Below are 222,903 nucleotides of genomic sequence, written 5' to 3'. Positions count from 1 at the left end.
CTCTCTCTCTCTCTCTCTCTCTCTCTCTCTCTCTCTCTCTCTCTTTTTCACGAGCAAGCATGTGCACAAAATCTCGACATTTTTTCAATTAATCCTTTTTCAGGAGCTCACCGCTAACAAGATTCATTGTTTTCTCTACGTGCTGTCTAACCATGAATCCACCATGACATACGTTCACGTTGTCTATCCAATTAGCAGTCGCAAGCATCCTTTAATCGAGAAACGAAATTCTAGTTAAAAAAGGAAAAGGCAGCAAAGTCGTTGAATTATCGTTTTTTCAAGAGACTATTATAAGAGTTTAACATTCACTTTAAAATTAATACAGTTTATTTCTTTTAATTTCATATTTTTAATCGTTGGATACAGCAGTGATTTTTATATAAGTGCATATCATGATTTATTTCGGATTAAGAAGGAAAGTTATTTTATTCATAAATTTACTTTGCTATTCTTACGTCTATCATCGCAAAGTATATCGATATATCCTGTGAGTAAAATATTCAACCTATCCGCAGCCCCAGGTACATGGACGTTCGATCAAATCTATCTCACGGCTCGTTTTCGATATTCTCTTCTTTCATCAAAATAGAATTTTCGAACTGTAACTATTATACAAGTAACGTTCAAGTTGTACACGTATAAACAGAATAGAAAGCACCTATATTCTGACAATAAATCGTTATAACAATTAAGAGATCCTATTTCTAAATACACAATAATAATTAATAAGATAACAATGCAAGATATTTTCCATAGAATAGCATCGATTTGTGTTTCAGCTTGTTATTTTATCGCAATGAAATTATTTTTGTCTAAACTGAACTTGTCAAAAGTTTCGTCATTTCAAACCTCCTCAATGACACTGCGTTTTAATAAGACTAGGACATCAATGAATTTTCCCACAAATCTTTTGGTATCTTCTATACAAAGCGACTAGAGAATTTCGCTAGAGAATACGAACGAAAGACGAGGAAACTCTAGTACAGAAGATTGGATTCTGTAAGAGTTCTCCGTATCAGTATGTTTCTCAAAGTGGATATATATATATATATATATATATATATATATATATATCGAGAGAGAGAGAGAGAGAGAGAGAGAGAGAGAGAGAGAGAAATCAGCGTTGCAATGATGTCGCCTAAGCTACTTCCTTCTTTTTCCCTTCTTCACCTCTCTCTTCCTCTCTTCCTTTTCATAATCGCGAAAATAATAATAATTTTCTTCTCTTGGACTTCGCAGCAGGATTTTATACTTCCATTTATGGAAGAACGCTAATTTAAGTCTTTCAAAAGAATTTATTCGTTCTCTTCAAGACTTACATTGCTTTTGTTTCCCTATTTAAAACTTCCGGTTATTAACTTCAGTTTATCTTGTTTGATTAGCAACATATTTTATTTATTATATTTCATTTTTATTACGTACACCTATGGCTATTAATTCCTCGTAATGGAGAAATTGTGATTGTATTATATTTTACAGCAAAATGTCATTATGTAATATTAATGTTTGAAAATGGGAGCACATCTAACAATAGCAAGTGAGTGATAACATGTGACCGATAGAAAGGAAAACTCGGCCGTATGAAGAGAAAACCTTCACTATTTGCTATAGTCGCAGGTTTATCTATCATGTATAAAAATTTTAATAAGAAAGGTATCTAAGTTATATCAAATGTGAAAGCGACTTGTAACTCACGAGATAATGTAAGCAAATTATTTTCACTCTCATTGATTTGTAATCGTTTTAAAATTATTCTCAACAGTAGCATTAGTTAATCTAGCAGTAGCTTCAATTTTTTGTTTCTTCTAGAGAGAGATAGAAAATCGAAATCATTTGGTGGAAGAATAGCAGTTTCTTCCAAACACCCCAGATTCGCATATTGTTCTTCATATAAGACAACATAATATCTTACACAGACTTTGTAATATTTTAAAATGAATTATATATAATATTAGAAGACATACATTACATATAGTAATAGAATGTATTTAGACCTGTTCGGAAAAAATTAAAAAATACGATTAATATATTCAAGATTCAATGTCAAAAGTCATTATTATATTTAACCATTAAATCATTTGACCCGAATATCAAGTGAAGAGTGAGGGAAGAGAACGAGGTAATCTTTAATTCAAGAAATCAGAACAATCGAATTACCAAATATGATCATATGAATTCTCGACGATTATTCAGACTAGTCATATTTGCTTACTAATCTGAAACTATTATCGTAATTTGCCAGAGAATATTATGTGATATAGGTAGAACAATTTGAAAAATCTTTTTTTTGTTAAAAATTTTCCTACAAATATTTTGAACGTGGAAAGTTTCTGGCGATATTAAGGCCGACAGGTTAATAGCTCTCAACGAAGAATGACTCTCATATGAATAAGAACTGCATGGTATCGTTGAACAAAGTTCCTAGTTTATTTCCAACAGAAAGTGTCGGCGAAGAAACAACTCGAGATGTAACAGAGAAGGAGAGAGAGATTGTATTATAGTGCCATGACACAATCCGTTATATGGGTTTACACTTTCACGCGCCATAAACAGAACTCACGATTTGTTTTGAACCACTTGGATTCTCAAGACACGTTTAAACTGCTCGTGCGAGAAAACCTTTTCCGTGACAAACCTATTACTATTATATTTATTGTTTCATTCATCTAATTCGTCTATACTATTTTTTCATATTTTGTAATGTCCATCGAGCCACTTTCATCATTCTTTTTGTTTTTAAAAATAAAATTTCTGTTCATTCGTATAGTATACGTGTTCCTTAAATTTTTCCAAAGTAATCTCTATGAGCTTAAGCGCATCAAGTCGTCAAACTTATTATGCTGCATTATAAATACTAAGAAAATAAAATTGTAAGGAACATTTTAATCACCTGTAGTATAATACATAAAGAAATAATATTTATGCACCTATGCATGATTTTTATAAACATAAAAAAATAAACATTCTGTTTTATTATTTATAATATTAATTCATAATATTATATAAATAATTCTGAATTATAAGCAATAAGAAAATTAATAGAATATTTATTCTTATCTTTCTGATGAATTATTCAAAGGAGTAATATTTTGTTTTCTCTAAAAATAAGCATTTTATTTTTTATTATATAAATACCTTAAGTGAAAGGTGTAAATGTACTTAGAATTATTCTAAGAGACTTATTCTAAGAGTATAGAAATAGAATTCAGGAGAAAACTTTGATAATCAAAAAATCCACTAATGGTGTTTTCTAATAGTAAAATTTTAACACCACTCGACCTACTCACTAAACTTTTAATTTTTCATATGCCCGCTCCTTTCCCTATTGAGTTTCATAATAAAAGTAATAATATATTGTATAGCATTAAGAAAAGTACGGGTATTAAATGAAAATTTATTTCGATACTTTTATTCTTTTTTCGTTTTTGTATCGTAAATTTATTAAATTTATTCTTCCTTTCCTTTACGAAATAATCTGTTCTTATTTTATTTAATTTCTTTTCTGTCTACATAATTCTTGGTGAGACTTTCTCTCAAAGCGTTACAAATTACGAGCTTCGCGTACGTAATGTTATAAAAAATAGGTTTAAAGATATGTTTTTAAATATTTAACTAATCAAATATGTACGATAAGGGAAAGAGAAAAGAATTTTGCAATACATTCATACAGTTCTTTACAAACACTTCTCATATATATACTGACAAAACTGGAAATGAGCTTTGCAAAACTGTTATTGAATTATCTGACATTAAATTATTTCACATTAAATCAATTATGCCAACAAAATCCTTTTCGTACTATAAAATAATTTGAAAGTGTATAAAACCAACGAAACACTGAAAAATCTTCAATAACGATATAAATGAACTCGAGGAATATTGTATTACTTTTGCCGAACACTCCGTATAATAAAAAGAAATAAAACTCTACTGTTCTTCTCAAATATTTTTCTTAGCCTTGTCCACACTAAAGCAACAACTGAGAATTTTTTATTCTTATCACATATATGTTGAAAAAGTCGCCGCTTGTTATTCAATATTTTTCAAGGTTTCTGTTACCAATAACAAATGTCACTGCTTATTGAAATTCGTAGCAGTAAGGATCAAAGAAAAATATAGAACACATGACCAGAAACAAATGTTCCTTCAGCGGATACTCAAGTATAGTTTTATAACTGAAATAAAAAACAAATGTTTCTCAGATTATGTTACTTCAGTGTGAACAAAACCTTTCTATAAATTGCTGTTTGAATAATAAATTGAGATAAATTCCTGTCGAAAATATTTTGGAACATGCAGCAACAAGAAACAATAGAAAATTCTTCGTAATTACTTCAGTAGGTAAAAAGCTTTAAAATGGAACCAAATACACTTATTGAATTTAAAAAGATTGAATCGAATATGATGTCACAGTAGAAAGCATTGTAAGACATCCTTTATCCTTTTTTAAGTAGTATATTCGTAACTATTTTTTTGAAAGATAAACCTTTGAATAATCGAGACATCCTCGGTTTTATAGCACATAGGAATTCTAACAAAGTAAGAATTAATCGTGTACAACAGAATTAAACGAATCTTTGCGTTTTGAACTTTATGTATCGTGCAATGAAGCAAAGAAATAAACGAGAGAGAAAAAGAGAAGAAAGTAGTCGCGTGCGAGACTATCGACGTGTACTGTTTTCCGCGAGCACACGCAGTGGATATTACGTACAATAAGTTATCCTCTTACTCGCCTATCGAACGTTCATACAATACGTTATATTTTCCTTCTCCCCTTCTGTGCACACGCTCGAGCGATTTTCATGTCCAGGAAAATCGCTATCTCGCTATTTCTCTCTCCCTCTCTCTCTTTCTTTTTCTCTTCAATTCTAACCACAAGTTCTACCAACATTCCCACAATGTTAGTCCTAACAAAGTTATATTAACCACAATGATGCCCAGAGAAGCTTATCTTTTTATGTAAATCATGTTCAATACTCGATAACAAATTGTCTCAAAGTGGACGATACGTTTGTTTCTGTCATGAAACATACGATGCACAGAAAGTCTCTTAGGTTTTCTGATAAAAATCTAAAAGACGTTATCATGATAGAAGATTTTAACGAACCTCTTGAGTTTCCTAGCGAATGAGATGTCAAGTTAAACGAGTAAACCTCAGCGAAGGATGATGCATAAAAGAAAATTAATTTGCTCTTTGACGTGAATGTACATAGAGTAATGAGAACAAAAAATGGATCGAACCCATGAGAATAAATGGAATGTACGAGTTCACAGGTTCATTTTGTTCATCAACGTAATTATTATACTGATCTAAACGAATCATGACACTGTTTTCCTGGAATTAATGGATTAAACATTGAGAAGAAAAGAAATATGTATTATTTATATTGTTTATTTAGTCATTATAAAGTCATTTTCGTGATTATTTGTAGACAATATGAATGTAGACAAAGATTAACAAATTCTAAAAACATCCTATTCTTGTATCATGGCTTTCATTCTTTTTTCTGATTTGTATAGATGTATATGTATACATATATGTAGGATATATATCACATAAATATTTTACCGTGTATTATTAGCATGGCATTAGACTTGCTAAAAACTCACGTTGGAAAGCAGTGGAACGATTTTAGTTCTGATGACAAGAAGCTTTGTTGTCTCTTCTTATGCATAAATGTTAACTTCTGGCGATTTCTCACAATTTCGTGGCATGTTACAAAAATATGAGTCTATATGTAGTTACAGATTTGTTAATAAGATTATCAAAAAATACATAACGTAAATAAATATTCTCATAAATCGTTTCAATGTAAAAAAACAGAAACGTTAACATAAATGAATTTAAATCAAAGATAGACTTTAATTTTATTCCAAGAGTAAATACAACAGATTAAGACATTTATTTGAGTTTCCACGAATCTCGAAAGTTTGTTGTATTCCGTTTCTTACTCAAACGACGAAAAAGATCTTTTAAGACAAGAATTCTCGCGTAAAAACTAATAAGATAAACAGAAACGAAGTGAAATAGAACACATTATGAAACATCCTATTTACACGTAACTATTGCGCATATAAATTTCAGATTAAAATTTTTGTAGATCCTATAGTGGTTTCGAAGTGTCGACCTTAATTTTTAAGAAACGATATAACAGTTGATGGTACTATATCGATATGGCCTCACAAAACAATAATAAACGAAATATCGTCGTAAAAATATTATCGCTTCCTAATTGAGAAAAAATATTGTTAAGACTATGAAAATGAAATGGAACCTACCCTTGATATAGTTATATTTCACATTGTCAGTTTATATAAGAGAGATTATTATAAATTTATGTATATTAATACATCTTAGATGAACATGTATTATCTTTATTTTAGAAATTATTAATATGATTTACTTTTATTAGATTCTAGATAAAGAATGATGCAAAATAATTTTTACTCGTTTTTCATTTATTATAATAGTTCGATCGCTTTTTTATCTGACACTTAGAGATACTTTTTATAAATATAATTCGAGAAACGTTAACACGATGGTGAATATTCCGAAACTTCGCCGCTGTATGAGAAAATGTTTGTAATGAAGTAATGAACTGATCTTTGCTTCTCGTAAAGCGTGCGACTTGAGCTTAAGTAATGAGATCGAGTTACCCGAATCTCTTCGATTCAAGTATGCGTTAAGAGGGAGAGTAGTGAAAATCAGATATATAGATATATTTGTGTGTGATCAGAAATAGAGAAATAGAAAGAGAGAGAAAGAGAAATAACTTCCATTCCGACACTTCGGCAGTCAGCGAAATATGGAATGAGAAGTTCGCCAAAAGCTTTCACCATCTCCTTTCAATCTTCGGTTTCTCTTGCTATATTCTTCATTTTCTCTTACTGCCTCACTCTCTCGGCAAGTGTTCCAGTTAGGCACAGCAACTTCTCTTAATTGCATGTGATAATTATTGCTTACACAGCAAATACATAATTGAATACAACTGACTATCAAATTTTCGTCTTTGCCGAGTAAAACTTTGTTACGAAAAAGGTATATATAGAAACGATGAAAAGAAAATAAAAAGTAAACGGAAATTAAATAGGACGGACTATTATGATTTGTAAATAAATGTAAAAAGAGAAGATAATTAATTAATTGCCAATGATTTAGATATTACTCAGTATATATACTTATATATGTATGCTTCGATAAATCTAGGAAAATAAGAAAGAATTAATTGAGAATTATGTACTTATTATATATAGTCTACAAAATGTATGCAACTACTTTCGTATGTCTTTCGATTAATACGTAGTACGTATGTGGATATTACAAAATACGTAAGTTTTAGCATATCTATAGTTCAAGGTATGTTAAGTATAGACAAGTAAGTAGATGTTTGTAGAGATGATGGGTAGATCGATGAACAAGAGAAAAAGAGATAAATGTAAAAGTTGGGAAGAGAAAGAAAGAGGGACGAAGAGAGAAAAGGGGAAGAAGGCTAGTGGTAACATCGTTGATAGTGTCGATGAAAGAGGTTATTACATGGTTATACGACACTTTTATCCTTTGCTATTCCGACACTATTCAGTATTAGATAGAGGCAACCATGACGCGGAGAATAGGAAGAAACTGTTTTCTAAGTTTATCGCTTTCAGAATCCATATCCATAAAACCGTAAGAATGAAGTTCTTATAAACAATTGTTTCTTGCCCAATGAAAAGAGAAACATGAATATCATAAATTCATTAGCTTATTTCTATCTGCATCGTTTTACGAAACTATTATGAAATACGTAAATAGAAAATCGTTTCATGGTAGAAAATGCTCTCCTTATAATCACATCCTTCCAGCGATTATATTTCAAATCTATTGATCGTTGGGTAAAACCAGTTTGTGTTTGAAAACGTCTCATATTCGAAGGTGACAGCATTTTAAGACAATAAAAAAAGGGGTTAATACTTAAAATCATTAGATCATTTGTCTGACAACATACAAATTTATATACTATGATTTATATACAATTATTGCAATTTATATATAATGGATTGCAAAATATAAAAAAAACAATATTTAATTCTATTTCGTCTTATTCTAATAATTAAGGTAGAAAGATAAAATCTCAGATATCGAAAAAACTAATAAATTTTTTATTATGAAAATTATTCGAATTCTTCACTTTTCTGTGATTACCGAGGTTCATATCTCAGTCAATGTGCGGTTTAGCCACAATGTATGAATTATTTAAAGAATAAGCCTTTTCTTATTGTTGTGTTGGAATACAATTTAATTATAAAAAATGCAATATGAATAACTTACAGTCATACAATCTACACAACAAAACAACTAAATTTTCTAGTGTTAAGAAATTTCAACAGTTTAAAAAGTTTACAATTATAAAATCAAATGAGTCGCAAAAAAATATTATTTATATCAACAAAGAATAATTATATTATATCATATTATAATTAATAAATAATTACTGATTCTTAGTACATTCAGATGTGAATAATATTCGAGTTAAAAGGAAAGAGACAGATTATGAATTACTATCAAATAGCTGTAAAGTTACTCTGTGAACACCTGCCATATCGAACAGAATATTCCATGCCTTCTCTTCATTCTTTTGACAGGTTATTATATTCTCTATATAAAATATTATCTACCATTAGTTTTTACTTGTAAGATAAGATTTCCCGTTGTATTAAATATTTTTTTGAAATTATCTATAAATATATTTTATTACAAAAATTTGTTGAAGAGAAAACGAATAGAAAAAGGAAGAAAAAGAAAGAATTAATAAAACAATAAAAATCAAACAAGTTTAATAATTTCATATCAAGCTAAAAACATTAACATATGATTGTATAATGTATTTTTTATATTGTAAAAGAGAGAAAAAGAGAAAGAGAGAGAGAGAGAGACATTGTTTATGTTTACCTCGACTTTAATCACGGAAATAATCTAAAAAGACTGTCTTTGCGTTCACTGTATTTCATCTTCGTAATTTTTAACTCTCAAATTTAAATTCTGTTGATCACTTCTCATCAAAGTAGTGAAAACTTGTTTTAATTTCGTTCAACATATCATGTTATTATGTTAATTATACATTGAAATTAGAATACAATTTCAAAGCATGGATTTGTTTTTCAAAGTTTCAAACAAGTTTCGGAACAAGTATCGATTAGTATAGGTACTTATATGTACGATAATGTATATGGAGTTAATTAATTATATAAACGGAGAACCAAAATTAATTGTGGAATATAAAATTAATTATTATCGTATGTTGTATTTGAATATAAAATATATTCTTTCAATGATATAGAAAATACTTTCAATTTAATCATGAATATGCATTAAATATTTAAAAATAAATTTTCTGAATAAAATCGCTGATTGCAGATTAATTCAGATGGTCACATAAAATAATATGAAAGATTTATTACCATGATTAAAAAAAATCTATCGAATTGAAAGTGATAAGAAAGATAAAGTAAAGGTATCTGAATTACACACATACGTCTACTTCCTATACTTGCATTAATATGTGTATTAGTGTCACTATATGATGCATTTCTTCTGAGAGATACTCAAGAGTGCTCTTAAAAAGTACACTCTAACGAGTGTCAAAACAGCATAAAACACGCGTTTTCTCAACACGAAATATCAAATGAAAATCATTTCTAACATTCAACACATTTTCGAAATTATAGGGACGCATAAGGGTGACTCAAACAATTTGTTGGATATAGAATTTCCTGTGTAGAGTAGTCCGCCCATTTGAAAAAGGAAATAAGCTCTCGAATCATGCAATATTGTTCTAGCCCTATCGTATTACCTATTGGCTTTCGATTATGTCCAAGATAGCTATAGAATAAAAATTCCACGGCCTCTCCCCTTTATAATATGACCATGACCGTGCATCGATTGTATAATACATATCTAGGAAGCAAATGCTTTTGAAGGATGCTTTATTTCTCTTTCACTTTTGATTCATCTTTCCATTGAAATACCTTCAAGATCCTTCAAATAATGTGCTCTGTGACTCGTTACGATAGTTAGAGGGCAATATGTTCGCATTTTACAATCGAATGCGCATACGTAATGCACAGAATTTTCCATTTATCTCGAACGAATGATAATACAAAATGCACTTATATTGATTGCGAATAATTACATACCGCATGGAGTATGAATGTCTGCTTTGCGTAGTTACTAACACGCTGTAATTATACCAACGATCTGCATTGAAATGATAAGCAATAATTTTTTTTCTAGAATGGTGAGGAAATAAAACGGTATCAAAAACTCGTTTCAATCGATATTGAAATAAAAATAAAAGTAAAACAACTATCACAATCATTACAACGTATCTTTCAAGATCTAGCTTTTCGTTGTTTTATCAATTTTCAATCTAATCGAGCATCAATTTCAGTGAATTATGTATCTTCTCGGTCACGTATTTTCATATCTTGCTATGTTTGATAATCTAGCAGGATGAATCCTACTTCCGTTAGTCGTAGGAATGTCATTGAAGTGCTATAATCAAAACAACCGTAAACGTATAATGGACGTGCCCTGGGCGATGGTGATGATGGTGGCAAGTTGGTTTACGAGCTAAAGAGATGTAAACGCACAAGTCATATACTGGATTTAATGCGAACCATCTTCAAATGCATAGTTATGCTTTACTGGATCATATACGTTCGCATTTATGTTTTTTATTCTTCAAAAAAGGACCGAGAGTAAAAGAATAATAACATTGTACTTCTTATTTCTTTACTATTCTTACTTATTTATTATTTTTATTAAATAAAGGGAAGTTAAATGAGAAAATAAATTTGTATTTCGTCGTAAAAATTACACGGTAGATTTAAAATCAATGTCCGATAAATAATCAAAACAGTCTAATATCACTTCGATTTCTTTTCTTGGCCCATTCTCGAAAGTCTTCTTCAGATTTTGATTGACGTTCTTGCTATACTACCAATGTAATATCATATATCCTAATGTACGTTCCATGTCATCCCTATCTTCCTTTAAAATCGAAACCGTTCCTCCGTTATCGATCGCTTTCTCCTAACCTTTGCCTTTTGTTAATATCAAGGCTAGGTTGCAAGACGATATATATATATATATATATATATATATATATACATATATGTACATTCTCCTTCTCCGTTATTCGACGTATTCATTAACATATTTTCTGCATAGTTTTTCATATATCATTTTTCTGTTGATACAATATCCATGTTGAAATTGTAACTGTTTCTCTATAGTAAATTACAATTCGTTTTTGTTATTATTATTATTATATTTTGAAATTATATTAGATATAATTATTATACATTTTGAAAGTAATCGATACTATATCCTACCAACCGATTATCTGGCAATGGATTGGAGTTTCTTCGAGGGAACATGATTCGCGAGGTCGAACTAGAGGTAGAGAACCGAAAGGTAAGAAACGAAGAAGATTATCTTGCGGTTGCGATTACTTTGGCTTCCTTCCGACGTATCGTGTTCTACGTATCACGAAGAAAACACGAATGTATGTTCTTACATATATCGACCAGCAAGGTAAAACGTGTTCCACTTTTCCGAATAGTAGTTATACAATTTCATTTTCTGAAACTATTGTATTATATATTTGACCTTGGCAAAATTTATTTTTTGTTTTCACCTTTTCTTAAAATCCATTTATATTTTTTTATTATATACTAGAAAATATTTTCTTTTTTCTGTTTTCTTCCTCTCTCTTTTTACTCTCCTTTTTATAAAAAAATTTAATAGAAAGACAATAATGATTTTATTTTGATAACAATGGACAATGTGAATGTAATATTCAATCATTCAGGAAATCTCGTTTATTAAAATCCAGTTGAAATCACTGAGCCATATTTTTCTCCCTCCTAATATTGTTTTTAATTCTTTCACGATGTATGAATAGAATTATTCATATTTATTAATGGTATTTTTAAATCTTGGCTCTATTGTCTTAAAGATATCATCGAATTGCATTGAGTAGATATGGCTCACTGCAAGGAATAATTTCTAATTCAATTTAAACAAAATGATATTTGCTAAATACCTATATACATATTTTCCTTTAATATATTAACGCACATTTTCATATTACATCTATATGTATATGCAAGTATATATTTAAACGGATATACATATATTCACGGATATACCAAAAAGTCAAATAGCAATAGAGCTAGAGGTTTCAAAGTTAAGGAAGTGCCTTTTGCGACGTAAGTACTTACACAACTTTTTGTCGGTATTAAAAGTTACTACTAGTTATATTCATAAAGAAAGCTCTTTATGACGAGGATGTAAATTTGAAACACTCGGATTTCAGAAAAAGCATTCAAAATGAAACAAGAAGCAAAGAAGAGAAAAGCTGAACAAATAAATAAGACAGTCAAATAACAATGACGTATATTTTCCTTAAATAAATATAATCTTAGTAAAAAAATAAGAATTTTTTAAGTAAAAGATGTTTCAATTAAAACAATGTTCTTACCAAAACGGAATTGTGCGTTATAAATCTTTAAATATTTATATCGACATTTCTCTCAGACGTGTAGCTTTCTCGCATAAATTCATAAATTATGAACCTGCAAAGTGACTCATAACAGTATAGTTTTTAATAAACTCTATAGATAGATTCATGATCAAGATAACCTTATTCTTACTTTTATTACTACTTCAAAAGACAAACTTGATAATAAACTTATTGTAAACGTGTGATATATGTTATACGTGTAATCTAACTCTTACACGCATCTCCTTATTTTATACTATACCTATCGACATAGCGCATACATGCGTAGAACATACATGTCTACCTATAAAACTTGTTGCTCCCACAGTACACACTACCGTATCCCGAAAATTAATGGGACACCTGTTCTCAATTGCATTACCTCTTTCACAATTGTTCCAATTGGTTGAGATGAACCTCAGCTTTGAAAGCAACAAGATATCTAATCGAAATACGAGAAACCACATTCTGTTTTATAAACTATGAACTATCGGACGAAGACTATGCAAAAGCAGGTACACTACTCGCAAGTAAATCGGTTGGAGCTTCTATGAAGACTATAATTTTCTATAGAACTATTGAATGACAATAGACTGAATTGAGAAAAAAAATTGTGAAACGTTTTCTTCGTATTACAAAAATGTATCATAAACTTCGTCTAATACCGACTGAATTATGACACTGTGTACATGCATATAGAAACGAACAATCTCAACACACCTCCAACTAATAAGAAATGATATCTTCCCTTTTCTTGCCCTTTTCCAAATCAATCCGACCGTCTTCCCAAATAATTCATTGAGAGTCTAAAAGAAGAATAAATCTTAAATTAATCGTCAGAACATTCGAATCTAAACATATCACGAAAATACGATACTGGTCAACCCTCAATCGTTGAAGTAGTTAGCACGAATATAACATTAAACAAATATGCTATATATACAAAACTTGTCTATAACAAGAACTCAAATTACACAATTGTAATATATCTATCGATAACTAAATATATTGTTACACGGAACACATCATATCACCCATCTGAGCTCTTCAGTATCGAATGTAAATAAATTTCGTTTCCCATTAATTATCAGGAATGAGATAGGTATCAGACTATAGCAAGAAACGCAAATTCTCTAAGTTAATGATACCATTTAATTACCGTGACCGCATGTTGACGATAAAAATAAAATTTTTTCATTTCATTTCGAGTTTTGCAGGAATTATGATATTTTTCAAATAAATATGTGTGTGTATGTTTTTCAAATAAGTAGGTATGTGCACGCATATTTGTATCAATAAAAATCATCACAATAATATAACTATATAAGGGGAGAGGTCTCCCAGGACAGTTCAAATTGAACAAGGAATTACGAACATAGCGAACCGATCATAAAGTTTCGATGTTTCACCATAGGTCTAGGAAGAAAAACTTCCTTGCCAAATCGAGAAGTTAGTTTCATTATTGAACATACTTAAAAATATAGATAATAGCTATCAATAATTTATAAATTTACATATATTTAATAAAAAACTAACAACCATATTCGAAAAGATGCTTAGAATATAGATCGATCTTAAATTTTTATTCTATTCTTGTGGTACAAGCTGAATGCATATCACGGATAATACGAAAGTACTTTTAGTGATATTCTCCTTCTCTTCTTCCATTCGAGAGAAGTGCTCACGTTCACGTCTTTATGTTTCCCCTTTTCATAAAATATGCATCTACAACGTGCCCGCCAAAGGAGCATTATCTTCATCGAGCCTTTTCTACGAATCGGACGTTCGTAACGTATTACACAGTACTGTTAAAGAGAAGAAGAAGGAAACAAAGGAAGAATATAAGTTAAGAGATGTAAATTCTAGAGAATCACACTCGGAATACTCGTTACTGTTTTATGTAAAACGTAAGACGATATCAAAAAGGAAAATGGCAAAAGAGAACAAGTGAAATCGACTAAGAAACGACAGGGATAACGTAGACGTGACACAAGAATATACATATAAACGACGAGCCAACTGAAAACGAGAAAGAGAAAAAGAAAGACAAGAAAAATGAAAAATGAATGTGTAAACATGTATATATAAGAATAAATAGACTAATAAAATCAAATACGAAGTTGAAATAAAATTAGGAGACCGAAAATGAGATAAGAAAAAGAACGTTAAGAAACGGAGGTATAGAAAACAGATAAATGAATAGACATCGCCATTGATCGAAATAAAAAAAAAAAATAAAAAAAGGAAGGTGAACAAATATAGAAACAGAAGCAAAAGAAGGAAAAATATGCGAGGATAAACATAAACGTTAAAAAAAAAGAAGAGTAAAGGATAAGAACGAGGAATATGGAGGAAAGTGCGAAAAAGAGAAAAGACATATCAAGCAAGATGAAAATGAAAAGAAAGAGAGTAGAAAAGAGAGGGGTGAAGAGGAGGAATTTGAGGAGGAAAAGGAGGGTAGGTATGTAGGTAGTTGTTATCACGGTTCCGCGGTAAGTGAGAACCCTCAGACTGCACCGTGCTCAAACCGAAGTGCCCTGGTGCAGCCGTAATGATCAGGCCACTCCTCTCTTCTCCTCGCCGTAACTGCGAAAGCTCACCCTCTTTCTCTCTTTTCCTTCCTCTCTCTTTCTACCTGTCGCCGATACGAGGCATTTTTGTCACCCTCCCCTTCTCGAGTACAGCCACCGAGCAGCCTGCGAATTGTCGACTTACGTTCCACATTAAAATATGCTGCTTTCTGCTTCTCTGGCTCTTCTCTCTCTCTCTCTCTCTCTCTCTCTCTCTCTCTCTCTCTCTCTCTCTCTCTCTCTCTCTCTCTCTCTCTTTCTTTCCTTCTTCTAGTGGATTTTTGTCCTCGAAACGTTAGGCAAAAAAAGCATGAATGTTATTGCACGCGCAACTTCTACGTAGATTCATATTAGGTACCGAAGGTTTTAAACATAATTACTCATAATTTGTTTTTGATTTACTATTTGTATTTCTTTCTTTATTTTCTATTTTTGTCGTTTTAAAAATTTTTCTGAACTCCTTTTAGCAAGATCGCTAACAAAGATACAAAAAATATCAACTGTAATGATTTTTAACAAAATTAACAGAAGTTTCAGTTTAATAAAGTAATTTGCACATCGAGTGTTCAAGTTGAGTGTTAAAGTCGAATATTGCTTTAGGTTTCCCGCTTTTGACGCGAAACGTTTACAACATAGTCGGGTTAATGCTAGCTTGTTTTAGAAGTAGATATTTTTATTCATCATTTATAACACTTTTATGATTTTTATATATTCAGATATTTAAATTAATTTAGTATTCGTAACATGCTATAACGAAGAGCAATTGCTATTTGTTCTTTCAGTTTCTGATAAGATAGATTCGACGATGTTACAAGACGTATCTTATAGTCTACAATATTCTATATTGAATTCGTATTGTTTAACTTTACTACCTCGACGCTAGTTCCGTGAAAAACAATAGCTTTACTCCGACCGATTCCGATATTAATTGCCTCGACGAAGATACGTGTACATTCAAGATTGAAACATAACTTTCTGACAAGAGAAGGAAACTTTCTCTTGTATGACTAGTGTAAAGTACTGTTTCATGTACTTTTATAGAAAATTAAAATATCTTGATTATGAAATATACTAATCATTTTATTTACTGTAAATAATATAATTACATAGATATTTTATTTAAATAACAACTACTGCAATAATTTACGCTACGACAAACAAACAAATCTTATATTTTAGTATAGACGTTTATTCATTATCTTGATCCAAACTATCGATATTTCCTATTCTAAAAGCTCAGAAATATTTTCTGATTGTTCAAATATTGTTAGTGAAAGTGCAATATCCTAGAGGAGATATATCTTTCCACGAATGGAACATTACATTTATATGTGAAGATATATGTGGAGATATAGGATCTATTTAGATTGTCAGCATCGATTGATCATACGAATATTTGACGGACTTCAATCGGAATTCGTTCAATAAACAGATTGCTGTATAGTTGAACATCGTTCTAATTTTCAGGATTTGTATCCACACGACAGGTGATACAGATATATATGTGTATGTATGTATATATATATATATATATGTGTGTGTGTGTGTGTGTATGTATGTATGTATGTATGTATGTATGTATGTATGTATGTATTCCAGGGAAACTTCGGATTCCACTTTAATGTTTTAGCTTTCAGTTCTGACGCTATATCACATTTCCGCTATTTACATAGCAAACAAGACTTATGTAATTAATCTGACACTTTCGTAATACGACATCTCGTTTTGATAATTTCTATTTCTCTTTCTAGTGTGCTTTTCTATCATTCTGTCTTTCTTGCTTTGAGTCTTCAACCCCTATTTTTCTACCTTCATGTCGTTCTTTTTCTCCTAGAGTTCCCAAGAAAACCATTCTTTACTTTTCATACTTATTCATTACGATCGCTTCTCTAAATGAAATTCTATCGTTCTGTATCCTTAAAAACTCCTCTTATTCTTCTTAACTCATTTTTCTCAACAACGAACTCTTCTCAATTTTTAATAATCATAACATTGCAAGCAAAATGTTTCCACAACGTCAAGAGATTAATCAATTGTATATATTTGTATCACACCCACCCGATTATTTATCACCCAGTTCGCGTTCGTTCAACATTCACGATAAATATTAAAACGAATATTGCGTAGTTGGATAAAATTAACTCCTACAAATATCGTTCTGGAGATTTTCAAGTATCGTGGAGCTGACGTATATGCTTGTACACTAACAATAGTATTTATTTTCACGAATGGACTCACCTGTCTTTCGAGATTCGTTCTGACAAATTGTAGCTTTTATAAATTTTTTCATTGATTTAATCACGCTAGATTTCACGATACTTCACGCAAAATAATAAAATTTATGTACAAAATCTATGTATTCATGTTCAAAATCTTGTATAAAAAAAGGAAAATATTTTTAATTTCTATAATACGAAATTACATACGTCGTTAATAATTAAATTCGCTATAGAAAGCTCATTTTAGGAAATAATACTGACTGTATGACTTAAGTCTTGTGTCGGAATCAAAGGAGAACAGACAGTAAGAGAGAAATAGACAGAGGTATTATTAAAACTTAATCGAAATCAACTTCTCAATTGTCGTTCAAAGTTTCGCGATCTAACATCAATTTCGTTGTCTTGGATTTGCTCTTCTAGGTAAATTTTTCGATCATTTGATAACGGCTAAACGGACCAATGGAAAGGCAGAAAGCTTCAAGTACGCGGATCGAGTAACTTTCGATCGAGGAGCTAATTAGCAGTTTGATACCGTGAACTGATCGAGAAATGTATATAGATAGACGTACTTCCTCTTATAACTATATTTATATATATATATATATATATATATATATATATATATATATACACGTTGTCTAGAGAGATTCTCCCTTTTTGTCGTCTGCTTCTTTCTATAGTAAAATTCGCTTGACTTCTTCCTTGCAGAGACGAAAGTGCACTTTTCTTGCCTTTCTAATTTCACGAAATTAACAAGCGGTATCGACCAGTAGTCGTACGACTCGAGGTCTCACTCGATCAACTAACTTCTTCCTTCATAAAAGACAAGGTGGATGAATTCAACGATAAAGAGCGCAAGAGAGTGAAACAAAAAAAAACTGAAATTGAACTCAAGTTATAGAGATGATATTAAACGAGAGAAAAAACGCAGACTTTCATGTTTATCTCATGTTCAAAAAGTTTAACTATAAATTTCGCGTCTTTATGTAAAATTGCCATCAAGTCGAACCAACGATCTCATTGAACTTAATTCTTGCGAACATCTAATCTGACGGCACTTTCGGTTTTCGAAAGTTTATTTTACGAACATTAAATTTTAAAGAACCGAAGGAATTATCGGAAATCGAAACGGGACTCGTTGAAATAATCAGAGTTTCCCGCAGCGAACGTGAATCTTTTCGATTTGTCTACGAACAAAAATACTGTTAGTTATTACTGAATAATCCACAGAATTTATTATCACCGAATCGATTAATCCACTAGATAACAAAAATTTTTTTTCATCGAATTGCAATACCAGAATCGATATTGCGTTCTTCCGTACCTTCCAACTTTGATTTTCTATTATTTTTCCATGAAAACCCATCTCCACTCAATAGCTTTACACTAGGTTTTAGAGGAAAAATTTACCTGTAATATCGTTCAGTAAATAACTAAAAGCTTCTTGAAACTATGAAAATATAATTATCAAAAATATCCATATATAGTATACTATTTTTCTTATTTCTATTGCTATTTATTTTTATTCGTTATTATCACTATAGCAACAAGAATAACATATGCAGTAGAGGTTAAATGGGAACTCTTAAGTATTTTATACTTTTTAGAAATAAATTACTTTTCCAACGTACCAATATATTAAAAAATAATAAATTTCTCTTGGCAAGTACTATAGTACACCTGTAAGTAAAGAGACATTCAGATATTCCTATGTAAAAGTTCCAGTCACTATGAGAAGTAGAATAGGTAGAAAATCTCGATTCTTTTCCCTTAAAATCACACTCGTCCGTCATCGAATGTCGAACAATAAACTCCTCGTGACAATTGCAAATTGTCAGTTGGGTTGCTGTCCAATCAAACGGCGACAGTCGTATGCATGCTCTCCCGCGCGTTTTGCACGCGTTCGAACGCGTGCACGAACCGTTGTTAACTGTTTACAATCAGGTAAAAACGTATGCGCGTAATCCAGATTTGATTCAATGTAGTCCGACTGGTCGACCGGCGTTCGACTGGACCGACCGACCGATCGACCGTTTTCCACCCCTTTCCTCTTCCCTCTCACCCTTTTCATTCTTCTCCGTTACCCCTCCTAAAACAGCCCACGGATTGCTGGAAAAAGGAGATAAACGAATTACCCCGTTCGCCAAATAAAAGCACCATTATTTGTGTCGCCGTGACTGAGTTCGTTACGAAAGACTGTTTATCCATCTGATTTTAATCGTGTGAGAAGTTCGATGGGTTCCCTTCGAAGCCGAACAGGCAAGTAAGAACCGATAAAGATAGAGATTACTGTAATAACGGTAAGACGTGAAAGATTTCTGATATCGCGTCAATGAATCATATAGCATTTCGAATCTCGTGGAACGTTATTTAAAATGGTAGGAATGTAGAATAGAAACGATGACTGGAAAAATATGAAAAGGATAAGAGATAGTAGAATGGGTTAAAAAAAGAGTAATTCAAAAAAGAAGCGAAGCGAAGCGAAATGACAGGTACGTGCACGCGAATCGATACGCCGAGAAGCTTTCATAGAGAATGAAGCACTTGAAAGTCGCATCTAATGAAATAATTAGTAATCTTCCACTTTTTAACGTGATTCTCGATAGCAAATGCTCAACTATCTACCGCATTGGTTTTTCTATATCATTTGTTTTGCCCACTTCTTGTTCAAGCCTCAAAATTCCCCCTATTTCCATCCCCCATTCAATTTGTTCGACCTATCCGAGAACGTAATATCGCACGCGAATTTTCTATATGTCCAATGTACACGATCGCGTTTCACCGATCGATCTTTGTTATTCAATATTGTAGAGTCTATAAAATATTACGAAGAGTACGCATTTGATCGAGATAAGAGTAAAAATGAATTGAACGCTACTCGAGTCTCGTAAAATTGGTTTACGGTTTACAGATTACACGAATTTCAACTGGATTTAAAAAAACGATCCCACGGTATTGATTAGATTCAGGATACTCTTCACGTATCAATAACTTCTTTTAGAACCTTCTTTATTTTTTAAACGATATGTGTATACAAAACACCTCTTTTCTTTTTTCTTTCGTCGAATAACCATTTATTTTATTACTCGTTTCCGATTGAATTGGAGAAGGATAGTGTATCAATGATAGAAGACAATGTTTAATACCAGTGTGAATATTGTGAAATTTAGGAGAGATAGTTAAAGCGTGTGTCAAAATTCTATGACTCCTGCTTGGTAATTGCGCCAGGGTATCATACTAAATGCAAACGCATTCGACGAAGGAACTTTAAAGTCACAGAATTATTACAGCTGTTATAAGTAGAAATAGTGGTAATTAGGAAGAGGGAGTAGCTCGCTGATAATACCGTGTGTATGTACGATAATATCCGGTACGGAGGTTACATTGAATCGGGCCAAGTGGAATTTACGAACAGTGGACGGAAACGAACACAGAAATTAGCGTTATAAGTGGACGGACGTAGCTATCTTGAATCGCTTTGGTATACTAGAGAAGGAAGTCGGGCGAAATCGAGAAGACGAGGAGCGTGTGTTTCAACAAAATGTACGCATCGAGTATTTTGAGAGGATCGTCTGCTACTAACTATTCGATTTTTTCTTTCCTTTTTTTTCTTTTCTCTCTCCCACTCTTCTCTCTCTCTCTCTCTCTCTCTCTCTCTCTCTCTCTCTCTCTCTCTCTCTCTCTCTCTCTCTCTCTCTCTCTCTCTCTCTCTCTCTCTTTCAATCTCTATTTGGTACGCGCAACTAGCAAGCAGCAAAGAACACTTTGCTTATTAGCGCGTTAGAAGATTCCTCTGTAATTGCATGTTCCGAGTATACGGTGCTTGCTTTAGATGGTACTCGACGAAACAAAGAGCAAAGTGCAGATTAAGTGAATATGAATAATTCATATTTTCTATTCACAGGCATTTCATAATACCGAGATTGCAATGATTTCTTTTAGTTAATTAAACATAAAATACGAAGTCAAAAGTTTAAATAAAATCATTTTGTTAAAAAGAAGATGGTTAATGAGGATGGAATAACGCAAGTATTATAATGATTAGTAGTTTTGGTTGAAATTTCGATCAGTTACTTTACAAGGGTATCTAAATCGTTGGACCAACCTTCTATAATGTATGTATATAGATAGAAACGGACGTCATAAATAATTTTACAATGTATTTTTATAAAGATTCGATTTTAAAGTATTTTTTAAACCTTTTAATTTATTTGAAATATTATATATGAAAAATTTATCAGATTGCTCCTATTTTACAATATACATAATAATAAGCTATTGAAAAAGAAAGAGGAAGGGCGAGAGGACAGTGGATGAAAGAGAGAGAGAGAAGAAAAATAGAGAACTGGATAGAGAACGAAAATGCATTGCAAAAGAGGAGAATAAAGTGCTGCTGAAAGGTAAAAGGAGTGAGTGGATATAGAATAGCTAGCACTCATTTGCCCGCTATTGTTCGGTTATTGCTGAATCCTGGCAGTAACTACAACCTTCATAGATCGATTGTAATGCGAAAATGATATTTTTTCATTAGCGATATTGCCACTACCCATGGTCACCACTATCAGCAGGTAAATACAATACATACATACTCATTGTAGGCATGTATACCACATTCTTACTATTTTTAATATTACAAGAGATTTCAACAAAAATATTATGAGATAAAATTTCAAAGATCAACATCAGCAAATGTTAAAAGAAAAAATTTTTCTTTAACATTTTGTATTTTCCGTCATTGAATAATGAATTCCAATTAGAATAATTCTTATCATCATGAATAATGTTATAACGTACACTTAAATGAATTTCTATACAGCTTCCTCGAAAATGCTCCTTCTTGCATAACATCAAAATAATTAACAATCTTACAGAAAATGTTTAATAAGAGAAAAATTGTAAATTACTTCTCATTGATCAATTACTCCTAGAGACTACAATAAAGTAAGAAGCATAAATTCCTTTTTTCCTTCTTATAAGATTTAACATAATCCTATATAAATAAAAAAAGAATGAAATTATTCATGGATTGGTTCGTTAACCAATTGCGTGTGGCTCGAGGTCGAACGCTCTTTTTCCGTAGTTAAATTCCTTTGTAGGATTTACGATTGCCGTCACTCGTCCCGGCATTATCTATACGACTGGTGAGAGCTAGTCAGGCACATTGATTTAAATCTCTCCATTCAAACGTCGACCATACTTCATCCGCGTTAAACGCGCGCTTATGCGACGTGCGCTCGCGTGCATTCGTGCACGCAAGTACTTCTACTTTGCGGATGCGCCCTCAAGCGTACAAACATACACAAATAGAAGAAACAGGGTTGTAGAAAGAGAGAGAGGGATAGAAATCTACAGATCGTTTGCCGCCTACTTAGCGGTAAAAGATAAAGCTTGGAATGTTGGAACCGTTGCAAATTGTACTTCGCGAAAGGAATTTATCAGTGACGCGAAATACTTATTACGATGTAGTTCATCGAAAATTTCCTCTTTTACGAAAGTTTACAATCCTCTTCAGTTTGATATTTCTTATCGATAGTATCTATACCATTGTCATGTTATTCATATCATTCACTTCCATAAAAATTTCTTACTCTCTTTCTCTTTCTTTCTCTTTCTTTTTTTCATACGTATATTATACGTTCGAGCGATTTTGAATAAAAGTTGTATAATAGAAATGTATGAATGACGAAGATCAATTCATCTCTAATTTTCCATTCAATACTGCTTTGGCTTTGACTCATCAATCAGATACATCTACAATACATACGTAATTAACGTCATTTCAGCATAACAATACACGTATCAAAGTGATCTATCTTAGAAGCGTTCTCGATAGCTTGATCGTAAATTATAATTTACCAGTATTAAATTTCACTAATTAATTTGATTAGACGCCCATAAGGACGATTATCGAAAGGTAATGATAGATTTTACGAAAGGTCGAGGCTCGTAGCGTTGAGTTATGCATCGTATTCGTTGACCTAAGGCTCTTCCTTCGTTCCATCACTTATGGCTATTCTCTCCATGGAATTTCATCCGTTCCCAAAATCCCCTTTGTACTCTGATAGAAACGATTTCGACAACGTTCAATATAAATCCCTCTGTTCTTCAAATCTTCCATGTAAATACATAGATATATAAGACTCCTCCAAATGATCGAAGACGATAATTTTCGTTCTCGGAATATATTCAATTTCGAATTTCACGATAATAATATATGAAAAGGAAAGAAGAAATTTCCTTCGAGATTTTTCAAGTACGTGTTTATACTTTATAAAAAATATTAATAAATTGAAAAAAAAAATCGATTGTGAAAAAATATCTATCTTAAAATGATAAAATAATTATAATGACAAGGAATTATTTCTCATTAAATATTATATATGAAAATATCTTCTATCAGTTGTAATTTATTTTCAGTAACTTTAGTAACGTTATGACCTTCTCAGTTTCCCAATTAAAATCCTTACATAACTTAGTACAACTTTTTTATTAATGATGTGTAGGAGATTTACACCATTAAATACTTGTTAAACGACATGAACAAGATCAATGTTCGAAATTGTATGCTTTTCTATGATACGGATTGTTACGGTTTTATTTTATCCTAGTCAAGCGACTATCGATGTGTAAGATGCGGATTCGATACATGATAATGAGCAGTTAGTGATAGAAAATAAAAGATTAAGTATCAAAAAGTAAAAGAGAATGAAGTCAAACAATAGAAAATAGGAATTTAATAAAAACTCTATGAATAGATATACTGAATACTTGGAAATTATTATAAGTGCTTACGTATATCCTAAAAGTCTGAAATTGGAAGCTGTCTTCACGAACTTTGCGTCTATGTATACTTGATGCTCGCTAACGAAACTTCGAAACAGTAATTGTGAATCAATCCAAACATGTTTGGCAATCATTAACCAGCATCGTTTTATGTTCATATCTCTTCTTCGTATCTCTACCGGTGAGGAATAGTCTGCTTTTATTACTCTCCCCATCGTTATGATATTCCTTATCAATTCTGCAATATTAATAACGAAAAATAAAAAAAAAGTCAACGGATTTCAATTTCATAAAAAATTGTCAATATTTCAAATGCTTTTATGTTTTACTTTTAAGCAATGTTCAATGTGTCCAAGAAATTTGAAAGAGTTATTACCTTGCTATTTTGTTAATGAAGATAAAAAATACAATAATCGAATAATGACTAATATTTGTATTCAATTGTTTGTGCTTAGAAATGCATGTTAGGGCATCATTGGCGAACGGACTTCGATCGTAAATAGAAATCTAAGTCGTTATTCATTTTTAATGGCAGTTATCCTAACTCTAAAAATAAATTTCAAGTTAGATCACTGTAGCAACTGCAGCAAAACTTCTTATCCGGCGTGTAACCAAGAGACAACCACTCTTCTTCCTTTAAATATTTCATACAAACTATCTCTAAGTTACGCTTTACGATAGAGAGTATCATGTAGCCAATTATGGCAGGTTTTCTCAATTAAGAAACACCATACTATGTTCTTCAATGTATACCGAAATAATAAAGCAAGCAGGCACAAGCTCGCTATATAACACATTCTTTTTAATTAAACCTAACTACTATCAATAACGACTACTGGTAAAAAAAAATTCATCGAAATTAGAGTGCCTCTGATAATGATTAAAATCGATAATGTAAATATCAAAAGGCAATATTTAATTGCTTTAAATAATGTCGTTATCGAGACATTTAAATCGCATGTATCGCGCATGCGTTAACCAGATGATCAGCGAGCTCATTAAAGAGATTAAAAAATAGTCACACTTGGATCATACGAAAGCATTTTCCCACGCTGGTCTGTGCTTTAAGTACCTATCATTTCCGTTAATTGAATGAATATTCTACATCATTGCAAGCACACATTTTGCATTTACTCTTAATTACTTTCATTTGAATATCAAAAAACTCTATCGAGCGATTTTAAAATGCATGTATATTTTATAAAGACCATAAATATATGATAATAATAAAAATTATTGAAAAAATTGTTTAAATATTACATTGAAGTAGTTACTGTAAAAATGTAAATAAAGCGATCGAATCGAGCAATATTTTAATAACTGTAAAACGCATATATTTGCTTACCTTAAACCGCTTCATCCGGTAAAATAATCGATAGTACTTGAAGAAAATTTATTCATTAAACTTTTTCCGATATTGCTCTTGTCGTTTCTCGATTATCGCGTCGAGATAAATTACGTTCATCAAATGAACCAATCGAATGCCTATTACGTGTTAAAGTGTCGGTTAGTGCCATAATAGTCTTGCAATACACATCTTTATGCAACTTGATGACTATAAAGTGCAGTAGAAGATTAACGACGCGGTGTCAGAAGGATTCGATAAATCATCCAGTGACCCTGTCGCTATAACTGATCGCTAGAGGTTTAACTTTATTGTGAACCCGTAAACTTATAGCCTTAGTCGAGGTGCAAACCGTTACCGATAGAGGATAAAATCATCAAAAAAGGATTATTTCTTTTCAACGAGTTTCCTTTTTCTAAAGTGCCGAGTATACTTCGTGGAACTATATAAGTAGTTGTGATTTCCATTTAAAAGGAAACGACATAGCTTTAATCGTTCTGGTATACAATAGTTAAAGTTAAAAAGCTAATTGGAACGTTGTTTAAACTCAATCTATGATACAATGAATTGACATTTCATGGGGTTTTCTTGTCTTTATCTTTATATTCTTTGAAATATCGCAAATGTTTTATAAATTAAATTTGTAAACACAATCTCATTCTAAATAACTTGTGTTTATTTCTTATATATTTTACTGGCCGAGTTTAATACATTTCAACAAAATTTCGAAGTACTATTAACCATGTCGAAAAAAGATAGTATAAAAGACGAACGAAGAAATTCGTAATTCACGTTGAATTCCTCGTGTTAGATGGCATCGGGTTCCGGGCGCTCCCACCTATCATTCTAGGGCAGCTTTCTACATGGGGGTGCGGACATCCGTTTCAAAGGTAGCTATACTTCCGAGGTTTGATATTTGACTGCAGAAATGGGCTTACAACTCATACTTTCATACCAACGAAAGATACGAAAGTAATATTTTTCTAGTGCCTTCAAGTTTCTCGATCTTAGAATAGGACAAAGCGAGCAAGAGAGAAAGAGAGAAAAAGAAAAAAAAAGAGAAAAAAAGACAGAGAGGAAAAAGAGATAGCTGTTGATTTCAAAAGAACTTACAATAATATAATTATGTTCGGCTAGAGAAGTGCATTTTTTAAACGATATAACATATCACTACGTTCTCCCTACAGTTTAAACTTTTAGTTTTCCAATAACTTCAAAACTACAAACGTTTTTTTTTTCTCAAAATACTACTTTTTGTTGTCTTAGTATCAAGTAAATTTAATTTTATCGCTGTTCTTACAACCATCGTCACCACTGCGCCAACATTTTTATTCTGTTTTTTCTTCATTTACATCATCAAATTAATGCGGTTCTATCGATTATAGATTTTTCCGATGGACCCGTTAAGACGAAGTGAGTTCCAATAAGTCGCTTACCATGGAAGACTTTTTTCATTTCAACATTGTCGATTTTTCTATTCTTCGAACTTTATGACGGGATCCAACGAAATTGGATGCCATCACAAATTTGTTAAATATTAAAGCGTGAAGTAACGCTGAAGGAAAAATATTAATCTGACCGAAATTCTTACGAAAATCTACGATGTTAATTTTGCCAAGTGTACTTAAACATTGGCTCATCCTTGTATTCGTTGGTGACTTAACTTGACCAAAAATTACATATTATTCTCGAGATACCGCCTCGATACATATAAATTAAATTAATTTAATAAAATAGAAATTGATAGCACAAAGCCAAATTAGAACAGAGACAATTCAGATTGAATATCGTTATTATATAATGATTTAGTTAAACATTTCTACGAAAAATTCTCAGTAACAACTAGTTAAATATGTTTTACGTTAGATATTTCGACAGCAACATTGCCAACCAAGCTTAAAATTAAGATTTTTGTGGCGATTTCTGCGACTAAATATCTTGTTATAGTTCTCGAGAGCAATATGGTAAAATAGGAAAATGAATGAAAATAAAAAGATTGGTAAAAGCTATCCATAATTTAATTATTTAAGCATTACATAGCTCGTAATACTCATGAAAAATAAAATAATTTTAATTTAATAGTTTAATACATTTATATTTTGTACTCGGAGTCCTTGGTTATATGTAATATCAACAAAAACAAACGCTAAAGTGACTTTGTCCATTATCGATCCAGTCTTCTTTCGTACTCCGGCGAGTAAGCATCGAAGCTCTTTCTTTCCAACCAGCCGAGATCAGAAAATTAATACTTTGGAAATTCTATAATTATTTAAACAATATATTATATACGTAGAGTATAAGAAACTAATATTTAAGCAATAATCTAAATATTTAAGCATTACATAGCCTATAATATTCATAAAAAATAAAATAATTTCAATTTAATATTTCAGTATAGTTATATTTTGAAGTCGAAGTCCTTGGCTGTATGTATTGTCAACAAAAACAAACGCTAAAGTGACTTTGTCCATTATCGATCCAGTCTTCTTTCGTACTCCGGCGAGTAAGCATCGAAGCTCTCTTTTCAACCAGCCGAGATCAGAAAATTAATACTTTGGTGATTTTATAATTATTTAAACAATATATTATTTACGCAGATTAAAAGGAACTAATATTTAAGCAATAATTTAAATATTTAAGCATTACGTAGTTAGTAATACTCATGAAAAATAAAATAATTTCATTTTGATATTTCAATACAATTATATTTTGAATTCGAAATCCTTGGCTGTAAGTAATGTTAACACAAACAAGGTGACTTTGACCATTATCGATCCAATTTTCTTTTACATTCCGATAAGTAAGCATCGAAATTCTGTCTTTCTGAGATTAGAAAATTAATATTTTCGATGATTTTATAATTATTTAAACAGTATATCATATATATGGAGCATAAGGAATTAATATTTAAATAACAATTTATTTATTTAAACATTATATAGCTTGTAACACATGTTAAATAGAGAATAATTTCAATGTAGTATTTCAATATAGTTATACTTGGAACTCGAAGTCCTTGGCTATATGTAATATCAACAAAAACAAACGCTAAAGTGACTTTGACCATTATCGATCCAGTTTTCTTTTACATTCCGATGAGTAAGCATCGAAGCTCTCTCTTTCCAAGATTACAAAATTAATATTTTTGATCATTTTATAATTATTTTAACAATATATAATGTACGCAATAAACTAATATTTTAATAATAATATATAAAATAGCGAAATATCGTCAATGTTGGTCATGGTAAAAAACTCTTTTATAGTTTCTTATCTTCGTTAACATTCTTGATTATTGTGGAGCAGGATGCTCGTTAGTTAGTAAATATTATCAGTTTCAAACTTTCAATTATTTCTCATTATATCAATGATACTAATAATTTTGATTGTATTTTTATGTTTCAGAATATTATTGCAATCTCTCGCAAACTTTTGTATCGCTAAATAAAAACCAAGTAAAAGCGATGTGTGTTCATTCGCGTTTCGTGATTTAAATAATAAGTATACTTGCATCGACTGCGTGCAATGCAGTCGTTAGAGTCAGTGTTTGTTCGCAAAATTTTGTTCTTTGTTAACAGTCGCACAGATTGTATTTATAAAAAAGAGTAGATTTTCACGAAGTAAATTCAGTGATCGTCCGTTAATAAATAACTACAGCATATTAGGATCGATGTATAATAGAAGAGAATCTCAACGAACTTCGACCTATGTACCTCATTTTCGAGCAACTAGGAATCAACCTCCCTCAATTTCGACCTAAATCGCAAACGTGTGTTTTGGAGCCACCGCAGAACTTCTTAAGTAGTAAGTGAATTCTTAAGTTTCTCCAATCACTCAATCATGTCGAGGACGAAAGGTACGGATGATTATAATTAATTAATGGAAAAATACTGAATAATTCCTTCGGAGATTTACTCGTAAATGATTCTTTATTTTCTGATTTATTAGATCAGGATCGAGTCTTCTTGTTCCACGTTTATAATTGTTTATACTTTGAACAATATTTACGATTTCTAATAAAGAATAAGCAAGAAGACATTCGCGATGGATAATTCTTCGATTACAAACGAAACTATGCATAATTTCCTTATAATAATCAGAATATTCGTTTGTAAGAAGGAACAACCAAGAATTTTTTATTATAATTTTTCAGGTTCATACTAACCTAAAATAAATAAAAATTGGCCGTGAATTCTTAAGGTAGATGTCCATTTATCGACAACGGATACCTCGCGCGGATCGTATTTAGCGTACTGTAGCCATTGTATTCGAATTATTCATATTTCCATTGACGCCATCAACATACATAGTTTCGAGGGAAAGTTCTCTCAATAACAAACAAAACAACATGTTATTTGTGAAAATCCGATTGTGAATGCAGTGAACAATGTACGTTGACTACGCGGAATTCTGAGTGACGTAATCAGTACGCGTTAGATGGATCGCAATTTTTGCTTCTCGCTGAATCCTTATTGACATTGCCGATGTCCGGACGCATTTGGGCTCATAAGTTACGCATAGGTGAAAACAGTCTTATGGAAAACAATGAAAAGAATACTATAATATGATTCCTTTAAATATTACTTTACATAAATATAGAAGCTCAACGTTTTATATATTTCTTTCAATGCGAAACATATTGATTAGAAACATTTTTAATTGTGTTATTAGTTGTGTATTATTAGCTAGATTTAAAGATTATTAATGTGAAATTTATTACATGATGGTGGTTTTATTTTAAGGTTTATTTTGTAAGTTATTATTTTTATTTTAGTTAAAGTTAAAGTTTACGGTTTACCTTACTGTTATATTAATTTTTAACTTATAAAATATAGCAAAACAAATCTTACGAAATGTTATTTTTTATTTTAGTTTAATTGATAAATTTTTTAAAATCAAAAGCTTCAATTTATCAATCATGTATCAAATAAAAGCGATCCATTTACCGGCATCTAAAGTAAAACGAAATTGTGCTAAAAGTAACGCCAGTTCCTATCGCAAACTTTTCCTTTCACGTTTTCAGCTCGTTGAAACATCGAGAAAGATATAAGATACGTGATGAGATTCGACATGGGGCAAGGATAAAATTTTCGCCGACGTATCTGCCGTTCAAAATGATCTCGCGAAAGTTTGATGAGTTTGATGTCTATACGTATGCATAGCTGCACCCGGATTACTATCGAAAATGTGTATGTGAGACTGTAGGCGTGTTAGGTTTGAAGTAAACTGAATTTTCAAGGGAGGAAACCACCTGTTAAAACTCATTAACGCGTACGAGGCTAAATGATAAGAGGTCTTTCTTGTTTGAAGCGGGTTAAAGCGTCCTAAAATTAACGTACATTCGCATTACATTTCTAGATCTTTTTTCGTTCATTTACAATGCTTACATTTAACGTAGTATTGAATAAATTGTATTTCTTGATTTCTCTTATTCGATCTTACCCTTTCCTGATTGACGTTACTTACTACTACTTCGTGATTTCCATTGTGTGATGAGAATTACAAAGTAATATATATAAATATAATAAAATAAGCAATATACATTGTACAAATTCTAATTGTTATTGACCAGGAGTGAGCAAAATAACATTTATAAATACTCCTAATCAATTAAATCGAAAGCTGTTGATACAATTCGCAAATTTATAGGAAAATATTATATACATATGACAAGCAGTGAGCGTGCAGATATTCATTCTATCGTTTATCATATTTTTTTTTTATGAAATATTTACACATAAAATGTGTGCTGAAAGAAAAAAGTTCAAAGAATATATATTGTAATTTTTTTCAAAGTTTTCTGTGATACAATTGTTTACATATAAAATATTAAAAGATAATACTAAATAATTTAGTTTTTGTCATTGTTATATTTTTTATCAGAAAGCTTTATCTCTTCCGATAGAATTAAAAGAAAAAAGATCATTTCGATTTCGAATCTGCCACTTTAAAAATATATAGTATTTTAGGAAAGAATTGTATTATATTGCATAATAGTATTATATTGCATAATAATATTATACGTTTTTTCGCATATTCAAACAATTGTAATTTCAATAATTTTCAATATTTTTAAAAATCCCTTTACGCACGAGATCTACTTGGGAATATAAACTGTAATATAATTGATTTTACACAAAAGTAAAGATTTTATTCCAGAATATAATAAATTTTCTATAGAATGACTTTTAGTAACTTCCTTATATTAACAAAAGTTCGTATGTTCATTCGTGAATGAAGAATACGTTTAAGTTCGTTGATACGATGGATTACATAGGAGCAGATTGATGGCCGTCGTCAATGTATGCCCGGATTAAGACGGAAGGGAGGAAAGGAAATATCGGACACACGGAAGAAGATTCTTTTGGAAATATATCAGAAAATGGATACAATTCTTTGCGACAGACCCAAAGGACGGTTCGATCAAGTGATTCAGAGTTGATGATACTTCATGAATCTACTTTTACATACAAATGCTTCATTCTTATATACAGGGTTATAATACTGTCAAGGAAACCTAGAATAACGAGATGATTTTAAATCACACATATTTAGGAAGACAATACGTGAATCGAATTATGATCTTTCAATGCAATTTAAAACAGACTCTAAATTTATTCGACATAATGTGACGTATATATGTCGAAGAAATTTATACGCAACAATTCGCTTTAGCGATGCATAAAAATTTAATGTTACGGCTACAAGAAAAAGATGGATAGAAAAATGAAAACTGGTTACGAATGGCTGACTGCGTATGTACTTTTCTAAAATGCAAGTTTTTTCTGATTTTAGTTCATCGAATAAAATTTTCACGCCTATTTAACTTTGATTTCGTTGGTAATATCGTTTTGTAAAAAAGTTTTAGCCAATTATTTTAGATCAAATATTATCTTTTCCGTACTTCTTTCTACAGCGGAGCGTTTTCTTTCTTCTCAAACTTGCTTGATCGCATTCGAAGGCGAGAAAGTTGTATTGGTCGTCGGAGTGGCACCTACCATCACAATATATTGCGATATGATATTATGCAGCACTCGTTCTATGACAGGGTATTATCCTCACGCAGCACCGCAAGATTTCCATATTGCGGGTAACGTGGTATTAAGCGAAATCGGTCGCATAATTACATGTTTGATATTAAACATCGCGGTTACTATGTTGTGAATCTACATTTATGCTGTATCTCAATCTCAGTCTTCCTTTTTTTCTCTCTCTGACAAAAATCGATGCTATGCTTTTGAACATCGATCGACGGAACTCAAGAACATTTTGCGTTTCAAACAAGTTCATTAATAGATTTAACTTCCGTGATAACATGTAATGTATATAAATTCTATAGCATTTGTATAATCAACTGGTTAATTCAAGCTTCATAAATAAATTTAAATAAACAAACGAAGAAATTCTTAAATCTAGAGAAACTGAATAAATTCGAAACACATATATTACAAAATTATTTCCGGATGCATAGAATTACATTGAGGCAAACAAAAATAAAACGATTTTAAGTACGTATCGAAGAAGTGAAAATTCATTCGACCTCTGATCTAATTTATCCATTAGAATGCAACAATAAAATTTTCACTAACAAAATCGAATAGTATTAATCAAGTCATCTGAGACATTCGTTCTATTTTATGAAACTGATCGACAATAAAGAAAAATCAGTGTCTCGTTAAATTTTTCAGATATATGAATAAATAAAATCATAGAACTTTTACCAAGAATAGATCATTTATTGTTATTATTCAATAGAAATATGAGAATTTAATTTTAAAGTGATGATTGTTCGATATAAATATAAAAATTTAATTGTTTTTGACAAATATATGTAAAAATAAGGAATAGGCTTTAAATATATTTCTTGAAATATATTCTTAAAATATTTTTAGAATATCCATCAGAAGACTCTTTTCACTTTCGCTTTTTGACTTTTTATACTCTTCGATTTTCTTTAATTCCGATTAACATATTTTTACCACATATTCATCATTATTCTAATATTCATTCTTAGAAGTTATCGTCCATTGTTTATAATATTTTTCTTTCGCTCCGAGCATGTTTTCCTTTTCCTAAACGCTCTTTATTTGCACAACACCCTATAGCTTTTGTTCATATTCATTCTTTCATATACTCTACAGTATTGTTATGATTAGTATTATTATGAATTTTACAATCTATAATCATAATAAAAAAATTAAAGGGGATAATGAATATTACGAAATTATTCTTCGGTTAAACTGAATTTTATCAATAAATTAAAATAATTCCAAGACTTTTATCTTCATAAATAATTATATTAATAAAATAAAAAATCACGCTCAGAAAAATTTCCACTTCGAAGGAAGAGGACCTTCGTAACTTCGTACTAATATATGATAAATACATGCCTTTACACAGATTGTAGTTCGATCGGAGACCAATTTCAACGAAACAACCTAAGTTGCATTTTTCTTCTCTTTTCTTTTTTCTTTTTTGCTCCTTTCTTTTTTTTCTTTCGAAGAAAAAATCGATCGATTGACCGTGAGTTTCGTTAGTGGCGTTTCGCCACGGAAGAAAGTCGAAAATTCGTAACTTCGAAACGGACGTTAATTAGCGAAAGTCGAGTCGTTTCTTAGGCAGAAATTGCCGTTCCGTGCGCAACGAACAAGCGCAACCAACGAACAGAAGGAGAAAAGATGAAAGGCGTACCACGGAACTAAGTATTTCTTCGAAATAGCGACGGCGCTTTATGAGACTTAATATCGGTGTTTTCCCGAGGGTAATTCGCCAGACTGTCGGATATCTCGAAAGCCAAAGATATAGAAAAAGAAAGGGAGAGAAAGGAAGAGAAAGGAAAAGAGAAAGAGAGAAAGAGTCGATAAGGCCAATTTCGCTAGAGGGAGGCCACCACTCGGTAACGCGTTGTGTCGTGACTTACTGCGATCTGCGCGTAACGTGCGCGAAATCTCGAATATCGTGATACGTTCGAAAATAAATGAAGTGTTAATCTTCCGTTCGTTGAAGGATCAGAGACAAGAAGAACCTAGTCTAAATTTATTACGAACGTTTTATCGATCATTGATAAGTAGCCATTTTGAAGGTAGACAATTGTAGACTTTGTTCTTTTTTATGATCAGAATAATTCGTACACGAACACCTTTTGTCGAAGAATCTGAGGAAATCGTTTATTGACCAAGGATATTATTCATGACCTAACAAATAATTGTAAAAATAAAATGTTCTTTTTCATCTAATCGATTTAAGTACGATGACTTTAGTACCTGTCTAAATAAACATTCGTTACAGCTTCCCCATGATTCTATTGTATTAACCATCTATGTGCTTTTATCGAGAAAATTAATGAGCGAAAAATGAATCTTTTCCGAAAATGCATGAACTCACAAAAGATAGTCCAGAAATAAATTCAGAAATACTTTGACATAGGCCAATACGATAAAGTAGCATTAAGAATTAGCGTGACTATCGTCCAGGTATCTAGCCACGCAAGAATCGTATATATTTACGTATACATTTACATGTTAAACTACTAGCAGACGTGACATCGATACGAAATCGAGACGATTCACTGTGCAGCGCGCGAGAAGTCGCACGTTCTCTGGTTCTGTGACGACTAAAGACCTACCTGACATGGTAAAATCCTGCGAAGAGGAAACGTCATGATACAACATTCACAAATTCACCGTACGACTTGGTTTCTGCATATAATTAATCTATTATTTTATTACTTCCAAGCTTTGTAAGCGCTAGGAAACGAACAAACTAAAATCAAAATCTATGGAAAAATTTATATTATTTATTGGTACTAACAAACGTTTTTAATGACAATTAAACGTTTAATTCATATTTAAATATCAGTAAAAAGTATTTCAACAGTTCACAAAAAATTATTTCCAGTTACAGTATACCATATTCAAATTAAGCCCACACATTTCATGTGCATGTTTTTTTATTGAAAAATCATGTTTATTTATTAAAATAGATCACAATATTTACAAAACCTAGAATGTACATATTACACATTATAGGTTTTCCTTTTAATGTTTCTCGTTATAAGTTTTTCTATTTCATTTTTAATGATTTTGTTCGAAGTGTCTTTTGCAATAGTGTGGTTTTGGTCTAAAATTTTATGAAATATTGCACCTAGTATATTTAATTAATCTGCTGAGTTTATTATTACTAACTATTCGTTATTTTTCATTATATTTCACGTTTTTAATTATTAAATATAATCTCTTTCTTTTAATGAATACGTGTGTTAATTCATTTTTGTATTTCATATAATATGATTAATAATATTTATTAAAAGCACGTTACTATTTACCAATATTATGACTACATCGTTTCAAAGATACTTCGATCGATATAGCCTACCGACATTAAAAATTAGCGTGACTATCGTTAAGATATCGGACACGCGTGTACGTTAGCATGCAAAATTCTAGCAGGGAAAGTAACATCGATAGGATATCGAGACAATTTAATGTACTGCCAAACGGCGAACCGTCTTTTGCGATTGCGAGAATCTGAAGACACGCGCGTTAATCACCGGGCATAACGGCACGAAAGGAAAACATATAACCGATCACTTACGTTCGGACATTTTCCCCTTTCTCCTCGCATTAGAACCGTAATTGTTGCAAGTTGAATTAAATGCACTAATTGTGTTACAATATTTATCAGGGTTTAAAATTAAACGTTTTTATTTATTTATCTTTGTTTGATAAAAAGTTATGTTTGTTTTCGTAAATTTATTTTACGATATATCTGATTACAATCCATACGATTATTCATTATGTAATTTAATAGATGATAAAATTAAATATCATTACGCAGCGCATACGATTTTTTAAACAAACAATTTAATCAGTGTTGTGTATATTAATGTATTAAGGTGAATGTTATTTGTCTATTTGTCCGACTTTTTCTCTTTCGCTCTCCATCTCTTTTTCTTTCTCTCTTTTCCCAAGGGTGTGATATTCATACGAACGACTAGCCAGTCAAAGTGATAAGATATAAGTTGGCAGCCACTAGCCATCCACGACTATTTGCATAATATAGGTTCTCGTTATATACGCCCATTAAGCACCGAGCTTCCCTCTTAGAATTCTCTCTTTCTTCGTTCTCGTATCTCTTTCGTTTTCACGAGCATTCTTCTTCCAATTCAAGCTGATGCTTTCAAGCATGGCCCGAACGAAGAAACGAGGAGTTTACACCTTTTTCGCAACCCTAATACAATAGTTTTATTGTCCGTCGGAAAGCAGAAACTCGCCATCACGTAGGTACCATTTTTATGTGCGCTCGTTTCAACCCAGATAGACCCAACCAGATCAGGTAATGATACGTGCGTAAGTACGCATGGCTACCATGACCGAGAGATAAATTCGAAGATTCTAAGAGAACATATGAAGAAGGCGAAGAAAGAAAGATCTAAGGTGAACTTGCCTTCGATAAAGTTTCATATGAGAAAAAATAATAAATTACGAAGAAACTATTTTTTCGAGATTATTCGAATGTAAGATTTTGCGACATCGAAGAGGGTGGAAGAAAAAGCGAAAGAATTTTTTATTTTTTTACTTTTAAAAATAATGATATCCAGAAAATAATACACGAGCAGCAACCTTCGTGAAAATGATAATTTGAATTTTCAGAAAGTACAAGAGAAAAGATACAAGGAAGCATGCGATAATGTAGAATCCTATTTGCGTTTAGCGTATTTAATCTCTTTTACGTGCAGTCGACTATAAATGCACAAAAAGAAATCACCCTCGTTATACTCGTTACACAGTATACGTAGGTATATTACTCGCTATTTGACGTATTCATTATCCAGTTGTGCTTTTCCTTTACGTAAAATGGCACGAAGAGCTCTATAACGACTCTCTTTTGAAGCTAATCATCTTTTCTCGTTAAATTTCATTCTATGGAAGAAGCGTTATTGGCGAACGATCGAAATAATCAAACGTTCGTTGCAATTCATATTACATACGATTAATATCAACGGAGATAATTAATCAAAAACATCAAAAATATTATTAGCATACGCGTAAAAATATGATTTTAAGGTTTATAATTAGATTAATATAGAAAGTATAGAAAGAAAGAATAGTTGAATTAATCGTAATTTCAACTTAATTATAAGAACATGAATAAGTGCATCTCAAGCGCTAAGCAAAATTTTAATAACAACATAGATACTAATTGCGAAAGAAAATATTCTCACGATATTTTCATGATATTAATGTACCATTAATTTATGAAATGTTTATTACGGTAAACAGAAAATATTCTTGTTTCTGTTAACGAAAAATAAATGTTCAAAAGTCATTTTAACGCTGTAAATTTATCTGCATCTCCATTAATCTTACCAAAGTATTTCATCTAAGCATATTATATAATATCCTGTTTATCATATTCCATAAAATTCAATTCATATAACGGAACGAATAGAACATCTCTATCGAGATTTACAACTATGAAACATCACTGCCAAATGTTATTACGTTCTCCGCATTATATTCCGCACCCTTTTCCAAAGTGTGTCAATCAAAGCGCAAAGATTCGGCATTGTACTTATATCCCCATTTCTAAGTCGTATATCTATTCACCCTTCGTTGTATTCATCGAGCACGAATAATTTAGGATAAATCGCGGTAACATGGCTGACAACTATGTACATACACGAACAAATACATATACACATAACCGACGAAACTGGCAAGGACTAGTAAGACGAACGATAACAGGGGCGAATTGAAGAAGAAAGTAGAGAGGGAGAAAGAGAGAGAGAGAGAGAGAGAGAGAGAAAACAAGTAAAAGGGATGAAGTCAAGGAGCGAAAATCGGACGAACACAACAATGTACGTACGTGCTTTCTGTTATAAGCACAATGAGTCCATAAAGGTCTCGTTCTGCGTGCAATCCTCCCATTTGAGGTACGCTCGTTCGATGTTGTTACAAAGCTTGCGTTTTGTAAGAATAAAATAGCACGGTTGAATTATCCTCTTTGACGGCGTAAGTCCTCCGGGCACAATTAATCGGACATGCTTGTCTCGGCGCTTACCACCAACGACCCACCCATCGGGCGAGCAACCCTCTCCAATCCAGTCCGACCCTCTTCCAACGTTACCCTTCGACCCTACGGGCTAGAAGAGGACTCTTACACCATCGTTCGCGGTTTGTCTCTGACCTTCTTTTGCTTCTACATTCAAACATAACGGATGCTACGACGAGAAAAAGTATAAAAGAGAAAAATAGAGAAAGAAAAAAAAAGAGAAAGAGAAAGAAAAGCGAACTCAGAGTCAACGAAGTTTATTATTTATTTACTTTCCAAATCCTCTTTTTATTTTGTCCTTCGTCGTTTCTACCATTCTTATATCCCTTCTCTATATTCTTTTTTCTCTCTTTCTTTCTTTTTGTTTTCTTTTACTTAAAATCTTTGTTTCTTTCAGTAAAATTAGTTAACGAAACAATACTCAGTCGGCAGAAGCAATGCACTAATTAGAAAGAATAGTGATGATTTACAAGCCGACTAACTACGTCACCATCATCGTAACTCATCAATTATTCTTGTTAGCATGTCCTCTTCGTATATTCTTCCATCGACCCTTTCCAAATGATATCTTTCTCATTTTCCTTTGTATCGAATGAAAACCGTATTTCATTATTACACACAATAACTTAGTCCTTTAAATCTACCAACAGGCTAACATCGCAAATATTATTTTTGAAGATATTTTAATTATTAATATGATTTTAGAAAGTCATTGTGTGTCGATAAAATTTTCCGAGTAATAAATCTTCGTTCTTTAAGCTTCATTAAGAACTAAACCAGGAAGAATGTTTAATGAACGAAAAAGATACTGTAAACTTAATTTACAAATACAGTTTTTCTTCTACGTTCTATTCTTTCTTCTCTCTCTCTCTCTCTCTCTCTCTCTCTCTCTCTCTCTCTCTCTCTCTCTCTCTTTGCCTTAAGGTTTTTTGTTTTAATTTCTTTACTTATTATTTATATCACTTTCGTATTTAGTTTCATTAAATTTAATAACCATTTAAAATAAAAATCCAAATCTTATCGAATAAATATTATATCTTTTGTCACTTATAGAATATTATTTGACACTTGTAGGATAAGTGTCTACAAAATAATAAATAATGTAGAGAGATTCTACGAGAGATCGAATCTCGTTCAAATTTACAAGATTAAAATAAAGTACCATAAGTTAGGCCACCATTAAATGATATGCGGTTTGTACTGATGCGGTAAACACGAGTTTATTCAAGAGAAGTACACTAAAGTCGCTTCCGATTAAAAGCCGCAATCGATTGGGAACGAACAGTCGATATTCTGACGCCTATAAACTACGATGGTTAAACAGGTAAGAAAAAAAGAAAAAGAAACGAAAAGAAAAAGAGGAACGATTTGACAGGTTCTGACAAGACAATATATCGTGATGGAATCGGATGAATTTTAAATGAGTCCTACATAAAATAACAAACTGAAAGGATCGATGAGAAAGAAGTGTAAGAAGGAAGACTGACGAAGCATATATGAACAATCGGAAAGTCGAACGTGTACTCAATCCAAAATGTTATCGATAAGAAGTCAAACCTAACACTCGATAACGATGCCCATGAGAATAAGTCAACTGGTAAGAAAGACTGATGGAAGTCGCCTACAAACGATTAAAGCAGAAGCTATGATCGTAACTATCTTGAACATTACATGAATACGTTTGAAACTTCACAACAAAATAATAACTTCGGCAATAACAAAATGTTTCCGAATGATCAAACTAATGTTTGAAGAAATTCATCTTCCAACAAAAACGATTTGACTTAAAAGATAACGATAAGTAATGGAAATTTCCCAGAAATATTAATTGTTGATAACATAGACGAACGTTAATTGACACTTTGGTACAATATCCTGAACGTGTTAAACATATTGATTTGCATTACATAAATGCGTATACAAACGTGCGCGCACGTGTGTGTGTGTGTGTGTGTGTGTGTGTAAATATACAGACTGAGGCACCTAATTGATACACTTTGAATAATTTCTATCTATTATGTATCGTATTAAAAATAATTGTATATGAAAATTGCATAATTTCGAGAAATTTATTTATAATAAAATAATATCGAGCTTCAACAATGAATAAGAATATAATAACCTTTAATGTTACTAAACATAAAGATGTTCCGCTTTCCATACAATGGATCATTGAATTTGTTATCAAAATTTTATTAGGATATCAATAATTTTCCATTCAAAAAAATACTGTTAAAACTTCGATATAAAATGACTGCATACAACACATAATTTACTAGTTATTCAAAGTTTTCATATTATGTCCCTCACAATATATGTATATGTACAAACAGACATACATATATACTAAACGAGAAAACGATTGTAATTGACTCACGTACGGTTGGTATCGTGGATTTACAGACAGGGCGGCAGCCAGCCGGGCGGCCGTAGATGCTAAATTATTTACCCTCCTGTCTATCCATACGTTAGATGCCGGCCGACACGTGTTGCATGCTCGTAGTTGTTTGTCTTCACGAGTCACCCCGTACCGCAAATTCCAAGAGAATTCTAGGATTTCTCGATGCCGGTCTGACATTTCGCAAACTCCTTCGAACGATCTTCAATTCGATTGTTTTGAGAAGCCGTACAGTTTCTAAATAAAATCGATTCTTAATCTCTCTCTCTCTCTCTCTCTCTCTCTCTCTCTCTCTCTCTCTCTCTCTCTGCCCCTTTCTCTTTTCCGTAGGAATATGATCAACGTAGGTACTTTCGATTTGCAAGACTCTCAGAAAACTAACTACTAGCCAGCAAACGAATTAGTACAAAAAAAAAATGAAAAAAGTTGGTCTCTTGGTATCGAAAAGTTCTAAACATTTGTATAGGGACTTTCCAGGAGCCAGAAAGTTCTAGTCATCGTGCTTGACAGAGAGAGGAGTTTCAGGAAGAAGAAGCTGAAACTTAATCTATTCATCCTAAACGAAAATGTTGAACTAAACGTTTTGAATTTACATGTAGTCCACAAACCTCGTTTTCTCTTTCCTGGAGTTCTTCGAGATTCCTCGAATAAGTTCTTCGAGTGAACCTTAGGTGAATCTCGGCCATACTATTAACTATATAGCGTAGAGTCTATAGTCATTTTTCTAAGAATTTCAGCACATAGGTAAGCAAGTTACTAGCAGACACTGACGCGACATGTAACCCATTGCGAACAATGAAGGTACGCTTTGCTATAAAAATCCTGAAAATACTTCAGTTTCGTAGAAATAATCATCAAACGATCACGAAAAATACAGGGAGGATCTTGAAAGTAGGTTATACGAGTTTTAATACCTGGTTTACTCTTTCGATCAGACTCCTTGGAAGCTTGACTCTTCTCTTTCAACGGGTTTCATGCTCGTGTGCGTTGTGCATTGTGCGATTTGTCGTGCGAGACCGAAAGAAATGAACTAACTTTAAATTACATCTAGCAAATAAGTATAGTAAAACTACTCGACAATCATCTTCCTTTAAAATCATCGAAACTTACTTCGATACTTTTCCCACATGGCTTTTATCGTTCTTTTACAAATAAGAACAACTAACGAAGCGAGCTGGAAATGGATAGAAAAAAAAACGCTTTACTCAAGAGTGTTCTCATATAATGAAAATCCTTATATTCGATTACTTCGTTTTAGACATTTAGAATGCTAGCCATAAAGGTATATACCGGGTGTACCGAACGGTCGGTGGGCCGATTTATGAAACGTATGGTGGCAATAAATTTTTATTTTATTTCAGGTAAAGCTCTTGAGTACGGCGATCGAAGAAAACCAAAAGGCGGCAATGCATGAAGGTTTGCAATAAGATAACCATTCGCACATACACGAACTAGCCATAGCTGTAGCTGAATTACGAGGCATTTGGTAATGTACGTAGGGAATAGAACACGTTTGCTTTCAGTTACTAACAGATTCGCCGGTATTGGTAGGATAGATGTAGGAGCAATGTGTAGACACCTCCATTGACCAAAAAGAGAGAGAAAGAGAAAGAGGGCCAGTCTAGCAGCTGGTGCCAGTTTCATGTTAAGTATCGTCTTTGTAGTTCTACCAAATACGTATATTTGCCGTCTGGGCTGCTTGGCACGCCATGCGTTATGTTAAGAAGTGCAGTTAATTACGGAGATAATTTCGCGTCGTATGTTGGCGTGTTGCACATAACGAGCTTCCAACTATGAGAGTTTCTCTACCACGTAAACCATACCGTGCTTTAAACTCTATACTTCGACTTTTATTCCACTATCAAACCTCTCACGTCCAATTCTGATCGACAGCATAAATTAAAAGTAAATTATACTACAGCTCTTTTTCTTATTATTATTCTTATTTCTCAGAGAATTTGTCATTTTTTCTCTTGTCTATACTAATTTATTAGACGTTTGAATTGGAGTATTCAAGCTATATATATGACGATTAGTAGAGAGAACAGTTTCAAGATCGAGATATAAATCGTTCAAACGAAACAAGTTTGGAATTTAAAATGTCAGTTAAAAATAAGCAAAGAGATAAAATATACCGAGAAAAGGTTCGAGCATTCTTCTCTCCATTCGAGAACATAAATTCGCGAAAACAATCGACGTAGAAATAACTATATAAAATTTACTTTTTCCAAGGAATATCGTCTTTTATTTGCTTTTTTCTAATTCTCTCTCTCTCTCTTTTTCTCTCTCCCTCTCTCTCTCTTTTTCTCTCTCTCCCTCTCTCTCTCTCTCTCTCTCTCTTTTTCTCTCTCCCTCTCTCTCTCTTTTTCTCTCTCTCCCTCTCTCTCTCTCTCTCTCTCTCTCTCTTCTTTTTATCTTTCTTTTAGCATGGAGACGACACTCCTTGGTCGTCATCGTAGATCTGATTCTCTCTCTCTCTCTCTCTCTCTCTCTCTGTCTCTCTCTCTCTCTCTCTCTCTCTCTTTCTCTCTTACGAATAACCCCTACACACAATCCCTTCTAAAAAAGACGACCTGGGTCGTACGAATACATTTTTCAAGCTGTCTAATTATCCCGCTCTTGAAAAGGCCGACGCTATTCAATTTCACTGAAATTTATTCGTGAGATCGTGCGCGCTCCAGTAATTTTTAATAATACCGGTGGCATTTTATCAACACCTACGTGTGTGAATATAACGGCGTCAGCGATGTTACACGAGTACGCCAAATTTTTTCGCGAGCCGAACGCTACAAAATGTCGTCTTTCTCAATTGATTTTCGACAAGATTGCATGAAAATTAATAAAAAATGAAACAAAAGAAAAGTAAACTGGTTAATTAAGGTAACCATCTATTATCGCTTTTACGAAGTCGATTCGGTCTTGATTTTCGTAGAGTACAACTTCTGTAAATCACACTTTCTTACTCACACTCTCTTATATCCAAAGTAAGAGAAAATTCTGATTTAATTCATCAAAGATACCGACAGAAAATATATGTATGCACAAAGACGGTCACGCGATGAAACGAAACCTGATGTACAACGATAACACTTTTGTTAACAGTTGAAAACATCAAATATTGATGATTATAGTTGACAAACTTTGAGTATGATATTACTCTTTACTACATAATTTTATTAACATGTTGACTGTCACTTGTGACCAGAGACTATTTCCTCGATGAAGTTATAGTGACCATCAATGATCGGAGCGCTTCGAATATTTCGAATAATGAAAATTCTCTTGTGGCTCTCTGAGAACATCATGTAAATCTGGCGTTGCAGTCAATACATTAACCATTGACTTTTTATTGGAAAAAACTTCAATAGTCCTAAAATTTATTAAAAATGAATGAATTTAATGTTTGAAAGATCATGCAATATTTCGCGTATAAACTTTTTCGTTCTGAATAATAATACAAATATTTAAACATATAATCTTGAATTTACATGTCTAAATGAATAAATTACCGGATAATTTTTATCTTTTTTACAAATCTACGATATATCAAGTGGATTTTTCGAGAATACAGATCAATCAGAATTATCAGAATTATTATGTTGTAAGAAGGTAATCGTGTAAAGAAAAACAAATTATTTGTCTAATTTCTAACTGTAGCAATATATGTCATGGCAATTGCTTATGTCGCAAAGGAGGAACCTCTTCGTCTCCGACAGATGCGAGAAATTTCCAACAGTATTGATTACAAATTCAGATAACATAACAGGCTAACGAGCAATAATTATCGCGCTCTTCCGTTCAAATCTAGGCAAGTGATTTAATCAATCGTATAGCTTATGTACATACAGGCAAATATGTGTACTTGTACACACACACACACACTTTATATATATATAGTATATGTATACATATAATTCGTACGCGTTTCAGTCTAAGTCTCACATATATATGTGTAAATCACACATGTACATATACGTACGAATACAAGTGTGTACACACTTAACCTCACGTTAGAGAAGCTTGATTAAGAAACTCGACGATCCATCATCTACTAATTGCGCTACAGCCGATGAATGAATCCAAAACTCCGCGTTTCGAAGCATACGAACAATAAGTTCGTTCCGATATACTGTTCACAATAAAATCCTTTTAATTGCTAGCAACCTGCATATTTTCTCTTTAGTCTTGGCTACGCCTCTAACTTGTCGATGTAGGTACACTCAACGTAATGTATATAATAGCGAATTATTATCGTTTGACAGAAAATCTATATTCCCCAGCACTGCCGATATTAACAAATTTCCTACACAATTGTTATTTTTATTATTTTCTCATTGAAAATGATGAATCGTTATACTTATACGAATCATAGATTCTGTAATTAAACAATCTGTCAATTAGCCAATCAATCAAACGCATACAAAAGAGACTCAATTCGAAATAATATTGGTGCTCTTTCTATTTTTACATATATATGAATAGCAATATTAATGGGTCAGAGGCTTTTAATTCGTTTTAATTTAAAAGGATCCAACGGAATATTGTCAATGATTTGTATCTCTTGACAATTACTTGTAAAATTATTAATTTTGTAAACGATTAATTTTTAAAATTTTCATATGGATATCCGCTATGAATATTAAATCCGAATAAACAAACGGTAATGTCATATCATATTTTAAATGATTTAGTAAATTGAGATCGATCAAACATTTTTTAAAAGATTGTAGCAACTCATATACCTTCACCAAAGTGCCGATCAATGTTTGATATTGATGGTTCGTCAGAAAATCGTTCAAAGAAATTAAACAAAAAGAAAGAGAAAACGAGTAGCGTTAAAAGTAATCGATTCTCTTTGTGATCGAACAGACGAATACGAAATTAAAAATTGAATGCCTGAGGGGAGTTATAAACCTTTCTGACGTTCGATACCAGCTTCATGCCGTCTCGATAAAGATAACTATACTCTTTATGTTGGTTAAATCGTTACATAATTTATATATGCAAGCATCATTGCTTTCCATTTTGATTCCATTTAATATTGTTTCTTCTTTCTAAATCGTCACTGATATTGTAAAATAAGTAAATATGACTTTATACAATAAAATGGAGGAATTTATCATGAATAATGATCTTGTAAAAATAAAAATTCTCTGCGTGTTTCATTATCGATTAATAAATCATGTACATATACGATACCGAATATATAAATCATATGTTCAATATACGATATGATTTTACTCACAATTAGCGTTTATTCACATTAAGCGTAATTTGGAGGTAAGATTAATACACATTACAGATTGCTTTACATATACATTTTATTAATTAGCAAATTCATTAAACGTTATCGTTATACTTTTTAGGCAAAATGTATGCTACGCCAAAAAGACTTTTCCCTAAATCATTAAAATCACAAAGTCAAAAACATTCAGGTCCGAGGCATTAATAAAACCCTCCATATCTATTCCAACGTGAGCTCTACATTTCCATCGTGATCCCTTAGGAACATAGAATTTAATGCGAAAAGCAAAACGACAGCAGTGGATTATGACCCTGTGTAAACTCACCCTGCTATAGACTTCTAGTCGATGTTTTTTAACGAACTCTAATGTCAGCCATTCGTGAAAGTAAATGCAAAATAAAAATTCTATCGCATCGAAGACGACATCATTGTTGTCATTTCGTTTTCAAACGTATAAGCATCTGTGTCATAATACCATCTCCAAAAGGAAAGATAACAATTTTTAAAAATTATTATATTCCTACATAACTCGCGTATTACTGAAATATAAAATATTACAAATATATTATAACAGAATAATTATATACATACTTAAGCAAAATAATTATTATATTAATAACAACAATAACAACAATAATAAGATCAACAACGATAACAATAACAATAACAATAATAATTAATACAAATGAAGATTTTAATCGAAACCTTAAATAAAACTAAATTTGACAAAATATCTATCTGAATTACCGATCTAAAAATAAACAAATTTCTTGATTTCTGGAGACATACATATTGTCTTCATGATTCCTATACATATATTATTATATACGAAAATTTAGAAAATACATGCTACAGATTTTGGACTAAATGAATGATTTGATAAATTCAAAACATCGGTACATACGTTTGAACCACGAAATTAGCCTTGTTATGGGAATATAGTAGGATTACCACGTTGTTGTATTAATTTACCAAGAAAAAGTACAGAAGGAGAAAAGGGATCGAAACTCGAAAATTGTAAGAGCATGGAGCATTCTAAAAATAAAACGTAACGCTGTGTACTCTTGGTCCGAGGCATAACGGACGCATAATGAGCCTTCGTGGCGACGACGGTGGTTTACAAAGAAATCGTTGGCCAGATCATGGCGTACGGTCGTCGCGACACCTATGATTTGCGACGAAACGACCTTTCTCGGGCTTCACGCTAAGGGTGCAATAGGGAAAGAAAGAGAAGGTTCGCGTGAACGCAAGCGGCACGGCTATGATGGGAGGACCACTCCTCTTTCTCTTCTCTTAGCAAACTGCAATTCACAGCCATGTACGTTCCTCATACACCCGCACAGATACACGCAAAAAGCTTAGTACATGCGTATACACGTGAAGAAAGAGAAAGAGAAGGAGAATGGACTCGCACGAGATTTTTGTGGTCGCGTGTGGCATCGCATGACGCTTGTATTACCCACGGCATGCCACCGTCTTTTCTACCCTGCCAAACACACTAATGCTTCTGCCGATATTACTCGACGATTTCTGACTGCTTCTCGGAACGACGCCATTTCAGGGTGCAAGCCACGCTGCTAGCCGCCACCACTATCGTCGTCGTCGCCGCGACCGATGTCGCGAACGATATGTTTAATGGTGCACGCAGTCGAGACTTTTCTCGTCAACACCGATTTCGATTGCTCGCTGTTACATGTATATGTTTATACGTATACAGTATATCTATTGGTTCTATCACGATCCATATGTCAATTATCAATCTGGATGATAGATCCGTAGAAGTAAGATTGAATTTTCATCAATCCTACTCTTTTATCAAATTTTCTTATTCCTTATCACTTTATATTAATTGCAAACAATTATTGAAACGATAAATTTATATCGAGAGAATGTGCAAAGAACAACATTATAAATATTAAGAACTGTAAAACAAAGTAGTTCACAAATTATTGTGCCATAATCTCCTGTCGGATTTAACATTTTTCGGATTTAATGTCCTTCCAAGGAAAGGACTCGGAATAAAAAAAGAAAAGAAAAAAAAAGACAAGAAAACGCTTGTCTGGGATTTTCTGCGAAACGTCAACTGCAATATCATCGGCGATATCTCATAAGAGGACAGAGATAATTTCACGACAGGTAAGCCATGGAAGAGGAGCCGAGAAACGTTAAAATAAGTTGTTTCAGCAGCTCGGTAAGAGGCTTAGAGATTTAGCGATTCTCGTGGATGGCAGTTTTACCTCGTTTTTCGTGCTGTAAATAAGGACCATGGTCGCAGTAAATCGCATTTAATTTTCGGCGGAAGCTTTTCACTTAATAATAGAATTCAGGAAATGATTTTCATTATTCTCTCCTTTCTCTCCTTTTCCAATGACATATAATTTAATTCTACGAACAGCTTTCCCATTCCGATTGGAATCGTTAATAACGTGCTGGTTTACATTCAGATCATTTGTTTCGAATCATAGGTCAAAGATCCTGATTACAACAAGAAATATATAACTAGAAGACCGGATAGATTTTAATGGTTGTCCAAAAATAAACTTTTGATAGTATAATTAATAAAACAATGAAATTTCACGTATATCCACTAAAATGTATAACATATTTGCATTTGAAGATAACGTTAGGGTGTAAAGTTGGCTCGTTGTGACAGATTTCGCACATAATCTAGCACGCATGTTACCATTGTAACGAGTCACATAACTAATGCAGCCATGTGATTAAAACTTTCCCCGTAATTTCTGGCACATAAAAGTTCACGCGAAGAGGGAGGGAATCAGAGAGAAAAAGAGAAAGAGTACGAGATAAAAAGAGAAAGAAAGAAGAACAAACCTAATAAAAGTGAGACAGTGAGAAAGAGAGAGAGAGAGAGAGAGAGAGAGAGAGAGAGAGAGAGAGAGAGAGAGAGAGAGGACGAATAGAAATAAATACGTAAAAGTTGTACCGTGAGAAGATCGTGGGTGGTTGGGTGGTCGAGCTCAGGGGACAAGTCCGTTCTACGTCCACGGAGTTTCAATCTGTTTCACCCTGTCCGTTCTGATTCCCGAAAGGCTTAACCCAGACACGTCGAAGTAGAGAATAACGAGCTTCCTAGTCGTTTCTCTTACTCGTCTTTCCTTCAACGGTTAATTCATCCGGAAATAACTGTCGAGCCGCAATCGACAAAGTCAAGCCCAGTTCTAATCAATATTGAATTGTCTTTATGACGCGACTCATTCTTGTAAATGAAGGCTTACACGAACGCCACAATTTCGTTCTTAAGAATCATATCAATCTCCTGATTTGTTACTTTTAACGCTTCGTGACGTTCTTCTTTTCATATTCTTTTTAATTTTCTGTTGAGTCACAAACGTAAATTCATCGTTAGTATACGATAATTAATTAAAACTGATTTGATGATACGTGTTCCGATCAAAAATATTTTTCTCGTTAATATCACATATATCGTAGTTTTGAATTTTGGGTTATCGCTACGCGGAATCGTGATTGAACTTTAGGAAAAGCCGTAGATATTCCTCGACGTTTCGTATTTCATTGTTAATCCCCTGCGTACATTATTCCCTACGGCGATGTTCCGTTCACCACCGGAATTCATATTATACTTTTATGAAATAATGAAAATATAATTATAAAAAAAAATTATAATGAAAATTACAATGAAGAAAAAAGGATTAGGGAAGAGGAAGGGTGACACGAGTAAAGTAGAATGAGTAATTAAAATTCTACGTAAAATTCATGTGCTCTGATTGTTAATTATATCGGACTTTTGAGTTACTCTAATAATCGATAATAAACGGCGAATGGCGGAAAGTGACTGGACGGCTGCCTTTGTGTTTTGGGACCTGTCAAATGGTTCTAGTTAGTGACTCAAAGCAGACATCGAAATCCAGAACATTCGACGCGAGCTGCACGAGGAGAGTCGCTTCGTTAGGTACTTTCCGCTTCGAATGAAAATAATTACCTTTCTGCCGAACCAAATAGAACGTAAGCGAATTAACGGCGCTTATACAGAGAACCATTTACATTGATGCATGTGCATGGAAAAACGATGAATCGACGATAACAAACTTTTTCTACCTTCCCATAGATGGGACGATGCTTCGGTACTTTATAGGCGAAGTTAGGTTTGCCGTGGAAGAAACAAGATGACGAATAAATTGCTTCTGATTTGATCGAAAGATCTTTCCAAGAATACGACATACGAAGCAAATCGATGTTCGAATGAATCTTACCGACAAAGTATAATTTCATTACAGAGATAAATAAATGCAACATAGAAACATATTTTTAATTTCATTTTTGAACAATAAACTCGATAAAAGTTTAAAATTAAATGGAAATACGCTGAGAAAAGTGAATTATAGATATAGAAATAATTAATAAATTCGTATTACTTGCTGTTTGCAATTTTTATGTTCATTTTCATGTAATTATAATGTATCAAACTTTAATCATCATTAATAACATCGATAATGAAACAGATATTAAAAAAAAAGGCGAGTAGCAATTCTATCTAAAATATAAACGAATCAATTCAATATATTTAAAGATTTCGATTGTTGATTGGACAGAAATAAATTATTATCAGGTACATAAGACGAACATCGATTGTCGATGTCAGAAAGACCAAAATATTCACGTCAACGTGTCTTACTTGTCGAAGAGAGTTTGTCGGGATCAATTCGTAGGATTAATGGGCGGCGGCGGTCGTAAATTAAGTATATTTCTCGTCTAACGACCTTCAGCTAATTGAGTCAGTGTAGAAATCTTGTAGCAAATGTGATTACAATTAGTAAAAACTTGATTAGGCGAAATGGTACGTCGATGTCAAGACAGGTAATAACAATCCAAGTAGTATATTATAACTCGAAAATTACTGTAATGAAGATTGTAATTATATCAATTGTTCTACTCTCGATTATCAAATTTATTATATTAATAATTATTACATTTAGTTGTGATACCTAACGATTCTTAAATATTATATGGCAATATATAAAAACTAAGTGATTTATTATTTTGAACAAAATCTTCTTTAATAGACTTGATGACTAGATGTAAACGATTTTGATATTAGAAATGTCAGCGGTAGAGTTCGGAATACTACGAATAATCGTTTCGTGATTTGCCTAGAAAGCTATAACTGTAGTCAACCTAAACCATTAGTTGGGACATAACCTAATGCATCTGTCCCTAATGCTTTCCAACATTGCTTATACATAGAACAAAGTTTATGAAGTTTACAACGTTCGACTATAAAATCGCTATATCTCATGTTATCGGACATGTTTACGAAATGTCTCAAAGAGTACTAGATTTTTATTTCTACATACTTAATTTACAAAAGGTTATTTTTGAAGTTTATTTAATTACTTTGGTAATATTGCATAAACTAACTTCTTTATGATCTCATGACCTTTAAATATAAATATAATTAACTAGAAAAATTCTTAAAATAAACGTACGCTGATGTAACATAAGAATAGAATAGTAGCTCATCTTTAAAAGGTTCAATTCCCAAAAAGCTGCGACGTTTGACCTAAGAAAAATTTAAAGAAAGGTTTTTATATCGGTACAAAGTCGAGGAGTTTGTAATGCCGAGATTATGTCGGTTAATCAACGTAAAAATAACGGAGGAATGAAGAACAAAAAAGCAATAATGGAATGGATTAAGAAGTTAAAAAAGAAAAAACCAATTGGAATGAGAGGAAGAGAGGAAGAGAGGAAGAGAGAGAGAGAGAGAGAGGGAGGGAGAGAGAGAGGGAGGGAGAAAAGAGAGACAGAAGGAAAAAGAGAGAAAGAGAACGAGAGGAAAAAGAAAGTTGTACTTGCTGTTGTTGGAGGGTGAAAACCAAAAGGCGTGCACCGGCAATCGGGTCATAGAATACGCCATTGAGATTTGTGACGCCTGACGGAACAGCCAGACACGTCGAGAGTGCACTGTCGCCTTTTTTCCCTTCGTCCTAACCACCCACAATCCTTCCTCTCACACACATATATATACACTCTTCTCCTCCTGTTGGCGAATCCAACACGTATATGTGCGTTGTGTCTCCATAAATATGCATTCCGTTTAATGAGACGCCTGCGGCGCGTAGTAGATCGCGTTTTGTAGGCGGATTCAGCCATACTGTGCCGCCTGAGGTCTACGTGTGTGATCTGTGCATGTTTAGGTGTGTATGTAGATCTGTGTGAGAGTACACGACAAGCGTTGCCATAATGGCATTGAATTTGCCCATCGTCCCGTGCACGCGTCATCGCTCCATCTCGACAGAACATTCCGAGAGTATCTCAAGCGTCATCATCAAGGATGCTCTTTTTCTTTTCATCTACTCTTCCCATATTACTTTAATTTTTTTATCTTTTTTCGAACATAACTACTCCGATTTTACGATTGTCACCAATCTATCGATCCTCATTAAACAGTTCTTGAAGATTTTTAATTCATTAAAAAGTATTGTTTATCGATCGAATATTTTCAAATATTCTTCAAGTATAAAAATTTCGCTATTGTATCCAAATTGCAATCCTTAAAATCCTTAAAATATTACTACGTAAAGGAATAAAATATTCAAAACGTTGGTGCTAATTTCCATCGTTCGCTTGGTCCTCAAAGACAGAGACAAAGAAACGAGACATCTCGCTTTACTAAATTGCCCGAAGGAACGAGAACCCACCATCTAAACCGCGACTCGTGGCTGTCTAGCTTGCAAGATCCATAACGTTTGGGAACTCGAAGGAGCCACTCAACACGGACGAGTATAAAATATCAAGGTTAATATCGTATTATGCAAAACCGCTTTCGGATGAACTGCAGTTATATACGATCTAACGAAAGTTGGACGCGCTGATAGACGTTGAAATGAAGTTCCATACTTACACCTTGAAAACTGATAAGACGAGTAATCAATTTTCTTATAGAATGCAAAACGAGCCAGAGGAAGAGGAGTGGAGGGATTGGGTGAGGAAGCAACGGGGTTTGATAATGTTGATATAGCGCGTCGAAAGTTTCTGTCATTTCTGTCGCTTCCTCTTTATTTTCCTTTTTTCTCTTCTTCCTTCTTTCTCTTCTTTTCCCTTTTCTCCTCGTCTTTCTTCTTTATCTTCCTACACACCGTATCTTCCTTTTCTTCCTCTTATCTTTTCTTCGTCAATTTATACCTTGATATCATCGACATTGCAGGCCGATAATTATAGGATGAGTTGCGATCTTAGTTTCTCGGTGACGTGATCGATCGCTCGTCGCTTAAACTTACCTCGAACTCAGCGTATCGGATAGGAGAAGAAAATAGAGAAAAAAAAATAGAACAAATTGATTGAAAAAGATATTTATAAATTTGAAGTTTCATGAACTATATTTCTATGCAGAGAACTCTAAATGGAATATTTACGTTTTTGCAATAGGAAAAACAAATAAAAATGAAACATCGTGATTAATGGAAAACGAAAAAAATGTAAGATTATACTTCACTTTCGAATCAATTTATAAATGAGATAATTGACATTAATAATGCTAGTAACTTTCTATCATGCTACTAATAGTAACAAATCTCTTTTTTACCCCACTTATTTCTACTCTTCTCCTCACTTTCTATTTCGCCTGTGTATTCTCTTCAACGAATTCAACAAATTAAAAAATAAGGCTATACAAAAAAATTCAACATTCAAAAGTTTCTAATTGATATGTCGGTTATTTATATCATAATTAATGCATCGTATATTATTTCGTGCTAAGAAAACAGGATGTTCGGATAATATGGAACTATTATGAACTAAGCAATGACGATGGTTTGAGCATATTTTCGATCAACTATCATGTTGAAATCCATAATAAAATCTTTTACGATATACCCTATATACCTCTATATATGTATTCATTTATGCATGCATTCACACATGCATATACACTATACTCGATGTAACGATCGTTCACTTTTAATTACAGCCAACGTGTCGTACACGTTCGAGAAAAAGTCGACATTTTTGATCGACAGCTAAATAAAGAACCATTTTAATAGAACCGCTTCCACCAGTTGCATTAAAGCTTGCAAGCATTTATACAGATTAGCCTTCTTACGAATTTTTCGCCTGAGATGAGATTCTAAATAAATACCATAATCAAGATAAATATACGCATTTTGCATATCAAAATATTTATAGCTAATATTTTATAAGATTGACCAAGAAAAGTTGAAAATCTATAAAATTGAATCCTAAAATTTTATTTAGAATTATAATAAAAATAAGAATTAAGAAGAATCAATTTCCGAATTCTGTTTAAGTTTATAAACCGTGAATGATAAAAACAGAAAAGAAGAAATAAAATAGAGTTCAGCATACTCAAAGAGATGTATAATACATATCACTCACAATCAGTGCATTTAAGGGAAGAGAATCGATATGATCGCCATATGCGCGAGTTTTACTTCATCCTTTTTGTCAATTTGTACGAAACTCTTCGTACGAAACTAGCGAACGTAACAAAAGGGGATGACAAAGAAAGAGATGGATTAAGAAGCTAAAAGAAGAAGAAGATTTAGAAAAAAAGAAAATGAAAGATGGATATAGAGAATGAAAGACAGACAGACAGAGAAAGAGAGAGAGAGAGAGAGAGAGAGAGAGAGAGAGAGAGAGAGAGAGAGAGAGAGATTAGAAAAGAAAAAGAAAGAAAAAACAAAGAGAAAAAAGTCAGGTCAATCAAAGAGACGAACAACAAAGTTTTTCAAAAGCGATCTATCCAACGAGAATTTGGACGTTATTTGAGAGCGATATCGACGCGCAGGAAAACTCACGTATAGAAGGGGATAGAGTGAAAGAGAGAGTGAAAATGTATGAGAGAGAGAGAGGGAGAGAGAGAGAGAGAGAGAGAGAGAGAGACCATCGTAGCGACTCTCCAAACGTTTCACGGCTCCATAAATTTCAATGCATTATCGATCGAATTCAGCCATGTACAGAACGCGTTTCTTTACGCGTTCGTATCCCTTTACTCCTTTGCACACTAGTGTGGCGATCACATATATTCGCGTATATTTGTGACGTGCCGTTGTTTCAGTCCGATGATGGTTACCAAAAAAAAAAGACAAGTAGATGGAGGAAACAAAAATGTATATGTGTGTGTGTGTGTACAAATTGAGTCAATAATTGTCATTATTATCACCTGAAATTTTAAATCATTTTTTCTCGACAGACAACGTAGTAGATCTTTTATTATCAAACACTAAAAAATTTGATAATTTTAACATACTTTTTCAGTCAACATACAAACTAAACAATTTTTTCAAAAATCAACAGACAGTTACTTGAAATTAAAATATTAATAGATTCAGTCAATCTATATATGAATATATGTACATATATATGAAGTAGCCAGCATTGATTTACCTCGGATAATATCAAATTACGATCGTAGGAGATTGTCGACGTGAGATCGTGCCTGAGAGATTAGAGGAGTCGAAGGGAGTCGCTGTTGGGAAGAGTGAAAGAGGAGAAGGGTTGAAACGAGGCTTTACGACGAACAACCCTCTCCCGCTTTCTCTCTCTCTCTCTCTCTCTCTCTCTCTCTCTCTCTCTCTCTCTCTCTCTCTCTCTCTCTCTCTCTCTCTCTCTCTCTCTCTCTCTCTCTCTCTCTCTCTCTCTCTCTCTATCTCTGTAGAATACTCTGACCGTATACGCGAGAGACGAGAAGAAGGGAGAGAAGGAGTCATTTGTACCACGAAGCGCGAGCTCCTCCCGTTCCTTTGCTGCTTGCGTGACCCCGTTGTCGTTCACACGCTCGCCAAACCCTTTTCAACTTCCTACTCGCGCATAGATAACTTTTATTTCCTTTCCCACCCACACCGGTTAGTGATCCTTGATTGAATCCTGGTTGTCCCGGACGACGAATCGTTTCAATCCTTACGATCGATTTAACTTTCTGCGTTTGACTTTTTTTCTTATTTCATGTCCTTTTCTTTACTCTGCTTCGTTGCTCTACTTTTTCCCTTAAATGACTTTAATGAGTTCATTAATAGTAGCAGTTTCTACAAGTATAACGTTCTTCTTGCCACATATGTTACTATAAATCGAAGACAAATTGACTTACATCTCTACTGCAATTAACTACTCTATTACCTATAAAGATTATCAGCTTTATTCAAGAATTCATTGTGAAATTGAATATGTAAGCTCTAATAAGTTCTAATAGTGACTTTACTCGCATGATCGACCGATTTTAACCTGTTCGAACATTTTTAGGCAATTAATTTCAATTAACATCTAAAGTAGATTCATTCATTCTCTCTCTCTCTCTCTCTCTCTCTCTCTCTCTCTCTCTCTCTCTCTCTGTTCCACTCCCTAAGTGATCTTCTAAATTTCATTATTTAAAATTGTCGTTTTAAAAACTATCGAAAATATCAATTTTAAGGGTACTTTCAATAAGAATATGAAAACATATCGATAAATTTACTTATATAATTCCTTGGAACCTTATTTATAATCCCTTATTATATAATTCAGTAGTAATAAAATTTAATTCATTTTTAAAATATAATTCATAAAGTAACCTTGGCAAAAAATTAATTTCCTCTTCTATTTCATTAACTTCCTATATTTGGCATGTCTTACTTGTATATTTGCATTGCTAACCTACATAAATTCTTGGAATCGCTGACTTAGTCGAGACAGTTGTAAAAAAACTGTTTTGCTTAGTACTGACGTACTCGGCATCAAGCCACATGTATCTATAGTCACTGTTGACCTATAATAATTCTCAGAATCGTCGTGACTTCAGATTGGTCAGCATTGTACATAATAAATAGGATCGATTCAGTGATCTATAAATGCGAATGTCTCACCAACGAAAAGTCACACAGATTTTAAATAAAGATCATTGGAAAGAATAATCTTATCCATAGCAAATACAAATAAACAAAATATAAGTGATAAATTAATAATCATATACCTATTGAAATCTTTTTCGTATATAATGATCAGTTTATACGACGTTTCATCATATCATCTTGCATTATTGTAATAAATTATAATGTAAATCTTAAAAAAGAATCTAAAATATATAGTTTCAAAATAAAATTTGATCACTTCAAAAAAATTCATTTTCAACTTTGCAGGAAATTATTTTCATTATTATTAATCATATTCAAACATGGAAATGGAATCGAAACAAATTCGAAAGACCCTAAAGTTAGATGACACATAATTAAAATTATATAATTATTTAAGCTAGATTTATTGCTGCAAAGACAAGTAGAAGGATAATATAGAAGATCACGCATCTATGATAAGATTTAATTTTATGGGATAACGACTGCGCGATAAAAACGGACCTAGCTAAAAATGTTTTAATGTGCATGTCAAGGTAAATATTGCAGAAAATATAGTGGGATATCGCTAAAATGTGTAGGTAGCTAAGGTAACTGAAATTTTTGCTATATTCAACGGGCGTTGCATTGGCATTCAAGGTAGTACACGGGTTTGCTCATTTGCCGACATTCTGTGATTCAACGAAGCTCGAGCTAACATGATTTAACGATCCAGCAACATATATTTTTCTTTTACATACATCTTGCCTTGTTATGTATTAAATATTATAAAGAGAGAAAAAGTGAGAAAGAGAGAAAGAGAGATACGTGTGAAAAATACGTAAAAAAATATAATAAAGGCGTATGACGTTTTAACATTGCCGATAAAAATGAATTATCGAACATTGTCGTTATTTGAACTGAAAAAAGTATATAGATAATATGTAACAAATTAGTAAACAAAATGTTTCTTACTTGTTACGCGTTGAGAATACCTAAGTTAATAAAATTCTGCACTTTCAGCCAGTTTTGAGACACAAATCGGAAACAAGTTAGCATTCAAGTACCTCTTTATTTCCCACTCGACGTCAAGCTCAGCGTCTCGTTGGGTCCTTTACACGCTCTCAAGAAGTTCTCTTTTACCAGATCTCTTTGATAACCTATGTAGCAAACAGACTGTTGGATCTGTGAAAAGAGATCGGAGCCAATCCACGGTAAACTCGAAGGTAGCTTTCGCGAGCACCTCGTTACGATAGACACGCGATTCACTCTTCTTGGAGCTTTGACCGAAGAAGAAACTTCTTCGGCGACTTAACAAACGTGACCGCTGAATGCTGAAGAACTTTAAGACGAATATGACGGCGGAGTTTACACGGGAGAGAAATCTTGTCGCGAAATTTCACGTTCACCGAGTTACATAAAACGTTTAAAGGAACGAATAACAAAGTTTCTCAAGACTTGGAAGGCAATCCTACGAATTGTTCGTTACAACGATGGAAAAGAAATTTCATAGTTATTAGAAAATAAAATAAAAAGAAACAAGAAAGAATGAAAGAAAGAAAGCAACTTGCAGAGTCGTTCGAGTAACATATGACTAGCGCATCTTTTATGTAAGATTATATTTGTATATAAGAGACGTGCGATTCGACGAATTGCAGAGAAGTAGAGAGTAAGCAATGAATTTCTCCCTTGTTGCTCTCTCGTGTGTCACGTGCAAGCTTCGAGAAATGAAGTAGTACAAATCCGTATTGAGTCAAGCCAAGAGACTGAGCGAGAACGAGAGAGGAAGACAATGAAAGAGAGTAAAAAATGATGAACTTGAGTATGCAAGAAATATACGGGCGTATTACTCAATGTTAAACAAAGCAACGATGCACTTTCTAAGCTAAAACTTGATATTATGTAGGATTCGGAGTTCCGATTGTTTGTTTACGTTAAATTTTCGATTTTTTATAATTTCGATCGTATCGTAAATATAATGAAATATGAAATTTTTGTAGTATTCGTTTAAAGTAACTAGAAATATTTCTTAATCGTATTTCGTATTATTTTAAATCTCTCAGACAAGATTGAGAAAGATTATATGCCATTTTAACGGAAATACGAAAACTACATATTCGTGCATATTTGTATCCTGCATACCTGTATATCTGTATTCATATTCCAATAATTTCTAAAGTTATTATTAATGTAATTATAATTATATATATATATAATATATATAACTATAATAACATTTGATATTAGATAAAAATGTTATAAAATAAAAGACATTTAAATTTATACGAATGGGTTATTTACACATGAAACTATAATCTTGATAATCTAACAGTACATAAATTCCTTTGTTATGTTGTACTTCCTGACAGAATAATTCTTATTCGCTTCTTCCCTTTTGTCTCTTTAAATGAAAGTCCAAGATTTATCAATCCATGTCGGACATTAATCTGATACGTGAAATCGACGGATGCAACGATAAACATAAAACAGGCACAAAGATATTATTATCGATTCGACCCGAAAAGAAATTTTAATAGAAGATATCTATTCCATGTTAATAATATCTACCAAAAATAAAAAAAAATACGAATAAAAAATGAGATATTTAAAATGTGAAGATAAATTAATATACTAACTGAAAAATAACTCCTTAGTATTTTTAGAAATCATTTGCAACCAATTTACAATCGATCCACCCATCAACATTATATAATCATAATCAACTTTTAAAATGTTCTTACCATAAAATACTCTGATAAAAATAATTTCTGAAGTGTTATTCAATTTTCTAATAAAAAAGAAAGAATTCTCAAATCATGCCAGAAAGCCAAGACTTAAGGATAGTCCGATTTATATAAATCTATCGATTTATATAAAGGTCACTCGGAGATTCCATTTTTTATAGATTCCTGAAAGGGTAAACCACAGAATGATTGAAAACGATTTGGAGACAGGATACTATCATCGAACACGAAATCGAAGACGAATCCCGACGGACATGACCGCAACGTAACGACGTTGGTTTTAACTGCTGCTACTATATGGAAAACTATTAATAAAATACTCGATGCAGAGTTAAATCTTTAGATTTCCCGGTTCGGTATTCATAAATGTTTTCTCAGAATTTTTCGATGTACTATTCCGGCATACAGTAAAACGCAAGGAAAACTCAAAATTCGGTAAAATAGTATTATTACGTATTTCGCATTTTGTAATTAATACTCTGCTACTATCATCGTTTCAAAAAGCGACATAATTTTACTTTTGAAAAATAATGCCTCTTCGATAATACAACGATATTTCGTTCGAACCAAATTTTATGAGAAATTATAATGAGATACCGTATTTCTGTTTCCCTTTGCTATTTAGTAGTTCTCTTTGAATACCTTTTTTCTATTTTTCTTTTTATCTATATTAATTAAGCATATAATGATAAATAATTTACATATAACTTACTGGAATGGAACGAATAAAGTTAATGAGAATAATTATCAAATGGAAAAAGAGAAAAAAAGAAATTTTTATTATTCGTTATCGCACAAAGTCGTGATACATAGATCGTAAATGCACTTGCTTTGCTAGGTAGGTAACATCTATAGGCAGCATCATATATAGTGCACACGTATTATATATATGTATGTATGTTATGTACGTACATGTACGAACTTATGTAAGGCTCGCACAGGTCGCGACTGTAAATCAATCTTGCGGCAATAGACGTTTGCCCGCGGCAGTCGTCAGCGTATGAAAATTAAAACGATATATCACGCGAAATCTGCTTAGGTGTGACGCCGCTTTAAAAGAGCATTACGCATCTCTTCTTCTTCGACGTTTTGCATTTTATAGATACGGAGAACAACGAAAAATACCAGAGTTTCTTTTCTCACGAATTTCGATATTTACGAATCTTATTGTTATCACTACTATCTTTATTAAAAGATATTCTGAAAAAACTCGATCTATTATATCATACGTAGTATTATATTGAAAATTAAAAAATGTTTAGTAAATAATTAATAATTTTTTTAATAATTTAAACTATTACACATGTCTCCTTTTGAAAAAACTTTTTTATATTCTGCATATTTGTAAGCTTCTTATTTACTTTTCATATCATTTCAAAAAAATCATTTCTTTGTAAGGATTGACAATAAACTGTCAAGTCTTTTCTAAATTTTAATATTTCCTCAAATATAATCATTCAAATGTTAGTTCAAATTTATTTTCCTATTTCTTCTATATAAAGTTATCACGAAAATTGAAAAATTCTAATACGAATGTTTAAAAAGGTTCAACGATTTGCATAAAAAATACTTATCAAGAGAAACGCATTCCAGACGAAACTTTGCTTACACGAAGAGGAGGAATATTTTTCGTTGCATTATAGTCCACAAGAAAGCTTTTTACGACATCTTACGAGTTTTCAGACCGTATCCTTTGTTATTCACGCATCATTGTTATCGAATTTGTCGAACACCGTAAACAGCCTAAAACTTCTTTAGAAAACCGATTTCTAACCGCAGGCATTTTCTTATTGACGAAAATCTTATGAAAAATTGTTGTACTCTCCATCGAACATACTAGAACTTATCGTACCATACATTTTATATTATTATTATTAGTTTTATTATTGTCTATTATTATCGCTATCATGATTACAATTACAACAGAACAAGAAAGAATACAGATCGAACGGACTTTTTCCATTTGTAATAAATAATTGTACTTTTATAAATATACGAGACATATACACAATGTTATAATAAAAAATACGAGTATATTTATTACAGAAGAATGTAATTAAAAACTGAAGATACTTTCAGTATTTTTTTTCTTCTTTGATCATTTCAACACATTCATTTTCCTATCACATCGTTTTCTGTGAGGCAAATTAAAAAACACGCAGTTCTTTTGCATTATTACAGTGAAATACGTAAATATGAGAACTTTGTTATCAACTAAAACGTGCCTCGGTAAGTGAACGGTAGGAACGAGGTCACAGATATCAAAGTGACAGCCGGTGAAATGCTCCGTTTTGTAGAAACCGTATAAGGCTCGAAAATAGTCAGCGATGTCACAAAGTGCCACCAAGGGGGGGCCACGACTGCGTGAATTTATGTAAATGATATTCCATTGTATTCTCATTATTTCGTAAAAACGCAAGTCTCGCAAGGATTAATATATACTCAAATATAAAAGAATAAATATTATATTTTTTTCTTTCCTCGATATTATATAATTACCTATTGTGTGCAAAAGCTCTCTCCATTAGACCTCATCTCGTTTCATATAATATTATCGGAACTTTCTTATGTCGTCGTTAAACGTTGAAATAATTTGCATATAACCGCAAGTAACGGCAGTTACGAGCGGTAAACCGCAAAAAGGGTAACGCGTGTTTACCGAGATCACATAGGTACGTATATGTCCTATGTGTATAGAATATTATCTGGAATATGCGAATTGTTTCTCGGTATACGTGTATTTACGGAAGTACCTATCTACATTAAACGCACATACAAAAGTACTGTTAGCGATTTTAGTCGTGGAAAACACTACTAAAATTACGAATCATGACTTCTTCATAATAAAATTGATACTCGAAATAATTTCAAGCACTTCTTATTTTTTTCACCCGCTTCTTATTCTCTTTTCGATAAAACAAAACGTTTTACTTGTTTTCATCTGAACAATCGTTTAAAACTAAATGAACACCTTGAACATATCAATAACTTCATTAAAAAAAAGGGGATTAAAGTAGAATCAAATTAAGTTTTTTCTTATTATGTGTTATAAAGTTAGAAGGCAAAAATATAAATATAATAACGCGAAAAACTCATAAGTAGCTACTCTATAAACTTTATGCACATGTTTTTATAATTTTCTACAATTTCTCATATTCTCATTCGGTATCATATAATAAGCAACACTAGTGAAAGAAAAAAAGATATAAAAATACATACAAATAAAACAAATATAACATTAATGATACGTACTTGGATTCTTTCTTTTTCGTTATCATCACAAAATGATTTTATCCTTGAAGCATCTCATCCGTATTTCATTTTCGTTTAACATCCCTTCGCATTGAACTCGCGAGTAATCATTTTCAATGACGATAGAACGCAATTATAAAGGAGTGCTTAATTAAAGCCTCGAGGCTTTTCGTTTGCTACGAAAATCGTAATATACGCAAAGCTTAGAAAAAGATTATGATATTTCTCTGCAAAATATATGTGTCCGTATGTGTGCGTGTATTTGTTTCCAAGTAAGTTTTGGAAAATTATTTCTACAAGAAGATAATTATCGTTCCTTGCTATGACTTCAATTATCGAGGATATATCCTTTCACAGAAGAAAATTTTCAAAGGAGAATCCTTTCCAAGGAGAGGATAAACTATCGAAAATGTCAACTTGTTTTATCTCTCATAACTTTTCTAAAACGCGAAATATGTACGTCAATAAACGAGCCTTTCATTTAGAAACAATTTAATCGCCGCTCCAATTACTGCTTTCACGGACTCAAAAGAATAGACTTTGCAAATCTATTAGATCTATCGATCGGTGCTCCTTTAATTTTAACGAGTTATTTCCAGGAGTTACCAAAGGAATCATCTAAATACTGCTCTTGCCACTTGCATAAGAAAACCATGTTAGAATTTTTATCGTCCTGTCGTGTATCGTTGTGTCACGGAGAAAATTGTCTGAAAGAAAGAAAAAACGGAAAAAGAGAAAAAGAAAAGGAAGAGAAAAAGTAATGTAGAGAAATGAATAATACGTGCCTCATTTTTATACAGAATACAAAAAATGGTTATATTTTTGCAAAATACGAATTTCCAACATGTCCTGATGACAAATTTTTCAAATTGTGCCTAAATATTGTTACGAGCAACAAGACACACCTTATCCATAAAAAAGATGCTGAAAAAAAACATTTAAACTGATCTATCTAATGATAATTAATGGAACATTAATCTCATCTTCTAATCAACCGCAAAATGATAACTTTTAAAATAATTAAAAATCCTATACTCATCGATTTTAGTCGATGAGTATATTGTTGATGGAAAATGTTGATGGAGAAGTGTCGAAAATAAAAGATTTTTGATGCTTCGTATCCAAATCCTGTTTCGCTTGGCGGAAAAAATTAAAAACCGTATCGTCGCATCGACATTTTTCAAACATGTCTGCCGCATTTCAAATAATTCACGGTGCATCTGCCGATCTGCACAAATCCTATAAAAAAAATATAATTGAATTGGTGAAATGCAAATTATTGTCAATTATACTTATAATATTTGAAAGAAGATGAAACTAAATAATCAAGAGAATTTTACTTTTCTTTCTACTAGCTTTCTCTATATTCATTGAAGTCGATCAAAGTCTATTGGAAGAATATATAGGAAGGTGCATGCCAGCCAATCGGTCTCATTGCTTTGTTACATCATTAATTCACTGGATAAACACCCTAGTCTTTGATGCTTGTTATCGTACTCGTAAGAGTCATGCCAGTGAGGGCTTCGAAATAGCATGGACTGTCGTTGCAGAAGCCTCTAAATGGCTTGCAAACGGTATAGTTCAAAGTAACGATAGAAACTAGGTATAAAGTATATATACGTATGTATACCTATACGTATTTACGGGTGTATACTTGTGTATGAGAGAAAAATAGAAGATGGAGATACAAAGAGAAGGGTAAACGCATGGGTAGCTTCGGGGCAACGCGGTACATTATAATACAAGGAAACAGCTTTGCGGAAATCATGGGGAACGCCGTAATTACGATGAATTTGGCCAGCGAACACGACTGGGCTAAGCCTCGTATTCATCCAACACCTTTGCTCTTTCAGCATCGACCATCCTGCAATTGTTATTCCCTCATTTACAAAGCCCGAAGCAGTGGACGTTAGTCGACGCTAGCCAGTCGCTGCCTCCTATACTTTTACCCCTACAGTACAGTTCTTGTACCTGCATCCTCCTATCCCCACCCCTTCTTCACCTGCAAGAATACGCCGTCGTCAGTGGCACGTGATTTATTCGCGCCCTGTACTGTGACAATGAGATGTTATCTGTAACGGCTTGTGGCACACTTCCACCCTTAAGTCCCAACCTCCACTGACCGACGAAAGGCACCCTAACCACCAGCCACCACCTACTCTTCCTTCCTCTTCTCTTTCCACCCACAATACAGCCCATAATATATTATAACACGGACTCGCTCCCTTCGTGGTACCTATCCGACGACCAAAGGCCTACTCCGGCTTGTTTATAGGTACCACCTTACGCTCACGCCATTCGAGATTGCGGAAGCGGAATGCATTACGGACAAAATACACTCACCCTCTCTCTGTCTCTTTCTCTCTCGCGCGCGCGCGCTCGCTCTCCCCGACTGCAGTTCCTCTTTCGGAAGTTCCACGGCTCTAGTTTATATTTGGGATGTACTTTCCAAGTTCCTTTTTTATTGGAAAAATGATACGAAAGGGATACAGAGAGTCAGAGGTAACTGGTAAAGTTAGTAAATTCAAGCTATTTTTTCAGAGGATTTCACTTTAAACTCCGTCAAAAAGCATCTAGAAAGCGGTGCAATGAAGAAAAGTAAATTAGTTCACGAACATGCCTCTCCACTGCGTTCATCTGCCACAAACAAGTTTGTATCGACCTGTAGATAGGAAGGTAGGCGACGTTATAGTCTCACTGTCTGCGTGGGTCTGTTAGTCCGGTTTGTAGGTAGGCGCCAGCGTACCACCTTTTCAGCACGCGATTCATCTAGCCAAGATTGCGGAAGTAGAATGCATTACAGCGGAATAACTCCTCCTCATGCCAGTGCCGTTTTCTTACCATCTACTTCCTACGAATCATCGATAAGGAAGAGACGATCGGTCGACAAACCATCACGTTCGAACTCTCCTATCTTTATAGAATATAAACAATTACGGAATAACTCGAGTCATAATTTATATAAAATTTTAGACAATACCGAGACTTTTCCGATATTCCTTGCTCCTTCGACTTATCTTTCAATAAAATTAAGAAATCAATAAAAGTATATATATAGAACGATTAAAATTTACATCAGGTTTCTCGATCTGTGTCGTTAAAATAGCCGATCCAATGAAGAAATGGCAAATTTTACGGTAACGGCGGCGTCCACGAGGTGCCTCTTGGTCTTCGCCATCTGCCTACCGGCGAGAAGCCATTGCCAGATGCAATAAAGTTGCCTTATCTCGTCCAGCTGTAGTCCAAATGGTGGTCGAGATTTTAAATTCCGACATACGCAAGAGAGCAAGCGGACCAGGGAAAGAGAAAAAGAGAAAGAGAGAGAGAAAGAAAGAAGACACAAAAGATACGAAGAAAGAGGTAAAAGAGAAACTCAACTCGGCAGTGGTCCAGCCGGACAGTCCTGATTCAGACAACCTTCGTGAGCGCCTCCAGCAGTCACGTTAAAACGAAACGCGACGTTTCGCTCGGCCGAGATCTCATACTGCACTCACAAGCTCTTTAATGACCTCACGAGTACGTGCACGATCGTTATTTTTACGAGACCACGTTAAACAAACGATCGGCCAGCTGGAGCCTTATGTATCGTAGCTTGGGCGAAGACCTATTACAGTTTAGTCCGATATATTCTTCGTGTTTGGTTAAATGGAAAAAAATAATAGCTCATTGTAGCTATTATATGCTTCAATATGCCTATAATCAGCATAATTTCTTTTCTTTAGAATCTTCTGTCTTTTGACAAATTTCATAACTTTGAAGGACAATATTTATTCGTTAACTGTATTCGTTTACTCTTTACACTATAATTATTTTTGCAATTTGTTCTCAGTTAACTCTAATTTAATTTGTTTGTGATTTGATTTTTATGATACAAATGCAGTTATTCTAAATACAAGTTTTTATTAATAGCGACTGTGTTATAAGATACACTTAACGAAAATATGCTGAATAAACTCAGGAATAATAAAAGTTAAACTGTGCACAGAATAAACATGTCATTTGAAAAAAATTTCAAAGTTCGTAATTGAGTTTGGACGTATTTGATATGGAACATTTCAGTTGTTTCTATACTAAGAACGTAAATTTATAAAGCTAACATATGTATGTTATTCTTGTCTTGTGTATTGTCTCTTATATAACTTGATGTTTTCTACTTGCTCACAATGTTTTATTAAAATCAAAATTTCCAAGTTTAGAACCTTCTCTTGTAAATATAGTATTACGCTAGTTACTTCAAGTTCAAAGTATTAAAATAATTTTGTTTTTAGTTTTTGTACAACACTATTTCAAGTTATTGGAAATGATTTCATACCAATTTATTTCAAATAATTGACAGTTCTATTTTATCAAACTTTAGATATGATTCTTTTAAATCCAAAACAATGAATAATTCATTTGTTGTTTCCTCATTTGTTGTTTCCTCATTTGTCTTTATGAATTCTGGCTCATTCAAATCGATAAATATTCCGTGAATAGGATGGAATCTTATCTATTACTCTCGTATGAAAGTCATAGAAAGGAAAAAAGGATAGTAGAGAAAAGGAGGGTAACACCACAGAGTATTTCGTGATATCGATCCGGAATCACGGGGGTCGCGGCACACTTGAGATTTACGACGCGGCGTTTCTCGCATGACAACAAAACGCGAGAACGGATGCATCATAGGATCTGCAATGTGTAGCCCGCAATGCGACTCCCAATGAAAAGGATATACTTCGTAGAAGGTCCGTCTACAGAGGAAGCTAGGGCAGGTAATTCAAGAGCGGGAGAGAAGCAAGCGAGAGAGAAATAAAAGAGGAGGCAGCAAGCAGGTGCGTCAAGTGCAATGTCAATAGTGTATCGATGTTACGACAGGACTATATGATTCAAAGTAACACTTACAGCCACAGAGATACTTGTTAATGTGTTTTTAAATTTATGCGTAAATAATTTGTATCCAATTTGTAGTTTTGATAGTTTTGTAGTGGAACGAATCGATTCAAGAATTTGACATTCTAAGTAATAGATTTCTAAACATTAATAAGTTCCTGTTGAAATTCTTTTATCTTTTTAATTTTGTTTATTTTTTTTTTTTTTTTTAAAGAAAAAGTTACGGCAAAGAACATGGACCGAAGTTAAATCGAACGTGAAATAAAGAAAATCGCTCTGGAATCTAGGAAGAGACGAAGAATAGACGAGTCGTCGATGAAGACAAGGGCCGAAGATTACATAACTCTCTTATTCGCAAACGTTAGACCTTTCCATCGTGCAAAGACCTTTCATTCCTGCGGAGAAACGAATAAAGCGAGAATTTTTTGATAAACTCTATACATCGCGTTACGTGAAAACTTATATTCGAATACTTTCTTTCTTCGAGAAAATATAGCAGCCATGATAACACGGATAGTTCAATGTCTTTTTTTTTTAAATGAGCAACGTTTTATCAGAACCATAAAAGGAAAAAAAGAAAAAAGAAGACTTGGTCTTTTCTCTTCTCATTTTCTTTTCTCGAAATTTGTTCCACGAAACTTTGACGAATTTAAATTATCTTCGTAAAAGGAAAATCTTTTCCTCTATAGCTTCTTCGCTCAGTACGAACACTCGTATCGGACTCGTACCTTTTTCCTTTCGAGTTGGAATTTCCTTAAAAATCGATATCCGGCTGTAGGAAGAGGTTAAACTTGTAATACGCGAAAATACCAATGGGATTCGATTACCGTGAAAATCTCAATCGGCGGTTTGGGAATGGAAACATCGTGCGGCTAAGTTTTGGCCACAACTTTAAATGAAAAGGAAAGAGAAAGAAAGAGAGAAAGAAAGGAAGAGAGGAAGGAAGAAAAATGAAGAAAGAAAAAAGTACGAAAGACGGTAAAAAGTCAAAAGGTAAAAGTCCGACGAATGGCACGCGTATAAGATGAGCAATTAACCCAAAAATAATTCTTTGCTCGTCATGCTGGCGAGTGCCAGTGAGTGCCTGGTGAGTGTCGGCAATAGTACGAACGTACGACTGACCCGCTGGCGTCCAGCGTTTAATTAACTTCAAGAAACATCTTTTAATTATAAAACTATTTCAGACACGTGCAAACGTAGAAACACATTCCGACGTTATAATTGTCTGCAAAAATTTACCTCCCCTTCCGCTCTCTCCTTACTTTTCCTCCCGTTTGCTTCTTACCCTTTTTCTTCTTCATATATTATCCACACACCTATAGGAGATATAACAAGGTGGAACTTTTTCTACGTAGACTAACGAGCTATCATTTAAAGAATATTCAAGAATAAAAGAGGAAAAGAGAGAAAGTAAAAATTTGTGAACTTGCTGTCTAACGGTAGGACCTTCTCAAATATTTTTCTACTAACTCGGATGAATTTTTAAAAACCATTTTCGATTTTCTTTTATACAAGTGGTTCTTCGCGTTAAATTAATTAATTAATTTTCATTCGTTTGTATTATTAGGTACTTTATACCTATCTGACTTTTTAATCCTTTTATACAATGTTCTATAAAAGCGAGCTCCGAGCGATCGAATATGTGCAACTGGTACTTCTAAAGTGCATGTAGAACCTATTAAATTAAAAGATTCATACGAATAAAGTATGATTGAGATAAAAAAAGAAAAATAAGTAAGAATACTAGAGGTTGATAGACGTTTATAATACTCATAAGAAGGATAAAAAGATACAGAGGGAAGGAGAGAGAGAGAGAGAGAGAGAGAGACACATCTCTATCGATAAAACGCCTCGTGCGTGCATACGATATAACAAAGGTAGTGATAACTATCGCCAAAGTTTCAAACGACAGATCGCATGGTCCGATGACCGGCGGACTTTAACGAATTTAACGCATCGTTTAATTCAACCACACGCGTTCGCCCATGTGCGTGCGCATATCCGCGTTCCTCTCGCTCGAAGAATCGTATTACGCTCGGTCTTCTCTAAGCTCGAATGTTCATTCGCCAATATTCATGAACGAACCCTCACGAGTAACTTGAGAGTGTGCGTATGACGGCATCACGCAGTCCCACGTGGACTGCTACGCTAGATTTTACGCTAATTGCTACACGCACGTGTGTACTTTAAAGGGGTACGACGACGTGGACAGTCGATTTGTAACGGGGAGAAAACCTTTACCGTCGTTAATATAACGACCGTGTGACATAATCTGTTTTTTCTTTTTTCTGTTCTTCCCTCTCTCTCTCTCTCTCTCTCTCTCTCTCTCTCTCTCTCTCTCTCTCTCTCTCTCTCTCTCTCTCTCTCTCTCTCTCTCTCTCTCTCTCTCTCTCTTTTGATCGCGATCGTGACAGGCGCAGAGAATGAGTTTAGGGTGAAGGCGATAAAAAAAATGTCTCCTTTTTCTTTTTGTCTTTCCTCCCTCTTATCGCGTTGTATTACTTTCTGAAAAGCGAAACAAAGCGAAAATCCATCTTTTCCTTTCTTCCATCCTTTCTTTCTCGTGGTTTTATTCTCGTTCGCGACACGGACGAAAGAGAGACATAATGGCGAAGAATGAAGGATTATTGAAAATCGTATTGTTAGCGGTGTTCCTTTCCAACTTTTTTCCCCTTCTTATCTCCTTACATTATTTTCTCAAAAATGGAAACAGAGAGAGAAACGCCCGGGGGATTTCCTTCGTGGGAGTAAGCGTGGATTATCTGAGATAATTGGGAAAAGAAGAATCTCCTCCGATAATTGATTTTTCGCTCGATCGAGAAAATAAAGCTTGGTTAGGCATAATGAACACGTGACCAGAATCTCGACTATGTTTTTCTTTTGAAAACTATAAAAATAGAAAAACAATTTTAAATGATCTGTGTCATGAATTTTGAGTATAACATTCTTTACAAAAATACAACGTTTTATACGAAGATGTCGATAGACAACTGATGTTTTCGATCTCTACGACTGACAAAGAAAAAACTTTATAAAAGACGAAAGAATCCTAAAAAAGGAAAGAGAAGGATTCGAGAGGACAAATAGCCAGCATGTACCGGGCGGATACTAGCTGTCGGATCAGTCGCGCATTAATTCTCAGTGTAAATGTGTGCAGTGAACTCGGAATACGCCCAATTTCCAAGTTACGCCTTCAATTTTCTCATGTTACCGTGCTAGTTCCCTCCAGACCAACGTTATTTGGACTACTATATGGACTATTAAAGTGATACTGAGAAAGAGAGAGAGAGAGAAGGTGAGAGAATGAGGGGGGTAGAAGAAGGGAGGTGTATTTCACGTTTGCTTCTGAAACGAAGGTCGAAGGTACTGGCTGAGGAATGCGAAGATGGGACAAGAAGTGAAACGAGAATTGCCTCTATGCGTGTGTCGTGTACCTTTGTATGCATAGCAACGCGCTGTGTTGCCTTCCCGAAGTCGACATTACTGCTTTATACCACGCGAGAATTCGGGAATGTAGACACATGCCGGAGTTGCGGGTGTTGAATCGCCTGCTAAATCGAGCTGGGGCAATCTCCTGAAAATTAGTGGCCGCTTTCGGATTACATTTTCCCTTGATTCGCGATCGTCCTCCTAGCTAGTCGTTATTCTCATTTGTAACTTATTATGTTTCTTCGATAGATGTATATGTACACGTATAGATTTATTTTCCTACAACTTCAAATTCTAGTCTTATTCGTATCTTCATTCAAAATGTTTGATTTTGAAATTTCTCTTTTATACTATAGAAAATTCATATCACATCGAGCAATGAAATATCGATTTCTAGAACAAAACTATATAGATTGAGATAGGGATAATTTGATACATTAAAATTCTATGTTAATAGTCGAAGGGTGTTAATAAAGAGGAAAGTTGGGAAATGTAATTCAGAAAATAAGTTCGAGCTGCATAAGAGCGTATAAATGAAGTAATCGATGCGGTTACGGTGCTACGTAACCGCAACGATACGCTGAATAATTCATCGAGCGCTGCTAAGTCCGCGGGGTGTGAAACAAAAATTAAATTATGCAGGTCAGTGTGCACCGGTAAAGGTACCTATGCGCGTAAGCAACTTAAAGATTAAATACAAAGTCGCGTTTCGTAGAACGTCCCGTCGTTACTTTTGGTTTTTTAATCTTTCATCTATGTTGTTTTCTTCCCGCTGTCAAAGTATAAAAATATAATTCTATGTAGAAGGAACAAACAGACAAGACTGTTCATATATACGTATCTATAAATGTATCTATTAAAAATCGTCAAACAAATATTAATTATTTAGATCGTGTTGATCCTGCCGAGTTCCGAATATCCTGGATGTAAATAATCTCTGACATATATGCAGATATGGATATGGATTCCGTATACAAATATATTCATTCAATTACATCAGGAATAGCTATTTTCATTGGTTTCATGTCTTTAAACATGTTCAACAAGAAAATAAATTTAAGACAAATGACAAGAATAAGAATATCTTCGTAGCAGTGAATCGATTTCTCGTATCTATCATTTAACGAATTATAAACTTCCTATTTTCTGATTACGCGCGTAAGATTTTATTAGAAAGTTATAAATATAAAAATGATCAATAATTATATGAAGTCTTCCTTCAGTTTTACAAACTGAAATTAGTGAATGAGTATTCGATGTTCCTATATTATACGTCATATATTTGTAAGTATAATAGTAAACTCCTAGATAACACTTTGTTTTTTCTTTTATTTTAGCAACCTAAATGCATTTATTTTCCTGTCATTCATAGCAGCTTCAAGCTTCTCACGACTATCTTTACCAAGCGTCCAATTACAAAGAACGAAAATCCGCTGCGATCTCCTTCATTAATATTAACACCACAGATTAAAATCGGATTTAGGGCTTAACAAGTTTATCAATTTTATGCATTAATATACTAATTGAATCTTGGAGACGAAACTTTAAAATGCATCAGCTTTAAAAAAAATTTCGTACTTTCGGTACGATTAATTCATGCGATAAATACGCATGTCATCTTGTTTACTATAATCAAATGTAGATTCCGCATTTTTACGCTATACCTAACTATATATTCTTTCATTAACTACTTTCGCTAACTAGGAGAATGTGAGAAACAAAAATATTTCACGAAATCCAGGGATCATTGTACTTACGTGAATAAAAAAAATATTTTTGAATATATCAAAATACTCCTGTTAAAAACAAAATTTTGCTTCAAAATGTAGATCATTACAGAATTTTGAATTAATGCTTATTTCGATGATGCATGTAAAATGTATATTCCGAAATCACATTAATCCTTAAACTTTTTTGCGTTCTTCTTTCTTAGATTCTAAAAAGCAAAATCAATCGATTAATTTAGATATTTAGAAGATTAATGTTACAATATGTAAATAAATATAAGAAACTCTTAAACACAGTAGATATGATTAGAAAATAGAAAATACAATACAACCAATTATACGATTTCTTACTTTCTTTGTACGTAGTTATAACTTCGTGAATCTATGAGAAGGAAAAAGCATCGTTGCGGTATCTCAATCACTGTTCATATTAAAATCGTGTGACACGCTTCATCTAACGACGACAATTCTTAATGAGTTCGTTAGTTGCGTGCAACGTACCATTCTTATTGCAAAAACAACTTCGTACTTTATGTAAGAATAAGTGTTAACAATAAGTATTCCTCTGCACGATCAAAATATAACTATCAAATATATCTATATTAATTTGTATTAATTGATGACTTTGTATGATATACTACATGGTAGAATATAAAACGGTCGTTCGAAGGTACGAGTTTCGAACATATTTTGTATTGCAATAAATAAAAACAACGATGTAAAAACATCACGCGAATCGAACTCGTTCGAATATCGAATTCCAAGATATAGTTACCATCTCTATTTTCTACAGCTATAGGAAAAATATACTTTTTTGTTTTACTTCGAATATAACAGTATACACCTACCATATGAGAATTAAAAAAATATATATCTAATATAAAGAAACTATTAATCAAGAAAACAATTTTAATTAAAGATAATTTGGGAAATATTTGATCCGATGTTAAATCAAATTTGTAAAGGAAAAAATTTTAATGTAGTCGTGCATTAACTTAAATCATCATGGTCAATGAACATTATCGAGTGTACTACATTTTATAACGTATATATATCCGCTTCGGTTTCCGCATCAAACATATTTTGGACAATATCGTATTTGCAATGAATCGCTGATAGTTCAAAGAGTGCTCTTATGATTAGCAATCGGATTATATGGGCAGCCATTTAGATAAATCTTTCGAAACGATCGTAGGATGAAAACGCGTTCAAATTGAAAACGTTTTTTCCGACTATTTTTAGTTTTCAATGGCAACGATCGCGAGATAGCGTAAAATCTAGTTATATTGACGTTAACAAGAAATGGAATTCCAGAGTAAAAAAAAAAGAGAGAAAGCGAGAAAGAGAGAAGCATTAATATTCACTCGCATCGCCTGTCGATATAGCATCGAGCGCGATTTCGTTCGTTAAATTGGTCCTAGCAATCATTCGGAAAAAAAGATCGAGTCGTTTTAAGGTAAATCAATTTAAGTCAAACAAAAATCTCAGCTTAACGACTCGAACACTTATGCAAATTTTACGATTCTCGCCTCCTAGTTACACAGTTTTAAATGTCTATTTGATACATAGTCAATCTTTTAAACATATACTCTAATGACTCCTACTGCTTGGTTATCCGTAAAACAGCAGTAAAACCAAGTCGAATAAATTTATGATAAAGTTTAAACGAAGTTTGTTACACTTAAAGTTCTAATTGAACGAACACAATTTAATAGTTTCAAAGTGGAAGTTTGAACCAAAGAACCGAACTATGATATTTTAACAGATCACTATATAATACTTAATAATGAAGGAAATAAAAAATGAAAGATAAGAGAGAAGGTTAAATTCGTATAGAGAAAAAGCATTGAATCCACTGGTCAATGACTCCTCGAGATAATTTAAATAAATATAGACGGAATGACTGAAGAAAATTGGAAATTCTCGTATACATATATATATATATATATATATATATATATATATATATATATATATATATATATACATATACATATATAAATAACGTGTTATTCGAGACTGAGCGAAAAGAACATTGAGAAGGGTTCGCACTCAGAAGTATGCATGTCTAGATATATGCAGGGTTAGAAGGATTCTCTATTGGCCTGGTGCTTCGAAATCAACGGTTTGTTTATCCCACGAGGGTTCGTAAAACTGATCCAATCATCGAACTCGCGCCGCTAGGATAAGAAGAACCAAGGATGAAGTGCCTGCAAATGGCTACCCAGTGAATCCTTCGCACCTAAGGGTAGAGAAACGATGTATACGTGGTCGGCAAATCGGTCAGTCGAAAGCCATAAGTCGGGCAACCCAATTTTACGAAAGGAACAGAAAAAAAAACTTCTGTAAAGCCGATCTAAAGCGGACCATCCTAACAAGCCCTTTCGGGAACCATACACAAAGAATTTTTTAGCAAAGTAATATGTCATTTCTTACGAGCGAAGTCTTTTAAAATAATCTTACAACGAACGCCTCGATTTACCGTAGAAGGAAAAAAGTTAAAGATTTCGTTTACTACACACATACACACACATGACAACATCAACTCGTTTTCATTAAAGTCGATTGAATTAATGTCAAAAACAGATATTAATTCTGATATTTTCAAACTTCTTATAGGTATGTTTAATTAGATAAATAAATAGATTTCTGACATATTCATAAGAGAGGATTCATGAAATCAAAGTCTTATTCAATCTTTTCGAGAGATTTAATCTCAATTTTGCATTCCTTTTCTTTGACATATTCAGCTGAAAATAAAGAAACGATAAAATCAATTAAACTGTTGTGCAATAAAAAAAAAAGATAATTTAAATTTTGTAATTATGCGATAAAAACTCGAATTTCTGGAAAAATGTAATAATATTTCAATATATGATTTATATAGGTACATACTTAATAAACTGATAGAACGATCAAAGGAATATATGAACGAAAAAGTAAAGCAATTAAGACGATTTGTAAAATGAAATAACAGAATATGAAAGAAAAAATTAAAAAAAATTAAATTGATTTTTCAAAGAATTGGAATATTTTTTCAATGATATTCGAGATTTAAAAGAACAACTTTGAATATGACATTCTCATCAAATTCCCATTAACAGTACGTAAATTTTCATTAATTTCATTCGTTGACTCGAAATACGACGAATCTAGGTCGAAGGCAAGAAGCAATACAGTACTGAAAAATCAGAGAAATAATTTCTAAACTTTGCTTCTATTCGTTTACGAGTACGAAGTAACTCAAGTAAACTCTGCTTCATTTTGGCAGTAAAGCAAACGTAATCACGCTTCTGCCAGTGGTTCCACCTTTGCCAACGACAATAAATGATACAAAGTCTTATTTACCAGAAGATATGAAGGATTTACAAGAAGAGATCCTTCTGCTTCTCAAACCTTCGTATTACCTAAGAAACCTCCGTTTCTAGCAGTACCCGCTTAAATATTTATGCTTCCGCGTAGTCGCGCTCACGACGGCGAGTCGAGTTCCCTCTCGATAAATGAGTTTTTTCATTAACCATATTGCCCCTTCTCTCTCGTTCTTTCGACTATACAACGATATTGTATTTTTGGCCCTACAATATCGTGCTACTTTATCGAACAAAAATGTTCTCCATTGTAACAAATTTCCATCGAGTTATTAACAATTTCCATTCGTATTTAAAGAAAGGAGTTTCAATGGCCTCTATGAATGTATAACAAAGCATTCCCTTAAAACATAACCAAAGAAATATTCTTTGCAAACTTTGATATCAATTTAAAAAATTCATCTGATCATCGATATTTACGTTTACCTCGACCGTGTTTAAAATAAAAGCGTCAAGTAAGAAACATTAACTATGATAACATTTTTTGTAATGACTGAAAACTCAAATTCAATTAGATCCAACTTTTATAAAAACCTCAAAAATACTTGACGTCAGTAAGTCAAGTATGTCATCTTAATTAATGGTCAATATCTACAAAAAAAGCTTTCGTGCAGAAATACTTACTTTCCAATTCTATCGATAATTAGCCCTGTTTATTTAGTGTAAAAGTTCGTCACGTATAATTAATCGATACCTATTCGGTCAGCAAAATTTTTGGAATCTACAGTATCCAATTTGGATCCTGTGAGGAGTGAATGAAAACGTTGGCTATGTGATCATCTTGCCCTTCGCGCGTTATCAGCGCAGACAATGTAGATTAGCGGAATTGCTTTGCCTTAATGCACCTAGACTGTATTAGCAGATGCGGTTTGGCACGTTTACTACCCTTCTCTTGCCATCCACCCCTTCCTCTTTCATCCCTCGCCTACTCTATTTCTACCCACTTTTCTTTGCCATTTTGCATTCGTTCCTTATCAGAAAAGGTTTGAAAACGGGACGTACAAAAGTTTGGTTAATGAAAGATAGGAGAGAAAGAGAAAACCAACCGGAGAACTTCCAAGTCGCACTTTACTCGAATCGACCTGCTAGATCGTCGATTTACTTTATTACATGGAAAGTAAAATAGAACGTTACGAAGAATGAGATAGATTGTTTTCGATGGTTTAACAATCGTTAAATCATTTGTCGAGGTAAAATCGTATTTGTTTTATAATTAAAGAATATGTTTTTTAATAAATTCAACATATTGAAAAATCGGCAATATCGACAATCATTGATTAAAAATAACTTTATGATCCAAACGTTCTAAATTAACTTCTAATGACACAAAGATACATAGTATATGTGATATAATGTAACGAATCGTATTTGTATATAAAAAATGTAGTGTTGTTGATGGAATTGTTAAACGGAGGAATATATTTTCTTCGATCTACCAAAAATATTCTAGTAGCATTACTTGCGCAAGAACGAATCATGTTGCTTCTCGTCTCACTCTGCAGTGGTGTAAAATTTTTATATTGCTCTTTCGCTTTATACAACGTCCCCTTGATCAGGCATCCTGACGTTATGCTCGTACTCGGTAGGATGCATAAAACCACACGATGTCGAAGCATCAATATCAAGACCATACATTTTACTTTCACTCTCTCTCTCTCTCTCTCTCTCCCTCTCTCTCTCTCTCTCTCTCTCTCTTATTCTCTTTTGTCTTACGTTAACATGACTCGTTTCTCTATTCTTATTTGCTTTTCTAGCTAAAATACAAATTGTCTTGTCATCATCTATGTATATCCAATATCTATGCATATACCTACATGAATATCATTTCTACATTTTGCGTATCTACGCCAAAACGAAAAATACTAATCATGACTTTAAAATTACCACTACACATTGAAAAGTGTTATATGCTCGCTGTACGTACCATAGTTCTTAATTAAGACAATTTCTCTTTCTATGAATGATGCCTCAATTATTAAATGATACATCAATCCGGTCGTTGTGACGATGTAATCGGAAACGATATTGCTGATTCCATTATCGATATAATACGTATCAATTATGGTTATCTAGGTACTAATTTTGCAATTAACGCGAGATTAGGTTGTAGAAGAGCAGTAGTTCATCGATTGACGGCAATATGTGTAAAGCGCAAGCGCATATAATTCAAAGAATGAAATGAAAATACAACTCGTTGGGAAATCTTAATAAATACCGAGAGATATAGGTACCTAAGTTGAAAAACGGAGAAGAGAATCAAACATTTTTGTAGATTCGACGCGCTCCAATAAATCTCTTCGTCGAGCATTCGCTATCGAATTATTCGAGAGATGATCGCGCGAGCAGAAAATTGCAGTTACAAAATCGACCTTTTTAACGAGCATTAAAGCGAAATAAAGTTAGTATTTCACCCTCTTTTCGATTTGCTTCTTCTTTCTTTACTTTTTCAATGGTAGAACGTTCAAACGTTTGCGGGAATTAGTAGTGAGAAATACGAAAACGAATGATTTCATTGGCGATAATCCCAAAAGAAGGACTCGAAGTTTCGTTATGACGTTCTCTCTCCTTTTGACGCTTTTAATATTATTTCGGATAATTTTTTTTCCAAATCTATCCGCAAATGGAAAGTTTATAAATACCGTTAAAGCAAAGAAAAAAGTTCAGAAACGATTTTAAAAGCCAATGATTCCAGCCAGTTACGAACTTGTTTTAGTTTCGTGTATTGGAAAAGTCACTTGACTCTGACGACGAAAATCGGTTGTGGGTCAGACACGACAAATATGGGAATTGGCATAAACGAGGTACCATGCAAATATATTATCGCCAATTATTGCTCACTCCCAAATTTTGCTATTTTCACGGATATAAAATGCACACGTACTAAGCTTTTTAGATTGATACTGAACATAAAATACCTCTCGAGACCATTTGATATCTCAAAAGTGGTATATACTTCGATATCTTTGATTGTTTTCGAGATATTACCTTGTAAGAATTTAAATGCTTCATCCTCTGTTCCTTATTTACGATATGTATACGAATATATGCAGGATGAACAACGTCGTTACATATTAAATCGATCTCTTTTACAAAAGCATTATTGCAATTATGAAACTGTCACATCTGTAACGTAAGGCAGAATTTTTTTTATGCATGATTATTTCTTTTTATTATACCTATTCGTGCACGGCAGAATATAGATCAACGTGTCTTATTTAAAAATTATTCGTAATTATGGTAGTTGAACTATTGAACAAAGAGAAAAGTGTATTTAGTACGGAGCCGTATTACAAGTCTTACGTTGAAAAATTTATTACATGTACTTCAAATGAAAGTACATGCCGTCAAAGAAGGACGAATATTATTAAAAATTCCATAGCAAAAAGATTGAAAATATCTTCTTCTTTTTTCCATTACTACAAAAAAAAAATAAGAAAAAAAGAAAGACACAAATTTAGTATCTTGACGTAAATAGACAAGTGGTACGTAAATATATTATTTACGTAACGTCGCGTGCAATACTTGACACATAAAATGAACGCCTCGGAAGAGTAGAGATATTGTAGGAGATATAGTCTCTACGCCGATAATAACTTTTCTTTCGTCCATTAACATAATTCAGTAGAGTCTCGCATCAGTGTTGAACGAGCGATCACTATATGTAAAAACTAACGCGCGCGCGCCTGTTGTGTGTACGAGGCAAGCGGATGTTCTTTTTTGCACGAATGAAATTTCACCTTCGTTAGAAGCCGGCACTTCGCGAAATTCTGCCGTCTTACACCGGAATACCATGCACGATAACGTGAGTCTTCCTACTTACGAAGGAGAAAATTATGCTCGCTGTACGTGAAACAATACAAACAGCTGCTGGTTACTAGCATTGAGAATCATTTGCTAAACGCAATGCGCGCGATCGAGGGAACATTTGCATATGGCATTCGAACGATTAAAACTCTCTCACCGCTGTTAACGAACGATCCCAGTAATATTTTGTGGAAAATAAATAGAAAACCCCTGCGGAAGGTTCGATTCAACCTTTCGATAAAAAATTTTCCGTAGTGGTGAGCCTCGTAAATCTCGTCGAAATATAGAGAAAAGCGTATCGATATTTACGTAAAAAAAAAAAGAGAGAGAGAAAAAAAGAAAAACAAAAAAGACAGAGAAAAATAAACTTTTATCCTATCTCAAATTCCGATAAAATTGCCAGCATAGTTGCAACTAATTTCTTTGCCAAAATTATTTTGAACAATCTCGTCTCGTAAAAACCGATAGAATTTTTGTTTATTGCTTATTTAAAAATTTGACACTATTTTTCTTTTTTCTTTTTTCTTTTTTTTTTTTAGAAGATGAAAAGTTTTGCTTTTTACTTCGCGAAGCGTCAGTTCCTTAAATTAAATAGAAACGTATAACAATGTACACGCTTCTGACTCGATTATGATTTCGTGAATATGGCTCGAAAGAAGAGAGGTGGAGAAATAGGAATAGAAAATGGGGTGGTAGGTTTATGCCACCGCAAGATTTGAATATCCGTAAGTTCGCGGTAAGCTAGCGGCAGTGATATCGATCGTAGAAAAGCCGAAGGGACGAACGAACGGGCGATGCACGCGATCGAAATGCTTGTAACGCGGTTCCCTTGTTAAAAGAAGTCATTCTTTAAGTGAATTTTCTACCAAACCGATCATTCTTCTCAACTTTTCTTTCATAAACGCGGTGATAGCAGTGAATCTTATTACAGTGACGTAGTAACAACAGCAGAAGCTGGAATATGAAAATCTATTCGACGCGGAAAATGAAACGTTACCGACTCCAAACTAAAAGCTGGAGATTAACGAGATACAAAAAGAAAAGAATCTCGAACGTGGCTTGGATAAGCTTGCACTGAGAAAGCACATTAACGAAAAAAATGAGAGGCAGAGGGAGATATAGAGAGTTAGAGAGACAGAGAGAGAGAGAGAGAGAGAGAGAGAGAGAGAGAGAATGAGAGGGATGCTTCAAGGTGATGTACCGCAAGATCCAAGGGAATTCGTTCGGAAGACTAGCTTTAATCCACGTTCACATTGAACCTCAGATTCAAGATCCTTTTTACTCCTTCTCTCTCGTTTTCTCTCTTATTGTCAATCTTGATATTATCTCTAAAGATAAAACCGTTCCATTCACTATGTCCAAATGTCATGCATACAATGCAATTCGTCGCAATTATAGTACAAAGGATACGATATATGGCAAACAGTTCCAATGTCGGATAACTAGTGTGTACGTGGCATTATCCATTTGTTCCTATACGTCGCGAATTCATTAAACTTGTATCATCGGCGTAAATTACCACCATCCTCGACGTTACAGAGATTGTTTCACTAATCCGCCACATTACACGTCGTTTTTCATTGACATCTCTTAGAATCTTTTATGTGATTGCAGTTATTAAAGCATCATATTTAAGCTAATAGGTTACTGTGAAAATGTATGCATGTAGGCTTTTAATCGAACGTACACTACAATACAACGACGAACATTCGCTCGTGTCGAGTATGTACGGAAACCTCTTCGGATAGGTTAATCAAGCCGAATAGCTCTTCATGTCCGCGAAAATGCGCAGTTAATTGAATCGTTGTTCGAATCGTATATAGATAACTTCGAGTCGGCTGATTAGAACGTTCTCTCTTAACTCGGGCAACTTTGTTCCATCTAAACTAACGTTGAATTAACGAAGAACTCATTAATCACGAAGGAATTTAAAAGTGTAACGCATTCAACCTAGAAGCATTTTAGTTTGGATACCGTCCAGTGTTTATTCTCTCTTTTAGCTGTATTACGATGAACAATCGTTGTTACTGAATCGAACCTCCTTACAAATAATAAAAAACATCGATGCTAAATAAATAAAACGGATAAATAAATAAATTGAATTAAATGCTAAATAAGTAAAATAGATTTGGTATTTGTACGTACATAATATATGTTAGAAAAAGAGAAAAAGAAAGAAAAAGAGAAATAGACAGACAACTCATGAATCAATTTGTAACACGATTGCGTCAATAGAATTGGACTTTTTCAATGCAACTTGAGTAAATGAAATGTCAGCAACAGCTGAGAGTAACTGCACCAATAAGAACTCTTTCTTCGTAACTTTGTAACTAACGAAATTCTAGTAATAACTTTTGATAGAGAAAAAAGTACTTACTAGACCATTCCAATTATTACATTTGAACAATTTTTACCAAAATATAATTAAAACGTGAGAATCTCTACAAATGAGAAAATGCATTCTTCTGTATGTATAAAATGAAGGTAATAATACTCTTGCACATCTCGTGGCATCACGTTTTGTGAATTCAGATCTATTACAGTTTTCGGACAACATACTTTTAGATAAAATAAGATATAAAAAGAATATTTTTTCAAATACAACATATTAATGCTCTTAGTGACTCATATAATTCATAATATTATACTTCTGTAAGATCGAAGAAAGTGGAATAAAAATTTTTATTAATGATGACTTGACGTTATCGCTGATATTATTAGTAAAACATCGAGATGGTAACATGCATGGCAATATGTTTATGAGACAATAACGATGAAATATGTTCTATGCGAAATATTCAAATGACATTTCAGTAGTGTCGCTTTCCGTTTTTCAACCATTCGTTCATTTCTATCTCGTATTCCCAGATATCGTGCGTAATACTTAGTTGAAAGTAAATTATCGATAAAAGCCGCAACGTTACAAAATATTTAAAACTACGCATACACAATTTATTTATTTAAAACTACGCATATACAATTCACATTTATCGTTTTGTAATACCGTTTCGAGCGTTACTCACTCGGAAAATTTAACAAATTTTGCAAATTAACAAATTCGCAAAGCATTTTGCCACTAATCTTTTCAATTCAAATCAAAACAAGAAGATGGTATAATCGCGATTTACGCGAATTCTTACATAATGTTTATTTCTTACTAAAAAAAAAAGAGAAAAGATTAAAAAATTTCATGCAATATAATTGATCCATTAAAGAATTGTACTAGTCCATTATAGATAAAAGAGTAAGAAGTTCCAGAGAAGTTGGTTTAAAATTTCTGCGCGAAAAAGAAGTCTGCGATTCGAGTCTTCCTCTTAGAGGATATCCAATTTAGGAGAAGACAAACGTCGCGACACTTTCAACGGTAATGAAAGTGGAAGAAGTCTCGGCGCGCCCTTTTGTTTTCTTGCGTTCTCATACAAGGATATACACATAGCAAGTACTCCCTCGGTCGTCCTAGAATTCAATCAAACCGTGTTTACAGCTCAGTACACTTAATCCTCTTTATTGGATTCAAAGCATTTGCCGGTTCCGTATCTCAGAATTTGATCAATTTTATGGCCGAAGGATTTGAACGATACTCGTGAAAGCCATCTGTCTACTTCCACTCCCAAACGAAATTATATCGTTGCCCGTACCCGGATTATTTTCATCTTACATTCACCCTTTCCTTTTCAATCCCCACATTTTTTGTTTTTCGTTAACTCATCAACTTCTACTTCGTCTATTCGTAAAACCATCATTACGAAAGCGAATAAACAAGGCTTAGATACAAACGAAACTCTCAAAGCGGTTCTTCGTTTCCTTATATCGATTAATAATGTTGAAATGAATATATCTCAAGTACTGGCCGAGCACCTACGAAAATATACATTTTATTCCAATGATATCATGATTTAATAATTGCATAAAATTAAATATCTGACTAATGCATTTTTCTTATACGTTATGAATTATAAAAAAATTATTATTGATTATTGTAGCTTTTGCATAGAAGAGTAGTCTATTTGTGTTTTGAACGAATATCGATGACGAAGGAAAAATCACCCTTCTTCTTTCCTTTTCTCTCTTTTTCTCTGTCTACTCCTCTTTTAACAGTTCTCCTCGTCAAGATTTGGTCGTTACGATTATTTTAATAGCTCACGACACGCTATATGATTTATGGTATTACCAACAATATTACCACCATATCACCTCACTAGTATTACGCTCTATTAGACGAACGCGCGAAAGTGCGAACTACATCTGACGGAGCTAATGAACTTTATTCTAACGAAGGTAATCGTACGCTTAACTTAAACTTTATCAAATGACTTTATTACAATCGAAAAAAATACAAACAAGACGTTAACAATTAAATAATAAAATAAAGTTCATTTTTAAACGAACTAGGATCATGGATGTACGTCTCCGTCGCGTGGATTCTACAAGAATCAAGAAGATAAAGTATCGAAATTGCCTACGAAACTTTCTACTGGATCATCGATCGACGTCGAAATGTAAAAAAGAAGATTCACGTATGGGAAATTGGATTTCTTCGACGGCTATCCAACTTCACTCACCAAACTTCACGGACCACTTGCCATGTTTCAGAAAGGACAGCTTTATCAAGATACGATCGCTATCATCAAAAGAGAAGCTGAAACAAGCACTGCGGTATATTTTTTAAGAAATAACGAAATTACAAGTGCAAACGAGTACTATCGAAGAGATTTCGAAATTCGTGCGAAAGACGGTACATGAGGAAAACGAAAATTTTTGAAGATGGTCAAAGGATTAAGAATGTTTTATCTTAAAAGCTAAATAAAGTTTCGATAATTGCTAAGAAGATTATGTTTATGCAATAAAGAAAACAAAAGCTAATTACATGTTGGAGGAACTCGACCACTTTGTTCTGAAATGACCATAGTGACCGACCAAGAGAGAATGGTAATCATGCGTTTTAAACCATCCTGTTAATGCTACTTTCCTCTATTCTCTCCAAGTTTCCTCTCAAGTTTTTAACGACGTCGAGTTTCTTAATACTTTGCATCGTACTTTCGCCTTACTCGTGTTTAAGCAAATGTTTCCTCATAAATTCAACATGCTTTGATTCTTTCAAATTTGCAATTAACGTGTACGAACACGCGAGCGATTAGAAGGTATCTTCTCGCAAAATCAAATCGGTCTAACGCGGTGAAACTATCAATATCATTGAAAGGATGGAGGTTCTAGATGTACACATGAAAAACTAAAGAAAAGATTTTATGAAACGAAGTCACGTGTTAAGATAACAAGGATTTTCCGAAAATAACAAGCGCAAAGCCCAGCTTCGACAAAACTCAGTCACGTAAAAAAGGAAATAAAAATAACAAATCTCCTGGGACAGGCGGACGATCCGATTACCAATGACCTTATCACAGCTCCTTTATCATGATAATCATCCAATTAAAAATCATCTAAAGTACGAATCTCACGATGGCGTGAAAAAACGGTTCATTTATAAATACGGACGCTAGAAGACGGATCACATTAATCAAAGAGATCAACGTTCGAATTGCTTCCGAAGATAATTAAAAGAGGAAAAGAAGAATCGAACGTGTGCATCGAATATTAGAAGTCGAGTATTCGCTCAATAGGAAAAATCGATTCAATCGCGAAATATCCTAGATATACATATGTACGTACGTACCTATACAATATAAAGCGAGTAGCCTTGCATTATCTTTCGCATATATCAACGACCGAAATACCTCGATACTTCGATCCTCATTCCTATCACGACGTACTAGTAACTAAAGGGGAACGTCGAACGTCGAAGGCGTCACTTCTCGCAGGATAACACACGATAATCCCTCTTGCACGGGCTTTCGATCCTAACTTACGCTTCGCGTCAATCACACGTGACACTTCACCGTAGTAGGATGTGACCTATCGCGTCACGAAAATAAAGATGAGTCGATCGTTCTTTTGTCTTTAGTTTTTTGCTAGTTTTTTTTTTTTTTTTCTATAATAAAGAGCGAGAGAAGAAATAAAAAGGGTATAAAAAAGAGGATGGATGAGATGAAAAGAAAGGACCGAGTAAGACAGAAGGAGAGTTACGCGTCACAGGTGACACCGAACTCACCGACAATCTCCGTTCGGACGCCAACGAGAAAAGCAGCGAGCATCAGAAGGGGTTGCACCTGTCGTCTGTACGAACACATAGCACGTTTCTCAAGCATGATAATCGCGCGTGAGCGACACCGCGTATCCCAACGAGGGTAGCGCACGTCGCTTCGAGACTGAAGTTCCGAGCTCGTGCGTCGCTCAGTATATCCTCGAGGCCAACACACGAGGAAACACCCTCCTCCTATCGTTCCACACGCCCCACTCCGCGCGCGCCAACTCCGAGGGGTTGCTCGAACGTGCCACTACTCCCACCACTCAGCCACTCGGCGCGAGCGCGAAGCCACTGGCGCGGAGCTTCAAGAAGATCTTCTCTTTCCCTTTCTTTCTCTATCTCTATTTCTGCCTTTCTCCTTTTTTGCACGAAGTTATCGCTAAGTCTTTTCGACCTCACTTTTGAAGACAATTATAACGTTTCATCGATAATGCCAGATTTATATGTTCTGCGATACTCATCCTCTGTCGATTTTATTTAACTACCATGCTGTGAATTTCTAAGATTGTTCTAAATAAAAGATGTGAGGTGAGTAAAAGGATACGCGTGTAGGTATCCATATATCTACGTGTACGCAACTAAAAGGATTAAATGTCACACATAATTCAAAATGGATAGGAAAAATTCGAAATTCTAATCGTACCTTTGGAAGCGTTATTTATGAAAAAATGAAAAGTCGATCGAATTGGTTGGTTGATTGGTTGGTTGGTTGATCGGAGTTGAACACTAGCTAAAGCTCTTTCGTTGAAAGATCCGAAGGTTGTTAGCAAACAAAAAGGACTTTGTATACCTTTCGAATCACTTACGTTCGAGCGAGCTTATCGAGCGTACATACACACGTTTGTATATATTTGTTAGCAACGTTAACGTTCCATTGTCCGACAGACAACGAAAATGTCTATGGGTGTCGAGTGTATCGAGCAGAATTTGTTGACGATTACTGGTTTAAATATGAGTAATTGCGAGTAATTGAGAAGTAATGGAATTACAGTTTTCCCTGGGTATAGCTCGCCATCCGAAAATTCTCCAATTTTACGTCACGCGGTCTCGCAGATTTGTAGAAAGAGAGATAGACAGAGAGATAGATAGATAGATAGACAGAGAAAAAGGGAGAGGGAGAGAGAGCAAAAGAGGAATGGGAGAGAAGTATATATTTAGTCCCCTTTTGTTTCGATCTAAATACGATTTAATGGTCAAACGATACGTTCAGAACAATCCGACCTCATATTCTTACCCTCGTAAATCATGCCATGACACAGGAAAAATGTATAAAGAAATAAAAAGTCTCAGAAAAGTCGTGATATTACACTAAAGGAAAACGCTAAACGTGTAGAAACCGCTTTTGTTGCGAAAAAATACTTTGTTCCTTATGAAACATACGTTATACAGTACTATGTCATATTTCGATTTCGAGATATACGTGCGCAAATACGTGATTTAAAAAAATACGTGAGGATAGAATATCGCGTGTGAACGATCACTTTGTAAAGTAAAATTTTTTAATTTTATTCGAAATCAAATTTATTGATATTCGTCAATCGCTCTCAGGTACATCATGCAAACCAAGCCGATTTATATTCATCTGTGAGAAGACTAAAAGGAATATTTTGAGTATACTAAAAGTAAAATCGCCGAAACCGAGAGCCAATTCATTTAAATACCGCAATAAACGAACATACAGAACACGTTCGACGTCGCGAAATAGACAATATCGTCACGATAAATTTATCGAATGTGACCGGCGCTCAATATTCTCGCGCATACATAGCGCTACGAAATACGATCGATATATTCCAAAAATTAATTTTCGTGGCACGTGATTAAAGCCGTATATGTGTACATATTTACCACTTAATAATATCGAATTTCCGCCGCGAAACGAGTGAACGAAACGGAACGAATCAACGTGAGAAGGGATTCGCGAATTTAACGGTAGACTCGCTCGATGATTTCACAATTACCGATCGCGATAAAAATAAATAAAGGAAAACACGTACGAGACGAAAGATGATACAAAAATAAAAATGAAAAATAATGTAATAACGAGAATAAAAGAGACATCGAATGGCGTAGCCCTAACGAAAGGAGAGACTATTCGATATTTGACGGTGCCAGGTGTCGTTCCTGGTACCATAATGCTGGTGGGCAGCTTGCTAACGACAGGAATTCTTATAAGGCGTGCTTGCTCGTTCGTTCACTCGTCTACATGCGGACTAAAGCTTCTAGCCGAGGGCGCACGCAATAATAGAGAAAAAGAAGCAGAAAGAGAAAGCGACATCGTTATACCTTTGTACCTTGTATAAATCTCTTCATAGGGTACTCCTCATCGAAACGAGTAATTCGCCCAATGGTACGAGCAACCGAGCTTTTATGAGTCTTCGTTCATGAAAAAGGAACATTAACGTTACGTTCACGGCCGCGTTATATGTGCCGGAATGGCCGATCAGCGATTTGCGATCTACAATTCGCTCATTATACAAGCGCCTTTCTACGACTCCCGTCTTTATTATTAGCCACGATATATCGCGCCACGACGACAACGATGACGACAAGCAACACAAGCAGAGAATGAGCGTGTTGAAAAGCATCTGAGAAGATAAAGAATCGGATAGGGAGGTGAGTCCATTTACACGCTCGATCAAATTTTCTTTTCGTGTTTCTATTTCTGTTAAACTCATCTAACTATCTCATCGTTTAATCGCTAAAATCGATAGATCTTGTTCAACCGAATCCGAAGAAATGAAAGACACATGCCATTTGGCACGTTTGAATGAATCATTACTATATATTAAAAATAAATTTTTCGGCGAACGTAAATTCTTCTCTTTCGCTACTTAAAATTTTCAGTAAACTATATAGTACATATATTTAATGTCGAATCCGAATACATTAGGCTCGAATAATCTTTAAAAACGTACGAATTTGGTAGTAAAAGTAGTGCTGAAGAGAGACGTAAAAATCGAAAAAATACAAAGCCGAAAAATAAGGAGCGATCGATTGGAGCGACTCTCGAAAAGCGTGTCTTTTGTCATCGCTTAAAAACGATCTTCGCGGAACGAAAGAGGATAGCAGCACGGAGTAGGTTCCTAGTTAGTCCACGGCAAGCCAGACAAATGGTTCTTCTCTCTTCAAGAGGGCGGGAGAATGCGACATATGTGTCGTGTAAGTAAGAATAAGTGAAGCCAGCCAAGTTGAGTACTGGCCGCATTCGCTTAAATCCTTCCAAACAATACGACTGAAAGACGTCGTCTTTACGTAAGTAGGATTCAACTAGGTCGCATTCGGCGTTTCACGGACAACACATAAGAGTTACCCTTCCCCGGCTCTCTTTCTATATTCCTATCCCTATCTTGAACGAAGAGACATCTTCGAAATCTCGAAGAGATGCACGATTGTATCAAGACTGGGCCATCTCAGGACCCCCTTTACAACTCGGATATCCCGGCCATTTCTACCTTCATTCTTCAAAGGCACCGATCGTCCTATGGAAATTTCTAACTGCTATTTCGATGTCAGCTAGAGCGAGCATCCGTGTGATTCGGAAAAAGCGATCTTATTGAATTCCTTTTACCCTTCCATCTCTCTTTCTCTTTCTCTTTCTAACATCTTGTAGCACTCTTTCCCTCTTGCCTTATTGGCTCTCCATGAAACGACTGTATCGTTCCTTTGACAAAGAATCACCGCGCCAGGCAAGAACATACCTAGGAATTCTTTCTCGATTGCACGTCATACTCGATTCATACTACGATCCGACTACTACTATATCCTCTCTCAACGTTACTGTCTTTCTTAATTTGTCCAAGAAAACGTTTATTCGGACGTGCGAATTCGAACACATTCGAGAGGTCGAGGCACGCGATCTTTTTTCAACTTTTCAACGATGTAACGCGATCATAAATTGCTCTGATTTTCAGCATTACGGAAAGTGAACTTTCGTGGAGAATATTTTATACCTGCTAATAAGGTCTCGTCTCCGGCCGCAAACAAGCTCACTTCGTTCCTCAACTTGTTCTTCTTTCGTGTTCTTCGGACAATCGGTTCGAGTGAGTCCTAGAAATTCCAACAAAGTTTAATAGCCTTGCATTTCGCCACCGTGTTATCGAAGCAGCCGCTGAACTCACTTCAACTTAGCCCCTCCAATGCAGCCCCTTCTACGCTGCCGACTCGCTCGATTCGCAATTTCATCGACGGCTATTTTCAAGACCGATTATACGTAAATTCTCTTCTTTTTTCCTTTATTTCCTTTCCTTTTCATTCTCAAATACTATCTTAACGCTATTGTCCGCAAGTTGGCTACGATTCGAAGTAGGGAGAATGAATGTTCTCATATATATTCCTGTGTATACATAGTGCGTTTATATCCTCGAAATGTTATTCCAAAATTCCCTAGCTTGGCCAAGTAACTTCAGACGAAAACTGGAGAGATGCATGAGACGACTCATTTAGTTAACGAAAAAGTACCGCTTTCTGTCGGCCAGTTCTGTCGACGAAACCCCGTATAACAGTAGAAAAAGGAAATTTATGTAGTTACGGTAGACTTTCAAATGAAAAGGATAAAAATCTAATTGTTAGGAATTATTCTTTTTAGACAAAATATAAATATGTATATATATATATATATATATATATATATATATATATATATATATAAAACATGTATCGAAAATAAAACGTGCACACTCAGGGAATTCTTGTTCAAGTCTAAGAAGCTAATTTGTTAACTTTAAACCTTACGGGGGATTAAATAAAAAGTATATTAACTATTTATTTTATAATAAATTAAACATGATTTAAAGAAATATAACAATACATAATATTGATAGAAATGTTTCAGATTGTAGGGAGAGTCGTGGGCATGCATTAATCTCTTTGACTTGCTAAACGGGTTAATTTAAATGTTTAAATTCTAGATCTGATGCAACTCAATTTGCGGGCGAGCACGGTCTCCGGTTAATTCCTTTCCTTCGTCGAGCATTCCACTGGCTCACGTTAGTGCCGCTTTTCATCAACAAATTTCGCAATAGCTTTTCCGCTACCATCATTGTTACTTCTAAAGCAATCCGAATGACCGATTCACAAAATATAATCATACGTAGTCATCAAGATATAATCATGCATACCATTTCGTTACATTTGTAAAAATAATTGGCGTTACGAGATTATTTTATCTTGAAACATAAAATCTTTTCACTCTTAACTAAGACTTCAGATCATTCCTTATATTTCCAAAATAGAGAAAAATATAACAAACTGTTAACTCAACAATTATTAAAAATATCATAAAACCCTTTGACATCTATATATTTTATATCACAATTTAAATGTTTTTCGATATACATATGTGTACCCTCTAGCATTTAAACGACTGAATAGACTGGAAATTTTTATCAAAAATCAGGTTACACGCAACGAAAGTTCACAAATAATACCATTTCGATTGCGGTTTAAAAATAGCAAATATTTCATAAATAAAAAGATTTATAAAAAATCGAACAAGCCACAGAAACAATTCAAACTGCGTAGAAACATTTAAAATAGTTCTAGCAATTAACGTGAATTCTTTAAAAATTTTTTATGGAAACAATAAAAAATGGTAAACAGAAAGAATGTTATAAACCTTTCAATATATCTCTATCTATATATAAAGTTCTATTAAAATTTACATATAACGGCATTTAATTACATGAAGATACAAATATCTTTGTACTCACACTATATTAATTGACATTAATTGATCTACATGGTTAAACATTTCTTGAAATTTTTAACGAAAATCTATTTTCACTTTGTGAATAAATGCAAGAATTTTAAAAATTATATTTGATATTTTTTACAAAAAATAGGTAACGAATATAGAAAGTCAAATACATCCAGTTATACTACTTATTACAAAGAAATAACTTTTCTTTCTAATTGCGGCTCAGAGGATAGAATCCGCTGATCGTATCAGCGGTTCGTTTTTCTTTATTTTTTATATCTTTATAAACTGTGGATTATCTGAGTGCAGAAGATTACTTTTATTTGCAAAGCCGAATTAATTATACAAAATGAATGCATTTTTCTAACATACAAAGTTACTTTGCAGTCAATAACGAAAACTATTAACACATCAAAAATCTTTGTTATTTATATGTTACTATTTAAAGTTATATAATAGGGTAGTTGATAAAGTGAAAAAAGTGTTTTCCCTCTCTGTAATATTTCCGACTTTCTATAAATGCAACACATTTAAACGACTAAATAATGTATTTTTCCGGTTAATATTTCTTTTGTAAAATAAAAAAAAAGTAGAAAGACATTTTTATTTAACGATAGTTTAGAGGTATTATACGAGAAAATTAATTAAGATGAAAAATCCTCAACATTTCCATGATTAAAAACAAAACTTTGCTTTTTTGTACTTCCAATTCATGGTTGTGAAATTACGACGAGCGACTTTATACTTCAAAAACTTTTCGCCCGAAATATAGATTGATATCTGTTTCTTCTCTTCAGAAATTTTCTCAATTTATTTTTAGAATTATCTTATCCGGGATAGCGCGAACGCAGTCCCAATTACCAAAAATTATACGCCCGAGATATCCACATTAGGGATATTCGCAAGGGTCAGCTCAACCGTAGTGCAATGGAAGAGCCTCGCCCTGGAGGAACCGCCTTCTTGATCACGGTATCCCCTGCGCCAGGTAAGTATGCTTCTCCTTGGTCCTCCAGGATAGTTGAACACGGAAATTATTCTTTTACCTTCGAGAAAGGATTCTTATGCTGCGCACCATAGCGACTAATTCCCTTACTAACTCGGGCAAGAGTTCGATCCAGCTACAGTATTAAATTTTGGCTCTGTTCCAACTAGCTCAATGAACTATAGAAGACTAATTAAAGTATTCTTCAATAAATCACAATATTGACGCTTATAATTATTTCAAGTATTTAAAAGTTCTCAGTTCTTCATATTCTATTTTTTCTAATAACACATCCATTATTAGCACCTTCAATACCGTAAAACTCATCGATTACTAGCATTCATTTTTGTTGCTAGTAATATTTATTTAAAATATTTTTAAAATTTCTTTTGTGGTATTTTGTGACAAGACAAAAAATATACTTTCTAATAATAAAATCTAACGTAAAACGTATGACAATAAATTCTTCAATATCTTTTATCTAAAAAAAGTTTTGAAAGTTATTAAATGAATTCAGCTAATTGTATAAAATCGATTCGACGTTTAATATTAACTCTTTTCTGTGGTACGGTTATCCCGCTTGTCAAAATTATTTTCGTTCGCACAACCGGTAATATATGTTTAATCAATTATAGCCTAGAAACCCTAATCCTAAGGATTTAGGATCTGAGGTTCACCTTTTGTTTAGATTTCATATACACAATATATAAGAATATATGTAAATGACATACAATAAGATAAGCTGCTTACACAACAGTAAACGATAAAAGTACCTTGCCGGAAATATTGCAGATTTTAATGAGAAAGAATTAATACAGTTAGCTCGAACAAACGGATTATTTTTTATATTACATTTATGTTAAACATATTTGAACTGAAACTTCTGTAACGAGGGTGAGATGTCGATGAAATAAAACGGAGCAAAGTGAAACGAAAGAAAGTATAATGGAAACAAAACGAAAAAGAAAATCGTATGAAAGAGAGAGGCATACAGAAATAGAATGATAGAGAATGGGATAAAGTATAAGCTGTGCGTTATTGTTTTTTGTGAACGTAAGAGAAAGATAGGAAAAGAGAAAGAGAAAGAACACAATATGACGACAAGCCGTGCACATATACTGGTACGTTGTGTTCTCACTTTCTGGTTCATCCCTCTTTCTCGTTTCTTTATTCTTTTCACTTTCCCCTTCACCCTTCTCCCTCTTTCCAATATCCCACCATAATTTTTCTCTGATTCCATCTTTGTCTTTCAACTTCTCGTCTTTTATCCAATCCCGGTGGCGGTCCCGTCAATCACATCATGTAAAAATAGAATAAAACAATATTTTTATATAAATATGTTATTTTCAATATTTTTAATATAACCTATACTGTTTAAAATCTATCCCACTCTCTCTTTCTTCTTCTCTTTCTCCCTTTCTATTCTATCTTTAAAATTCACTTATAAACAGCTGAATATAGTAGTAACACTAGGAACTAAAATTGAAAAACTATATTATACTAAACTAGAATACCTAATTATAGAAATTTTCGTCATTCTTTTATGTGATGATAAATATCATGTAATACTACATAACCAATTTTTTTCTGACTCTAATTTCCAGGCATTAAAATTCTACTATTGTAAATATTACTTACTAATATTAAACACATCCCACACTGTCACCACACCAAATTAATGTTTTTGAGGACCACAAAATTTTTATCATTTTTAACATATAATGACAATTTAACAACATAAGTACATATATAATGACATTTAACGTATAATAACATATAATGACAAATTAGAAACATTTGAAGGTCTGCTCTGCATTAATGGTGAGTCACTAAACTCTACCAAGCACCGTCGAAGAAACAATCTCCGGTTCAGTTGATCACCAGACACAGTTGATATGTATTGAGATTAAAAAGTAAGTTATAGATATACTTTATTATTATCGAGAAAAGCAAAAATAGCCTCTATTTACTAAAAAATACAAACTCAAAATTCAAAACCTTTATAAAAAACAAAAAGAAAAGTCTATATAGAAAAACATGCCATTATATATAAAATTCTAAAAGATCAATTCGAATGATCATACCAAATATATCTTAACAATTTCATCTATCCTTGAATTATTTATAACCTAATTTATATAACTATACTTTAAAAAACGAAGTTATTATTTCTTTGGCTAACCCCGCGCCTAACAGTATATACATTCTAAATAAAATCATACATTACACAATTTTTTTAATCAATTGAGATCTTATGAACAAGTTACAGTTACAAAAATTAAAAGAAAGAAATGTATGAAACACATGCAGATATCACTACCCAACACCCAGATTCTAGTACAAAACAAAATAAGAGATTTTTAAGTGAGTAAAAAATAAGTTCAAGTCACTTCAAAATCCAAAAAGTAAGAAAACCTTTATAGAAACCTAAAATGGAAATTTAGCTTGAAATAAAATTAACCGGGATAGCGCGAACGCAGTCCCGACTACCAAAAATTATACGCCCGAGATATCCACATTAGGGATATTCGCAAGGGTCAGCTCAACCGTAGTGCAATGGAAGAGCCTCGCCCTGGAGGAACCGCCTTCTTGATCACGGTAACCTCTGCGCCAGGTAAGTATGCTTTCTCACCGTTGAACACGATATTTGAATACGACTATGTTACATTTTGCTGTGGCAATATATTCGACTATGCGCAACATAGCGGCTGAAGAGAGAACTAGGTTCTTGAACAAGTGAGGTGACGCAGCTAGAGTAGGGATATGCGGGAACCGTCACGAGATGATTAGACGGTTTCAAAGGGATAGGAATTAATTAGAAATAATGCATAATACAAAGAAAAAAGACCATATAAATAGGAGCGAAATTATGTGTTCGCAAGAAAATAGAAATCACGCATGATCAAATTCTATACATTACTTTAAAAAATGTTAACAATTATCATTTTGTTTTAATGTAATAACATAGAGTTCATTACATCTTTTGCCTCTTTATAAGATATATCTATTAGATAAATGTTTGATATTTTCCTTTATCCACGTCAAGTATGTTTTTCCTTAACAAGGACCATTCCACAATTTGTAATAATCTACAAAGAAAATAAGTAGCTAATTATTAAACACAACACTATATCGATTCTAGTATCTGTTAAATATCAAAAGTCAATATTAATAAAAGAAAGATATTAACTGTAAATTCTCCCTCTTATTTCTAAAACTCAATCTTTTAGATATCTTGGTTATCCCAAAAAACAAAAGCTGTTGATAATGACGTTGACATATTTTTAACCTATTAATTCGTATGTTTTCGCTTGTGACATATGTAATATAATTATTTACATCGATCATTAAACTACGCAAGTAGTACTTATAATTACTTACTTGTTCTATAAATAACAGTAATGTATCTTGTCGTATTCTTCTGCAGAGCTATACGAAAATGAGTACATTTATTGTAACAAAGCATATGACACACGCTCGAAAAGGTTTTGTCTTCGAAGTCGCGATCACGAGCGCAGATTGTTTCATCACCATTGCTACTGTTGCTTTTTTTTTCACTCGTTTTTTCATCCGGAACGATCGTAGTCATTTCCTTTTCTCCAGGATCGATCGTACTCTTCACATTGCAATGATTGCAGTCGCACGTAAAAATATTTTCCTGTACCGGCAAAGACGCGCATAGCATCACAAATACGAACGCTATTTTTAAAAGAAACTATCATTTTAACACTGTTTCAGACATCTTATTTAAAGAGAAAACAAAAAAAAAATACTTTTCTCGAGTAGCTTTACGTTACTCATTTCTTTTTACAGATATAGTAATAAATATTTTTTGTAAGTGCTTACAAAATACAATAGCTGTCACGTGATTTAATCCCATGTTTCAAGATTTAAAAAGTAATATCGAAGATGCAGCAAGACGATAGGACCACTCTCAAAGACTTTCCGTTCGAATAAGTCGGTACGTGACTGTTTCGATATCAGAAACATTAACTCATTGACCTCCGATCTTAACGGAGAAAAAAATTATTATGCGTGCGCATCTATGATAAGTCAAATATACAAGTGATGGAATTGAATATTCTCTGAAGTAAAGCAAGGTATTAAGGTTGACAATCTAACAAAATTTTAATTAAAATCGAAGATATTTCGATTTATCAAATAAAATCTGTTATGCTGTGAATTTTTTATTCTGATAAATACTTGTTTATTATATATCCATCATAAAAAAAATCTACAAAAAATATACATAATATACTATGGAATATTGTAAAACAAATTCCATCTTGAGATTGAGCTATGCAATTTTCATTTAGAATTTGAATTATAGTCGAAATATAGAATTTGTTCGACTCTCCATTTTGTAATTAGCTAATATAATTAGTTTAAGGACGAGTCATTTTCAAGGAAACAGGTACGTTTGAGCTCCCGATTTAGTTGATTTTCTTACCGCTTTAGAGCGCTATATTCGAATATATTTCTCATCAGAAATTCAGAACAGGACACTGTTGAAACTAGTTGGACAAGAGGGGAAAAGCATACTTACCTGGCGCAGAGGTTACCGTGATCAAAAAGGCGGTTCCTCCAGGGCGAGGCTTTTCCATTGCACTACGGTTGAGCTGACCCTTGCGAATATCCCTAATGTGGATATCTCGGGCGTATTATTTTTGGTAGTCGGGACTGCGTTCGCGCTCTCCCGGATAAAATATATGTAAAACAAAATATTTATTTCTCTCTTTCTCTAATATTTTTACAATTTCTCTCCTTAACTATAAAAGATTCATATAATAAACTAGGTTGTTTGCATAATAAGATAGATACTCTTTGGGTACTGAATACGAGGTAAATATTTGAAATATTCTCTGAAGTCGGTTACTACTACTACGACTGTGGTTGGAAGCTTTTCTACATCTTTCGATATAAAGTGAGAGGAATGGGGGGGGGGGTGAGGTCATGGTCTGTAAAGAAAAAGGAATTAAGCAGATGTAGGAGCTCTCGATTCTCACCTGTCGACCGATTCAGAATATAAACTTTCAAATTAACCTATTCAAGAAGGCAAAGAGAATAACGCACGCATTTGCATATTTTTTAAATAAAGAAAAATCCGATTGGATTTGTTACACTATACATGTTAGACTGTGTGAAAGTCGTACAATATTTTTACGTAAGAATTACAAAGAATTTCTATTCTAAAACTATTTAGAGAGAGAATGTTGTGTTAAATGTATAACAATCTGCTTTATAATTGAAACATTTTCTTTTAAAATTCACAAGATTTATTAGATACATAACGTCGTTACTGTTCTTATAAAATACGTACGATACGTTAATAGACAAAGAAAGTAAGAGGGGTGAATACGTTTATGATTTTGAAATCAATGCGCTTTACATAACCTTAAGTAAACAATTTTCTTGCAAGGCGTCCTTTCCTTTCACACCAGTACATCTTTGAGATATATTGCATGACAATAGGCGTCTTCTAACAGCTGACAATCATTTAATGTTGCGACTTATGAACTAATTTGCATTTTATCCCGAGCATCCATTGTTCGAGGTTATTGTTGATGAGAGGGCTTACGGTATCCGTTCGAAGTTGCAAACTGGCACAAGAGAGAAGGAAAAGCCCTCGTCGATTTCTAAAGCACTAGTATTCTCAAAAGCTTCGTTGAAAGATGAGAAAAAAAGCTATTTCTTTGATTGCGCTTGAATCAAAGAACATGAATCCTTTTAGGATCTAAAAGACCAAAGGATTTTATATTGTCATGGATTTACAAAGTAACAGAAAATTAGAGAAGTTATTGATTATTAAGTGATCAATAACTTTCGATAGACAATATCTTTATACTATTTTTTATAAAAGAATATTTTTTATAAAAATATCTCTTTTTATAAATCATCTGACGAATAGCAGAGATCAACACCGAATCACGTGGAATAGAGTACCATATTCCAATTTTTCGATGACATACTTCCCCTTCTGCTATCTTTCCACTCTCTATCTCTCGACCTCACTTATATTCTCTTTCTCTCTCTCTCTCTCTCTCTCTCTCTCTTTCTCTCTCTCTCTCTCTCTCTCTCCCTCTTCTCTCTCTTTCTCTCTCTCTCTCTCACTCTCTCTCTCTCCCTCTTCTCTTTCTCTCTCTCTCTCTCTCTCTCTCTCTCTCTCTCTCTCTCCCTCTTCTCTCTCTTTCTCTCTTCTTCACGACACTTGCTTCTATTATGCGCAATAGAAACGAAACGAAACGTGAATTCGATGGAGTTCCAGAAGCTGAGGGATGGGAAAAGAGGTTGCAAGAGGTCACAGAAAATTGTCAATCAATGCGACCCATCTAGGCTTGATTACAACTTCACCATCGTGTTCCTAGTTTGTTTGAGCTCCCAGATCGGTTGACCGAATTTTTATACCGGACTCGTGAAATTCGGTTATCTTCGTATCCGAATATAAATATTCGCGGTTTAGCTTTCTGCCGGTGCCAAGAAATTTTTCCGTCGTTTTGCGATTCCACGTTATATAAAATATTTCTACTCTTCGTATTCGGATGAATCTCTTTATAAAATATACTGAAACATCTACATTTGTTCGTAAAATATTAAATTTTATCGATCTACGTCCGTCTGAACTTTTGACTTTCCTTCTTCTTCTCGTTTTCTTTTTCAGATATCATTTTCAATATACATACATCCTACAGTAGTGCACGTTTATACATATGTAAGTATAAAGTGAATCAAAGGACTTTCAACCTGATAAATTTAACCTCCATCGAGAATATAAAAAAGCATTTAATTTTAAAAGGATGCATTTAATTTATGTTGCCTCTCACAAAGAACACCTACGTTGTACATGCATTTATAGGAAGAAACTTTCAATCACGATCATTTTAAGTATGCTACATTGATCCCTTTGTAATAACGATTGAAAAAAAGAAAGCGAGAGAGGGAGAAGAGAAAGGGAGGAAAAGGTATTATTAACATCGCTAGAAAGACGTCATTAATGATGAAATACAATTCTTTCATTAAATCAATAATCTGTACATGTACTATGAGTCTCCATACATGACGACCTACGTTCATCTCTATTCAGAGAACATTCACTTACGAGTTATTTTTCTCGATAATAATAGCGGATATCCCCTTTACGTTGGATGATGGTCCATCTCGTTTCTTCCTTCGCGTATCTGTGCGTGCACACTACACACGTGCTGCTTATTCAGATGCGTTTATTTGATTATCATCGAACGAATTCATCGACGAATCTTTGATACAAAGACGTACATACAATAAATTATACGATGTAGAAAAGTTCGCCAAATTCAAAATGATGTTTAAATTAATCTTACTAATATTATAATAACTTACCAGTTTTTTTATAGGATACAATTTTGATCAAATAACTTATCAAAGAGTTAAAAATGTTTATGCCCGTCTAAACGAATTCTCAAATTTTCTTTATTCTCATTTCTCTGATGAGTAATTTTATTATCGTCGCAAATAGTAACCGCCTAGGCAAACAATGTTTCGTAATTACGCGTTCTTTGTGAAAAGAAGCAAGGTCGATATACGCGTTTGCGATTATGTGTGTCACAAGAAAGTACTCGATTGTGGGATATGAGAATGAACGAGTCACGTGCATGCATCGAGTGTGACACCCCTCTTTTCATTCATCGTCCTGGCTTTGAGCACGACTTCATTACCTTCCAGAGATATTTTTACGACGAACACGCTTATACGATCGTTACCTCGAGTTTATTTTACATACTTCTATAATTAGAAGACAAGAAAAACGGAACGATTACGTTATCAGTGGTAATTCGAACGATTTATTTTACAAAACAACTTTAATATAAATGTTTTAATGTTTCATTTGCCTACAGTTGTCCTTATAATTACTTCTCAGGTAAAAGTTATAGTCTTTGAAACGATAAGTACAGTGATAAAAAAGAAATTTTCTTGAAGGTTACTTTTCCCTAAAGATTAATCTCATTCACTTATAGAAAACGTAGACGTTCCATTTACATATCTCATCTTATAGATGTATATTATATTAACAAAAAAAAGTTTATCGAAGCAATAGCATATTTATAATTACGTTGAACAGTTTACACATCGAAACAATGATAACCAACAAGGAAAGAAAAAAAGATACAATAGCAGACGTAAAAGAAAATACTATACGTGACGTGCTCATAAAACGAAGAGGGAAAGAACAAGAAGGAAATTTAATCGGTCTCTGCGATAATGGGTGCGATGCTGAAGAAGAAAGAAGAGACGGAGAAATTTAATTAACCGACCACTTAAAGGAAAAAGGAAATTTTATCGCGTTTCCAAAGAATCATGAACGAACGACTGCCGCTACTGCTGCTGTCGCTGTTACAGAGAACATTTGAGGACAACGTTTCTACTTTCTTCGAGAAGAGAAAAAGAAAAAATAGAGAGAAGAAAAAGAAAAAAATAAAGGAGACACGGGATGTAAAAGATGACACCCCTGGTTCTACCTTCCGTTGAAAATCTACATTTAAGAGGGAACCCTAGCTAACGTTCGATCGTAACCGTACCAACTTGCGAGTAATTCTGCTGAGTATTTTCCTTCAGTATCGTCATTCGTGTCGCGACAACGCGAGTGTCTACGTATATGGACCTATGCTATATATACCTAACATATATGTATCTACGTAGTACGTACCATTATGAAACTCTATGTATAGCGTAATCATTGTAACAGCTAAAGTTAAGAAATTGAATCAATTGTGAATTTATTCGATGAGCCTTCGATCCTATTATCGGATAACCTTTTTTCAAAGACGATTTCACTTAAGTCAGGATCACTTTTTTAAGCTAGATATGCAACTTCTCGAGAAATATCGATAAATACTTGAAAAGAAGAAATGTAATATTAATATAGCGATGCATATATAATATTTTAAAAGGAATCAATGAATTTATGAAAAAATGAATGATGACGAGAAAAGGACATATCGATATAAAAAAACGATGTTTTACATTCGTTTAACTATATCTACTCATTTCTAATAACGTTTACTCATCCAATCATTTTTTTTTCCTTTTTATGACACATTTTCCGTGACGCATATCACCTATCCATTATGCAAATTCGTTTTAATAGTTAACTCATATAATCCACGTATCGGGAAGCAGATATTAATGGGCCACGATATTCGTACCAGGATAATGCCGTTGCATGCTGATGAGTAACGTTCATTACGGGAGCATTAGCTGGGATAACGTGTGTGCAAGGATGCGTACTAATCCTGGATTGATAAGTAGAATTCTCTACGTGCTTACAAACATCCATAACGATTCGGAATCTTGCCGAATTGGCAACACTTCATGTTCGGAAAGATACTTTCGTTTAAATGTAAGGAACTGCGATATCCTTTTGGAGCCATTTGCAGTTTGCATCTCGAAATTATATTCATGAGAAAAAAAAATGAGAGGGAGAGAGAGAGAGAGAGAGAGAGAGAGAGAGAGAGAGAGAGAGAGAGAAAGGAATGATCGATTCATAGCCAATTATTTGAACGAATCAAATGCGATTCTCCGAACATTCGAACTTCCAGAGTACTCAAATATAGAATATACATAATGGGAATCACGTCGAGTATCCAAAACATAGTTCCCCTTTAATAGTATTATCTGATATGGAGAAATAAACTAAAAGTGAACGATACGATACTATCAAGCACTGACAAACTTCAAAGCCATATAATGCCAACTTTACGAGTATCCTTCGCGTCATCGTCAGAGAGAAATTCGTAGTGGTATTGATTTTACAGAATCGCGAGACAAACAATGCCAAGTATACGGATCTTTTACGAATTAGCACGGGCGAATTTATTTGAGAATATTCGGACAAAATCGACGACATGTGCGATAACCTTTCAAGACATGTATTTTTCGTGTTTCTTCTTGAAAAGTAATAATAATAAGATGGAAAATTATTTTTTTCTTTTTTTTCTCTCGTGGTAGATGATGGTACGATAAAAAGAGGAATAAATAGTACGAAGGTTTAAAACATATATGGCGAGAAAGCGAGGGATGTATTGCAAGAACTTTGCTTTCTGGTTCTCAGTTCCTGCACGGATGCACCTGCTGGTTCATCAGCCAGTCGAGTCTGCGGTGAATGCGAGGTCACTTTCATCCCTCCCAGTCTAGCCGCTCAACGTTCATCCGTACTTTATCCTAAAGCAGTAACCCGCCTACTCTTCCGCGAGTCGAAAACCCCGTTGACAAGGCTGCCCTTTTACTCGTTTGACCAGAGAAGAGAGACAGAGACAGAGAGAGGACCCCCAGATCCGATTACGCGGATACGAATTTGAGATTCTGTAAATCTACCAAAACTTTAACCTACGTCGCAAAACTTTCTCAGTTACATATATAGCAAACAAGATTCACGGAAGATAGATTATATGGATATACCCAACGTGGGTGAGTAGAAATTTCAGTGCGATATGGAAGGAAGGGGGAAACCCTAAATCTAACTTGCCACGTTGCGAATAACGTCGACTGAATACCGCGGCAACGTATTTCTGTGAAACATTTCGTAAGCAGAGAGCGCCTAATGGATACGAAGTTTATGTCTCTCGTGCGACATTTTCATCGAAGGGGCGGCGAGGTGGCGTTGGACTGGAAGAAACATATAAATGCAACGACCCACGAATGCTCTTTGGCCAAACTGAAACACTGATCTCTGTCGTTTCAATTATGTCGAACGATATTACCCCAAGCTTTGGAGAAACTTATTATTATTCGAACAGAGTACTATTGCAGCTATTACAAAGGTTTCTACTACAATATTTATAATGTATCTTTCCTTTCAAAAAAAAAAGATCATTAAAAAGAGTAATATAGAAATATTAGGAAGTAACCTGGCTAATATTCATCTAACATCAGTAATCATACGAACGAGTACGATTTTCTCCTTACTACCATGTCACTTGGAAACTCTCTGTCTCTCTGTCTCTCTCTCTCTCTCTCTCTCTCTCTCTTTCTCTCTCTGTCTCTCTCTTTCTCTTTCTTTCACGAATTGATCTCATTTCCAAGATTCGAATCTTCCATTACCGTGTACCGTTTTGCGTTTTCCATTAGCCTTTTGCATCTCGATCTGAACAACTATTTTACTCCGAGGAGCTTCACGCGAGGATCGATGACAAACAAAAAAGTTGCTATTCACCATTTTGCGAATCATTTTCGTTCTTTCTTTCTTTTTATTCTCTACTACTACTTCTAATCGAGAATAAAAGATTACGGAATTTACGAAAAATTTCTGGTAAAATCATAAAGTTCTTCAAAATGAAAGATTGACAGTCGAATATTCTTTCGACAATTTTTAATCGTCAATTGAGTAAGCGATGAAAATAAGAGGTTCAATAAAGCGAGTGATTTTATACTTTATACATAAGAAAATAATAAATTCACCGTCCTAATCATTTTCATACATATGTATTTTACATAAATACATATATATGTAGGTATATTCTATACCACCAAGTAAAACGGACTTCGACACGCAAAGCCAGTATGAAGTATCACGCGAGCTTAGTCTTCAAAGATCAAATTCTTCATTACCTTCTTTTAGTTCTACCCACATATTGTCGTAACATTAATATCAAGATATTTTCTGAATTTACTACCATACTAATATCCACATTGATTTATTTGATTTTATGATCTCTGATTATAAATTGAGTATATATCGAATTAATAAATATATTTCGTTTTTTTATTTTATTCTTATTTCAAGAAAATGTTAGTACTCAACATCTTTAAAATGTTCTACTCGAAGGATTTTCAAAAGGTCAGCACGATAGAGGAAAAACGAATATACCGCCTCCTTACGATTGGCGCCAAAGATAAAAATCAAAGTGCAACGTCGTCGGTATCAGAAAGTCGTTCAATTTGTGATACAAGTAACGAGAACTTCGCATAGTACCAGTATGCAATATACATATATGTACATAAGTACTGATGTGTATATTTATATATACATATAATGAAACTACATTTTCCTCTACTTCTACTTTCACGTTATAGACATATTTTCTTTAAAGATATACATAGTAAAATATCTATGTAGTACATAAAAACACACACACACACACATATATATGTATACATTACAAAACAAATCAAAGTAAGGAGAATATAATGAATTCCAATGAAAGTCGTTATGTCAAATTAAAAGAAATAAATGTTCAAAAAAATAAGATAACTTACTTAAAATTCTTGAATAAATCTTTGCTGTGTGATTGATGAAACTTATATGATGTGAATACTGCATCTAGACTCTTGAATTTCCTCACTAGAACTTCATCAATACACTACACACACTGTTTCACACAATTCTTTATAAATTACAAAAACGGATCACGTCCATTTCTATATTTCCGTTATCATGATTGACTTTGAAAACCGTTTAAAATTGAACTTGTGAAAAACTATTTTCGCGGGTTTAATTATAACGAAGAGATATGTACTGTACTTTTTAACGCGCGAACTTTGAAACTTGAGGTTAGAGGAAAAATAATGATTTCGTTGAGTTAACTACGCACACATAATCACAATGATACAACACAAACCGTAAGAAAAAACTATTAATAATATAAGATAATTATGAACTTTCTATTCTATCATTCTGCAGTCTTTATAAGATCTTTTCTTTTCATACGAATTCTTATCTTTAACGTAACTTGAATATGTCAGTTCCTGATTATACTCTAATGAGATAATTTATGTGAAGTATAAAGTGTTTGTCATTTATAACACGATACTAACCGAAAAACTTAAGTGTCGTATTAAATTTCTTTAGAAAATGAACAATAAAACAAATAAAAATTAACGATTAATTATTACAACGATTCGTTTACAAAACGAATGCAGCGCCACTATGACCATGTGATAATACTGTCTTCCGTTTTATGACGATAGAGGCGCTGATTGTCGACTTACAAACGAGAAGGAAGAATTCAGTCGCGGTGTCCAAAATTTATATGGCGGGTGTGTCGTTTGGAGGATGTAGTATATTTTAATCATTATTACTTCATTTTTCTTGGTTTCGTATCATATTCCGTGACAAAGGTGATAATAATATATCTCTTATTTTTATATTTAGGATGCAGAATATATTCGCTTCGTTAATTACATTAATAAATGCAACCTTCGAATATGGTCATCGTTCGATACTCTATCTCGTTTGAATACTAATTAATCTATCCCATTTAAGGATATATACATATATTTCTATTAATGAATAAAGTCTTTAGTTCGTAACTACATGAAATTATCTTGCCCTCGAAACTCATTTAACATTATTTCAAAGCCTTGGCAGAAAATGACGTCATCCAAAGATAAATCAATAACGCGTGTACTACTATTTTGAAAAGGAAATCGATATTTCGTTACTTCAATTGAAAGTTTTAAATGTTAACTGTATAACATATGTTTTAATATTTTTTATATTTTTTATTTACTCAAATTATTACATACCAGTCTTTATTTTTTACAATAGTCAGCAATCAAGATGATGTCCGATAGAAAAGCTGAACTGGAAAGGAAAAAGGCAAAGCTTCAAGCTATTAGAGAGGAAAAAGAAAGGCGAAGAAGAGAAAAAGAGCAAAAAGATGTAAGGTTATATATGATAGTGATAATAGCGTTATATATATTTATCTCAAAGTGCTTTAAATTTAAAAATATTTATATCATTCTTCCATGAATTTTGTATAATAGGTTGAAGAAGCTACGGTACGTGCAGCAGGTGCTGACAAAGATCATCGTAAAGAAATTGATGCTATGCTTTCTTCTTTGGGAATGGCACCAGTATCAGGTACATAGAATGATTTAGAAATTAAGTATTAGAATGATTTTCAGAAATTGAGTATTTAAATATCTAAGTATAGAACTAAAAATTATAGTAATATATATTAGTCAATTAAGTTGAATTCTAAAGGTATCCATTATTTGTAGATGTATTGTCCAGTTTATCTAGCATGAATTCTTTGACACCAGAGCAAAGTGCTAATGCTACACCAGATGCAAGTTTGCAACCATCTAGCATCAATTCAACACAGAGGTATTTATATTAATATGTATATAAGTTTATAATAGATATTATAAACGAAATTTTATATTGATTTTTTTTGCTATATATAGTACTGGGCGAAGGAAACCAAGAGAACTGACTATTGTTTCTGTTGCTAATACCAATATTCCACCAAAGGAGCCTGTTGTCTATAGTAAACAAACTCAAACAGTTCAAACAACACATACATCTCATGACGGTGAGTCCAGGTTTCTTAATCTATTTATTTTATGCACTATGTTTTATGTTTCACTCATACTTTATGAAAGATATTAGTTCATAGACAACACAAAACATTTTCTAAGAACGATAATATTATCATATGGTAAGACTGAAATACATCATTATTTTGTTAGGGTGCTAAAGAAAAACTAAATTGAAAATTAATTTTTTTAAATTAATTTTTTAACTTATTTAAGAATAAAATGATCAAAAAGTTACTATTTATTAAATACGTATATAGTATTCGCGATAACTTAGTGCAATATATGTTTTTAGTATTTGATACATTACAAATATTCATATATAAATTTATGTAGTATGGTAAAGTGGGTGGTGTATGAAGATATGTTATATCCAAAATAACTACCTTTGGTATAATATGTCCTAACAAATTCAACCATATAAGCATTAACGGATTTTCAATAGTTAATGGAATATATAATGTGATTAATCGTGTTGATACAATTTGTCTTTTTATTTTCTTTTTATTGTGGTAATATTAAGATTTAGTTTACTTATTTTATATTATGTTTACTTAATTATCTTTAACTTGCGAGGAAACTTACATATTCATTAAATGTGTTTTTATGTATAACATAAAACTAATCTATTAAAAAAAATATAATATGATACATTTTTATCTTATTATATTCTTAACAAATTTTTTCTTACTTTACATCTTACTTTAACAAATTTTTATGCACTCTTTTTAATAGTTTTTAACAGAGATAAAAAATCTTGCAGCAGTTTCTGAAATAATATCAATGAAAACAAATGTTATATATAAATAACATTAAACTCCGTAATTGAAATATTGAATAATAAATACAAATTGAGAGATTTCTTTGCATTTAAGCCTATTACAATAATATAGGATCTTAATAATTTGTACAGAACATTAGGTTATATGTGTAACAAATAATTGGTGAACATAATGGGTATAATAGTTCAGCTAACAATAGACCAAGGTATGACTGAAATGGTTCTTTTGGTGGTGGAGGTCCTCTTTCCTAATTTTGTTTGTTTGTTATACCGCAAATTCAGTTAGCCCGCACATTTGTGTTATATGTTTAATTATTATTAATTTATTACATTGCGAAAAAAAATTATTTTAATATAAATAATCTAAATACTTGACACGTTTTTATACCACCTACTTTACTGTGATGGTACAAGTTACATCTACAAAATTTTGGGAAATGTACAAATTTCTATAGATATAAAGAATAACTTTTAATTTTGGCAGCTTTTTCGAAAAACGTATTTAAAATTCCACATCGCTCATGTGCGTTATTTAATCTAACTGATCTTGCGGCATTATTAAACGCGCATTCCCTTGTCTTTGCGACACAATTGGTCAAATCAACCCATATTGGACACAAGGACTGTCCAAATCTTCTTCCGAATACACCATCTACTCCTCCTGTTCAACAACAACACCAACTCACTCTTGCTCCGCAGGCTACTTTGAGACTGACTGGTGGCGTCCCAGGAAAGGTGGGTCTGCACCAAACTACCTATGTATGTTCTGTCTACTTTTTTAATACCCTTCCATAATTGTTGTACAACGATATATTATAGAGGTAGATATGTCGCTGTCCGCGTTATAAGAGAAGGGATGTAGAGTCAAGTCTATGTGTGCTTTGTGCTTTGAACACTGCTCTGCCGATTATCACGATTACATATCATTGTTTTATTTATATATTCCAACGTACTTCAAATCTCTCTTTATAGATATCACAAAGAACATATACATTACTTTTAAATCCTATCGATTCTACAACCCTAGATATATTGCCAAAACTGTACATGGGAATTCGAGACAAGATGGTTACTTTTTTTTTTACCCAATTTATTTTGATACATAACTTTATGAGACATAATTTAAATAAAAAAAATAATGTGCATTACAGATAATATTTCCACGTACAGATCATGAGTCGCTTGCATACAAAATAGCTTCTATCACATGCTTGAAATAGTTTAGTTTAATAATATACTAACAAATATTATAGTTTTACGTAATACATTAACTTTAAAGGACTTGTTTATTATGAAAACATACGTCGCGATAAAATCATTATCTCGATACGAGCGTATCGATTTAACCAGCTCGGAGATAATTATAAATTTATTTATCAACATGGAAAACTTTAAATGACTTTCAAAGCACGAAACATTAGCGATGCATATTTTGACGTTTACAAAATCTCTTTTATCCAGATTATAATTAATAGTGGCTATTTACATTGCCGTGTTATAATGTTCACCATATATCCCGCTTACTTAATTCGTAACTAAAATTGCAACAAATACTTAAAAATATTCATAAATATATGTTTAATAAATTTATCGGAGAAACTTGGGGGGATGAGCGCAAGTGTGACAAGGGATGTAAATGAGATATTGAAAAGGCCAATTCATATTTGTAAAAGCGGCGGAAAGTTCCATAAAAAAACTGTTTTCGTGTTTGTTCTTTTTTTTCTCTTCATGTTTTAATTACGACATTACGCATGACGACGTAAAACTTGTGTATCTTATTCTATGCGGTATTTATTCGGAGATGGTCACTTATGCTTGCGCTGCACGCAAGTATGAATCTGGCTTAAGATGCTTATTAATATTACGATTAATAAACGATTATTGAGTCGTGCTTAAACGCGAAATTTTTTATTCATAAAATAGAATTCAGAAATTCGTGAGAAGTTTTGTTAATTTTTAAAAAATTGTAGCGGATCTAAAAGGAACGCTTCGAATACGATGAAAGAGCAAATCGTTAACAAGAAGTAGTTATGCATTCGGATATATTGAATATGTACGTTTCCTCTTATTCGTAGGAATCAAACATAGCACAGTAAAAAAGTTTACGAATTACAACTACCTAACTACATTCAGCGTTATTTAGGATGTCCTTTTGACCGTTTCATTATTACTTTTTCTTTTTAGACTTTCCACTTGATAGTAGCTGTAACGGTAATTGTTGTCTGTAATAAAAAAATTATATGTTCTGATATAACAATTCATATTTTACGATTCTAAGAGAAAATGCGATTATACGCTTTTAACAAGTATAATTTCGTTACTTCGACACAATAGCGTTACAGCATGAAAAAACACATTTCAAGCAATATTTATAGCTTGAGAGTGTCCTATTCCAAATTTAGGAATTTGCATAGTATATTCCAATCCCTTTGGTTTCACAAGATATAATTTGTGAATTGTTTGATTTTGAAACGCTAATTGGTCTGAGTGTAGAGAGGTATTTAATTAGCATAGTGCATTCTTAAAAAATCGTAACTAAGTACTATTTTTTACCTTCCCTTCTCAGCTCATGCATTCGACTATTACGGTAAGTTATGATTTCTCTTGGTTTTCAGTGAGCTTAGGTTCAGATTTAGGTTTAGCTTCACTCAGTTCATTATTTACAATGATAAATTATATGCGTAAAACGATTGGTGTAAGTGAATCGAATATTTTCAGTTTTAGACGATAGTTATAAATAGTACGGTTTTTCGTTTAATATTTAATGAATTAGCAGCAAATTAGTCTTGTTAAAGATATGTCTTTTTTAAGGTAAGATCTTTCGACAAAAGTTCATACATTTAATATTCTTATAGAAACGCAGAAATATATAATAGTAATGTAAGATAAAAAATATTATGGAGAATACGCTCTCTTTCCCGTTTCTCTCTTATCTCGTCTCTTTCTCTATCTCTCTTTCTCTTTTTCTATCATATTTCCTTTCTTATTTCATTTTTTAATCACAAGCTAAATATCTTGAACGTGATGCGATACATCATGTCTTGAAAAAAATGAAAATTGAGGTAGACTAGCAAGGCAACTCTCCACCCAGACCCTCAAAGATTTCCGCTCTCTTATGGAACGCTTTTGTATACTGTTAGTTTTTTTCTGTCTATTTTTTTTAAATTTATTTATTTTTTTTTCTTTTTTTTATTTAATTGGATGCGTATATATTTTTGTTGGATATATTTCTAGGTATTACTTTTCGAATAATTATCTGACATCCCGACTCTCGAGCAATATAATATTTATTGTGATTAGATGCATCTATAAACATTTATTTAAATTGTTAAAATATTATTCCTCTTAGACCAATATTTGAATCGAGTTGAATCAAGATGTTACATTATATCTTCAGGTATACCGAGATAAAAAAAATTCTAATACCTAATGTGAATAGAATAATATTTTTTAATCTAAATGAAATATTACGTAAAAATTATGTTTTATGTACGTACGATGGATCATTAATTCTGATTTTACTATTTAAGAGTCACGCGTTCGATAAGTGCAAAGATTCTATAGAGTTTTGTACAAAGCGAATATCCATTGGCAAATCTTGTCACAACTTAACGCACCTTCCAGAGTTCTCGGCGCGCTATTATTTATCTCGGTCGGTTTTTCTTGGCTTTGGACTAAACTAACTAACACGGGAATGGATCTAGTATGGTTGAGGTTTCGTTAGACTTTACGATTAACTTTCACTTTTCACCTCCCATATATACAAACCCATTTTAACGAAACGATTAACACAATACACTGGACATTTATATCCACTCGATACAATTCTGTGGCTTAAGCTTTTTAGCGATGCAGCAGTCTAATTAATGTTGCTTAAAGAAATAGATTAAGAAATCCATTATTAATGTCGTAAAATATCGCTTTTTCTTTAACATTTACGGTCTTGCGAAGACGACGTAGCAACAAAATTAATAAGTGAATTTTCGCATTAAGGAACTACGGATGATTAGAATCGAGCTTTTTTTTCAACTCATTCTTTTGGACATATTTATAAAAATGGGAACGTTATTCGGAATATATTCTTCAATATCGATACTCGAGCGATTACTCAACATTATCATGATTTCAATCAGTAGTCGGAGATGTCAGTATTTTACATTAAAATGTTGTTTAACATTTATGAATCCTCGCTTGCTTTAATTTTTGTTGCTATGAAAGCTTCTTGCAGTCCTTTCCAGAATTCGCAGATACTGAGTTTATACGATATTAATTTATTTAACAGTATCCCATTTCCTCGTATTCGAGAAAAATAAACGTGTTCAGCGGATTCTCTGCATAATACAAAAGCATTACAAACATTTTTGGGTTATATATATATATTTGGGTTATATATACACACACACACACACGCACACACACATATATATATAACAAAAGCGGTGTAAGGGTATCAATTATCAAAATTTTATAGCAACTTTAATAACTTTTCGTTCCAATTTCATATCTAAAGATTCGAATGTTATTTTACCTGGAGTGATATAACTATTGAGTTGTATTCAAATCATGCTTATTGATATTTTTAACATTTTGTAATAGAAATTATGCAGAAGAAACAATAGTTTCGATAACGGAGCAGTATGTGCATGTGATAGATATGTTAATGCTGACTCATCAAATTCGATCGTTTCATCTTTTTAGATAAATCATTGATGCGTTTTTAAATATTATAAATCATGAGCTTTTCTGTAACGGCAGTATAGAAAGTTATTTTTCTAACACACATCAATGATTTTCTATCAAAGACATGAAATTATAAAAATACATATCTACAAACAATATTCAAAATAAGATACGAAATTGATTGACGTTTTCTTTTCCCTCCTTCAAGACGAGTACAATCTAAATCCAGGTTTAGAATGGGAGGACGAATTTACAGGTAGGTAATCCTCTCTAAAGATGATTAACAGTATCTAATTTAATCACCAATAAATGTCGACTACTTTTATTTATTTACATTCATGAAATTACATAGAAAAATAATTTTTCACGCAATCTTTTTCTTATTTTGACTAAAAGATTTATCATCTTTGCCTCATGTGCACCAAAACAAAAATAAAGGAGGGAATCGCTGCTAGTACTACTCAAAATTGCTTGATGAGTTGTATTATTAAATAACTGTCGTTGACTTCTATGATTAAACGCAGCCAAATTCGCTTTTTATGTATCACGCATGCACATATATATAAATAGTGACTATATCATTTTAGTTTTGATTTTAATTGGATTGAAATTTTATTTCGTTCGATTGATTTTTCTCATTTTCAGTGCATTTAGAGAATTGGTCCGTTTAAAACAGTGGTTTTCTTTCGTTATAACAATGCATACGTTATCATTATTTTCATTACTATTAATTTCTTAGAATTTTTAACTAATTAGAATATATTTCATAATTCATTAATTAGAATCATAGAACCACCGTTTCAAATAGAATATTTCAATTAGTATTAATCGCATCAACTAATTTATATTTTACTATCATCGAAAATTAAAATGTTTTTTAATGTAGAAAGTATATATTTCATTGATGCTGCATGAGGCTTAGGAAGCTGCGTTAATAAATACATTCGACTCTCACGTTTGTATCTTACGATATGTTCGAAACTTATTCGGTATTCAACATGATCTTCTTCGAAATATTTCGAAAATAAACTACGTATTCTGCATCCTTTTCTCCTTCTTTTCAAATATTTTTTTCAGACAAAAGAACAGCATTGTTTATTGCCTATAAGACATATATAAGAGCGACATAATTATTAATCAACATATCATTTAACGTTACATGCAGTCTAACATTTTCGCCTCGTAACTTCACTTTGATGACGTTGCATGTTGACGAAGGGTGGAGAGACATTGTAATAAGAAAGTTACAAAAGATAAAAGGAGAATATTTGTGTTTTGATTTCGTAAATCGTGATGAACTGACGTTCACTCGATGATGTTCTCCGATAAAGTTTTTTCTCTCTTTCTTTCAAACATACTTGATTTCTCTGCATGCCATTTGAATTTTACTTTCATGCTCTTTCCTTTCATTTAATTTCGTGCAGCATAGCAAATTTTGTCAGTCCAGCATTCACTGAACGCTTTGGTATTTCTTTTTAAGATGTTGTACAAAAGAGAAGCGATCCTTCCGACGATTTGCAAATATCGAGTAGCCTTTTAACGATATCCTATTTGTTATGAATAAATAAATCCTTGCATGGTGTATTCGACAAGCATACGTGACAAATTTGTAAATATAAAATAGTTGCGTGAAACGTATTATTCGATCCTTTCGATCTTTCCTTAGTTACGTTTTCGCGCATGTAAGTTGTTACCGTAGAATGATCGTACTGTAGACATGATAAATTTGCATAGAAAGTCCAAGTATATTTCGTTTCATCCCTAAAAAATCCGTTGTCAATTTGTTGTCAAGTAATAACACATTATAAACGATAGACTTGTGTTTTAAAAAGTATATCAAGCCGTTACGTTAGTGGTAGCTAGATAGAAACCATCGAAGTTAGGATATACGTGGCGGAATCAGCTTATTCACCACAGTTTTGACATTTGATGATTCCCAAGCCGAAGATGAAGAGAACAGCTTGCCACACTTGGACAGCTTCCAAAGCAAGCTTCCACCTGGAATTCTTCCACATGGTTTGCCGCAGGTTAAAGAGGTTCAGCCTGCTGTTACACAGGTAGAACAAGAAAAGGAGAAAGAAAAACCTAAGAAAGAAGGTACGTTCACATCGTACTTTTTAAATTTATTTTGTCGAAATATGAACGAATGATACTCATCCTATATCTTCTCTACGTGATGAACACAAATTTTAAAACAGTTCGCGAGTTCAGCGAGGAAGAAAAACAGATGATCATACTCTCGGAAGACTTTCAACGATTCCTCGATCGTACTAGTAGGATTGTGGAAAGAGCATTGGGCGAATCGATTGACATTTATACCGATTATACCGGTACAATGGATGGCGAGGATGGATTGTAAGGAAATAGATGATAATTTTCTTAGTTTATTCAAACTCTTTCCCTCTCTCTTTCTCTCTTTCTTTGTATGTACGTATATCAATCGAAAATTTTCACAGGGACGAAAAAAGCCATCAACAATTATGGTTAAATCGTTCCTTCTTCTGTGAACGATGGTCGCGTAATCGTTGCGTCACTTCGATGGATTGGTCCCCGCAGTTTCCAGAACTTCTTGCGGCCTCATACAACAACAATGACGATACCCCAAATGATCCCGATGGTGTATGTTTGGTTTGGAACACGAAATTTAAGAAAGCCACTCCAGAATTCATCTTCCATTGTCAATCACCGGTGATGTCGACCACTTTTGCGAAATTCCATCCAAATTTGATTTTGGGTGGTACTTATTCTGGTCAAATAGTACTCTGGGATAATCGCGTACAAAAGAGAACGCCAGTACAAAGAACACCATTGTCAGCTAGCGCTCATACCGTAAGTTTCTCTACCTTTTATTGTTTAATTGAATTTAAGATATGTAAGAACGATCAAGATAATTATGAAGTGGTTATCTATCGAAAACGATACGTTTGTTCTTGATTAGATTCTGTTACAGATAATATAGAATCCCGTTACACGTTCCCATCTTGAACAGATATTGCGGTTGCTCATCTTATGATTTTGTACTATTATAATTCTTTCTTTTATACTTTTCGATTACAAGAACAATCATTGATTTTTTTCAGCATCCGGTATATTGCCTAACTGTTGTTGGAACGCAAAACGCACATAATTTGATCAGCATTTCGACGGATGGTAAATTATGCTCTTGGAGTTTAGATATGTTGTCTCAACCACAGGAAACGTTGATTCTATACTTGAAACAGTCTAAAACAATAGCGGCTACTTGCTTAGCTTTTCCTCATGGCGATGTGAATAATTTTGTTGTTGGTAGTGAGGATGGAACCGTATACGGCGGTAAATATTTATATCTTTCAATAGATTTTGTATCGAACAATGAATTCTTTTCAATAAAGTTAAAGTTGTTTTTGTTTCTCTTTTTTTTCTTTTATGCTTATAGACTGCCGACATGGTACAAAAGCTGGTGTAGTTGAAATGTTTGAAGGTCATCAAGGACCGGTGACTGGTATTAGTACACATGCCGTTCAAGGTGGAATTGACTTCTCTCATTTATTCTTAACCTCCTCTATCGATTGGACCATCAAATTATGGAGTCTTAAAGAAATGAAACCCCTTTATTCTTTCGAACATAATGGAGATTACGTGTACGATGTTGCATGGTCACCAACTCATCCAGCATTGTTTGCAGCTGTTGACGATTCAGGTAGATTAGATCTCTGGAATTTAAATCAGGACACTGAAGTACCCGCTGCTAGTGTTATCGTCGATGGAAATCCCGCGTTAAATAGAGTCTCTTGGACACCGAGCGGTTTACACGTTACGGTCGGAGATGACACTGGTAAAATTTGGGTTTACGATGTCGCAGAGGTAAGAGTCAGATTTTATATATAATTTTTGATAAAATCAGTACGTTCATAATTAATTACTATTACTATTCTATATTTACTGTAATACTACTTACTATATTTAATCACAGCATTTGGCATATCCGAGAAGCGATGAATGGAATAAATTCTTGTATACACAACAAGATTTAAAGAATAACAAAGCGGACGAGGAATTAGACAGGCTCAATCTTAGTTCCGGACCGTCTTCGTTAACATCTTTAACCTCTATTTCATCGTGTCCGCTTAGATAAAGATATTATGCTACTTAGAGAATCAGGATTATAAGATGTGGGTTTAGCTTACCTTAAAGCCAAAATAATATAGGATACTTATTAAAACGCAGGTATAAAATTTTATCAAGGATATACATATTGTTAAAAAAACAAATGATACTCATTACGCTATTCTTAATTAAAACAAAAATTTCTTTTACAAAAATCGTTCTGCACGATGATGCAATCTTGTACACTATAACATAATTTTCACGAATATATCTTCATTTATTTAACTAAATTGAATTAATTCAATTATAACTAAAGATAAATGATTTCGTTTTAATGATAATAAGTGGTCATATCATTAATATAGCTTTAAGATTGGTTCTTGTCCGCAGAAATAGTGCAGGAAAATGCAGTTTTAACGTTTGTTTCTAAATTTTTGTTCATTTGTGTTATTTGTTTTCCGATATTATATTAGATTATAACAGGATAATTTTCCAAGGATACCTCGATTATTTAGTTAAATCTAATTCCTTTTTCTAAGGCAAATGTAATTTATCCTTATAGTATGTAACCTTATTTATATCATTTCTTTTTGCATAGATTTTTCATACTTTTATCTGCTTTACCATGCCCATGTTACATGTTATATCTTCTCTTATATAATATTAATTTATATGTATAAATTTTGTACATTGCTCGAAGATGCAAAATACAAGGTTAAGACGTTAGCCACATAAATGCTCCACACGAAATTAGATTTATGTTTATTTTTTCAAATGGACTCTGTACTTATACTCAATAACTTATAATCAATATTTTTTCAGGATAATGGACTATATGCTATCGCATCATTTTGTATTTATTTCTTTATATTCAAATTAAAATAGCATTAATAGATGTTAATCAGCAATAGTGACCTTATGCAGTGAATTAATCAAATTTACTTGTAAATAAGACAAGGTGTATGATTGATCATATTTTAAATAAGCGTTCAGTATTAAGGACGTCATATGAATTCTATTATATTGTATAATTGTAAAATAATGTGTTTCATTGGTGGTTGTCAATATTTTTGGATTTGCATATAATTTTGGAATTTTTTAACTCATGGTTTAGAGCAACTAATAAATCTATGTGGTAATACATATAGCACAATAAATAATTAAGAATATTTTCATTTTCTAATATACTGATTCATTTTTATATCATGTTCATTGATTGCTTCATTTTACTGATAATCAAATGTATCTATCTTATTCGCATAGTAATTCTTAGACAGTATCACATGTATGAAATATAATAACTGTAATAACTTTTGCGAATGTTTATATGATCAATTTATATTTGCAATCCTTTAAAACGCCTTTATTTTCAGTAGCAGATTAGCTGTTGTCAATTATTTGATAATACTTATCAGTGAAATAAAAATATTTATGACAAGCGTATATTATTCTATGAAATAATCTCATGTATCACATGTTCGTATATATCGATGACGTCACAACGATTCATCATTGTGGTGCACTAAGAAATGACGTAAGTGAAGCACCATGAGCGAATATCAGATTTAAATAAAAATATGGCGTTGGGCGGTGACATGTGTCGTTATATGGATCAGTAGTTCTTTAACTGTACGATACAAACAATGTTCCAATTATTGAAATATTATTATAAGAAAATTTTATCATATCAAATTCTCAAAAAACATAACCTAAAGTGTATACGTAAGTCTATATAAATTATAGAAATCGATAATGTCAATACCATCTTAAATTTTAAACCGTAACACAATAATATAAGAATAATATACTTTCATATTAATAATATCTAAAAAAATTTGTGCGGTTACAGCGAATTATTAGAAAAGATAGAGAAAGAGAGAGGTTATGTCGACATTTCATCTTGACAGGCGCAACTGCTCAGCTGCGTTAGGAAGTAGAATATAAAAAAGTCGCAAAAAGGTTGTGAGTAGTCAGTGAACATTCGGCTCTCGACTGAGCAGGTAGTACGTAAGAGGTTCTTATCAAGTTTTCCGAAGTGAACAAATTTCAATTTTACTATTTTTCTGATCTGTGCAGAAAATTATTTTACAATTTCGAAAATAAAAATATACAAGAAGAGCAAATATGGACGATAAAAGAATCGGTGAGTATGATGAAAAAAGGTGGATGCACTTTTCGATTTTTAAAGTGCACAGATTGCACACTAAGTAGAAGCTGAATGAAAGCAGGGCAACATGCTCCATTTTTTATCAGGAACGAAGTAAAAAATCGATGATACACATTTTGAAAAAATAGACGACAGCGATTATTTTTTCTTTATCTTTTTTATCAGTTTTTTATCTTCGTAAATAAATATAAAAATAATTCTTTCTAAATATTATTTCTAAATAAAAAATAAATGTTATAAATATAAAATATATATTATAATAAAAAATAGTTATTATTTCTAAATAAAAAATAAAATAAATTTGAATTTTTCTTTATTTTGTTTAAACAGAACATATTGTAATGACACCAAAATGCAAAACTGGGAATTCAACAACTTTAATTATAGAAAGGCAGGCTTTAGAACCTCCTACAGAAAATGGAAATGATAATGTACATGTTGCTGGTGGAGATCACAAAGGAATAGTTATCAATAAACAAGCTATTAATGGTAGTTACATGATTTTAGAATAGATTTAGAATAGATTATTTGATTATCAAATAGATCTTATATTAGTGTTGTTTATTTAAATTTCAGTGACAAATGGTGAAATATCATCACCCCATCTGTGTCTTCAATTTAGAGTATTTTTAGTAAGTACACAAACTGGGAAACATACACAAGAGTCTAGGACACTTGAATTTTGGTTTTGCGACACTTGTTCAGAAACTGAACAGCCTACTGTTGCACAAGAATTTTTCAGAGAACTGGTTGCACCACAAGAATTTCCAAGAGGTAAAAAATATAGAGAATAACATGATTTATTTATTTTTACATATTAATTGTATTAATATAGAATCTTCCTTTACAAACTTAATAGATTATGTGGGATTTATAAAGAAAATAATAAAGCTAATGCAGCACAAGTACTCCAGTATTAAAAAATTAGAGGTAGAACTAAAACAGCTTGAAGAACCAATTTCACTTCCAACTAGACCATGTAAGTAAAACTTTAAAAAGCATAATTACTTGTATATACAAGTAAAACAAATGTACAACTATCATTGTTGATTCCTCTTAGTCTAACTAACATTTTGAAACCACTTATTTTATTTAAAAACAAAATCATAAAACAATCAACAGTTATACATGGGTAAAGGTTTATCTCTCATTTGATTAATCTCATTGAACTTGATAGTTCCTTATTGAACGATATTGGAGCAGCTGTCTCAAGTGCACATTAAAGCAGAAACCAGAGGAAATGCATACTTGACTTGAAGCTTCCTATGTTTTGTATCATTCATATGATTTAAGGGAGACTTTATTTACGTTTATCGTATGTGTATATATATTGTAAAGTATTATTATTACATTTTATACTTCATCTCTTATTATTCACAGCTCGTACCGGTTACTTACTCATCACACTTCCTTCATCTAAGAAAATTATTTGGAGAACAGGTTCGAGAAGAAGACAAAAGTTTTTGCATTTTTGTCATGTTTTGTTGTTGTGTTTTATTTTTTATCCACAGGCCTCTAGTTACAACACAAATTAATACACATAATGTAGATGAAAATAATGATTAAATATCTTCTGGTCAATACTGTTTACAGAATCTATTCTTTATAGGTATTAATAAAACTAAGGCCAAATTTTGTATTCAATAAATTAGTTTTCTTATATAGAATTGACCAGTAGATACATATTTCTCTGCTCAGCACAACAGACTGGTAACCATAACAATATTGGCTTAACACTTATTGCTCTCTATAATTTGCATTATACTCTTTTCTAGGTTAAATACATATTACTAAAAAGGAAACAACATTCACTTTTTACTACTTTATGTAACAATTAATAATTTAGATCATGATAAAAAATTTTCTAGTGTTTATATTTTAAAATACCAGTACATATTTTTAGATGCATTTCGTTTACTTTCTGTAGATTGTGTATCAATTCAAATATAGTAAGTGCTGGTTTATAATTAGTCTACTTGACCTAGATGTTTTATTCTATATATGGGGAACAATATATACACAAAGAGTATTCACAACATTAAAGCATGACTCTCAGTATATACACAAACAGTATTTCATTATTCTGCAAGAACTGTGTGTATCTAACAATTGTTATAAATAACTATAAAAGAAGCAATTTATGCAAACTAATTTTTCATTTCAGAGTCATTTTGTTTTTGTGCAATACTTTTTATATGCAGATGCACAGCTTCAATATTTTATAAGTTTTATACTATGTATTATATTATATGATTACTTCTTTATTACTTTTGTTAATAGTATCTACAGATGAAGCTGTTATGGATCAAGTAGTAGAGCTCACTATTGAAAAGGTGTTGGAACTTATTGAATCTGCTTATCCAAATCCAGTTACTGTAATTGACATAGCAAAGTAAGATGCAACAAATTTTATATTAATCGATAATAAATATTTAATTTTCAGTCTTATAAAATATTTTATATTATAGAGAACATGGTTGGGAAGTATCTGCAGTGGAAGCAAAAATGAAGGAACTACAAGAAAAGGGTGTTGTAAAAGCAATGGAGCATGGAGCTTTCACTAGAGTAGTACATCAAGATACTCAAGTGCAGGTAAAGTATATCAAATTTATGTACGTTTATTCAAAATATTTATAAATATCATATAAACATGTTTCATAAAGGTTGTCAAACAAATGCCTACAATGGCCAGTTCTAAGCAGCCAACAATAGCAATTATCACTGCACAATATTGTGAAAAGCTTGCAGTAGATTCTATGATCGAAAATAAAGAAACGTTTGTTCGATATACGACTGTAGGTAAGCCCCTCTATTTTCAATATTTCATAATTATTTATTTTCAAAAGTACTGTATAACGTGTATTCGAAATTGTAATTTTATGATTTTTCCAAACCATCATCTGACATATGTAATACTTATTATTTTATTTTATGAATTACATTTATGATACTAATAATGGAATAATGCTTCATTTTAGTATTAATAGAATATAACGAAAATCAATAGTTTTTCATTATGTGGTTTACAATTAGAGTACAACAAATAATATATCAGTGGTAACTTTATTCTAATTTATTTCTTATACATACATGTATGTTACTTAAACAATTAGCAATACTTGGGCAAAGTTCGCTGATCAGTAATATATGTATAAAGAGAATTTATTGAATATAAGACCTCAAAATATGTCATGTATATATATTTCACCGTGCATGAAACTTTAGGTACACCAACATCGCCAGATATGACAGACGGAGTTCCGCGCGTGATTTGCCGTTTTGGTAAAGTAGTCTGTAACATAGCTAGTTTTTCGTTGTCAACGTTACTTGTAATGTCACTTCATAGCTTGCCATCTGCTTGTATCCAAGGAACGCTGCAGGGTCACGGTGCTACGATCGTACATAAGACACTACCATTAATTATCTTCATCCGATACAAAAATTTTTGTGCCACGTTAACAAGACTTTAATCTCATTTACTACTCACCTTTTATGTTTATTCAATTATATTAATTAAATATTTAGAAGGTCGTTACACGAGAATCGTTCGTTTATTTTTATATACACAACTCATATTAGCATGGCACATGTCATATCATTTTGTGAAATGTTCTCTCCATGGAATTCTTTTATGTTGTATGCGTTTATTAGTATATAGTTCGAATTTTATCTTGTGTGCATTACTCAGTAATAGAGGAATGCAATTTTATTGTCTAATTGCGTACGCAATTAGGAGAATTATATTTATAAAATTTAGATTTACCTATTTTACAATTATTAAGTATAATGTATTACGATGAAATTTATAAAAATCATTAAACTTGACCTTTATATTGAGATAGAAAATATCGATTGTTGTAATCGATACAATTTTTTAAAATATATCTTTACGGTTACGGTTGGATTACAGATATGGTTACAGTCGAATAACCGGTTATTAGTTTTCTCTACCAGAAGTGATATTACTTCGTCTTATATGTAAGAATATTCTTGTTTGACGTACAACTGCAATAGAGATTTACGAACAGACCGAATTTAAGAATTTAATTTTTATTCATAATATTTTAACTAAGTTTGATTTATACGTAATAGAAAATATTTTATATTTTTTTCATTTTTAATATTTATTAGAGTCCGTTTTATTTTAGTGTTCATTATTGAAACTTACATGACTTACATGACTCACATGAAATCTTTTATTTATTTTTGAAAAAATTTATTTTTGTTTAATAGTAAATCTACGGATCACTAATCAAGAAATGTTACATAAATTATAACGACATCGAATATGATGAATGCATAATTTTGGAATGAATAACTTTTCGATTAATTTGATTTCTACACTATACACAGGTCCAATATCAATTTTTTGATAGCGGCACGATGCACCTGTATAATACACAAGTTGAAAATCGAACATATTGAATTTACGTGATCTAAAACGTAAATGTTATTTGTTGTAGGAGAATCAAACGTATATACATTGGGTAATATCGGTGCTCATAGAATCGTTTGCACAAAACTACCAACCGTGGGTCATACTCGAGAAGCTATGACCGCTGCAGGAAATACTACAACCAGACTATTAGGTAAGAATAATTATTAGTTAATAATCGAATTTTGAGAACATAAAATCTACGGATATTCGATGGTTCTATTAATATATTAGTTATAAGCGAATAGTAAATAAAGTTCTCGTTGCATATGCATTGATTCTTCCTATAAATCTACTCTTAATTTAATATACACAATTTAATATACGGAGAATGAAAATTTTCAACGTAATAGTAAAATTATTGAATATACAATATCGTAAAAATAGTATATGTGAACATGGTATAAAAAAATATTTTTTTTTTCACGCAGGTACTTTCCAAAAGGTCGATTTCGTATTCCTGGTGGGTGTTGGCGGAGGTGTACCGCATTATACGGATTATAACAAGCACGTGAGGCTCGGCGATGTGGTTGTTTCACATCCAACTCTGATTAATAAAAAATATGTATACGTATACTGCGAGAGTGCGAAGACGAACGAAAATGGTAACTATCATTTCGAGACCAAAGAATATTGTCCACCTAATCTAGGTCTTCAGGAGATAGCCGTTAATCTCAAACAACAGGTGAGTCATTTAATGTGTACTTTTCATATTATAACAAAGTGTTATATGCTATTATTTACTTCAAGTCGGAAAACGAAATAAGTCCTCCTTGGCAAGAATATCTGAAAGAAGGTATAGAAAGTTTAGGTAATCAAGCGGAGCACGACTTCAAAGCACCACCCCCTGAATCCGATAAATTGTACATGGCTATTGGAGACAGAGACGTAATTGAAGTTGCTCATCCTATTGCTCCTCAGGATGCGACGAACAAGAGGTACATTTATAAAATTGATTCTTGTCTTTTTTACTGATTCTCTTATCGTTCAATTACGATCGTCCCGGTATGTTCATTAGAATGGACGGTTGTCCTCGAATCCACTTGGCACCAATCGCTTCGGGTCGACAAATTGCACGAGATGATCAACTCAGGCAAAAATTTGCCACTCGATTTGGTGCTCTTGCTTTCGATGCTGAAATGGACGCCGTCGTTGAAAGTATCCTTGGAAATTGTAGAGAGAGTTTCGCAGTGATACGAGGTATCTCCGATTACAAGGACGGTTCTCGTATCAAGGAGTGGCAACCTTATGCATCCTTGGCAGCTGCGAGCGTTATGAAAGCTGTTATTTGCGCTATGGATCCACCAACCAACGTTTAATCTTCATTGTTTTCCTATTTCTTGAGTGGATCGTTACCCGATTTACTTGATACGGCATGTATCGCATTAAAATGCGATATGGACCAAATCTTTTGATGATCGAACATCAGATAACTTCGTTGACAAAACTGATCGGCACAAAGTGCATAAATAATAATCGGCGAATATTTTTGTTCGTCATTTTTCACTGATATAGAAATCGTACTATATATGTAGAAATCGTTATAAACGGGCCACCGGCAATTTCATTTTCTACTTTTACTTTCGTTTCTATTCGTCGAATTTTTATGATGTAGTAGGTTTACACGAGGTGATTTCTGATATAAAAGAATATTTGAACAGATAGGGATGTTCGATAGGTACAATGAGATCATAAACCATCTTTGGTTGCTGGTCAACCGTGCAATAAAACGATCGAAAGATACGCGTAATTATCGCCTTCCAAAATGATTTTTTTTATGTATTTTACAAGAAGCTAATGTTTCTACTGAAGAGTGCCATTTTTCAGACATCATTTTTTTAACAGGAAATCAAGTTCCATTCCGATTTTATATCGCAACTTTTTCTGCACAGATATCGTTCGCAATATCGTTCGAGATATTCGAACGTAGCAATTATACTGACAATAACGGTTGATTTTATATAAGCAGAATCTTAGTAGTTTTCCAATTAATTTTCTTTACTTAGCTTCGCTCTTCGTTATTATCTATGCGCGAATGCCCATGCTAATAGATCGAAACGTATCGTTCATGTCAGTCGAAAAGTTTATATCAATGTGAACGCCGAACAAAGTTATACCGACATTGATTTTAATTATTTTATAGAAATAGTGCCATTGCTACTGTCCGACATTATTGAATGCTTCTTATTTAAAGAGATTATTTAAGTTAGATTTGCATTTAGAAATCGTTCCTTGGGTATCTTTTCAAGATAAAATTTTTAATAGATCGATTTCACGATTTATGAATAGAACGTAGAGGAAGAAAGTATTAAATGTTAGGACCGAAGGAAAACGAGAATAACACTCGACGTTTTCACGGAGTATTTCCACTGTCGTACTTTCCATCGTAATATAGGTATAGATTAACAAATCAATCTCAATTCGAATTTACTCGATGAACGTAGCTAGATTTAGATGTGATAGTTGTCGCTACAAAGTAAAAGTGCGTTGCCATCATTTGGCAATATTTCTCAAAATCCAATCAAATTAATCGTTACAATATTAGGTACATCTATGGTCATTACATATTTACCAGAGTATATCGATGTTTTAAAAAGATCACATTTTATTCAGGAAGCTGCAAGAGTGTTAAAGATTATCTAACGTATATGGATACTTTTATATTAATTTACTGTTGTCGAAAAAAGAATCGATCGGGGATAAAATCGATGTCTTCACAGATGAATGTTCTTAAGAACTACGAGAATATTGATAAGCGTGCCAATGTGTTCATACGTACGAAGTAAAAATTACTGTTCTTGAACAAATTATAAAATTCGAACTACACGAACATATCGTTTCTTCCAAGAGCGTATACGTTTCATCCAACGTTTAGTAACAATTCCGATCAAACTTTATCGAATCCTTCCATTACAACACTTCCTAGCATTACTAATGCTTTATATTCTAAAGCACAGGGTAGTAAGTAAGAACTAAATTATATTGTATATCTATACAAAGATTACACTCAAATATAAATCGGAATAAAACGTAGGAAAGTACTATATATATATATATATATATATATATATATATATATATATATATGTATGTATATGTATATGTATATGTATGTATGTATCTAACGTCTATCGTGTTAATAGTGCAAGTCAAAAATTTTAATAGACAGATACACGTGATTTATTACCGAGAGTAAAAGTATTTATCATTTATGAAGTCTTCTAACTTATAGCTGATAATCATATTTATTTATTTATTTATTAACATGACGTGATGTTATTGATTATTACAAATTATTTTCTTTCTCTTTAAATTGTATCCAATAAACAAAGCGTGGTCTATTATATCTGTCGCTGGCACAATATCAAAATGATAGAAACAATGTTTCTAAGTGTAGGAAAAGTGGACCGAAAAGACGATGAAAAGTCACTTGTTGTGTAGGAGCACAATATTCAAATTCTATAAGCTACAGAGAGAAAGAGAGAGAGAGAGAGAGAGAGAGAGAGAGAAAGAGAGAATCAACTTACGCATTATAATGATATAAAATTTAATATATATATATATATATATATATCGACGAGTTATATATTATAGAATAATGAATTCGATTTACCTGATGAAAGATTCCTATGTATGGCCTAACTTTAATTTTATGATTAAAATATTTCTTTTTCTTACGTTATTGCGTTAACAGGAAGTCTGACATGTATATTTATTCATATAAGAATCCATTACGGCGGTACACAGTGGTATATTATAAAATATGAGAAGGTTCTCGTTAACATTTGCGTTTCTCATTGCTTTGGTAGAAGTTACTTTCATGCATTTAAACCGCGTAGATTTTACAGCAAAGAATAATATAAAAAGCTTTGCATTCCCGACTGCGCAGTGTATTTGCATTTTTTCTTATAACGCGCTTTCAACGCTAGTCGCACTATTGTGTTTCTTTATTCGTTCACACATATAAGTTAATATTTTAATATTACAGAGTAATAAGAAACTTCTGGGCGAGGTTTAGTAATAAGATTTTAATCATATACATGATTTCTTTTGATTATTTATTGAGTATCTAATAACATCTTACTATTTTTTCTATTTTACAATTTTTTCTTTCAATGGCATTTGTATTATATGAAAAAAATTTTTAATTCAAATCAAGGGAATTTTAACCTTTGCATTTGTGGTAAAGAGGTTTTATTACAGAAGTTTAAAAATTATACGAATTTTTCAGTAACGCGTTCTTATATTATTAAAACAAGAAGTCGACGTTAATACTTTTGTAAAATTCGTATACATTCGAAACGATAGACTTTTATACGTATTAAAACGTACAAAGATATCGTTATCAAGTATAATTATATTATACAGTATTCTAAGTATCGATGCTCCTTCGATAATCATATGTATCGCCTTTTTGATAAGAATTATCACAGATCGATAATTATCAATTATCCCATAAATTTTGGTCACAGTGCATTTGCGTATTTTCATTACGCATACAAATGTACGAATTTTGATTAATATTACACATTCTCCTCGATGTACAACAACATTCGTATCATTAACCATTCCTGTTTTGTGAAATAAACTGTTTTACGAGTCAAAATTAAGACGTGACACTTTTTTTCTTGTTCAATGATTAGCTAAGTGACTCCAGATCTCGATCTTATTTTTCATCCACTTCGATATCGTAGAAGTATGTATACTGTATTATTTTCACGCAATATGTAATATTTGCAGAACTTACAAATTTTATATAAAAAATGATAAGGGGACGGTAGTATCTTTTGAAGGAGATACAGATGGAAATTAATATTTTACCTGGACCGTCACTTATCAACACATAATTTTTCTTCTTCCGGTTTACTTATCCTTTCCGCTCCTTCTTCACATTTAATTATCTCTTTCTTCTTTGTTTGTAAATCCTGCATTTCATTTTCATTCTGCTCCAGTGGCTTCTTATATTGGTTCCAAGGTTGTTCCTTGGATGTTCCACCAAACATGTAAATCAGACAGCCAGCTATCGCGTTGGCACCAGCAATAAGGAATACGATACGCCATTGACCAACACTTTGCTAAAAAGATAATATTATTTATTTGAATTGATTATTGATTCGAGATACACGTCCAAAATAAAATCGATCTGATATTGTTTGATATTTTTAGCAAGTAAAATAAAAATAATTATAAGTTTAACGACCCTCTTTAAGAGAGGATGATAAATAGCGTATGAAAGAATTTATCGAGGTATATATATATAAATATTTACTCACGTTATTGTTCGTAAGTATACCAACGATGACGGGTGAAATAAATCCTGCGCAAATCACAACCATTCCGCAAAATCCAAGCAGAATACTCGCGTAATTCGGGCTTAAATCAACGAAACTCGCTAAAGTGGAAGCTGAAACTGCTCCATTCACTGCTGTACCAGCCATCATAAAAATCACAGCGAAATAAGGATGACAACCGCTATAGCCTAATGCGATTATGAATATACCTTGTAAACCATTGCACACAAAGGTCGCTAATTTTCTTACGTTCGTTAGACTCATTCTTTCAGTTCGTAGAAGCCAATCGCTCATAATGGAGTAGAAATAGGAAAATATCATTCTCAGAATGTGAGGTGAACCAGATAAAATACCTGTCTGAAAATTATACATATAATGTATATAGATTGTAACGATTGTCTTTTTGATATAATATATAAAATATAAAATCGAAGAGATAATCATTAAAATTTATCAAAACGTTAATGCCCAGGAAATGCATTTGATCACATTAATTCCCCCGACAAATATGTACATACATACTGCATAAGGTCGTCATATTTCAACTGTGAATGTTATATTACAGATAACGATCTACAATGATAGTTACGTTTTTATGTTCGAGTTAGATACTTAATGATAAATCTAATACGTCATTTGTTTAATAAGATTAACATTCTAAAACGGAAATTCTAATTTTAATGAAACTTTGTGAGAATGTAAACTGATCAGTGAAATTTTTATAACATGTTTCGTACCTATATCATATTTATATCTATATATGACATATATGTCATAGTTGCAAATGTGTTTAATTATTTGAAGAAATAACTTTATTCCCGTAATATATTATATTAATGTCATAATTAAAAACCTTTCTTTATGATAAGTTCAGATATGAAAAGCAATAAAACGTTGTAATATTGCAGAAAAATGTTTGATATTAATGAAAATTTTTTATAAAAGAATATGCATAAATCGTTAGATTCATTTTAATGAGTTTTCTTACTGCGTGAATATTCCATCCATGAATGAAATTAAAGTACGTAGGAGCTTGTGTCATTAAGGTGAGGAAACCCCAAGCTCCACCCCATTGAGCCAAAACGGTAATCCATACCGGTCCTGACGTAAATATTGACTTCCAAGGTACTTCCGTTTCTTCGTCGTCGACGGATCCCGAAATATTGTCGAGTATGTAATTTTTTTCTTCCTCGGAGATACGTGGATGTATTTGCGGTGAATCATACACGAAAAAGAACCAGAAGCAGTACCTTCATTAAAAAAGAAATTTATCAATGTATATAAAATTTTTCTCACTCTTATTAGATTTTCTTCATAAAATATCTACGACCTTTTGTTGCAAAATATTTGTAGATCTATTAAAATGCTTATGTATACATATAATGTTTAGCATATATATTACGGCAATTTATTATGAATGTTTTAGTCCAATCTGTTTTCATGTAAAGACTGTTTAAAAGTTAAGCAAAAGAACTCAAATCAGTCTTGTTACGTGACCTACTTTATTCTTCTTTTATATTTTTTTATTCTGCTAGAGAGATTATGATTAGATCTACGGGTTATTTGCCGTTGATACACAAAGCATTCCATAATTAATATACAAAGTATATCACTTATACAATTACTTTATATTTGTATATACTTACCAAATTACTCCGAGAACAGACGTGACATAAAAGGCAGCTTCCCATCCAAAGGCATTGCTAACGGTTGCGCAAAGTGGATAAGTGATAGCAGCTCCCACAGAACTGCCTGTAGGAAAGAAATGTAAATAATTTTTAAATAATCTGAGTTAATATATTACAAAAACAAATAATCAATCTAATTTTATATCCAGCTTTACCTAAATAGGCACTGACGAATCTACTTCTTTCAGTTGGCGGTATCCATTTTGCTGTCATATCGTGCATGCTAGGCCAAACGACACCCTAAATAAATTTTATTTCCAATTAATTTTTCTTGTAGATATATTCTTGTATATAGATTTTCTTCTCAGAATTCAACCTACCGCAACAAGGCCCTGAAAAACTCGGAGAAACACGAGAGCGTTCAGATGATATTGAGTCGCAATAGGTATAAGAAAGCCTAAAAGGGCTGTTAATAAATTGGCACAGCCAAACACGAATTTTGTACCGTAACGTCTTGCCAAAATACCACCAGGAAGCTGAGAGAGCCAGTGAAGCCAATAATAAGCTCCTAATGCAAGTCCTTGATCGTACTCGCTCCAAGCAAATAAATCTTTGTACTAGTGAATATAAGAAGATAAAAAGATATGAATGATAAAAGATACAAAAAAACATTCTATTTTGAAACGAAAACTTAAATTCAATTGAGATCACTATGAAATTTTTTATCAATAATCTTCATTAATGTAAATAATTAATTACTGTTGTATTTTCGAAAACCAGTCTTTGTTCATCGACCTCGATGGAAGTATCAATACTTTCATTAAATGTTATATTTTTCCACAAATTGACAACATTTTCCTCCTCGCATTGAATAGACGAGGCTACTTTCGGACGTGGGACTACCATAGTTACTATAGTGAGATTCAGATTGATCCTTAGCATATAATTAATAGCAAATCCACAAAAAACGAAGTACCATAGTACATCTCGGCATGTAATGAATTCTTTTTCTTAAACAAAGAAAGAGGAAAAGTCATTTTATTTTTTTACATTGTGATATAATATGGGACAAATATTGTGTTATTAATTAAACAAAAATAATTACTGCGTTTTCTTTTTTTTTTATATTTCCTTCTGTGTTAATTGGTAGTTCACTTTAATACCTAATAGCATTATGAAGATTTATTATATAGATAACTTTTTTCTATTACATAGATAAATCCTCTTTTATTTGATAATTTATTTTTCTATCAATTTATTTAGATCAATCTATCGCATGAAAGAAAAATTGTCAGTCTTTTAAACAAGAATGAAAATTCCCTTCTATCTTAAAAAGTAAAATCATTTTATAGAGAATCAAATCGATATTTACGGCACATAAAAATAATTCAAATCGATGCATGTTTATCTCGATGCAACCATTCATAAATAATGTCTTTATAATAATTCTGATTTTATATTTGCTCGGCGTTATTAATTGTTTGTTAATAATAATATGATTAAAAATTAATTTTTTATTACGAAATGTGTAGACGTTCATGTTATTATAAATACGTTTCATTGCTTTTATTTTTTAAACAAAACGAATAATATAATAATCAGTACGATATTATTATGTAATATTATTATCTTTCCAAAATGATTTTACCAATAGAAGAATAAAAAATTGTCGTAGGTCATTCTCCCCGCACCATGACAATGGAATTTTACAATTTTGATATAGAGGGACTCGCCCCCAAGGTAGCGGATAATGTGTATAATCAAGGATGAATGTCAATGATTCCATTGACGGAATTAAACTGAAAGACGCTGACGCGATATCAAGCAAGTACCCTAGACTACAGTACATAAATCGGATGAGTCTAACGTTTCTCATAATGCTTTGTGAAATTTATTGTTGTGTTTGAGAAGTGTAATAGCTACTTAACTCGTTTTTTTTTCTTAGAAAATCGATCTATTCTTTTTTAGTAACCATACTTTTATTCATTGAAAGAGAAAAACAATTTTGTGGACATTTATTTCAAAATTGATTTATAAATAATGAATTTAATCATCTCGAGGAAGTGATTAGAATTTGCATTATCTCATAATGAGCTGGGTTGTATCGATTATGATGATAAGATTTTTTATATTTCTTAAACATCAAAACAGTATATAACTTTTATCGTTAGTTCAGTTAATTATGCTTAAGTCTGGATCTGTCAGAAAATTAAGTTCTCCAATTTTTTGATTCATCATTCGTCTTTATACATGATTCGTCATTGTATAAAGTATGTAAAGTATTTTGATCATTTTTAAAGTATTTCGATCATTTTGTTTTAATGTATTTTTGATCATTTTATAAAGTATTTTAATCATTTTTCACGAAGATAAAGATACAAATGCTCATTTTTACTTACTGCCACTCATTTTTATATCAGGTACTGATTAAATATTCAGAAGGATTGCTTTCTTGATGTATTTCACTTTATATAGAAATTAAATTAAACGCTGAAGAAGATGCTTTCTTTAATTCACTATTTCGTTATGAACAAATCCATTTGTTTGTTTCGTAAAACCAAAAGACATAATGCATTCACATCGTTAATTTTTTAAAATAAGATCGTAATCGGTAAGCTGCTGATAAGATTGTATTTAATCCTATAATCCTCTCGACCGTAAATTGGGAACTCCTTTTGTTTCCTTGTCTTCTTATCCGTGAATGAACGTTAATCAGCCAGTGTCACGACGAACACTGCCCGACTGTTCTTCTCAAATACGAGCACGAGCAGACCCTAGGAATCCTTCGTGCGATTCTCCTGCCACCAAGAAATCACGAGTGATAAGGCTAATTAAGTACTAACGCGGATATTTCTACCACTACGGAATAAATTTCTCTTGTCTCGATAATAATTTTCATCTAAGACAATGCATCTCTGCATTATCATTTTTTAAAAAATTCTGTTCTCTAGAAGATGGAAGTAGTTAATGAAAACATTAAAGATAGTTAGTATCGTTACTGTTTTGGAAAATCTGTAAATTTTTATGATAAGTGCTGATAATTGTAAAATAGATAATAAATACTTAATTTAATTTAATAAGTCGTTATGCAAATATATCATAATTAAAATGTCAGATATGATGTTAGTGCGTTCATAGTTAATTTTTAAAAGATTTAAAATAGACATGACTTCTATTTCTAATATTCTGACAAGAAAATTGGAAAGTATTATGATGTAAATGAAAATTTATAGTATATTTGATTTATATTTATTTTATATTATTTATATTAATATTTGACATTTAGTTTTATTTGCACATATATTTGTTGTTATTAATTGTTTTTTTATCGTTATTGATTGAAATATTAATTTATTTCAATATTTATTAGTAATTAATATATAGTGACTAATCGAAAAACAATTATATTTGTAACTTATTTAATTTCTTAGAGTATGTCCCCACTTTGAATCTTATTGGAAGTATTGTATATAGATATATTTGAAGTCACGTGATTAGTAAATATCCAATCAAATGTAGCCCGCCATTTTATTTTCTTCTGCGTAGCACCAGTAGAATTATCGCATATAAGCATACAAAGCTCGTCATATCGTTTTTGTGTATTGTAGCATTAAAACTTCATACGTAACTCGAACTCGAATTCTGTATTTTTAGATTTATTACAGTTTATTAAATAAATATGTTAGCCAAAAGAGCAAACGAACAAAATCACTAACAATCATGGATATAAATAAAATAAACAAAGTAAATACTCATACATGTGATCGACCACTAATGGATAATGTATCATTAAACTCATATAAGTTTACTATATATTATTTAAACATGGATCTCTGTATAGCAACTTCCAAAATAAAGTGAAAGCCGGATCGTCAATATCATTTCCAATATAAAGTTTATTATATAGTAGTAATACAATGCAAGTTGATAAGTTGTCGATAATATAGCACGCGATATGAAAATAATAGACGGGACTTCTTCCACAGTTAAATATTAAATATAATTAAATTCCATATACAAGATTAGCACGTTTCGTACAAACATATCCTTATTATAATAATATAATATATAAATAATATGAAAAAAGAAAAATCAATTATTATACATAATAATGAATGATTATACATAATAATTCACTTTTTATACATAGCCATATTATGATATATTATTATGATATATTTATATCATATTACGATATATTATAATTATACATAATCATAAGCATCATTTACCCGTCTACATCAGAGTAAAATAATTTTTATTAACACGAAGACTGACACAATGCTAAGGATTGGTCTTCTACATATCAATCAATATCGCTTGGTATTGGCTGAAGCTCGAAAAGATAAGTCTTTAATATTCGAATTAAATTTTTTTATCTTACTATTATATATCAAGTTCATACTGGAAAAAGCGATAAATCTGTCATACTTTAGTCTAGTCTGCGCGTTGTTTATTTTCGTACGGAAAGCTAGCAGTTTTCATGTCAATCTTTTATAAACTATAATTCATGAAGTAACAAATAACGAAATGTGATTAGAGAAAATCTTTTCGGATTTGTGGACATTTTAATATATTTTCGATTATTTCAACAGGACCATTGAAAGAACAGATCAAATATTATTATTATTATTTTATTAGCATTTCAAAGAATAGAAAACGAAAGAAGTTATTATATCGATGCACTAGGGTTAATAAACAATACTATGCTCTTAATCGGTAAAAATTATGGACAAAAATTATAATAATGGTACTTTCGAGTATCATCTTTCTAAGTTAATATGTACATTTTGATAAAGACATATTTAAATGGAAGAGACAAGCTAGAAAAGTATTATATGTCAAAGACATACTTATCATTTGCACTGATAAAAATTCTTATGTACTCGTAGATTTTATAGAATATTTAGTAGCTGTACATCATCACATTATCAATTCTCAAATTTTATTCTATACGTAAGATTCTTTAAAACGGTGGAAATAAATTTTTATTACGTTTCTACGCTAATTCTTATTACTGGTTTGTATTTAAATTTTCCATGCAAGTGCTATTAGTACTCTTTAATCATATTGTGTAATAGCAGATAAGCATGTAGAGACTGTCACAATAATTTAATATTCTAACGTTTTTAAAGCAATTTTTTTTAACAAAATAAGTTCAATATCAAAGATTTGTTTTGGTTACTACTACAAATGTTCTGAGATATAACAATCACTTATGTTATTTAATTAATAGAAGATATTCCGTTCATTTCGTTCGTGCTCGTTACTTAGTTATAAATATCATATTTAAAGTGATAAACGTGAGACTTGTTTGTTTTCTTTGCAAAACGTTTAAACGTATATCTTAATTTGTATACTGACAAATCTTAAACGAAATAATTTATAAAGTTTAAAAGAAGAAATAAACAGAAAACAATGATTCTTATACAATTTTGCGTCATCCGAGAATTCACCTCAATTAGAGGCAACATAAAGTCGAATGAAAATGACGGAAAAACAATGAGAAGAAAATAAGAATTAAGAAGTACATGATGTACGGCAGTTCGGTCATATGTTTGCAGAATAGAAGACGTTGATAGCATTTTGTCGTTCGTGAGATAATTCCTGTCTGAAATGTACTATCTATAGTTTCATTTCCTATATCTCAACGCTTATTGAGTAACGAGAAAAGTTAACGTTGATGTCTTTCTTTCTTGAACAATAACCCTATTTTATATGTGTGTGTGTGTGTGTGGTGTGTGTATTTCCATATCGCTTCTTTGACGATTTATTGTATTATCGCCTTGCGCGTGATTAATACGGAACTCATGTAGCATATAACAACATATGATAATGAAGAGGAGAAACGTAGATATGTCCTCGAGTTTACGAAGGATACTCCTAAAATCAGTAAAAGAAAATGAAATAAAAGAAAAAGAGAGACAAAAAGACAGAGATTAACCTCGCAATGGACTTTTCCGTTTCGTTGCCTTGAATATAAATTTCACGATAGTTGTGAACTTAAAAAAAAATAGTTTTGAGCAATTTTCAGATACAATTAGAGACGTAAAGAAAAACATTAGGAGAAATAAAGAAATACTAAAGAAAAAATACACGTATGTTTATAACTCATAACTGGAATTACGCATATATATCAACATGAATATAAATCACGCGTATAACGGATTTCCATGATGCAATCATGCGTACGACAAATACTGTAATTGCGAACTAAGTTTAAATAAATCGAGCTGGTTTACCCACGCAAAATAAAAGAGACTTGATCGCGAGACTCTTTAAGTCGACATAGTTTCACGGCTCATGTTGCTGTTAACCAGGAAGTAATTATTATAATCAAAGTCTCGATTGAAAAGAAAAATGTTACTTCGAAGCAATTTTCTTTCCTCTGTCGTAACCTGTCGAAAGGAAAAGGTGCCAGTTTCCTCTCACCGCATTAGAAAATGCTAGCCAGCACATTACTACCTTCTTTAGAATTTAAGAGAATGTTCGGCTTGCAAGCGCAAGTACCATTGCTATCACAATATTTTTTACTTTTATTTAGAAATTTGTCATATAAATGCACATTTTCGGATAAAATAACGAATCTCTTTGTAAAAATTAATGTATATTATTTTTCTAATTAAAAAAGAAAATAATAAATTAAATTCATGATTAATGAAGTTAAAGTAATTTAACTTTACGATATACATGCGAAAGAAATTTAAAATAATCGGTTTTATTAAAAATTACATTATCAACAGAAAAATACTTAAATTTATTGATCCAATGAAAAAATTTATTTCATTCATAAGTATCGTACTTCCCTAAGCGAGTCGTTTATTTGTGTAATACCTCTAACGTTATGCTTCATTAATGATCTTATGCATTTAAATATTTCGTCAGAATAAGCTACTCAACGATGATTATGAACGCGTCTTTCTAGAAAGAAATATTTTCCACATTTACATAAGCCTTTGATCGGAGGGGCAAGTAGAGAGGCCAGCGAGACATTATTGTAATACGCGTTTGACTTTCGTATGGACAGTCTTAATGCAGCCTTTGCTAGAAACAGTTCGGAGCTAAATAGCCTCTGTGTTGTACAGTTTAACACGATATATCATTGATAGATTCCTTCGGAGATCTTCGTGGCTTTATTTTTGAACTTTCCTGTAACACTAGTTACATTTTCCTGTTACACGGAAATATTATAAAATAATATTGAAAACATTGATATCTTAGATTTATTTAGCCGATTATTTACCTATTACCTAATTGTGATTTTCGAAGAAATACCACGTATAAAGAAATTTTTATTGTAGAAGATATACAAGGATATAACGAGGAATTTAGTCAAAGTGTATGTGAGATTATACAACCTTTCGTTTGTTTTAATTTTATCATGATACTATATCATTCGAATATTTTTTGAATAATTGGTAATGAAATACACAGTAGGAGAAAATATGCCAAGTAGTAAAACAAGAGTCGCAATTATTGGTGGTGGTGTTGCCGGTTTGATCGTGGCTCGTCACATAGCATCTAATCCCGACACCTATAGTCTTACTCTTTTCGAGCAAACCGATCAAGTGGGAGGAACCTGGGTTTATACAGACGAAACCGATATTGATAAGCATGGATTACCGGTGCACAGTAGCATGTACAAGAATCTCAGGTTTGCCTTGAACAATATTTTATCAGTTATTGTATTGTTTAAAGATTGTTTTTCTAGCTAACATATACAATATATATATATATATATATATATATATATATATATATTTGTATGTATGTATATCTGTATATATTTCTATTTCCTTGGATTTATATTTTGTACTTTGTACAAAAATATCCATTTTCTATCGAGTTACGTAGAAATGAACATTTACAAATATTTAGTATATAAAAATATTATTGTCTCATAAGATTTTCTTGTTTATTCAATTTATGAATATCTTTTTGGTATATTTTTTTATAAAATTTTTTCTTGTAAAGTTTAAACAATATCTATTTCACTATCATAATTTTTTTTTTTTTAATGCAATCATTTGAAAAAATTCCCGCGTTCTTAAATGTACAACTTGGTGACGGTTCTTCGAAGATTATAAAGAAAGTGTGATAAACTTCATTGACATATGATACACTTTTCGACTTATTAACGAGATCATTATAGCGAGTTATTCCGGAAAATAAGAGATACATGACCGAACGATAAGGTTTACTGCTTCTGTCGATTTAATCACGAGGGCATGCGTTTCTTTCAGAAGATAGACTTAAAGTTATAATGATAAAGATATAGCTTATACGATAAAAAACAAATACGTAAATAAGGAAATAAAGAAAAGGGATCGGTAAAAGAAATTTGAAAATTCTGATGTAGGACGAATCTTCCTAAGGAAATTATGCAGATACCAGATTTTCCAATGAAAGATCCGAGTGGTCCATCCTTTGTTCACCATACAGTAATACGTCAATATTTGTGGGATTATACGGAGTATTTTAATCTTTATTCCCACATAAAGGTATTTGTAAAAATACGAATACTAAAAAAATAACAATAATTTATGTTATTAAATAATTCAAAAGATTCAAAAAGCAGCAACTCAATTTTAATTTTTATAATTATTTTTTAAAGTTCAGTAATTGATTTTTAATTTTAGTTAAATACCGTGGTTAAACACGTAGAACCAGAAACATTAAGGAACGGTCAAACGATCTGGATTATCAAGTATGAAGATTTGGAAAACAAATTGGAAGGGACTAAGACTTTCGATGTTGTAATTTTATGCAATGGTCATTATACGGTTGGTCACGTTCCGCATATTTCAGGAATCGAAAGTTTTTACGGTATGTGTATACACAGTCATCAATATCGAATCCCTGAAACCTACGCCGGAAAAAAGGTATGCATCTTAGGTGCATCTTGGTCCGGGATCGATATTGCACTTGAAGTATCACAATACGCTGGACAGGTACAATAACTTTTTTCATTTTCGATAAAAGTAATTTTCTTATAAGGCGTTCTTATCTTTTATTTTGTTAGGTTTACTTAAGTCATAACTTGCCAAATCCGTTAGACTCGAAATTAGCGAAGAATATCAATCAAAAGCCAGGAATTGAATCTATTCAAGGAAATATTTTCACTTTCCTTGATGGAACTACTGCCGAAATAGATAACTTCATATATTGTACTGGTAATGCAATTCGAAATATTTCGATTATAACATACATTTTTTATCATATCAAATTTTTTTGTTCACATCAATTTTATTGCTTCAGGTTATAAGTTCACGTATCCCTTTATGTCATCTAAAGTTGAGATACGTACGGACGATAATCACGTTGAACCTATTTATAAACATTTGGTGCACATTACCATGCCTAATTTATTTTTCATGGGAATACCCGGACTCGTTATTCCTTTTCCAATGTTCCATATTCAAGCGCAATATATTGTAGAAATTTTGGAGGGTCGCATCAAGTTGCCTTCTCCTGAAGAGATGTTAGAAAATTTCGATAGAGAAAAGAATGCTTTATTGCAACAAGGGGTTCCTGTAAGATTGTATTTTATTAGTTCTTAATCGAGGATTTTCTCTAGATTTGTATAAAATAAATTTTGCAACTGTTTTATAAGTATTATATTTATATGTATTTAATAGTTAAGATATTTTTTCTCAAGTCGAATATTTCTTTTAACAGTTAAGGCATATCGTAAAGCTCAAGGAAAGACAATGGGCGTACTATGATGAAATCGCAGCAGCTGCAAACATACCGAGCTTTCCTCCTGTTATAAAGAAGATTTTCGACCACGTGTCCGAGATGCGCGATATCGATTTTACCAGTTACAAAAATCATCAATATCGTATAATTGACGATGAAAATTTTACTGTTTCTTGTTGCAAGCCTTGTTAGGGTTTACGCGAAAAGATAGAAGATGCATGAGATTTTATTTCAATAGAGAAAACGGACCACATAGTTTGGTACTCGTTAATCGCGCGTTTGTCGTTCAATGGTCGGAATGTATTTCTTTTTATTTCTTAGACCTTGACGACTTATGTTTCATTACCATCGATCATGCTCCGTCGTTAAACTATGGAGAAATGGATTAAGAAATATTACGATGGCATTTATCAGCTTGCTCTATTGTTTAGTTTGTAAGGGTTCAATGCATTGACGTAATATGATCCACGATAAATGAAAAGAAGATAGTTCTCTGGTGTAAAAAGAGAAACAAAATGTTATTGTAATTATGTATTTTTGCTGATAGATAATATGTTAATATAATTAATGACGAGAGAGAGATATACTCGGAATAAAGAATTATTATCATGGCATACTAAATTAAATTATTGACACTCCAATGTGCATTATCAAAAAATCATGCACTTCCGTAATTTATTTTAGTTTTTCATCCATATTTAAATTGAAATCTACATTTGAATAGTGCGCGTAGAGATAGTAGCGCCACCGCTTGTCGTCATAACAACATATTATCGGTATAAACAAGCCTCAGTATTATAATCTCGTGCTACGGAAGAGGAGTTTTTGTACTTTCCTTGATATTAATCAATTATCATCTGCAAATGGAAGACGCTGAAATTATTGATACTTTGGATCATCCGAATAATAGCAAGACAGAAAGATCAAATGATATTCCAGAAAACCTGAAGAATCTGGATGTGGAAATATTAGGTGAAGAAAGCAGTGAAGTGTCTGAACCTGTATATCGAATTCGGCCGCATCTTTATGATAAGTAATATATTTATTGTTTATATTTTTATTAGTAAAATTCTTCTTAATAATATTTTTATTACTAAAACTTTTTAATGTATGTGAATGTTACTTTTCGAAATTTGGTTATGTTATCGGAAATACATATTTGATATGTTCTATGCAAATATAGAAAGTTGCGTTCTCAGATGATATATTTATTATATCTTGTTCTTTTTTATCAAGGTTTAAGCCTTTAAGTGCAAAAGAAGTGATACACAATGTATTGTTTGATCAGCTCTCTACAAAAACGTATAATGCTCAGGATGCTGTCCAATGGACCAAAGATATAGCAGATACGATTAAAGAAAAAATTAAAGGTGATAGGAACTCTTCGAATTTTATTAATAGGCATAAAAGAAAATTAGATATCTGTTTCCTTTTTTTTTATAGAATTAAAATTTAAGCGTTATAAATATATCATAAATGTGGTCTTGGGGGAACAACATGGCGCTGGTATAAAAATGGGAACGAGATGTATCTGGGATGCAGAGGCAGATGCATATGCTTTCGACAGTTTTATAAATGTGAGAATAGCAAAATTTTATTAGTTATTTATAAAGTGTTCAAAATCTATATGACATTTTTGCAGGATACGATATTTTGTGTAGCTACTGTATATGCTATATATTTTTACTAAAATGAGTATAAGACATTACAAGGTGGATATATTGATTATATTGGTTATATATTGATTATAAGAATTCAATATATTGAATTATAAGTTTAAAAGTTTAGATGATCATAATATAAGAAAAGAAATAGTCATACTGTATTTTAGAAACAGCATGTAATTTATTAAAATGCAACTTATTATTACTATACATAGGATGCATGCAAAACATGGCACAGTTTTTATATACAATAATGAGTAGTAATTATCTTTATTATTTTGCAATGCTTATCAATATACTTATGTATGTAATATAGTTGTAATATAGCATTACATCTATATACAATTCTTATTAAATTTATATATGACATCAATATACTAAAATCATTATAGCACCATAATTCACGGCATTGCACTATGGTTAAAAAGTTTCTTACATACTAATTGTTAGAAATATTTAATGAGATTTTATAAATCTAAAATACATAAATTGTAAAAATTAGTTAAGCACACAGAGATTATTTTATGATATGATCTTCTTACTTATACGTCAACCCATATATTTATTTGTCCTTTATGATTGCTTTACAGTAGTACAAATCATATGTGCATGCTTTTAAGTAGCACATAATCGTAGATTAACTTTCTGTATAATAATTTCTAATTTCTTTATATATAGATAGTATTATATATTATTTCTACCAAAGAGAGCATAGATAAACTTGTTATAAGTAAGCAATTTATACAAAGATTAAAGTCAATGAATCTATGACAATATCTTCTCATATATAGCATGATGCTAATTGGTCAATTATACACTAAAATAAATTCTTTCTATATTATATATTATTATATCAAATATGATATTGTAAGAAAATATAAGAAACTTATAATTATTAATGAAAGTATCTATATAATGGAAATAGAAATAAATAGTTTATGATTATCTAATGACACATGAAAATACACTTGTATATTAAGAGAATTAAATTTGATTTCTCAATATACATAATCATGTAATCTATCCATTAACTATTTATTAAACAGAATAGCAAGTGTATTTTATTTATATTAAGATTATTAGATATTCAAAATATTGGCAAGAAGAAAAAAACATAATCTACTTAATTATGTACCAAAAAGCCTTCAGTTGATATTTGGACATACAGTGGAAGACGCGAATAACAATATTATCTTTCTTTTTTTGTTAGCATACCCTACCAGTATAGTTACTTTGCAATTAAATTACATAATCACACATGGTAAGGCACAACAGAGTGGTAGGCAAACAGGTACAACTGCTGCCCCACTAGAGGATTTACTTTTACTCTTGCTAGATGCCTCATATTCGTATTTTGCACTTCCTTTTTGCCATCCTCCCTAAGAAATTAAAACCAGATACTTAGAATAGTTGGAAAAATTAAGAATCGAAAGTATTGTGGAATGATACTTACACTAGATTGTGACATAGCTGCACCAAATTCTTCTTTCTTAGTAAACTCAGCTGAACCAGGAGGATAATATACTGGAGGTCCAGCAACGTTCTTGCTTTTCACCTTAGGCGGAGTGTGAGGCAGAAAATCAACTTCCTTTTTTACAGCTGGTGAGTCTTTCTTTTGTTGTTCTTTCTCTTTCTTCTCAATATCTTCCAGTACCTCACGCTTAAGTGTACACGATTAATATTAATCATAATATTAAGGGATAAGTACCCATCAATCAGTATTATATATTTTGGTTATACGTTACCTCGGAATCGGAGAACGAAGCCATAAGATCTTCGAGTCTTGCTGGTGGCCCCTGCTGATCGGTACTAGGTCCTGAAGGTTTCGCATTAACAGGATAAACTTGTACACCTCCTGTTGGGAAAGGCTTAGGTAGAAGTACCTCGTGATCTTCGGCGTTTTTACTTGGAGGTACTGTCGTTGTAGTGTTAGAAAATTTATAAACGGTAGTGGTACCAGGTGGAGTTCCTTGAGAAGGTACTGGATAGTAGTTCGTTTTTGTAGGTGTTCCTGGTTTATCTGGCGTCGGATGTCTTCCAGCAGAAGGTGGTCTGCTCGGATAATGCTCCTCGATTCGATTTATCGTCGTCATGTGAGTTTCATTTATTATAGGCGGTTGATTTTGATAAACGATAGTGGTAGTGTTACCAGGATAATCTGGTCCATCAGACGGTGCTTGTCCATTCGGAAAATTGCCATCTACGTGATAATACTTCTCATTTCTATTGATTGTTGTTCTGGAATCGATATTCGTCTGAGGTGGCGGGCTTGGATGATAATTCTGTGGAAGTGTTCCACTTGACGAAGGTGGCAAACCATGATGGTCCTCGCGATAGAACTTAGTCTCTTTGTGAAGTGCCGTTGATTTTTTCGTCATTTCTATAGGTGGTGGACTACTATATTTGATTGGTCCACCCGGTCCACCTGGTATATTCTCGGTTATAGTTTGATAGGTGATCGTTTTATCTGTAGTAGAGGTACCAGTTCTGGGCAGAGTATAGGTAATAGTCTGATCGCCGGGAAGTACGGCGCCTCCTGGCAATGTGCCTCCCGGTAGATATGTCTCTGGTGCTCCTGGTAACTCGTAGGTGTATGTTTTTATGGTTGTCGTTACTTTCGTGTTGGGACCGGGTGCCAAATTGATCGGTATCGCTGGTGTTGGCGATGGTACTGGGACGTATTCCACGTTTCCGTATTCCTGGCCGTTGTTCGTATGCACAGTAGTCACTGTATTTTGAATGGGACGTGACTCGGCCTGATAACCTGAGATATTAAACGATTATTGTCTTAAATTCACGCCAAAATTATTAAAAGGCACTGAAGAATAAACACGATCGTACTTAAATTATTCTATTTAATTTTTGTAATTATATGATGCAATTGTCAATTGAATTCTTCATCTCTTAAATCGTTATCTTGTATCGGTTTTTTTTTTTTGTAATTTAATAATGAAGAAAGATCTTAGATGTTAACTAGCACTTTTCTTGATTATTGAATTGTTCTTAATTCAGTATTTTTTTATTATGAAAAATAATTGTGTTACTGTCGTTTTAAATAGAAGGATAATGATACTTAAAGATTTACGTACTAGATGAATCGTGTATATATTTTACATCTCGATATTGAGTTCCAGGAGGAGGTGAAGTTTGAATGGAGTGAGGTGTCGGACTATCAGAAAATACCTAAAATATCAGAAATGTTTAACGATAAATATTATGAATAAATTGACTATTGAATAGATTATTTGTTTTATTGCGATACTCACTAGCTCTCTGTTAACCGTAGACTTTTTAGCGGTAGGTTCAGGACTACGGCGTCCTGTTTGCGTTTTGTTCTCTTCGTAGGTAATCTCATGGATATTATCACTGCAAATATTTTCATGTAATATTTTTTCTTTATTTCTATTAAACGTTATTCTGAATGATATAGTGAGTAAACTTACAGCATCGGTGTAGCAGTATTCATCATCGCGTTATCTGCCATTGCCCATGAGTCTGCAAATTTAAAATACATTAACGTCTTTGAAATCGAAACATCAAGATTTATAAAATTCTTATTTGGTAAGCGTAACCTTCCATAACTCAACAGGCCACTTCTCTCTCACGGTCATCTTTCTCTCCTTCTTTCTTTTAAACGAAGAGTAGGAGGAGAAGGAGCCACGCAAAAATTGGGTCAGCGTTCAGCTATACGCGATCCTAATATGGATAGGCTCGAGTATCGTATACATGTACGACGTTATTGCAAGGGAAACGCCAGCAATCTCCAGTTATCTCGATTCAACTGAATATCATGAAAAGTGTCGCTACTTAACGGCACGTTTTGTTTTGTTACCATCTTCAGTCTGCGTTTCACATAAAAACTAAACAACTAATTGAGACATTAGATATCGCACGTATTTTGTGATATTTGTGATTTCCATTTATGTAAATTGTAAGATTCTTTATAATGATTTCTTCATAGTACATTTTTAAATAATTTCGTAGAAATTTCTAAATAAAAATATCGTCATAGCGTTTGCATATAATTCATACGTTCGCATCATTAGTTTCATTATTTTTCTTTGTTTTTTAAGGAGACGATTAAAGAGATAAAATATTTACGAAGAGATCGAAGAAAATTTTTCGGAAGATTTACATTATCAAGATTTACCTGTCTATATTGTATTAAATCGTCGAATCTTTTTCATTTTATCGTATTCATTGTCAATTAACCGTATACCTGCAAGGCCGTTGCACGCCTTAAAAGGAGCGACACGAGAGACCGGCCGCCCCTTCCTTCTACGATCGCTTAAAACGCGCTCGCACGCAACACGATTCGTCGCGGACACATACGGCCAGTTTATACCAAGAATTAAAGCCTTACCGAACTCTAAAGTTCACTTGTAAAGCTCAAGTCGAATCAAGTTGGTTTGTGTATTTTCTTTTTAAATTATTTTGTACGAACATTTATCACGAATGACGATCCATCATTAAGTATAGACAAATCGTTGATGCTAAAAATAATTATGATCTAATGCTATATTTGACAAATCAGAATGAGTATTGCTTACCGACTGGTTTTCCATCGATGCTCTTGTTATACTGATAGGAAACCTGTTTATAAGCAACGGTTTTGCTTTGCCCCGGTTGAACCTACACAGGGAATAGAAATTATATTTTGATTGACTCTTAAATCCGGCAGTCGATCGAATTTAAATTAATAAAACTCTTCAATTCGAAGAATGATGAACATTTTAATCTTCGATCATCAATCGAGCAATAGTTTAAAAATGTAAACTATTTATTTGTTCTCATTGCATTCTTTGAAAAAACAATTAGGTTGAATTAATGTGGATACGTGGGTCGTATTTTGAATACATCGATTTTCCTTATATGATCCTGATTAAAAGTATCTATCTTAATTGACGTTGGCGTATTGATATCATATTTTAAAGTATCATGGAATTTTAATAACGAATCAATGAGATATAGCGTTTACAGAAATTTTTGAGATATCATTTATCATAATTCGTTCTTCGTATCGTGCTATAAAATATTATATCGAGAGTTGTTTGTGAAAGATATTTGCGATGCATTCCGATTAGTCAATCAATAGTTCTGTTCAAGATTAAGGTATAATTAGAATAAAACTTTATGTAAATCAAATAATCTCTATCAATAAAAGTTGAATTATTCGTATTTACGTTGAAGTCAAGGATATATATTTACATTGAACTATGAACTTACGATTGTTAGATTAAAATAAAAAATTTCAAATATGTTTTAGCATGAAAAAAGATTCCCGAGTTTCTCGTAGATGCCTTAAGGAGATGTTTTAAAGGAAGAAATCGTGTCCCGTTTGCGGTGTGAGAACGGACGAGCAAATTACACGTACGGTCGATTTATTTTCGTTGAACGTTAGATCGGAGGCCGCAGGAGCTGCGATTATCTCTTAGTCTCAAGTATAGGCGTGATATCACTCTCTAACGTTTCTAACCAAGGGATCGCATTAAGCGCATGTCGATGTACATATGTACACACCTATATATATGCGTATATATGCATGAGTATACGTAAGTACACTTGCGTAGAGATTTTGTCGACACGCAGCTCGAGGGCAAACGCACCGTGCAACGTAATCTTCCGTGTCTATTATCCAGGACGTAAAATCGTAAAGTGACGCGTTTCGAACTGGTAATCGTTGATTAAAAGGTTTGAAAGAGCAGTCACGCGAAGAAATGACGAACGATTCTCACATTAGGTGTTGGAAGCGAAGCGAAGAGAAACGATCACTCGCGACCAAACTTAACTCTTCATAATAGCATATCTCAACTTATGAGCCGCTTTAAATTTTTAATCGGGTGTAAAATAATAATTGCTATCTTACACCAAAGTGAGAAAGGTGATTCATTTCTAATAGATTCCCAGAAAATTTTCGTAAAATGTTCTTTCGAGTTCACGAGAATACTAAAAGTGTAATATAAAAGTAATATTTGTAAAAAAAAAGTGTGATATTTGTGAAAAAGATAATATTTGTATTGTTTAAGTCTTATTTTTTTCCGACACAAAATTGAATATTTCTTAATATTCGAAGGTTAATATTTGTTAAATGTAAGTTATACTTTTACTTATTTACATTAGTATAAGTTATATTATTAATTTTACATTATATAATATAATTTTTTAGATGCAAAGCTTTATGAATATTGGATTATAAAGTATTAATGCACACTTAAGAGCATCGAAGAGAATAGTCAGCCTATCGATTTATTACGAATTTAAGTTCAAAGTTCTGTTTTTATTGCAATAGAACAATTCATTTTTGAAACGAACATTTCTGAAATGAATGAAAATTTGCTGATGATCATTTCTTTAATTTTTGCTTAAGTACGCGTTGCTTCTTAACAAGCGATAACATTTTAAATATGTAAATTTAATATTTGATACTCTTTACGTTTCTTTTTTCTCTTTAATTTACATTAATACGTGTAGAGTTTTATGGAGACGAGGAAATACTAGATACTCGTATGCTAATTTGTAATTATCATACATGATTCTTGCTGTTCTTTTTTTTTTTGGTTTTTTTGTCATTAGATAATAGCTTTGATTTTATTCTAACGAGACGTTGTTTTAGAATGAATGATTATTGTGCAAGTTTTCAAAAGAAGCTCAAGGATTTTTTTTTTAATGTTGCATAATCGATGTTACTGATATAATTAAGATCGTTATCGATCATAAAATATTAATTCTTACATTTTGGAGTTCTGCATCGAGAAGTTCTAAACCTGGTATACCACTGGGTGCTCCACTGGGAACTGTACTCACAAACTTTTCAGTGGTTGTTTTAGTAGTGCGTGTTGGTGATATAGTCCTGAAAGTTTATTTTTTATAATTATTTTTTGTTAAGATACCTACAGAATTATTATGTTTCGTTTTATAATTTCTTTTTACTACTTTAATTTTTGTATCGTTTAAACGCGAAATCACAGAATTGATGATAAATGCGTTTAGAATTTATACATTATTTATTATTAAATATAATAACTGAATAAAAGTTATTTCTCTTTCAAAGTTTCTTAAGATTTTTAAGTGAATTTTTTTTTTGTTGATATCACATACCATGCGTTGCATTGGGAAAGAAATGTAATATTTTACGAGAAGACTCTCACCTGCCTTCGGTGACCACTCTAGTTGGATTCGCAGCCACACGGTATTCGACTTGAGGCGAGAGAGCTCTTCCACTTCGACTTGGAGTGGCACTTCTCGAGACGCTAGTCTGAAGATCCTCGAGAAGTGCATCTGAAATTGTTCGAAAAGTGTCGTGTTAATATGACACGAGAGAGAAATTTCATTACTTCTCTAGAAAGAGACATTCTGGACGTGACTAACTTCATTAAGAGATGTTATTTTATTCAAAGTGAGATTATTTTCGTTAATTCATCTATTTAAAAAATATCACTATCGTATTTCGATTTTGATGGTATCATCGAAAGAATGATCTATGCTACTACTTTCAAATAATTAATAAGTATGATTATTAGCATTAATGTACAGTAGTATACAAAGTGCATTAGCAAAGTGATTGATTTACATTAGTTCTTATACTTATTTCACAAAGAAGGAAAAGTGAGTGGGATGACAAAAGTAAACGACGGGAATAAAATGTCGAGCGTTGCTATTATTGGTGCATGCACGACGCTACGAGATTAGAAAGGCGGACGACGACGATGACGACTACGGTTGGTAATGCATAAGAACAAGACATCTCTTCGACGGTAGAGATTTTAATGCAATTTCGAAAATGGCCGAACGAATTCGTCGCATGGATGGTGACTTTTGAGAAACGTCAGTCACTCGATTAAAAATCGAACAGATAGAATTACGTTGTCTGGTGTCACGTTTAAAGGTTTACCTAAATTGTTTTCGAGACTGCCGGCCGTGACTGCGCCGTGGCTTTGGCCAGATATAGGACCGCCATGACTCACGATCTTTCTGCTGGTGTGCGTACTCGTCCTCTCCCTTACAGCCGTTGACATCGCGTTCCTTGTAGCCCTACCTCACGATACCTAAATCAATATTGATAAATTTATTTAATTCAATCAATATTAAATATACAATTCAATTTATTAAAGCAATCATTGTTATATATAATATTCAAGAATAAATTAGATTAGCATATTCAGAAGCATTTGAGTTTAATAAATTTTATCAAGCCTCGTATTTTTAATTTATCAGTAATTTAGATTATCGTGGATAATCTCTCTTTGATATTTTATAGATATAAGCGCTCGATAGAAGGCTTTATCTATTTATAGAAGCTTGCATATATTCAAAACACGATAAATGCATAGGAATTGGATCTACGGGTGTGGTGCAGGAACTTTAGTTCGGAGCCGGTTTACCGATAGCACGTCGTGCTCGTAACGCAGGACATCGACATTCGTGTGGGTCGTGATAACATTTTTCCAGCTCCAACAAAATTTGCAAGTATTCGCATAATTATTTACAATTTATTTCAGCTAGTCGAATCTATTCGTAGCTTGTCTTCTATTTAATGTAATATCATTCTCGTTTAACAAATATCTGTATTTCTATAAAGTATAAAAATATCATTCCTAGAATTTAAGTTACATTTTGAAAAGTAGTCCTCGTATTATTTCGAATTGCTTGCCAAGTTTTAATAAAATTTTGATATTAACCAAGATTAAATTTCAAAATTTATTTTAAATTATTGTTCTGCTACTTTAATTTAATTAATACTTCCATTTTACATGACAATTCGTGATTTTATAGCTATATTAAAATACTTTTTTCTATCTATTATATACCTCTATTCTTTGTACATAAATTCATTAGTAGAAATAACAAATTATTAGTTCCTAAGTAAAAGAATATGCATCGTATTACATAGAGTATACATGGTATATTTTTAGAAAGTTCAAAAGAATCTGTTATGATTTTCCGCGTAAGTTTAAATGGCGATCGATTTTCTCCACGAAAATAAAGCATCCGGTGGTATATTGGGCGGCGATGTGGGAGAATTTAGCTGACTGGATGCTATTTCCTCGAGAAACGCCAAACGTCTTGTTTATTCCGGCTGAGGCACCGATACGAATGGGGCCAAGGGGCCAAGGAGCCTTTCCGAGAATCGACCACTAAGAATCGTTCGCTTGAACGAGCTCCTACGATCTCCACTGAAACGACTTCTTGCTATGAATCGGCTTAAAAGCCGGACGGAACTCGTAATAATCATCGAGCTCGTTACCGACGTGAACAAACGACGAAATTTCCTCACGAAATCCGTGATTTTTTGAATCGCCTTTTCTACTTTTTCTTCCTTTTCAATTTCGTTGTCGCCATAAAAATGCGAAAAATCATTGTGCTTTCTTGATCTTTCTCTCCCACAATACTTCCTTTCTACTAATTAAGAATTATAGTCTTGAATAAAATCTCGTTGTAATTTTTCTCATCTATACTTGGAACATCGAAAGAAGTTTGCTCAAAGAGTTACATAATATTTTATTTTTCGTAACCATCCAACCAATCTACTAATCTTTTGAATCTAATCAGATAACAGAATAGATCTAATTTGTAGGAGATGGTGAACGAACAAAAAAATTAGAATAAGTCATGTTATCTATGTTGATCCGAGGTCGTCGGGAGATCAAGATATTCTTTCGTGGTATTGAGAGGAGGTCCTTCTCAGTCTGTCTTCTCTTTTGACGAAGATTTACGAGTAGTTAACGAGTAGTTAACAAGAGTATGTTTGAGTACGTACACGCGTTCATGGTAGATCGTTAAAAACACTTTAATCGTCCTATACGCCACTGTTAGGAGAACGAAAAAGATAGACGCACGTCCTCGTGACCACTTAAAGGCCTTATGTTGCAAAGGTTATCTCCGAAAATTTTTTTGTAGATCATCTCGAGATCTCAAACTCTAATTCAAAGTCGACCGACGATGTTTTGTACACACGTTACATATGTATATGAATATATACATACGTATGTACAAATATAGAGTATACGTAATTATTCGATCACTCTCCCTCACTCTCTAGAACGATATTTGCAATACAGTGGCGTAATCACTATGAAGAAAAGATTAAATTTTCATAAGTAAAGCTTTTCATGTTATTTTATTTAAAAATATCATTCTTATGCAATTTGTCTTTTTTTATTTAAAATTCCGAACGCGAGAAAAAATTATTTAACATTTCAACATCGAATTCGTTATCAATTTAATGAACATTTTTTGTTTCAGGGAAATATTTAAGCATCGTTTGTTAACATTTCCATTGGAATATTACTTACGATTATTCTATAGAAACAAATCATTCAGTATAGATTTAGATAGAATCGATAGATCAGTTACTACACATTAACAAATATGGTAAACTGAAGAGTTTTTGTGATTACGCCACTGTCAACTACGATGTAACCGCCTTTAAGTACATCGTTAACAACGAGTTACAGTGTTGGTGACATTGTGCACCGTGACTCAAGGACCACGCGTTAATCAAAATGACGATGACTGTGATTGCGTTTGTTTCGAGGACGTATTTGTCATTATAAGTTTTGGCGAAAAGCGTTTAATAGTTACATTCTTTTTTTAGTTCATTTATATTCTTTGTTCTTCGAGGAATCATCCAATAATTCAAATGATTTACAATTTGTTTTCGCTCAAAAGAGAATGCCAAATTGCATCTCTCTGTTTTCTTTCGCTTTTGAATTTCGAATCTCAATGGTATACAAGAAAGATAAAAGTGTAGGTATCTTATTTAGGATCGCGATACTAAAAACACAATATACATTTAAAATCATTATTCTACGCCATTTATAATATCGACATGCGTTTGCAATTTATATTTGCAAATGTAACCAAGGTTCTACTCGTCACGCATTTCATAAAAATGAACCTTCGCTCTTTTGCAATCATTAGTATGTACATAGTATATACAACCTTCTCGATAGATACATTGGCAAGATTGTTATTGCCAATGAAAAATGGAAACGTACAACAAAATTAATAGTGTTCACTTATTGTATTATTTTCATTTCGTTTTCTTTAGTTCTATCGTTAATTTTTTAGGATATCAAAGTTTGTTAATCTTATATAATATAAAAGAGTCGGTATGACTCATCTATATATATATATATCATGGCTTTTTCGAGAATTCAGAAGTTTAAATATACCTTGAAAATTTGAAAATAATGGAAGTATAAAACAGTATTGGTTTGTGATATTGGTTTGTGATATTGATAATTTATGCACAGATAAAATGTTTTACGATATCGATCGTGCAATAGATTATATGTATTTTAAAATAATTTAATGAAAAAATTCGATGAATCATAGATAATAAAATCTTGCTATTGCAATTTCCAAAAGCTAATGAATAGACAAATATTCGTTACGAGTATTTCTTTTGATCAAAAAAAATTTACGTTCGTACAAAGGAAGTGATTATCCAATATGGAAGTGTAAACAGTGACACAAGTAAGAGAATTACATGGAATACGAACGATAACACAGCCGTTCGATCGGGCTTATTAAATTTCAGTTTACGTTCGAAAGAACATATGTCCAATCATGTAGGATTTCCTAATAGAAAGTCTTTATTGATAATTAACATCGTTTCATTTATTTAATCCAATTTAATCTTTGTATATTTGACATAGATCGTCTATTAGTAATAAGTTTTTGATATAATAAATTATAGCATAAATAATTAAAGTTATAGAATACGTTTTAATTGAAAATAGTATAGAATGACTACAACTAATTAAATTCATTAAAAATCGTTACAAAATCTTTTTATGTTCGTTTAACAAATTCGTTAGATAGTTTGTCAGGCAATTTATTAAATTCCGGTTAGTCCTTTGATGAACTTTAATCCTCAACTTTTATATTCCTTAATAAATATAATTATGATACGTCCCATTCAAGTTACTTCACAAGCGTAATTTTCGAAAGACGACCTTGTGTTCGGTTACTAATAGATCGAGCATGTATAACCTTAGCTTTCACTCTGTTAACAAGGCATTCTCCTATATCGAATTTCCTCGATGCCGAAGGGAAGAGAACCTAAGAGATTCCAAGGTTAGTATGGCAACCTCTGTCAAAACGCGACTACGTTCCCCTCTTGAACCCATAGTAACTCAGATGGAAAGAAATCCTTAATATTTTTCCAAGTGAATAAATACTCCATTACGTGAAAAGAGGACAGTATGATTTTTTTCTTTCAGTTCCTTCTTATTTATTCGATAGGATAACAATAGTTGGCATCTTTTATCAGATGAAAATGGAGATTAGTATTATTGTTTGCTTAAATGTAATTAGCAAAAGAACTATTATAAAATAGTCTTCAATTCTACTATGTAAAATCAAAAATATTACCCTACTTCAATAGGGAGAAAAATAATATTTTACGAATGTACTATAGAATATAGGCAGTTCACGATTTTATGAATTAATTTTTTACGATCTTTTTTCCGTAAAGTAAACATATATGAAATGAAAATTCACATTTCCTACGAACCCAATGTAGTAAATATGTCTTTTGTTTCTGATAATATATTTTTCCCATTAAAAAATTTAATCGTGTTAAATAAAAGATAAATATTTTTGATATATCATATAAAAAAAATTTTAAAGCCGATAATTTGTAAACCGAGAACTAACTATATAGGTATATATATATATATATATATATATATATATATATATATATATATATGTATGCGCGCGCGTGCGTGTGTATATGTATACATATATATATAACGTATGACATTACGTGGGTGACGAGCTGCCTGACCAACCGGCGGCGCCCGGAATCTCGTCTCATCTCCTTTTTATCTCTTTCTTCTCTCGCGCCGCCATCTTACCCTCCTCCAACCGTTGGCCACCGATCTTCGTTCTTTGTTTGATCCGCATAAATATAACACTCTCACCTTTTTCTATATTTTGCGTAGTTATTCGTCGGATTATCGAATGAGTAGTCACAAAATTCATAAAATCTTAAGAGAGCTATTTGTCATACTTTTTCTATTATTTCTCATATTTATAATCTTATGTACTTTTATCAATTGATTAATTATTTATTTACTGATATATCCTCAATCATTTAATTATTTTGCAAGATATTTTCTTATTTTATAATCGAATTCCCTGTATATAATACATATTTATATTCGTATATGTAAATGTAAATATTTTTCGATTTATAATTTCTCTTAAAAAAAATTCTATGCATATCTATAAATAATATTTTATTATCATTCGCTCATATTTCACGTAAAAAGGACGTCGTGGAGTCGTATAAAATCACGAAACTACATCGGCGAACCTGAATCTATTCTTGGCTTGCTACCTAGTGGTAGTAGTCGCACAAAGTTTCGTACCAACGGCTTTTTGGCGTTATGCCTATTTTTGCTCTTGCTTTCGTCCTTCAACGTCCCATTTACCCCGCTACACAAAAGTTCACATTTAATATATTGGAACCAAAGAAACTTTTCTTTTATATCGAGTATCGATATGTGTTTATGGTGATTCGGTGATTTATTGTGTAATGTACGAATTTTGTTATATTTAATATTTCTATAAAACAAAAAGAATTCAAAGACGATAAAGAGAAACATGAATAATTCGCCGTTTCGATGGGCACGTATTCATGATTGCGAAAACCTATGGAACGAGTTATACATTGGTAAAATCTCTATAAAAACGTGAAGAGAGATTTGACCTTCCACCTATCCAAGGAAAAGAATCGTTTGGATCGTTTGGTTATCGGATTACGTATGCCAACAAGAATGTTTGATACTTATCGTCGTGAAGCTACCATACGTGTGATGTATCATTTTCTATACTTTTATGTCTGTTAATGAATTATTTTTATATTGTATGAAATGACGAAGCTGCAGAAATCAGCTATAGATACCGGTTATATACTTAGTTGAATTTAAATATAAAAAGAAAGATCACAACGCGTTAAATAATGACACATGTAGTATAATGCCATCCACTGTTTATGAGTACTCGAACCTGTTAAGATGCTTTTTTCTGGACGTAAAGAGACTAATCACTGTACAGTGTGCATTGACAGACCACGTCAATATATGCTGAATTGATCTTTAAATACTTCATCTCAAATTGAAAACACTGAAGATTTTTCTAAAGATATAATTAATTTCTAAAATATTAATTAATAATTGTGGTAATAATTATAATACAAATTAGTTGATAAATCATGACATACGGAAAAATTGGTCGATCTTCGAATTATATGAATTTCTTCTTTAATTTGACGAAGATCATAAAATCGATTGGAGATTCATTAAATGACATAATTGATCTCAGTTTTGCATATTGCTTCGTACTAGGTAAAAATCAGCCAAATTTAGGAAACAATGAAAAATAATGAGTTCCTTGTGGCGGAGGAATGTAATTAGCGATATAAATGATAAATCATAAGTGCTATAACAGTGAATTCAATTTTGCAGATGATTACTTATAGATCTGTGAATCTAAGATCATTTCTCACCTCGCGAGAAAGGAACTAATCCCAATTTGATTTTGTTGAAACGACACACCGACGATTCAATTAATTTTTTCGTTTCGTTTTTTTTTCGTTTTTCCTCTTGATCGCGTGTCACGAGATAGATTAAGTAAGATCGGATCGACGGATCAATGGATCGCGATCAAGAAGACGTTTCACCGAGAGACACCGCAGTGGCCGTCAGTCTAGAACTGGTTGTATCCACTTGAGCCTACGTTCGCGGGAGTTCGCCGATACACGCCACGAATCGTACGCACGCACGCATGCGCGAACGCGAATGAAACGTAAGCGCCCGTCAGGTGTTCGCCCATTGCTTCTTTTTTGATTTTATCCTCTTCTTCCATTCTCAAAATTTGAGCAAATCTTGCTTCATCTTTTTCTGCTTTTTTATTATCAACATCTTTAACTCGTGACATTTACATCTGGTGTAGTCTTAAGATATACAGATATATTATTCATTTTATGAGAAATTTTTTATTATGGTAGTTGTAATTTGAAGAAATGTAATTAAACCAATGATAATAATGATATTCTTTAATTATCAGTGAATCTTTAATAATCTTTAGATCGTAATGTCAGTAACGATACCATATTAATTAATAACTATAATTTTTGTTATATCGATAAATTAAGTATCATATGTATATACATAGGTAAATACAGAGATATACACGTACAACTTTAAGTATCTGTTTAAATCTAATATTTATTAACTTTACAATATATTTTTGCACGTTTAAGAATTTATACACAGATTTGATGAGTCTACTTACATCTGTTCGAACTCTGTTATCTCTGTTTGAAGAACCCAAACTCTCTGCAAGTAAGATAATTAGCCATTGAATGTAAAATTTAACACTCTTCACTTGCAAATTTAACTTTCAGTTTACTTTGACGTGGTACAAAGATGTAACAGTCACGTAGATAGATTTGGTTTTTCCTTTCTATTTTTTTTTCTTTTCGTGAAGATATTTTGTCGCGTAAACGCAGGTGCGCTTAAGGAACCCGTCGGAAAAGCGCGGGCACAGCCTGCTTGGTCAGTGCATTCGCGGAAGTCGTACTTCTATCTGCAGGGACGCATCCGTTCACATCTTGCACACGATTAAGGCATGATCTTTGTAACGCTTACGATTCCAATCAAGGACGTTTAATCGTACGTGCTTAAAATGAATTTTTGTATTATTTCGAAGTGATTAAAAATTATATCGAAATACTTTTTTCTTTTATTATCACGGAGTGAAATGGGATAAGGCATTTTGTTTTTGATTTATTATTCGTTATCTTTTTCTTATCATATTATTTATAAAAACTAATGTAACATCGCTAAACGTATTTTAGTTGTAAATCACGATTTCGTGGAATTGTAATCGATGACATCTCGTCAATCCATACCTTTTATTTCTTTCCTATCGCCCACGTTACCATAGTGACTGCCTACAGCTCCACCGCAAGAATCGTTGTTTATGGTAATATCTTAGTATGGCGGATACATCGATGACGACGTTCTATGTTACTTATGTATAGAAATAGTTTAATCTTGACCATTTCCGCTCGATTGATTTTACTTCGAAGATTTTCCCCGTTTAATGTTCGATTAACCTACATGTTGAGAAAGAATAAGCATACGATAAAAAGATCATTCGATAGATCGAAAACAGAAGACTATTCGTGTACAAATTCTGATGTCGTTGAAACTTGATTTTGCTTGGCACGAGAGACCACGATTACTCCGACACACGCTGCATACAAATAATCGACCGTTTCGACGGTGACGTCATCGTAAATAAAACGAGAGAAAAAGAAACAGCAACCTGACTTATCGCTGACATCATTTTTCTGATCGTTCGAGGCGACGACAGCCTCCACGTTTTCTTATTTTTAATGAACAACTATCTTCAATGTCTCGTGATTGGAGCTAAAATAAAATGCTTCGTGGTAATTGTTTGATTACTTTTCTCGTACAAGAAAAGACATTAGAATTGAAGTGTAATGTGAATATTCTCTATTTTTATATTTTCTTTAAGATAAATGCTTTTTTACGAGTTATTTTTAGTAGTTCGATAAAATTATTTATATATAAAAAAATTCTACGGTTTTTTTATTTCTTAATCAAGTATTTTAAAAGAAGAGGGCGCCAAAAGTTCACATTTGAATCTTAAAATAAACGGCGCGTATACGTTTAAAAATATCGCGCAAGAGGTCGTTGTTGGACATTGAAAATGGCTTTCTCTTTGCTCTCGAAGCGGGTGTACCAGCCATCGTCGCGACAGAAAATTCTATTATCGACATTGATATCTTCAGAAAAAGAAGAATAAGCAAAACATTTAAGAATAAAAAGGTATTATTTTCTTATTGAACAATATTCAATATAAAATGACTTTATATCAGCTTATAATTTTATAAGTTCATTGACACTATCTCTTTCGATGAAGGAATTTTTCGATATCGCGAGTAGAATATTTATTTACACAAATGTTTGATTTAAAAACCGATTATCAATTCCTCCTTCTCTTTTTCAATTTTATTATGAATTCAAATAATAAACAGAAAAATTATACACGTTCTGGTAAAGGTATGACAAGCTATAACAAGCTTAACCACCATATGTGATAGATTTTATCGTCTCGTAGAATATAGCTCGTAATTAGAATATTTCACTCATGTTTCTTCTTTCTCTATCGAATTCGATAATAAGTTAAATATATTTTTTGATTTTCTAAATGATAACTTTCGAAGTTGAACTCTTTTTATGCTCGCAGGTTAACCGAGGTAAATTTTTTTTCACAACGTCGGGAAACTCGACGCAAAGAGAAAAAGCGAATTATCATAAACATGTGACGTAATCTCATTTATATTTCACGTCGGCAACTTTCAAAGCTATCCCGAGCAAACCTATCCATTGTCTAATATCTCGGACTTTCTTCGCACCGTTATTCGAACGAGCATGCGCAAGACGCTTCAACAGTAACGTGTCATTTGAATCGAATACCCCGTATAAAAAGGATCGTTATTTCTTTTCCATCGTATTAGGGGTGTGATCCATAAGCGATTGAAATCATATTTTATCGTGAATATAATAATATAAACTAAGAATAGTATAAACTAAATAATATTAGCAAATAAAACTTTGTTTCTGAAATTAACATTAGACATTTGTAAGACTATGAAAAATCAGAATTATAGCGAGAGATTTTAACAGTTTAAATAATCGATAGAAAATATTCTTTCCAGTATTTTTCTCTTCAAGTTAATATATAGAATACTTTTCAATGAAAGTATATAATCGGTTTTGAACAGCATGTAAATAACATTATGATATGACATAGAGATAATTTAGAGGTATACGTCATGAGGCTATTCAATTTGGGATTATGTGGTTGGTAATTATCGCCACAGGCGTCAAGTTTATACATGAGATTCACACCGATGGAGTTACGAAAGGGTGATCGCACGGTGCGGATAATTTGAGTAACGAAGGAGGGTGACAGAACGACAGATGAATAGCTTGTAAAGCTCGAGATACACCTGTATGGTGTCTGTGTTTCTATAGTTATCAATTTTATCTTTAAAATATCAAACATTAAAAACGAATTATTGTTGAAAATATGGTTAATCTGTTCTTAGAAATGAGGTTCGATGAAACGATCAGCAGAGAAAGTGAGATCTTGTTTTGAGAGCGTCGAAAGTATCTCTCCTCCTGTGCGACAACAATTATTTTTGATCGCTCGAGTGTCGTCCAGGCACATATACGCTACTGGTAGAAGCGCGCGTGCGTCGTGGACCGCGCGTGTGTGTACGCGTTAAGAATACTCTCGCTTACTAGTCGACAGTGGGCGGGTAGAGAAATAGTGGGGAGAAGAACGTGCGTCGGTGAAGGCAGACAAATAGGAGCGAACATTGGCGTAACTCAAACATTCTATTTTACCAATTTTATCGTACAAATATGTCGATAACGATCTTAAATTAAATTAGATTGAGAAAATTATTATAATTTTCTAATGAATCTCGAATGCATCAAATAACGGATTAGAAAGTTGAAAAATGAAATAAATTTTTTCTTTCAACAAGTTTTGAATATTGATATCATACAAAAATTTAGATTTGTGTACGTTATTCAAATATCAAAAAGATCATTTAAAACATTAATTTTTCACCATTAATTTTTTTAATGTATAAGAAAAGAGAAAATGATCGTTTTCATAATTCCTTTAAGGCATTGCCAAGTTTATTTCGGAGTAGATGGCGTCGTGTCGATGCGAAATCTACGCCTATGAGGCGCCGAGAGTGATAGTGGGGAGAAGTTTAGAGAGAAAAGAGGGGACAGTAATGGCGAGGATCGGTCATGGTGGGGAGTCAGAGTGGTATCCGGCTGGGGCTAGCCCCAGGTCTCTTGGTGGAGGATGAGGAGAGATGGGGAGACGGTGAAACGAGTGGAATGGAAAGGCAGTCAGCGGGGTCGCCGAGTCGAAGAGACGAGTGAGCAGACGAGGGAGCGAACATCGCGGCAAAGCCAAGAGCGCTGTTTGCCCGGCGCTTTCCTCGATCGAGCCACGGCACGCTCGTCTTCGTCGTCATCGTCATCGTTGTTATCGTCACGTGTCATTAAAAAAGTGTCGTTTTTCGTTTCTTTCATAACAGAAAAGAAAGTTTGCGAATTCAAAAGTGTCCTTTCTCAAGTATATAGGAATCCCATTAAAAGATGAAAGGATAGGAGATATTCCTGTGTCTTTTTTCTCTTTCGAAATTTAATTTTTTTTTTTTTTCAATCACCATTCCACTATTTTCCAAGTTTTCTCTTCTATTCTCATTCCAATTCCTTTCGCGTCCTTGTTCAATTCAAGTAGTCTGATAAATCGTCTTCTTCCTGATCACCTGCTCATCCAAATTTTCTACCACCAGCACCACCTACGCGAGCCGTGCCCTCTTTAATCGTGACAGTTCGAGCGAGGAACGGATTAAGTCATGTTTCTCGAAAGTTTTCATTGATGCTGAAGTGATCTAGCAAGAAATCATCATTAAATCGTCAAGAGAAAAAAAGTATTATATTTTGAGCACAAGATGACAGTACTTTGTGTCAAGAAGAACAAAGCCCGTTATCAGAGAGTGTCGAAGGCAAGTAGGAGCGGAGATTTAAAGTGAAAGTCCGTGAATTTATAAGGTATACTTGGACACTGGATAACGGTAGAAGGATGATGGAGTTCGAGGTGTCGTGAGAAGAAAGACCGACTGGGGTCTTCTTCGAAAGAATCTTTTGAAAGAAAGAATCTTTCGGAAAAGCAAAAAAGAAGGAACGGGAAGACGAAAGAAAAGTATTTGTCGTCTATTCGGTCGATAAAGCTCGTCGAGCCGGTCGGAGTCTAGACGGATATGGCTACTGTTGTTCCTTCCACCGGTGCTGTTGCTGCTGGTGCTGTTCCTCGGCTTTTCCATCACCATCGTCATCGCAGCACACGTCGCCACCACTACCAGGTACTACGTCGTCAGCCGTGTAGTAGCAAGTCAGGCGAACAGGTGCTGCTACTGCTGCTGCTGCTGCTGCTCCTACCCTCCTCCTCCTCCTCCTCCTTCTCCTCTATCTCCTCCACCTCCTCCCCTACCTTATACGTCGTCGTTCAGGATAGGATTCGGCGAGACCTCTCGTGATAGCGGACACACGAGTCTCGAGCTACGGAACGACTTCTCCGTTGCTTGTTCTTCTCTTCGTCAAACGTAGTTGTCGATCGATTTGTCAGGCCACGCACATTCCGCGCGCATTCCCGCTATTCTTAGTGGTGTAGGTGTTCGTTTCTCTTTCTCTTTCTTTTTCTTTCCCTTTCCCTTTTTTTTACTCTCTTATCCTCTTTGTCATTTTCCTTGTCTTCGTCTTCTTGGTGTATTTATGATATAGTGTAGTGCGTGTGCAAGTGGGCTACGAGAAAGAGATTGGAAAGGGTGAAGAAGTCGAAGAAGAAGTAGAAAGGAATTAAAAGGGAGAAAAAAGAAGAAAAAAAAGATAACATCACAGGAGAAGGACCGTCGACGTCATTGCGCGCGTCTGGCCTTCTCGCCGGAGGATGACGAGCATGCGAAGGGTCGACTATCCGCGACCGATTTCACGGATCTGTGGGACTCTTCTTTTGTTACTGATATTACTGACTGAGGTATGTTTCTACTCGACGATTCTCGATGACAATCCGATATTTTCAAATGGATGATTAGATTGCGAATTATAAAATGTATATTGTATAAAAATTTTTACTTTTATTCTTATTATTTCCCATAATTTAAAGTACAAATCGCCTATCGTGACGATAAGAAGTTCCATGGTTTCTATTTAACGCGTTACATCATTAATTCGATTCGCGATAATAACGTGACGCGTTCAGCTTGTTTTTTTTTTTTTTTTTTTCTTGAAAATCTTACCATTTTTTTCTTCGTAGTGTCACGTTCAAGGAGACGGACGTACTTCCTTCTTGATTATTCCCTCCTGATCTCGCATAAAAGTTCAATTTACTTTATAAGTCACGCTTTAAGGTCGATATCGAAAGCACTTAAATTTTATTTGAAGATTAAGCTCTTGAGTTCCAAGTATGATTGACAATATTTTTTTAAGCGTAGCGTCCTCGAATGGATGGATATCTATAATACATTTATGATAATTTTTGATATGATAGAATATTTGAATGATAACGAATAGAATGGCTCGACAATGTCGGCTATCTGGGACATTTCGTAGTAACGTGTCCTTCTGTGACACGGTGTATGGGAATACGTAAGTGTACTAGAATAAAACGTCGTACGTTCACTCGCTTTCGATTATCCCCGATTACGGTTTTCCACTTTGTCGACATCCTTTTGTTGTCAATGCAAAACAGCATTAGAGACAGAAACATTGACACTCGAACGAGAAAATCTTTAATGAAAGTTCGAGGATGATCAACGCGGAAGTATAGGTGACAAATGAACTGAATTGAATCATCGAACGAGAAGTAGAACGAGCCTCTTGAAAATTTTTACGATAGACAGTAGTGGATAGTCGATGGCACGATTCGTGGTCAGCGATCGGTGAAGGGGAACACGACCGACATCCAGTCTTCTTTGCTCGGCCGATTCGTGTCTCCAGGTTGCGAAACCTCCTTGACTTTCTCAACGTTCGAGTGCAAATACGATGTTTTGAATACCGACGTCGCGACTGACCCCGAATCGGATCGAAAATGGTGTACTCGTTTGTTTGTTTCGTTGTACACAAGTTGTTAAAAAAAGATTCCGATGAATCGACCTTATTTGATTTTTTTTCTTTTTTTTTTTTCTCATCATGATTTCTTAGGGGGTTTGTCTTGTGGCCTATAAGAGTAAATGATATTCGTGATGTACAACGAAAGATAGACGATGTATTTGTAATAAGTGTTTATTATTTTGCAACGAGTGCAAAAGTTAAAGCACGTAGTAAAGCGTACTTGTTGACACGAATGTGTACTTGGAATATCTTTTTCAATATGTTATCAACGAAATTTTAGACAACTAATAATACATCTTTCCTATTTCATTTCATTTTAAATTCATTTGATTGATTACGAAAACAAAAAATCGCATAGTAAATTGAGCAAGTATTGCATTAACGTCACTGTGCGAAGTCGCGGCTCAATTATACTTCACTTATTAATTATTCTTCGAGTCCAAATAAAAACCTTCTAATGCGATATTCTGGGAAAACTATTATTTTATAAATGTATGTACGTGTTAGGTGTCTTGTACTAATGTATTTCGAAACATATCGGCCAAAGTACGATGCATGGATGTTCTTAAAAGGATATAGGTGTGCCACCAGTCTAGAAAAAATTTGAGGCCATAATAGTTCACTCGGACTATCGGAATTATTTGTAGTTTATCCGTTTAATTACGGAAAATTGTAAATATCGAACGACGGAGAATGATTTAGCAAACGATCGTAATTTTTGACTTTCCTGTTCGAGACTAAAACTACGAATAGAAATGTGTTATCGTACATATATCTTACTAGCGATTAATATTGGTAATGAGAGAGAAACATTAGGAACGATCGAAATACGAGCAGATTGCAATGAACGTAATCTTTGGAATTAATCAGCGAGCGATCTCTCTTGACTATCGAAGAAGATTAACCAAATAATCTTGCGTTTTGTTTCGTTTCGATCCGAGATTTTGAGTTGCAACATTTCTTCGTCTTGCCCTTCGGGTAATTTGAATATTTAAGCCACCGCAGACGACGGGAATTATATACATGATGTTATGTAATTTAGTTTTTCTTTCTTTTTTCCTACATCTCTTTTCTCCTTCTCTATCTTTTTTTCTCTGTTTGTCTTATGTTACAACTCTTGCTCTTTCGAAAGGAAGATCTTTAGTTTTCTTTGAACAATGTATGTGCAAATTACATACTTGGCATAAAGCGATTATCTACGTGAAGAATAGATTATGATTTTGAACGTTCCATATAAACGATAATCTCGTATTTCAACTGTTTTCTTTCAAAATCGAATAGAATGTCTATTTTAAATTTCAGATAAAATATAAAAAATCTCTAGAATCCAAGCCAAAAAAAGTTTTAAATTAAAATGAAGGTATGTTTGTAAATAATTATTAAAAATAATAATATAAATGTACCTTTCGTTAATCTATGTTTTATTTAATTTATTTCAAAAAGAACGATTCTAAGTTAAAAAGCATTTAACGTAGAATCACTAAAAGTTTTTTGGTAGTTCTCCAAGAAATTTTTAATATCGTTAATCGTTTAGATAGTTGAAACAATGATTGAAACGAATCTTGACAGATTTTAATCATTGCTTGTTGTAATTTCAATGCGATAAGAACTTTGCAAATTAAATATGAAGGGATCTTCAATGTGGTAGTAGCAATTGGTAGATAGAATTGCTGTTTATCGATTAAAGGAAAGTTCGGCGAAAGTACGTTGCTTTGTATCTGCGTTAGAGATAGTTTCCATCGATAACATAAGAAGTTCCCATTTACGATTTACTCCATTTAACCAACGCCCGTTTAAATGATTTTGATGTATCATTGAGTATACAGTCGCTAGCACTGTTATGGTTATTGCTATTTCAATATTTATTCCATGCGTTTTAATTATATCTTTTTATCAGAATATCTTATTACAATTTCTGAAGTCAATGTTCACTAAGAGTAATAATAAATTAACATAGTTTATCTATTATAAATTATATGAACTTGTATTAGACATGAAAAATTAGTGGTATTCGAACAAAAATCTTTCTGACAGGTATTCTCATCAATACGATTAGTAGTTTCTTCGTTTCATAATCTTCCTAACTGCCTGATACATATGGTATATCATCGTTTATACATAATTTATGATTTATTATAGCGCATATATATATATATATATATATATATATATATATATAATCTTCAGTATACACATACGTTCGTAGGAATAATAATAAATCAACTTCTCATTCGGAAACACCAGCTCGATTAGGATAGGACGGAGATCAATGATCTACGAGCACGAAATCATTGATCTGTCACGTGCGAATCATCCCGAAGATTATTAGTTGACCTTTGTAAATAATCGTGTTTTGCTATAAATAATGTTCGTATGCCCGGTTTTGTCGATTTCGCTCACGAGACTTCATCTCTTAAATTTTTTGAGTTAATCAGATTGTTAAATTTTTTATACACTACGAATACACGTGAAGTATTGCTAATCGATCGTTTTATATTATTTCTTACGCGTTTCAATACGATACTTTTACATAAAAGACGTAGACATGAATACGTGCGTATATTAAAAGTATTTTGTATAGTGGAATTGTAATAAAGTATAATTTCTGAATTAGAAACGCATATTTAACGACGTTGTTTACAGGCATCGTCCTTCGATTACTTCTTCAAAGTTTAATCGGCGATTAAACGATGATAAATCGTTTTTTCTTCTTTTTCTTTTATCATATATTCGATTAATTTTCGAGTTTGCGGTAGGATCTGCTCGACGATGTCGAGGATTTCACGCGAAGCGAAAATCAATTTGCGGTGAACTTCAAATCATTAGAGATTTTTGAACAATAATAGGTACGTGCGAAAGAGAGAAAGAGAAAGAGAGAGAGAGAGAGAAGTTTTGCTCGCAGTTGGAAAAAACGTCGCAACTTTTGTTCCGCTTTTTTTTTTCGTTTTTCTCATAAGAGTAAAATCTCGTACCCTCGCGAGACTTCCTGATATTTTGTACGAAGATAGGGTATGAAAGTGAGTCGCCCATTTGTTTCGATTCGTCACGTCATGTCCCGAACGTATGGCAAACAATGAAAATGGTTTTTAGTCGGTCCGGAACGCCTTTATTGCGGGTATACCTCCTTTCTCTCCTCTGGTTTGCCTAGCTATGGAACGTAATCGACTATAATGATTTCTTATACATGTATATATATATGTGTCTATGTATACATATATAAATGATATATACAAGCCGTAAGATAGCCATGCCGTAAATGCGAGATTTAAAATCTCGAGACTTTTATTTTTTGAAGATTTTCAAAATAAAAAATATTATCATATTTTTATTAAAAAGACGAACAAATAGATATTATCGATGACTTTTGAAATGATTAGTTCGTTTCTATATTTTATCCTTATTTCCTTTTGCATGCCAATTATTGCATATTATTATTGCATTTTTCTTTCTCATACGCAATAATAATGCATGATTTTTTTCAATAAAACTTCTTTCTATATTCCTGTAATTATTATTCAAACTTTTTTATTTGATAGATAAAGATGATACCTCGATAGAAAGCGTTACGAGGCAGAGAATTAGTTATGTACTTCGATAAGGAAAAATGTATATTTCTTCGCTCAACGACCGAACCATCATGACGAAGCATCCGATGCTTTTGTCTTTCGGGATTCTAACGAACGTTCGTTTCTTCTTACGTAAGATTAACATTATGTAAGGTCGCCGCAAGGCGAGACTTGCACAATATCTACTACTTCCTTTACCTTTTCTCTCTCTCTCTCTCTCTCTCTCTCTCTCTCTCTCTTTCGTTCTATTCCTCCTCTGTTCGTTCCCCTAATCGACTTGAAAAATCTCTTACACCACTTCTTATCGATGGCGAAAGCGGATTCGCAAATTCGTAGGTCCGTCAGCATTCAAGGGATATGCTCGGAGTTTTTGCAACATTAGTAACGTGTCCGTATGGCAAACGGAAATACTTGTATCCGCGTTACTTTTCATCAATTGTATTACGCGTTGGCTTGTCAATTGATGATAAAAAAAATACGTATCCATTATGTATGTATATACTACATGTATTTTGTAGTTGCATCACGAAACACCATTTCCGGATGATGGACACAATGGACGGTGTAACTTTAATATTGCGGACTGTCTGCAATGCTCCTTTCGCTTACGCATTGTAAGTTATAAAATCATTTATATGCGGAACGTTACGATAAAAAATGAAAAAGAACAAATGAGACGAATCTGTATAGTATTCTTTCGTATGATTCCAAATTTTAATTAAACAAAGGTTGACGAGAATTTCGAATGAAATTGAAAATTCAATTATGTATTAATCGTAGATTTTGTTAATATCATTTTTATTCTTATATTAATTACAAATTCTTTAAATATTTCTTTACTTTTGTAATAATAGAAATGTGTCTGCATTCGGCGCGTTTTTATCGTTCATATAAAAAGAAAAAGATACTAAATTAATAAAAGCAACGACGAAAGAGAAGAACCGTGACATTATTGGCCCAGAATTCGGAATTCATGACCGCGAACTAGATTAAGCTCTTACTGATTGTGAGACTACTTTATAGAATATTATCGAGACTAAATTTCTAGACTTTATATATTTCATAGGTAGTTACACTTTTAAAGAAAATATTTTCAATATCAGAAATAGTATATTTTGATATAAAGCGTTGTATGTATAATGTGAGAAAAGATTGCTCTCGTTCTTTCTCCAAGAGAGCACATTAATTTCGTTAGTTCTGACAATGAACACGTTAACTTGGACGCGTAGGCGTTTCATTGGTCAACGTAACGCAAAATTATTCGATCTTATTCGACTTTATTACATTATCTTGCGATTTATATTCTTCAGATTTCTATCGTGTGTAGATACATTAATTAATGTTCGTGCGTAAGAAATTGATTTAAGTAATCTTAATGTGTGACAGTTAGAATTTTATTAAAATAGTAAACAATTTTAGTTTAATATCTATCAATTTTTTTTAATATCTATCGAAAGAAAAATTCGTTTTGCAAGAAAATATAATAAAAAATAAAAATAAAAGCAAACAATTTCATTTTAATATTATTTATTAAAATTATTTAAATATTATTTATCATAAAAGTATAATATGTATAGATTGGTTCATATCTAACATAGTATGCATTTTTGAAATTATATTTAATCACAAAAGAACGTTGACGTAGTTTCGATTCATTCGACCGCAGACAGTTCTCCTCGAATATTTTTGTAGCAAGTAGCGTAGACTAAATGGAGCCAAGCGTACTCGTCTGCGGAGGATCACTCGGCCCCGGTGGGTCTACATTCGGATGGTGTATCCTGGTCTAGCCAAAGGGAGGAGGATGCGTCTGCATCTCGACAAAAATAGAGTAGACAGGAGATATAAATCATTGAGAATTCGGTGCCACCCTTTGTTCACGTGTTTCTTCTACTGAAAAGATAAAATCGTGTCTTTCGTTTTTCACTTGAATCACAAAAAACATCGGGACAACTTGTGAAGCAAAGAAGAGATGTTTTGTGGATTCGATTGCGATAAATTTTTTTGTGAAGTTGTTTAGTATATAAGAATGGGTGGGGATGACACAGCATAAAAAGTATGAAATATGAGAACGTATATTTTATGCATGATGAAGATATAAATGTATATGTTATGAGCAATTGGAAAAGCATGAATATTTAAATAATGGTAAATTCATTTCATTTCACATTGACAAAAAGATATTTCATTAGTATATATAATATACATGAAAACTTGCGTGTGATTGATTAAAAATATTTTTTATATTAATTTATTTTCTTATATAAAATCTTACATCTCTATAGACGATTTGATAGAACGCAGAAAGAAATCTTAAGGAACGTTCCTACCATTTAAATTAATAACTTTCTCTTTGTCCGGAACCCTTGCGGAAACAATTTCTTTTTCTTCTACCATTCTCTTTTTAAATGTTGACATTTACAAAAGTGGATTGAAAAACAAATTTATTGTTTTATCCTTCGTCCGATTATTTCTGTCATTACAAATAAAAATATAATGAAAAGATTACGATTCTGGTAAATGCGAAAAATAGGGAAAATTCTGTATATACATGAATGTACTAGATATACGAAAAATATTGACATTTTGAATATAGAAACTCTTGTTCGAACACAAAAGGTGACATTTCAATATCAACGGTGAAAGAAAAAAATTGTCTATCGTAAATCGATAGGGAAAAAAAAAGGATTGAAAAATGGAATAGCCAAAAGTGAAGGATAAATATAAGCGTGCTAGAAATGGAGTGAACCACGTGTAGGACACAAAGACAGTCCTGATGTCATGTGTGCGAACGAAGAAGCAAAGAGGCGAAGCAGCTTGCTTAGTTTTTTTTTTTCATTTCCTTCTCTCTCTCTCTCTCTCCCCATCTTTTTCACTGTATACAACAGCATATCCGTTTTCACACATTTGCTGTTTTATTCTCGCTTCTTCCTTAGTTCTTCTTTCTTTATCTCTTCTCTGTCGGACGTCTTAAATAATGACGCTTACATTAATGTACTCAGTAAGAATGTAGAATTCAACTTGAGCTTTATAATCATTATTTCTTGACACATTTGATCCTCATAAATAATTTTAGTTATACGGAATGTTGAAATTTGTTATTTGATCATCATAAATAATCATCATAATATGTTTCAGCGATATTGAGTAGTCTTATTAGTATCTAAATAGGTATGTTTTAGATTGATTTTATCAGATAAGTAATTTAACATCTTTTTGTCTCTACTGTCTCTTTTCTGTGCGGCTATACAGTGCAATCATAAGGGTAACGATTAATGAAAGAGAAGCCGACATTCTTCCCTCATTGAGTTAATACAAAAACACTGATAACATCACATTAGTTCTGTTAGTTGCTCGGAAGGAAGTCTTTAAAGAAAGTAAGTCATCCAAATTACTCTTCATTAATTATCACTTTCTCTGAAAATATCGACCTAAAATTCTGCATAATGTATTTAAAAATTCATTACGGTGCATAAAATTGAGTTGCAACATAATGATTTGACGTTACTAGAAGTGTGAGAACGTTCCGTTGGTGAGAACGCGATTCGTTTGTCTATTTACTCGTTTCGACTCTTTTTTGTCATTCACAAGCAAAACAAGGCAATATCCTTCTTCTTTCTTTTTTTTGTCGTTAAATTAATGGCCACATGCACGCATGTACAATCATGAAACACAATTTCTCCGAATTAACGAGATCCTAATTGAACTTGCGTATTTATATGCGTACGAGGAGTAAAACTAACTGAACGCACGTATTATTCCATGAATCACGGAAAAACTTTCGGTTATATAGTATTTCGAGAACATGATATTCACAGTGGTATACTTTGCGTTCACGCTTTTTGGTCCTGAAAATGGGTCATCGTCAAGAAGCGAATATGATATACGTATTTCATGTTTTTAATGGAATACGTGAATAACGCGTGAAGAGAAATTACTTTACATTGTAATTATATTTGTTTATCTTGATCATCAGGTATAGATTAGTTCACAAATCAATAATTATAGTATCACAATTTATATAATTTTTTAATATCAATAAACGATATACGATAACAATCTTTTTAACATTTTAATGTTAACTCAATTAAAATACATTTGAAATTTACTTCTTATTAGATATTTATATTATGTTACTTATGTATTAATGCACATAGAAGAATATAAAAATCGAATAAATCCAAGAGGTGATATATGAAGAATAATCGATCATATCTTTATAATAACGAGCACATTTCGCTTAGGACGCAAAACCGTTGCCGCAACCTCCGTAATTCGTTGCGGTTAAAGTCAAGTATAGGAAGTTCCGTTATGCATGCATACTTACGTTTTAGAAGTATGCGTGGGTTCATGCTTATATTGTTGTGCGATAGTTGATACGTGTTATTCATAACAAATAATTCCTGATGTTAAAACGATACTAGGAATGATATCGATGACCGTTTAAGCTCGATTCTGCCTAAATATTTTTCTCTTTTAGAAATTTTTGTTAATTGTAACGTTTTACGTAAAAAAAAAGAAACGGAAAAACAAGTTCGAAAAGGAATAATCGTACTCCTTTTTAAAGTAAAGAGGTAACGTTATCTTATCGAAGAAAAAATTAAAAGAACGGTGAACAGCCATATGTCTTGTCATTGATGTAAATTTTACGAGCAATTCTGACATGATTTATTGCCACCAAGTATTGGTAGATATTCATTTTTCGTTGGATGAGTTGGATCGATCGATAAAATCATAAAAAAGTGCTGAGGATGGATGATCAAAGAAGCTTGGTCCACCTTGAATACGAAACGAACAGGTTTAACGTGTATCGGATCTTTATCTTTCTGGAATAAACGAAGATCGTCATTGAGACGGATCACTTGGTTACTTTTTTGAATACAGTATTATTGATCTCTGTTCTCCAAATATAATATAAATTCGATTTCTTCGGTAGACTTATGGATATCTATAATACGTATTTATATACATGCAACATATGTACAGACAGGTTCGTATAGTAATCATTCCTAGCCGGTTGGTTACATGATACTTGTTGCGTTCCAGTGAAGCTATGTAAGCCGACGCTGAAAGCGTCGAACGAATCGCTGTAAAGAATCGTTAGTTGCATACGGATATATCTAACAAGTTAGGGAGCAGTCCTCGGTAATGTTGTTATTAATCGAGGTACACCGAGGTCACTCAAGTAATACGAGCGTCGAGACGCTCGTGCATCCATCTCCGGTTTGTCGGAGCGTGCCTTGTGGTTTACCATTTCAAGATGAGTCACGTTAATCCTTTTCTCTCTATTTATGTGTTTATTCATGTTTCTATTGTTTTTCCTTTTTTGTTTTTAGAAGAACTTAGATGTACAGTGGATTACAAAAATTTTTTGACACATTTTGAAACCCAATAATTTTTTCTGGATTAGTTAAAAAGAATGTTCTGAATTCTTGCACAGATATACAGAAGTTAATGGTTTATTCGTATATGAAGTACATAAAGAATTAAAGAACCTAAAACAATGGTTTTTGTTTAAAGTAATAAAAAATACGAATCCTTTGTATTTTTTAAAAATGGACTTAAAGTCTTTATTATAACATATAGTATGATCAACTACCATTACACATGAAATACAATATCGGCCAAATGACCATCATGCGATTTGTCGTTGCTAGATGGGTTATATCAAAGGTTAAGTTTACGCTAACAATCCGCAAAATTATTGAACACTTTCAAAATGAAATTCGATCAGATATTGGCGAAATTGAACCGCTATTATGTGTAATGAGACCTATGGTTACCTTTTAGCCGATATTATGTTTTCTATATATCGATTTATAATTGATCACACTATATGTTACAATAAGAATAGAAAAAAAATGTTTTAATTTAAATGTTTTATTTGAAAAAAAAATTCAATAATTCTTATTGAATAATTCCATATTACCATTAAATTATAAAATTCGACGTTTCACCATGGTTTCAAAGATGATATTTAGCACAATTAAATAAGGTGCATGTATATCAATTATATCAGCAAACTATTTATATTTGAATTTGAAAAAGCTTCTTTTATTTATGTATTTTCCATCGTTACTACAACTAAAACCAATTTTATCTAAACTATTCATATATGTTTCATATAGCACACTAATTTCTCTATATTTAACCGACAATTCAGAATACTTTGTTTAATTTGGAAAGTAATTCAGTTTCCAAAGGCATGTGAACATTATTGTAAATTTACTGTAAGTACAATTAACACTTAGTTCGAAGTATTAAAACTTTAGTGTACTACATACTAAAATTTATTATAAAATTAAAATTTAGTACTTGACTCATATATAGCAATTAGAGTTTAATTATTAAAGTTTATCTTTAGTATAATATTAATTTGGAGTAATATTAACTGCAAAAAGAAAAATGCATAGATTTTTTAATTTGTCTTTTTTTAATTATCCTTTATAAATATTCTCATATTCTGCTATTTACAAAATTAAACAGCACGTGTAATGTCTTGGATATTTTCGTCATTGTTTATAATTTTTACGTTTGACATTTTTAATTTCAAGAAAAATACTTGAACAAAAGATAAAAAATTTACAATATTTTCGTTTACGTTTCTGATAAGACTGACATATCAGTTGTTTTGGAATCGCAAATACCATCTTATCACATGAAAAAAATGAAGAAAATTGTAATGTTAGGAAGAAGTCGATTCGATGTATTACAATTGACAAAATAACGTGAATTATATGTAAGAGACATACAAGTGAATTTTATTTAACGAGATGCAAGCTGAGTGATATGAAAAATAAAGCCGGTAACAATAGAATGTAAACCATGTTATCTCGAGGTAGTTCGTTATGGGTTGAATCGTTTGCGGATAATTGATGCGTAACATTCCATACCATTGTATTTTTACGATTGTTTCAGGTGTCTAATGATGTTAACGAAAATTTTTTCGTCATATTTTTTAGCTTTTGCTCATGTATTTTTATTATAGAATGTGAATCAGATATATATTACAGTTACATATACGATTATGTACTTTCGGTTTGTTGTCAAGTATTTAATGACAGTTTCAGATTAAATCAAATAAAGATTTTGATGAAGTTGGTTAACGTAGAACAATATCGTAAGAAAATTAATTTGCTTTCAAGTACGAATAGATGTTTCTAATTCATTCATACTTTTATTTGATATGGAACAATCAAAAATCTATATAACTTTTCCTTATCTATCTTAATCTATAAATATCGTTAAACCAAACTAACATACGATAGTCCACTTACAATTAGCCTTTTGAAGCATAGAATATACAATTACATGGGTGATTTTAACGCTGCCAGCGCATATCGATCGGTTAACACGCGGCTCCATTTTACTACCTATTGAATCACTCGATTATAGGAACATATTTTGTATCGATGCATTATCTTTCTGAAAGCAATTCGAGGTATGTACATGGAAAGGAGTGAAGAAGAACAAAGGTAGAATCATACAAAATGCAATTAAAGATAAGAATCATTTAACGTAAAATGATGGTAATTTGAATACGTAACGTTTAGATGTACACATATATCTATGCGTGTGTTTGTTAGAGGTATATAGGATCAAAGCCGGACGAATATCCGGTTTCGTCGCGAATTGAACACGTCCGGTATGAACAATTACGAATACTATCGTACGTACGTATGTATCTACAATATACAGTCTCGATGGTGCAGTCTTTCTCTCTTCGAAAGAGAAATATGTAAATAGGCTTTTCTGACGCGCTCCTAATGCAAAATGCGACTCGGCGATTTCTGAAGCAAATTCTTACGAATCTAGAACGAGCGAATAATGTATTCGGAAAGAAGCGTGAGGAAAGGAGGAAACGAATTTCGTGTCATGAAATTTTCACTTGGAATAATGGGACGTTTGTATCGCGTTGCTCGAGTGAAATCTGTTTGATCGTCGATCGGCGATTAGTCTTAAGTAAGTAAATAGCATTGCGTAATTAAATAACATTCGTATCTGTTGCAACTTACTTCGAGTAAAAGTGTTAATATGTAAGTGGCGTGGAATGTAAAACCAGCTTGTTTTCGAGTAAAAGTTGTTTTACACGAGGAACAGCATTAAAATCGGCTCGGGCCGAGAAATTTCATGTTTGGAAAATAGTTGTTTCGAACCGTTGAAACGTTGAAAATATTAAGTCATGCGACATTATTCGACATTAAAACCTAAAAATCCAACGTTAAAATTTATGCTATTACGCTTTCACGCTATTAGGAGTATCGTTGAGTATCTTTTTACACATCGTAGTTTACTTTTTATCGTATCGTACAGTTCAAACTTTCTCTACTTAAATCGAAAGGCATTGTTTCGAGATGTGTCATCGTACGTTCCAATATTTTATGGTAGAATGGTTAAGAAAATAATTACATTTATGATGACGAAACGATAATTCACGGAAAAGCGTGAATTGAATTTCACCCTTTTCAAGGATTGAAGGGTCGAAATCTTGTCGAAGAAGCGTCAACCTTGTCTATATACTTACTATCTACGTGATCGTATTACAAATAAGGTCGATGGTCGTTGAAAAACACAAGGAAGGAGCTCGTTCGAGAAGAGGGAGGGTGGAGGTAAATAAGGTAAAAGAGTAATTGATTTCTTGAGTGCAAGATGTGCTCGCATGCACGCCGTTGGCGGCGGATGACGTGGTGAACAGCTTGGCACGAGTTTTAGTAAGCCAAGCAACAGGTTTTGCTGATGTAAAGAAAATAAAGCACGCGAGTTACTAACTTAGAATCGCGCGAGTAGCCCGTTCGAAAGAAACCTAGCGCAGGTGGTAACCGAGCGTGATTTGAATTTCTCAGAATTTCCGCGTACGATATTCATTGCTAGGTTGTCCAGTTTATCTAGCGAAATTTTAATCACATTCGAATCTTTAATCGAATTTTGTTCGTCATGATCGATTATAATGCGGAAATATAACTGATTTATTTGTTCTTTCTATTACTTCTTTCTATTATCGTAAAACGTTGTGAAAGTTCTGATCTCGTTTACATTTGTTCAATACTCGATTATTTATTTGAATTTTTGATCAAGTTATCAAGCAATTATTCATTTTTAACTAATAAATTATATTTTGATCATTTTTTTCCTTTCTTTTTTCTTTTATAATCAGAGTCAATTATTTATAGGAAGATATTGTATATATTCTGTAAATTTTTTTTCATACAAGCGAAAGACGAAAGACTGCTGAAATTCTTAGCATCAAGAAACAGTAGAAAGTATGTTTTTACTACTTTGAAGTTCGTTGCTTCGTCGATAGCTATCCTTTGCTTTCCTTTTTCAAAGCACTTTTTTCTTCTTACTCTTGTTCTCCCTTGACGTCGTCCCTTTACATTCTGTTTGTCTTTGACAAGTTCGGAATCCCTTCGTTGGATTATTTGTGCCGTATTTTACGAAAGTTCCAGTATGCCCGACACGAAGATTCTCTTCTCTTATTTAGAGATTCGGAACTCGTCCGTAAACCAGACCGCGACAAGTTCGTGTTTGTACCTTCGTTTCTTTCCTTCTCAGTACATCAAGAAACAAAGGAAATTTCTGATTCCCTTCGAGTGTTCGTTGCGTATTCATTTATGCAAAATTTATGGAGAGTTTATTATCATTCCCTATCGATTTATTTTCCCACATTTAGTAAATCCATTACGATCTGTGTAACTTTATATAAAAATTATAGTATTATAAAAAAATGAATTGCTGGTTTGACTTTATATAATCTAATTAGATGAATTTAATTTCTAAGAAAATTTATACATGTTCATATAGGACATGTGAATTATATAGAAAATGTATATAGAGGACACGTGAATACAGGCAAGTGAATTTCTGTTCTAAACAAGTTTATACACACACACACACACACATAGTAATATTATCGATAAGTTAGCGTCATATTGTTTTAAGAGAGTGTCACGCATAAGGGTCGACGCAATTGTCGCTTTAGAACCCATCAAAGGGTATGCTGTAGCTGGCGACTTATTTCTGTTGCCGTATACTAGGTCCGACGCCAATTTGAGTTAATATTGAACGATTCCTTAAGTATATTGGTACTTAAGCACTTCTTAAGTACCAAGGATGTTATGATTTTGAGGTGACGACAAGGAGCCCGATGCTTTGTTGTCGCTCGCCTAGAGATGCATGCACGAGAGCAATAACCAGATATCATCGATGCTTCGTGAAAAGCTAACGAAAGAGATCTAGTTGTGGAATGGGAAAATCCTTAGACTCTGTGGAGAGAGGCACATATTGCAGAACTCGATATGTGATAAAACGTATCATTTTTTGAGAAATATATAGAAATTAAAATCCATATCGCGAAATAAAAAACTATCGATAGAAGTCGACTAGAAGATCTTTCTATAAAATAGAATTCAGATTAAATTAGAATTATTATAAAATAGAAATTAACTTTCTAATTAAAAAAAAACTTATTAAACTCTCTAATTTTTCTATTAAGAGAATCTTGATATTTCAATGGTAATTCTTATTAAGAAGTCATATCAGAAAATCCATTTATAGTACATGCCAATTAACTTGCCAAGAAGCACGCGAGTGAGCGTGTTGTCCACGACATTTTTCCACTTTCGTCATGCCATACATTTTTTCGAATCGATCTCATGACGAGTATATTCACCACTTTTTATACAGTTAAACGTCATATTTTTTTCTCTTTCTGGATTTCTGGAAAACTGCCAGATTCTGATATTAAACGTTGCAACGATAAGTGTCAGCGACACGCACCCGAACTGAGACAGCCTATGACGCAAGTTCGAAGCCCGCAAGCATCTTCCAACATCGAATTTTTCGTCTCGTGCCAAATTTTCTTTAATCTCGTGCTGATGCTTCCAAAGAATCTCGATAGAATTCCTTGATATTCATCGCATCAAACATTATGAGAAATTTTTTTTCGTTCAGTGATGAAAAAAATATGATATCATCAAAATTTAATTTTTTATTATTTGTATTATTAGAGGAATCTTCATAGAATTATAAGAATGAATATTTGTGTTGAAAAATGTTATCATTATTATTAATAGAATGGTCATTTCTATATTTATGATCAAACGAGACTTCTTTATTTTCTTTGGAATTCATGAAATGTTTTTCTATAGGATTATATTACTCGTAATATTCATTGTTATGATCATTCTTGCTTGTTTTCTTCACATTCTATGCGATTTTTGAATTTATTTTCTCGCTTTCGTTCGAATCATATGTCATTCGATGGATGTATACGTTTATTGAAAAGATAAAAAGGATGCTCGGAGCAATGCTCTGTGATTTATGAAGTCGTCATCGATCGAAAAGAGAAAAACAAACGGTGACAAGAAGATTGAAGAAGAGACGTATGCATTCGGAAAGATTAACGTACTTCATACATACACCTTTGTGCGTGAGATGATTTTTATTCGCGTCACGAGAGTTACAAAGTCGACGGTGCATTTTTGATATAACAAGCAACATCGAGGAACTACGAATTGAAAAGCGACAAACTAAAAAAAACGAAGAATGGAACAGAGAGAATCGAGACTATGTAAGACTTAAAAGTAAATTAAAAATAATATTACAAGTTTAAGAATGAATTGTCTTTACGATCATGAATTATAACTTGATTGCGTTTCGGCATAGTTTTTAACACGTTAGGTGTTTAACCGGTTTTGTATAAATTAATATAATCGTTCCATAAATTTTTATAGATTAAAGAACTCATTATTATGTTTTTTATATTAGAGAGACTATTTTTATTAAAAAACATACTTTTAATTTTTTAAAGATCACAAAAGAAATTTTAAGAACATTTTAAATGAGGTATGCAAAATTGAATTTCGTTTACCAGTAACCCTCTTTGTGTTAATTGAAAGTCGTATTGAATGATCTATAATGAGAATACATTACCACGATCGTTTCGAAACTAGATCATGCTTATAGATCGTTACAATAATGGAGCAAATATTTTACCAAATTATCAATCAAGAAAATTGTGACCGTAATTGACAATGTTAGTGATTTGTCTAATGTGATATTAAAATAAATGTTTAATATCATACATCCTTGTAAATCTTATGTAGGACTTTTTAAACATGACCAAGTTTTATCAACATACCTAGCGACACTTTCCACATGTTGAACGTGAACGCGCTTGTGTGCATACTTCAAGAAGAACTGGCTTTGCGAGTTTTGAAGAGCTAAAGAGAAGAGAGTTGTTCGTACAATATATCGAGGAGAAAGAGGGAGAGAGAAAAAGAAGGAGAGAGAGGGAGAAAGACAGAGTAGGAAAGAGAGAGGGAGCTTGGGATAAAAGGAAACGCTCGCGGAGTGCGTGACGGGGGTCAACAGGAAGTAGCATCATCGTCCTCGTCGACGGCTGTGCGATCGAACGACGCGTGCAAAGCAAGGGGAACGTCCCTTCGCTCGTTCAATAAGAAGAGAGAAAAAGAGAGGAGATACGCGTCGAGGCATTCCCGCATTCCAACATACCGCGAGTGCAACTCGATGTAATGACAGTCGTACGAAGAAGAGCCTGCCGGCCAGTCAATGGCAACGAGGTGTAACTCATAATATTTTTAGTACGTATCGACGTGAGCCTTGCAATTCCTTTTGCCCACCAGCGAAAGTTCTTCTTTCATTGTGTGTTAAATGATTCGCATATATCGTTTTCTTGCGATTTCATCTTTTACTAGTTGATGGAATTAGGAAAGATTTATTAATAATCTTAATTAAAATGCAAGTTCATTGGTTAATTTATTTATTTAACAATACGTTCTTCTCTCATCAAAATTTGTAGAAACTCTATAGATTTTAGACAAATTTTAGTATAGTGGTTTTATTATAAATATTACCACGAAATAAAATTAGTGAATCGTTTACTTTCTTTTCTTGTAATGAAATTTAGAGAAGATTAAAATAATGATATGACCATATTAATAAATATTATAAATTTTTAATGTTTCATATTTCTATAAGGGATTGTAGATTTATATTCAAAAAATGTGATAAGATTAAAATATAGCAAGTGTATAAGCGTATAAGTGTATAAGAAACTATTATTGGAATATATTTATCTTCAATTTGTAAGTAGCGAATCTCTTCTTATCATAAAAATGTTCGTAATGTTTCGTTTTTAACAAATATTTCAAAATATTTCATTTAATTATATTTTCAAATATTACCAGCGAAATAATTGTAACCAAAGTCGCGTTATTTTTTTATCCAAGAATGAAAATTTGTTAAAGGAATGTTGAGAATTTTCATTCGTCATGCATTCTAATTACATGTCGTTAACGAAGCTGTACGTTGCTAATGTGCTTTTTAAAATTCGCCCTTTCTGAAAATGTTCATCATATTTCTTTTTTTGTGTAATCGCAGACGCCTTGACCGCGTCTTTTTTTGACTTTGACGTTAGCCATGTTTTAATCATCATTGACGCAAGCAGAAAAAATTTTCTACCACGAATTGAATTTACCAGAGCAAATGGGATTTTTGTATGATTCTCACACATGTACATTTATGTATATACATATATGTACGTATACAGGATGATTCAAAATAATTATTATCATTTTAATTATTAAATATCTTCGAAATAATGGAAATTAAAGAAAACTTGATAATAATGTAATAAAGATATTTTTGTATAGGCTTAAGTATCATTTAAAAATATTTTCCCTTCTCGTAGTTTCGAAAATATCCAAGTTGTAGTAGTTATTATAACATCCTGTATTTATTATATATACAAAGGCATCATATACATGTATATACATATACATAAATTTTTACCCTGCCGTTTTCTATCTTCTCTTTTCTTTTACTTTTCTTTTCCGCTTTTAGTTCACCATCTTCTTCCTCATACCGTCTCTATTCGACCATTCAAACCTTCTTTGTACAATTAGAAGTCCCAGTCGTCGCAAACGACAAAAAGGGTTGTCGGGCAAGGGAGAGGTTAGAACGAAAGAAATTGAGGGAGTGAGAGAGCAAGAGGGAAGAGAGATCAATATGCATTTCTCTCACCAACACGACCGGATGTCGTCGGGAAGGAACATCTGAAAGAGTGGAAAATTCTCTTCTCCTATGTGTCAAAGTATTATTTGAAATTATTCGTCCGTATGAGAAAGGAACAAAAAAGTAGATTTTTCAAAAGAGCAGCCGTTTTCGAAAAAACGTTTTGCTTCCCAGTCAGTATGTTGTCCTCGTCGCGCTTCAATAACGACGTTCATAGAATCAGGGTGGGCCTCGTTTTATGCCTGCTTTGCTACTTCCGGTACGTCGTGTAGCCAGATGTTTAGAATGACTGTGGTTCGTCGGAATACGTATGCATTTTGTATTTCTCGTTTTCCTTCCTGTTCAGTCTGCCAATTGCGCTTGTAAAGTACGATCACTCTCCTCAACTTTCTTTGTATTCATTAACGACGTAGCTTGCCTCAGAAATCATATGTTATCTTCGAGATACGCGCATTGAACTCTGATATCAAAATTAATCGCACGATGCCGAACTGGAATTAGGACTGTTCTTAAACGAATAGAGTCGAGTTATAACAAATGAATATATTTTAGAAATACATTGCTAAATATACAATTACTACTACAGTTTATTTTACAAACGACTTTTAATGTTTTATATAGATTTTTACATATTGAATTGGGAATACTGAATGACGTCGATTAATTATCCGGAAAAACACTCAGAGAAAATTAAAAAAATAGAAAAAGAGAAATACGAGAAGTTTAAGTATAAAAAGGATGAGAAAGAGAATGAGTAATTCTTGATTAATTAGAGTTTTGTCCGGATTGTTAATTTTGAGGTTGTTCAAACAATCTTATGTGCGCTCATTGATACCAAGTGGTCATACTGCAGTAATTAAAAAATAAATATTTCAAGGGTAAGTTTATAAGAAGCACTATAAATTATTTGGTTCAGAAGGCTATCGAAGATATTCCGAAAAATTAAGCATTCAGGGATATATCTAAATATAAATAAGCATTAGCCATGGTCTCTTAGTCGCGTTTGTCTATGGGATCTATGTAGCGAATGTCTAAAGAAATTTCAAGGACAAGCATCTGGTGTTATAGCAAAAAAACCTTTAGTTCAACATTGGATCTATAAGGATGTGCCACATGCGCCCCAACACTTCCCTTTGCGATTGAATTAGGAAAACATTGATAAAAAATAATACAGGATTTGTAGGAGTTTTTGGACTTCATTTATTTTTTATCAATTTTATATACTTCTTGCAACTATTTAAAGAACCATTACTTATACAATATACAATTTATGTAATAAAATGTATCGCTTGGAATATCAGAACTTTAATTAAACGAATATAGCAATGCAAATTTAATTACATTCATATTTTTATACTTTCATAAAAGAATAAAAAATTCTCTCTGATTATTTGACTTATATATAATTCTTGTTACTTGCGGTTTTGTCATAGTATATTTATACGTTTTCGCGATATCTATCGCTACTAATTACATTATTATATCTGTTAGAATAATTTGCTGTTAAAGTGAACTACGATATCTATAAATCTTTTCGTGATTTACGATGAACCATGACGTTAGCAATAAAATTCGAGGAAAAAAAATGTAATTACGTTTGAATTCAATGTTAGATTTGTTAGAATTAAGGAAACTACGAAGAGTATAGTACGATAAATGGACGTACATGCGGAAGAGAGCTCACTATCGACCGACTCGCCATTTGTTACGAGTTTTCGTGGGGGAGAAAGCGAGTCTTCTCAAAGCGCGCCGGGAGGTCACGCCTCTCTCGTTAAAACAAGCAAACGCACGATCTTAGTATAAACGCGTACACAATATTGAGTAAACATTTTTCCGCGAAAAAATGTACTCGAGGGAGATCAATTTTAGAAAAGCAACACTGAAATTGGATTATGATATGTATGATAAGAGAAAAATACTTTCCAAGTGAGATAAGACTTACTCGATCCGTCTTCTCCGCGTGTGATTACATGAAGTTGAACGTTGGTTAGCGAGGTACGTGTTCTTGATGATTTCTAACGGACTTGATGTATATACATTGACTCGTTTCACAAGTCAGGGTTACAATAGCGCTACGATAAAGTCGTGAGAATTGTAGAGCGCGAACGATGATCTTGAAAGACATAAAGCAAATCTTTCTCTTTCTTTCTTTCTTTCTTTTTGTTTCTCGCAAAGACAAGGACTGTAATCCTATGATAATATGTTACAAAATTCTATTGTGTTGCAATGAAATTTTTATTTATCAGGATTTCATTGAAATATTCTATTTGCTTTGTGCATAAGATTTAAAAAATAATTTATTAAAGAATAAGCAATCGATCATCCGTGCTTTTGATTTACTTTATCTACTAGAAATCTAATTAACTGTTTAAATTTTTCACTCCAAAAATAGATACGAAAGACTCATCACATTGACCTTGTGTTCTTTTTTTCCCTTAGGTCTCGTATTCGGCTGATCTAGCGATCGAGATTCCAGGTAATTTGAGTCAAGGCGGTTCTTGGTACCGACTGGATTACAGTCCCGCTGTTGGTTATCCACCGCCAAACACTACTATAGCCGCAACAGACATCGGTGATGTTATCAAATTCAGAGATGGTCTTCCGGGTACAAAATATGAGTTTTGGCTATACTACAGTAACGGCACTCTTCACGATTGGCTCACGTGGGCTGCCTCGATCACGACAGGTATAAAGCGTAAATAACGTTAGTACCTTTCTAAAATTCTTAGAACATAAAGGTATACATATACGAAGTACGAAGACATATTCCTGATATTCAGGCCGTATATATTTCAAACACGATCTGACATGCATTTTAATGAAAACAAGCCGAGCCACGTTCCGTAGAAGTTTTTTCCAAACGTGCATGTTCAATCACGAATATTTTCAACGATTCGAATAAACGTTCGTTAAGCATGATAAATAAAACGTGTTATATTGGAAGGAATACGCATTGATGGATGGGACAGACACGTCATATAATTCATGATAATTGTTCGCGCTTCAGCACCGGATCCACCCTCCAATTTGACCGTATCGGTTCGCAATGGGAAAACCGCGATCGTATATTGGTCACCGCCAGCCCAGGGCAATTATTCTGGTTTCCGCCTGAGGGTACAAAGCTTTAGCGACACCGGAAATCCAAGGACGAGTGTGATACCCGCCGATGCTGTACCCTATACACTTCGTGATCTCACGCCCGGGGCGACATACTCCCTTCAACTCTTCACGGTGCTGGACACCAAAGAGAGCGTGGCCTATACAAGCAGGAACTTTACAACCAGTAACGTTTCACTTTTGTTACTCATCGATTAACGTAGACATTTTAGTGGAGTGTTCGTGATGATTCATTTGATTTGCTTTTTTTCGTTAGAACCAAATACGCCAGGGAAGTTCATTGTATGGTTTAGAAATGAAACTACATTGCTGGTACTCTGGCAGCCACCTTATCCTGCTGGTATTTATACCCACTACAAAGTCAGCATTGATCCCAAGGATGCGATCGAATCGGTCCTTTATGTGGAGAAAGAAGGTGAACCACCTGGACCAGCTCAGGCTGCGTTCAAAGGACTTGTCCCTGGTATGTGTTTATAATTTAAATAAGATTGTGAATTAACTATTCTTATCCTAAAAGCGGGATTATTTTCGTAAAAAGTGAAAGAAACAGCGAACGTATAATTTTTCTGGTTGAAATTGTAAAAGAGTATGAATAATTCATATCGACTGATGCAATCTCTTTTTCTTATTATTCACACAGGTCGAGCTTACAACATTTCGGTGCAAACGGTTTCTGAAGATGAGACATCGACTCCAACAACTGCTCAATATCGCACTGTACCGTTGCGACCTTTGAACGTGACTTTTGACAAGTCTTCAATAACATCTACTTCATTTAGAGTATTCTGGAAACCACCGAATGGAACATCCGAGTTCGACAAGTATCAGATATCTCTTGGCGGTAATCGTAGACTCGCACCTGTTACTAAAAACCGGGATGATGAGAGTAGATTGGAATTTAAGGACTTGGAACCTGGAAAAACATATCAGGTCGTTGTGAAAACGGTCTCTGGTAAGGTCACCAGCTGGCCAGCTAGTGGTGACGTTACTCTCAGTAAGTTTTTTTTTCTTTTCCAATAGATATAACGTATTGTTATTTTATACATTTGTGTTGTAAAAATATTCATATCACCATTTTCTATTCAGAACCATTACCGGTGCGAGATCTTCGAGCAGACGTCGATGAGAGAACAGGTATGGTTGAAGTATCGTGGAATCCAGAAAATAGTAGTACGCAAGATAGTTATAAACTTCAGTATCACGAGGTGGAAACGACTATCGGTGGTGATAGCAACACTTTAACAACTGATAAAACCAGAGTAAGACATTTTTTCTAAAAAAAAGAAAAAAAATGAAAGAGATGATAATTAGAAGAGTCATTTTTTTATATTATCTTTACTTATTTTTATTACAGGTCACGTTGGAAGCTCTGCTGCCAGGTCGAAATTATTCCATAATCATTCAAGCGATTAGTAGTAAAGTTGAATCGAATGAAACAGTACTTTACCAAGTAACACGTCCATCTAGTCCGATAATCGAAGATTTGAAATCGATTGAAAAAGGTTTGAATATATCCTGGAAGAGTGATGTAAACTCCAGGCAAGAAAAGTTCGAGGTGACGCACAACAGAAACGATACCGGCGAAAGTGCGACCACCTTGACCACAGAGTCGCACATTGTTTTAGAAGATCTTTATCCTGGTGCGGGATACGAGGTCAAGGTTTTCGCTATTAGTCATGGCCTCAGGAGCGAGCCGCATGCACACTTTCAAGCAGTCCGTGAGTGAAACTTTGAATATGCAGTATTTATACATGTCCATGAGAAATGAAAACGACGATGTTTAAACTTTTTATTTTTCTAGTGCCTCATCCACCAAAGAATTTGAGCATTGAAAAAGTTACCAGTAACACCGTACTCGTCCATTGGGAGGCACCAACGGATTCAATATTTTCTGAATATTCTATTAGGTATCGTACGGAAGACGAACCAAGATGGGTGAAACTTCCAAGTGTTCGAGAAATTGGCGAAGCGGAAGTCGCCGATATGACACCAGGAGAGAGGTACACGATACAAGTGAATACTGTAAGCTATGGAGTAGAGAGTTTACATCCCTTACAAGTAAATCACACGATCCGTAAGTACATTTACTTGGAATTGACGTACTTTATAACAATCTTCTTATATGTAACGATTATTTCTTAGGACCAAACCCAGTATTGAACATCCATCCGATCGTGGACTCAACGAACGTAACGTTAGAGTGGCCAAGACCCGAAGGTAGAATCGAAACCTATGTGATAAGGTGGTGGCCTGTCGAAAATCCGCAAGATATAAGAGCAAAAAATTTCACGGAAAGTCCCGAAGTTTCTGCTCTTCTCTTCGACGAGAGTATCGTTCATACGGAAAGAGTACTCGTTGGCGATCTGATGCCAGGGATGCAGTATTCCTTCATCGTCTATACCATATCTTATGATCTAGTCAGTGAAATCACCAATTTAACAACGAGAACAAGTGAGTAGTCTCCCAAGGTCAAACGAATGAAATTTGATTTTTGTGTTTTCATTTTGAGTGAGTAAACTATCTTTATTTGACGCAATGCTTAACGAATTCTGTACGTGCATATGTGCTAATAGAATATTATGTGACTCAATTCATTGTTTATTCTTATCTCTTTTTGTCTCTCACGACTAATCTGTAAACAGACGAACCTTATGTTTTTCTTTCACATTTCCTCGCTTACTACGTCGCTTTTGAGATAAAAGAGACAGGACAGTACAGGATGTACGTGCCGATGTTTACTCATAAATAGGCGAATTAAAATTAATCCGGATAAAAGAAAACGACTCTGTCGAATCCAGTGCCGCTGATCCAGTCCGAAGTCGTGGTGGTGGTAGATCGCGATCAACCGGGCTCCTTAACGCTAAGGTACACCCCAACGCCGATTCAATCATCGAAATTCGATCTTTATCGCTTTCGGATCAACGACGAGAACAATACGACTAAGGAGCGTCGTGTAGATGATACTGATACGAAGGTCACCTTTACTGGTCTTACACCCGGTAGGCTTTATCAAGTGACCGTGTGGACTGTCAGTGACAACGTGGAAAGTCGACCGTTGATTAGACAGGATAGACTCTGTAAGTATTTTATAGACATGAAATGGGATCGAAAAAGACGAGTCTTACTTTTCTCGATCAGCGTGTACGTACGATTATATATTTGATTTGTGTTCCTCATTTTTCTTTTAACGTACCGTGAGACAGTACGCTTATAATGCCACATCGGAACGTGGTACCTTCATTTTATCGCGTGTTTACATTCTTGCTTGATAAGCTTAATTTCATTGTTAGCAATGAAGGATAATTGCAAATTCGGTGAACGGTTCGGATCCAAACGACATATCGCATTACGGTATACCTTCGGAATAAATTCGAGAAAACTCAAAAGCGAGGATCTCGTTTTCAGATCCTGAACCGATCACTACGATAAATGCGACCGACGTTAACGATACCAGGATTACGTTGACTTGGGACGTGCCACGAGGGGAATATGACACTTTCGAAGTGCAGTATATAAACACCGAAGACAACTACATCCAAAATTTAACATCTGTTAACACGATAACCATATCCGACTTGAAGCCATATAAAAATTACACGTTCACGTTGGTCGTTCGCTCAGGAACTGAATCATCCTATTTGAGGGTGTCGAATCCGCTTAGTGCCAGTTTCACTACGAGCGAATCTTATCCTGGTAGAGTGGACAAATTCCATCCAACGGATATACAACCTAGTGAGATCAGCTTCGAATGGTACTTGCCAAATGAAGAGCATAATGGTATCATCAGAAAATACAGCATCACTTATGGCTTGGAGGTTAGTCTTTTGAAATAAAATTTTATTTATGATTATTAAATATTCAATGAACATAGACTCTAAAATTGATAGCCATCAATGACTAAATAACAAGACAAACAACATAAAGGAGAAGCACGTGACACCATCTTAGGAATCTCAATGCGTGATCGTTAATCGATCATTACGTTAATTGTTTCTTTGCACTCCCTCAGGGCTCAACGCACACGCAGATGCAAGACTTCAAGCCGATCGAATTCCGTGGTGTCATAAAATCACTCATACCTGGCAAGACGTATCTCTTTCGCATTCAAGCCGAGACTAAGGTCGGTTACGGGCCTGAAGTCGTTTGGAAGCAAAAGATGCCAATAAGGGCACCACCAAAACCGCCTACTCAAGTTGTACCAACCGAAGTCTGTAGAAGCAGTACTACCATACAAATAAGGTTTAGAAAGAATTACTTCAGCGAACAAAATGGTGCTGTAATTTCGTATACTATCATCGTTGCTGAAGATGACAGCAAGAATGCATCTGGTCTTGAAATGCCTAGCTGGAGAGACGTTCAGGCTTATAGCATTTGGCCTCCTTATCAGGTAAATATCACTTTCGATTACATTCTTTTTTTATTGAAAAAAAGAAAAAAAACAGAAAAAGAAAAGAAATGAAGGAGAAAACGAAAATATTCCTTAATTGTTTTTACGGATCGATTACCGAATTGCAATTTTTATTGAAAGCAAAATCGTGCCACTATCACGAGGATAATTTTCCACTGTAACATCTTGGCACGTCGTGATTACGTAAAACAATGCGTTCGACATGATTGGATGACGGTGCGTAATCCTTTTTTGTATATATCTCGATGTAGGAGTTAATAGTCCGTAAAAATTGCTATATCCGGTTCATCATGAGTTTTTTAACGATAGATCATGTAAAGGAATAACGAATTCTTCTTTGATATAAAGTATCACTTTACCAAGTAAACTAATGTCAAACGTATTGACGTTGTTATATTGCGAGATAGCAGATGTGAATAATCAATTCAACGAATTATTCCAAACGGCTCATTAACTTGTAAGATCACGGACGCATCGCATAAACGACTCACTATTACACTTGCATCACGGACAACCATGTAACTTTGAATCTCCTTCGTCTCTAACGCGATATGTGCAATGCTATGCGAAACGATAGAAGTATTCGACAATACGTGACACCGTAGTAGCTATCGGAGCTTCTAATCGAGAACACGCATGAAAGAGATCCTAGGATGGACACTTTGAAGAATCTTATCGTAAATACTAGTAGATTAATCGTTCAGGTGAAGTTTTTTTTGGATAAAATCTCGTTATCCTTCCGTTAAAGACTTTGAACTTTCGAGAGTCCAATAGTCTATCAGTCTGAAGTGATTACGTGACTTGTTCATTCTCAATCTGACGAACGAGGAGATTGAAGTAGCATTTTTTTAACCTGACTATGTATAATTATGAGTAGAAAATTAATATCACGATGTTTATTTACGGATTGAAAAATGAACGAGACAGAACTTTTTATTTTTAATTCAACAAATGATTTTTTGAAATTTTCGTGTTATCCGAAAATAGAGATGGATGGTAATATTTTTATACAATATAATATGAATTAAAAATTATGAATTAATTCATGTAATAAAAATTCCAAGGAAATTATATTTCATATATACGTGAAATCACTTTGAAATTGAAAATAGACTTGACTCGTTTTAATCGTCACATATGCACAAGATGACTCATACACTTGGTGACAATTTAACTTAAATCTTCGTACCTCTAGCAGCTTATTGCCTAATGTCTACATTGTTATGATTTAATTGTTAATGAGATTTGATTAATAGTATAATCATAAATGAATGATATTTGACTTATATCAGTTTGCATATAGGTTATTTAATGATGTAATGATAGTGGATATATCTTTCTTATATATAACGATTCATTTTCATTTTTCTAGGTCATGGAACCTTATTATCCTTTTAAAAATGGATCAGTAGAGGACTTTACGATCGGGTCAGAAAATTGTGACAATAAAATTGGTTATTGCAACGGACCGCTAAAATCTGGTTCAACCTACAGAGTGAAAGTACGAGCTTTTACAGCTCCTGACATGTTTACGGATACCAGCTATAGTTTTCCAATTCAAACAGGTGAGAGCGATCGAGCAAAGAAATATCAAATTATAGCGTTTGTCTATGATAAATACGATATTAAAAATAACTTGAAACCATTGAATTGATGAAAATAAGATTCACATTGATTGCTCTTCATTTATTTATTGTCAATAATCTCGATATTTTCTCTAAATTTGTTATAATAGAGATATTACATATTGAAATAAAGAGAAATTGTACGATCTAATTTATTTCATTAATTTAATAATCGCATTCAAAATATTTATCTTTTATTTTCATCAAATTCGATATTAATGTTGCTCACATCATCGCGTATTTCATTTGTTCATTATTAATATGTGTTACAAAAATGAGCATATTAGTAAAAACATCACTAAATTCATGCCTCGTTATTTCGTGTACATGTCTGTCCAAGGATTGCTGCTGGCAGGTAATTATAGTTGTGTAACTTATGCAAGTCGTTTTCCATGATACGCTTTATACAAGGTAAATTATATTCGGTATTCGCCGTGTTTGTCGAACAGATAAGGATAACACAGCTATCATAGTTGGAGTGACTGTCCCGATTGTTCTTCTACTGTCTTTATTGGGTATCGGCTTGCTCGTGAGGAGAAGACGAAGCCAAGGAAGAAAGACTACCGAGACTAGAGCCACAGATAATCTATCTTTACCAGATAGTGTTATTGAAACGAGGTAAAGTGTTCAGTGCATATCTAAAGATATCTAGAAAGTAAATATTTTCATTTTTATTATGACATAAATGATGAATAGTAATATCGTACATAATTTCTCACTGTCCGATATCAACTGTCATTACTCGTTTTTTCCTCGTTATAGAGAGTTTTTTGTTTATTCATTTTTTTCAATCTTCAATCTTCTTTTTTTTCAAATTTCCAAGTAGACTTTTAATCGTTAATCATTCAAATCAATATAAAAAAAGTATACAAAACAGTTGATGTAGGTTATGTCGATAGAAATGCTTTTTAAACGGTAAAATGTGTATATCATTACATTTATGTAAGCCGACGCAATGATGTGCGATTTTTCTTTTAATTTGGATTATTTCTTTCCAGTCGTCCCATTAAAGTAGAAGATTTTTCCGAACACTATAGAAATATGTCGGCGGATTCAGATTTTCGCTTTTCGGAAGAATTCGAAGAGCTCAAGCACGTTGGAAGGGATCAACCTTGTACCGCTGCTGATTTACCATGCAACAGACCAAAAAATCGTTTTACGAATATATTACCTTACGATCACAGCAGATTCAAATTACAACCGGTAGACGATGAAGAGGGCTCGGATTATATAAATGCTAATTATGTCCCTGTAAGTAAAACAAAAAAATAGAATATTTTTAATTTAATTAGAGATAATAATAGTAATCTTCGATAATAATCAAAGAAATTGTTAATTTTAACACTAAAGCATATTCATATATATGTGATTATTCTGATGAATAACTTAATCATCGTATCGACTTAATACGATTCATTTTACATTGCATCAGGGTCATAACTCACCAAGAGAGTTTATCGTGACGCAAGGTCCTTTACATTCGACGCGCGATGATTTCTGGAGAATGGTGTGGGAGAGTAATAGCAGAGCTATCGTGATGCTCACGCGATGTATCGAGAAGGGTAGAGAGAAGTGCGATCATTATTGGCCCATGGATACCTTGCCGGTTTATTATGGTGATATTTGCGTAACAATATTAAACGAGACGCATTATCCGGACTGGAGTATAACGGAGTTTATGCTATGCAGGGTATTTCGATATTTTTATTTTCTTTTGTATCACGTCAATCATAAAAATCAATCTATCATCTTTATCAGGGGGACGTGAAAAGGATAATTCAACATTTCCATTTCACAACATGGCCAGATTTTGGTGTCCCAAGTCCACCTCAAACCTTAGCAAGATTTGTTCGAGCCTTTCGAGAACGAGTAAGACCAGATCAACGACCAATAGTAGTTCATTGTAGCGCTGGTGTAGGACGTAGTGGTACATTTATCACGTTAGATAGGATACTTCAACAGATCTTGGTATCGAAATACGTTGATATTTTCGGAATCGTTTGGGCTATGAGAAAAGAGAGAGTTTGGATGGTGCAGACTGAGCAACAATACATCTGTATACACCAGTGTCTTCTTGCTGTCTTAGAAGGACAAGACACTACGGGACCACCTCGTGAGATTCATGACAATCAAGGATTCGAAGGTGAGTTTACATCTTCGCTTTGCCTCAGTACTTACAAGTATTATTTCGATTTCTATGTCAGACGTACATCGAGTCGTGTAATTTACGGTGCATGGAAACAGGAGAAGCGATAGAATCTCGACAATGTTTGGGAAACTATCTCAAATTTGTGTTTGTGTTTTACATTTGAAATTCATGATTAATCTTTCGATGATACGATTTTTTTTTTTTTCGTATAATTTGAAAAGGCTTGTAAGGTGTTAGATACAAGGCACGAACACGAATTTTTTTCTTGTCGCCTGATACGAAAATTTGATATAAAAGTTCGTTTAAGCATTTGTCTAATATCGATGAAGTTATAAGATCTTTTTTATAATGGTGGCGGTAAATAAAATAGTGGGTAGTGTGGTAACGGAGATCGGTTTCGAGAGTAGAAGAAAAAAAGGAAAAGAAAGTAGGTGTTTCGCTTTTTGGTAATCAAAATCGTATCGCCTCGTTGTATAGTAACTGACCACACCTTTTGCTACCTTTTATAACATTTGAATCCAGGAAAGAATCGAAGCTCGGTCGAAAACGCTAAGAGTCCTGCCGAGGATGAAAAGGAGAGGTGACCTTCAAACTCCGAATCCTGCGTCGATGGTAATTTCGACCGTCGCTTTTTCTCTCCGTGCACGAACTTGAATGTGTTGCATCTGTTAACGTGATATCATACACATAAATCAACGTATATACAATATATGTGTATATATGGATGTGTATACACCTATATGACGCGCATAGTGATGCATGCAAGATGATCATGACGATAAAACACGACAGAAGGCGGAAGAACTTGGCCGTGGCAAAAGTCCGCTGATCGTTAGAATTTTGCGTAATAGAAAATTCATTGTTTTTATTAATAGGCAAAGAAATGAAAAGTAAAAAAAAAGTAGAAAGAAAAAACTTTTCAACAACGTTGCTGCCGCCTCTGCATTGGTGCGCTGTTCGCCAAAAGATTTGCCTGCCTACGTATTAACAGCTTTAGTGCAAATATCTCTTTATTCTATGCAAACTAAAACTCTCATTTTCAAATAACTATTATGGTTAAGTGTTATGAAAACAAAACAAAAAATGAAGAAATTATGAATAATCTTATTAACTGTGAAACACTCTACCAACACGAGTTGTATATTCGTGTAGAAATAGTAAAAGCATTGTTTTCTTACTCGATTAATGCTGTAGTGATATTCGCTTTTCATCGATGCGCGTTTCATGGAACGCATAATTTCTAATCGAAGCATGATCTCGATACGATGAATTTACAAAAATTTTTGGTAACGATATAATCATTTCTTTCTTTGTATATCTTTGCAGATGACGAAGGAATAGCCGAGTCGGGAATGTGATGATCCGATTATTGGTTATTAAGGATATCGACTTGCGAGCATGGACGTCCTGTTTCTAAAATGTTTTAGTATCTGGCGTACATCTGATTCTTCAGAGTTTTTTGAATCTCGCCGAAGGAAAGATCAGAGAAAAGTCAGAGAAATTTAGGGAAGACGTTTAGGAAAGATAAAAGCAGATAGCAAGTGGAACAGTTTATGAGAGTTTGAAATGAGGAGAAAGAAAGATAGAACAATCAATTTTATAGTTGTATTTGAATCTTTTCACGTTGTCGAATGTTCAGTTACTCATCGACGATAAGTCTATTCTGTCATTCGACTCAATGACTATACTCAATTTCATCCAACCGAAAACTTCCAGTTTAAAGGGAGTTTGATCTCATCGATTTACTCTTATTCCAAAATTTTCGCTCTAATGCTATTATTAAGACAGCCTTGTCGATTTTGAAGACAAGAGGAAAGAATCGAATTTGAAGCTGTCAAATGCATTCATCGAATGACAAAGGAATACAACGCTGTATGATCGTTGTTAAAAAGGAGAATAAGAGAAAGAAGAAATCATAATATATCGTCTACGCGTAGCTGCCATTTTTTGTGCATAGTAATTACCGTACGTGCTCGCGTTGATCCCTTAGATAGATACAGATTTGCATATCATAACAAATTACCAAGTGAACAAATTCAATTGGGTTGTCACGATCGATTCGCTTTCGTTTTAAATGCACGTATGAATATTCAGAAATTTCAAATTATTAACAAAACATTTTGTCCAATTATTTAAAAATTAAATAAGAATTTTTATAATTCAAACATTCTTTTCTAAGATTTCAGATCTACAATGAATTTAATAACGAAACGTTCGAACGTGGATTTGTGACGAGTGCGACGACTCGGAATTAGCTACTTCATCTAGCTGTTATCAAAAATGACAACCATCCGTCCAAGAGCCGTTCTAGACGTGCCAATTAAATGTTAAAAAATTAATTAAATGAAAAAAGAAGTAAAAGATGTGGACGAAGCGGGAAAAAATGTGAAGATACCGTTTTTTGAATCATTACTCTCAAGTTAGGCCAAACAAGTTAGTGGGAACAAGAAACTCGCATCTTCGTAGAAGCCATATCACTTTTTCATGGATAAATCACTAACCGATAACGTGTCTTTCTGATTATCAAACTATTTCAGACGAATATCTTGTGAAACGTTTAATATATTGCTTTCAGTATTTAAGTTCGGTTCTTTATTGCGATTAAAGAAGGTACGAGAGAGTACTTAACTTTTCGTAAAACGATGAAAGCGAGAGAGGGGGAGAGAGAGAGAGAAAGAAAGAATGAAAGTGAGAAAGCAACATTCGAAACGATAAACAACGAGGTCCAATCGAAACATTTTTTTGTGGTATTTTTCCGATTAGATAGAAAAAATGGAGTTTTCAAAAGCGAGAAAATTTTGGAGTAGAAGGGACATCGCGTATTTTTGGAAAACTTTTATTACGTAATAGCAAATTGCATGAAAAATTTTTTTACGTTCAATACGAATCAAGAATGTTCAAAAGCCGGAAAAATCAACGAATCACCGTAAGAACGAAATCATTTAGACTTGGCAGATACATTTTGCACAAGTCTATCAAAAAAAGAAAAACAAAAGAAAAATAAAACGAAAAATGAAATGAGACAAAAAAACTAAAAAGGAAAAGGGAGAAAATATGTGGAGTGATACTGTTTTCTGTAATAAAAGCGCTAACTTTTATGTACGCGTATGTATATGTATATGCAATCAATAATCGTACTTGTTGATATTTTTTAAAGGTAAAAATGAAAAGAAAAGGAGGAAACGAATCTCGCTAATTCGTAGTTTCTACCGCAGTGTTCTTAGGTGCAAATAATCTAATCTAAGATGCCCTTCCCTCTTTACAGTATCCTTCCTTATGTTTAATTTTTCTATCTTCGGGTAATCGGGCCATTGTAAATAATTATAAATATATGAATGTATATGTATACAAATGTTTCCTCGGATGGATGCAAGGATAATGCCTTTTTTTTTACTTTTCTAATATCACAAAATATAGTCTTCATTTGTAATTTATTACTTTACGATTTATAAAAAACATCACACCTATCGTCAATTAACCTTCTAAGATTTCTAATTCTTTTATTAAAAGAAACGAAATAATCGATATTCTTGGAAAATTATTTTCAGTAAAAACACTCTCCCCAAGGGGAAATACTTGCGTTCATTCGCGTGAAACTCATTCGTAGATACAGGTACATGTTCATTAGCCTAATCTCAAGTAATGAAGTCGTGAGCATGTAAGATACAGAGAATTCGTAAATGCTTTCACACACTTCTCATAACACGATAATCGAGTATTTTCCAATTGCTTCTAACTTTATTTTTTATCTGCCAATGCTCGTATCATCGTCGAAATATATTCTTAGAGGTATCTTCGTACGTAATTAATGTATTCGAGGAATATTTATGGAATGCGATGTTTAAAATTTTACAGATTTTGGTGACCATATCAAAGTGTGAACGAGAAAGGAAAATGTATTATATATATATACATACATACATACATATATATATATATATATATATATATATATATATATATAAGGAAGAAAGAAACATTTTTCTTTAGAAGTCAGTAACATTCATACCCGCGACTTTAGTCGCGAGCATTACCATTAATAATTTTATGTTATTCTGTGATAAATCACGATTTGTGGTTCCCGGAGAAAGAACTATACACACACACACACACACACACACACATATATATATAGGTAGAAATAGAGAAAGAGAGAGAAAGAAAGAAAGAGAAAGGACAGTGAATACAATAATTTTTTCATTTATTTTCCATGCAAGTAGAAAATAGTCAAAAAGAAGAGGAAGAATCAAATATGAAGCTTTCATCAATAATGGAAAGATGAAATTTACATAGGCGAAAGACAACAAGGTGATAGATAATAATAATGATGATGATGATAATAATAATAATAATAATTATAATTATTATAATATATAATATAATAATTTAATATAATATTATAATTATTATTATAATAATAATATAATAATTATAATAATAATTATTATTATTATAGTGATGATAATGATATTAATATTGATGATTCGTGGTATGTTTTGAATTTATCATAACGTTGTAAATATTAATGATAATGGCTTGATATTTAGGATCCATACTTATACATACATATATATATATTTTTTTTTAAACACAAGGTATCCGTATAAAAATGAAATAAAAGTAAATATGGATGCCAAACCTTTTTGTATATAGACATTTTTTTACCGAGATTATTGCGAGAACATCACGATGCAATTTAAAACGGAAAATAGGTCTGCGATTAAAACGGAGAATAAAAGAAAAAGAAGAAAATCTCTCATATTATCGATTTTTTTGTCCATATTCTTGTTTTTTTTAATCTTTTTTTCTCATCGATTTTTTTTCGCAGTCACTTCTCTGTACCAGCGTAATTACAAAATGTTCGTAGATTTATTATTATGAATGAAATATACATACGTATGTTGTGGATATGTATGGAAAAATTAAATGGAAAAAATTTTCGTAGTGTGTGTGTGTGTGTGTGTATGAAAGAGAGATAGAGACGAATTGTTCCACGTGTATTTTGCATAGTCAATACGACTACGCAAAGAAGAGATAAAAAAATGTGGTATGGTAAAATGCACGTTCATCAAATAAATGATGCTGATTCTGATAAGCGATACGTATTTTTTATCTTTGGATATCTGTTTTTGCACAACCGTATTTTGAACTTACAAATAAATTTATTACTCTATTTAATATTTTTTCAACAAAATATCGTCCAACGATTTTCTTTTGGCCGGTTCTTGTATAAAAAACAAAAAAAGAAGAAAGATATTGCACTTAAAGTTGACATTCTGTGCACTGTATAATGTTGTCTTTTTTTGTTATTGCTTTTTTTCTGTTCTTTTGTTCGTTTCTACGATTATAGGCTATAAATTTGTATCGATCGATCAAGGAGAAATTTAAGGTTTGTATGCTAGATTAGAAGTTCTTTGGGATGATCTCGTTGGTTGTTGCTTTTCAGTCGCTGACGACGACGAGGATACCGATGACAACGGTGGTTTCGAAGACTTTTGGGATAATATTTTCGAACTCGTTGGTAGTTTTGGAGGTAATGAGGATTTCTCTTTTTCCATTGTTTCACGTAAATTGTTTGAATTGCTCCTATTTCTGCTATTTGCCGAACGACCTAAAAGAAATAAAAAATGATATCGTTTTTATTGTTTTCGTCGTAGTTTTTACCAAATATATTTTGTACGATGAATTAGTTTAAAAACGATGAAAAAAAGAAACCTTTTCAAATTTTCCTGTCAGATAAATTAATCTTGTTCTTTTTTTTCTTTTTATGAATTAATTATGTATATTAATTTTAAATCAATTTCATATTGATTTAAACAATAAATGTAAATTATACTAAAGTTATGTCATGAAGAAAATCATATATAAAAATACGTGTTCTTTATGAAAACATTTGTTAAAGATAGATAAGATTTAGAAAGAGTATAGGTTTTTTTTTTATTTTTGTCTCATTTCTTTTGTTTATTTTCTGAGATTTATTAAACATTATTACTTAGTACCTCTTAGATGATTAAACATTCTTGAAAAAATTCCGGGAGATTCTTCTTCTGTCTTATCAATGTTTTCGATGTTCACATTAGTCGAATGCTTACGAAAGATCCTACTCAAGGATCCAGCACGTGGATGAGAGAAAAGCTTCTTCGGTGCACCGTCTTTATCCACCAACTTCAACATTCTTCCCAAAGAATTGGTTTTGTCCTTTCTCGAAGGTTGTTCATCATATTTTTCCTCGGATTCTGTTATACTCTATCCATAGAAATGTAATAATTAACGTTCTTCTAGGAAAATTAAAATATTCGAAAATATAAAATGTGGTATATCATAATGAATAATAGTGTCTTAAATCAAACAATAATCAAATTAAATCAAGTAAGTTAATAATTGAAAAATAGAATCATATATTATGAAATTGCTAACCACTGCATTGTCCAAGTTCACTTCGGCTTTATCCATTTCACATGTTTGCCCTCGAGATTTAAACATCCTGCCGACTCTATCGAGTGTCACGGTTTTAAGCTTCCTTGTATCTGATTTTATCGTATCATTTTTCGATGGTTTCCTAATAACTTCATCACCATTCACGTTTGCTGCGATTACGTATGAGGTCATCGTCAATTGTTCAGAAAGTATAAACTTAGAGGAACATCTGATATTTTAAATGACTTAAATTTATTGACTCACTGGAAAGTTTACGTGTTGTTATTGGCACGGCTTCCTTAATTACTTCCTTCGTTCGAGTTGTACCGTCATCTTTACTATAATTAATTTCACCGACTGCAATCTAAAAAGAATATTTTCTTTTTACTTTTAATTTACATCCTTTATTTTGTTGCCCATATTTTTTTCCTTTTTAGGGAAAACCAAAATAAAATAATCAATCGTATCCGTATAAAGATTAGCATAAATCGTAAATTTATAAAAAAAAGAATGCCCTACTAAAAAAAATATATGAGTATGATAGACTTATTTAAAACGAGAGTAAATATAATAAAAGTATATTCATATACCTCTTCGATTTGCGTTGCTTGCATGTTTCTTTCTTCTGTAAATTTATTCTGCGAGCTGTTAATGATGAAATTATTGGAGTTCTTCTCAAACTTGCAAAACAATCTATCGTCTTTATCTTTTTGAGATATTTCGCCTTGCGTGATGATCGATGATAGTTTTGAGATATTTTCTAGAAATATTGTTCTTTCTTAAATAAACATGTGGATATACTGAACGGTATTGCTGAATTTATACGGACATTCAACAAATTTTTTACTAAATTATTTAAATATTAAAGTGTTTATTTAAAACCTTTTATCGTCCTATAAATGTTTCTCATTAAAAAAAAAAGAAAACAGAAAACAAAAAGTGAGAATCAAATATTTCTTGTTCCTAAATTAATTAAAGTTTATTGATCGAACGACGTGAAAAAATCAGATGGATTAAAAGAACGATCAGGAAGTTGATAACCACTGAGGATTAATATTAAGCAAAAGTAATGTGAAATGTAAGAATATAATTTAATCAAAGAAAAAAGAAATGAAAATACATTTATTTAAGGTACCTTACTCGAGATGGATCAACAAAAGAAGAAAGAGTATACACATATCCTTTTTTTCTCTATCCTACTTACAATTAGCAATTACCTTGATCAAACGGATTGCAGTTCACTCTTTCAGTCCTCTCCTCTTCTGTTCTGTCCTCTTCGTTTAAATCTTCACCGAGATACTCGGATTTATTTAGATTTTCTTGATTCCTATCATCGATCGATGAGACATTCTCACGTTGATTTGTCTTTTTGATATGATTGTCAAGACGTCGGTGAATATCGCTCATTCCTATTAAAGGAAAATTGATGGAGAAGGACACGGGAAGAGGAAGGATGTCCTTCCTTTCTTCCTTGTTTCTCTCCTTTTTTATTTCTTCTATTTTCCTTCCTTTTTTAGTTGCCCCTGCTTTCACTCCCGCAACTTATTCCCCGCGTCTAGTTCTTATTTTGTTGCATAAAATCTAGCAATACGCTTAGTCACGCAAGGCCGAACCTTCATCTAATTTACCGTGGCTGGACTCTCGAGAGAATAGTCGAGCATCGCCTTCTCGACTTCTACTGTTTTTTCACTTCTTCTTTTCTCATTCGCAGCTCGTTTCACGATATCACGCGAGGATTCTTCGAAAGTAAAATTTGAATTAGTATTAAAATTCGACGATTTTACCTGTTGAATCTTAGAATTCAGATTTCGTACAGTTATATATGTATGCATGTGGAATTACATTTTTCGAAATAGGTTTTGTACGGTACTTTTTTATATAATTTTCGCTTCATTTTTGCAAAAAGTTTTAATTATAGGAATAATTACAGTTTGAGCGATGGCTGACTATTATGGATGTTCGTTAGTCAGATTAAACAACGTATTACTTTCATGTACGCATAATTAATGTCTTGCTCGTTTATGTCTTTAAATTTACATTTTCAATTAGTGTCTTTCAATTAATGATATTGAGCATTTTAATAATTATATTTCATTTCTTTTTATAAATTTAATTTACACATATTTTTGTTAAGAGAAAGAGATATTTAACAATTTTCACCATTTCTCATTCTTTTTCTCTCCCTCTCATATTAAGGCTCTATGACTATGAAAGCAGAATTACATTATAACACAAAATAATTTAACTGTCTAACCAACATCTGTCGTGAGTAAATGACAATTCTGTTCTAAATGAGGCCAAGTATAGTAGGAGCATAATAAACAGTGTAAATAAGAATACAGAGTGGATATACCGCATTAAAATTAACATTCATAGAATGTTTGACGAATGTGAAAATTAACGCTTAATTTAACCTTTTACTCATATATCGTTTAGTTTGTAGAATATCAAAGAATCATAATATCATCACAAATATCATCCAATATATCACAATAAGCCAAAATTTTCGATTAGTTTATGTCACTCTAGGAATACTGGGAGCATTGATTTTAAAGTAAAGTCACCGTTAGCTCCTGAGTCTCCAGATGCAGCAACCTCCACGTGGTGAGACCTGGGTCGATAGTACTTGCGATTTATCAAAATCTAAATCTAGATTTTATAAAGTAAGTACTACCGGGCGAATGGCTGCTTATTTTGGTGCATTTCAAAATTATTTTCTTTCTATTTCTAACTAAACGTTAAAGTACTCCCATTTTATATCGCTAATAATACTTCGATAGATACATAGAATTCTAAAATAATGTCTTAGAGAAACGTACTGAAAAATTCTAATGTCTAATTTAGATAGATACAAGGTTTTAATAAAAAAAGACAAATTTCTGGGAATGATATTAAAAAAACAAATAGTGGGGATAATATTTCTATATTGCATTATAGTTCATATTTTGTCCATAGCTATCGCCGAAAACGTGCATATATTATGCACGAAAGGTATATAACTTCCGTGAATATCATGTTTCCGAAAATGTTGTTGATAAAACAGAGGTAGATAAAATAGAAATCTACTAATTTTGATTAAGGAAAAGGAAAACCTGAATATATGCATAAGTTGCTATTATTTAATAATTAAACAATTAATTTTATATTACATTACTTAGATCGATATCTTGATAAATGCAAATATTATATTATTATTTCAATGTTATATATTATTCAACTAAATTTTTATTCTTAAATCTTCAACACCTGAACCTTCGCAACCTTATTTACATGGTCGCAAAATGATAGTATACCAATGCATAAGAAAACATTATGTCGATTGTAAAAAAATTAACATACAATTTAATATAATGGATTTTAATAAAAGTAATTTGCAAACAAATAATATATGTCGTTTACTAATAAAAATGCAAAGCATAGAAATTAAAAATCATCGAATCTATTTTAATAATCACCGAAAAAGACGTAGGTTTAATCAACTGACTATTCGCTCTGAGCAACAGCACCTATAATTAGTACTTTTGAATAAGATCTGATCGCCTCAAATCGGACAGCTCAGTTTCCATGAAAATGAAAGACAACGGTTAATAAAGGCAAGATGTGTTGTTCGTTATTACTTCGTGGGAAAGGAAGGATTGGAATGGAAAATAAGGCAAAAGATTGATAATGAAGAAGAAAGAGAAACAAGGAGCAAAAGAGTCGGAGATAGAGAGAAAAAGAAAAAGAAAAAAAGAGACGAACAAGATGACGAAAAGAACGACGAGAAAGCGCTTCGATGCGAAAGTTGCCGTGCGAATAACTCGTTACCAGAAATATATCGTCGTCTTTAAGGGGAGCGCGAGTTGGCTCGAGCCAACCAACCCATAATTACCGGCGCCGATGGTAAAAAAAAGCCGAGGGTCGGCCTGGAGCAGGCACCTTTTAAAAAGGTGTTAAAGCGTGCCGCGGGCGTGGGTAGGTGTTAATTTAAAACAAACCTAAGGATAGTAAGCTGATACGAAATCCAAAAGACCAAGCAGCGAGTACGCACGTTGCCTCCTGAGATAAAATTTGATCGAGAAACGTTCGTTCTTTCTTCTTTCTTGATTCCTTGTAAATTGGAATCGGTCTCAAGTAAAAAGAGAATAGAATAAAGAATAGAAGGTATTGTAGACTATTTAAAATTTTTCATACGTATTTATTGGATATTTGTTTTCTTTTTTTTTTTAATATTTTACGAAAAGTTTCGAGAACTAATGCTAAAGTTATATGTATAAAATGTGCGTTTAAAGATTGAAACTAACATCGATCGTGTTACTATAATCCATCTGACTTTGACAGATTTAAACTTTTATTCATTTTATTTAATATACATATAATAAAAATAATATTTTCTCTAATAGAAAATATATTTATAAAGAATTTAAATTGAAAAGTTTTGTTCGACCAATAGAAAAGGAAGTCCTTATGAGAAGGAATTCTTGATCTTTTCTAACCTGGAGATTATAATCCATACCGGTACCCATAATGCACATAGTTCTTGATCGGAATCGATGTGTTAACGAGACAGACTTAGAACCTTTGAAACTTCTTTTATCGTTCGAAGAAAGATGGCAAGAGGGAAAGAAAAAATACAAAAGGGAGAAAGAAAGAGAGAGAAGGAAGGGGATGAAGGGCCGTTTTCCAAATTGAAAACACCTTCGTTATCATCTATAGTAATCTCACGCACGTATCTCGTTCGGCCTCTAATCGCCAGTTAGTCGCACCAAATGCTACGATCTACGATCCATAGATCGTAAGAATTAGCATTTGAAGCGTGAATCTTCCTACACGAAATTCTTATTGTTTTTTCTCCTTTGCGTATCTTATCTGTTTTAAAAATTCTTAGGTAAATTTTTTTCTAGGTAGGATTTGCTTCTTCGAAGAAAAAAAAGTATTTTTATTTTTTATTTATCTAAAGTATGAAAGCAATTTTAAATAAATTTAACTTTTCACAAGATCATTATATTACACGAGGCGCGTACAAAATATTGTACTATACTTCTACGATTTACTTAATATAACGAAATAGTGACAATAACGAAATATCAAAGAGTTCTAAATTTAAAAGTCGAAAGAAAGAAAGACGATGATCTTATGTTCTCCGGCAAGATCATATTTTACTGGTGAGGGCGTGAAACGGATAATTTTGTAAGAATCGTGCGAGCGATATCCGATCGTATATCAGAGCACGAAATGGCTGGTCGCCTTAAAATTATCGGAAACGAGGGCCAAACTAATGGGGCACGTTGGGCCATCTGGCTCCTGCGGGCTGGCTGATTCACGCCAATTCGATAACCGTTTTCACGCCGTATAAACGTTCAAAATTGGCCCAAGTGTTAGGATGTCTCGCCTAGTTCTTACCACTACCGCCGCCATTGTAAGACACTTTGATTTACTTCCTACGATTTTCACGACGGGTTATGATCTATAAACTTTAAGATTCGCTTCGAAACTTTATTCAAAATCGAATTTAGAAAAGAAATATTTTTTTTCGAAGTACACAGGATAAATTAGTATTGAAATATTAAAATTAATTTACGGTTCACTATTAAAATTAATCATATCAATCAAAGGAGTTAAAAATAACTAAATAATATAATCAAAGAACGAATATAATTGACAGATATATGTTTATTCTAATATTGTATATTATTGAAAATATTACACTTGTGCCATTCAAATGTTCCTACAAAGCTCTTTAATTTATGAATACACTTTATCTATACTATAAACTCTTGCAAAGGATGGAATCGCGAAAAAAGGGATAAAATCTTTTTTAAAAAAAGAAGGAAGAAAAAAGGAAGTATCTACATCGAATCTCCATCGGAATAGGGATATTATTATTTCCTAGGAGCCTCCCGCTATCATGAATTATTGATGAGGCGGCCAGTCGTCCTGGTAAATCGCTCGAAAGGACCCTAAAGGACTTGTAAAGTCTCCGCATAGAAGCAGTGTTAACGACCAAGTTTTAGAGTAGTGGGAGAAAGAGAAAGGAGACGAAAGGTAGTCGATATACACTTCTGTTCCGTTTATTTACTTCTACCTTCTTTCCTTTCTCTCGTTTTCTTCTTTTCTTTAGGAGATGAACAAGAAAAAGGAAGAAGAAAAAGAATAAGAAGAATAAGAAAGCAAAGTCGGCGATCGTACAAACGACCAATTGTATTTAGATGGCCGGAACTCTCGAGGGCAGCAGGAGACCGCTCGAAACCTTGAGCGGATAAACGCGTGATTCCATCTTTTTTCAAAATAGATTTTACGCGCTTCTTCTTTTAACTATCAACAGATCATCGGTCCCACCAAATGTGATTATTGACGTATCGCCATGGTGTGTTTTCGCAGATAGTGCCGGAGATAGCTTCCTGAATTGGTACAGTTAATATTCTGAAGTTTACATCAGTATAGTTTAAAGTTGAAAGCAGGAAGACTGGCATCTTATCCGATATTATCCAAAGCATGCCTTTGTTCACCTGGAATGTTTGAACATTATCTTTTTTATCTTATTTCGATCTCGAATGTTTCCTACTTTCTTTGAGTTTTAATCTTACCTTGACGTCCGCTGGGAATATTAAAGCCTCGTCATGTTTTGCGACTAACGCGTGATTAGCAGGAGTATAAGGCAATTGAGAGTTCCAGCATCCTACTGCATTTTGATCGATCAAATTGAAGAACTGCAGTCCATTCTCGTCCATAATCGATGCAGTACAGTGTGAGTTAGGTCCTCTCTCTTCGAGTGCCTATATAAACAAAAAAACAAGAACTTATGTTCAATGGTAATATTGCTAATTTTTTACTTTGGAAAAATATAAAGATATACAATAATAATAAATAGAAGAATAATAAATAATAAAAAGAAGAATAAAAAAGGATAATGATCTTAATTTTTGCATTCATAATTTTAATGAAAGAATGAAAGTATAATTAAACTTTGAAATCATTGAGATTCTTTTTGGATAATGTTCTCAGAAACATGTCTTTGTCATTATCAAGAAATTGTTTTTTTCACAAACAGCGAATATTATCGATCGTCTTTTTATAAACTTGATCGATTTACCTCCCGTCTTGCGTTATGTCATTCCGTTATGTTTCGTAGGCGTGGAAACGTAAATCGTAATAATGAAAACCGGTTTAAGAGTCGTTCATGATGTTGAAAGAAGAAGAAAAAGAAGAAGAAAGAGAGAAAGTGAGTGAAATCATTCTTTTATTCACCTGGAACTCGTGATAGCTGTCCTTTGCAAGTTCCTCGTTCCTTAGAATCCTCGTTGAGATGGCAAACTCTCGATTACTACTCAGTGGATGGAAGAAGAGCGTTCTATAGCCATCCAAGGCTATTGGAGAAAGACTCATACCGAAAATACCCTCTTCGCCCCATTGGAAGTTAAGACCAGCAATATTGTAATCACCAGCAAGTGGATCAGGCATGAAATAACTATGAGTTATTCGCCAGGATTTGTTTTGTTCCCAAGAATAAACTATCAGTCCGTAACCGAGTTCATCTGACATGTAGGCAAAGGCATCGTCACAGCCACCCTTTCCAAGATCTACGGCTATGTTTGCGATGAAGGTATTCTGTGAAAAATGTCCGCGAGATTAATATCTTCACAGTAGTCTTAAAACTTTGAATAGGTTGTAATCGTATGGAAAACGAAAGTTCGTAAGTTCACGATAATCAATTTCAGTGAATTTGTAAGCATTTTGATTTTAGATTCCAATGAGAGATATGTTGCGAATATTTAAGAATTTTCTAATGATTTTATATGAGTTTATTTATATTTAAAATAAACATTTATAGAATCATACTTGATTGATATCGTCTGGACGGAGCCTGTACTGTCTCAGAATCTTATCTGTGTTCAAATCGAAAATATTTAATGTGTAAGGACATGCTTGCACAGTTGTGTCACCAATTCCAATAGTACCAGTGTCCAAAACCCACAATCTATCGCATACATCAGCGTGTATTCTGTAAATTTGATCCGTTTATTATTAATTCTTAAATTTTTTTCTTCACCGATTATTGATGATAATTACCTATATACAGTAGTTAATCCAGATCCGCAAGCACCAGCCTTATTCTGAGCCCAATTTGGATATGGAGTGAGTTTAGGTGAACCTCCACGATTTGCATCCAACGAAATGTAATTCAATGTCGCTGGTATACCTTCATAGATTTGTATAATATAAGAATTTGTTGAAATATAATCAAAATTGTATGTACTATCAATGTTATCAAAATTCATATCATATTAACATCTTTTTGAAAACACATCTTAATTTAAAAATTAATTTGACGTAATTTGACGAATTTATTATTGCAAATAACATATGTACGTACTATTCGTATTTCAGTATTTAAAAAGTTGTCTATAAGAGTTAACTAATTTTGGCGATCCTTTTTCGACGAACTGTACAGAATACTCGTTATGTGAATTTAAACTTATTCGTTTACTTCTTTTATTCTTTTGTAGTTAAGCCGCTAATTCCGTAAGATTGAACAAAATGTGATGTATAGACTTTCTATATCAATTAGTTCATTCATCACTTTTTTTTAAATTTCTATTCATGTTTAATAAGAATATTTAACAAGAAGTTATGATGTCTTACAATTGATTAAATTAAGATTTTTTCACAGAATTTTCATGTTAGAATTTATGATCGATTTTTTTTTGTCACTTTTATATTTAAATTTGCCAAAAAGATGTAATATAAATCGATAAAAAGAAATAGACGTTGAGAAAGAATTGTAGAATATTTACTTTGCTAACGATAGTTAAATTTGATAGCCTCTAATAGCTATTTTATCTAAAAACCACAGAAAAAAAAGAAAAAGGATAAAAATTATACAAGTACGAGTTTAGCGAAATTAAAATTGAAATGTACCCGTTCTATCGATAGCGTGCTGGTAATTATAGTATTTACTTTCTCATATCATTAGATAACTAGAATGTAAAATTTCTTATAATTACCTATGCTGCTATTTTATATAGCTACTTACTAGAGGAGTTTCACCGATACGTTTTAGTATCATGTCTTTTGAAATTTGTTTTTGATAATTAATTGATTAATTAATAAATAAATTAATGTACCACAAAGAAAGCAAATTGCTTTGTGTTTCCTTTGTTGTCCCAGAAAAAGGCATCATTTAATTGAAATCGAAATTGGATATTTTTTATTCGGATTATTTGATAATTCAATTAATTAAAAACATCGTTCAATATATCTAATTTATATATCTAATCGATAGAAGTTTAATAACCAATCTGTTACACTTGAGTAGCCAAATATGATTTCACTTTATAAAATAATCAAATTACTCTTCATAAATAAACAGAATAATGATTCATAAGTAAATGCTTTTAACAAAGATTATCAAATATATGCATCTCAACAGACTCGATTTCTTACGAGTGATATTAACCAAGATATTAATCAATATAAAATATATTTTCGTACATTACCACCATTTTGGCAGTTTGTAATCAAATGTTACAAGAGTAAAAAATTGAAAAGCTCATTTCGAATTGAATTTTTTATGTTGTTGTTTATGTAATAGTAAATAAATATACATATCGAGCCTATACGATAAACTCGTTCGACTTTACAAAATCGCTTATTCCGATTCGAGCAAATCGTTGACACGACCATTATTTTGTCGCGGAGGAGTTCATTGAACACAAAAGTACCCAGAAGGGTCCGACAAAGTCTCTTTCTCTTTCTTCTTTTTGCCTCTCGTTTCCTCTTTCCTTTCTTCCTTCCTTCCCCGTCGGTACTCTCTCAGCAAGTTCGGAGCCCACGGTGAATCTGAAGTTACGCGAAAGAATGGGACAAACACCGAGGGCGCATAAAAACCTGCCCTAAAGACAATGGCGGTCACAGGGAGCGGTTTGTGGTTCGTTTCGAAAGCTCCTAGAAACGGAACGAGGAGGATCGAAAGAGAAAAAAGAAGAAAAGCCAGCGCTATACCCGATATCTATTGTTTCACCGCGAATCTACATCCCAAAATACCAGCACCTTATTCTCGCCTTTAGCTTCCTTTTTATTCTCGAATTTATTACTCGAACATGTTTCTCTCACCATTTTATTTTTATCCTTCTTTCTTTCTGACTCTTTAAATCACTTCGCCTTCAACCATGAGAAATTAACGAAGGAAAGACGAATCTATTGTAACAGGATCAACAAGGATACGAATTTATCGAAATATATATGTTCAGTTTAAAGATTCTAACAATATCAGGAAAACTATGTGTTGAATACAATTCAAGGCAGTGATTCAAAGGCAGAGACAGAGACATAGAGAAGCAGAAAGAAAGAAGGAGAGAAAAGCAAAAAGATGGAACATACAAGGATCGTACACAGCGTGCCGCCATCATTGACCATCCGTGCTTGGTACAATGGCCTGGCGTGCGCCAATGCATATAATAAATATAAAACACGTAGGGGGGAAGGGTGTGGAGGGAATGGAGAAGTCTGATAAAGGACACGGGAGTGAATAAACCCAGGAAGAAGAGGGCTGGATTTCGTATGCTTTAGAGAAGATGGAGCTTTCGAGGAGCAGAATGAGTGAGTGAGTGAGATAGAGAAAGGCAGAGAGAGGGAGAGAGAGAGAGAGAGAGAGAGAGAGAGAGAGAGATGGAGAGAAAGAGAATTCCATTCAAGTTGCTCTCGCGGTTTTCGGCATTTTTTGTCACGAACCGGAAGTCGACCAGACGAGATTCGAACGTATACCTCCTGTGACACTGCCCTTGCCTCCTCTATAGTTCTCTTACGGACTTCCGGTTCCTGACTTGGGATACGTATGATCATCAGCGAACTAAGAGCACGGAAGGGACGCTTCTACCTTTTTCTGTCTTTTTCTTCAACATCGAGATAAAAAAGACGAACGTTTCGTGTTCGTTACTTTTAATTCCTACTTTATCATTCATCATAATTTTTATTCGATCGATAAAATATCTTTTTTATAAATTGATAAATTAAATATCTATCCATAAAGAAGAAACGTTGGAACGAATCGTATTATCTTTGTAATGAATCTTGATTGACATTCATTAGATTTATATAAAAGACGTAATAAAATGAATAATACAAAGACACCAATAAGACTAATGAAGAAGTTATCGAAAGTGAAAGATAACTTACCATTTCGCCATCTTGGAACCGTAACGAAGAGTTTATTACGCCATATTTCTATACCCACTGGTAATGCATTCTCCGGTATGAATTCTCCCATCGATAAAGCGAGTTTCCTACTCGCTTCATCGGGATAAGCAAAATCTAGAATCTTCCAGGAATATCGTTCGAGAAGTGGAGCTCGTCCAAAGTGAGAGTCCCATCTTCCAAGGGTATTACTGGCATAAATTGCAGTTAAAATGGTGGATAATAAGCAAATAGAAATGATGAACAGATTCATTTTTCTTGTTTGAGACTAATTTTCTTTTTTCGTCGTCTTTTATCTGGAAAAGAATGAAATCAATGTACCGATTCAATGAATATTTTTAAAAAGTTAATTCAGTATTCTTTACATTAGATACAATTTAATTATTTGATATACATGAATGCAATCAATAAATATTTATTTAGAGCATCCATTCAAGGTTCAAAATCAATATGAGAACAAATTTATCTATTCCAGTTTTAGTAGTAGCATATAATTATGTTTTTCTTACGCGAGATGATCTCCTATATCCGTTCGTAAATATTCTTTCTTTTTTATCGTCATACTAAACTTTATCAAAAAATTAATGCATGATTAAGTTAAAAAAATTATGCATGACAACGAATAAATGTAAGAAAAATCGATAAATAGATAACCTAATTAATGATGTATATAGGGATATATATACATGTCTGACTAATAACACGACGATTAAGCGGAGAAAAAGAAAAGCACGAAAAAGAAAATGAATGGTTTTAGACAAATCTGTCATTTAAAACAAAACAGGTTATTCTGGATCCTTGATATTACATGCTCCAATTCTCTTTATAATATGTATATGAATAAAAGAAATATATACCTATGATACAAAATTCTTATTATTAGATACGACGTTTTAATGAAAATAAAAGATCTTTTTTTATTTTATGAGATAATTAGAGAGAAATTAATAAAAACTAATATACCATGGCATTCTTAAAGAGGAAAAATTTACTAAGAGAGAATAATTCATTCGTCATATCAAAACTAAAAAAAAATTGTGCTTAAAAATATAAATCATAAGAGAGAGTTGTATCTTTCCTACACGCGTTCATGTACACCGTTTCTATTTAGAAACTGGTTTACATTCTGTCACGTGTTAAGAACCACGCGGAAATGAAACATGAAAATTTCTTGCATTCTCATTTTTAAATACTTCGATAAGTAATTAATTCAATAAAGATCTCATTGATCAGAGTAAAAGTCGAAGAAATACTGCAGTTCTTGGTAAAGTTGAAAACTTTTCGGTGTTCTTCAAAAACGTATAATTCCGAACTTGTTCCTCTTCTAATGTAAAATCTCCCGCTATGATTCATAGCGTTTAAGATCTTCCACGTGTTAATTGACGAAATAATTATGTGAATTAATATGTCGAATCATATATTATTTTCTCTTCAAGTAACAACTTTAAAAAAGCATAATCTCATATTGTAAATTACTGACAATAAAATAATAGAAAAATAAATCTCCGTTTTAATATTAAATGTAAAACCTTTTGAAGAATATTTATATAAAAGTAAAAAAAAAATAATACATGATAATTGATATAAATAAAGTTCTACGAAATCCATTAAGCAATCAAATTCGCACAACATCAAAGACATTTTTATTGTAAAATCGGATCAATGAATGTTAAGAATAATGAATATTAATATGAATATTAAATACGACGACTCTTAGTACCACTTTAAATAATTATGGGATATTATTGAATAAACAAAAAGACGATTAGATTCGTCAAAACGCACTTATCGAAGAGTGTATTTGAAGATGTTGTTTTAAGTTTCGCGAAATAAAATGAGAAGACACTTAAAAGTCACTGACGAATAATGCAGGCAAACTGTGGCTTTCCGTATTTGAGAGCGGGTATATATGTAGCCGAGGAAAAGGAGACTCTATAGTGGGCTCATTTCACCTTATCCTACGTCACGAACCTCAAGAGAAATGTATCTTGATGTATGATAGTCGGCTGTTTCGCCAACTGAACTCTATTAAAGCATATATTTCAGTTTTTGATAATAGTATTGCTCATCTTTTTTTATAAGAGGTTTTTCATAACTCCTAGAATGAAAGAAACGCATCAAACCGTTTCCGATTTTTATTTTATTGCAAATACACTTAATTATAATGTTCGTATTACGTGTGATTTATATCAAATGCGAATTGGTAGCAACTCGGTATAGAGTTTCTATGAATTTCCGACTTGGGTGGTTTTTTCTTATCTTAATTGAATTCTTATACGGGTCTGCATGATGGATTTTTAGATTCTTTTTTGTTTCATGTTTTTCTCTTTTATTATATTATGTATATTCACAAATATATTCATTAAATTCTAAGATTATATGATTGATATTTGAAATAATTTTGCAAAAGTCTAGAGTTGATTTAAATTACATTCACATCATATTCTATAGCTATTTTTTTTATTTTTAGTTTTACGTAGGTGTATTATTCGACTGTTATTATCTTGTATCTAAAATGTTTTAAATAGTTATATTTAAATAGTATATGTTGAATTTTGAATTGCAAATCCGATAAAGCTAGTATGTGGCGAAAGTATGTGAAAGCATGGACGGATATATGACAAATAAATGATTAGATAATATGATGTTCAAGATGGAAAGAAAACAATCAATAAAAAAATGATTAAGTTTAGTTTAAAGTTTCAGAAAATATTAAAAAGAGAAAAGTAAGAATAAAGTATAAAAACTTAAAGAGAAAGTGTCAAAGTGCAAAGAGTCAAATTACGAAAATGTACCATTTTGTTATTTTCATATCTACATTAAATAAATCAAATACAATTGTATCATATTGCTATTTTACAATCACTACTACTATATCAATTCCTACTTATCAATACAAAAACGTAATTAGAAACAAAAATAATCAGAGAGATATCGATATTTCAGTAATTGTAATAAATTTTATTTCATACTTGATTACAATATAAAGTACAGAAAATTATAACACTTCGGATACACCTGCACCTAATTATATTTCTATGTCATTTGTATTATAATTCCAATCAAATTTCTAATTTATTCGAATTTGACATATTGTTTCATACGTGTCGTAATCGGTCGATTGGAAATTTTAAGTGTGCGTAGGAAATATATTGAAAGCGGAAACATTTAACGAATATGTTTCAAGGTACAAAAAAGCCATTCGTTAAGAGTAATGAGCTGACAACAAAAAATCGTTTTATATCTCATGGATGATCGGTTACGGAGAATAAATATGCACGCACTTTTGAACCAGTACTCAGAGGAACCGCACACAGAGAAACAAAACCCTTTTTCTTCCGCAATTTTTTATTAATCGTCAAGGAAGCAAATTCTTTTAAAGAGTAATCAAAACTTGACAATATAACGAAAAGTCAAAGAACATTTTGAACGTGTAATTTCGGTTTAATTTATTATTACTATCTTTCTGATTACGTTCGTGTTAACGAGCATACCGATTTAAGATCGTGAACATAATTAGTCTGACAGCTTTTTTCCGTCGTTCAATTTTTGAGAAGCTTCGAAATGAAATACTCTATAGAAATTGTTTGAAGACTTGCAGTGAAATCGATTCGAAATTGTTTTGAAAAAATTCTTCCTCTTTCTTTAATTTGTAAAAAAAAGATTAATTATACTTAGAAGTGGAAGTATCCGTAAATTATATAGAAAGGAGAATTTATTTATAAGGAATAGAAAATGCGAGATAAAACGTAACTCTTTTGTCGTATTTAGTAAATCGAGAAGTCATTGATACAAAACGAGTATCTATAAAAGAATATAAAATATTTACAAGATATTTAAACGTATGGAACAATGGTATCATAAATAAAAGACAAATAGTTTTACATATGAGATCAGCACAGATAACTATTCTTACTTGTCATAAGGCTATCCCACGTATTACAAATAATGATAAGTTATAAGGAAATGTTGCATCGACATAAGTCGACATAGGGAAAAAAATTCGTTATTGCATAACTTATTACTACCGATTCCTGCTTTTATTTTTATTTAAATAGTTAACAAGATAAAAACTTGTAGGTATCTCGGTATCGTGTGAAGTTTCATTTTAATGAATTTCGATTACATGTTGAGAATGATAGATGTTAGGTAGTATTTTTTTATAATTTAGAAAGTATAGAGAGAAAGAGCATGAGAGAGAAAGAGAAAGAAGAGAATAGTAATAATTACCAAATTTATTTATTATACAAATTTGCATGTATGAGTAATATTAATGAATTTTTTAAATCAATTTTGATGATTTACATTATTTCATTGTCTTGACCCAATGAACCTATTCGTAAACATCTCTGAGAAACATTCTAATGATGAGAAACATGCTAAGCTTTTTTTCTATTTCACCTAACAATGATATCGATCTATCGAGTGATTGATTGAGGCAGTTTATTGTCCGCTCGTTAAGTACGAATGGCAATTAGAGCTACAAGTTTCAAGGAACATTTATTATCGGGTTACATAATATTAGTCATAAAACGATTTCGCATTTTATTATGTTTCCTTATGCTTCTTTTTAAATTATTACGGTTTTTATTCATCCTACTTTTATCGGTTATTAAAAAAAATTTGTTACATCTATTCAGTTAATGTAATTTCTAATTATTTAAGAAACGAAAACTGATGCCTTTCAATTTTTTTTTAGCAATATATCACATAGTTTGTTCTACAATTACTTAAAGTGATTCGATCAATTACACTATTTCTTCGTTAGCGTTTTAAATCCTATTTACAAAAGGAAATGCTAAGTCGTGGAGATGCAGGACTTCTTGCTACTGCATTAGTGTTTATATACGTATATATATATATATACATGATAGTAAAAATCTTTGCTTCGTATACACGCCTTATGCGTTTCACGGTCCATCGCCTTCAATTCACTATCGCATTGCATCGTATCTGCGAAAATATCTTTTATCGGCCGGCTATTAACCAACGTCACCAAGTAAAACTGTCACTTTTTTTTTCTGACATATATTTTCCTTTTCGCAAGCAGGTAAACAGATTTGACGATTCGATAGAACTCGACAGGTCAATGCCTACGCAACCAGGACTCGTTTGATACTCGATAGTCATGCTAGAGCAGACCAGTGGGTTGCAAAAGACACTTCAAATATCTCGACATTTTATTTTTCATTTCTTTTTTTTTCTTTTCCGGTAATATACTAGTCAAATTCTATAGGAATAAACCGGAGCACTTAAAAAGTGGTACGTTTGGTGAAAGTGATTTTCCAAGATATTTTTCACAAGAACGTATGCATATTTGCATAATCAATAGATTGGTTCTAGAAAAGAAATAACAAATAAAGAATTAGGAAAAGGATCTTTATCTTTTATATTTATCAAGTTATAAATATTTATTATGATTAAACAAACCAGAACAATTTTTAAAGAGATAATTTTCTTTATTTCATAATATGCAAATAAACTATATATATAATTATATCGAGCCGATAGACTAAACCGAAAGGAATAATCGAAAATATTGCACACAAGCCTTCACGTTTTTGTGCAATATCAACAGAAGAGATCAGCGGTACGTCTTGTAAGACAGCGGTAAGACCAAAGAGATAAACGTTTGACATTACGCGGATTTTAAAAAGAAGTTAAATAAACGAAAGAAAACTGTCTTCTCGGTTAATGAAGTCCATTTTGCATTCTTTGAATTCAATTGAATAACAAGAGCTGACTTGAATAAAACAGAATTACAAATGTTACAATATATATAATAAATTTGAATGCATTCATACTTATATGTGAATAATGGTGAATATACGCAAATTATTTATATTTATGACAGTCCTTTTTAAACCAAAATTCTATGCTATATTTAAACAATTTTAAATATATTAATAATAATACTATCATTTTATTTTTGATTTCAAACGTGCAGAAATATTTATTATTTTTCAATTTTTCTATTATTGTCCGTAAAATTGATAAAAATTTCGTAATTCAGGCAGATTATAATTCATATCACTCCTTTATGCCATTGTTTTAATGACTTCAATCAGATTTCGAATATTCCCTTGAATTTAACTATCTAATCAGTTTTGTAATTTTTTCTTCTTGACAGTATGTAACGACATGCATCGACTTGAAATACAATAAGTATACTTTCTTTATAGTTTTGCATACATACATTTCAATAGATGTCAACTGCTGTTCTATCATGATAAAAATAGCAACATTGTTGTCTTTGGTCAAACGAAACCTGACCAATACTTTGTCGACTTTAGATAATATAATTTTACATTAAGGAACTGCACTGTAGCATTCACTATCTCATGGATAGATCACTACCCTATTCGTTACCGGACCTCGTTCCCGACCTAGAATATAAATGACAGTCTTATGCTACAAGGTTATATTTACTTAGTTATGAAGGTTAACATACCGTTTAGCGATAATTCTGAAAGTGATCGATAATTCTGCTTATGTAATAAAAAAATTGCAGGAATTATAAAAATGTTGCTTTATCTATTCGTACTAATTTAATATGCAATGTATATACACATATAGGTACTATAGTGTGTAGACGTTATATAATACAAATGGTTATCATAGAACGTGTACTTCATTATCCATTTATTAAGATTTAACTACATAAAACATTCGGAGAGAGGATGAAAAAATAACATTTTGTATACTTATAATATAATAATGTGTATGTAATATTGTGTATCCACAGACATTTTATATATTTCAAAAAATCAACATGAATACGTAAATAAAAATCATCTATAAAAAATCTTATAAAGAATGAGAAATCAGTAGGAAGAGAGCGAAAGAAAAGAACATTAGATTGTTGCATTATCCTCGACGAAGTCATTAGAAGGTGAGAAATTACTACTGAATGAGATAAGTTATATTTGGATTTTTACAAAATCCAGTGGTAGAATGTCCTGTGGAATTTTCAGGTAAGGAGAATTATGTTGGTCGGGCATGACCATACAAGGTCCTGTAAAACTGGTAATCGGTCGCCAAATGCAATGTAGAAAGTAAACTACGTATGGTATTGGCTAGAGTATGGTTAGAAAATATTCAAATTTCTTCAGTGTAAAGTTGTAAGTACGTTTATTACCTTTCTACTTATTCATAGCATATTCCTACTCTTAATTGAAGGATAGCCACTTTTCAAGATAGTCATTACCGAAGAAAATCCACTCGTTATTCGTATCATATAACTAGTTTACACTACGTTCGTAATAATTATAGTTTCCGTATGTTTTAGTAAACTACTTACTTATAATATATCATTTGATATGATATTATAATCTTGATAAATCGTATACAATTTAAATTATGAATTGTGTATACAAATATATTTTTATATACAATTCAAGATTAAATATTTTTTTGTTTCTTTATTTTTTTCAAACAAAATTTCTTAAAGTTTATCGTTTTAAAGAAGTTTTATGATTAGTTGTAAAGCGAAAAAAGTTTCGTTTCGAGCAATGAAACTCATTATCACAAAGCCGTATAACACGCTAGTTGGATTCTTACACGTAGAAGCGATTTTCCTTCTCGATAAGGGATCGCGAAAGAAAAGTGAACGATCGCGTGCATCTTGGTTTCCTTCAGTTGTTTATACAGTGTGTCTCAAAAATCACTATTTATTTCAGTAAGGTTGGATATTTTTTTTTTAAATATTATGCTAGCATAAACATATGTTCTGGTGCAAATTTATAAAAGATCTGTAATTATCGAGTTGTAAGGCAACTTACGTGTAAGATATTCTACATACAATAATTTATCACTTTAAACTTTGTGGAAACATTATTTGGTCTTCATATAAAGACAAATACATAAATAATATTAATTCTTTGTGGTATTTGCTTCAAAATAAATATATTTTTTATGCCTTAATTCTTTTAATTTCCATTATTTTTCAGAATAAATATTAGTTTTTGAGACACTGTATATATGTATATATTATGTTTTCAAATATATGAAATATCGCATGTTCGTAATATTTAAATGTAATTGGCAGTATTAGAGAGGAAAACATTTTTAGTTTCTTTACTTTACTTATCAAAGTAAGGAAAGTACGCAAAGATATATAAATCGTTATATAACACCTGATTCTTTCCTCATATTTTCTATTTGCTTTAACAAAAGAAACTATAATAAAGTTAAATTAAATTTGGAATTTGAAAGAAGTTCTGAATATCGTATTTTGCTGAAACCTTTATGTTCAATTAGATATTGTTCATAAATTCTCATATTCTTGCATATTATGCAAATTGACAGAACATCTAAATTTATGAATAAATCGATTGACAAGATGTTGCAAAAGATTTTATTCTTTATTATATACATACATACATACATACATACATACATACATATATTAAACAAAAAATTAATTATTTCGACGTACTTGGCGATAGCACGGCGTTACGAACCAGACGATTATTTTCATTTAAATAATAATTATAATAATTATACCATATTCTATATTTTATAATGGTTGATATAATTTTTGACCTATGTAAGATTAAAGACAAGATCAGATCTACCGAGATCAAAGGTTTTATAACTGAGAAAGAAGAAAAGTGAAAGAGAATATGACAAAGATTCCGACTTTCTGTTCTTAGCGAGATAGTCCTGGAACGTAACGAGCAAAAATGTAGAATTACCTTATACGGACCTGTTATGATCAAAACGTACTAAGTTCTTTTATAATAATTTTTAGATTTATCAAAGGTTGTCGGCCATATCAAACCTTAAATACAAGAATAAGGATTAATAATTTGGGAAGATCTACTGAACGTTGGCAAAGAAAAAAGACAAAGCTAAAAAAAATTCGGTATTAGTATTTTACATTCTATATCTTATTATAAAATAAGAATACGTATATATATATATATATATATATATATATATATATATATATAATTAAAATAATTATAGAATACGTATTGCAATTGCTAAAGGTGAAAGAGAAATATCAAATTATATTAACAGAGACACATAATTATAATGTATGTCAGTATTATATAATAATTACAAATTATATATAATATGATATCATTTCAATATACTATATGATTCATTCTTATAAAAATGTCTGCTTTAATTCTCAATTTCCTTATTTAATATATTGATATTTAATAAATTTAAATAAATATATTGATGCAAAAAGAACTAAAACTTTCATTATTATTGATAAAAGAAATGATTAGTAAATGATAATAATATAAATGTTTATGAATACGTGTATAATTTCCACGGATTACACTCTCATAGTAATTTATTTACAAGTACATAGAATGGAAAATAGGAGAGGATTTGTTGGAGCTCATTAAGGAGAAGAAAGAGAAGCATTTTAAGCGATCCCCGAAGACGTTCACAATTTGCTCTGGGCACGATTGCGATCAAAGAAGCCGAAGTCTTAAAACTCTCGGAAGGCGAGTACAACTTCCTCGGCTTTGGAGCAATGTACGCGAGCGGTTTCGATCCAACGATCTTCCTGGCACGTGTTTTTTTTTACTTTAGAGAGGCTCGCTCACGTTTTCTGGCACGCGTATGTGCCGCTTCTGGTGGGGAGAAGCGCGCGGCCCTACGAACGGTGGCGATGGTGGGGAATGGGAAGAAAATGGGGCCTCTTCTCATCTTTACCCCTACCATTCGGTCTACGGACTCGGAGTACTACAATATCTTCGAATCCTCCAGTCTTTTGGATCGCCACTTATTTTGTTGCGAGACGAGTGTCGAATGCACGCACGTAATCCAACGTGTTTTTCTTCTTCTTCTTCTGATTATATTTATGTACCGCCTGAAACGCTTAGGGTGGAAAAAGGGAAGGCTGGACATTGGGTAAAATCGGTTCAGTGATGTAATTTCTATTTCGAAACCCGACCTGTAACCTTTTACAAATCCATTGTCGAGTATGACTAAACATTTTATTTTCTATATCTAGTCAATTTTTATCTATTTTTTTTAGGATAAAGATAAAAATGCTATCAACAAGTCAATGTGAATGAAGTATAAAAACATGTCAATGCTAATATCGAATAAAGACTATAAATGGTTGATATAAAAAACAAAATTTGCTTTCTCTTTTCTAAATAATTTCCTTATCTTATGATGAGCATCGATCGAAGCTGTAAGTTTTTGTACTTTGTACTAGATGTAAAGTAGAATGGAAAAAATTTTTCAATTTATAAGCTTAATCATTGAATTCCAGAGAGATTTGTTTATTTAATTTTCCTTTTTCTAATGATGAAGAATGAAATAATCGATATTTTATCGGGAGGTGCGCGAAAGATACGGTACTGTGGATAAAGAAAGAAAAAGAGAGATAGAAAGGGATGAGGAGGGTTAGGGGAGATAAGAGAGTACAGAAGAAGGAGGCAGGTGCACGAATTTCATTTGGTGTTCCGGCGAACAGCCTCGCTTTAGTCCTAAAGGTACGCGTCGGCCTCTTCGCAATTTTGTCCTTCGTTTTCATGCACAAACGTTTCGTTGTACTCCAAAGAAAGAAGTGGTCACTTAAGGAACATTCCTTTTTCCTGATTTTTTCTTTTATGTTAGAATTATTCTCACCGAAGGTAAATATTTATGCAAACGTTCGGGTTTGGATAAATAAACTCAAAATATACGTTGAGAATGATGTCGAGGATATAAAACAAGGATATTCTTGATATTACCGTAAAAGAAAAAAAGTAAAACCATGAAATGGTAATTATGGTGGACGACAAAGGATTCTTGACGGATAAATATCGTCGAGAAGGAGTAAAATGTGGTGAATGATACACGGCAAAAATGAACCTACTTAATTCTATATTTATATGTATAATACATCTGGAAGTTCTCCTATCGTTATTGAAAAAACTCTAATCAATGATCGGTATCGCGCACGAATAAAAGACACGTACGAGTCTTTAGATTCGAAAAATGATTCTTATCGAATAATATAAAGATTATATCGGAAACGTTCGAGTCATACGAATAGTATGAGAAAGAGAAAAGGAACGGGTGGATTCCAAGGAAGTTTTAGGGTAGTTCGACGCTTTCCAAGGTTGGTTCATATATTCGTCGCGATGAGGTAGACAGGAAGACTTTCAGTTCCCGCAGATCTGGCTCGATGAAATACGGTTTGTCCAATTAAGTCGCGATAAGATCACCGCGGGACCTGGGTGGCGAGTTTTGAAACGACTTCATTAGACTACCCATAAAATTCATTGGTTCGTCGTCCGTTCGTTCTTTACTATCGTTCTTTCGGCCGTTCCTCGTTCGTTCGTTCGTTCGTTCGTTCGTTGTGAAACGAAAGGAAGGTTTTTGGCCGGGTGTCCATAAACAGGTCGGAGAGACAGGTGCCGTCTTGCGTCGTACATCACTTTTAAGGTAGAGATGCCTATTTCTCTCTCTTTCTCTCTTTTTCTCCTACTCTCATACACCCTTCTCAGAAAACGTCTCGATTTCCACACAAAAGGAAATGATTAGGGCTTATTAGCAGCAACATACCTACCGAGCCGAGAATCTCGGAATTCCCGAGATGGAATTTTTCCGCGCGTGCGCCATCGTTGAAAATATTATTAGATCATTTAAATATTTTCTTTCTGATCGATAATCATGCAATGCATAATGCCCGATTTTTCGTTTGTGAATTTCTGCCGTTTCATAGTCATAGTCAATAGCAGAAATAAACTTGTACGTGTAATTAATTATATCATCGAAGCAAGAAACACGAATACCGTTTGAATCATTCAATCGATCAATGCTTTAATGTATCATATTGGAATTTCCAAGAACTACTTTCTATATAGAACAATAAAAACACGAGAAATCAAAGTCGATTCGAACGATCGAAAAACGTCTCGTTATTTTTCATCTTTTCTCCGTATCTATCGACTTTAAATTTTCCACGAAACTTTCTTACATTTCCCATAGTATCTCCGCTGTAAGCGAAAGTTCATCTAATTAGAACTCACTGGTTTTTCTTATTTCTTGCGAATTCCCAGTGTGGACTTAGAAAATGACTCAGAGGAATTTACAGATGGGAAAGAAAAAAGGACAAAAAGGAAAGAGACAGAAAGATACACCGATAGAGATGTTTTAGTACGGAATAATGATACAGCTCCGAAGTTGGACACGCGCCCATGAAAGCTTCCGTGGTACCGTTTATATTCAACCAGTTTCATAGCTGCTCAGTCGAACCCCGGTCGACTTGCTTTTGCTGCTTTATTTCGACAAAATAAGATCAAACGAGCGACCATCGACGAAATTCGCTGGCCACACGACCAATACCTGCATGCACGCAACCGAGTTCGTTCCAATAAGGTCCTTGACTCGATTACCTCTACCTCGCAAACCGTGCAAGCTTATCTGCACGCAAAGAAACATCTTGCGGAATGCTTCCCGAGCGAAAGATAAACATCCACAAAGGAATTCGAAGGGGATCATGTCCTTGAACGTGTGTTTTCCTACCGAAACGTCACGAATTCGTTCAGTAATAATATTTCGATTAGATAAATTCTTCTGCATCGAAAGAAAAAATAATTAGACTTTGAACTATATCTTCGTTTCGATCACAAAACATCCTGTTAAAAATGTAGTAAGAATTTTCAGAACCTTCTCTTATGCAAAGAGATCCGTTGATAATTGAAAAGATGATAATAATAATAATAATAAAAAAATGTAAGGGAAGAAGAAATTCTCTAATAAACTTCTTTCTTGATGGGAAGCAAAAATGTCGAGCGTGGGATTGGAAGAAGTTCGTAAAAGAAAGATCGGCGAAGAGAATCGAAGATAAGCGAACTAAAGAGGTAGGAGGACGATGAGAGCGACAAGGAGGGAAGATGAGCGAAATGGTCGGCCATTAGGGAGACCCCGAGCACCGAGTCAAACCGCAGACCCCACACTTACCTTAATTATTTCCACGTGACTCGTCGAAAATCTCACGTGGATCTCTA

At 32.8% G+C, this 222,903-nt stretch overlaps 11 protein-coding genes and 3 non-coding genes across 52 annotated transcripts in view; 6 read left to right on the top strand and 8 right to left on the bottom strand.

The window, feature by feature from the left end:
- LOC122628320 (neurotrimin-like) overlaps positions 1-86,526 on the bottom strand; it is a 148,071-nt gene extending 61,545 nt beyond the window's left edge. For both annotated transcript variants that reach the window (XM_043810506.1, XM_043810507.1), the window contains exon 1: positions 86,254-86,526. In XM_043810506.1, coding sequence (XP_043666441.1) covers positions 86,254-86,350 — 97 coding nt within the window. In that variant the 5' untranslated portion in view covers positions 86,351-86,526. The remainder of the gene's footprint in view (positions 1-86,253) is intronic.
- Positions 86,527-92,818: 6,292 nt separating this feature from the next.
- Positions 92,819-92,980, bottom strand: LOC122628997. Its single transcript, XR_006327167.1, has one exon. It is a non-coding gene; the product is annotated as a U1 spliceosomal RNA (small nuclear RNA).
- Positions 92,981-95,428: 2,448 nt separating this feature from the next.
- LOC122628298 lies at positions 95,429-96,954 on the bottom strand. The gene is made up of 3 exons (XM_043810452.1): positions 96,816-96,954; positions 96,351-96,668; positions 95,429-96,058 (listed from the first exon to the last, which is right to left on the bottom strand). Exons 1-3 carry the CDS (start codon positions 96,847-96,849, stop codon positions 96,027-96,029), a joined length of 384 nt encoding a protein of 127 aa, XP_043666387.1. The 5' UTR covers positions 96,850-96,954; the 3' UTR covers positions 95,429-96,026.
- On the bottom strand, positions 95,430-95,591 carry LOC122628995. The gene has a single exon (XR_006327165.1). It is a non-coding gene; the product is annotated as a U1 spliceosomal RNA (small nuclear RNA).
- A 553-nt stretch (positions 96,955-97,507) lies between the features above and the next one.
- Positions 97,508-97,669, top strand: LOC122628998. The gene has a single exon (XR_006327168.1). It is a non-coding gene; the product is annotated as a U1 spliceosomal RNA (small nuclear RNA).
- Positions 97,670-105,923: 8,254 nt separating this feature from the next.
- Positions 105,924-118,402, top strand: LOC122628901 (cytoplasmic dynein 1 intermediate chain). Of its 30 annotated transcripts, none has more exons than XM_043811757.1 (14): positions 105,924-106,058; positions 106,489-106,602; positions 106,707-106,803; positions 106,944-107,049; positions 107,130-107,257; positions 108,742-108,777; positions 110,609-110,629; positions 112,931-112,978; positions 114,664-114,819; positions 114,921-115,077; positions 115,179-115,551; positions 115,803-116,034; positions 116,138-116,565; positions 116,675-118,402. In XM_043811757.1, the coding sequence occupies exons 2-14, from the start codon at positions 106,501-106,503 to the stop codon at positions 116,834-116,836; spliced, it is 2,046 nt and encodes a 681-aa protein (XP_043667692.1). In that variant the 5' UTR covers positions 105,924-106,058; positions 106,489-106,500; the 3' UTR covers positions 116,837-118,402. The 30 variants fall into 30 exon arrangements, with proteins under 30 accessions (XP_043667692.1, XP_043667688.1, XP_043667689.1 ...); XM_043811753.1 differs by having other exon boundaries at positions 114,640-114,819; XM_043811754.1 differs by having other exon boundaries at positions 108,742-108,801.
- Positions 118,403-118,452: 50 nt separating this feature from the next.
- Positions 118,453-126,240, top strand: LOC122628905. 4 transcript variants are annotated; one of them, XM_043811770.1, is made up of 14 exons: positions 118,453-118,811; positions 118,885-118,951; positions 119,306-119,464; positions 119,552-119,749; positions 119,835-119,954; positions 120,356-120,415; positions 121,256-121,367; positions 121,444-121,567; positions 121,639-121,774; positions 122,201-122,257; positions 123,439-123,564; positions 123,842-124,095; positions 124,161-124,348; positions 124,429-126,240. In XM_043811770.1, exons 2-14 carry the CDS (start codon positions 118,933-118,935, stop codon positions 124,727-124,729), a joined length of 1,854 nt encoding a protein of 617 aa, XP_043667705.1. In that variant the 5' UTR covers positions 118,453-118,811; positions 118,885-118,932; the 3' UTR covers positions 124,730-126,240. The 4 variants fall into 4 exon arrangements, with proteins under 4 accessions (XP_043667705.1, XP_043667706.1, XP_043667707.1 ...); XM_043811771.1 differs by lacking the exon at positions 122,201-122,257 and having other exon boundaries at positions 118,454-118,951; XM_043811772.1 differs by lacking the exon at positions 120,356-120,415 and having other exon boundaries at positions 118,455-118,951.
- Positions 126,241-127,108: 868 nt separating this feature from the next.
- On the bottom strand, positions 127,109-133,160 carry LOC122628906 (vesicular glutamate transporter 2). Of its 2 annotated transcripts, none has more exons than XM_043811775.1 (8): positions 132,729-133,160; positions 131,089-131,339; positions 130,710-130,946; positions 130,545-130,629; positions 130,348-130,453; positions 129,690-129,951; positions 128,684-129,058; positions 127,109-128,485 (listed from the first exon to the last, which is right to left on the bottom strand). In XM_043811775.1, the coding sequence occupies exons 1-8, from the start codon at positions 132,736-132,738 to the stop codon at positions 128,240-128,242; spliced, it is 1,572 nt and encodes a 523-aa protein (XP_043667710.1). In that variant the 5' UTR covers positions 132,739-133,160; the 3' UTR covers positions 127,109-128,239. The 2 variants fall into 2 exon arrangements, with proteins under 2 accessions (XP_043667710.1, XP_043667711.1); XM_043811776.1 differs by having other exon boundaries at positions 132,725-133,158.
- Positions 133,161-137,344: 4,184 nt separating this feature from the next.
- LOC122628261 (flavin-containing monooxygenase FMO GS-OX4-like) lies at positions 137,345-140,632 on the top strand. The gene is made up of 7 exons (XM_043810365.1): positions 137,345-137,668; positions 137,764-137,983; positions 138,689-138,830; positions 138,969-139,280; positions 139,352-139,502; positions 139,588-139,862; positions 140,008-140,632. Exons 2-7 carry the CDS (start codon positions 137,775-137,777, stop codon positions 140,218-140,220), a joined length of 1,302 nt encoding a protein of 433 aa, XP_043666300.1. The 5' UTR covers positions 137,345-137,668; positions 137,764-137,774; the 3' UTR covers positions 140,221-140,632.
- Positions 140,633-140,834: 202 nt separating this feature from the next.
- Positions 140,835-142,079, top strand: LOC122628262 (dynein light chain Tctex-type protein 2B-like). The gene is made up of 4 exons (XM_043810366.1): positions 140,835-141,061; positions 141,265-141,398; positions 141,472-141,605; positions 141,671-142,079. Exons 1-4 carry the CDS (start codon positions 140,892-140,894, stop codon positions 141,716-141,718), a joined length of 486 nt encoding a protein of 161 aa, XP_043666301.1. The 5' UTR covers positions 140,835-140,891; the 3' UTR covers positions 141,719-142,079.
- A 155-nt stretch (positions 142,080-142,234) lies between these two features.
- LOC122628260 (mucin-5AC) lies at positions 142,235-157,023 on the bottom strand. 2 transcript variants are annotated; one of them, XM_043810364.1, is made up of 11 exons: positions 157,002-157,023; positions 149,584-149,737; positions 148,841-148,970; positions 148,425-148,542; positions 146,243-146,324; positions 145,136-145,187; positions 144,959-145,058; positions 144,782-144,875; positions 143,438-144,456; positions 143,146-143,352; positions 142,235-143,071 (listed from the first exon to the last, which is right to left on the bottom strand). In XM_043810364.1, the coding sequence occupies exons 2-11, from the start codon at positions 149,705-149,707 to the stop codon at positions 142,937-142,939; spliced, it is 2,061 nt and encodes a 686-aa protein (XP_043666299.1). In that variant the 5' UTR covers positions 149,708-149,737; positions 157,002-157,023; the 3' UTR covers positions 142,235-142,936. The 2 variants fall into 2 exon arrangements, with proteins under 2 accessions (XP_043666299.1, XP_043666298.1); XM_043810363.1 differs by lacking the exon at positions 157,002-157,023 and adding an exon at positions 156,214-156,431.
- Positions 157,024-160,457: 3,434 nt separating this feature from the next.
- Positions 160,458-195,770, top strand: LOC122628978 (tyrosine-protein phosphatase 10D). 4 transcript variants are annotated; one of them, XM_043811924.1, is made up of 20 exons: positions 160,459-162,368; positions 183,481-183,727; positions 184,049-184,324; positions 184,415-184,621; positions 184,799-185,152; positions 185,245-185,417; positions 185,513-185,876; positions 185,960-186,232; positions 186,301-186,609; positions 186,957-187,235; positions 187,564-187,973; positions 188,168-188,545; positions 189,939-190,131; positions 190,532-190,546; positions 190,641-190,809; positions 191,190-191,442; positions 191,624-191,881; positions 191,950-192,334; positions 192,863-192,952; positions 193,667-195,770. In XM_043811924.1, exons 1-19 carry the CDS (start codon positions 162,282-162,284, stop codon positions 192,922-192,924), a joined length of 4,692 nt encoding a protein of 1,563 aa, XP_043667859.1. In that variant the 5' UTR covers positions 160,459-162,281; the 3' UTR covers positions 192,925-192,952; positions 193,667-195,770. The 4 variants fall into 4 exon arrangements, with proteins under 4 accessions (XP_043667862.1, XP_043667859.1, XP_043667860.1 ...); XM_043811927.1 differs by lacking the exon at positions 186,957-187,235 and having other exon boundaries at positions 160,458-162,368; XM_043811925.1 differs by lacking the exon at positions 190,532-190,546 and having other exon boundaries at positions 160,462-162,368.
- Positions 195,771-197,482: 1,712 nt separating this feature from the next.
- On the bottom strand, positions 197,483-200,418 carry LOC122628586. The gene is made up of 6 exons (XM_043811003.1): positions 199,975-200,418; positions 199,348-199,517; positions 199,022-199,121; positions 198,758-198,927; positions 198,340-198,586; positions 197,483-197,951 (listed from the first exon to the last, which is right to left on the bottom strand). The coding sequence occupies exons 1-6, from the start codon at positions 200,162-200,164 to the stop codon at positions 197,725-197,727; spliced, it is 1,104 nt and encodes a 367-aa protein (XP_043666938.1). The 5' UTR covers positions 200,165-200,418; the 3' UTR covers positions 197,483-197,724.
- Positions 200,419-205,062: 4,644 nt separating this feature from the next.
- On the bottom strand, positions 205,063-210,182 carry LOC122628578 (protein yellow). The gene is made up of 6 exons (XM_043810994.1): positions 209,912-210,182; positions 206,807-206,936; positions 206,576-206,738; positions 205,985-206,344; positions 205,324-205,512; positions 205,063-205,245 (listed from the first exon to the last, which is right to left on the bottom strand). The coding sequence occupies exons 1-6, from the start codon at positions 210,180-210,182 to the stop codon at positions 205,063-205,065; spliced, it is 1,296 nt and encodes a 431-aa protein (XP_043666929.1).
- Between the last annotated feature and the right edge of the window lie 12,721 nt (positions 210,183-222,903).

This window comes from Vespula pensylvanica, chromosome 4 (assembly GCF_014466175.1).
Source record: "Vespula pensylvanica isolate Volc-1 chromosome 4, ASM1446617v1, whole genome shotgun sequence".
Lineage (NCBI taxonomy): Eukaryota > Metazoa > Arthropoda > Insecta > Hymenoptera > Vespidae > Vespula > Vespula pensylvanica.
This window is presented reverse-complemented; position numbering and strand designations above follow the sequence as displayed.

Coding starts and splice junctions, on each gene's coding strand:
- LOC122628298 (XM_043810452.1), bottom strand. CDS start 96,849: ATGGGATTAAATCACGTGACAGCTATTGTATTTT. Junction 96,669..96,815: donor CGTGACAGCTATTGTATTTT/GTAAGCACTTAC, acceptor TTTTAAAAATAG/CGTTCGTATTTGTGATGCTA. Junction 96,059..96,350: donor TACTGTTATTTATAGAACAA/GTAAGTAATTAT, acceptor TTTTCTTTGTAG/ATTATTACAAATTGTGGAAT.
- LOC122628901 (XM_043811738.1), top strand. CDS start 106,501: ATGATGTCCGATAGAAAAGCTGAACTGGAAAGGAAAAAGGCAAAGCTT. Junction 108,802..110,608: donor GTCTGCACCAAACTACCTAT/GTATGTTCTGTC, acceptor TTCCCTTCTCAG/CTCATGCATTCGACTATTAC. Junction 116,035..116,137: donor GGATGGAACCGTATACGGCG/GTAAATATTTAT, acceptor TTATGCTTATAG/ACTGCCGACATGGTACAAAA.
- LOC122628905 (XM_043811770.1), top strand. Junction 119,465..119,551: donor CAATAAACAAGCTATTAATG/GTAGTTACATGA, acceptor TTTAAATTTCAG/TGACAAATGGTGAAATATCA. Junction 119,750..119,834: donor ACCACAAGAATTTCCAAGAG/GTAAAAAATATA, acceptor CAAACTTAATAG/ATTATGTGGGATTTATAAAG.
- LOC122628906 (XM_043811775.1), bottom strand. Junction 130,947..131,088: donor TGGTTTTCGAAAATACAACA/GTAATTAATTAT, acceptor TATATTCACTAG/TACAAAGATTTATTTGCTTG. Junction 129,059..129,689: donor ATGGATGGAATATTCACGCA/GTAAGAAAACTC, acceptor TATAATTTTCAG/ACAGGTATTTTATCTGGTTC.
- LOC122628261 (XM_043810365.1), top strand. CDS start 137,775: ATGCCAAGTAGTAAAACAAGAGTCGCAATTATTGGTGGTGGTGTTGCC. Junction 137,984..138,688: donor AGCATGTACAAGAATCTCAG/GTTTGCCTTGAA, acceptor ATTCTGATGTAG/GACGAATCTTCCTAAGGAAA. Junction 139,503..139,587: donor TAACTTCATATATTGTACTG/GTAATGCAATTC, acceptor TTATTGCTTCAG/GTTATAAGTTCACGTATCCC.
- LOC122628262 (XM_043810366.1), top strand. CDS start 140,892: ATGGAAGACGCTGAAATTATTGATACTTTGGATCATCCGAATAATAGC. Junction 141,062..141,264: donor CGGCCGCATCTTTATGATAA/GTAATATATTTA, acceptor TTTTTTATCAAG/GTTTAAGCCTTTAAGTGCAA. Junction 141,606..141,670: donor CTTTCGACAGTTTTATAAAT/GTGAGAATAGCA, acceptor ACATTTTTGCAG/GATACGATATTTTGTGTAGC.
- LOC122628260 (XM_043810364.1), bottom strand. CDS start 149,707: ATGTCAACGGCTGTAAGGGAGAGGACGAGTACGCACACCAGCAGAAAG. Junction 148,971..149,583: donor CAGTCTCGAAAACAATTTAG/GTAAACCTTTAA, acceptor GAACAATTTCAG/ATGCACTTCTCGAGGATCTT. Junction 145,059..145,135: donor AATACTGCTACACCGATGCT/GTAAGTTTACTC, acceptor AAATATTTGCAG/TGATAATATCCATGAGATTA.
- LOC122628978 (XM_043811924.1), top strand. CDS start 162,282: ATGACGAGCATGCGAAGGGTCGACTATCCGCGACCGATTTCACGGATC. Junction 183,728..184,048: donor GGCTGCCTCGATCACGACAG/GTATAAAGCGTA, acceptor TTCGCGCTTCAG/CACCGGATCCACCCTCCAAT. Junction 185,877..185,959: donor TGCACACTTTCAAGCAGTCC/GTGAGTGAAACT, acceptor TTATTTTTCTAG/TGCCTCATCCACCAAAGAAT.
- LOC122628586 (XM_043811003.1), bottom strand. CDS start 200,164: ATGAGCGATATTCACCGACGTCTTGACAATCATATCAAAAAGACAAAT. Junction 199,518..199,974: donor CTGCAATCCGTTTGATCAAG/GTAATTGCTAAT, acceptor CAATATTTCTAG/AAAATATCTCAAAACTATCA. Junction 198,587..198,757: donor TGAACTTGGACAATGCAGTG/GTTAGCAATTTC, acceptor TTCTATGGATAG/AGTATAACAGAATCCGAGGA.
- LOC122628578 (XM_043810994.1), bottom strand. CDS start 210,182: ATGAATCTGTTCATCATTTCTATTTGCTTATTATCCACCATTTTAACT. Junction 206,937..209,911: donor GGTTCCAAGATGGCGAAATG/GTAAGTTATCTT, acceptor AAATCTATGAAG/GTATACCAGCGACATTGAAT. Junction 205,246..205,323: donor TATTCCCAGCGGACGTCAAG/GTAAGATTAAAA, acceptor CAAACATTCCAG/GTGAACAAAGGCATGCTTTG.